The sequence below is a fragment of the Neopsephotus bourkii genome, unplaced genomic scaffold, assembly GCF_033783945.1.
Source record: "Neopsephotus bourkii isolate Nb327-2 ecotype Australia unplaced genomic scaffold, CSIRO-AGI_Nbou_v1 NB_518, whole genome shotgun sequence".
NCBI classification, from domain to species: domain Eukaryota; kingdom Metazoa; phylum Chordata; class Aves; order Psittaciformes; family Psittacidae; genus Neopsephotus; species Neopsephotus bourkii.
The window spans coordinates 1,204,015-1,479,665 of record NW_026901019.1 but is presented as its reverse complement, the minus strand read 5'-3'; the positions used below and the strand labels follow the sequence as shown (position 1 = coordinate 1,479,665).

The 275,651-nt window shown below is 41.1% G+C and overlaps 2 protein-coding genes across 9 annotated transcripts; one reads left to right on the top strand and one right to left on the bottom strand.

The window, feature by feature from the left end:
• The first annotated feature begins 42,800 nt into the window (after positions 1-42,800).
• CDC42BPA (CDC42 binding protein kinase alpha) lies at positions 42,801-218,161 on the top strand. 8 transcript variants are annotated; one of them, XM_061350508.1, is made up of 41 exons: positions 42,801-43,185; positions 43,999-44,224; positions 100,451-100,542; positions 107,143-107,226; positions 111,708-111,803; positions 117,106-117,254; positions 145,120-145,213; positions 146,032-146,232; positions 146,811-147,059; positions 148,473-148,552; positions 149,607-149,773; positions 150,237-150,359; positions 155,106-155,239; positions 156,844-157,086; positions 157,340-157,450; positions 161,372-161,619; positions 165,665-165,770; positions 167,535-167,659; positions 174,092-174,197; positions 174,778-174,926; positions 176,981-177,072; positions 179,753-179,829; positions 184,859-184,897; positions 187,980-188,099; positions 188,724-188,804; positions 190,834-190,939; positions 191,695-191,831; positions 192,596-192,735; positions 193,575-193,656; positions 194,756-194,972; positions 195,692-195,754; positions 196,683-197,276; positions 199,197-199,294; positions 200,904-200,988; positions 202,791-202,914; positions 204,200-204,317; positions 210,218-210,286; positions 210,428-210,613; positions 215,004-215,121; positions 216,044-216,201; positions 217,332-218,161. In XM_061350508.1, exons 2-41 carry the CDS (start codon positions 44,029-44,031, stop codon positions 217,461-217,463), a joined length of 5,589 nt encoding a protein of 1,862 aa, XP_061206492.1. In that variant the 5' UTR covers positions 42,801-43,185; positions 43,999-44,028; the 3' UTR covers positions 217,464-218,161. The 8 variants fall into 8 exon arrangements, with proteins under 8 accessions (XP_061206492.1, XP_061206493.1, XP_061206494.1 ...); XM_061350509.1 differs by lacking the exon at positions 184,859-184,897 and having other exon boundaries at positions 42,802-43,185; XM_061350510.1 differs by lacking the exon at positions 210,218-210,286 and having other exon boundaries at positions 42,802-43,185.
• Positions 218,162-224,667: 6,506 nt separating this feature from the next.
• On the bottom strand, positions 224,668-254,422 carry COQ8A (coenzyme Q8A). The gene is made up of 14 exons (XM_061350503.1): positions 254,196-254,422; positions 251,518-251,928; positions 250,312-250,378; positions 240,812-240,886; positions 235,589-235,711; positions 232,395-232,480; positions 231,159-231,299; positions 230,795-230,876; positions 230,081-230,174; positions 229,440-229,581; positions 228,189-228,296; positions 227,360-227,425; positions 226,522-226,608; positions 224,668-226,057 (listed from the first exon to the last, which is right to left on the bottom strand). The coding sequence occupies exons 1-14, from the start codon at positions 254,370-254,372 to the stop codon at positions 225,764-225,766; spliced, it is 1,953 nt and encodes a 650-aa protein (XP_061206487.1). The 5' UTR covers positions 254,373-254,422; the 3' UTR covers positions 224,668-225,763.
• Between the last annotated feature and the right edge of the window lie 21,229 nt (positions 254,423-275,651).

Below are 275,651 nucleotides of genomic sequence, written 5' to 3'. Positions count from 1 at the left end.
TGTTTTTCATGTCATCACCTCGTGTTGCTATGTTACCAAAAGCTAAAATAATCTAATGAACATTAATTAACATTTGCACAACACCCTGTAATGTTGTTACTTGCAGTTTTACAGGAAGAGCCAAGACACTAAGAGGAGCTCTTAGATCATACAGTGAATCAGCAGCAGCACGGGTACAGAGACAATAAGCTCAAACTCCCATTTCTACAACAGTCAGGGCAGGCCCTTTTCAAGTGACTAAACCATAGAACTAATTCTATTACTTTAAAATGTTGCTTCAGATTAACTGGTTGACATTAGTATTGCAGCTTTCCACCCAATGCCGATCGGTTTGATTTTCATTTATGATAGATTCTTATCAGAGAAATCGAAACTCCTTCTTAAATTATTAGAAAGCAGCAACTGCAATGCTGCAGAGAAAATTAAGGAAGTTCCTGTGATTTCACTTCCAGTTTCCACCTGCTTCTGTGGCACAGCGGGCAGGGAAGAAGAATTTTCAAGGTCCACATATAGCATTCACAGGTCTGCATATATAGAGATTTCCACTAGCGTCTCCCAGCTCATCTAGCAACAGATCACAGAATACTGATTATACCTAGAGCTCTTAACTCTCCTTTTGCCTGCAAATTCTTCCTCTTTCCCATTAATTACATTGTCCAGATATTACCCAAGATCATCTAATACTTCTGGTTACAACTCTACCTTCACACATACCAGTAAGTCCATTTACTCCAGCATTTATAGAGTATCAGCTGCCAACTTCAGAGGCCTCCTCAGAGGAGCTTCTGGCATGCACTAACCCAGTGAAAAGTTGGTCTCCACGTGTTTTTTGAGACACAATGAACCCCCTCCTGAAATAAACATGGCCATGCAGGGAGAAATGTCCTGCAGAGACAAATTCAGTCTCAGTTCAAACACCCCTATCATGTGTAAGGATCACTTCCATATGTGTTTATACTTCTTTTTAAGGTTTAATTCTGGACTATTAGAAGTCCATTCAATTAGAAACTGCAAGAGTGTGGTGTCCTTCACCAAGGGACATAAAACTAGGCAGTTATGCAGATTGCTCCAGAGACTACTAATTGCACAAGCTTTGTAGAACCTTATCTGTCATTTTATCTTGCCAATTTGTTTGCATAATAGTTGGAAAGTGGTGCTGATTAAATGTCTCCTGCAGTTTGATGGACCAGTGCTAACTTGCTTCTGGTTCAAAGCCAAAACATAAAGTGAAAACTAAAGCATTTGTAAAAATCAGGATCTTGTGGTTTTAATTAAGCTGCTAGTGTTTCCCTTAAGTTTAGGTAACTGTTTCCTAGTAGATATTTTACTAATTCCTCTAAAGGTAACCAGAGCTCTTACCAACAGTTACACTGACCCTATGAAGTTAAACCTTACCTTTTATTTCTCCAGTCTTCAGCAATTCTGCCTCCTGAAGTTTGCTCCTTCTAAATAGAGAACATATCCAGCCCAAAGTAATCTTCATTGATTTATGCCAATGAAGAATCTGAGAAGGTTTGCTGCTGCCTGAAAGAGAGGTGAAATTGTTCTTACTGTGCCTTCTACATTAAAATCCATGGTTACCAGTGATGGAGTTTTTCTGCCTACACAGTTCAGCAGATAATGCAAATAGCAAGAAACTAAGATTTTGATTAAATTTTAACATTATTGAAAGTTTCATGCTGCTGGGTTGGACAAATAATACAGCTTTGGTACTAGCAATTAGGCCCAAATTCGTTCCCCATATGGCTGTAACGAGTTAGACACCCTGGATCCTGGTAATGATACAGTCAGTAAGACACTCACGTTTATTCTAGAATTAGTACCATGAGATTTTGTGCCTGAAATGCAGCCTAAGATGACACTTGACTCCCTAGTTATAATGAATACAATTACAAGTAGCATCAAGCCAGCAATGATGATTTTACAGGTAACAGTGTTTATTCTATTTCCAGCACAGATAATGAAATACCCCACAAAGATGTGTTTGCAACCACTTGGCGAGGCCACAGCAAACAGAGGCACTTCAAACTAGTTCCGCTTTTTCCCCACTTCCATTAAGAATATCATGAGATCTCCATTTTCCTGGGACCTTTTGAGATTACAGATCCATCATTTACAACAAATAATTGATGCTAACAGTTTAATAAGTCACACAAAAGCACTCATTACTACCTGACTTGCTTCCGCTTGTGCTTAACCACAGCAGAAGAAATTTACTCCCATGGCCTCCAATTGCCTGACACACCTGAGAAAGCCTAACATCACTTTAGGAGGTCATTTCTAGAGATGTGTGTGTGCCTTCCCATCGCAATTGCCAAAGAGCAAACATTGACTGATTTAAATAACCTGTTGTTTTGAGACAAGTATGGGAAGAATTATCATGACCTTGATCCATCCTTGTGTAGCAAATGTCTAGATGACCTATCAGTTGCTGCTTGCAATACCTTTCCAGCCACTTCCCCACTTAGGGTGAATGGTGCAACCAAGAGCAGAGCTAATGCACTTTAGAACATTCAGCAAGTGTTTTACAGTTCCCACAGCACACAACTGGCTTAAGACTTACGCATGACAGGGACATCCATGTCATGAATCCTCTTGGCAAATAGCAGAAATAGAAGAGAGTGGACCTAAAGCTTTTTAAGGGTGTTCCCAAAGGTCAAGATTTTGTCCAAACACAGTGATGGCCTACAAATCATATTCTGATGAAACACAGTCCCCTTACCTACAGATACAGGAGAGTCACTGTTAGGAACAGTGCTATCATCTAGTCTTTCCCTAGTTTAGTATTTCTTACAACACTCAATTTAACAACATCTGGAGAAATATGCATATGGTCTCCTTTCTTTCAAAGCATTTTGAATGTTTCTCATGTCAGTGATGAAGGGAACAGAGGGGGAAAAGCCACATAATGCCTTTCAAAAGAGGACGAAACTGATATTCAGTATTTTTCTAGTTCAGGTTGTCTTTGGTTGTTCCATGAGGGAAGTGTATTCAACCATGCAGAGCTTTTCAACTCTTCTAGTCACACCTTCTTTCAAGTTCGTCACACCTAGAATATCCTGGACACAGTAATCTACTGTTGAGACAGGCACTCCCTGAAAAATGGTCTGTCATATCCTTCTAAAGACAGTATCTGTCATAGCAGTACATTGAGTATTTACCCTGGCTAACCACTGAATGAACTAACTCTTGAGCTGTTTAATCTCCTGCCTCCAGAGAGAATCACACTGCCTTTCAAAAGCTATTCATATACTTTTTTTTGTTTTACTCTTTGGATTTATTCCTTTTGCAACATCAAAACACGTGCAAGTGTACCCTCATCACCACCTTACAAATTGCCTTCTCTAAAGGACCTCTACCAGCAGCTTCCCTGGTAGTAGCACATCAGTGAGGCACTTCCCTGCAGTCTGTCACCCATCCATGTTGATTACACAGGCTGCACTCCCTGCAAAGGCAACTACTTGCAATACCCTGCCAATTCCCTTGTAAACCCAAGTTCTTCTAAATTCCAAGTTACTTTTCCCATGAACTAAGCATTCAGATAATCCCAAGGCAAGGACTTATCACTGATGTTTATCTGCTTTATGCAGTGAACTTCCCTGGCCTGCATCAGCTGCAGTGGCAGTGCTAATAACTGTTAGCCAGTGGAACTCAGCAGATCACATCCTGAAAGACTTTCCTGACAAAAACTGCTGTGTGCCACTAACACAGGAGGCCCGGTTTTGATCCCATGTGTTGCTCCACCAGCAGAGCCAAGGACGAGAGGTGCTAGGGTGCAATTTCAGACTACAGCACGAAAACAAGATCATATCTTGAATTACTCTACACTGCTCACACCTCTTTCAGATACTCTTGCTAGCTGTTTAAAGAATGTATATGTAGAATGTACTGACTACACTCCTCATTTGCCCTAAGAAGTTACCCTTCCAACTTATTAAGGTAGCAATTTTGCCCATAAATCTATGATCAAAGATCTCTGGAATGTCCTGAAACTCCAGGGTATTATTACTGTTGCAGACACCTCTTCACCCTTCAGTTTAAGAAGCTCAGGCAAGTCAGACAACAGAACTGCTAACAATGTTTTGGGTTTGGGGTTGTTTTTAAAGTAAGCCAGTCGAGACAGATTGTTCTTCCTACTTCCCATCATTAGTCCAGCCTACTCACTACTTTTCCAGGCAGGTAAGTGCAGCTGCATCTCTAAACATGGATCAGGAAATACGTAAAAATTACCTGCAGTGAAGGTGCAAACCATCCATGACAGGCCAGTACTTTTAGAAGACAACCAGTAGAAACAGTAGTTGGATACCTTGACCTAGAAGGATGTAAAACAAGACTTAATCAGAGCAGATAGCCAAACGATTTGCTCATTAACTTCCTCCAGGACCCATCTATCAGTAAGACTGAGTTGGAAGCAATTAAGCATAGGAAATTTTTATAGCTTCTCTTTCATTTTCTAATTGCTTTGCTCTGCACCCACATTGAACCTTGGGGATCAGTTTGTGCTGTGTTACTTACATCAGCCTAGCAAAGACATGTCCTTTAACTGCACTGCTATACATAGCTGGAGTATGCCATGAATAGTAAAGTCAGATTTCAACAAGCAGATCTGAGCTTTGCCGAGCATTCACTGAAGTTATGCCTTTGCAATAGATAAGGCAGGTCTCCTTCAGCTGAACTTAGCAATCAAAGGTGAAAAAAAGATTTTCATGTAGCATTACAGAGAAGCAGAGCTATCAGTGCTCCTCTTTACTCAATGAGCAATCTGCTTCTTTACAATACTGCTAATTCCCCCGACACTCTTCTGTTCCCACAGAAATCAAGAACTTGATCTTTAATAGCTTAATGATCTTTATAGCTCGTAGGCAAGGCTGGGCTTCTATCTTCCATGGAAACTTTGCAGTTCAGACAATACAATTACAGTTGCTCTTTTCCTCAAAGGGAAATTAATAGCCTATTCTACTCTCAGCTCCTAAAGAAGACACGTATCTTCTAACTGTCCTTTGACAGCAGTGGAAAGCATATGCTTCAGTAAGAATAGAAAAGTTACACTGCATGCAGATTAATTCAATGACATCAGAACTGCCTTTTGCAGACAGCATTAGCAAACCTCTCCTAAAATGCTAGCCTAGGTCAGTATCTATGTGGTCTGTTCTTTAAACTTCCTACACTCACCAGCAGTTGCCACAGAGCTGCTTGCCCGCTAGGCAGGAGGAGGCCAGCAGTGTTGACCAAAGCCAGGGCTGCCAGATTCCTGACAGTGCTGTAGCAAGTACAGCAGGCACTCAGGACAGGATGACCAGCCACAGATCAAAGAGCCTTGCTCCTGCTTATAGGGGGCTTAAGCCTGCAGCAGCCCAGAGGTGGGCTGAGGGACACCAGGGCACCAGCCAGCTTTGACTTTACAGAGCACATCAGTCTCCCTCCATCTGTCTCAAATGCCTTTGTGTAGGCTTAAGGTTTGAATGTGAACCTCCCTTATGGGAAGGTCACACCAAGCAGGACACAAAGCCCTCATGACCTGCTCCCTGAGTATAGGGAGGGCACATATCACTTCATGTCACTCTGTCCCACTCCTCTGAAAGGCCAGGACATGGGACACCCACCTCCTTGCAGGCAGCTGCTCCATCCAGGGGGAACACAGACTCACTGTCAAGTCACACTGCCCAAAGTGCTACCTCCACCCTAAATCATCAGCCCAGAAATGACTACTGATCTACTGGTGCACCCACAAAACATACTATGGTGGTTTGCTTGCTTTTAAATGAGCCACCATAGCAACACTCACTCACAAACCAACCCTCTTCCTCCCTTTCCTCTGCACTTACTAACTATATGCAGGTGCATTCTGTTACTAATACAACCCACCTGCAGCAGGACTTACGTGCTGCCCCAGAGTACTACTAAGACATTAAATTCTGATAGGAGCCATAGCCAAAGAAAAATCTTCTCCTATGGCAGAAATGTATGAGTCCTCTGTTTTCCCCTATGAAGAATCACATTGCTATGCCTTGCATTTAAACACACAGGCTTCCAGTAAGTTATTTACTCCCTTCCACCTGACAGCTCAGTTAATTTGGGAAGGACTCATCTGACCCTATAAGCTGGGTAGACACTGCGCTCCTGTCATAAACTGGGTGAGCAGCTTTAGGCAAAGGAGGGCAATTGAAAAGAGCCATCACTGCCACAGAGGTTATTAAGCCTTCCCTGCAGAAAGAAGGGAGCCTGTGTAGACTGTCATTAGGACAGTGCATCATTGCAATGCATTATTCATATCATGGTGGCATCAGTAAGTTCCAATAAAGTCATAAGCTCTCTGTTCTTTAAGTACACAGACCCGGCCCTAAGTGCCTGAAATTTAAGTAGGCAAGACAGAGAGTGTGGAAATGAGGGATAAGGAATTATATTTCCAAGGTTACTCAATAGGCCTGTGGCAAACTGAAGAACAAAACCTGAGCCTACCTCTATTTGTTAACTACAGAGGCCCCGTTCCCTCATCTCCCAGTCAGCACTTTTTGCTTCCTGCTTTCCTCCTCCTTAATGTTCCTTCATTTCTGAGGTTTAGCTCCTGGTGCATGTCACTTTTGGCAGATGCTGCCAACATGTCCCAGCCCTAGGAGCTGTTATTATAGATGTCCATTTTAATAATGGTGTGTCCCCCTGTGTTCCCTGTTTTACCTTTTCCTGTTCTCCACCTGGTGTTTCTGCATTGTTTTTAACAGGTTGCAATCCCATTCAAACCCAAGGCCCGACATACAAGAACCGGGAGCTGAATGAAGTAAGGACAATAGTGCTGCATCATGGATGTGCCCTCATCCGCCACGAAACAAAAAAAGTCTCCTAAAAAGCCTGTAAAGCCCAGAGTAATGTCAGAGTTCCCAGACCTACAACTTTTGAAACTCTAAGTTTCTTCACTGGACTGGAATCACCGAATGAGCTATGAAATGGGAAATGTCTGTGTCCTGTCAAGCCTTGGGGAAACCTTGAAAGACTCTTTAAGAATCAGAAATACAAACTGTGACAGTTTTTATTAGTTGCTTTCCTCTAGTGCTCAAATGCTACCAAGAAGCTCAGCAACGTACATGTGTGATTATCAGATCGATTTGATGGTGTCCAGCAAAACATCTTTTACTTTCTTCAGTGTGGCTGCTGCAAAGTTCATGCATCAGAAACCCTCCTATTTACAAAGTCATCATCTCTTTATTTATTTCCTAGTTATCAAACAACATCACTGGATGGGTCTTTCTGAGTAAGAAGGCAGTTTCTATGCATCAAACTCATGAAACTTCCAGAGGAATGCTGAGATTCAGGGATTCTCTCTGATCCCTGACAGACATGAGGACACCAGCTCACGGGCCAGCCCACACAGCCTCTTTGGGGACAGAAAGTGTTTGTTAACACTTAGGCCTCAGTAACCTAATTTATAACTTCACCCCACTCTGGAATAAGAAGATGTTTTGCCACTAGGCAGCCACCTCGAGATTGAACTCAGGTCAATGTAAACTGCAAATAAATGTATTTGTAATATACCAAAAAAGACAATACAGAGACAAATGCTTACAAAAGGTATACAGGAGAAGTGAAAGAAAAAGAAGTATAACATATTCGCATTTTCTCAACATACCTTTCCCTCATCACATCTGAACTATCATGAATCTTTGCCTTATAAACGTACAATTAACACGTGAGGGGGTCCTAATGGATTAAATTCCCTTCCTTCACTTACCTATCTTTCTCTTATATGTCTTCTATGTTTCATATTCATTTCAGAGAGAGCCTTGGTATTTTCTAGCTAACCAAGGAAGTGATAGAACATTTATTTTAATCAATAACATTTAAAATCAGGGCTCTTTGCTCTTCCTTACAGTGTGCATTTCTGTTCAAAGCCTCTCCGTCACTGAAATATGCCTTTGATATCAAATTGTCCATAAAATACCTAAGGCATGTAAGCATAATCAAGTCATTAAGCTTATAACTGGCTCTTGCTCAAGACTTGCCATAAAAATAACTGACCCTTTAGCATCTATACTCTAGAGATTAAATACCATCAACATACTCATCAGTCTTCATTATATTAGGCAAACATTTCAGGCTCAAACTTCCTCTGCTCATATTTCTGCAAAGCTACAACAGCTTAGTATGTCACATTGACAGTTTCTCCTAAAAGAAGCAAAAAAGATGAGTTACTGCTTACCATGAGGTGACAGGAAATCCTGAGTTCTGCATATATCCTGGCCCATGGAATCCATGACTTATCTTCATCTGTTAAAACACTGCGATTTTTCTTTTTCCTGGGATGCTGTTCAGTTCCTCAACACAGAGCAAATTACGTGATAAAAGTCTTAACAGAACTCAGAGAATTCTTGCAGCTTTGAGATTAGACTCCCTTTCATTTTAATTCTTTTCTATGCTGCATTCAGAGACATTCACAGCCTTTAGGGCTATTTTCAGTGTTACTTATGTGTCCCCCAGTATGCATGTGTGGAGGAGATGTAAGTCATTAGAGTGACAGATGCTGCCAAACTGATTCCAGAGCTCTGTCCAAAGCTACAAAGTGATGGCATTGTCAGGCAATATGCAACATAAGAAAAGTGAGGATGAAATTTACATCAGGCTCAGTGAAAGAGGCTGCCTATGCACTACCCATCCCCACAACTATTTCTAGTTGCTGTCAGCTTCCATGAGTGAAAACAAGTCCCCTGTTTATAGTGAGAGATACTCCAACATGTGAAACACATCTTGGGCTACTGCAGGAGAGTGACACTCATTCCTCAGTGTATTTTCCCTAAACTCCATATTACTACCACCATCGAACACGGACTACTTGTACATAACCAAATCTGTTTGGCAAACCTGGGTAACAGGAAAAGATTTCATCTAGGTCAGGTGAGGATTAGTTACAGAGTGATTTCATCAGAGCAATGAATGTGTGATCTGAGAGCTAGACATTTCTTTTAGTATATAAGGTCAATAATACTCCTTCTTTTTAAACCTGCCCAGTACTTCCCATTGCAGAACAACTATTTCAGTTGCTTATGCATTTGCCAGCCAAACCTGCTGGGTTGCTATTTTCCATACTGGGTAAAAAGCTATTAGCCTTAGCACCCTGTTATTTGGAAATGTTCAATCAAAACTATTCATCCATTTCTAAGAATAAGGCTAAGGGTTAGGTTTTATGTTAAAAAATGACAGTGTTGACAGTTGTTTTCTTCAGGGAGGGTATTGATTGGATTTTCTTACTAGATGAAGGCTAGAGAAGCATTTTCTACGCAGAAGATGGTTTAAAAGAGTTTAAATTTGACCTGGACCCTGTGTTCCCTGGAAAATCTGCCCATGTCTGCACAAAATACAAAGCCTTCAATTGATAGCAGTCTGTTTGTCTTCAGTACAGTTGTTTAGTGACTTCATCTGTTTAATGGCTGGAATTTCTTCCGTGTGCCAAGGTTGTGCCTGCATCACCCCTACAGAGCAACTGTTCATGCCTCAATCTCATAGATCCTTTGTGTTACTGTACTGTATGCTTATACACCATACTCATAAGGACACAGCACAGGCCTACATGTGGCAAAACAAAGTTTTTTGTGTTTTCCATGTGCTACTTGATTGCTGTTTGCAGCATCTCTGGGCCAGAGTGCACAAGGGCAAGGGAAAGCACAGCAGCAGTTTGTCTGTCCCTCCTGCTGATACTCAGTCAGTATGGGGAAGGAATGTATCTCATTCTGCAGCAGGACCTGAATGAAGAACATGGGAAATAAAATCTAGGAAGTAAATTGGGAAAAGTGTCTAAGGAACATAGTCTGGGATGAGGGTGGCAAAGACTCTTCAAAGGATCTTTGAGGTCCATGGAGAATAATGGGAATTGGACAGCAACCAACAGGCTAAGGATAGGGAAGAATGCGAGTTGAGGACACAGAAAGAGAGAGGAACTAACAGAGTAAGGATATGATGGGTGGGAACAACAGGGATAGAATCATAGAATCACAGAACAGTTAGGGTTGGAAAGGACCTTAAGATCATGTAGTTCCAACCCCCCTGCCATGGGCAGGGACACCTCGCACTAAACCATATCACCCAAGGCTCTGTCCAATCTGGCCTTGAACACCACCAGGGATGGAGCATTCACAGCTTCCCTGGGCAACCCATTCCAGTGCCTCACCACCCTTTACAGTAAAGAACTTTCTCCTTATATCCAACCTAAACTTCCCCTGTTTAAGTCTTAAGCCATTACCCCTTGTCCTATCACTACAGTCCCTAATGAAGAGTCCCTCCCCAGCATCCCTATAGGCCCCTTAAAGAAAGGAAGATAATAGATGGGAGAATGAATGGATAAATCTATGTAAACCAGAATATTCCCTTCCAATGCCAGGAACAGCAAGCAAGACCTTATGGCTTCCCCACCTTCAAAGAGCACCAGTGAAACCTGCCTGAAGAGTCTTGACCCCTTTTAGTATGGATCTGATAAAGCCATGACAGCCTCTGGTGAGAACTCTCTGATGTCCTCAGGAAACCTCTCTCTAATCAGCCTGACTGTGTTTTCAAACAGAGTAAATTTTAAACCAAGCTGAATATATAAAGGAGCATTCTTCATGTTGCAGAATCATTCACCCCAAAGTGATTCCCGAATCTGCAGAAGAGCTCAACCAAAGCAGCCCAAAGCAAACAAAGGCACACGCTGATCTCAGCTGGCTTTACCCAGCAAGACCAAAAGAAAAGCCAACAGACTCGCTGATGGTCTGCATGGGTGTGAAAACAAACCTGTCACATTGAAGATATTGTTGCCACTCGCTCAGGACTCACACCAAGCCACAGTCTCCCACTGTTCCAACACGGGGGCATTCACCAGGGTCAGCCACAGGTATTCAGACCTTGCCATGCTTTAACTGTTGCACAAGCAGCCAGCTCTGTAGGACAGCGCGGTTCATGTACCGGCAGTCGCTCTCGCTTTATTGACACAGGGCAAATCTGTTGCTGGTTGCAGTGGGAAGTTTGAAGAAAGGACAAACACAGGATTATCACAGAAATTATTGGCTTCTTTCCCTGTGCTCAGAGCCCTGTCGAGGCCACCCACACAGACATAGCTGGGGTTAGCTGGGGTTAGCCGTGACTGCACCCAGGAGTCCTTCCCCACGCTCCGTAACTCCACCTCTCTGGAAACTCTACTGGATACAGAGGCAATATTGGTGGAGCTTTGCCTTAGTTGGCACCATGGGCATCCCCCAAGATGAACGACACCAAGAGAAGCCCCCACATACTTTGATCCCTTCCTCTAATAATGGCTAGGTAACCTGTACCCTCCATGCTCCGTGTTGTTCCCTCTAGTCAGTGGAGGCCATCTCAGATCTGACATCTCAGATGTGAATAAACAAAGTGACTGTTCTCCTCAATCCCACCAGATGGCAGGAGATGCTCAGAAATTCACCCCTGGTCAACGGGAAGGGGTTTGCAGGCTTTTAAGGTCCTCTGACGAGCTCTGTGAGGAGCTAAATGTAAACCATGTTTTTTAATAAGGCAGGAGAAGCCTGGCAAAGGCCTATCAGTGAGTGTTCATGGATCTCTTAGGAGCACTGGGATGTTATGTCAGTGCCTCGGCAGCACTGACAGACCCATGTGGGGGAATGTTTCATGTGGGAACAATCTCCAGAATCTGCTTTCTTGTAAGGAATAAGAGAAAAAAGACAATGAGCAAACTAGAAGTGGACAGAAGGAAATGCAACTGGCTTGTATAAAGTGTTTGGTTTTAATATTAGAGCCTGCAGACACTCTGCCTGCAGCATTCCTGACATTACTCACAGCATGAAGACATGAGAAAGCCACAAAAATTCAGACTGTTTGTCAAGAAAGGTCAATTTTTATTCCCTTTAGTCTATAACTGACCTCTCCCCGTTAAGGACTTCTCTTTTTTTCAAGGACCTAAATAAATGTAAGTTCCTGAACCAGATCATATTTCGCCCTTAGGAAGATAATAATCCAAAATGATCCAAAATGACTGAATTCAGTACTAATTAAGGCCCTGGTACTTCATGAAACAAATATAAAGAAAAGGACACAGAAAGTTGAATGAAGTATCTATAGTGGCATGTCTGATGCAGGAAGCACTGAAGTCTTTGTGGGATCAGCTTCAGAAAGAAGAGAGAGAAACACTGAAATTAATTCGATCACCCTGAAATCAGTTATCTCAATAAGTGAGTTTTCTTATGGCTACACAGAGCACCTATTCAGAGGTCAAATCAGCCCATTTTGATTAATGGTGCTTGATCCCCAACCTGACATGTTTTGGGCTGGATGCAGCTCTTTGCCTGTGGAAACACCACCGGGCAGTGTAATGGGGACAGTGGTCCTGCCGTGCTGAGGCTGAGGTTCACTGTGTCTCATGATGCACAGCTGCAAGCTACAGTGCTAGAAGCTGTTAAAATGTTTATGCTCAGACAGTAGTACCTGAGTGCCATTAAGTCTGAACTATGGACCTGGATCTGTGAACATGAGACAAGAGGTCCTAAAATCACATTATTTATCCCTGATCTATCAAGTCTTCCCTTTCATGCCTTTTCCTCCAAGTAGTTTTATAGGGCTAAAGCCTCTGGCAAGCACTGTATGCCACTTCATGTGTTGCTTCAATTTCCTAACTTAAAGTACATTTTTAATTATAAACACTTAAACATTTATGGCATTTTCCCCTACAGTGCACTGAGAATATATCTGTACTTTATTTCTCTGATAATAATTCCCAGCAGATGTATTTTTATCTCTGGTTTGTACTGAGTGGGACTCATTTCTTAGACCTTCCAAAAATAGTTAATACTGTGGCACTGTCGTCGATGAATTTATTCCACCCAGGTCACAGTGTGGTCTTATTTGGCTGTTACTGTCTGTCCCCTTGTGGCCAGAAACCACACTGAACTCAGCCTACAGATTGAACAGATCGTTTGCCTTGAGAAAGAAGGAACAGGTTATTTGCTGAAGAAGAAAGCTCATGCACAGCATGATGGTCCCTAGAAAGCCTTAGATCTAACTGTTATGGAAGTAAGCTTCCCCTCCAAAAATCAGGTTCTCTTTTTGAATACTCTGAAATTTGGTTGCAATCACATCTGAACTCTAGGTTCTGCTATTAGTAATTTGCAAGCAATATCTGGATCCAGACCTGAACTTCAAATAACTTTGGTGCTAGAATCACTACAGATACATGAGCAAATTCAGAACTACTGGTGCTACTTAACAGATTCTCAGTGAAACATGCACAAAGTCTGGGGCTACATGTGTGTGAAGCTTTGCAGAGAACAGAAAACTACCTTAAATTCCAACCCGAAGTCTGTAAGCCCCAAGCTGTATACCTATCAGTTTTGCTCAGACTAGTGTAATTAAGTCTTTTCTTCAGGTATTTAACCCTGTAACTCCAATTAATATTTTATAAATCTTAAGTTGAGCAGCAGCTATAACAAGTGGTACACTAAGCATAAAGGTTTGGAAGGAACAAGGTCCCCCTCAGCGAGAAGCACAGAAAGATGCACAGATAGGAGGCACCATGGACTGTAGAACTGGAGCTGCAGGAGAAGACCCATACCACCCCAGCAGAAACAGCACTGCCCAGAGCAGTGCACAGTAGAGCACCAAGAACAAAAATGAAGGGTCCTGGATGTGAGACTACAGAGAGGGCACAGATCTGTGGAGCTTTGATTCATATTCTGGAGTCACTTGGGAAATGTTCTCCTTTGTTTTACTCCCTCTGTGCTTTTAATCCCCTCTGAGTAGAAAGGCAGTTTTCAGAAGCAATCCCATCTCATGAGGTAGATGTGCCATACATACAGAGCTTCCTCCCTTCCTGAAAGCTGCTCCTGGCAGTCCTGACACTAATCCATTTCAGTGATAGGGTTTCTTGGAGTATCAAACCTACTTTTGGCAGGCAAACTGTTTGTGCATCTGGATGTAATAAGGAGCTAGACTCTAGCTGATGTGGTGGCTCAGGACAGTGAGCCATCAGGCACAGGATGGTCAGTTTGTTCCTGCTGCCCGAGTTCAAATCTCAGCAGCACACTGGAAGTTGGTTGTGGTGTGAGCCTCTCAGTACAAACAGCCAGGCCACAGAGAGGGAAGGGAAAGGAAGGTCACTGGGAGTCATCTGAACATCTGGTTTCTGGTTAGAAGACTCTGCAGGGTGTGACAGTATCTTCCACCAGCCAGAGTAGCCAAGGCCGCCCCTCAGCAAGCATGGAGCAATACTGGAAACATCATACAGAATTACAGACTGGTTTGGGTTGGAAAGGACCTTAAGAACATCTAGTTCCAACCCCCCTGCCATGTGCAGGGACACTTCACCCTAGACCATGTCACGCAAGGCTCTGTCCAACCTGGCCTTGAACACCCTCACTTCTTTGGCCAATCTGTGCCAGCACCTCACCACCCTCACAGTAAAGAACTTCTTCCTTATATGTAAGCTGAACTTCCCCTGTTTCAGTTTGAACCCGTCACCCCTTGTCCTATTACTACACTCCCTGATGAAGAGTCCCTCTCCAGCACCCTGTAGGCCCCCTTCAGACACTGGAAGGCTGCTATGAGGTCTCCATGCAGCCTTCTCTTCTCCAGGCTGAACAGCCCCAACTTTCTCAGCCTATCTTCATAAGGGAGGTGCTCCAGCCCCTGTTCATCCTTGTGGCCTCCTCTGGACTTGCTCCAACAGCTCCATGTCCTAATCCCAGAGGCTGAGGAAGGAGGAAGGAAGAAGGTGAGGAAGAAATCGCCCCAAGGTTGGGGAGAAGAGATGTGGTCCCTGCTAGGATTGCTAACAAAGAGAAGGTTGGCACAGAGCCCCGATGGCACTCCAGTGCAGCACTGTGCACCACTACACTTCCTTGGAGGCTTTTCATTTAATCTTCATCGCTGCAGGAGGACCCCAGCTACAACCTTTGCCCTTCTCTCCAACCCTGCACCAGTGCAAGGCCTATCCTCCTGACTCCACATCTTCACTGCAAACACACAGAGAAACAAAGGAGAGCAATGATCTTGCAGTTAGAAGTCACGCTGAAGAAGAGTAAACTCTCTTTCCTACAGCTGAATTGGCTCTGCAGGGCTCACAGATGGAGGTTTTTTCTTAAACAAAAAAAAAAAAATCCCAGTAAAACCTTCATTTAAATGTTATTTAAGCAGATCTGACTCTTAAGATACATTCAAGAAACAGATGTGCAGAAGAGAGAAGTGCCATTTTTACAGAGTGGTTCTTCAGTGTTTGAACCACACTACATTACATCTGGAGTGTAAGCTCCTCAGCTGCCCCATGTAATATTTATAACAGTTCACAGCATACAGCCAAATCTCTCTGCCAAGGAAGCCATGTGCCTCTTTATCAACCTCAGCACAAGGTGGCAATACACCAAAATAAATGGGATATTAATACCTTGTTGCTCTACACTTTCCAGATATTCCACAGTTCACCCTATGTTAGATTTACTTCTCTCTGCTGTTGCTCAAGCCAGGGGTTACTTCTCCCTTACTTTTATGGCTGGGATGCGAGTTCAGGGAGCCTAAGTCAGTGTAAGTTGTTTATCAGGCAGAAGCAGAGCCTGTACAGTTGTCAAGTCCCCGAATCTCTCATGTTAGTGCTTTTCTCTGACACTCTGTCCCATATTTGGGCTTTTGGTAAGCTGACAGGAATGTAATTTCTATTTAAAGATACACTGTCTGTTACTTTTATACTAAGTAATAAACGCGGGATTTGAAGAACAAGCAGCAGGAAAAAACGGTTGGACAATTTAAACATTGAGTCACCTCCAATAAAACACCATTTACAGAAAAAAAGGGGAAAAAAAGCTCTTCTTCTGCACTTCCTCACAATCTTCCCCCAAAAATTCCCTTGGCCTAAAATTTCCCATGTTTGGTCTCTGCCCAAATGTGAATATTTAGAGTCCTGCCAATTGTTTTCAGTCAGTTTTCAATTACATGAGGATGAAAAATAGACATTCCTTCCTATTGCTAGGACCAGAGCTGTATTTTCCCATAGCTATGCTGAAGCAATCTGAACACTGAAACCTACGTTCGGTTGTAAAAAGTTGTGGGTAGGGTACAATGCCTTCTGTGAGGGAATCCTTTTTAAGCTTTATAAATGCATTTTTACCAAGGAAAAGACTGCTATACTTGCTCCTCCTTCTACATATGTGCTGCATGTGTATATCCAGTCATAGACAATTACTTATTGTTGAAAGCAAATGTATTCCTCCTTAGCCCCATTACCCTTCCTGAACATGCTCTTTGATAAAGAGAAAACTGGATTCTGGTATCTCAATTTCTGCAGATGGCTTTCAGAAGTACTTCAGAGTAAGTAATAGTTAGCCTCTGTGATTTTCAGCCATCACTCATTTATCTCTTTCATGTCCTCACCCACATTCAAAACTCACATTGAAGCTGATATCAGTGCTGAAGAATAAGCCAGAAAGGATCCAGTACACATTCACATTGCAGGCAGCACTGAGAATAGTCAGTGAACTAACTGCAGCACATACGATACAGAAAATGCTGCAACATTATGTTGGACACCCGACACATCACTTTTGCCATTTCTCTGCAAAGACAAAACCCCACCTGCGGTTTGAACCCCGCTTGTCTGAATTAAGGCTAGTGTTTGCTCTCTTTAAGCCTTGATTTAAAACACTGACAGTGACCTCCCTTCATACTAATACAATTACCTCTCCACTTCCCAGTTTCACAGCTGGTGAAGCACAACGCTGCTCCTCAGAATGTATTAAATACTTAGCTCACCCAGCAGAAGTATTTGTGCACTCAAGTGCTGCTCAGTGCAACTGAGCACGACAGATTTAGCATCCTGCCTGTACACAAGCTTTTCAAAACCTGAAGCCAAATGAATGAAGATGAAACCAATGAAAACACTTTGCTTCTAAGTCATAAGTTTTCCCTCACTCTTTATAATCCAGACACTGCAGTTCTGGGAGGTGGTGTGAAACAGATATCAATGGCTGACAAATAAAAGAGATTTACTGCTTCTTATCATTGCAAAAAGTAAATAAACCTAAGGGCAACATTCAAAATGTCGAAGTCCTTAGTCACGGCTTAGTGTTACTGCTTAGGGACTACATCTGATACTTTCTCTATCCTGAATAACACCTTTTTCTCCATTAGTCCCACTACTTTCAGTAATACCACTCCTGCAGGAAAAGCTTCAGTCCAGTTAAAAATGTGTGTCTTTTCAGATTGAGCTCTCCTAACCACGTGCAGAGCAACAGCAAAGTAAAGGCATCATGATACAACCTCAGAAATAAGGAAAGTGAGTTCTAGCAAGAGTAAATTCCCATAGAGGAAGGAAAAAAGGAGACCATGCAAAAGGAATGAACCAAAGAGATAAAGGCAGGAGAGGAGAATTTATCTTACACAAACAGAATTTGTGTTGGCCCGCCCATCCATGACACAAGCTTTAATGAGGCTGCCCATTCACCGAGGCCTCAGATAAACATACAGATGGCCATTTCAATTGCCACAATGGAGCGTGTGTATTATGTGAGCCAGTGGTTTCACTTGGAGAGGGTAGAGAGGGAAAGACACAGGGCTGGAGATGATGAAGATAACAGGCCGGGATTATTGGACTTTTCCTATGCCTCAGCCTTCATAAGTTCTTCTATGAAAATGCTCATAAAGAGCCGGACTATAAAAATTCCAGACTTTACTGTTGGCATAATTGATCTCAGATATGTCACCACAGAAGGAGACAGAGGAGTATTCATGTAAGACATACAAATCTTGGAGAGGAACCAAGCGTAATATATAATCTTCCCTTCCCAGAAAACCATTCATGGTGGTTTGGGAACAGAATTAGACTTTCAAAAACCTGTTCTCCGACCTGCAGCATGTTTCAAACAAAAAGCTCTCAGGATCACAATAAAGAACACTTGAATTTAATAATGCATTATTCATCTAGGTTGGAAATAATACCTCCTCGATGATACTTTCTTATTTCACAAAAAAGAGACTGAGGAACTTCTACTTAAAAGACCTTTTAAAGGGTCCTTTAAATCTGTATTTGTACAAAATGCAGATTTTTAATCTGAATTTTGTAGATCTGAAATTGTACAAAAACTAGACATTAAATTGGCACAAGTGGGCACTGCCCTGTTTGAGTATGATCTGGGGCTCACAGAAACATTTTTGCTCCAGTCGAAGGTGTCTACCAACACTGTATAATTATTACAGTACCACTGCAAGAATTTTTAGAAGCCTGTGTTTTATTTAGGCACCATGCTGTATGCTTTTTTAAAACCCCTATGTTGTTGTTATTGGCATTTTACCCAGGGGGTGGCTGGGAAAACCTGGTTTCCATTTCTAAGCATTTTTTCTTTGCAGCTTCCTCACATTCCTCTTCACTTTGCTTCACAAATGCTGATTTTTGGTCCTCTTGACCCTTCTTTTCCTCTTATCTTCCTTCTTTAGGGAATACAAGTTCATACCTTCTCCCCTCCAAAGCTGTAGCCACATCAGTAGCGACTACATGACACACCTAGAGGCCACAACTGACATTAGAAGCCACAGATAGTCAATCCCCTTTTATGCCTCTTTTGCTATTGTTTGACATTGTCAGCATCTACCTTGTAAGCCATCAGGGCATGCGGCCCAAACTGATTGCTGAGGGCTGGATCTGTGCTCTGGACTGAACATCAAAGGGAGACTCCCACTGGGTTCAGCAGGCTGTGAATCAGACCCTATGACACTGTCACAAATCTCCATCAGGGTGTTAGAAAACCAGCTGAAGAAAAGCAAAATAAATGTTCTGGTGGGAATCCACCCCAGTGCCCAAGCTGCTTACAAAGTTAGTCTTAAAGAGCATGTGGAGTGGGGAATTGCTTGTCTAAACATTGTGTGCCTGTCTGTCTGTCTGTCTGTGTGAGTGAGTGAATGAGCAAGAGACATCCTGTGGGCCTTTTAGAGCTGGTTACATTTAGCTCCTTTGTGGCTGGTGCCAAATGCTTAGTAGCTGTGACTCATTGACCGACTAGCTGTCTTAACATTTTGCTTCATTGTCCTTTTCTCTTTATAAAGGTTTCCCCTCACCCCCATCTGAGATGTCAAGAACAGTGATTCCAGATGTAAGGAAAATGTTTCCCATCCCAGTGCATTACGGGACCTGCAGGCACGCCTTCAATGAAGACAGCAAATGAAGTGGATGCTGTTAGACTGCTGAACACCTTAGAGCAATGCTGAGGGATGAAACAGAATGCTCAAGGCAGTCTTGTTATATGGCCTCCAACTGAATGAAAGATTAGTTGGTGAGATATTCTGAGATGAGCCTCTGCATAGATCAGGAAGCAAATCTAAGTTCCTTGTGGGACAGGCAGAGGCATGTGGGATTTGGGGGTTACAAGCAATTACAGAGGAAAAAAACTCAGGATTATTCTGAAGGTATCTTATCAAAACACACACCAGTCCCTACCCCGTTCTACAAAATCCAGTAGCTACTGCAGAGGTACAGTACATTCATGATTGTGTTCCTCATAAGAGTTTAGGAAGAGCAACAGCCATTCTCCTCTGAATCAGCATGAGCTACCAGGGAAAGACACGATCCTAGACACCAGCACACAGGAGGTAAGGCTCTAGCTCCACGGTGTTTACAAAGGGATAACACTCATCCACAGCTCTTGGGCTGTGATGTTCAGCACTTCCGCAGCACTAAGTTCCACATCTGAGGATGTCAGAAGGCTGGTTGGAGAACCCCTCTCTAGAAATGCTCAGTGGCAGTGACAAACAGACCCTGGGCAGAGATTAAACCAGCTGCATTTAGTGCAGTGAATATTCAAGGAGGAGAACAGCAGTATTTAGTGCTGTGGATATTTAAGGCTTTTGAGCTCATCCATCTCTGTTTGACTTTCCCTGGGCAGGAAATTGCTAATTACCTTTCCATGGCAGGAGCTGCTCAGCTCCTCCAGGGCAGAGGAGTGAGAATTGGCCATAATTACACGAGGAGCCAGAGAACACTCTGGTAATGGAGGGACTAGGCTGCAGTCAGCATTAGTATAACTATGGCTGATTAGTATAACTGCTTGCAGTCAGGATATACCACTTCTCAATTGCCTTTACCCTGGGAAAAATGAGATGCTGTCAGTGTAAAACTTATGAAAAAGAACAATAGAAATCAAATTAACTGTTTTCTTTTGATAGTAAATCAATCATAATTTAAACAATTACGTTAACAATAAGATATTTCTTCTAGCCCTCCAGTGCTCCTTTTGAATCTTCCCCACAACCCATGGTTTGGAAAATTTGGTTTCAGAATGAGTGAACTATACATGCATTCAATAATAGCTTGAATGGGGGTGAGAGACATTGTTCCTAAAAGGAGCTGTGTGAATATTTTAACTTATTGAGTAAGAGGGGTGGTAACAAGAACAATAGAAGAACTAAATTATTGTTATTTTGTCTCTTCTAGACCTCAGTGCTGTCATACATTTGCACTTTCCTCTGAAGTGGGGTTTGTCTCCCTGATGGGCTCTTCTGGGGAGCTGTCTGAGCTAACACAATTATTGTGTCAAACTCTTATCTCAGGGGCTGAATAATGGAGCCAGGCTTTGACTGACTGTCTCCTTCAGTTGTTAATGAACTGTTTATTGCAATTAGCATCCGGGTTCTTTTAGCTGGGTATGCTTAGAAAGCTCTCAGAGGGAAGAACAGACTGGTAAGAAGCAGATGGATGGAAAAAAATGAGAATAAAATGTAAAAAATAATATAAGGGGGATGGGGAAAGAGAGAGAAGGAATTTTGGGAAGGGAAAAAAATCAAGGAATAGAATTTGCAAGAACATTTCTATGGTGTACTGTTCGTGTGGATCCTAAAAGCCTTATAAACGTACAGGAAAAACGTGGACCCTTTCCTCTGGCTACGATTTAGCTCGAGGTGGTCACAAGCATGGTCTCATTGGTGGGGCCCGCTGCCATTGCTTAGAAGCAGATCATTCGGTTCAAGAGCGAACAGGAGAGGGCAGCATCGCTTTAAACATACCATAAGAGCGAGTATTGCAGAGTTTGGGAAACTGCACTTGGGCGAACAGCTCATTGTGGGTCACCAGGCAATGGACTGATAAAGGGAGGCTGCCGGCAGGTACCTCACTGGAAGGAATGTCTTCATGGGAAGAGGTTGGAAGAAGAAGAAGGGATTTTAAAGTGCAGAGTAGACAGCAACGTTGAGTGTGGTATTTCAGCAGTGCTTTTGGCCTGGCTCTGTTCAACTGTCGAGTAAAGAATCCAGAGCTCCTGCTGTCAGGCAGCAGATACCAAACGATGGAGACTTTGAGCAGCTCAATTAATTACATTATATCTCATCCAAAGATCATTATAATCTTACAAGATAAGAAAACTTATCTCAAAGATGCCAAATGATACACAAAGGGTTGTAAGCACCCTGCCCGGAGTGCCACATGGCATCAGGACAGCGCCCGGATGGCCGTGCTCCCCTGCTAACCATTGAACCAAATCAAGCATGTCCACTGCATTTTAATGACTCAATGGATTTTGTAGATGCAACCAGTAGACCAGAATTGCTGATTCAGCTTCAGCTGAAGGATCAATGCTCTGCTCTAGTGCATTGTTTTAAATTCAATTTATGTGGTTTATAAATACATGAGAACATCTTAAGCCCTGGCAAAGATCCAGTAGCCCTGGTTACGTCTTTGGAAAGTCCAATGTAGTGACATTTAACAGAGGGCAAAATCTGGTCCGTTAATCTTGATTTTTCTTCTCTGACAGCACGTACTAGAGGCAGTTGTGGATTAATGAGCTGCTCTGGGCAGGGGCTCTCTCTGACATATGACTTTTGAAAGTTACACAGTGCGCAAAATCACATGGCAGACAAATTCCAACAGGCATAAAAAATAGCCATAACCTATCAGTTGCAATCTTGGCTCTCCTTCCTTTTTGCCACTCCGTTATGCCTACTTCAGTGAAGAGAGAGTAATTATCTTTACAACTGATAGTCCTGCTAGTACATTACTAAATCTGCAGAGCCAAACAAGATTTGCTGCACTGAACCCTTTTCAAATCAGGCTCGCAATCCTGAGGAAGATGAGTGCCATTTCGGAAGAGGATAATGGAACATGGGCTCCAAGAGAGCTATTTTCTTCAATCATTTTGCAATATAGGTGATTCACAGAAATCTTTCTCACTTTATAAGCAACGTTCTAGTATCTTTGCTCTCTTCCTGAGGTGTAGAATCAGAAAACGGGGGGTTCATTTACTGAGGTTTGATGGTTAGTATTTCACCATCCATGTATATGAATTGTTTGATCTCTCTGTGGAAATTACCAATAAAACAGGGATACTGAAAGAAGTAATCCTGGAGGTGACTGTGTGGGAATTCTGTGAATGAGAACGCCAAATACACATAAACCTATGTAAACCATGAAATATCTCTTTGGGCATGGGCAGGCTTCTAGAAATAGAGAAATAAATGACCTATTTATCAAAACAGATATTTCAAGTAATATTTTCTAATCCTGAAAGTATTTTTGATCCACTATTTTGTTACATGTGCCATTGCATTGATCACACTTCGGATTTGCAGGGAAATGCTGATATGGAAGTGTTTTGTTTTGGCAGTTTTTTAAATCTGATCTTAAAAATAACTTTTTTTTTCTTTCCATCATTTAATTTCAATAGCTGTGCTAGAGCAACTGAACCATTATTACTGGCACATTATTGTATAACCGAAGGATTGAATATGATTGAGGATAACTGAAATATGTTATTTTAACACATTTTGAAAAGAATACTGCCAGATGCTCTTCAGCACTGAATGAAACATCTTGTGTTTTCTGGGCCAGTATGTAGGAGTGGCATTCAATGATGTAAAAGCAAGTTTCCATCAGTAGTCTCATCATTTAATGAGAACTAAAAATATTGTGAAAGAAACACTAAGCCTTTGAAAGTTTCAAATAAAAAGGGTCCTGAAACAACGCTACTTGGATTTTCTTCTTCACAGTGATATTTTTGCTTTAAATATTCTGAATCCGAAGGAAAAGTAGTATTTCAGTGTCGAATTTCCCAGAAAATAGAAAATCCATGCCTTGACCAACTATAATTACCAAATGAACGAGTAACCCATTTTCTCCCAGGCCCTCAGTTTTACCAGCACTAAATTTACACACAATCATTTTTGAAGGAGATATGGGAGGAAATGCATAAATGCCAAGAATGTTTGTTCAGGGAAATGACACGCCATCCTTTTCCCAACATCTGGTTACTCATGAAGGGCTGACAAATCTTCTTTTAGACTTATTAAGCATGAAGTTATCTATTCTGAGGAGATGTATGATAAGCCCAATATTTTTATTGTAGGGAAGCTTTGAGCTGAAGCCTAGTACAGAGAGAAAAGCGTGGAAGCAGGAGAGCTGCTTTTGTTGGTCCATGGCTCAGAAGCATTAGCCGTCTTCCTCTCCAGGCCTCTATTTTTAGATGACCTCCAGTGCGTTAGATCAAGTGTATAAATTGGATGAGGTCAAACCGTCTCTGTCTGTGAATATGCAGCTTCCAGAGGTGTGGTGATGCCTGTGGAATTCAGCTGGCTAGTATTAACTTGAACTGTGTCAAAGTGTGACTATGTCAGTCTTTCTATTAGGACCTAATAACCTTTCAACAGTTTGAAGTGAAATTCTCATTTAATTCATGCTGATGTGGATGTAGAGATGTCAGTGCAGGTGGGGGTTGTGTCTGCTTTTACACTGTCTTCACTACTGTATTAGCAGCTCACTGCAGCTCATAAAAGGTCTTTGCAGGAAAAAGATTATCATTCCCAAAACCAATAGAAACCTTATGATTTCTACTTTTGTAGCAGTTTGGTTTTATTGTAACAAGTGTCACCAGAGCAGATTTCATATAGTAGAGCATACTTCTGTAAGCAGAGGTGTGTAGTTACAAACATAAGCACACGCACAGAGCTGATAATACACTTAGTAATCCATTATAAGGGCAACAGAAGAAGCACACTTCAGCAGATCCCAGAAACCACCCACCCTAAGTTCCCTCTTGCAAAGCATGAGCCCTTTTTGCTTGGCAGAGCTCTGAGGGACTTGAACATCACGTGTCATTTGTACTGAGAAGGGAATTTCACCTCAAAACTGTTTAGTGTGAACTGGCATCCCCGAGCTCTGCAAGATTTATGTGAGGCTGCTGGTGGTGGTGTGTCACTTGGCAATGCAGGACTGTGTGCGGAGGGAATTCCATGCAATGTGGAGGCGAGCTAAGGAATTAAACGGGATGGGATTTGCATTAGAGCTTCACCAGAGTTAATCAGCTTTGTCCCTGAAATCTGGCTGCAACTTCCTGCTCTGGTCAACAGAAACTGTACAACTACAACATATAAAAATGCCTTGAAGAAATACAAGAGGAAAGGAAGCAATTATTTCAGTTCAGCTAGATAAGTGCCTAAGGGATCAACTCCCCATCTGAAAAGTGTATTGGCATTCTCAGCCTCATGACACGGGCTCTGCAACGAAGAAAACCCACATATAGAATGAGGTCAAAAAGTTAGCTGCGAGTGTATTGTCTGAGCTTTAAATTTAACCTTGCCTTATGTCTAAACCCAGATGACTGAGGCATTCTGCTAAGTCTTTGTTGCTTGCGATTACATATATTTTAAAATATGTGGAAAGCTCTGTGGCTCCTCCTCTTCCAATGGGGATTCAGTTCAGCAAGTATATGGGCTGATGGATACAAAGGTCACCAGTTACTCCTCATGTCAAATTAATTTTACTGAGTATACCTCATTATTTATCCTGTATGCATCGAAAAGAACACCCAGCTTAGACTGAAATGTGTCTGGATTCACGTTGATAGAGAGATGAGAACTGCCAGACTGGACTAGCCCAGTGTCAGTCCACACAGTCCAGCAATCTGTCTTTGATAGTAACTAGCACCAGATACTGTAAAGGAAAAAAGCCTCTACTGAGCAATAACCCCAGTCATTAAAGTGTTTTACCCCAATCAGAGAGAAGTTGGTGCCCAAAGCATGAGGTCTTTTCCAAACATTTGCTAATCCGGCTGGAACATTATCAATGTAAATGCCTGATTCTTTCCAGATCTTGTTCGCCTCTTCAGAGAAACCGTGTGGAATAAAAAAGCAGATAGATGAAGGGGAAGAAAGAAATTTCCAAAATGTGGGACATAAACAAAGAAGGTTTGGGGCAGGATGAAAAATAAACAGAGAGAGTGTCTGGAGGGGAGGAGGGAATGAAAGAAGAATTCTGTCCTTTAAAAATAACACAGGCTTCTTTTATAGCTCGCAAACCAGTGGAGCTTACCTTACAGGGAATAGCTCATGACTCACACCCTGGTTTGGAAGTCCAGCAGAGATCAGCAAGATGTCAAACCAAAATTCAGCTATCTCTGCAGAAAGAGCTGATCAAAGTTCTGCCCAAAACAGAGCAGCACTGTGGATTATGTCGACTCAGTGAAGTCAGAGGTGACCACAGAGGATCTGCAAGCCTAGATCCTCTGCCCCTTCTGCAGAGCATGACAGCACAAGGGCTTGACTGGGTAGAAAAGGAATGGGATTTTATCTGTTGTGTAGCAAAAGAGGGCGGAAGGAAAATCTCACTCGCTGATAGCATAAGGGTTGAAAGCTACAATTGCACCAACGGTAATAAGAATTCAGGACTAGCAAGATTTGTGCTTCCAAAGAACTAAAATGGAAAAATGTCTCACCCTCCTGCCCATGGAAGCTGATGGATAAAGCATTAGGATAATTGGCCCTAAATATGGTTTCCAAATCAGTCCAGTGTGAATATCTTGCTTTGGAGGACATGAATAACTACAGCGCACAAGGAGTGATGGGAAGCGACATGTACAAGTCAAAGAGTTACAGAATAACAGTTGCAGAATAACAGAGGATTCAACTCAAGCTCATAAACTCAAATACAACAGAGAAACTCACTTCCTAGGGTTCTAATACCGTGAGGTCTCACAAAAGTGGACTCCATACATGATAGATAACCCTGCTTCCAGATCTCCTTAAAAAGTTTAAGAGCACAGCTAACAACATCTTTGAAGACAGTTTCTGTGCTGATAGATGGTAGCACTGACATTTTGCATTTATTACTGAAGATTGTTTTGCACTTGCAGAAACAGCGAGTGCATTTCGAAACCCTGATGGTAATTTGACATTCACAAATTCCTTGTCACCTGGCAAAGTCTGTTAAAATGTTCCAAGCAATTATTCTAATCTTGTTGAAGATTAATCATACTTTAAAACATCAGTTCTAGAAATAAATTCTAAATGTTAATAGTGATAAATTACTGTCGCGAATGGATCATTACATAGAGGAAACATTTAGTTTAATTGGAGTTGTTCCTGAGCCACTCTACATACATTATATGCTGCAAGAAGCTGAAAGCAAGTTGTCCTTCTGAAGAAAAACCTACAGTCCCATCCTGGATTTAGCCTCTGTTGTAAAGGGAGTAAGGGAAATCAGATCAGATGAGGTGCCTTGCTTGGAAGTCAGTTTCTAACCCAGCAGATAATTCCAACCAAACTGGACAGGGCATTCACAGAGACTAAGTTTTGGGCAAAGCTGGCAAAAATACTTTACTAGGGCTCTCCCATCATGAAAAGAGACACCTCATGGGATGCCACAGAATCTGCAAGAGACACAGACTCCATCTGTAAGGGAGCAGGCCTCTTCATGCAGAAGGCAAGACCTTCAGGATTATCTTTATGCATCTGCTTCCTTGAAAGGCTTTAAATTACCTAAAAATGAAAGAGGAGAGATTTACATTAGATACTAGGACACACTGGCACAGGTTGCCCAGAGAAGCTGTGGCTGCCCCATCCCTGGCAGTGTTCAAGGACAGGCTGGACACACCTTGAAGCAACCTGGTCTAGTGGAAGGTGTCCTGCCTGTGGCAGGGGCTTGGAACTAGATGAGCTTTAAGGTCCCTTCCAACCCAAACCATCCTATGATTCTATGAAAGAGAAGCACATATCCAAGGCTACTAAAATGCACCTGTTAAGTCATTTTAACCTTTCCTTCCTCTGCACTTCCTTGGTCCTGCTCTATCCAAAGACAAATTAGCCACAATAGGGCAACAATGGTGGTGGCACTCCTCCTCCAACAAAACTCTTTGGAAAAGCCTCTTGCTATGTTGGCAACAAAGATGGATATGAAAAAGAAAAGCTACATAAAGCTGACACATAACTGGAACATCCTTAGGCTAGGAAGATCTATTACTGACAAATAGTTCTTGCTGGGAACACAGTACGAAGTGAACCTTACACTTTTAAAGCCCAGGCTGAGTCCTGTTCCACATTATTTTGCAGCCTGTTTTTGTGAGACCTCAAGCATCCCCGGCACTAGTGTTGCTTGGGCTGGAGGGCTCCCAGACCACTTGGATGAGCCCATAGCACAGTGCAGAATTGGGCTTGCCCTTCTGCCCTGCCCTGTTACTCCTCTGTGCCCAGGCACATGCCTGTATCAATACGTTTCTGGAGGAGCTCCCAGGAAGCCAGATGCAAAGACACACTAGAGAAGTCTTGTTTAAAGGGTACACTTCTGCTGCAAAATGAGCACTAGCCATACACAAGACAGCAGCCTACTGGGTAACAACTCTACCACAGTCTCTGGAAGCCAGATTCTTTAGAGAAGACAAGGGTCTTAAAGATTTCTTTTTGTATCTTCCACAGAAAAAGCATCCAGGGAGCTAGCTTCAAACACCAAGATCTCCAGGAAGTGCTGTTCATTTCCTTACTAACTCCAGGGCACTGCTATGCTCCCATTTGTTGCACACAGCACAGCTCCTGTGCCTCTGAAAGATGGAACTGTCTCCTTACAGTCCATTGACAACTCACCATTCCCTACCACTGGGATGGCCAACATGATGGGGCAGCACTACTTTACCTGACTGTTTCTTTGCTGGCTGACAGCATGGACTATTTCTACCCAGGCAACCACACTGCCCCAACAGTAAGAACTGAGCTGGATTAAGTTCAAGACCGTGTATGGAGTCCAGGGCTCTGCGTCCTACACTTGATGAAATGGACTAAGCACTTGAACTATTTCAGGCTACCACATAACCTTGACATGTTAACAACCTGGGCTGTTACTGAGCTGGGTTGGATTCAGATCCATGGACAAAGGTAAAAGGTTTTGTGTTCCATTACTGGTGCCAAACGTTCTGTTTTCTTACTTGGCTCCTTTCGTTATGGTGTTTTTCAAAGCTTTTAGAAAGCACCCGTTAGCACTTTGCTCCCTATAGCTAATCTAATAAAGGGACAAGTGAAATGGGAGGAGGGAGAAGGTGGGCAGGAATTATTATCCAAATTAGGTGTTAAGCTTCGGCTTCTTGGTGAGGGTTACAAGGATAGAGTGGAGGGAGGGAAAGGAACTTCTGTTTCTAGAGCATGACTATGAAAATAGACACACTGGTAACTATGAACAAAATGGAAAAAGTAAATAGAGTCCATGAAGTAACACCATCGGGAAAACAAATGTTCTCAAAGAAAAATGTCAGAAACTGCATAATTCTCTGCAGCATGAAGCACTGAGAGCCAAGGTCTGCTTTATTGGAAAAGTTCCTTTGCATCTGGATCCCCATCAGACTTGGAAGAAGGAGAAGTCTAGGAGGGCTGTGGTTTGGAGTGCGCCGGCACTCTCAGCGCATATTGTTCCATTTTCTCTGTAACAATAGCAGAAGCTTCATGCTTGACATAGCGAGTCTGCCCTGCTCTGCCTCACCTGAGATGTTTCTTGCCATAGTCCAGACACTGAGGAACTGTAACAAAGCAAAAGCAGAAGCTGGACATTGATCCTGATGTAAGACTCAAATCACACGTGGCACACATACATACTACTGTTGAACATTAGCTGCAGCATCAGACATTGCTTGCCTCAAGCCTTGCTTTTGCAATTCATGTGTGAGAAAGAGCTCAACACAGATAGCAGCAGAAACTGGAATACAAGATCAGTATATAATAGCTCAATTCAACCCCTGAGCAGAAATGGTATATTGTGATGACTTCATGTTCCAAACACTGACACAACAGCTGTTAGTTATGTCAGGACATTGCATCCACCAAAGAGTGGCAAAGCCAGTGCAGTGCATTTAGGTATTAAACATTCAAGAGCATCTCCTCTTTTCGGATCCATCTTAACCTGGGTGCTGGTAATGCTGCCTTACAGCTTGGAACAACTGCAGGTTTCTGTAGTTAAAAAGTCATTGAAAAGCTGCATCTTAAATCAATACAGAATTTCCTCTTCTGAGGAGGAGTTTGCACAAACTGAAGTCATAAGGCCTTTCTGGACACTGTCAAGAATACTCCCTGAATATGGTGGAAGGGTATTACAAAACAGAACAAAGTATATTTCAGCTACAAATTCCTGAGAACTCCATCGCCAACAGACTGCAGAACAATGTTTGGGTTTAGGGAGTGATACGTCATTTAAAAGTCATGATTTTGGGGACTCCAGGGTAAAAAATCTGCAGTTTATTGCTATCCAGATTCTTAATTTTTTTTCATAACCAAGAATCTGGTGGTAGGTTGACATGTCCCGTGCATTTGTTGACATGTGAAATCCTTGCTATTTGGGTCAGATGAGTGTCCTCAAAGCCAAGGCAAGCCCTTGTCTGCACGGGGGCTATGGCCTCTGCAGGGAGCTGGGTTGCCTGGCTCAGCCTCCTCATCCTCTTCCTGACTGCTCAAGGTCAGACCCAGGAATCCTCTGCCCTCCACACAGGGCATGCCAAGAGGCAGCAATCTTCACCAGCTCCCTATCGCTGCTTCTTGGCCCCAGCCCCAGAACTGGCTGATACTCATTTGGCAATACAGCCTGATTTCATGCCTCCCTGCTAGAAGTCACAGTAGAGAGACAGAAAAACAAATGGACTATAACAGCAAAACCTCTCTCTTCCCAAAACCGAAGTCTGCGCATAAGAAGAGCCTCTGGTGCATTTGTATGAGTTTACTGCATTGAATCAATTGAAAGAACAGCTCTCATTCACCATACACAAGAGATGCATCTCCTAGGTTCATCTCCTCCTTTTCCCTCCAGGTAGATATTACCATAAGCAGAAAGCAGGATTTAGACCCTTGGTCCCCTTCCATCAAACCCTACCCTCCTTCCCTGCTCCAGTTTCCCTAGTTGCTTCTTTGTGCCACTGGTAGCCTGAAATGAGAAGCTGTTGTCTCGTTTGGCTGGTAACTGTACCTCCTTTAAAGAGAGATCTCATTTTACAAAAGTTCAAGAACTGGAGTTTATCCTGGTTGGCAAGTTTGTTATCTTCAACACTCTGACTCGAGGCAGCTGAAAATGAATATGGCACATACATATGATGGAAACCTTTATGAGCTTGAAAGAGGCTTGAAAGCTGCATTTACAAAGTGTATCTTAGGCACCACAAACATACACACCCTTTCTTTACAATGTAGAGGGTGGGATCCAAAGAGCAGTTATCTACAAAGACAGAAGATGCCAGCTTTTGTTAAGATCTCAAACACTGAGACATAACTCTGAGAAACTGGTGTTTGAATCAACTGTTTTGTCTTTCCAACATAAATTTACGTTGCACATTGTCCACTCATTTAGGTAAAATCATTTCCTGGACTGACAAACCTGTAAATCCACTTAATAGCCATGAGATTCATATTGCCTTGACTTTTCCTTGCTTTACTACAGAATCATAGAATGGCTTGGACTGGAAAAGACCTTAAATCTCATCCAGTTCCAACCCCCTGCCACAGGGAGGATCACCTTCCACTAGACCAGGTCATTCAAAGCCCCATCCAACCTGGCCTTGAACACTGCCAGGAATGGGGCAGCCACAGGTTCTCTGGGCAACCTGTGCCAGTGCTTCACCACCCTCAAAGTGAACTGTTTTTTCCTAATATCTAATCTAAATCTACCCTCTTATTACATGTCACTATACCAACCCACATGGATGAGCCACTGGCTTATTTTAGGTGTGTATATTGTAAGATCCTAAATGCATTTCTGAAGCTGTACTTAAGCAACATCACCCTATTGAGATATGAGGTGCAACCTGGAGAACAGCAGCTGCCAAAACCATCAAAACCAAACAAGCTCAGCCCATTTTTCCTGGTGGCGAAGATGTGGATGTTGAAATACATTCATATTTACATCAAATATTTATCACACACTAGAATGCCTCAGTTTGCAGAATACATAAGTGGCACTCAGCACACATGATTTCTCTCACTGCCACTTCCGTATTGGCAGCCAGGAAAACCCTGACGTACAGGCACTGTTTCTTTTCCTCTCCAACACTTCGCAGCTGCTGCATTTATGCCATTTGCTACATGGGATTTCTCATCCTGACGGAAAGCGCCTCTGATCTCTCTCCAGTGCCAAGGCACAGCCATACGACCCCACAGATGTGTGCACTATGGGGGAACCAAAGGAGTTTGGGAATGGGCAGGTGAGGACGGTGGGAGACCAAGAGCAAGGAGCACCCTCACTCTTCTGCCTGCTATGACACCTGGAGCACTCCCACCAAATCCAGGCTATGCTGTGCTACACAACACACCAAGATAAGACATTGTTCTGTGCTGAGGTGCAAATGTGGACAACATGCCCAAGAGGAAGCACTTTGGGATGGGCTGATCAGTTCCTGCTGTATTCCTGAAAGGGATGTACTGAAGCTAGAGAAGCAGACGGGGTGAAATCTTGTCCTAATTACGTTAATAGGAGTATTGTCATTGTCTTCAGTGGTGCTAGGCTTTCTCTGCAGGGAACCTGCCAGAAAATCCCAATACCCATTTGTATTTTCCTATTTCAAGATGAAAATTAGGTACAGCACGTATTTCATCCACTGGTGTACGGCTGTCACCGTGGAAACCCAGTTCAATAGAGTGTGAACACTTTTACAGTACTGGCTGAGTTTGCAGTGTTGAGAACCATTTTTTCCCCATTAACTTTCTTAAGGGTACTATAATTCAAAAATTAGGCTACCCATGTGTGTACAAATAGCTGTAATTATACACATAGCTGCTATATATGTCTTCTGAAACAAACCCTGTACTGTACTTCTCAATTAAATTCTGTTCTTCAAATATAGCATGATGATATAACAAGAACTTCTATATTTTCCCAAGCATACACTAATTATTTCTTCCATTGCAACATCCCGTGAGTAGATACTGCCCCATTCTGCAGATGAGGAGAGCAAGGTACACAGGAGTCAGAGACCTTGTCAAAACCACGCAGCCAAGTCCAGGCAGATTCAGGAATGGAATCCATGAGTTCTGACTCTTTAGTTCCCCTGCTCTGATCAGCAGACAACACTCCCTTCCTCTGAAATAGGCTATTTTGATTGAAAACAGATGGTGTACATTTTTGGCACAGCGTTTTAACTATATTAAAATGCTCTGAATGAATATGTGCTTATATCATACCTATATATGTATACATGTATATACATGCACACTACATCTCTGCATATAGAAATAGGTATGAGTTAAGGATGTATTAATTTACATATACCATATGCAAATGTAATGGATATGCTGAAAGATCCTGAAGTGCAGTTGGACAGCTGGCATACCTAAACACATAAGCTGTATTCTTCAGTGGTATTGTAATTACACACTATGTATTCTCTAAGCAACGGACTTCACAGTGTTGATGGAGTATATACTTTGATGTAATGCACATAATAATGTTTATCATTTCCTGAGAAATTTTAGTGCAGCTTCAGTAAAGGATGAATCGTATCCTTTTTAATTAGCTCCAGGACCAATCTCCATCCTAGCTGAACAATGCACTTAGTGGACATGGCCTGCATTTGTAGTGGACTTTTTTCTGCAACTGAATTGTTATGTCTTAAACATCATGCTTATCTTTTGAATTTGCTCTTTCTGTCTAAAGATTTGTCCCTGCATTAAGTCTTCTCTAAACAGTTTGTTTTCAGCTAAGGGCTGGCAAATCTTGGACTCACTGCCTGTCAGGATTAAGATCTTCCCACCCATCATGCCCTGGAGGAGCTCACAAGGGTCAGTTTTTACGTTATCCAGTTCTTTGCCTGCTTGCATGAAGTCTTGGGTCAGGTAAAGGTGGTCTGTCATATCAGCTGATTAACAGCTCAGGAGGTCTCTTCCATGGTTGGAAATCACCAGAATGCACTTGTACAGCTTGCTGTCTCCTATGCACCCCTGGCAAAGATGGGAGGGTGGGCCCTACAACTCCTCACATAGGATACATCCTAGTTACATCCCCCTTTCCACAAGCACCTTTTCCACAACCTCTTCCCATTGATGGTATTTCCATTACTTTCATTGGTCGACTGGATTTTCCCCTTCACTTACCGCAAAAGAGGTAAGGAAATAAAGCCTTCAAATCCACAGTTATGCAGGGGGAGTTGAAAACAGCTCATTCCCCATGGGTGCTAATCCTTTGTACGTTGGCCCCAGCTACCTCATGCCTTACACGCACAGAAAGGGAGCCAGAACTGCAGGAGAGATTAGAATTTGGGAATTTTATCCTTGCAGAAAGGGGAGCCTGAGCAAAAAGTTACTTCAGTCCGTGTTAATTCCTGCTGGCCTGACCTGTGTGTGTGCAATATTGAAAGGAAGTATCACTGATACTCACTGCTCTTCAGTCAGTTTTGGTTCTAAATCTGCAGAACTCAGGAATCAGGAAATGCCTGCAGAAAGGTTTTGAGGAGGTCACAGAAACAGAAGTATGCTACAGTGCTGCTTTATCTATGGATAAACAAAATATGGCGCTTATTATAAAGAAATAAAGAGCTTATTCTCTTTCAGAACTGTAGCTCAAAATCCACAAGAAGTAACACTGGCATTTTCTGGTTTCACAAGCAATGCTGCAATGTGATATTGAGATCTTCACAACTGTGCTTACAACATCAGCCAGCAGCTGTGAATCAGGAGAATAACCTACCTCAGCTCTTATCTTGCATAGGTTGGCTTAGCATGTTTATATTTTCCTGTCTGTTTGTTATGCTACAAAACTCATATTCTGGCACAGTCTATTCTTACTGATGATTTTTATGCTAATTTCCTCTGTTTCAAAACATACAGTAAACAGGTGTGTACTCAGGATAGCTCTCCTGCAGTTCAGTACTTTCTCATAGCAATAAAAAGCTCTTGATGGTAACACCTTTGCCCCTTTTCTAGCCTCTTTCTGCCAGGTAAGAATTGGAGAAATGCAAAAGAGCCTTCAAACCTCCGTATCTGATCAGAGGAAATTCTCAGAGTGCAGGCTAGGCAGAGACTGCCAAAGGCTTTGTTACAGCTCCCTTTTAATAAGCCACTGCAGAGGGGGCTGAGTTAATTTTTCTGGCTGCTGTATGACATGAAGGCAACAGCCTGGACAAAATCTGCTGGATTCACCTCCTACAGCAGGCCCGCGCTGGCAGCACGATAAGGTTGCTTGAAGGCAATACAGTCTGAGCTGTTCTGGACTGCTGGTTTTGTGTGGTGCTACACCTTCTTCCACTGGTTTCCCTGGGATTCAGACTACACTCTTGCCATTTGAAGTGCAAGTGGACCCTCTGCTAGTAAGGTACCCAATGTTTTTCATAAATACTGAATAGAATCCAAAGACTAAAGAAAAATCATAATGAGAACATAACAGGGGGGTTGGAACTTGATGATCCTAAGGTCCTTTCCAACCCTAACTATTCTATGATTCTATGTAGCTAATGCAGAAGCCTGTTCTCTCTACAGCATTTTTTCCCTTCTGTGATGTTCTGGAGAGTTTTCCATGTTCTCTCATTATCTCTCTATCTTTACCAGTCAGAACAGATATGCTTTGATAAACATGTGCAGGAAACTAAGCCCCAGAACAGCTCCATGATTACCCTGAGACTACTTGGTGAACTGGCTGGAGATGGGAAGACTGCCCAGCTCTCTCAGTAATCCAACCTTGGCCACAGTTCAGCAGAGCACTTAGGTACTTGTTTAACTTAAACAAGATACAGTGCTTCACTGTGAATCATAGGCCTTTTTATTATTATCACTTTTACTGCAGGGAGAGAATTAAGTCTTAGGAAAGGCCTTTAAGCAAATGGGAGCAATAAATTCAACATCCTGCAGCTCTGTGCCCTGAGTCTTTCAGAGCCCCCAGCCAGGAGGAGGATGAAGTTCAGAAACCGTGGCCCAGCTCATTTCCTCCTCCTGTAGGAGACAGCAGTGAGATTACTAACTGTAGGATTGCTGCTGTGCAGAGCTGTGCTGGTCATATAGCCAGAGTGGTAAAAATATATATTTTTTCTTTATAGCATCTTCACACAATCTTTTTTCGTTACCTGCATGGAAACCCAGTTTTCACAAGCTCTAAAATGAAACACTTGTCTTCAAGAGATAGCCAATGGCTCACAGAAAATGCTGGACTCCAGGTGATGACTGCAGCTGGACCTTGTTTCCTCCTGATGCACCACACACAGAAGTCGTCAGTTGGCTGGGCAAACTGTGCTGCTCTCTATGTATGGGGAAGAAAAGGTATGAGATATAGCTGTATTATGATTAATGCTTCTTTGACAGATAAATACATTACTTGACTGAAGTTTTACACATTTACACATCACATTTCATGTGATGATTTTAATTTGCTTACTGCATGCTTTGGCATAGCTTGGGGATGTTAAGGGGAAGCAGCGCATCTCTGTGCTTAAGGCTGAAGCTACCTTCCATAACAGCACCCTATTTTCATCCCTTAATCATAACTTTGGCTTGGGAAGCTGCTCAAGTCTGAAGCCTGTCAGGTGTATTTCAGTCACTTTTGCAAAAACTGAGGAAAATCAGCCAAACAACTTTCAAGTTACAGGTTGTTAAAATTTACTCTGATTGGAAACATTTACTTTCAATTAGTATTTTAGTCCTTGTCTTCAGTTTGATTGATTGAGTAGAATTAGTGCAGACCATAGCAACACTCCTGCCTTAAGAAAATTTCACTGTAACTACTCAGCTTCTCTCCAGTCAAATGGCTCTGCCTGTAGAGCAATGGCCTGTTCCTGACCCACGTGTGCCCCATTAGGAAAGCGTATGGTCCCTGACCCTGTCTCTGGTGCTTGTCTTTGCCCATCTAATGGAGACTGTCATTCCTTTTGATGTCTTGGGAGCACTAAGTGAGCCCCTCATTTTGTTCAAGGTGAACTGGGTTACTTTAAGCCATTGCATCACGATTCACTGCTAACCTTGCCCTCTTGCACAGATGCAGGTAGGGAGCACTTATGCTAGATTTGTTTTCATTTCTGTAAGAAAGGTTACCTTCATCAGGGGAGCACTACTAACAAAATGAAGCCACTGGCCAGCAGCTCCTTCCACAAGTACAAGTATTTCCAGTGCACAGGTCCTCTTACCCACACACGAGGATCAGAGCCAGTGTTATGTTCACACTTTTGATTAAACTAGTGCAAATATTTGTCTTTCTCTACCTCAAAAAAACCACTTGGAAACACACTTCTAACCTTTCCATGTAATTAAATGCTCTTAATTTGCGCACTGACAGTTTACAAAGAAAAATGGTTGACATTGTGCAAAGATACAAACCACTCTCATCATTCACAAATCGGAGTCCAAACAGTTTTGTTTGTTTCAGAAGGAATTATGAGTTCACTTATGGTCTTGCTGAGATCAAGGAGGCTTTTCTGGCATTGGCCTGAATGAGATCATGAGTGAAGACTACACAACATTTTGAAATAGTCTCCCATTGTCCATTTCTCTTCAAGATTCTCTTCTCTCTGGGAGGTGACCTAAAACTACCTGCTGAGTGGCAAGAGGTCGCTATTTACAACAAATGCTTTCCACAAGTCTCTGAAGTTTTACAGAGCACTCCATTTTCCTATTAGTTTTCATCGCAGAAGGAATCAATCCCCAAAATGTAGCACTGGCAAATCATAAAGGCACCGCTTTCTAGTCACTGCTAGCTGCACCATTGCCATCACTTGCTTAAAATGTGATGACTGATTGCAATTTGCTCCATGAAGAGAGAAATGGGGCCTGCTGCCTCCCCATCTAAATAAAATTTAGCAACTAAACTCAAAATGGCAATTGTTGATTAGCCGAGGTATTGTGTCTTCAATTCACAGACCACGATGGAAGTGTCTCCTTACATTAAGTGCCCTATTTCTGATTAAAGCACTGACATCTGCTTGAGTTGCTAGTGTCATCGTTGTTTGTATCTGTTTTCCCAATGAAATACGTATTTTAGAGCCTTGCTGCTGTTTTGTAATTTTAAAGTGAAAAATAAGTCACTCGTAAAATAGAGGCACTGCTGTTTTCAACATATCAATGTTCTTTCAATTAAAATTCAAATAAACCAAAATACTACTTTAAAACAAAACCTGAACTGGTCAGGATTCTAATCAGGAAACTCCACAACCTTGGAGCAATCCAGATCAGTGTGTGATCTCTTTCACTTCCTTCTGTAATGATCTGGGCGCTCTGAGCCCTTCTCTGATGTTAAGCTAATCCAACTCAATCCAACCTGGGCTCACATTCTGAGTTATGCTTCTTGCTGGGCTTGTTTTTGTCTAAGTGCTATTTTTTACAAGTAAGGTTTTTTTTTCCCCCTCTCCCTCTTCACAAGCTTCCCTCCCACTCTCTTGCCAAACTCCCTGCCCTTGGTTTCCCCTTCCTAGATCATTCTTCCTTCCCGTTTGATTTCCAAATTAGTCATCGCTCTCTCCTTCCCGCCTCTCTATCCCACTTTTCCTCACTTCATCCTGTTTCCTTCCCCTGTCAAAGATCTCTTAGTCACAGGTTTCCTCATTCCTCTTCTCTTCCATCATTGTTACTTACATGACAGCAGCAGCTCATTACATCCTCCCTTAAACTACTTTCAGTTAGGTCCTCACACTCATCTCTACGCATACCCTCTTTAAAAAACATCCACAATACACTATTGGGTGTTCACCACTACTAGAGGTACTAGTTTTAGAGGAACAGATACCAAAAGCCTTGGTTATGATCAGTAGAAAGAGAGGGTTAGAAGCAGCTCTCATACTGAGCTATTGCAGTTTTAAGATAAACAATGCTAGGTTTGTATAGGCATCAGCCAAATATCATAATATTATAAATGTATTCACTTTTCTTTTGAATCAATGGATATTCTTGCCATGCTTCCTATGGCTGCGGCAGAAAGTTGCATCCACCCAGTTTCACAATAAATACGTGATCTTCCTGAGAACGCTTCAGTTTGAAAAGCCACTTGACCTGAGAAAGAGTTTTACCTCATTAAATAGCTTCATTTAAGGGACTGAACTATCTTGAGGAGAGTTCTATTTTTGAAGGTGGCATAAAACAGTGTTATATGTCAGGAGACAGTGGAAGAACACTTCAGCTTAGGAGAGAACTGGACTATGGCGGGACAAAGGGCTTGAAAAGTTGCAAACATTATAGACTACAAAAACAAGGGAGAAAAGAAAAGAATAGTCTTAGATTTATATTACTGAAGAAGGGAAAGTAAAAAGAATCTCAGATTGCTACACAGATGTTAATTGAGCTTTACAGCATCTCTAGGAGCTCTGGCAGATGTGGTTCCACTTTTCCAGGAAAAAACCCCAAAATATTGAGAAATAAAACAGCACTGTCAGAGTGTAAACAGGATCCTGTTTGGAGGCCAGCATGGGATGTGATTTTGGTCAGTTCCTGGTTTGCATCATTAAAGCAAGAATCAAAATAATAGCAATTTCACACAGCTATAAATTTACTTTCATTGCTTCCTCTGCTCTTCTTTAATCACAGAGGCTATGCTGTTTCTGTTCAAGGATGGCACCCTTGGACACTTCTGCAGAGCCGAAAGCCCTTCATTCTTCACAGAAAATGGTATCCTGATGGTGGCCATGTTCTCATTAATTTAAAATGAAGACTAAAACCAGGGGAGGCTGATACAGAACCAGTGTAGTGAGATCAGCGTGATGCAATTTGTCTTTGAGGTACAATTAGTCAGTTCAGCCATTCCCAGAAAACCGTTAAGACTATAAATAAGACTCTAAAGACCAATAAAAGAAGCACGAGGGAAGGGAAAGATGTTGCCATATTTACAATTTCTAGACATGCATACACATTTATGATCATTGTTTTGGGATTAGGTAAATAATAAGCATCGATTTTGCCAAGTACCATTCAGTGCTTGTACTTGGACTTGTTTGTAGACCTCACAGGAGAAACAGGTCTTAGCAAGACACTTAAGAGAGGAAAAGAATAATAAATTTTCAAGTCTTTAAAAACACTAAAGCATGCTACTAAATGCATTATTATAGGTACTGAGTACTGATTAATTGAGTTCTGCAATAGTCATCAGGTTCAGTGAAGAGACCTCTCTGTCTGCTTGCTAGGATTAAGTTTGCCCAGCAGTAAGATCTATGTGAGACTACAATGCTACCAGAACAAGTTTTGCTCACATCACACGTGCAAGTCTTCAGTGTCATCCTAGCATGCCACTGATGTGTGCTCCATCTGTAACTACCTGCAATCTCTTGGAGTAACCTAAATTCCTACTGTAGTTCAAATGACAGCTGTAGGGCCCCCTTCCAAACAGTACCAGCACGTATTCAAACACACGCTCCCTAAATTGGGTGCCAGTGTTTTTTTTATATAGAGTGCTGTCCAAATTTTCCTCGGGAGATGAACTACAAGGTCAGCACAAACAACCTGTGTGTACAAGTGCAGTTCTGCACAACAGAAAAGCCTGGATGCAACATTCTGTCAACACATAAGCATCACTCTTGAGTCACAAGCATTTATTCACCTGCTGGGACACATATGGGATCCTGCTCGACTTCAGAAATGGTTTGTGTGCCAAAACCAGGTAAGTACAAGATTTCACCCAAACCAACAAATCTCATGTCCCTGGAGAGAAAAGGCTGTTTATTCTGTTATGCCAACATTCAGTATTGCAACACTCAATACACACATTACTAATACATAAACTGTATTGTTTCACCCTTATCCTCCTCATTCCCCACTACTCCCTGTGTTGCTATCAGCTTGCTTAATTCACTGTAAGCTATAAATTCCTTATTATCTTTAGTTACTTTTTAGGTACCATAAACATTTGTAAAGCTAAGCAGCAAGAAGCATGGTGATATTATTACAATGAGAACGGGTTGAAACAAACACATGATAACAATGAAAGATACAGCGGTATGTTTGCACAACGTGGGTGCATTTTCAGGACACGGTCTGTCTGAGTGACACAACATACAAGACGGAAGGAGTTTCCAAGTGTTACACTAAGTTCTTTTGTTGGTTTTCCAAATGTTCAGGACTAAATTCTCTCTTGCAGTCTTTTCTGTAAAACAGAGGGAAATATGTTTCCACCTCATGGGGGTGTTGTGAGAATTACTCAGCTGGTATGTAGATAATTCCCAGCAAATAAAAACACATTGTTGGTATTACCTGTTCCTTACAGCTTCTGTGACAGGGCGGCTGACTACAGCCCAGGGGGTGTATCACCACTTGTCACAGGGACCGCCTAGATATTTTTGGACTCTGATCAAATGATCAGAGAACAAATAATTCCTGTTTTTTTTGTGTGTTCAACTGCAGCTTACATGGCACGGTTTTAACAGAAAAATGTGTCGTGTGCCTCTTGTAGCCTCACTGGAGCTGAAAGCAGGCTGAAAAGAACTGGCTTGATGTGCAACTTCTGTCAACTGGTGCTGACAGAAACAAGGGTTTGGCTTTAAAACCAGCAATATAGGGAAAGTGAGTGCCTTTGCTAGGTATCCTTCCTTGTTTGCAAATACTTGGTCCGCAATTAAAACAAGGAAAGACTTTATTGTTGGCTGAGGAAAACACAGTAACATAAGTAAATAAGTGAAATATCCACACCCATCATATCTCTGGCAGCGGTTCTTTAGCTCACTTCCCTACCAAGTGGTGCCAAAGTCCAAGGAGCTAACATCTCTTTAACTCTTTGTCTCCTTTTCCCCCCTGGAATGCTATTAATGGTTAATGTATGTTCAGGATGAACTTGGCTCACGTATCTCCAACCCCTATAGGAAGTGCTATCTGATCTGGTCCACCTACCCCGGCAATAGCAATTTATTTTTATTGCCGGCATCAGGCATCCCCCACCCCCAGCTTCAATCCCGACTTCCACACGTTCAGCAGAGAACCAGCAGGAAATACCTCCATCTCACTGTAAAACTGCCTGTGTGCCACAGCTTCAGTAGACCAGCTGCACCTCAGATCCCCGGGTAGTGCTCTTATCACACCAAGGGTGTACCCCAGCGTGGGGATGGAACCCTTTCCCTGTCCTTGTGTTTTCAGTTTAATCCTATCTTCTACCCAGCACAAGCTCACTTATACTTTTAGTAGTTCCTAGTAACACTTCTTGGAGGGTTTCTGCATAAAACCCTTTTAGAATTATTCTCTGCACATTTCTTTATTCACCAAGAATTGGCAGGAGAGTTTCTTCCTTCAAAGCCTGTTACCCAAGCTGGTGGGTCCCCTTCCCAGGCTCAGCAATAGAAATCAGGCTCTTCCCAGCCCCACATCTCATCTGCTCTGCCTCTTCGCTCTCACTGCGCAGGAGCCACTGTCCTCTCTAGCTTCACATCAGTCAGTTTAGATATAGCTGATCCGCTCTGAGCAAAGCATTGGGACTTTTCCTTAATTGCATAGTTCATTTTTATGGCTATGTAAGTTCATTTTTATGGCTATGTAACACTGTTGAGCTTTTATATAAAAAATTAAAACCTGATGAAAAGGCCATTTGAAGAAAATGTATTATATAGGCACTTGCTGTGGCAAAACCCAGCTGAGGGTGTTCTGTTGGTTACTGAACTGAGGAAGCAGATGCCAGAGCTGTTTCCCTGCCCGGGGTTCCAGCAGCATCACTCAGTGGAGTTTCGGAGAACATTCCACTTCACCCATGGCCCTGGGAGCTGCACTGCCTTCCTCCCCATTCACAGGACTTTCTGAAGGAGAACCAACTGGAGTTACAGGTTAACTTACACATGGTATTTAATCCCCCGTGACAGCTAAATGCAACACCGCACCCCTTACACCTTTCCAGAGGAAAACTGCCACCACAAGCTGTTGGGTAGCTGCCATTTCCCACCCTGCCTCAACACCCAACAACCTCATTCCCTCGGTGTGGCATGGAGAGCTCCGGGGTGAGGAGACCGCTTCACAGCTGCGATGTAAGCGCTATGGACCCCGCTGTTTTCCGTCACGTTTTCAGTCCTCGAAGCATGAAGCGTCTGTGTTCACACCTGGAGTTCTGCGTTCACCCTGCGTGTAAAACACCCCCCTTAACGAGGCCATGTTTTCTAATGGGAGACATAACTGCCGGGGAAAGGAGCCGGCGGGCCGGCTGAAGGGAAGCTGGGCCGGGGGCTGCCCACGGTGCGGGCCGGCTGAGGGGAACCGGCGGCGGCTGAAGGCCGAGGCTGGGAGGCAGCTCCCCTCAGCGCGGTAGAAGGTCCCAGCGGGACCCCCGGCCTGGCGGGTGAGTCGGTCCGGGACAGCGCAGCATAACCCAGCCCAACCCAGCCCAACCCAACCCGCGGGCCGCCGCGTTTTGCTGCGTTGCCTTGCGCGGCGACCTCCCTCCCTCTCTTTCTCTCCCGCCCTCCCCTCCGCCTCGTCCCGCCCGTATCCCTGCATTCCCTGCTGCAGCACCCCCTCCTCCCCTCAATCCCATCAGTAGCGGCGGCCCCGGGCTCGGCTCCCCGCGCTGCGGCGGCGTTCGGCGGCGGCTCCCCCCCGCCGCGGCCGCCATGTTGGGCTGCTGCGAGCTCGGCGGCGGCGGCGGCTGCCGCGTGTGACCGCGGGAGGGAAGGAGGGAGCGGCGGGGGAGAGGAGGGCGAGGAAGCGGAGAGAGGGAGGGAGCAGGGAGGGAGGGCACCGGCGTTACCCCTCCCCGCCGCCTCGCGCACGCACACACACACACCGCGGGAGGATGCCCTTTGCCCGGCGGGGCGAAGCCGGGAGAGCATCTCGCCGCTGGGAGTGAAGCCGGGGCCTGCCGGGCCGGAGCGGGGACGCCGGCGCTTTCCGTCCTCCCCAAAACGCGCACCCGGAGGTTGGAGAAGGAGAGTGCCGTCTCCGCCGCCGCAGCAGCAGCAGCCATGGGAAGGATTTGACAGGGCTCGGAGCGCTTCCCAGCGGCCCCGCGGCCGTGCCGGTGTGTCGGGACGCGCGTCCCGCCTGCCGCCCCTTGGCGCAGCGGAGAAGGGCGCGACGATGAAGACTTTAGTTTTTTTGAATCACTGAAAAGCCTTAAAAGGAGACTCGGTAAGGAGCAGGAGGAGGAGGAAGGGAAACGCTGGCCGGGGCAGGACGTGGCTGCGCCCTGAGGAGGGGCGGCCGGGGGGCCTGCGCCCCACCCCTACGGCGGGCGCGGTGGCCGCGGAGGGGCTGCCCGGGGCCGCGGCCGGGGCCGGGGGAGGCGGCGGTGGGGCTGCGCGGCCCCCTCCTCCTTCCCTTCCTCCCTTTCCCCCTGCCTCTCTCCCCGCCGGTGTGCGCCCTGTTTTCTCCTTCCTTTCGCATAGATAAACACCTAAATACGTAGGTTTTTTTCTCTCCCCATCCCTTGTGGGAGGTGAGGCGCCGGTGCGGGCCGAAGGGGGCTGTTGCACTTGAACGCTGCGGTGGGGCTCCCCTCAGGATCGCTCTGCATGAGCTGCATTTTGAATGAAGGAGAAGACCTTTCTATTTTTTAGATATAGAAGTGTGTCTGCCTGTGCGCGCACGGTGAAATCGGTGTCAGCCAGTCCTGGTTGAATTTGAGTGCTGTTATTATTAAAGCACCAGGAGCGGCCATATACGTTTTTTGCTCCTCGTTAGCCATATAGATATATATGTATATATTAGGATAACTGTTCTCTTAGAAATTACGCATACAGAGATACACACCCTATATGTGTGTGTTTGAAACTCGTAAGAATTTAGTTTCAGGCTGGGAACACAGAGGTGGGCTGGAAATCAAGCACCACCACAGTTTGACACTTGTTAAGAATACTGTTGTCTTTTTAAGCAGCAAAACCCTCAAAATATTTTTTTATATATTTTTTTTTGTTGTGGTTGTGTTTTTTTTTTTTGACAAAGTAATAATAATCATTAAAACAAGAAACCCCAATGCAAACTGAAACAACCATGTCTGGAGAAGTGCGTTTGAAGCAGTTGGAGCAGTTTATTTTGGATGGACCAACTCAGACTAATGGGCAATGCTTCAGTGTGGAAACCTTGCTGGATATACTCATCTGCCTTTATGATGAATGTAATAACTCCCCTCTGAGAAGAGAGAAGAACATCCTTGAGTATCTAGAGTGGGGTAAGTTTGAATGTGTTTATTCTGTGTACATCCGTCCATCTTCCTGTCTGCTTTGTATAATGTCTCTGTTATGTGTAAGAGGGGATTGTTTATAACTCAGTGTTTTACTGGGAACTGTTATCAGTTTTGCTGTATTTAAATGTGGTTGTGGTGCTAAAAAGAAATCCATATTGGTTATTTGTCTTTGAAATATGCATGTAAAACACGTTATTTTCCTTTCTTTTATGACATGGATCAGACTGTGGTATATGAGGCATACTTGTTTGCCTTCAGGCCCAGCTGTTGAGTTGTGTATCCTAAAGTTGTTTCGAATATAGAAGGATGAGGGATAAATTCTCTGATGCATGGAAAAAGATCAGGACACAATCCTCTGATTTGCATCTGCAGTCAAATCTATACTGCTTAAAAAAAAAAAGGTGTTGATCAACAGGAAACCCCTCTAGCTCTTTTAAAGGATGTAGGTTTGTAATGTCTGTGGAAGTGGAGAAAATTGTGTTCTCTTCTTTAACATAAAATCATTGCTGACTTAATTAGCTTGATTCTTTTCCTGATGAGGAAAACACAGTTGAAAAGCAGAATGAAATGGTGTGCCCCCCAGGACTCTTCCCGTTTTCTTCCTTCATTTTGGGGAGGTAGGGTATTTGCAGATTTTTTAAATGGGAATAGGTGAACGGTAGTGTTCCAGTTCTTCTTAAGGTGTCACAAAGCTGGTTGTCTCTGTATTTTTCTTTTGAATTTGTTTTATTCCTCCTCCTTAAGAGTAGATGCGAAACAGAAGATGCAGTCTGACATAAGAATCTCCATGAGAACCGTTACTGTATCTGACCTTCAAACTTCAAAGTCATGCTGCACTTCTGCATTTGCATGCAGAACCACTTACCATGTTTGCTTCGTAATAAATGCATCAGCAAGCCTCCTTTATTAAAAAAAGGCATGTTTTTGAAGCACGTAACAGGCATTTGATTAATTAGCTGGTCCAGCTCTTCGTAATGAAGTCAGTGAGGAAAGATGTTGTTTTGATAACTGATCTAGCAACTTGAGGCTGGTGTATTTTCCTGCTCCTTTCTGTAGTCATACTGACATCTAAAGGACATCTAACTCAGTAATTAAGTTTCTCTTACTGTTCATATTGCACTGGTCTTTGTTTTCTTATTATCTGGAGGAACAGGCTATAATTAATGCCTTCTAGCTAAGGAGGAAATAGTAATTAAAAGTACTTCTGAAGAATCTTCCCTCTAAAACTGTCACTGGCACACAGAAGCTGTGAAATACTAGGAAAATGTGGTGGCTCCAAGGGTATTTTGTATGCAGGAACCTAGTGTGGTCTGCAGCAGATCTAGCCAGCTGATAACCTGTAGATAATAATTAAAACAAAAGTTAACCATATCAGTAAGATCATAGTATTGGTGTGTTCAGGACCCATTGTATTGGGTGCTGGTGTGTTCAGTGGTGGTTGGTTGATGGATAAATGCATCGTTACAAAGGCTCTGTCAGTACCCAAAGGTTTCTGTCACATACTTGACAGGCTGCTGGTGGAAATAATACACTGTTTTGGAAAAGCTGGAATAAGGTTTCTTGCTGGCCTATTTTTCCTGCTACTTTTCTGCTCTCATGCTCCAAGTGTACCTTAGCAGGACTCTTGAGCTTCAGACGAGACCAGTTCCTCCCATTTTCAGGACCAAGTTGCCTGAGTCTTCTGCTTCCTGCTCTGCTATCTGGAGTTCTCCCCCTGAGAGCTTTTTGAAGAGGGTTTGTGAGGTGAAATGTAAGAGCAACAGTTTCTAGTACATGCCACTAAAGTATCTGTGTGAATGATGTCTTTATCCTGCAAACACATGAGTTGTCTCTTCTGAAAGTCAGCCCTCCTGGTGAAACTGGGGTCTCTGGCACGTCTGTTGAGGTCAGGCGGTTGGCAAAATCAGGTTCTTACAGAGGTGGCATACCCTCCAGCGTAGTGAAGTTACTAAGTGTACCTTGTTCTTTGATATGATCATGACCTTGCATATCTCTCTCCCCAAAACGGGAAACAGTGCAAGTGGTTGATTAGAAAGAGGTTATGTGTGGTTTTAAAGTTGGAGACATGCTGGGTAGTGGCAGAAGTGGAAGGCTGGCAGCCAGAAATCGTAGGCTCTGCCCTTGCCTCTCTCAGTGACTCAGTGTTGAAGTGGTTTCAACTCTGTTTTTTTTTTCAGCTTCCCTATTTGAACAGTAGGGAAAATGCCACTAGTGTTACACCAGTGAGTTTTAAAAGCTGCTGTATGTGCAGCACTCTTAATCTTGAACGTACCATTTAAAGTAGTGTGTATTTAATTTATTTTTCCCATCAGGGAACTAAAACTTGGTGCCTGGTATATCTGCTGGTGGGTGTCAGTTGGCTGCAGTCTTGGAAAGACATTTTGTGGGTTTATACCAACCATCCACAAGTTTGCTGTATTACTGTGAAGAGTGCAATCTGAAATTGTTGGAACTGGTCTTGGAATGGCGTGAACTTGTATGTTTGTGCATTCCCAAAGTGCCAAGTACAAATTTTCCCTTGAGAAATGTTCATCATCTTAAGCTTAAACTGCTTCTTAAAATTATTCTTTCTAGAAGCAAGTAAGATTTATTTATATCTTAAGCCATAAGAAAAGGCTAATAAATAGCTGTTTGGCAATCACAGCCTCTTGTTGAGCACAACAGCAAGCAATTTTTTCCTGCTTCTCAGTGGTTCAGTTTTGAGGTGGCACTGTTAGTTTTGTGGGGATTTGGAGGCGTGTTTTTTGGCAGGGTGTACGTGCTTGTGTATTCTTTAAGCTGTTCTAGATCTGAGTTGCTACATGCTGTGTATATATCATGTAAGACTGAATATTCATAGCTCAATCTACGTTTTGGGGGGTAAAGGTTTAGGAGGCTCTAGCATGGAAAGGCTAATGTGGTCTTAGTGACAGCCATGTGACTGCTGCTATATTTAGGGGAACTAAGAAGCTTCACGTCCTAGTCCTGGGATCATTTAGGACTATTTTATGAAGTTGTTATCTAGATCTATAATTTATTAAAAAATGAAGCTAGGTAAAGCAGTTGAGCATTTGAACTGGTGGTTCATCTCGTGTTTTGGTTTGATATTGCAAGTCGAATTCAGGAAGTGGAGATGGGAAGGTCTCTGCAATGTGAAGTTGAGTTTTGCATTTTTATAAGTTTTCAATCTTTTTGAGGTGCTTGAAATTACGTTAGATTGGTTTGAAGTGTCAGGTTAATTACTTTGTGATTTAGAATCTGCATTACTTCTGCAATACTGTTTTGGCTTACAGTGAAAATATACTTGCTTTCCCTCTTTTTATGCATTAATAGTTTACTGACATGCAAATAAGATGATTTGATTTTGTTGTTTAGTTTACATAGGTATTTCATATGCAAAGACAGCCATGGAAACAACCAATATTTGGGATTGGTGGGTTAAATCAGGGCGCGTTTTGAAATGATGAGAAGGAAATGGAACATTTAGAGTTGGCTTGTTCTCTGTATTTGATGCTAGTTTTCATTTTATCTCTACTGGTATTAGTATTGGTGATTTAGAAAGGGGACTGTCTAAATACAGCAGCCAGAGGTTACCAAAACTATCGAGAGTTCCAAGCAGTTTTCTTTTTCTTTCCTCTGTGTGTATGAGTTGCTGCAGTGACACAAGACTGTGAGGGAGGTACCGAAGGCTGATAAGCTGAACTTAAAATAAAAATATAATGATAGAAACTTTTGAAGATGTTCATGTTCTGGGAAAACCTCCTTTGCAGTGCCTTCAATCTGAATTGATTTTTTTTAAAAGAAACTAGAACACTGTTATTTAGGGTGCATTGAAAGAAAACTAGCATAAACTTCAAAACGCATGGAGCTATAGGGAAGGGGAAGATGGAGGGCACTACTAGTAGTGCAGTGAGGTCAGTGATTTTACTGACTCTGTTCTCTTGTAGGAAAAGTATAAACTGTCCTTTAGTGGTTTTTGTGTTGTTGTTTTTTTAATCTACTAAAAGAGGCTTTGGAAGATGGATTGAATTGTTCTCGTTGCACCTCTAGCAGAACTGAAACATTGTGGTGTTTATGAAGTGCTGATATGGTCACAGACTGGACACTCCAAACTGCTCTATCACCATGAAACCATTTTTTTCAAGACAGAGTTATGGAGAGGTTTTCTGTGTTTTTAGCAGTCTTACATTTTTTCTTAAGAAAAATGGTATGCCCGTTTTTGAGCTGGGTTTGTTTTAAATACCAGTAACAAAAGAAACCAAAATCTTGCTTCTAGATTCCTGCACCTCTTCTGTGTTTTTCTTCTGTAGGTCATGAAGGAAATCACAGGCATTTTCAGCTATGAGCTGCTTATGTTTTGTTTTTAAAACAGACTGTTAAAAAAATAATCCTTCATTTAGGTCCTGTTGTTAGCAGAGATAGCAGTGAAAGACTTAGCACTCAACATCTTTCAGTGTTCCTTTTTTTTTAAAGTAGACTTTGGTGCTTACTACTAACTTTAGTACTGTCTAAACCATTAGAAATACATTTTTCAAGACAAAAAAAAATAGGAATTATCTTTTTTTTTCTTCCTTATTATAGTCATAAAACTGGGAATATTTCTTGGTCTGACATAACCAAAACCAGTTACTAAATTCTTCTTGGGAAAGAATGAGCATGCTGCTTGTCAAGGCCACTGAATGTGTTTAAGCATATGCCTAATTGTGAGTTGTTGTTTTGGCTGCAGTTTATGGAGGTATGGGGGGATCCATCTATGTAGAAGTCATTGTGGCATTCTTGATGCACAAATTTCTGTCATTGTTTGACGTGAATTGTTTCTTTTACATAGCTGCAGCTGACACTGAAATACTTCTTATGATTAAGGTGAAAGGTTTTTTAATGCTGTCAAATAGAAACGACCTTCACATCTCCATGTTTCAGGATATCGTGTCAAGAGTTTTTATAAAGATGCAGTTTTATACCAAATTAATTGAAAAAGAATGGGAAAAATGTAGGAGAATGATTGCCTGTTGAGGACCTTAGTTTTTAGGTAGCTCTCTGTTTATCCTCTATACCTTCTGAATTGTGACCTCTCCTGCATTTATTTCAGTTTCTATTCTTGTCTTAAACTTATGGTAGTTGGCTTCCTCTGTTTATCAACAGTTCCAATGTGATCAAATGAGCTGTGAGACCATCCAGTTAATTCTACTTGTTTTGCATTAGGGTTAAAGCCAGTTTCCAGTAGAGTGAGGGATTAACCCATTCTAGCACATATGCTTCTTAACATGTTTACAGTACACCAAATTTTTTAAGCTTAATTTTATTTCAAATTAAGGTGTTTTAAAGGATGCTTTGTTTTTTTTTTTGGTTGTTCTTGTTCTTTTGTGTTTGGGATATTTGTAGGTATTCAGGCTTTGTGTCTTGTGTATTTAGGTTGACTGACTTCTGTCAGTCCTTTCTATTGCAAAGGAGTATGTCTTGCTTAGGAAGCTAACTAATACTTCATTTTCCGGAATCTTAGGAATGCCTTTATTCTGTACAGAAATTCCTAGCATGCTTTGGTCTAATGGAGGCAAATGGAGAAATACAATTATATGAGTTAGTCTGCTCAGTGGGCATTATAAACCTCATGACAACACAGTAAATTCCTGGTTACCAAGACATTTCATGTTACAGGGTTAGTCCAGTAGTTTACCTGTGGGACAATCATAAATGTAACATGTACTGGAGAAGGTGTGTTTGAACTTCTCATCTCTATAGCATATGACCCTATGCACGTGTGTACCTGATTAAACTCCTTCCTTATCTTTTGCCCCTTCTCTCCTGAACTTTACTGACGTATTGTTTTATAACCTGTAGCATATTATTAGTTCACAGTTGAACAAAGGATATTGTGCTACAAAAGCAGTGAGCTTATTTAGCCCGGTGTAGTTTAATATTTTGACACACATATATTTGTTGGCAAAGATCAAGAGAACCATAAAATCACAGGATGTTTTGGGTTGGAAGGGACCTTAAAGATGATCTGGTTCCAACCCCCTGCCACAGGCAGGGACACCTTTCACTAGACCAGGTTGCAATAAGTCACATCCAACCTGGCTTTCACTGCCAGGTGAATCCCATCACTGCTGGGGATGGGGCAGCCACAGCTCCTCTGGGCAATTTTATTGTGAATAAATTGTGAATATGGATTTTGCAAATGCAAAGTGGATGCAGACTACTGTCCTGGTAATTATCTTTCCCATATTATTTTCTAAAAGTGAACACTGGAAACTTATCCTGGATGTGGCTTTGCAAAATATTAATCCATTCACATCATCCTTAATTACTTTTTATCCTGTAAATAAATTTACCATCTCCATCTGCACAGAAAGCTTCCAGAAGCAATTAGATCCAGTTGCCAAGCTGCAAAACCTGAGAAAAAAGGTACAGTGGATAGCGGAGACAAAATCAACGGCCAACTTCAGTTTTATCTTTTGGCAAAGCAGGCATTCCTTCCATAAGCATTTGTGCTTATTTAATTTGATTCTCTTATTCTGGCTGAACAGCTAGAATATTTTGTTCTGCTCTGATGTAACTTACCTCAACACGTTATTTTTCCTAAAATCCTCATTAAGCTTGGGAATGCTACTAATGTGGACTAAAATCTTTAAGAAATGCAAGTGATTTAGGTCAGTCATGTGCAATCTTTTGTTAACCACAAGATTTTTATTTCCTATAGTTGAAACATGACATTAGGCTTAATAATAGCGGCAAAAATCTTCTATTCAGACAGGTCGGTTTGCTTCATTTCTAGTAATACAGCCTAATTAGGTTTACTAGCGGTCACCATGGATAAAATCCACATGGGGTGTAGCCAGACTCCTAAGACTTTGTGTTTCATAATTCTTCCTTAGCCGTATCCAGACTTCCAGTTTGATTTAAATTAGTTCTGTTAGATAATGTTGTAGTTTGAGGTTTTGTTTTTTTTTTTTACTCTAGGGGATCAGTTTCTTAATGCACATTCTCTCTGCATCTTTGTAAAGGTTTTGATCTGGATCTTATATCTGTTAAAAGCTGCAGTATTTTGTAGGCCATTTGGAGGGAAAACCTTGAACTATTAGAATGTATTTTGTTCAGCAGTTTAGTTGAAATGCATGGTTATTCTTTTTGTAGAAGGATTAGGTGAGTTTAGAGTGGCATTTGAAATGGGGGGGGGGGGGAAGCATCTGTACATGTTAATAACTCGTTACTTTTCCTTTAGTCATTGTGGAATTAGGCCAGCAACACTTGGTTGCTCTCTTGTTTCTTTTCAGTCTCAGAAATCTGGGTTTGGAGGACTCTGTCTTAGCTTGGGAGTGTGGAAGTACTTTGTCCTCAGAGTGGAGGGACACGAGCCACAGGTTTATTTATTTATTTCCAGTGTTGCATCTCACTATTGCCCCTGCTTTATCCTTTTCATCTTGAACTCCCAACTTATGTTAGGCTTGTGGGGCTCTCCTGCTTGTGAGGAGTCCTCAGCTGTGGTGAAGAGCCCACAAGTCTTCATTTCTGAGCTCTTCCTCCTTTGCTTTCTCTGTGCTTTTCACAGTTAGCGTTGTTCCAAAGTAAAGCTTTAATGCACTAAGCCTCCTCTTCTTCCCCACTTCAATTCTGTTACTTTTCGTTCAAGCAAGATCTTAGTAAGCCTTTCAAATAGCATGTGGATATCCATGTGTCAGTCTGATCTTCCCATGGCCCAAATCTTGGCTTTTGGATTCAGACTGGTGTTTTTTCCTTTGTTCTCCCCAGTAACCCTTAAGCTTTCATTATTTTATTGGTCAAGTTCATAACATAGAGATTGCGTGTGGAGAATGGTTACAAAAAGTCATCATCTGTTTGAGAAGTACACACAGGCTTTACCTACAGGTTCATCCACACAGTGTTTTCTGTAAACGCCCCATATATTTCCTGTTAGATCCAGTACATATCAATTTGCTAACATGAATCATCGCTACTTTGAGTTCTTGTGGAGCTGGGACCATGGGCTGTTTGTTCTGGCTGTAAGAAGTTGTGATCTGATTTACTCCTGTAGTCTAAGTAAGAAGAGACTTAAGGGAGAGTGTAGCTTTGTCATTTTAATACTTAAAATGAAAATGAAGTTGTGATAGGAAGGGTGGCAATGATTTTAGTTATGTGACTGCGGAGTGATTTGAGAAAGTGTCCCTTGTGCTGTGGGGACACAAGGTATTTCCTGCTCTTGCTTGTTAAAGCTCTTTCACCTTTACCACACTGCCTTTTGTAAATAAGGCACTATGGTGTTTGAATGTACTGCAGGATACACAGTAATAACAGGAGGAGGAAATAGAAGCTGGTATTTTAATGGTAACTTGCTGGTTTTATCTTGAGTGGGAGCTCACTTGATGGTGTCTTAAGATTGGCTAAATCCACTGATCTCTGGTTTGCTGGTGCTTACATGAGCATGGGGGGCGTAATTCAGGCAAAAACTAACGCTGCAAAAACATGTTGAAATCTGTTGATCCTGTTGTGTGAAGGGATTGTACTAATGTTAGTACAAAAGGAAGGGGCTAGGACTGTGACAGCCGAGGCCTTGGTAGCTCCTGTGCTCCAAGTTCGAGGCTGCCGCTTGGATTCCCTCTAACGTAGAAGGCAGCTACAATTTTGAACCCAATTTTGACATTACTAGCTTTTTCTGATAAATACTTGATGGAGAAATTCAGTGAGCCTTTTTTGTTTCTGTAACTGTTACCACAACTTTTCTTCTTCCAGTGAGAACCTTTCTGATTGTGAATAGGGGTCTTCAAAATAGCTGTCTAATTTTGGTGATGGCAATTCCTTGGAAAAAGAAAGTGTTGGTGTATTTGTGTGTTTTGTGGTATTTGGCATAGTATCAGTCAGTGCCTTTAAACAGTTTTCCTTGTGTGTTTTGTAACTGCAAGACAAGGATTCTTACATTAACAGGCTTGGAATAGTTTTGTTCTATGTCCCCCAACTTCTAGAAAACACTTGACGTCGTTCTATTTTGTGATAATTTAAAAGGATCCTTTTATGATTTTGGTAGGACTGACACAAAAGAGGCTTGTTTTTGCTGTGATCTGATATGTTAGAGGGAAATTGCAGAAGCCGCTTCCTACACAAATAGAAGTTTGTGGAGAAAATCTTTATCACTTAGCTGTGCTGCTTCTGTCCTAAGATGCTTTATTTTGTTGGATCACTCCACCCCCAGTATTGGTTATTTTTACCTTCACAGCTAGCAACCACTTTGAGCTAATGAAAGGTGTACTTCTAAACCTGTGCATTTTTTAAAAAGTCATAATTTAACTCTTAAAACGAATTTAGGCAAATTATTTATTTTTTGTAATCTCAGTATTTTTGGTAGGTTGGCTTTTTTGTATTCTTTATACCCTAGTATTTTTCTGAAAGTAAGAAATGGCTTGATGTCTCCACGGTGATAATTCAGACTCCGGAAAAGCAAGAGTGAAGGTTACTATGAGAAAATGGTGTTTGGTGCAAATTGCTGTAGCTGGGGTGTATTATTTTGTTAACTTTGTATTTTTTGGTTAGTTAACTTGGTCCTTTGACTTGAGAGATGGTGTTCTGGGAACCAGTCGCTTCTAGTGACATAGCTACTGCAGTGACTATCTATAAATGTATAAATGTGCCATTGAGTGCATACTGCCTGAGCTCATGTTAACACCCGTAATGTCTCTTTCTGGGGAAGAGACTACATGGTATGTTGCTGTGCATTGATGGTCCCTAAATCCTCAATACATTCAGTTCTAAAACATGCTGAATCAGTGGCACTAGAACCTTTCAGTGACAGTAAACTGCCGTATCAGTACTCAAAACTTGACTAATTTTGTTCCATGTGATCTTGTGGTTTGTTTTGCTTTTCCCCTCTCACCTTAAGGAAGAAGTTTAATGTTAACTGACAATTCTTAGTGAGGACTGCCTGTGCTCAGGAAAACTTGATTCCACATTTTAAAACCTAGGAGTTAAGCAAATGTTATTCTCTCTCTCTAGAAAGCAGTGCTTTTTGCCATGTGCCTTTCATTTCAGAGAAGGGTTCCATCTTTTGGGAATTTCATTTTAATTTTAGTTTCTTTAAAAATTTGGTTCTTTTCCAGTTTAAGGAAACCATTTTCTCTAATAAGGCACTGTCAGATCGCGTTAGATCAAATTAATGCACTTGTTTGGGGCAAGTATTTTCATTAGTAAAATAAAGTGGTTTTGATGTTATCCCACTGATTCTAAAGCACTGAAGAAAATTTTGTGATAGGATAGGTTTTCATGGCATTTCTGTTAGTGTTAGACTACCACTTGCTTTTCCATTTACTTTAGATTTTCAGTTTCTCTTAGGCACGCCTTCTCCAGTTTTCTCTGTATTTTCCCCTCTACCCTGGCATGCGAGATCATACGCTCTTACAGTGACAGGGTGCAAAGGTTGTTCTCAGCCCTCTTCAAGTGTCAGGGCTAGAAAACCATTTGCTATGGGAAGTGGCATAGGAAACTTGCAGGACATGGAAGATGGTAAATGGAGTCATTTTGTCAAAGCTACAAGGATTTCTTATTGGTATGCTGATTGTTACTTTCAGTAACATGCTTGCCACCATCTCACCAAAAGCTACTGGCAGAATTTTCATTAGCTTAAAGAGAAGCCAGGTCAAGCACATCAAGCTGCATGTCTTAGTTGACCGTAAACACCTATCACAGGGGCTTGGAGTCCTTCTTGTGTGTGTTTATAAAAGCAGTGTAGTTCTTTGCATTGTGTAAAACCTGATGTCCTGTCTCACTTAGAGTGTTCAAAGAGAATGGGAATATTTGAAGTTTGTAAGTGTGCTACTTCGTGATGTTTTGAGCCTCGCAGCCTAGGACTTGATGAATAAACCCAGATTCTCTTATCTCTCTCTGCATTAGTGCCTGTCTCATATTCTCTGCCTGGCACTTGAGGACTTGGGTGCTATTTTCCCCTGCTGCTTCTTTTCCTTTGAGAGAAAAATAGGCTTTCCAGTGAAAGGCACGTTTACCAGCCATAAGTGGTGCATCAAGATTTCAGAAAGCTTAGATATGTGCATGGGTATGGATTAATCAATGGATCTTTAGGAAGGAGAGTGATCCGTTTTTCAAGATGAGTGTGTGGAAAATTATTAGGTAGAAATTCAGATGTGCATTTAAAAGGCTGTGTTTATCCATAGATGTAGATTATATGTATAGGAAAACACTTACTTTGTTAAACCTCACAGACTTTAGGTGGTAGGCGTTGTTTTAACAGCTATGAGACAAAGCTGTGATGTCTGTCTGACAGGAGGAAGGCATTTGTAAGCCAAATTCTTCACTCATTTAATGGGGATAAGCATGACGTTAATTCACTGATACTTGTGTGGTATTAAAGCAGTTCATAATTGCTGCTGAGCTTCCAAAGAAAGCCAAGCCACTTACCTGAGCTCATTAATTGGTTAACTATTTAAAACTAGCATTCAAGCACTGTAGCTTTTTCTGGATGCCCAGAGAGAATATTTTCTTTGTTTTGCCTCAATTTTTTAAGGTCTACTTTAAAAATGTGCTTTTGTTTTCAAGTTAGGAGGGTTGTAAATATTCCAATAGTATGATTCCTGGTGAGAAGTTTATCTACAATGATACCAGGCACCTGTGTATATTGCCTTGTTGCAAAAAAAGGGGGGGTTATTAGCATCTTAAATACCTCTGCAAAGAAATGGAGGCAGAGCTGTGATGTGTTGAAGACCATTCACAAATTCAGTGGGAAAGTAGTTTCTAAGAGCCACATCTGTATGTATGTTCCTTCCAAATTTTGTTTTCAAAGTTTCTGAAACATTTGCTGTGGAAATTCCTAAAGGTGTGCATGGCTTCTGTGTGTTTAAGTGCTTTGTTTATTTTCCTGTATTTTCAGCATTCCCTTTGGGTACTGTTTTTCTTGGTGATGCTCCTCAAGAAAGCTTGGAATCTTACTTCTTGTTCTTGTTGCTGTGATGTCCTGTTTCCTATTTCTTCTGTAAGTTCAGCTTTGTACAATTCAGAGTAGCAGCAGTTGTTTTATTCCTCATAAGGGAAGTGCTCTTTCCTGAGGTGGTCAGGTGGATGCTTGCCAGAATTGTGTTTTGAGTAACTGTTTATGGATGTTGAACTTGGACCTTCATAAAAATTAAGCTTCTTAACTCATATAACTGTTTGTACCTCACCTGTGCAAAATCTTCCCTGCAGCCTCATGAAGCAGATGTATGCCACTGGTATTTCAGAGTTGTTTTCCCAGAGTGTCTAAATATTTAAATGTAATGAGTGCATTTAAAGCTTGTCTCATACTTTCAGTTAGTGAGAGAGATCTGCCCTGACTGCTGCTGAGTGTAGGGTTTGCTTAGCTTGAGTGGACTTTGTGAAGACTGGTGGTGGTGGTTGGAGCAAGCAAGTGCTAGGCTGCAAAACTTGGTACAGGGGTGAGAAGGGGAATTTGTGTATGATGTTGCTACGTTAGAAGCTTTTCCCATAAAACTTTGTGTGCTTTCAGGAAGTCAAAGATGATGATGAGAGATAACCAGAAATTCTTGATTATAATCTCTAGTTAATGCTGGAAATTATCCCTTGGAAAGCTGTATGTGCTGAGGTATTGGCTCAGAAAAGTTTTAACTGAGGGTTGAGACACATCCTTTTATAACTTTGTATTTAGTCATCAGTTGAGGTAAACGTGACAGTAGAGGTTGGCAATTTCACAGTTCAGTTACTTCTGTGGATCAGGAAATTCCTCCTTCCTACCCTTCCTTTTTTTTCTGCCTGATCCTCTGGAGTATCTGCTTCCTGCCTGTACCCACTGCACCATGAACTAACTTGCACGGAATGGATTTTCAAAGCAACTGCACTAAGAAAAACCCTGCTTCCCACTAACAGAATGGATGTGCTACTTTTGGTTAGTTTTGTTTTGGTGCTTTATGCTTAAGGACTTTTGAACAGCTCTGTCAGGTGCCTTGAGGTTGTTTTGTCACCAACTTTGTCATGATGTACCAGGAGAGAAATACTCAATTTTTTTTATAATAGTACTGCAAAAGAAAAATTCAAGAACCATTAATGAGATATTAATTTGCATGTAGTAACTATCTTGAAAGCACAGTGTACTTTATGGAATACATAATACTTTGCATTGGAAGCTGTTATTTAGGCGGGAGTTTGTTATTAAACAGTATAGATAAAGGATAATATGTATATAAAGGATAATATGTATATAAAGGATATATCCGATTGATTTCACTGTCTCACAGTTTGTATTTACTGTGTGTTGTGTTTGTGCAGAAACATTTTCTACAAGTAGCTGCAATTTGTCTTTTTGCTCTGCCAGATTCAAAGAGCAGAAGTTCTTGAAGTGTCCCAAGGTAATTTTTATGGTGTACCTGGAGTAGAGAAATTGGAGCAGGCATTGAATTACTGAGGTCTTCAGTGCGAGTGTTTAACTGTTTATCCATAGATACAGATTATATGTATAGGAAGGTTACATATACATGTGTATGTATATATATATGTAAGTAAGGTAAGGGTTGGATTTTTGCTTTCCATGGTCTGTTGCTGTAGTGAGCCTTTGTGCATACTTCCCAAATGCGGGGAAGGAATAGCTATTTCTCAGCGCCACTGTTGAAAATTTAGTATTTGTAAAATGGCAGTGATTTAGGGTTCTCATTCCCGATTCAGTACAGTGGGACTTTAGAAACTTGCCTCCTGTTCTGTCTTTTACAGGTCACCAGTGAACTGGTGCTCTGAGGTGATAGGCTTACTAAAATGAAATGAATTCATGGTGAGTGGAATTTGGGGGGTTTAGGCCAGTCTTGGCTTCATTAGCAGATGGATAGAGAAGAGTAACTTCTAATGAATTCTTTGGTTGTTTAAAGTAAGCTTTCTCGCAGAAAAGCATTAACAAAGCACTACACTTCAGCCTGACCACATGCCATCTGAAGTAGTGGATAATCGTTCACACCTGTGTAAAATCAAAGGCAGGCAGGACAGTAGTGGGTTTTAAAATATAATTTGCTGTGTGTATGTGTGTAACAGTAACATCTGAGTGAAGTGCAAGCTATTGCAAAAACAGATCCTACACCAGTATTTGTTCTGGAGAGCTTCAATAGCTCATTTGTGGTTTTCCTGCTTGTAAATAATGCAGTTATATCCAATCTCCTGCTGAATGTTTTGATTCTTTGTATTTTCTGCTGATGAATGCGTCTGTTTCTCTGGGCTGTATTAAGGAAGGGTATAGAGCCAGTTACTCTCTGATTTCTTGACCTAAGTCCCTACTTGCACAGCAGAACTTAAAGTTCTCCTGCAGGTTCTTGGGTCCTTTCACCTTCTCTTAATGCCATGTAACAGAAGCAGCTTTCTTTTATGTAGTATTAGTACAGTAAGCCCTTTCCATTTTGTGAAATCGGTACCATGGTAGGTAAGCTGTGGGTTAAATGGGGAGTCATTCCATCCCTTTGAATGCTTTTTCGCTCTTACATGTTGTGCCTTTAACTGATAGCTGAGACTGAATTGTCCTGCTCAAGAATCTCCCAAGCCTCGTTAACACAGTCAAAAAATAATCTTTGTTTTAAGGTATTTTTTCTGCACCAAGCATGATTAATACTTTTTCCATGGGTTAATTCCTCCGAAATGTTATTGCAGATGGCTTGAAAACAGGAGGCATGTTTCTCTCTTGTGATTTCATTAATTGAATACTGTACCATGCTGTACATCGTTTGGGAGCTTATTAGCTGAGAAGAGCAGTTAGCATTCAAAACTTAAATACTTGAAGTAATCCATTGATATTTATCTTATGTTGTTTACAGTGTTAAGAGAAAGACAAACACAAGAAAAGTCAATGTGATAATTCAGGGAGGAAACCTTAGCGTGAGAAGAGATTTTGATCCATCACCGTTTCAGTGGTATGGCAGAGCACTGGTCTTCTGTTCGCTGACCTCTGCTTAGCTTCTGCACAAGTGCAGAACAAATGAATGGTGGATCAGAACAGTGTTTGCTAAGAGTTATGACTGCGTCTTAAACCTTCACATTCGGTATGAGATAAATGTGAATCCCAAAGCCTCTGTTCCCCCAGTATATGCACCTTGCTTTTGAGTGGTTTCAGATCAGTGATAAGACAGGTAAGACCGAGTCTTGCTTTACCTCGTTCTCAGATTCCAAGTGTGTTGAGTATGACTTGAGCAGTGTACAGGGATTATCTTTGAGCTGTTAGGCCTGGGACACAGTTTCTCCTGAATTTGAGGAGTTTCTGTTACATGTGAAAGAATGCCAGCTGCCTAGGAAATGCCTGGATTTCAGGCAGTGTCTAACAAGAGACTGCACCCAGTCAGTCCTACCTGTCATTTAGAATGGCAAGGCTTAATTCATGACTACATGACTGGGTTTTCTTTTTATATCAGCTGATGTTTTGAAAGCACTTGTGGAAGTAGAACCCTTCCATACTGGATGCTGAGGATTTATTTTGCCTAGCCTCTTGGTTGCTGTTTCAGTGATAAAGATTTACAGCTTAGCTCCATAGTTTGACATCTGCACACCTGAGGGCAGCTGAAGATGTATTGTGTAACTGTACCTTATTGAGGGGTCAGGAGAATTTTATTTATCTCCTTCCCAGAAATACAACACCAGATGCTAATGGTGTAAGAACAGAGTGCAGAGCAGCATTGTCGGTATTAAAAATAAATATACATGATGTTCTTTGTGCATCTGTAGACTAATTTGGCTGTGGAAAAGACTGAAATAATTCTGGTTTTGCACTAAAGATCAGGGAGTTCCTCCTAGTCAGAAAGAAAGGAAGTGTGGGCGTCATTTATAGCTTTAGCCAAAGTAGCACATATTGTACTTCATCCTCAAACGGCAAGGTAAGATGCTTTCTGACAGCAGCACCCTGGAAGTGCATTCAGGTTTTGTTGGGAAGTAAGCTGTCAGAGTTAGCAGTTACAAAGGGAATGAAGTTGTGGTTTGCATAAAAGGAAAATGTTTGTTTTTTTTTATGGGGGAATTGAATGATGCTATGAAGAAATTGATTCTCTCGCAGACTCCTACAGAGTTTGTTTGGTTTTGTTTTTTAATGTGATGGAGGATATTAACCACACTTTGTATGCAGCCAGTAATTCTGCGTTCATCACCATATGGATCAGTTAGTAGACTTCTGTGGTTGGATGTGAAGAGATACTGAGAACTTTCAGCTGTCACCAAAATCAGTTGGAGTTCTGCTTTCAGCTGTAAAGCTCTGTATAGTGCTATGTGCTCTGAAAAGTTCATGCACGGAATTTTAAAATTACTGGTTAATATAGAATGACTACTGTTCCCCTTATTATGTCCCAGTTCCCTTTGTCTTAAAAGTGATAATATTACTAGGTCTTTGAAGGGTATTTTGAAAGATAATGTATTTAGGATCCTGCCATAAAGAGTGCATTTAACAGATCTTGTGAGAATTCACAAGTCTTGCTGCAGAATAAATAAGATGTGCTGCTTTCAGGAACCAGCAGAATATATCCCATCTGAGTACTGGAAGGGTTGTAGGTTGCCATGGTTTGTATGTCCATGCCCTCTAGTTTGTCACCATCCCAAACTTTAATCTTCCTCAGCAATGACATCTTAGCCCATTCTTGTGTTGGTTGGTTGGTTTTGTGTTGGTTTGTTTTCTCCAACCCATCTTTGTCCAGTCACAGTTTTATTCCAACAAATTGTCTTTTGGTTTTCTTTTTAACAGAGTACTCAGTTGGTAAATCGCACATTATAAGGCAAGTATGGGAATCATGTATCTCTACCTACTCTATTGCTGCAGCTGTAGTTGGTCAGGACAGCCAGTTTTTCTGAATGTAGCTCATAGCATTTTTCAAAGCATGTGATTTGGAAGAGCTGAGTAGAATTTTTCTGCATTAACATGAGGTGTGATGGAGCTACTGATAGATGAGGAAAGGGAAAAATCTATATAAAAGATGTGGTGACAAGTTTTGTTTGGCTTAGTCTCAGTGTCACTATGTTTTGTGGATAGCTAAGGAGGGGGGTGTACTGTGCTTAAAATAAGATTGTCTGTCTGTTAGAGAAGTAAGTGCATTTTGGAGCGTGTGTTTAAAATTCCTGTAGATTCAGTGAGAGTGTGTAAATGTATTTAAAGGCTTCCAGAGAGGGATCCTGTAGGCTGAATTAGAGGCTTTCTGTCATATTCTTCTCCCAGCCTTTAGAACAGTGTAGTTCATATTGTGCATAATGCACGCATCAGTTTGCTGTATCAACACTTAGCAGTTGATGCTGTTATATCCTTGAACACCCAAAGATAACTCTAAAGCCATAGTCCAAAATACATTCTCCCCCCCCCCCCCGTTCATTTGAGGGAGAGCTGATCCTAGGGTAGCTGCAGCTGCAAGATGTTTCACTGTTTAATGTGCCTCAGCCAGCAGGGAAGGAAGCCAGTGCTTCAATTCCAGCTCTAGCCACAAGTGACTGGAAGACAAGCATCCAGGCCCAAAGATAAAGACATTCTGTATCTCTTCTGCCTCACCATTTTTGGGAAAAATCACTATGTTTTCCTTCTCCAGTGGTAGGCTTTATAGTAGGAACATACTTTTCCAGACCTTAAATTAAGAAGCATAACATGGATTGTCTTTCCAGAATTGAAACTATTGCTTTTTGTACTTACTCATTTAAAACAGGGTACAGAACAAAAACAAAAGTGAGCAAGCTGCTTCTCAGTTAATCACAAGAGTATTTAAAGCTGCATTCCTTTCATTGTGCTGTGTGTCTGATACAGGAAAAACAATCCTTTTGGTGGCATCTTGAAGCCCCTCTTCTCTGCCGTGGTAGGTATGCTTCTAGCCCTGGTACTCTTGCTAGGATTCATAGAGTGCAGAACAAAGAAAGAAACCTTTCAACAGAGAGAATACCTTCAATAATGGCCAAACTTAATCCTTACTTCCTTGCAGCTACTTCCATGCTGTTTGGAGATGGGAAACAAACAGTATATAGGCTATACCTTAAACTGTGCTCGCGTGTGACTGTTCTATCAGCTGCCTCTCTTAAGGTTTTCCTTGCCACTGGTGGTTCATTACTGTTGTCCTAACCTTGGAAGCATGCACACAATGCACCTTGCACTAGATTGAGATCTTTATGAGTAAAATCTTTCTTGTAAGCACACTTAAAAATCTTGTGCGTTAATGCCAGTATTGGATACTCAGTCTGTAGAGTTCCTGGCAGCCTGCCTGTACTTGGTGTAGGGATATTGCTGTACGTGGAGAGATAGATACAGGTGGTAATGGCCCAATTATATAGGTGGCAAAAAGTTGATGAACCTTGCTAATTTGTGAAGAATGGTGCAAATAACTTAGATGTAGCTAGAAAAATAGAGACTATAGCTTTTTCTGGCTAATTCCATAGAAGTAGTCTGGAACCTGGAAAAGGAAAACTTCAGCCTGACAGTAGATTTGCAGGGAATGGGCAAATGTCTACAGGACCTTCTTAATGCTCTCTGTTGAAAGAGTGAATTTTCGTGGTATAGGTTTGCCATAGCAAGTTTCCTAACGGAGAACAGAATTGTCACAGCCTTGTATTTTTTCTGCTGTTTTATAGTAGTATCAGCCCTCGTGCTTGATTCTGTTTAAATTCTTGATACTTGCTTTCTGTTCTTTAGTTGCAAAATGTGGGCAACTACTGATACATGCTTCTCAGGAGTCTTGAGGCTTACTTTGCTGTGGTATATGGTGGGCTTTGTAGAATTCATGCAAAATACAAAGTGTTATATTGAAAGCCACAAACTAATAATTTAATCTGGATCTCTGTCATACCCGTCTTTGCTGATAGTCTCAGGGGAACAAAGGGTCTTAAGAAGTAATTGAAGTCAATCTGTAGGGTTTTCCAGTGAGTGATGCTCAAAGCGAATGGTGGGAGAGGCCAGGTCGTAGCTTGTGTACCCTGTATTTAGAGAGGAACTAAACTTGGATGTCTGCAGAAGGGCTAAGCTATTGTATTGCACTTCAGAGCTGTCCAGAGCTGTTTCATTTATTTTTACCTGTACAGTACTCACCTTTCAATCAGAAGTTTTTATGAAATGTTGTGCAGTGTTGCTGCCTGCTTAGTTCTGTGGGAAGGATTTAATCTACAAATACACCTATGCTAATCACCTTGGTTGTGGGGTTTAGGATTTTTTCTGGCTATGAGCCCATTTCAGGTGAAAATTGGGAAGTGGCAGTTACAGAATCCAACCAAAATCTGAAATGGATCAAATGTCTTGGCATTTCTTTTAGAAGATGGTCTGTGAGACACTGGCACAGATTGCCAAGAGAAACTGTGGCTGCCCCATCCCTGACAGTGCTCAAGGCCAAGTTGGATGAAGCTTGGAGCAACCTGGTCTAGTGGAAGGTGTCCCTTCCTATGGCAGGGGGTGGAACTGGATGAACTTTAAGGTCCCTTCCAACCCAAACCATTCAGGGACTCTATGTTTCTGTATGTTGTATGTTGATGTATTCAGATCTAGTCAATGTTTTTTGACTATTGTCAACTTCTTAACTGATCTTTCTTTGTGGGGAAACAGTAAAGTTTGTACTGAAAATAATCCTTTAAGTGGAACATTGGTGTTCTGAAGAACAAAAGCAAAATCCTCAATTAATGTATTTTGCTGGTACCTAAAGTATTCATCCAATATTTTGACTGCTCTTGAAGCAAGCTCCAAAGAAGAAACCCTGCAGCTTGTCCTATCTTCACTGTTTCTTCACTTCTCATGCAGTTACGACAGTGTGATACAGTAATTAATCATGTCAGTGTTAGCATTTTATAAGCAAAATATTTTAAGGAGCACCTATGAAATTGGTTTATTTTGAGCTCTAAAGAAATTAAGTTTTAATACAATAATGGTAAGATCTCAATTGGCACGTAATACAGAAGAGAAGGTGTGGGGGTTTTTGATGCCATTTGTTCCAGCTCCCATGTCTGTGTGGTTTCGAAAGGCAGTTATTTGTACGAAACTGCTGATTTTAGGCAGAGACTGCATCACTGCCAGATGCATAATATTTACAGAAAGTCACTGCTCAGATACAACTGCAGTATCATGCAAAGCTTGGTAAATAAAGTTATTTCTGAGCTATATTTCTGTTTTCTAGCTGCTCTAACAAAAGACGAATGGCTTTTCTGTTCTGTGTGGCCACCTTTTAATTGAACAGCTGTATGTATTGATTTTCTAATACTACTTATTCAGAAATCTTTGGGGCATTTACAGATAGATGGATAGTTGTCTGAGAACAAAGAATGATTCAGTATAAACATAAGAAGTGTTTAAATGTGAAAAATAAGAGTTTATTAAATAACTGCTGACGGTCCTGCTGTCCATTCGAGTAAAATAAGATTTACAGACTTTCAAAATGCAGATAGATGTTAAAAAAAGAAATTCAAGTAAAACAAATATATACAGAATATCAGCAGTATATAAAGATAGTTGTGTGAGTGTGTACGTTTTTTGATATATGGGGTTTTGTTAAGACCCTGTTAGTTGTGTGTTCTTGGGTGTCATGATTTCTGAAGGCTTACAATCAAAAATATTGTAATTTTTTGTGAATTAGAATCTGGATCACTTGTGAATATATTCTAGTTTTGGAGATTGAATTGTGGATAAAATGTTGAAGGAGGATGTTGCAATGATTGGAAAGATACATTATTTTTAATTCGGAAAAGCCATTCCACAGTGGGGAAATGGAACTACAATTGTTCCATGTTTCTGAGCAGTTTCCTTTTCAGGAAGGCACGACCATGCTTGATTTTGTTTCTGAAGTTATTTGTGCATTGCAAATGGGATGCTGGAGGCACAGCTTTTCATAAACAGATTGCAGCCAAGTGGCATTTGATTGTGGGGTCCGGATAGGAAGTAATTAAATGTTTGAAGTTTCATTTACTTGGGTTCATTTTAAGTACGTTAATGGATGTCTTTGGCTTTGGAAGCCTGGCCTGTAGCATTGGTAGGTAGTATCAAATGAGTGGCTGCTACCAGAGAGTGAAAATGATGTTTGGTGGCCATGTTTATATTTGAAGAGCTTAATGTAAAGGAAACTGAAGTGCTTTCCTGTTGACCTTATTTGCTAAATCAAAGCTAAGGCTAGCGTATGGCCAGTAAAGCTGTCAGATGGCTGGGCTTTCTTTTAGCCTTTAGAAATAGTGTTTGTGTGTTGTGATAGGTGCCTATTCTACATTGTGGTAAGGGAAAGCCCTTTTTTTTTTTTGGCTTTTGTATGTTTTCTTGAATATATTAGAAAGGGCACACCATGGTCTTCTCTCTGGGGGCTGCAGAGTGATCCCTGCTCCTCCTTCTCTGACCTCAGTGCTCGCAGGCCCATTTCTCTCACTTTTTTTCCTCACACTTCTTCATCTGTGTGGTGTTTCGCCCTTCTTTAAGCACATTTTCCCCGGGGTGCCACCATCTTGGCTGAGGGGCTGGGCCGGGCACTGTGGTGCAACCCGGTGGAACCGGGGGCAGCCTGCCCCTCTCCTCACAGAGACCGCCTGCAGCCGCCATGTTCTGGTGTCTCTCCACAGGCATCCAGTGCTCTTTAGGAGGTGAAAATGGTAAGAAATAAGCAAAAATAAGGGTTAAAGTTGCTTTTGTTACGTTGTATTAGTGATCCCTTCATAAATTTGTAATTAGGTGTGTAGATGAGGATAGGTCAAGACAGCTAGCACTGAAATGAGATGGTGTTAAATTATCCGCATTGCTGCACAGCCGTGTTTTCTGTCCCATGGGGCAACAAAAGTGTAGAATTGTAACTGGATGTAGAATTGCAACAAAAATTTACCTTGTGAATTCAAACAAATGATTTTAATTTTTATTAGGTTTTTTATTTTTGTTTTGTTTTGTTTTCCCCCCTTTCCTTATGATGCCTTACAATTCTAGCTGAAAATTGCTTGCTTATTGTGCAATCAACTTAGAACCTTCAAGTCATTATATATTAAGATTAAAAGTCATTGTTGCTTCCAGCTTTGCAAAGTGGGAATTTGAAAGTTAGCTTTTAGGACCACGAGGAGGCTTTGCTTTCCTACTCTGAACTGAAAGCCATGTGGTACAGTTTTTACTTCAGATCCTGGCAGTTGTGTGGTTGCATCCATTTTGTTGTCCTTTCCTCAGAGGAGGTAAACGGCTATCCTTTGGGTGCCATTTAACCAGTGCTGGTGATTGCGAGCCACTGTCCATCATCCACCTGTGTGTTCAAACACAGAGCAGTCGGGCTGCTATTGCTGTCATCTCCATTTCCACGGCCACAGAGCGGTCCCGTAATCGAGGCTTCCCCAGCTACCAACACATGAGTCAGCTTGTTATATCCAGTTACACTCTCAAATGCACCAGTCTGGCAGAGCTGGTGTTTGTAGGGTTAGTTGGCTACGTACTGGTCTTGTGTCAAGCAACATAACTGGTAGTCTTGAGTCTGTGTCAAGCCTGGTTATTGTGGATCTGAGCAGCCATTTTCTTTCTCTGGTAGTTCCCTTCATGTGATACCCCGCTGGTAAGCAGCCACAGCACATGAAACGTCAAGCAGTTGTACTGGTTTTAAGCCCATTTCCGTGTTTCTCAGACTTTTCCTAGTTCTTGCTAGATAAGGAAAACTATTTACACCTCGGTATTAATGGTACAGAAGTAACTTGTAAAAGTTTAGCACTGTATGTGTGGATTTTTCATTAACTTTCTGTTTTTCAGACCTGTAAAGGGACCTTTTCATTTGACCAGTTTGAGACCAAAGAATATCTCTGATAGGTGTTAAGTAACTACTAGACCATTTCCTGTTCTTCTGTGAAGAATGTGTGTTGCATTTAAATCCCCTTAGGGACAATTCTTGGCCTGTGAGCTCTGTTACTGGTTTGCCCACAAATGAGGCAAAATTAGCTCACAGTGGCTGTGGTAGAAGTCAGTCTTTTTTGATTGGGAGCAAAGTACATGGAATATAAAACAACCACCACCACAAAACCCTCCTTCTGCTCAATAATCGACTTTTAAAATTTACTTAAGTGAGGAAATGCTGAAAGCAGATGTTAAAAGCTTATAGTCTTGTATGTGAGGTTAGTGATCAGTCTTCACTTTGCCACAGATGAAACATTTATATGCTTAGGAGACTGGAATTACCTTTCTGCCATTGATCTTAATAGGTGAATAAGCATTCTGAAATAATGAATGATAAGAAAAAGAATTTGCTGTATTTACTGGAGTCATTGTTTTGAAATAGGAATTAATGCTTGCTCTAACAACTACTGTGTTCATGAAAACCCTGCTGAGGGATAGCCTGCAGAACAGTTTCTTCTAGTATGGTTGTTTTTAAGTAGTCCCTGTCAACACTAGGCATCAAAAATGTGCTAGCTATGTCTGAAACAGCTGTCAAGTGTAGTTGCTGGCACAGGGATTGGTTAGATTTGTGGTCAGCAAGACGAGAAGGCCCCACATTCCTGAGTGTAAGGGTGTACTTAACTGCCTGCTTCATGAATGTGGGTCCAAACTTGTACTGCTGTTTGACTTTGGCCAAAGATAAGCTGTGTAATTGTAATTATAACTAAGTTATTAGATATTATCCAGAAAGTCTATTAACAAGGAGTAATTTCCAGATGCTTTCTCTTTTATGTGATTTAAAAGGACAAGGCACACAGCAATAAATTTGAACTTTGTGGTACATAGGTAAAACAGAGAATTTGGGAAGAAGATATTTTGGAGAGGGACAGAAAAGGAAGTTGTTCCAAGGCACTGGCATGTCTTTCTCTACATAAAGATTTCTCTTTGTCTAGGACTGTATGTGTTCCAGCTGGCAGAATTCAGTTTATAAAACTGATTTTTCTATGTAGCTAGATGACATTTCACAGAATTCTGAGTTGATAGGAGAACTTAATAATTTGGGTAAGTACATGGGTTCCTCTCAGGGGCTTGAGTTTGCCAGGGTGGTAACAATATACTCCAGTAGAGGACATGAAGTCTTGTATGTATTCTTTACTTAACCTGTATAAAAGAATCTTCACCAGTAGCTAGTTTACATTTAATTGTTGCTTCTTGGTCATTATGATGATTTTGCTTATCTCTGATAAAGCCTTTTCATTTCCCTTGAATTAATAGAAATTAGAAATGGCAAAACCCTGCTAGGATTAGATCATGCAGCACATTCTCTTGCCAATGGGGGATTTCCAACAGTTTCTGCCTTTTACTTTATGAAGTTCCTTATTGTATCCATCAAGCTTTTTGCCGAAAGAAAACTGGATAAGGGCTTCTTGTGGAGCCTGTTAATTTTAGTGGATCAGAGCACTGTAACAGCATGCCGGGTTGATGTCATCTAGTCTTGGTTTAGACAAAATATTTTGCATTAGAAGTTCCATATTCTTTTGAAAGAACAATGCTACAAATCATTAGATAGTTAATGTAAATAAATCCCTGCCCAGAAATCACGGTTACATGTTATCTTCACTTAGAGGTTCTTCTGTAGTCAGTATGTGTCATTTGACAACCACGTGTATCTGTACCAACATTTTCTCCATGTGATAACTAATATGGCAAGAAGTAAATGAATCTAAAGATGGTCTCTGTGCTAAGAAAAAAGACAGTACATAGACACCACATATGTCATGTTGCAATTGGGTGGGGATTTTTAAACACAGTTTGTAGTGTTGTACAAAGTGCATCTGTTACCAGTTTTAACTGTCTATTTCAGGTAATGAGCTGTGAAATGGAATGGGACTGTATAGGCTGATTATACTCCCTGGTTTGCAGAGGCATAATTCTTCATTTACTTTAAGCAAAATAGCTTGACACTTGTATGGCTTGTTTGCTGTTTATTTCAAGGTGCTTGCTCCTGGAACACAGTAAATACTGTAAGTCCAGTAGTAGGAATATTGTTACAACGGTTGTGGTGCTGATGTTTGAGTGACTACTAGTGTGTGTTTTGTGGAGAACATGGAAGGAGCCAATGCAAGGACATTTCTAGTAGATGCCTCTTTATTAATTTTTGTTAAAATTAGGTTTAAATAATGCAATAATTGTTGTATCTCAATATGTAAATGCCTCTGTGCTGCTTTTAAGATATCTGTAGCTCCTTGGAGTGTCTTCAACTTTTGGTCTTTTCAGAAACCTATTTGCAGTCTTGTGCAGGTTGAACACTAATATATATGCTAACTGGTAAACATTTCCATACCCTTTGTTTCCTGCTTTTTTCCTCCTACTTCATGTATTTGCATTATACCTTATGTTGTACCTGAGAACAGGGCAAAAAAAAATATCGTGGGTTTCATAATTGAGTCAGCCCATAAAGTGTGAATTTTTATGGCTAATTTATGTATGCTGCCAGCTAGTATTATTTTACTATTTATTATGTGTCTATTTTATTGTAAGGTGTACATTTATTATAATTTATATATTGCTACTAGCTAGTATTATTTTACTATTTGTATAGATCAAATCAGATCTTCAGGTTACAAATCTGCAGGTTATATAATTTCAATATATTTTAAGGCTATTGATCAAGTTACCTAAACTGGAAGATGCCTGATGTCATACCTCACGGCCTGCAAAAGTTACTTATGGTAGAAATAAAGCACAGCTGCTGTGTTAGTGCATAGTCATTGCTTATCTGCAGTTGTTCTAAGCTCTTTGGTTTTCTGCTTTCAGTAAATCTAAGCATTCTTTGTAGAAACCTGTGGCTTGCTTGTGGTCTATGATATCACTTGCTGTACTTTTTTCATGTAATACTGGTTGACAGATGAGTAAGTTCCTCTTGGTTTCCTCCCGCTTTGTCATAGGAAGTCACATTTAATTGATTATGTGACTGAAGAGTAATGATACAACCACAGGAAATCCTGTGGCTGAAACCAGGTTTGTTCTCTCCTTATTTTTGGTAATAAGTCTGTATTTGTAGAATACTGTCTGAGATCTAGGACTGTGTTGTACTTTGACTTTAAAAAAGTTGTACTTTTTGCAGTGTACAAACAGAATGGCTAACAGATCTTGAGATGGGAGGAGTCTTTTTTTACAAAGGATCTAAAAGTAGACTGTAGTATTGTTGATGGGCGTGTGGATGAAAACTCAGCAATGTGGGTCACACAAAACCAAAGCTTGTAGTGTCAGATACAAACACAACCCAGGAAAAAGTAAAGTGTGTGTATGCTACATTTGGAGGCGTTGAAAGGTAAGAGGTGTGTGGAGCATGGAGGACTCTTGATCGTTGTTCCTTGAGGTAGAGCCGTGTGCTGATACATCTGCACAAGCCCTCATGCCTGTAGAAAGAAAGGGTATGTTACAAGTGGGAGACTGTCCTTTCTGAGAACAAAGCACATTAAATTGATTCAAGCAAGTCACCCCCCTCATTCTTGATTGAGAACAGTTTATATCTTGTCTTGAAGCCTGTCCTTTTAGGACATAGTAATGTGCACATGCTGTTGCTGTTGGGCCTTATTTCATCTATAAATTTGGGAAATAAATGTATCCCTGAAATAAAAGGGTGAAGGAAAGGATCAAGTGTTTTAAGAATACATCTCCTGACCTTGAGGAGAGTGTATGTGATGCTACCCTGTCTAGACAGCCCTTGTGAAAAGGGGGTTACTGTGGTAACCAGAACACTAAGGAAGGTAAGATGCTTGTGTTTCCAAACTCAGACAAGAAGGGTAGATAGCTTGAAAACAAGCTAGGCTGGGGAAGAAGGAACAGGAAATGCTGAGGTGCATGCCCCCCAGGTACTGATATTCCTGAAGTGTTGAATCCTAAACTCCTCCACTCTGGGCAGCAACCCTCTGATACTGCTTGTGGCAGTGTGCTCACTGGATGTGTAAGGCCCTGGAGCTGCCTGGTGCTGGGACTGCTGAATCTGGGAGCCCATGCTTCTGTGTGGCTATCATATGTCATGAGCTAGTGCAGGAGTAGGTATTGATCCCTGGCTGCTGAGCAAGGTGTGGATAGCTGTAGCAGTGTTCCTCAGTTTGGGTTGTTAGAATATACCGCGAAAGCCTCCTAAGGGTATTTGCCTTCTGGGAAGTTTTATGGAGATTTGAAAAAACAGGGAAAGGAGGCAGTAACAGTAGAAACAAATTGGGGTAGTAATACAGTCACAGTAGTTTGGAGAATGTTGATTTAACAGGAATTTGTTTCTTTTAAAAGTCTGTTTCTGTAATTCTTCCTTTCTCTGATAGAGATCAGTACATTGAGTGTTCAGTAGATCCAACAGAAATGTTATTGGTAGGACTGTTGCCCACAGAAACTTACGTGCTGGAAGTGCTGTACCAGCACAAACAACAAATTGTCTGTTCATTCAAACTGGTATGACACTACTGTGTGATCCTCTGTTGAGCTTAGTGTAAGTGCAAATACATTTATCATTGGATCTTTAAAATAAAAGTTAAAGCTCAGAAAAAATGGCAATTAACTAAAAGAGTTGCTAATATCTGAGGATTGTCAGGAATAACTTGTGGAAATTAGTCTTTTGGAATGAGTAGCAGTAGAATTTAAATAAAGTAGTTGGAGGATGATTGAAAATGACTGCAGAATCTGGACTGAATTCACTTAATTTCCTTCCCTGCTTGAAGCATCAAGAGCATTCTGTGATGTAATAATTTTTGTTGTCATCAATAATAAGTTTGGGAAGGAAGCATGCTGTTTGCGAACAGATTTATGACGACTGATTATCTGGTTCAGAAGTCTGGGCCAGAGGTGGGAATGTGGGTGGCACTTGCTCGCCTGCTTGGGTCATCAGAGAGGGTTCATGAAACTTACCTAGGCTAGTAGCCTGGATTTGGGGGAAAATTTCTACTTTGAACTTGCTTCAGAGTAAAGACTGGGAATGTTTTTGTAACATCTTGCTTGAGCTAGGTTTTAATGCTATCTTCTGTGCAAAATCTAAAGACTTTGGGGGGAATGCAGAAATCTATGTTTGATTGTATGCAGATCTATGTGGCAAACAGCTACATCAAACCCTGTCATCCAAAAGAGTTTAAAGCCTTGCAGAATTAACGCCTCTTTGTGTAGGTACTTCGGGGAAGTTCTAAGCCTGTCCTAATTTAATCATAAAATACACTGTGTGGTTATATGAGGACTTGCACATAACCCAGCAAAAAAACCCACTATGGCCATAGTGACTTTTAGAGGAGATCACTGAGCATGGGCTGTGTGAGACTTGGAAACGGGTGGAACTTAGCTGGCTTATGTCAGCTGGAGATCCAGCCCAGTATTTAAACCGAAGCAATTTTATTGTTCTGTTTCTTCCGCTAAGGAGTTCCTAAAGCACAGTACATACCCACGGAAGCAGTAATACTGTACAAGTATTTTGTGTGTGTATGGAGTACCCAAATTTCAGAACAGCATCTCTCTCTTCCTTTCTCATCTCCTTTAAGGTTATTTAAGGAGTTAGTAGTTAGTGAAGAAAAAGTTATATTGAAGTTGTATGAGAACACTGACGTCTAATCCATGCCATCCTCTTGGAATGGCCTTTTGGGGCAGCTATAATTGTTATTTACGCTGTGTTTACCACATCTTTTAATTACTGTGATCCACCTCAAAATTTTACACCATTAAAAAAACCATAGCAGGATGAGGAAAATGTGATGTTTTGTGCTTCTTTTCTTCACATTTATATCAGAAATAAAGATACTGCTAAAATTGGATTATGTGAAAACGCTATGTAAGCAAAGAGGAAACACCTTTTTCCTCATAGCAATTGCAGGTCAAGTGAAAGGGGATAAAAGGAGTGAAAATGGTGAAAACTGGTGGAGGGAAGAGAAATTATTCCTTGGAAAGAGATTATCTTTCCTATTTTGCAGAGGGTGTTCATAAACCATAGATGTAGGCATGGAGAGCAGGCAGAGCAAGCAGCAGAGTTCTTAACTATATATGGGAGGAGACTTGTGATAAATTCCTGAAACAGATTTACTCATCTGTTCCAATATACTGAGTGTTCTGAAGGTTATATCCAAACAAATCTGAAAATAAATGTTAATTCACATACGTACTCAAGTAACATTTGAGTTGAGAGGAGAAAAGCATGAACAGGAGGTACCTAAAAATCAAGAGAAGCTTTATGTAGCACTTCTTAGGATAAAATATAGCAATTTATAAAAGTTAAGATTTTCAATGAAGGTTTATACTTAGCTATTATAAATACTATATGTAGCCTAACATTCTTTTCAGAGAAGCTTATTTTTGTCTTGTGATTAGTTGGAAAAAGTAGGTTACCAAATATGTTAAGTAATTTTTTGGAGATGGTTTGCTTTAAAGCATTTAACACTCTGTTTTTTTAAGCAAGCAGATGATTTTCCTTCTAGGTTTAGCATTGAGGGTAGGTCCGTTGGTTGGTGTAGAATGCAGCAGCACAATTAGTAAATCACTACAAATTAGTGTATTTAGTAAAGTTTATATAGTAAGTGAGGAAATTAGTATATTTTTCCTTCTTTGTGAGAAAGCCGCTTAATTTTCTTCAGGTAAATGGACTCTACTCTGTTGAAAGTACATCTTCAGCTGATTTACCAGCAGCAGCTAAGGCTTCAGGGTCATAATTTCCAGAAAGGAACTATTTTCTGTATGTATTATATTAAGGAGTAGAGTGAGATTCCTTTAAATCAAGCATGTTCCCAGTATTGGACGCTATTTATTGGCGGTAATGTTTTTAATAATCTCTTCTTTTGCCCCCATTAAGTGCTGGGAAACCAAATATTAAAAATCAGATTCACCAGTTAAGTGAAGGACACGTTCATATTGCAAACATTCTTTCTCACTGGTGAAATTCAGGAGGTAGGGCTAGAACTTGTGAAATAAAGTTGCAGCTGATTATGCACCACGCAGTTCTTAATTGTGTTTAATTTTAATTAATTATTCATATAATTCTATGTAAATATAAGTAGACTGTATTCATAATATATGTGTGTGTAGGTGTGTATACAGACACAAACATACACATAGATATGAAATATATATGTATGTATATTAATAAAAAGTCATCTGCCTGCTTTGGTAGTTCAGTCTGATATAAAGGCTACTGAAGAATATATAAAGACCCTGACTTCCAAAACCTTGCCAAGTTAGGCTGTTACTAAACTCACAGTAATATTTTATGGAAAAAATGACGTTATCAGAAGAAGCTATGATGGATGTTCCAGGTGCTTAGGGGTTCTTTATCTTCCTCTTTTCTGCATGTGTATCAAAATAGTGGATCAAACATTTAAACTGTTAAGTCAGTTCTTTTTTTGGTATTGATCATTAACATTGTAATATGGAGAAACTTTAATGCCTGAATTCTAAAATGAAGAAGTTGCAGTAGTATTTAGTAGAAAAATAGGCATGCCTTAAAGAAGTTAATACACAGATGTACATGCTTGACAGAAATTATATCAAATTGTTTTAATACTGGTATAAAATTGTATTTGCAATTTAATGTTTCGGACTTTGTACACATAAAGTAAGATGAAAAAGCTATCAGAAAGAAGGGGGTATCAGAGGTGAAATCTAAGTGTAATGTGAACACGTGGTTTAGTTACTGAGAACGACTGAGAAATTTTTCATTTTAGAAAGTATTGCTGTCTGAAATAATATATTGATAAAAATACTGTTCAGAATGGACTAAATTACAATAGGTGCTAGCTACTTTGAAGGTAAGAAGAGCAGTATTTGTGAACTGTAGACAAATCTACATAATATTTGCTTGGTTTGTATTTATCTCTGTTTGACAGAACAATGTTTTAAAACTTTCAACTGTTACATACATTTGAACATTTTTCCTACTATAAAAATAATTCATTTCCAAGTCCTTGTGTGGGGCAATATTCAGGAAGTTTTCCTTTTTATTCTTCACTTCTTTGGAATGATTCAGTTTCCGCTGTACTAGCCCTGTGTTGACAAACATGACCAGGACTCTTTTCTCCAGGAATAGCTTTTTATTTCAATTAGCTTATATCAGTCTAGCCTGCAAATAAGTGTTATCACACAGACTTTTTACTTGATTTTACTCTAGTAAAATTTGTCTGCTCCCCTTATAAATGTTCCACCCTCAGATAAGTTGTATTTGATACTTGCAGAGGGAGGGGAGGATTGTCTGTAGTCAATTGCAAGTTGAATCAGAGTTTAAAACACAAGTTGAAGGTGGTTGGAAGTTGTGTATTGTTTTGTCACCTAGAAGAAGCTCTAAGTTGTTACATTTGATAGTAATATGGTGGTTATCCAGAACTACTGAAAATGTAATGTTGGGCTGTTTCAGTCCTTGATTGTGCTGATGCAACTATCTTTAGATATATGTTCCTATTAAAGTAACTATGATAACTGTAAAAACGGCAAAGGGAGCATAAGCCATACTTCCAGTTCTTCTGGGAGCTAGTTTGTCCCATTGGCATTGCTGAGGTATGAATTTTGGTGGTCAGGAGGATAGGCTTGGGAAGAGGGGCAAGGGATAGGCAAAAGATCTTGTTCTTGCATAGTACTGTTGCTTAGGCACTTCCTGAGCCATGGAATGGTTTCTTTGTTTAAAAGCCTTGTGCCAGTTTTGATTAGGGCTTGGTTGTTCGTTTTTTGGTAGTTCCCACCTCCCTTTATTTGCATGCTTTATGGGAAAGGTACTACATTTTGGGAAGGAAATGAGTTAAACTGAGTTCTTCATTCTTGTGCCTTGACTATTTGACATTAAAACTGTTTGTGCTGTATTAGTGTTACTTAATTTGTGCTTGATCTAATTTATGGGAAATTCAGCTGTCTGAAGATATTGGGATATTCAGTTACATAAAACACAGTAAATGCAAGGGGACAGACTTTTCAGTTAAAACATGACTTTCTGAGATTATATCAAATTTTATTTGAAGTTGAGGCGTTTCCTTATATATGACTATAACCATAAAAAATTTTAAACGAGTGAAATCTCAAGACTTCCATGGCTGTAAAATCTTCAGGGCCAAGCTCTAGGTGAGCTTGCATAGCCCATTGAGTGAGAACTGGATTTCGTGATCAGATACATGGTTGGAACATGGATATATACCTTTGACTTAAAAATGGATGTGCTGATCATGGAATACGACCTAGTTGCTAAGCATCATCTCTTTGTTACCTAGAATACACAGTTCTGATGTTAATCAAATTTATAATGTGAACTATTTTCATGAGCTTTTGGTACCCTTGTTGAAGAACTGAGGATACAGTTGGGAGCGTGTTCATAGAATCACAGAATGGTTTGGTTTGGAAGGGACCTTAAAGCTCATCCAGTTCCAGCCCCCTGCCGTGGGCAGGGACATCTTCCACTAGACCAGGTTGCTCCAAGCCCTGTCCAAGCTGGCCTTGAATGCTGCCAGGGATGGGGCAGCCACAGCTTTTCTGGGCACCCTCTGCCAGCGCCTCAGCACCCTCACAGGGAAGCATTTCTTCCTAATGTCTAATCTCAGTCCTCCCCTCCTGTCAATTTAAAGTCATTTTCCCTTGTCCTGTCCCTGTAGGCCCTTGTAAAAGGCCCCTCTCCAGATTTCTTGTAGGCCCCCTTAAGGTATTGGAAGACTGTTAGTTCTCCCCTGAGCCTGAGAAAGCCCAATGTTCAATGCATTGACATCAAAGAAACTAATATATGCACTACAGGTTAAGGTCCTCATTGATGTTAGGAGAAAGTCATGCTGTTCACACAGATATTTGTTGAAAGCTTGTTAAAGCATTTTAAAGATATAACAACATGCTGGAGTGGTTTAGCACATTTTACAGGAAATGACGTTAAATATTTAACTGAGCAGTAGCATTTCTGCAGTTAAATTAAACAAGTTGTTGTCGTAGAAGCATAGAATCAGCTAGGTTGGAAAAGACCTATAAGATCAAGTCCAACCTTTACTCTCTATCTAAGTTAACAAAGAAAAATGAAAGCTAGGAGATGGTTAAAAAGGGCTGTTCAACAGTAAACAAGAAGAATGTGTTGAGTCTTACAAGAGCTGCCACAGAAATGAAAGCTTTTTGCTTTCTGAAATCTATTTCACTGTTGATCTGATGGCTCGCGTGTGGAGCCTTTGAAGACATGGTCTGCAGGAGCAGCATTTATCTCCAATTCTAAGATCAGCTGACTGATTCTTAAAAGATGAATCTGTTGTTTTCTCAGAGCAGTGTAACTAATTTGATTTTCTTTGTTTGCTGCAGAGCTAATGAATCACTTTCGCTCCTTACTGGGTGCTATCCATACATAAATTATTATTTCAAATGTTAGAATATCCTGAGGTCTTGTAAAGGGGTATGTAGCTGAAGTGCTAAGTATAATGTAAACAAGGTTCCAAATGTAATGTGATTAATTCCGATTTCCTTTATTAGTAATAATTTTTATCAGTTGAAGAACATCGTATTTGTAAAGCAAGCAAATCTGGCAACTGCACACAACTCATACCAATTGAAGGTCATTTAGGCATCGTAACAGGAGCACTGGAGAGTTGTATCACCGAGCAGATTGCAGTAGGAGAGGCTTCAGCATGGGAATCAGTGGAGATTGTGAGTTACAGGATTGTGTATGGGTGATCTTCCGGGAAAGCATGAACCAAGTCTTTGGCAGAGGTAACAACTCTTTACTAGTTCTGGCAATGTAGCACTGGCAGAGCAATGCAAAGCTGAATTGTCTGAGCTCAATTCTGTGTTATGCAGCTTTTATTTGTTCCCATATCTTCATTAGCATAAAAGCTAACAAAGCTAATCAGTATTCAAAGAGAATATTATAAAGGATAATGGGTACTGCACACAAAACATGGGATGCTTTGGCTAATGCAGATGATGTTTAAGTTTGTAATTGAGCATTTGGGTCTGCACATCTGGAAGAGGCATATTTCTGAACATATAACAAATGTTCTTGGTTTATTTTAATTTTCAGGACAAAATGTTGTATGTAGAAGTGTGTTACAGCATAATTACAGGATTTGTTTGATATCAGTTATTATGAATAGGTTGTAGACAGTTTAAACAAATTGTTACTGAAGGCTTGTTCTGTTATTGTCTGGATTTCCTGACCTGTTTGGTTTTTGTTTTTTTTTCTTTTGTTATGATTCTGAGCACTTGAGAAAGGTGGCTGGTGCGTGTCTGTTATCAGCTTCCATAGGAGAATCAGTCCTGATCCCAGAAGACTTTCTACTAAATATTTACTATGCTGTTCTTGGGAGTGGCATTGGTTTTGTGCTGTGCTACAGTTGTTACCAGTATATATTAAAGCTTTGTGAAGTTGAAGTATTTAAGGAGCGTGGGAGAAAGCTGTATTTTAATAAGGGCTTTATGTTTAAGAAATATTAGAGAAATGACACTAATTTGGATGTGTGATTAGAGCTTTTGAAGAAGTTTCTGTTCATAGGGGTAACAGAAACACTATTTGGAATCCCTTAACACTAGTTTTCTAACTTTGATTTAAAAAAAAAAAAAAGTTATAGTGGAAATGTGGATTTCTGTACAGAGCACATAGGTTTAGGGTATCCATGTGTTTCTTTTGGTTACTCATAAACTTTAGCAGGGCCTGAAGTACTCACAATCCAGAGGTTGAAGACTAGTGAGTTAAAAGACTTAGCTGACCTGCTGAGGGAAGAGAAATTGTGTATCCATCTGTTTTCTCCTTAAGGAACTTTTGTTCATGACTATAATAGAACTAAATTGAGGAATATTTGAGAGCAATCATCAGCTCTGTAGGTACTCAGAGCAGTCTGCAGATAGGAGCAAAGTGGTAAGGGTTGAATTTTCATCCTTCTGCTTGGCTCAAATAACTGGAGTTATTCTGTAGTTGGAAATATTTTTTCACATATTGCTGTTGCTTAGCTTGTGGTTTTGGATAGTCTTCTCTTGTATATTTGCAGACAGAGATGACATTGTGATGACTTCACTCTGCAGCATGTGTGGCTCTGGGTACTTTTTATTTGTAGCTATCTTAAAATCCTGTGACAAAAGGCTAGCAAATGTAAAAGTGACAACATTTTCAAAGTTGAAAGGACTATTCCACACTGAACCCCCCAGATTTAACACAACTGCTTTGTATGTTCTCTAACAGTTCATCTTGTGTGCACAATCACAAGCTTGGCATAGAATGGAATATCTCTAACTGATACCTAGATTGTGGAATCCGTCTAGCTGGTCTTTGAGTGGCAGAAAGATCCCTTCTCATTGTCCTGACCACCAGTGGGGACATCTTTGATTTCTTTGCTGTTAATTGTTTTTTTTATGTCAATTCATTTGCTAGTGCTTAACTAAAGTGGTAACTACTTAAGCACTTTCTTCACAATGTAGGGGGTGTAACAAGCCTAATACTCTGGTGGCTCAATGTACCTGATCAGTCTGTCTGTTTTGTTCACATGAGTAAGTATCCCAGAGGAAGTTTTTGCCAGGAAATATTTTGCCTTCCAGCTGTAATTGAATGGGCTTGAACAACAAGCTGGGGCAGCTGGGTCCTGTTTTGGTCTTGATTTGTAGGGACCCAAGGGATTGGGAGAGCGGGAAAGGGATCCTTTGCCAGTTGAGTGAGTTCAAATGAGGAAAAGAGAGCTTTGCTCCCTCGGCTGCTCTGCATTTCAACTATTAATACAGCCATAAAGCCTATTCAGGGAGTTCTGTGTTCTTTGTGTTTTTTGAAAGAAGGATTGTGTGCTTAGCTATTGTGTCTTTTTTTGAAATTTAATGTCTTATCACATGAGGCAGAATTTTCCAGGTCAACCACCCAACTTTAATCATGAGATCTCATAGAGTGCAGGAAGGAAGCTGAGAAGTCCTTACAATAACCAAGGAATCACATCCTATTGGGGCTGTTCTTTCATGGGGTCATTCACATTATAATTAAGACACCCCAAGAAAGAAGTAGTTAAAGCATTTGGACTTCAGTCTTTTGAGCAACTTGAGCAACCTTTTGAGTAGTTTAACTCCTTGATGTATCTGATTTTAAATTACTTTTTTATGGTCTTGAGGTGTAACAGGATCTTTTCCCCACTCCTTTTAAAGATAGCTCAGCTCTGAACATAGACCTCAGATCACTGTAGGAAGGTCAAATTGCTGCTTCCAGAGGGAACCCTAAATTGAATTTTTGTACGTTTACATGGCAGACACCAACTGCTTGGTTACATTTTCTCTTTGCATCAGGCTGACCTGTGGTTGACAAAAATAAACAGCTATTTCTTCTAACTGAATTGTGCTGTTTCAACAAATGGGCGTTTAAATTGTTTTGTCCAAATCCAGTTAATCTGATTGCCAAATGAAAACAATATGAAGGTAGAACTTGGGCAAAATGAAGCTATGTTTGCACAGCGATCAGTCACTTATATTAAGAGTGAGAAGTATGCAGAGACTTGTGGAGGAACTGCCTATTAAAAGAAGGAGGGTAGGGGAAGCTACAAAGAAGAAATCTTTTCAGAAGAAAGTAATGTATCTATGCTACAGTGTAAAACAGGATCCTGTGCTACCACATTCATCCTCACAGTACATCCTTACTAATGTTAGGGGAGAAGAGCTCTGTGCTGTGGTGGCTAGATAGTTGCTGGTATCTGTTTTCCTTGGGTATTACTGCATCGTTGCCTGCAGTGTAGACAGGCTCTTGGTTTGGACACATAGGTACAGAAAGCTAAATTCTCCTTTATTTATGTGCTGACTTTTGAATACCTGGTGTGTACAGGCAGCTGAATGCAGACCATCAAGTTGAATTTCTAGTAACTCCTGGCTTTTCTTGCATGGCCAGGGCTTGTCTGCTGTAGTTCAGTGGGGGGAAATCCAAACGGGGCTCCAGTTTGTATGTGGCTATGTGATTTTGTGGCAGGTATCCTCTAACTGTGGGGCAGAAGTATGTATGTGCATTTCCTTTGGTTGATCAGTATAACAGAATCTAATAGCCAGCTGATGCTTGTTATTAAATAGTGATCTTGTTTATTTAATAAACCTAATGGTGTCTCCATGTGTATCAGTGATTTGTACTCATTTGGTTATTTGGATGTGCAGAGTCCCACGTATCCTTCCTATAACCAGTTGTGTGCTTGCAGCTATGAGCTGTTAGTTGGTGTACACTGATAAGAACTTCTTAGCCAAAGAGTGTGTTTTAATTTTTATCTCATGTGATATTTCATGTGTTCACAAATGAGAATTTTGAATGAGTATTGTGACTGTTACGAAGTGTGAGTTTGTTGTCATCAACTTCCTTTGGGGCAAAAAAGTTATGCTAGGGAAGTGTACAGTATGCAGCATTTCTTCCAAATGAAGTTTCACTTGATGACAACTAATCTTATAAAAGGAAGTAAAAAAGATGCAGCACAAGCTTCTGCTGAAGCTGAATGGAAGTTCTGCCATTTTCAGTTAAGACTGACACTGGGCAGAAAATCCTGTGGTCTTTCTGCTGCCTCCAGATGAAGGAAAATGTTTCATTAGTATTATATTTCCCCCCCTTCCTTGGGACAGAATAGCAGCATTTAAATAGACCAGACAAAGCCATTTTCCATAGTTTTCCATTCTCATGGAAGAACAGTTAACTCCTTAGTGGAGGGTTTGTCTTCCTTTTTTCTGATCTCAAGGTACCTCACAGTGTTGCTTTACAAGCATGACTGAGGAAAGCTGGTTTGCATTATAGCTAAATATTCTTTTGGGGGCAATCTCTGTGTTGTCAAGATTGGTTTGAAAATTTGAGAAAGGAGAAAAAAATGTTCATATAGCTGGTGCTGTGAAGGCTGGGTTTTGTGAGATACTTTACACTGGGGGTAACACTTGCTTTATTTCAGTCATGTACCAGAGGGGCTTCTTGGTGTCAAGGTTGTAGCCAGGGGGAATTTTTTCTGTGAGAATTTTTTTTCTGAATTACAAGACCTGTTGAGATGAATTTGGATATTTTAGGTATAATTTTCTTTGAGATTAGAGGAGATAAACTAGTTCTTAAAAAGTAATGGAAAATAGTGTTTTGTCTTTACCTTTTCGTAAGATTTCTTTTACAGCCAACACTGAAAACATTTATATGTTTCTCTAGTGTACTAACCAGACTGCTAGCACTTGATTTATACTTGCACATAACTTCATGTTATCTCTTAGAGTGACACCATGCCATAAAAATAAATGGATATCTAATACTCTTTTATATCTTTGAATTGTTGTGATTATTTCTCTTCAGTCTATCTTGTGGGATCCCTGCAATAAGTGGGAAATTAAAACATCATACAAAAACCAGTGAGATATAAATAAATAACTTCTTAAATAACTTCTGATGGGTTGTCTACCCTCAATGTTTGGCAGCATGCTTAAAGAGCCACAAGAAAACATTTAAGGTCCTTTCCAACGCTGTTCTATGAGTCTATGATTAGTATATGTTTTGTTTGAGACTGAGTTTAGACTAATGACTTTTTAAATGCGTATCATGAGAACAAATGTTGATATGACAAGTAGCAGTTGCTTTTGTTTGGTTATTATTGGTATTAAGAAGAAGATACTGTCATTTGAGAAGTTGAGGTAGAAGCAAGGAAAGTAGCTGTCACCATGTTTGGCATAACAGAATGTGAAGGCTGTGTTTGCTCTTTGTGTGTGCACACAAATCATACAAATAACAACGGCAGTCCCTGCAAGTGACTGGAGGGCAGGAGAACAGCATGGTCACAGATGGAGCCACCTTGGTTGCTATCTAGCTGAGTTATGTTTGCTGCCAGGTAGTTTTTCACTTCTAAATGGGTTAGAAAAGGCTGACTTCAAAAAGTAGAGAGTGGCAAAAGCCACTGACTACAAAGAAAGAAGAAAGAAATGGAATGAAGAAATTGAATCTTAGATGGAAATGAAGCTTAGATGGCTTTCTTACTTTCTCTGGGAGGAAATAAGGCCAATCACGTCAATAACAATCCTCTAATATTATTGATCACACAACAGCTCTCGTTTCTATGGTGTCTTGAACTGTTTAGTTTCAGAAATAGAGATGAATGTTCTTGTCTCATGAAAGAACGGAAATGGTTATGTTGGCATATATATCTGGAGATTTCAAGAAGAAATCCTGTTTTTTACATAATCAGCTCAGATCTTACGCTTTTTGTTAGAGATGGCTCATCTGTTGCAATGGCAAAGTGTTTTTTTTTCCTTCCCATTTACTTTGTATTTTTGCCTTTTGATTTTGTTTCAGAGAACAATTCAGTTGTTTTTTATTTCAGGAAAATAATATCATTTTATAATGTTGCTTGACAATATTTGTATATTTTAAAATCTCTCCCCCAGACAAGGCAGAAATAGGTAGGATTTCTCTTGCAACTTAGGTTTGCTGTTTGGTGTGGTAAGGTCTTTTTAAAGTGTGAAACATGCAGATTTTTGCATTAAAATTACTCTGTTACCAGTTTGCTTAAATGTTTTCACAAATTTTTGCATTCCAGCATGTTATTTTCATAGGTAAAAATGTGATCTTGAAATGACATTTAGAGATTTGTGCAGGTTGTGCTTAACTACATGCATGGGGTTCCGCTGAGAGTTACCAGGTGAGAACTGAACATTGGCTGCCACCTTGCTCTCACCTTTTGAGTAATTCACACCTGTAATCTTGGCAACATTTGTGTACATTGTACATATGGTTATTGAAGTAGTTCCCACATAGAACTGGTCAGGAAATAATTGTCTTCCCTGTGTGCAAAATGATAAAGGAATCTTGGTTGTTTTGAGTAAGTACAAAATGTTTGTTTCTTGGACCACTCTATGATTCTTCGATTCTTTGCTCATGGGGCAAAAAATGCCTTTACTCTGTCATGTGTACTTCAGGACTGTGAGATGGGGAACAAAGCAAGATTTCCTTTTCCTGAGGCACAGAAGCAGGATTTGGAGTAGATTTTTATCTACTACCTATATTTGATAAGGAAACAATTGGGGAAAGAGCTACACAGGTTTATGGGGTGATTTGCTTAACCCCATGGTAATTTTTCCTCCTCTCTACCTGATTTAAGGTAGAAGGTTAAATATCAAATCCTGCAGATCACCTGCTGTAATGCTGCTGGGCGCATTCCAGTGACAGCAGTCATGAATGTTTCCTGAAATCTGTTTCATGCTTTATTAGAGCTCCAAACCACCATAGTGTTTCAAATACAGAAGGCAGAGTTTAGTTGTTTAAAACAACACAAACCAAACCCTTTTTATGGTCTCTGAGGAGAAATTGTTCATATGGTTATTTTCACAGTGTTCCTTCCATGGTGTACTTTTTCTTTGAGTTCAGGTAGTGAGTAGAGCATGAGACTTCCTGCATGAAGAAGGTGGTCATTGTTCCTTTAATGGCTTTATATACACAGCTTCATAGATTCTAGTCACTGCATAGAGGAATATGATTTTGTGTTTGTACAGTGAGTTGGTTTAGGTTAACTTACTAGTTAGGATTCTCTTATTAGTCAGTTTTTGGAAAGAATGAAAAGTTACTGCTAGTAATTAGGAAGTTGCATGTGATATCAGGGCAATTATATTTACCTTTTTCTTCAAATCTGTTCAATCTTTGGTATTAAATCATATTTTCAAAAATTGTTCAAAATCTTTCTGGAAAACAGCTGACATTGTTTTAAATCTGGAAGAGGTGATAGAGTAGGTACTGAAAATCATTCTTTTAGAGTAAGATTGTTTGCAGTTATTCAGTCGTTCAGAATTTGGAATGTCTGTTGCTCTTTTCCAGCCAAAAGGATGGGGTCTTGAGTTATTTGTCTGTTTTCTTCTAAAAGGTGTATGTAGCACAGGGGCCTCAGCTGTTCTTTTGCTCCCCACCTCCCTCTCACTGTGGACATTGTTGCACTTACATATTGTAGAGTTTTGTTTTGACTTTTAGGCACAGTGGCATTATAGTACTCTGTTGTGTCTACTTTCAGCATGTCATCTATGTTCCTCACTAATACTGTACCTCCTGGCCACTACAATCACTTGCAGCATTTCAGGTGTACTAGGTCCTCCATTAGCAGATGGAAGTCAATAGCGTTGACATTGAAGTGTGATGTCCAGAAGAAATGTGGCATGTTTCATTACAAGGAAAAAGCTTTTTTTGAACATCCATTCTCTGCTCCCTTCAGAATGAATTTGAAAACTTGAGAGCTCTGTAATCTTGTGATCCTGTTTTAGCATCCTGTTTTGTTAATTTTGTTACCTTTTACCCACTATTTCAAACTTACACTTAAAACTTACACTAAAAAAAAAAAAAAGCCAAACCAAACAACAACAAACCCAACATAAAATCTGAGATTTTTATCTGGGTTCATCTTTCCTGTAGCTCTGCAGCAGGTGAGGTGTACTTCCCACTGTGGATGGAAACACAGTGATGTGACCTGCTGAAGACGAGCAGTTGTAAAACTGCACAGAAGGACTTTCTGCTTGTATTGCTAATATATTCCCTAGTACCAGTATATGCCCCTATATAGTCCCTATATGCCAGGGCTATTCCCTCTTTTCTCATGGCAGTGTTGGAAAATGATAGATGAGGAGTAGCCTTGGTTGTTACAACTCCTTCACTATCTGTAGTGTAACTTCATTATCACTGTTACTTACTTTTGAGTGCAGCAGCCTGTTTGCTTACTGGAATTCAGCCACCTGTAAGCTCATTTCAGCTCACCGTCTTTTCTTCACAGTATATGATTGGAAATATATAGGTTGTTAGCTAGAGTGTGTATTTTTTCATCACTTAGTGATTCAAACTGCTAATTTCAGTAACATGTTGATTGCCTGCAGTGGCACTCATGCAAAGTTTGCATTTTGCCATTGTGCTTATAAGCTGTAGTATGGATGTTTTCAGGAGCTGAGTTCATGCTCTTATGTGCTCTTGAACAGAATCTCTAATGAGTTAGAAATGACTTTGTCTACTTCCTCAAGTCCTTGGGAGTAAATTTCATTGCTGATTGAAGTGTGTCTAATGTATTGTCTTGTTTATTTAATCTTTGTGTCACTATCAGAAAAGATATTTGTGATTCAGTTGAGTCAGAAAGGTTGAAATGCCTTTATCTGTAGAAATGTTACTCAGATAAGGCACCTTGGTTAGGACATTGTGGGGAAACCTGCCCTGCCCTTATTCCAGACAGCTGCTACATGTCAGTCCAGTAACTCTCAAATGCTAAATGCACAGTTGTTCTAAAATGTACTAAACTAAATGTAAATGGGGGCAATAACTGCAGCGTGAGTGGGTTTTTGCTTAACAGATGGAACCCAGGCAAGCTATGCTGCCAACTGGGAAGAGCAAAGAAAAGCTAAAGTGAGTATTGTCTGTTTTGATGACTAGCAGCCTAGGTTACTGACAGTCACTGTTTCTTAAGTTGAGGTTGAATTATTCTTGAGACTCAGAAGGATTTTAAGATAAAGGCATCCATTTATTACTTAACATAATATGGGTGAAAAGTTGATGCAGTTTGTGTACTTGACTGCCATTAACATTGGTGCTGCCATCTTTGAGCATGAATTACATGAAGTACTAATGCTGGGTTAAAATGAATGTACTTCCCATTCTTACAGGCAGTAGTACTTGATTTTAAATTAACAGTTGCACTAAGCTAGAAACACTTGGAATAGTACTGAGTAGTTCATGATTTAAAATTTATGTATCGAGGGGTTTCCCAACATTAAAGTTTTGTTCATACCTCTGTATGTTCATACCTCTGTAAAGAGGTAAAAATTGCAATGAAATACAAACAAAATGAGGGTCAGGAAATTGAGGATGTTATATACTTATTACTCTCTTTTTATGGACTTGGACATGTCTCTAATTCATGAGTGAACACAAAATTCTCATTCTCTGAAGTGTCATTTCTTTAAATTCCTTTTATAATGAACCCTTGTATATGCAAATGAATTTCACAACCCAAATTCTGTCTTGTCTGAAGCTGGCAGTTCGCATCAGGGATGACAGTTACATAGTCACAGGTATTCTGTTGATTCCAATAGAAGTGCATTCTCCTGAGCATTTGTGCCTAAGACATCTTGAAAGCCCATTGCAGTCATTTCCTAAATTAATGTGTGTTAAATTATTTTCCTAGGAGAAGTATCCTGTGGATGTCTGGTTCCTAGAGAAAAGTTTCTCAGCTTCATAAAGTGAAATCTCACTTTCCTATTAGTCATCTTTTCATATTTGTGTATCAAAAGAAGTAGTAAAGCAGAGAAGTTGTTACCCTTGGAGTTTGCTCAAACTTTATGCAAACTTTCTGGCTGTTCATTCTTCTTCTAATAAAATACCTGTTTGCTAAAAGAGCTGGAGGGAGTAATCGGTTCTCAAGCAGTTGTATACTGGTTATGCTGGAAGTCTGGATGCAGACTCCTGATTTAAAAAAGAAAACCTAAACCCACAAAACAGAGCAACCCCACAGAAGTAATTTGATGAGCAGAAATGACTAATAAAGCTGGGCTTCTGTTAGTGGTAACTTGTAGTTGATTGGATTCCTTGAGTTAAAGGGTTTTTTGCAATTACAGCACCTGTATGGGAAGATGTCTGCTCCTGCCACTCCGTCTGGTTCCCAGGGAGTTTACTCAAAGAAATGGGGGGATGCTGTTGTAGGTTGCGTGAGCTCAAGTTTCTCTCCTGCCACTCACCTGCTTTTGTGGAGCATGCAAAAAGTGAATTGTCTGTGAAGCATCATCTGCTCACATCTGTCTGGTTCCAGGCAGGTGATGGGTAGTTGTTGAAGAGGACACCTGGATGCAGACACGCGCTGTGACTGCAGGAGTGCTGCTGCTTTCATTTCTGTGTCACTCTCCTGAGAGGAATTCAAGTGTTTGTATCTGTAAAGGGTTTTGGTGGTGGTGATGATGCTTCATCGAAATCACTGATTTAAAAATAAATCCAGGTCTGACTGAGAAGATTAAAATCAAATGTTTCTGAATATCACCTCTGTTATAAATCATTGAAGGCTATATTCTGCTCCTCTGGTGTTTTGCGTTTTATGGACTAGCTGTAGAAAATGTACACAATAGCTATTGTAAACAGCAGCCTTCCGCTGGCTGCTGTATGTAAAATTGTTAATTTACGGGCCATCATTATTCAACAAAATAACAAGAAAGTAGTCCCAGAATACCTTATTGTATGCAAGAGACTTTTCCATTGAGGCAGTTAGATAAGCAGCCTATTTCCTCTGACTATTGCTAATGTTGCTCACAGTAGTTACTATATTGGGACTGAATTCAGGTTTTCCAGGTGTGTGGTTCTTATTGTGCTGAAGTTTTATGAATGTACTTTGAGATAAACCGAGATTGTTTAAATAATCAGATGACTATTATATTTTTATGGTAAATAGAGAAAGATTTAGGTGGAAAGAAGTATCAATCTAGAGTAGAAAGTTGGCAAGGAAGAGATAGGTATTAAAAGGTATGAGCTGTGGATGAGCTGGCAGTGTGTGCTCGCAGCCCAGAAAGCTGACTGTATCCTGGGTTGCATCAAAAGTAGCATGACCAGCAGGTCAAAGGAGGTGATCCTGCCCCTCTACTCTGCTCCTGTGAGACCTCACATGGAGTACCGTGTGCAGTTCTGGTGTCCTCAACATAAAAAGGACATGGAACTGTTGGAACAAGTCCAGAGGAGGGCCATGAGGATGATCAGGGGACTGGAGCACTTCCTGTATGAAGATAGGCTGAGAAAGTTGGGGCTGTTCAGCCTGGAGAAGAGAAGGCTGCGTGGAGACCTCATAGCAGCCTTCCAACATCTGAAGGGAAACCTGTAGGGATGCTGGGGAGGGACTCTTCATTAGGGACTGTAGTGATAGGATAAGGGGTAATGGGTTAAAACTTAAACTGGGGAAATTTAGATTGGATATAAGGAAGAAATTCTTTCCTGTGAGTGTGGTGAGGCACTGGAATGGGTTGCCCAGGGAGGTTGTGAATGCTCCATCCCTGGCAGTGTTCAAGGCCAGGTTGGGCAGAGCCTTGGGTGACATGGTTTAGTGAGAGGTGTCCCTGCCCATAGCAGGGGGGTTGGAAGTTTATGATCTTAAGGTCCTTTCCAACCCTAACTATTCTATGATTCTGTGAATCTGAGTTGTTGGGGGAAATGCATTTTGAGTTCTTGCATATGTGGCATACAAATGCTGAATTTTCCCTTATGCTTGCATAATATAGGCCTAAGAATATTACATATAGTTTTAGTAATCACTTTTATTTGCTACTGTATAACTGGAGAAAAGCAGCAAATTCAGTTGTTGTTAAGCAATGCTGTGAAGCCAAGCTAAAACTAATAGGACTATTTCTGTGGCAAATTTTGAGTAAATGCAGAGTAAGGATCTAAAAATAGGTGTTAATGAGGGCAGGAGTTGCCACACTTTCCTAAGGATTTGAGATCAGAGCAAAACAATGTTCACAGTATGGGAGGAGAAATGTTACAGTTCACCTGTTTTCCATAATAATTAGGGAGTGCAGTGTGTTGTTATGGGACTAATCAAGGTTTGGCCAAGGATTTGACCCATTTGTCAAGAATGTTTTAAAAGTAACAAGCTTTGTTTGGCGATTGCATGGAGGGGTGCACTCATGACCCACACGTTCAGATAGAACTCATTCCAACATTTGATGTTTCATTATGACTAATGACTAATCATTTTTAGTAGTAGTATTTTGGTACTATTTCCTTATGGGTAAGTGTTAAGAATTTCTAGGATGTGGTTTGCAGAAAGTTTTGACCATCTTTCACACTGTTGTTGCTCCAGTTTAATATGTTGCTCAAGGACATGGTCTAGCATCTGGAGGAAGAAGAGGTTTTATGACCAGGTGTTTGAACTGGGCATTTTTGCTGATCAGGGGAAGATGATGAACTAACAACAAAAATGGGTTTAGTCATATAATGTGGAACATGCATTGTCCATACTGAAAAGAAACATTTGTGTTTTACTCTGAGCTACTTAATTTGTTCTTTTGTGGTCTGTGGAACAAGGTGACATTTGGTAAAGTGAGCTATGAATTTGCCTCTGTAAACGTACTTTTTCATAGAAAAAAACTTTTAGAAACTCATTCCAGAGTGAAAAGTAATGAATTCCTAGCATTCATTTGCTTAGGACTTAACACTTATATTTTCAATATGCTGTATTACCTTTAACTGGAATCTGTTGTTCTATTAGAGTGCAATTTCCATTCAAACATTTGTAAATATCTAGACTGATAATATTTAAAGATTAGAAACAGCAACTTAGCGTATGTTACTCAATTCTGAAGTGCTTCATTGAGGTAACTGAGTTCTGTCTCCTGCAAACAGCTGTGTTTGTATGAATTTGTGTTCTGAAGTCTTCTGGAAATGTGTCCAACTTCCTTATTATCCCATTATTTATCTCAGACTTCATTGTGCTGTGTCTTGCCATGAATTTTCCTTTCAAGTTTCTAGTAAACAAAGCTTGGAGATAAAACTTGGGTAAAAGCATTCAAAGAATTTTGAGAACTTGGTGACCATTTCATGTGTTTAGTATCACAACTTGGGAAACATTTTTTCTCCGATGCATTGGGTGCATGTGAGACCACTCTCCTGTTGGGGAAAAAGTACAGAACTTTGAGAAAAATGTCTGGAATTTGAAGATGAAGAACACTTTAATAGTAATTCTTTTCTTTGATTAGTTTTTAGTTTGGAACTGAAACACTTAATCCTTCATTTACAGGAAGAATGTTAATTTCACTTCCCTCCTCTTATCTTAAGCTGATAAAACCAAATAATGGTATCTTGTTGTAAAATGATTGTATTGCCTTAGAAAAATTGCTGTTTAGCAATGTAGCAATAAGCAAATGCTTTAAGCTATGTAGCCTATCACAACTGTCATTCAGTAATAGAACTGTTACCAGTGGGAGTAAGCTTCAGAGACAACTCTTACTTCAAGCTCAGCCCTGCAAATCCATGCATGTAAGAGTTCATGGTTTTGAGGCCACTCATTTCTGATTCAGCATCAATGGGGATACTGAAATAAGTGTGCTCAGTAGCACTATGGTCAGTTCAGATATACTTCTTAGTGAATCCCTTCGCTTGATACATTAGGAACTCTGAAAGCTTAATTTGAAACAATTATAGAATCATAGAATGGTTTGGGTTGGAAAGGACCTTAAGGTCATCTAATTCCAACCCCCTCATGCTAGACCATGTCACCCAAGACTCTGTCCAATCTCGCTTTGAACACTGCCAGGGATGGGGCTTTTACTACTTCTTTGGGCAACCTGTGCCAGTACCTCACCATCCTCACAGTAAAGAACTTCTTCCTTATGTCCAGCCTGGACTTCCCTGTTTAAGTTTGAACCCATTATCCATTGTCCTATCACTATAATTGAGAACCTTTTTATGTGTAGCTAATATAAGCGTAAGGGGGCCTAAAAACTGAGCAGAGAAACTGAACAAAAAAAAAAAAAAAAAAGAAGTTTTTCATTGGTTCCATAAGGAATTTGATCCATCATGGATCTGGGTTCTGGAATTACTCTTTACCGTATCCTTAATAATACGGAGGAGATGTGGATCAAAGCAGAAAGGGCTGTGGTGCCAGTTTGAAGGCATTGGAAAATATATTTGTCATCTTCAAAATCAAGATTCTGCTGCAAGTTTGATTTATATTAATGGGAATCGTTGATCTCTTTTGAAGTAGCGATAGATTTTAATGATGCGACTGCACTGAAGATTGAATGATTAAAATTGCCGGGAGGTGAAATGTGGTCAAAATAAAAATATCTTAATCAGCATTATCTTACAGTGATCACTTAATCAGGAAGAAAATGAAGATGATGGTAGTTGAGAAATAGAGTGCCGGATCTGGTGCACAGCTAGGTACTTGAGCACTATAATGTGGCCTTTATTCTCAAGTGGGTCAAATCAAGTTTATTACAGGCAATTTACATTCTAATGGCACTGAACTGTCAAATGATTAATTATTTTTAAATTTTAATTATGTTCATTTTAAGGTAACTCTTTCAGAGTGCTGAAGTTTGAGGATCTTTGAAGAACTTTGAGTCCTGCTAGTTTAATAAAAGGACTAATGTTGAAGTCGTAATTTCCTAAAATGCACCAAAACTAAGAGGAGTTCTTCAAACATGACCTAACAACTCATTTTTTTGTAATTGCTGTTTTGTTATTGTGTCAGTGCATAGAACCAGACAGCACTGAACATGTTGATTGCATCACCCAGCTTGAATACAAGGAGCATGCAAATTGAGTAGTTTGCAGTTCTTAGAGCAGAAGTAATAAAGGGTGATGGCATTAAAATGGAGTCAAATAGGTGTGGAGTGGAAAAATTTCTGTGGATATAGGAAGGCTTTTTTTTTTTTTCCTTCTTTATGGTTGGGAACTTGAAATTGGAGTAAAAAGAAGCCGTAAAGGCTGCAGTAGAGTGATAGAATGGTTTGGGTTGGAAAGGACCTTAAGATCACCTAGTTGCAACCCCCTGCCATGGTCAGGGACGCCTCACTCTAAACCTTGTTGCCCAAAGTTCTGTCTAACCTGGCCTTGTATCTTTGCTCTGTTGCACTTAGAGTGCTGTAACACTTGGAAGCAACATTTTCCTGGGTTATATTAATGAAGTACAATGCCATCTATGTTCTTTACTAATTTCAGAGTAATCCATAGGATATATTAGACAGTGTAAAGCTAATGCAGGCAGTGTTCAGAAGTTACTTCTTAGTTATTTACATCACAAATGCTTTTCTAAAAATACATCTAAAGACAATGAGTGGTTACTTCTAAAGAAAAACATGGCTGGAAAACATGTATATTTTTAACCTAGGCCAGATTCCTCCTCATGATAGTAAGTTCTTAGTAGCTTTTGTTTGACATATGTTTTGTCAAAGTAATTAATGTTTCTGAGCTTTTCACTTGATTTTAATGATTGTGCTTCAGTTTAATGTCAGGATTAGATCATGAGTGTAGGACTTAATATAACATCTTTTGTTTCAGATGCTGTCCTTAAAGGCAAATTTTGCAGTGTAATTGTGTGCATCTGCGCAATATTCACTACCCAGCGTTCTCCAGACCCCACTGGGGCTTTTGAGATGTTTTGCAATGCAAATACGAACAAGTGGCTGTGAAACCCACTGTATATGAGTGCTTATGACTAAGTTTATGCCTTGCTTTTAAAGAGGAAACAAGGTATATTGTTACATGATGTGTTAGTTTATATCATGGGCACTTGCCTGCGACATCCTGAAGAACTTGCCTGCTGTTAGAGCTTGGCTTCATCACCAGCCTTCTACTCTGAGGCCCTTGCTGGGAAGTGTCTGCAGTGATATGCAGTGAATTTAGGGGCAAATGCAACATGATGGAGGAGTGAGAACAGAATTCAAGTGATTCATGTGCTGTGTGAGACATGACAGGTGTGCATTTTGACAAGTTCTAAGAGGAAGAGTGTTCATAGAGTCTGATCACACCCCTTCTCACAAGATTTAGAGCTTTAAAAGTGCTTCAGTTCTACAGAGCTTTTACAGCTTTTTTTTTTTTTTTCCCCTCAGAACTGAAAACGAATAATGTTCGTTGCTCACTAAGATCTAATGAAACTCTCCCTATCAGCAAAAAAATCAAATGTCTGACCTTGGTATTTTTGCTTTATATAGATGACTGTAAGAAGTCTTTCCTTTTAATTAAGATCCTGAAGTAGAAGGAAGGCAGGCTGGTGTTGTGTAGCTCAAGTCCTGGTTTGTTAGTCATAAGTTAATGAGAAGAAAAGGCGATCCAGAGTAGTGGTGGTAAAGGGAGAAAAGGAATGCATCGGGGAATTTGAGAAAAGATGGTGGCAGGTCATCATCACCAAAACTGGGACTTGAGAAGAGTGACTCCAGCAGAGCAGATTACAGTTTGAAAGGAAAAGAAAGAAATGGAGACCTAGCAGAATTTCTCTCAGGTGGTGGCTTTTGTGACTGGTAGGGAAATGGGATGGGGGCCATGAGCAGGTGGATACAAGAATCAGGTGAGGTGGAGATGTGGAGAGCACTGAGGAGGCTTTGAGCAGAAAGGATGGGGTGTAGTGGCAAAACTGGGGGGACAGGACAGAGTGATACTGGGTGACAGGTCTTGTGGGAGAGATCAGGACTGAATAGTTGACAGGGAAAGCATTGGGATGAGGAGTCACGGCAGCAAAGAGGTGAAACTGGATCATGTATTTGTGAGAGGCAACAGAAGGGAGTGTAAGTCAGGCTTCAGTATTACCCAAATGCTTGAGTATCCCTTAAAATTCTTCTTTATCTAGCTTCAGAAACAGAACATGAGACTCCTAAAGCACTGGGACATACCTGGAAAACTGGGCAGGGGGCTTCGTTAGTGCTGATCCCTGTAGGGAGTGACAAACTGCAGCACTGACCCTTTGGTCAGTGGGGATCATGTACTGGATGCCTGTGTTCCATGAACCAGAGAAGTGCTTTCTTCTAGTAAAGCACATCTCTGTTACTACAATGTGCAGCAAAATTTCTAGAATGGATTCATTTTTATTTTTTAAGGAGGATTATTTGAATTATAAATAAAATATATACTAAGAGAGTTCCTTAAGGATGCCAAACCATAAATGCAGAAAAAAGGAAATGACAGAAATTACGATGCCTCCACCACTACCTTGAGAGAACACATAGGTTGCCATTGTGGTTACAAAATACCTATTCTTTAGCATGGAGGGCTGTTACTTGATATGCAGTCATTCATTTTCTCTTTCTTTAGCTTCTCACTTCTTGAAGTCTGCTGTGTGGTTGCACATTTTTTTGTTTATTGCATAATACTCAATTTTTCTGATATTTGTCAACATGTAATCTTTCGCAAAGAGTAAGAAAGTATTTTTCAACAGCCTCGTCAGATTAGGTGATATCTCTGCTTTGCCTAACAATAAGTAATGCATTAAGGGACTAAATTTTACTTAAAGTATTAATTTTTGATTTGTGGTCTATTTTGATTTTTCAGAACATTTAGTAATTCTAAACACAGGTCTGACTGATTTTATTTACAGCTTAAATGCCCAGCATTTTTTGGCAGTCAGATACCAGCATATTGAGTTACATGTCAAATAGTGAGGAATTTGAAGTTTAAACCTGACTGTCAGAAGTGTAATTTTAATTTACTTGTCTCCAGCTCTTTGACAGCATGAGGGATGGAGTCTGAGGAGCATTCTGCTTTATAAGCAAAGACCACCTTTCCCCTTTTCCTTTGTTAGCCTTTAATGTATTGAAATACCACAAAACTGTGTGCTCCCGATTTCCTCCCAGAGCATTTCCACCCTCTTTACTAGGTGAAACAGGAATCCTCTATCGTAAAGATTTTACTGACCGTGCTACAAAAACTGCATCAGAACTCCAATGCACAGCAGGCTGAATGAAAGTTTAATATTTCACTTTGCTGCTGCTATAATAATATTTAAGTGGAGGGTGGTTTACTGAAATTCTTGTGACAAGAAAGAATGGTAATATAAAAACTAATGGCCATGTCTTGTAATATGGAAGTGTTGCCCAGATCTGCAGTGGGTGTTTCATGAATGCAGGGCTTATTTTTCATCTGAGTCCAGGGAAGGAAAACGAGAACTACTCCTGTATGTTTGGGGAAAGATCTTTTATTTCTCTCTGATTTTAAAGTGTCTGTTGAAGGATCTTTTGTGGGAGCTATAGCTAAAGATGTCTGGATGGTCTCCACTTGACCTAGATGAGGATAGATTACATTTTCTTTTATCCAAGATGAGTAAGATCCAAAATACTGTGTCCATACCATAGTACAGGAATTTGTGGACATGCTTCTCATTCTTGGAAAATGCCAGATTCTTAAGTTGTATTTACAGATGTTGGCAGTTAACTATTCATCAGGAAGAACACGTTAGAACTGTTCTGAGGGAGCAAAAACTGAATCTTAACTGTTGAAACTGAGAATGGTATTTGTGGCTTATATTTTTTACATTGCCTGAACTAGTGTTCTGTGGTTCAGCTGCTATCCCAGTTGACTACAGTGTTTTGCCCCTGGTTTCCTCCAGAGAGTTGGCAGAATCTGCAACAAAGCTGGGCTGTTAAGCCAACCTTAGGTGGGTGGAGGGAAGAGATTCCTTTTCTATCTCAATTAAATGAGGCATTAAGCTGCTCTGCCTTGCTGTTTGTCATTGATTTCTCCTTTGTTTTGAGAAACACTGTTTATTTTGGGAGGAGTGTTCTTTCACACATCCTTTCTGAAAGCTCCCATTATGGTTTATCTTTACTTACATGCTATTTACACATTTTAGGATCGACACTGATAGAAGCCCGTGGAAAAGAAATACTTTGGGGTTGGACTGAGCCTGTAAAATAACCACACTTGTTAAATTCCTTCCAGGAACTTAGCAGAAATTTCAAAACTGGAGAGTGCCTTTCAAGAACAAAGCTATAGATGGATTATTTTGCTTTGTTTTCTTTTAAAAAAATACTGTTTTCAAGGAGAGCATTAGGAAGCCTTCTGATGTTCCATGAAGTGGCAGTCTCTTAGGTTAAGTGCATGGGAAAGCGCTGTATGTATTTATATAATTACTTTTAACTAGTGAAGGAAAGGGGTTTTAGTCTCGAAATGGCAGCAGTTGGCTTCCTGGGCTGGTTGTTTTCTTTTCCAATCTGTTTCCTTCATTATGAACTTTCACAATTGCTGTTGCCAGTTCTGGTGGATACAGCTTTTAATTTCTTTATCTTTGGCTTGATATGGGATTCTATGCTGAACAATGCAGCGGGCACAAGGCTGGGTTTGCTCTACAATACCTGGATCAGGTTTTAGAATTTCTTTGGGAAGTGACCTGCCAGTTGGTGATCTGGTCTTCCATCTGAGCCTGTTTATCCATAAAGCAACTATAGCATCAGTGAGGGACTGAGACTTCCTAAATACTGTCCTGGTATGTTTTGTTTTCCGTATAAGTCAGTTGTTAGGACCCATTTTCAGTAGCTGCTGCAGGTCTGCATCACTTTCTTTAAACTGTAAACATGAGCTTCATCTCACTTGGATTGAATTTCAGGCCATTCTTACAGCAGCTCTGGTTTGCTGCAATGCTCTGCTGTAGAGCCAAAGTGCACTATAGGAGGTGAGGGAGAAGAAAGTAAGAAGCTCACCACTAGCTCCCCTGCCCTCAGCCAGAAGGTTAGCCCTGAGAAATCTGAATGTCAGGGCTAGCCCTGCCCGGGCTCTGCAGACAGAAACTGGGAGCTGGAGGGGGAGAGCCAGAGCAGGAGCATGAGACTAACTTTACAAATAAAGCAGCCAATGCTGCTGTTTTATTGTTTTGATTTGGTTTGGTATCACGTGTATAATCTCAGCACTAAACTGCATTGGGTTATCAACCATGTTGTTGTCCTCTCTGAGTCAGCTCTTCAGGTGACGGACTTTTATCTCCAAGAGTTTTAAAATTAAACCCCTTGGTATTAAATGTGCTGTAAGTAATGCTGGTAACTGCTTCCTCTCCCAAAGTATGATAAACAAACTGTTGAAGCTCAGTGTCACGACTGCAGAACCTGTTGTTTTGCCTCTCTTCTGCTGGGCAGTTGTAATAAAGTCCTCCTTTGCGAGGCTGGGAATGGAATGTGTGCTCCTCTCTGTGCCTAGTTTAGCAGCTGCAGTCCCGCTTCCTTTCTGTGTTTGACATGTTACTTCAGTTGAAGTTCTAGTCAGATTTTAAATGGAAACAAATGTAAATTTCAGACACTTGTATAATTCTCCTTTTACTGTTTTGTTTTTTAATTGTTTAAATGTATTATAAGCATAAATGGAATTACTAGCTAGAACATAAAACATGGGGAATGATTGATAGAGACTTGAAGGAATAGTCATGACAGGTTCAGCTTGTTTGGAAAAACAGCTTAGTTTACTACTTTTGCACATGGATTACCCCTGAGGGTGAATTGGGAGATAGGGATTTCTTGCCCTGTGTAATTGAATAAGTGCAGTGAATCTTGCCAAGAGGGTGGTGGCTGTGTTTTACCATGTAGGTTGAGATTAGAGGTATTGGACAGGTGGGTGGCTGGTGTTTTTGTAGAACAGCTTTTATAAGTGAAGTCTTATTACAGAATCATAGAGTAGCGTGATTGGAAGGGACCTCAAGGATCATCTGGTCCAACTTTTTTAGGCAAAGCGTGACCCGAGACTAGATGTCCCGGGACCTGTCCAATTGAATCTTAAATGTGCCCACTGTTGTGGAATCCATTGCTTCCCTGGTGAGATTATTCCAATATATCTGTCCCCTCCACGGTGATTGGTAGCTACATAGAATATTTTTCAGAGTAACCTTCTCTGTAGACTCTATGTATGACTTGTGAGACTGTGGCCTTAGAACACACTGGTAAATTTGAAAACTTTATATGGTGAACTTTGGTTCCTGTTGAGTTAAAAGTCCAGGAGGACCTGCAGGATATGCTGCCCACACTCGCCCTCTGCTTAGGAGGAGGAAGAATTAGATTTGGCACAGCCAACTGTTGGTCTCTGATCTCCATCACGCATTACTAGTAACCTTGTAGAGAGGTGTCTGTGTGGAAAAAAATCAGTATCCTTCTGTGTGCTTGTGTAGTTGAAGTACCAAAGGAAGTGCCTGACAAGCTGCAGTGTGTCACTCTGGTATCAACAGTCAAGGAAACTACAGCTTCTTCTTGAAACAGAGGGTGGTGTTTTCTGTTAACTTCATATGATGCTGTTCAAGGGGGATGTGGATGTGAGCAGGGAAAGGCTGTGTACTGGTGTGTTTTAGTAGAGCTGCATTACAGGGACCCCTTTTGAGCACATCGCATTTTGAAAACTGTTCCTTGACCTTACGGTTTGTTGTCTTAATAACAGCTCATATGACATTGCCAAAGTAGTTGCAAAAAGTCTGCCTGTTAACCTCATAGTCTGGAAAGCTGGCTGTATGAAGTGGCTGTCTGAAGATCTGCCTTCCAAGACCCTTGGCCAGGCCAAGTTTTCTGTACTTAAGATTACTGTTGCCACAAGAACGGCAGATGTTTGCACAGCAGACAAACAACGCTGATGATAAAGCAGATTGACCTTTTATGGAGCAAGCTATTTGGAGCACATTCCTAGGGCAATTTCTTTTTACTTTCTTATTTTTCTTTCTTGTCTTTCTTCATCAAACTGCTTGGCTATATGTTGACATCTCTGTTGCTAGAGGTGATAACAAAAATTAAAGATGAGTTTACGACACCACAAACCTCATCCAAACCTATTTTTGTCAGCTGTATTTTACTGAAGTACTTCTAATGGTGTTTATTTTTCCAGTGTCCCTATGGGAACCCTGGAAAATTTCAAAATGTAATAATTAAAGAATGACAGGCCTTTCCTTACAATATAAAGTGAGGGAGAGTTTTGTGGTTTAAACAGCTATGCTGGTGCTTGTTAACAAGGTATTTTGCCTTGTAATCTAGCCAGGCCTATAACGGTCAAAAAATGTTGAAGTTGAGAACTACAAGTTTGTTTTCAATCAGTTGTTTTTCCAAGTTAAAAGGCTTTAATGGCTTGCTCTAATTTGTCCAGTAGCATTAATATTTGTATTAAGTCACTTGGTACAGTACAGCTAAGGCTGTCCCTGTAAGGCTGTACATTGTGTTGTTGCTTACTTTTTCTGATTTCAAGACATTTTTTTTTTTAAGGTATAAAACATAAATTGGGAGTTTGAGGAATTTCTGAACTTGAGTAATACACTTCTGTTGAAATTACATTTTGAAAGTAACATTATTGTATAATTAAATCTTTTGAATAAAACTAGTACAAATTTAAAGTAAAAATATTACTGCAGGGAAAATCTCAGTATTGTATGGCTGCATCTTTACTCTTTGTTGCTAAACCCTGTTTTTTTTAACCATGAGCTGATGTTCCTGTAATTATAGCAAATGTAACTTCTGGTAGAGAATTGATTCCTGGCATCTGGGGGATGTTAGAAAAATTGAATAAGCTCAAACTTTGGAACCTCTGAGATACTTTCTAAAGGTTTTCATCCAGTGCACCGCTAACATTACTGGAGCTGTGCTGAGTGTCCCTTAGCCTGAAGAAGTCATCTCCAAAAATACTTCATGCTATATCGTCTAGGCCAGTATTGCCCTTCCAGTTATCACTTGTCAGCATTTTAATTTTTCATGGAATACAATATTGTTTTGCTTTCTGGCAGATAAAAGAATACTGTCCAGACTGAGCTCTTCATTATGGCATGCTTTGCTTTTGCAACCATAGTTAACAGCCTAAAAGACTAAAGAAATCTACAGCTTGACTCTTTGTCCCCCTGCCCCCCAGCCTTTTAATTTAAAAGAAGCAAAAGAAGGCTTATTACATAAGCTTTTTCTCACAGTACTTTTGGCTTAGTTCTTACTTCTCATTATTTCTAGCTTTAAAATTCATTATATTACATTATGGAATATAGGTGAATAAGCAAAATGGTCTGTTTTCAGGGCTTTTATTACATCTATTTTAAGTTGCTGTTACCTTGGTGGTGTTTCATTTCTGGTGTGCTGGGGTTGTTTTTGTTTTGTTCTTTTTGAATGATTTATATTTTCCTTTGTTTCAGCCAAACCTTTTACATCTAAAGTGAAACAGATGCGACTCCATAAAGAAGATTTTGAAATCCTAAAGGTGATCGGTCGAGGAGCCTTTGGGGAGGTATGTATGTTGAGGGAGGTGGAAGGAAGGATTGGAACAATCTTCTTGCACATCTGCAGCACTGAGGAGAGACAGTTAATAGCAGTAGATTGATGCACAGGTTTTTACATTATTTAGCCATAATGGATATTGTAGGCCCACTTCATGTTTGATGCAAGTACATTTTCATTTATACATTCTTTGACAGCTCTTTTTAAGTCTTACATTTTGAGAGAAGGCAAGTTCCTATGGATTCAACTGTCTGATGATAAATCATTTGCTTGTCTGCAATTCTTTCCAGTCAGCAGGCCAGGGAGTTAGTGACGGTATAAAGATTTAGCCATTTTTAATCATCCTAATAACAAAATAGTCTAAAAGTAGTTTTCAGCAACTTGAACAGCCGAATATTGATACCGATGTTCTAAGAACACTGAGAAACCTCTTCACTCCTATCACTTCGTTTTCTGTTTTTAGTGAATCTTTGAATGTCTTTCCTGTAGTTTTCCTGTTAGTTTCTTTGTCAGTTTTCATCTACTGCTATCTAACTATACATTTTATTTGCTGCTTCTGATTAAGCAGTCTCTTATTTGAAGTCATCAAAGAAGGCTTTTCATCACCAGGCTTTATACCAGGCATGCCACATTAGAGAGGCTGAGGAAACTGGAATAAATAAACATTAGCTTTCTGCCCCTTCTTAATTTTGTTAGGTGCATGTGCTTTGTTTTTCATGCAGGACAGTGTGTGTGTAGAAAGAGCAGCCTAATGTGTAACAGTGCCTTAATTTTTGCTAGTCAAATATACTACAGATGGGGATAGTGCATAAAGCTTCTGCAGAAGGTTCTCTGTACTGCCTGAAAAATATGTGTGGACTGAAATCCAAAGGACAAAAAATATTTTCTGAGTGATATCTTAATTGCTTTTGCAACTGAAAATAGTTTGTTGTTTTTTTGGGGTTTTGTATTTATTTTTTTCCAGTTCTCTTTTGTATGACAGCATTTCTGGAGGCTCTGTGGAATGTGACAGTTGGTTTTATGTTCACTTAAATATTTCCATCATGTGTGAAAATTAGTCTTTATTAGTCTGTGGTTATGGAAGAGCAGACTTCCGTAGGTAGTATGTTAAGGAACAGGAATTTTTACTGTAGTGTATGTCATATGCAGATATTATCCTTGGGCAATTAACATTAAAAAAGCAGTATTTATTTAGCCACCTTAGCACTTTTGTTTGGTTTTGCTCCATCTGGAGTAATGCTTCTTTATAAAGGAAACTGAAGGCTGAAGTTACCCATGTCTTTAGTCTAAACCCCTGCCACAAAGAATGTCACATTCTCCATTTTGATGTAAACATTTCTGCTTAACATTTTCTCTGTGCTGCCATCACTGTTGCAGCCGAGTCCACGTACAGATTGTGTAAGGTGTAGGAAAAGTTGCTGATGTGGGTGCTTTTTTTGTGAGAAGAATCATGGGTGAAACCTGCCGTATATTGTGTTTTAAAGAGAAGTCATTTTTGTCTGCTAAATCAGCATCAAACTCCACAGGAGCTAAACCACAAAAACCCTGTAGTTCTTTCTCAGGAAGCTTCTCTGTGGTGAATCATCCCATGAACAGTGAGAGGATAACTTTCACCATTCTCTTCTGGGGGCAGTCTGTGCAATTGATTAGTTATCCTCTTTTAGGAAGAGTGTCTCTGATTCCTTATCTGAGAAAGATAGCGTGACTCAGCTGTCAAAATCTTCAGTAAGGGGAAAATTGAAGTTTGTAGTTGAAGATGTTTGGGTTTGTATGTTCTTAAAGTAGGACTTACAAATATTTGCAAGGATATACGTTAAATTTTCTTACTAGCTTAAAGAATCATAGAATCATAGAATGGTTTGGGTTGGAAAGGACCTGAAGATCATCCAGTTCCAATCCCCCTGCTGTGGGCAGGGACACCTCACACTAGACCATGTCATCCAAGGCTCTGTCCGGCCTGACCTTGACCACTGCCAGGGATGGAGCATTTGCCACTTCTTTGGGCAGCCTGTTCCAGTGCCTCACCACCCTCACAGTGAAGAACTTCTTTATATCCAGTCTGAACTTCCCCTGTTCTAGTTGGAATCCATTGCCCCTTGTCCTAATGCTGCAGTCCCTGATGAAGAGTCCCTCTCCAGCATCCCTGGCAACTTTCAGGTCATAGAATCATAGAATAGTTAGGGTTGGAAAGGACCTTAATATCAAGTTCCAAACCCCCCGCCATGGGCAGGGACACCTCACACTAAACCGTACCACCCAAGGCTTCATCCAACCTGGTCTTGAATGCTTCCAGGGATGGAGCATTCACAACCTCCCTGGGCAACCCATTCCAGTGCCTCACCACCCTTACAGGAAAGAATTTCTTCCTTATATCCAATCTAAATTTCCCCTGTTTAAGTTTTAACCCGTTACCCCTTGTCCTATCACTACAGTCCCTAATGAAGAGTCCCTCCCCAGCATCCCTGTAGGCCCTCTTCAGATACTGGAAGGCTGCTATGAGGTCTCCATGCAGCCTTCTCTTCTCCAGGCTAAACAGCCCCAACTTTCTCAGCCTGTGTTCATATGGGAGGTGCTCCAGTCTCCTGATCATCCTAATGGCCCTCCTCTGGACTTGTTCCAATAGTTCCATGTCCTTTTTATGCTGAGGACACCAGAACTGCACACAATACTCCATGTGAGGTCTCACGAGAGCAGAGTAGAGGGGCATGTTCACCTCCTTCGACCTGCTGGTCACACTCCTTTTGATGCAACCCAGGATACGGTTGACTTTCTGGGCTGCAAGCGCACACTGCCGGCTCATGTTCATTTTCTCATCGACGTTTGTCTAAGAAAACAAATTGTCTATTCAATTACTAATTTTCCCTTAAAATAACCAGTAAATATCCAAGCAATGTTATAAAGAAGGCCACCAAATTTTCCTGGTACTTAAGCCACCAAAAGCTATATTAATATAAAATTGCAAAATATGTGTATGATTCAGTAAACTGCAGTTGGTTTACTGAGAGAGATTAAGAAATCTGGAAGAATGTATTTTCTTTCCAGCCAACTATAAATGAGACTGAGGTTGCGTTAGGTTACTGGGAGGAGTCATTTTTGCCTCCTGAATCAACATAATTCTGAAGTTGTGTAGACTACAAAGTTGCTGCAAGTTTTCTTTGGCACAGCCTCAGACTTGTTCTTATTTTGATTTTATAATACTCAGTTTCTTCCAATTTGCATAGTCAAGAAATCTTTCCCTTTTTGTTTTTACAAGTTTGATGTAGACACAGAGTAGTTGAAACTAGTTATTGCTTAAACTGTAAGAGATCATTGTGCCTAGTTTTCCTTTTCCCCTTAACCCTACTTGCTGCTGGTCTGAGAATGATTCCTTTTTGTCAGATTAATGAGATGCCTCTTCCCACTGCATGCATACATTTAACTTATTTCAGATTTTATATAAGAGTCTTCAGAAAACACATCTGTTTTGCTTGGAGGATTATCCTGGTAAAATTAATAACACGAGCATCAAGTGTTTCATTGTGCTGGCTTCAGGCAGCATGGTTTGAAAAACATAACTAAACAAGGTGATTTGAAACTTGGGAGTTGAAGAAGGCTGTGAGGAAAGGTGAAGCCACTGGGCAACAGCAACACTCAGCAGTATGAGTGCAGCCTGTTAAAGGTTCTAGCTAATACCAAAGTTTACAGTTCATTCTGTTACTGCTTAAAAAACCCAAAAGTTCAGTCTTTGCTTACATAAGCAAATATGTCATTATGTTGTTGATATTTTGAAGATGATGAAGATGTATGTCTGAGAACTACTCCTAAGTTTTGGCATCCAGTTATGAAGAGTAACATTCCCTCCTCCTGTACCTGGAGGATTGCCTGCTTTTGATGAACGAGAAAACCAGTGCTGATGTGGGGTGGTTGTGGGTTTTTGGTTTTTTTTTTTTGTTTTAATTTGAGTAGCTTCTGATTTAGCTTTTTTCCTGATGAAGGCTGTTGTTGCTTTTTAAGCAAAACAAATGTGCAGACATGTACCGTAGAGACAAGTAGCTGAGTCTGGGGGAGAAGGAGTCTGACAGCATGCCAGGCTGTACTGTTTGTGGGAAACACAGAAAACTCTTGGAAGGATGGGAAAAAACCCTCTATCTGCCTAGACCAAGATGTTTACATCAGCACATACCAATCATTTTTTGTTGGGCTGCTCACAGGAAAATATAAATTTATAAAACCCCAACCTTTAAAAGTCAGATTTTAAGAGATTCCAGTGGCAAGACATTTCAGGAGAACTAGACAGGAATGATGACCCTTTCTTCTGTCTTGACAACTTCACTGGGGAAGGGAGACGATCAAAACAGTGCTCTGTGTGTATTTGGGCCTTTGTGTGCATAGTATATCCTTCAGTGTGTGTATGTAAACACTGCCTGGTGTTGCAATGATGTTTTACGTTATTCGTTACAACTAGAAACTTTATCAGGCTGCTCCTTGCTGAAATGTCAGGTTTTTCCTTCCCAGGCCTGAAATAAGCATTTTAGAATTCACTTCATTTAAATCACTGAGACACCCTCCCAAAAAGATGCTCGGGGCTGGAAAATGATGATGTTCATGATCTTTTTCTTTGTGTGTGTGTGTATGTGTGTATGTGTTGGTTATTGATACGGAATAACATTAATGGCTTTCATAGACTAAAAGAGTGCTTCTGACTGATAGTAAACACAGCTGGTAAACATGAATCTGTTTGTTCTTTAGTCACTCTTCAGTAGTATTACACATTCACAGAGCTATCAAGCCCTTGATCTTGTCATTGAAGAACACTCCAGCTGTTAACCAGAGGCAGTGCTGTAGCTCTTTTGGTTGTGTCCAAGTGAATGTTGTGTAATTAACGGGTGCCTTTCAGTAACCAAGCCTTTTGCACAATAACATAGCCTTTCACTGAGCGTGCTACAGGCAAGAAATGAAATCCTGAAGCTGGACTTGGAATACATGTATTATCTTATGCCTCTGGCTGCCCATAGAACAGCAGTTAATGGTGGGGAAAAACTCATTTTTCATTCTGGGCAGCAGCAGCAGTAGAGTCAACTCTGTGACCAACCAGTTAATCTTTCCTTACAACAGTGCCAAAACCTTTAAAGGTATAAGGGCAGCATCACATTGTAGCTTCATGCCAGAGGCTGCCTCATGTAGAGGAGGTTGCTGTCATCTAAGATATGATACAGTTTGAACACTGACTAGTTTGATGTTAAGGATTTTTCCTCCTGCCATTTCTCATTAAAAATTGATACAGATAAGGCTTGCCAGAGTTTCAGGCTAGTTTTAGCTAGTAAAGTAATGGGAGACTCAAGATTCAAATCAGCCTTGTGGGTTATATATCACCATAGAAGATTCATCTTTCCCTCCTGAAGAAGACTGTGTTGCTCAGTCTTGGGGTACCGTGCAAAGGAGAATGTCTAATTCTGTATGAATTAAAATGAGATTATAGTCTAAGGTAACAATCTGTTTTTATGATTCAAATCTGCAAGTACCTTAAGGGGACCCAAGTCTGGACTCGAGCCTCAGTTTTTATGTGTGAAGCAATGTTTGAATATTTCAGTTCATAAGCAAGTCTAAACAAGTAAATGTGGTACCTTTCTGCTTTTGCTCCTTTTTTTATCTCCTGCCACTCCCACCCCCCTGCAAACCCAGACAGCAGCAGTGTCAAGAGCAGGGCCGATAATGCACTGCTGCACGTCTTGGAAGTGACAGCTGCTTCGTCTCTGAATCTAGCTAAGCAGGAGCCATGCTTTTAGCTATGCTTTAGTTCAGACATCTGATTGTTGCAGTCCTTCAGCCTGCGCTTTTGCTGTGTTCGTGAAGCTGTTACAGCTGATGACACATTTGAAGATGGTTGAAAGAGGTTTGCATGACACTTCCTTCGAACTGTCTGATCCTGTATGTTCTTTTCTCTTATCACTGTCTTCACACGTAGCTGGTTTACTGATGATGAAAGGCATATAGGATTCAGCCTTAGTATTGCTTTGTCAGTGGCCTGCAGAATGAAGATGATAATTTTGTGATGTGTTGGTTTGTAACCAGATGCACACAGAAACAAACTTCTATCTGCTTAATACTGAAGATGTCTTTGGAAAGGAAGAGGCAGAATGAGATAGTTGGAGAATGGTTGTTAAAATGTATTGATTGTTAAACTTTTCAGTATTACTCTAGTGGTCCCATTTAGTCTGGATCAGCAGCTCTGAGTTTGTGGCATATTTGGGGCCATTTTGGGAAAGACACTGAGCTTTCTGTACCCAGAGAAGCCTGAACTGTGGAAACGTTCAGTGTAAATTTCCCTCCCTTTTTCCTAAAACTGTTCCATTTTAGCTTTTATTATAGCTAAACAAAAGTGCAGTATTCTCAGAAGAGGACTATGTCAACTTTCTTAATATTCCATAGGCCTGTGGCATCTAATATTACAGAAGCAATGAGAGGGAGGGGGGCTTGTGTTTCTGTTTACTTCTCTAGAAAATGTGGATTTCAGTTTCCCTGCCACTGACATAGGCATGATGAAAGAGCTCATTGAACTTCAGGTTTCATAAAAATGGAAACAATGTGTTGTCATGTTTTAACTTACTTATCTTTCATTTCTCTTTTCCAGGTTGCAGTAGTAAAACTGAAGAATGCAGATAAGGTTTTTGCCATGAAGATACTTAATAAGTGGGAGATGCTGAAGAGAGCTGAAGTAAGATGACAGTAATGTTTTCTATAATCATGCCTCCTCTTACTCTGCCGAATTATTACTTCTCTTTCCACCAGACTCTGAATATAGAGGAATTGAGGAGGTGCTTCACTGCTTTCTGACAATATGAAGATTAAAATAAGCTTAAAGCAGTTCATCAGAATCTTGACTGAGGTGGGGCTGGATGTTATAGATATCAGACCTTTTCTTTAATTGCCCCAGAATTACTGACTGTATGAGCAATCTTTTAATGCATTTATTCCAGTTAGGAATGTCTTTAGCAAGTATTTTCCATGGTGAAAAAGTAATCACTGAGCTATAACTCAACAAACCTATTAATTTATCATTAGTTACAACTCTGTCAAGGTCCAGTTTGTAGACTGAAAAATCTAAAAGTTTGAAATTAATTTGAGTGTATGTTTCCTAAAAATGTCCATTTGCAGAAATTAGTGATGAAAAGTTCCTCATTCAAGCTTGAACTCATTCTGTGTATTGAAAAAGGTGGAAAGCTCTTCCACTAGCCCTGCTTTGCCTTGGGATCCTACTTCAATTAAACGACTCTTTATAAAATCTTGGATACCTTTCTCTGGATTCCTTTGGAATGGTACTTTAGAAATGCAGTGTACACCTGAAGGCTTGCGTATGAATTTTAAACAGAACATGTATCTACTTCTTTAAATTGCTTTGAAATTCTTCATCTAGGCATACTAAAAATAAACTACCTAAAAAGCAGGCTCATAAAAATATAGCTCAGTGCCTTACACATACAAAGTTGCTTTGGCCATTGGGTTTTCTGTAGTTTGGACAGTTCAAACACTATCTTAGTGTCTCTTCCAACTCGTCTGTTTGAGTTATCTCTAACCTCAGCTTTTAGTTAAGACTCTTTCATTGCTACTCTGACTGCCTTGCTCTTCAGTTGCTTCCAATTTTATTCTGATTTCCGCATTTATGTTTTAATTAAAACTTGTTAGGAAATGAGATCAATGGGAAACCATCACATATCAAAAAAAGAAAATGTGGATCCAGACAAATTAAAGCCAATTTCTGATGTGTGCACATCCTGCCTCTTTTAATGAAAATGTTATCACAGTAAGAATTATAAATGGCATGCAGACTGTGGTTAGACCTACACAATGTGCTTCCTCTTTATCCAGAAGTTACTCAGATAGTGAGCAATCTGGCATTAGGCTTGATACAAAGAGGTGGTTCTCTCCAAGACAGATGCCATTCCTGCCAGTTTGATTATATCAGTGAAAAAGACTAGAAATCAAGTTCCACTTTATTTTTAAATGTACCCTTTTAAGGTCAGTTAAAAAAACTGTTTCTTTCCATTAAAATACAGTTATAAATAGGTTTGAAAGGTTTTTCTCTATGCAAGGTATTATAAATACCCTTCCCATGGGTCCTGCTGAGTTTCTGAAAGCCTGAACTGTTAGCCTAAAAAGAATTACAGCTATGTTTTTGCATGGATTTGTAACCCATGGGTGTACAGTGGAAAGAGAAGCACCTGGAGGGAAAATGCATTGTGAAGCATGATCTTCAATGATCGTAACCTGTGGTTTCTAAGCGTTGCTGGGCACATCTCACTTGTTACTGCTGCTGAGGAAAATGACACATTTTTTTCTCTCTTAGCAATGTACTTCACCAACACCAAAATACACAGGAATATCATACAGACCAGAAATGCAAGGCAAGCATATAGGTAGACCTGTACATAAGTAGCAGAAATAGTTGTTCATACATCCCTCTATCAACTCTGGGAAGCAGGAGTCCTTTGTAAAAGCAGAAAGGGAGTTTGTACTCAAAGAGCGTTGCGGGTGTTAGATTAAGGTTGATGACTGCAAGCTCTGTGAGTAACTAGATGCAAAAACTTTGTTAAACTAAAATGATAAAGGATGCGAGGTCAGTGTTCTCTTTATATTATAAAGAGCATAAGTTTTCCACATACTTGCCACTGTTGAAAACTCAGAGATGTAGGAACATTACTGATATAAGGAGTACCTGAAAGCGTGTGACAGCTTCTGTTACACTCCCAAACTTGTTACCCTGAGTGTTGACAATCACTTGGAACTACATATGTGCCATGGTGGTGCCAGATGAGGCTCAGGAGAGACCAAGACAAGTAATTATGCAGCATGGAAGCAGTCAGCACTCGCAGAAGGTGCTAACTCTGAGCTGTAGTGACATGAGGACCAAACAGCTAAGCGGCCCAAATTCTTTGGTGGTTGAGGGCCATGATAACAGTATAGATATCACCATAGCACTGAGTGGATCAGATGTCCTCTGCCAACAGTCAAGAGGAGTGTGCCTAGGGAAGATGAAGTGTAATGTTGAAATAATGAAAGGCACAGAAAAAAGGCTTCATTTAAATAAAACAAACCTGAATTGAGCTGTTACAGTAATGATAGGAACCACTGCTATTGTGTTTGTTGGTTTTTTTAATTTCTTTTCCCCATGAATTACTGTAAAGCTTCCTAATCACTTAGACTTTTTGGCTTTTACTGCCTCAGCTGTGATCTGCTGTGGTAATAGCTGTTGATGTCAGTTCTAGGCATACTGCCTGGAGGTGGATATCTTGAGTGCTTAAGGAATGCATTGTCTTTTGTTAAATCATGGCAAACCCAAGTGAAATTCTATAAACTCTCTAGTAACTAATCCTGTGAATAGTGTCATAACAAATAGAGAAACTACGTGTCATTCATCCTTATGAAAACAAGAATTCATAGTGTCTGTCTCTGAAATATGTCAAGAGTTTACAAACAGGGAAGGAAAAAAAATTGGGCTGAAGCATAGAGGAGCTTTTCTTCCTCCTGAAGATGATTGTTTCTCCTTCTCCCACCCACAAGTCCATTTGTGATTTAATAATCTTTGAGGTTATTTGTTAAAAGTATGTTTTGTTATTCTCTCAAATTCCACTCATTGAATTCATGATTCATCTCATGTGTTAATGCTATGATTATAATGCATCATCTTTCTTTTTCCTGGTCTGCATTATTCTTGCTCACTGTATTCACCAAAACAAGGCTCCGTATGGTTTATTTGCTTGGAGGAAGGAGTTTTCTGCTCTGGTTTTACTGCATGTATTGCTGCTGAGCTCAGTCTAAACTGGTATTTTGTGTCTCATTCTTCACTCTCCAAATCTCAGAGCCAGCACAAACCATGTCAGTGTTCTGGTATTTGCCTATTGTTTTTGGAAATGAAATTGAAAATGTGAAAAATAAAAAGCTTGGATTTAATTTAAATTTAGCTGTCTCCTAAGATGGAAGAGACAGAGCGTGATGCAAATAGATGAAACATCTTTGTGAAGTAACAGAGTGTGCTGGAAGAGGTTATGTTCTGTGTTTTTCTCTTGACTCTCCATCTGCCTTCTGATAGAGCCCGGACAATTATTATTCTTTTACACTATCTTCTGGACCTTTTTCTGAACAAAATTTCATGTTGGCTTTTGCTATTTGGTGCCTGTTATTTAATTTTGTTTTATTTCAGTATTTGCTTCAGAACATTTATCATATTGTTTTGCTTTAATTTCTTTTTGGCTTCTCATTGTTTGGTCAGTTTCTTCTCTCATTCTGCAAAGCTGCTTTTGCTGAGGTTTTTTAGTCACTTCTTGGGGCAGGTTGCTAGATGTCTATTGACTTAACTGCCTTGCTGCTTTCTAGTTGGTTATTTTCTTTGCATCTTCTTCTGTTTTTATACAAACCTGTGTTCTCTTCCTGCACTTAGGCATTCCTTAGCATTTCTTGGCAATCTTGCGCCTCCTCTATTCCACTTGCTATGAAGGCACTTTTTGCCTCTTGTGCTTCTTTGCAGCGTATTGAGAGGAGGTCCTCCTAAGTGTCTTATCAACAGCTTCTGTCTGGGAAGAGCAGTATTCAATTCTGTCCTGCTTTTCCAGAGCAAGAATTGTGGAGAAAACCCCGACTCCTAAATGATCATCCAATAAAACTCCTTAATGATCCCATAAAAAACGTGTTCTACATGGGAGTTATTGATCGTTTCTTTCAAAAGTGAAATGCTTCTTTCTCATGTGAAAATTCAAGTGTAAAACTATGCTAACAGCATGGTGAGATAATGATATATGACTCCAGATTTCTTTAGCTCCTGTTGCACGTACAATTGTATAATGCGATTTTTGATTGTTTTCTTCAATCTTATATTGTTATTCTGTCATTATTGATACTTGATACCAATATTTACGTGTACAAATAAGATAAGATATTGACTTGGTATTTTTAGGCCACAGGAATCAGCATATTTCTCCCTTCACATGACTTAATATAGAGAAGTACACTCTTTACATTTGAAGAAGGTGGACTTTCCTGATAACTAGTTTTTCATAGATCTTGGCATGTTTGGAGAGTGTAGTAAATGACTTTTTAACTGAGAGTCAGATTTGATCCCCCACCCCAATATAATAAAACATAGTAAACTTGCAAAATATGTTTATTTTACTTTAAGCCTGTCTTTATTTTTCTCCCCTTCAGACAGCCTGCTTTCGAGAAGAGAGAGATGTGTTAGTGAATGGGGATAACCAGTGGATCACAACATTACATTATGCATTCCAGGATGAAAACTATTTAGTGAGTGTTGCTTTTATTTCTGTATGGATGGAAGTATAGATTCTTACTTGTTGTTTGAGACAGAAATATAGTTTATTTGTTAATTATTTGTTTTGCACCCTACAGACCAGGTGAGGATCTGTGATTTTGTGCGCAAGATTCTGAAGGGTGGAGAATGGTCATAAACCTTTAAAGTCTTGCTATAAATATCTCAGAAATGCAAGTTTTGCATTTGTGGATAAACCTTGGCCTGTCTGCATCTTACTTGTTAAAATTCCTCACTTCAGTTTAATTTGGATTCATAAAAATGAAAGTGCATTTAACTAAGAAGTCTTTTATTTGACTTTAACTTTTGTGTTTAACGTTGCATGTCACTATTTTACAGTAGAAATAGGGAGTATACCTGTCTTAAAACAACATTTTGATTGGTCTTTGCTTTCTTTTTGAGGACATAAACCTCGTTAAGGTGTCATAAAGCAACAAAAGCAACTTGCAGCATGGAATAATTCTACTAAATGTTCATAAATAAGAGCTGCAAGATGTAAATGCAGGTTAAAGAGTCTCTTAAATATGTTACTTAGTTTTCAAGTATTTTAAGAGACTTACAAAAATAAGCTAATATGAGGAAAAAGTGCCAGTTTTCTGTGAAACCTTTCCAACTTCATACATGTTTTGATTGTGATACAGTTTTGGTAGTGGAAAAATAAACAACCACACATAGTTTCTGCTTATTTGGGTTTTATTCCCCAATGCTTTCAATTTCTATATCATTAGTAAGTTCTAAGGTTTTCTTAAAAGTCTGCTATGAAGTCATAATCTTTTTTCCACAGTATGTCCAATAAAATAAGTGCTCTACATGGAATTCTTGCAGCATGGCAGTGCTTTTTTGCCATTATATTACTTCTGTCAGCTCAGACACTTGGAGATCCATGGGTTTTGGTGGAGTTTATATAGAAATAGGGCTCTGCATCTATGACTCTAACTGTTGGCTTAAATACCTCTCAGCCAGCTTCATGCTTTGTTAATGTGGACAGTAGAAATAACCTTATGTCTTGTGTAATTCTGATCTTACTATTAACACTATTTCAAAGAAAATATTATATGTTCTGCAGCAGTCTGCTAGAATTTGTTATAATCTTGCCAGTTTCCTTATTTTCACTAAGCACAGAGCAGCTTCTGTTCTTTATCTTTGATGGTCTGTGCACAAGAGCTAATTTTACAGCCTGCTGGGAAATATATCAGTAATGGTGTTTTTCCATCATCTTAGTGTGACTGTATCACTAGTTCTGTGTGTGCTTTCTGTTAAAATCAGGTATTACAGAAGTGGCCTTTGAAAGAAAATCTGAGTACTTTGAACAGTTGGGGTGGTTAAGCAGTGAATGTTGTTTACCTTGACTTCATTATTGCCTCTGACACCTTTGCCGTAACACCCTCATAGACAAGCTGATACAGTATGTATTAGGTAAGGATCTGTGAGGTGGACTGAAAATTGGCTGAACTGCTGGACCCAGGGGGTTGTGATCAATGACACAACATCCAGCTGGAGAAAGTCAGTGGTGGTGTACCCCCAATACTGGGGCTGACATCTTCATTAATCACCTGGGCAGTGGGTTGGAGCACACCCTCAGCAGCTTTGCACGTGATAAACAACAGGGAGAAGTGGCTGATAGGCCAGATGGCTATGCCATCGTCCAAATGGACCTTGACAGACTGGAGAACTGGGCAGAGAGAAATGGCAATGTTCTGCATCTGGGGTGGAATAAAATAAACCCAGTACACTGTGGGGACCAACCTGGCTGGAAAGCACCTTTGTTTGAGGTCCTGGTAGATAACAGGATGATCATAAGCCAGCAATGCACCCTTGGAGCAAGAAATGGCCAAGATCAGTCTGGGCTGAAAGGAAGAGTGTTGCCATCAGGTGCTTCCTCTCTGCTCAGCCCTGGTGCAGCTCCGTCTGAACTAACGTTCAGTTCTGCAGTGCAAAAGAGAGATGGAGCTAGTAGAGCAAGTCCAGTGCAAGCCCAGAAAGATGATTAAAGTACTGGAGCATCTTTTGGGTAAGGAAAGGCTCAGAGAGCTGTGATTCTTCAGCCCAGAGAAGTGAAGGGTTCTGGGGAGGTTGTCAGCAATGTGTATAAATGCCTAATGGAAGGGAGTGAAGACCAAGGGAGCCGGATTCCTCTCAGTAGTGCCCAGGGACAGGACAGGACAGGAGACAACAGACGCAAACTTTGAAAAGCATGGAGTTTTGTCTGAACACAAGGAAACATTTTTTACCATGAGGGTGGTCAAACACCAGAACGTTACCTGGAGGACTTGTAGAGTCCTCTTCCTTAGATATACTCAAGTATCAACTGGACGCAGTCTTCTTAGAATCATAGGGTCATAGAATAGTTAAGGTTCTGGCGTGTGGGAAGGGATGCCGAATGCTAGACCATGTCACCTAAGGCTCTGTCCAGCCCAGCCTTGACCCCCGCCAGGGATGGAGCATTCACGAGTTTCTTGGCCAACCTATTCCAGTGCCTCACCACCCTCACAGTAAAGAACTTTCTCCTTATATCCAGTCTAAACTTCCCCTGTTTAAGTTTTACCCCATTACTCCTTGTCCTGTCACTACAGTCCCTAAGGAAGAGTCCCTCCCAAACCCCCTTCAGGTACTGGAAGGCTGCTATGAGGTCTCCACGCAGCCTTCTCTTCTCCAGGCTGAACAGCCCCAACTTTCTCAGCCTGTGTTCATATGGGAAGTGCTCCAGTCCCCTGATCATCCTCGTGGCCCTCCTCTGGACTTGTTCCAACAGTTCCATGTCCTTTTTATGTTGCGGACACCAGAACTGCACACAATACTCCTAGTGAGGTCTCGCGAGAGCAAAGGGGCAGGATCACCTCTTTCGACCTGCTGGTCACACTCCTTTTGATGCAGACCAGTTTGGCTTTCTGGGCTGCATGCGCATGCCGCCAGCTCATCAGCCTGTTCTAGCTCACCCTACTTGAGCAGATGAAGTTGCAGTAGATGATCTCAAGAGGCATTTTCCAACTTAAGCAAGCCTGTGATTTACAATTAAATGCCCATGTTAAACTACTAACTAGTAGTTACTAGAATGTAGAGGCCTTAGATCTTTTTCTTTCTCTTGGAAGCATGGTGCTGTTGTGCAGTAATATTTTGAGAAGTATTTAAGGCTTGAATAGGTCTGGATAATTGTTTTAATTTAGAAAGTATTTCTAAAGCTTTAAAATAAACCCAACCACCAAACCCAGCCTGTTTTTCTCTAAATGGCATGGACGTTTAGATGGGTTGCTATGCATTGACTGAATTGTGTAATAACGATATGGTTGTTAAACTTTGCTTTGACTCATATGCATGTACTTAACTTCAAGTGCATGGCTCAATATTGTGAGTTACAGTTTAAGTGTTAGTATACTTGAGGAGTTGAAGGTTTCCTTGTCATTAGGCTACCGTGTTGCTCTTGTAAAATGGAAGGAGCAGAGTCTTGTGGTGTTAGAGCAAAAATCCATTAATTTGATATATCCAGTATCAGAGTTGTACTGGTTTTAAAAATGCTGAAGAATGAGTGCAGAGATCCCACATCAATAATGAGGGTCTTGAGGTTTTTCCAATATACTTACAAAGCAATAAGCTAAGGTCCTGCAGATTTATATGGTGTATCAGTTAATAATCGTTATATGGAGTGCCAGAGGCTTTATGTATTTTCTAAAGTTCTAAAACATGAGAAGTTAATAGTGTAGCTCCTGTTCCAGAGGGAGCATAGAAACACCGCTGAGCAGAAGATACTTGTCTTGTGTTAAGATTCGTGAGTATAATTTCAGAAGTTTACTACTCATGTCACAAAGCAACAGATGAATATTTGATTATTGGCGCATTTAAATGTTGTGAAACTACATTTTGTGCTTTCTTCATGCACTTGGAATTAGTGAGGATGCCCAGGTTTTTTCTCTAGCAAATTGTTGAATTCTTTGTTCATCACCTCTATCATTATGGAAAGTATAAGGGAGATTTCTGCCTGACCCACATCTTCCTTAAGGCTGGTAGAATCTTGCAGAATTTTTTCCATCTAATTTTAATTTCTTTTTGCTGAAGATGGGAAAGACTTAAGTAAATGAGGAGAAGTAACTACAAAAAGTCCCTTTAACTTACTTTACCAAAACTGTAAAGAATCAAATTGGGATATGCATTTATTACATCTTTGATATTTTGTTATTTGTCGTTCATTGTACACTACTGCTAAGAGTCACTGCTTCAGATGTGGATATATTGCTGCGTTCCTGGAAGCAGAGCTTTGAGCTCTACGCAGAAGTTTTCAGGTCCTATATATTGTAGTAGGAAGTTATTCTAATTAGTCTGTCCATAGTGATGTTTGAAAGTAATGTCAGAGCAGTGGGTGTTAAATGAGATTGCTTATAATTAGTTTGTTAGTTATAATGAGTTCAGTTATTTTTTCTTTACCCCATTTGCCCTTCCAGTTGCTGTTCCACAATTAAAACAACTGAAACTAAGCACAAAAGAGTTTCACACTTTTCTTTCCCTGGTCATTTTTACCATGTTTCTAGAGGAAGTGGCATTTCTTTCTGTCATAATATGGGAAAACGGAGAAGAGTTCTGATCTCTTTAAAGCCTTTGCACCTGATCCAGTGGCAAGCAGGGTTTATGTTTCATTAATGAATCAGAAATAAAACATATTTTTCTCCATCTTTTCAATTAGAGAAGGTGACACCTTCCATTGTATGTTGGCAATGTCAACAGTATCTGGAATTGGACTGTGAGCCCCTGGAAGGTTCTCAATCTTTGCCTCCATCTAGTAGTATAAAAAATTTACACTTCAAAATCATCAGTTTAAGGGGAAAAGAAGATGGTAGGAAAAAGGGGAATGGGAAGCCTGGAACATTAGGGCCCTTAAATGAGATCCCATGTTAACACAACTGGTTTCATTTTTATAGGTCTGTGCTTTAATCTTTTACACCTTTTGCAATTCTGTCAGAGTGTATTGCTTTTCTAAGGTAATTCAGAGTATCTAAATATTCTTTGATGATGGGACAGTGGGTGAAGCTGATACAATTTTGTCACAAAGCTTACTGTATTTGGAGTGGTATAAATATGAAGCATATTCAAGAAGGTTAAATACTGAATTGAGCCTGAGCCAGCTACTATTTTCAGAACAGCTGAGCATCTCTGTTAGCTTTCTTTAATGACCATAATAATTTTTACAATAAATTAATTTTTATGCTTGAATTAGAGTGAAAAAGTAAAAACTGTTTTGTGTCCCCTCTTTCCCTTCCTCTTTGTTTTCTTATAATTGTCACTTCCTAGTACCTGGTTATGGATTACTATGTTGGAGGAGACCTGCTTACGTTGCTCAGCAAGTTTGAGGACAGACTACCTGAAGACATGGCTCGTTTTTATTTGGCTGAAATGGTGATAGCTATTGATTCCGTTCATCAGTTGCATTACGTTCATAGGTAAGTAATTTGAGCCCCAAATTCCTTTTGGAGTTATGGGATATTACTTGATGGAGTGAATGTTAAAGAGTTTAAGCTAGTAAGAAGTATTTGCTGTAATAATAAGCACAATAGAACTAACCTGCCTACATCTTGTGGTTATTGAGAACTGTTGCTAACCTTGTACCAGGTGGTCAAAGACATGAATGAGTATCCAAATACATCTGATGAATCTTGCACATGGGTGTGCTTCAAAGTTAATGATCCATAATTTATAGAAGTTAAACTGGAAACCTATCTGTGAAACATGATCAACATTGAACAGGTTTATTGAAAGGTCAGATTCTGTGTCTTAATTTGTTCAGTCTATATGGAAGTTGAAAACAGACTTATGTGTGGTCTACATTGGATTTTTTCCACCATTTTCTTTCGGATTTGATGAAGTTATCTTTAAAATGATGTGAGGGTGTTTTGCTAAGTAAGTAGAAGTACTTAAATTGTGGTACTTTATACCTTAGTATCTAAGAAAATATATATATATATATTCTTTTCAAAGGAAAATATTAAGTCAATTGTGTCTGGCTTTTTTGGAGGCCATGTTTGTTTTGTTTTTTTGCTTTTTTTTTTTTCTTCCACAAACCTAGTGTCCCCTTTTCTTCATTGTATCATTCTCTACTGTATTCCCTGGTAGTCTTGTGTGCAGAGGAAAAGGTCACCTTACAAGAGGCAGAATTTTCAAGTGCACGCAATAGGTGCACTTTGCTCTGACAGAAATCAGGAGGAAAGCTCCCAGCTGTTTAAGCTGAATCACAGTGTTGGTATCATGAACTTGTTTGATATGTCCATTTATTGCCCTTCATTATTAGCGTCTCTACTGGCCATTCCTTCTTTTACTGTGCCCGCTTGGCTGCTTCTTTCCCGAAAAGGGTGTTGGATTTTTTTGGTCCAAAAGGTGTGCTGTGATTTGTTTTGGTTTGTTGCTGGGTTGTGTTTTGTTTCCTTTGAGATTGTGGTTTTTCATGAAAGAGCTGTTGCTCTGAGTGCTTTAAGTGGGGTGATGCTAAGCTGCAAATCGGTCTTCCAGAATATTTCAAAGTGTTTTTGAGGAACTGTGTCTTACCTGCTCCCAAAGAGCTCTTTATAATAACACCTTGTGGAAAAACCCAAGCACAGTGTTGCTTGAATTGCGAAGATTTCAACTGTGTAATTTCTGAGAAACTGCTTGTTTGTTTGCATAGGACCTTATGTAAAAGGCTTTTGTATTCAGTTCAGTTGGGATCTAACTTTCAAAATGGACTTGTGTTGAGGTGATATCTCCTTTTACCAGGTGGAGAGCACTTCAGGTACTACATAAACTGCTGTATTTTAGCCAATGAGTCTGCATATAGGGTAGTAACTCTTCCTAGAAGAACTGATGCCCACCTGTTCCTCCAAACAGATCAAAACCTGTGTAATCCAGCACTGCTAGCATGTGATACACAACAGATGTCATGTCTGCATCCTTAAATAGTTAGTGTCCCCAAGAGGAAATAGGTGTTGGTGGAAAATTGGGTGAAAATGAAGTAATATTGCAGTTCAAAATATTGAGCTAATTATTATGCTTCCATGTTCCTATGAATGTTAAAAAGCCCTTATGCATTCCCAGGTCCTTTGTTGATAGATTTTTGGCTTTACCAGTGAGGTTCCCATGTTGATAAAGCTCTAAATGCCACTTTGGCATTTTACCATCAGCAGTGCTCTAATACAGTGCCTGTTTATAAGGGGGTGTTTTGCAAAGATTAAAACTGAAAAGAGTGTATGTTAAAGGGTCAGCCTTTGACAGAAGACCTGTTCCGCTGTTAGTTTTATTAGGATGCTTGCAACTGGTACAGCAGAAGAATGGAAAAGAAAAACATCGTCTAAATGCCACTAATGTGCTTTTCCTGTATGTTTAACTATGGTGGCCACACCCTTTCTGGGAGTGTGTTGTACACAGTGGAGAACACAGGAGGAGGAAAATATTACTAAGAGGTGGATAATGTAACAGCTGTAGTAGTGATATTTCAGATGAGTATCCAGGACGTGTCAGTATTTGGGCAGAGTTCTAGATAGTGAACTAAAAACATGCTTTAGGCATATTGTGCTCAAGGGGGTTTTTCATACAAGGAGATAGCAGATTTTTTTATTTGGCTTCTTTTTAGTGCCCCAGTTCTTTCAGGATAAACTTTCACATTAACAATACAAAGTGTTGTACTCAGTCAATAATTTGCTTTTTCTCAGGATGGTTTAGTACCTTCAAAAATTGGTATTTCTATTCTGAGTGTGTCATTCCTCTTGCTGTCTTCTATCGCTGACCACTTTTTTTGTTGTCAGTTAGTTTTGATTCAGACTGATGCCGATTGCAGTTGTAGTTCATGTTCAGACCACTGCCATGTCAAATGCAAGTCACTTTAGGAACTGGCCAAGGCTGTGAAACATCAAATACAAGCAACTTCAGCGTGTGTTAAACAAAATTGCTATGGCTGTGTTTCAGGTTTAGGAGTTACAAATTTGAATGCCATTTCTGCACTAGCATTGTGGGATGAATTTAGAATGGGAAGTAGAATTGTGCAGCTAAGTTCATGATGTTTCCAAAGCTGTATGCTGAACCTCCTGAATTGAAGCAGGAGAAAAGTTGCTAGCTGAAAATAACATCAGGACTACTGGGTCTAGGATTAATTTTTCTCCTGGTTTTAATCCACTTCTACAGTTGAAATAAATGCAGTGTAATATTTTGAGATAAGAACAATCAGAACATTAAACTTTAGCTGTTCAGTTCTTATCAAACAATTTCTGTGATGATGATGTGGTGTTTTATCTGACAAATGATGGTTCATAATGTTTATAAAACGTCTTTAGCTTTTGCTGTTGTTATAAATGCACCAGCACTGGCATTACCAAATGATATTGGCACCTCCAGGACTGGCTTTAGAAAGACAACTTCATCTGTGTTAAGCAGATGTGCAGCAGTTCACAATGAGGAAGAAAATACAGCTGTACATCTCACAAATGCATTACTTCCTTGGGAGTCCTGTAAAGCTTTCACTTACTCTTCCAGCTTTAATCTGTATTAATGAAGTGCTCCTTTCTTGTAGGCCAAGGTTAAACATTGTCTTGTGCCATTTTTTTGCAAACTGTAGTATCATAAAGGGTAAGGCTTTATTTATATTTATTAGGAATTAACATCAATCTGGGTTTTGATTTTATAGATTTGTAGCAGCTTGATTTTGGTTTGTTTTTTTTTTTTTTCCTGACAAAAGCCTATACATGCATTAACACTAACTTCAGTTTCAAGGTTGTATTGTTAGTTAATTCCTTATGACATATGTTGACAGCTTATATTTGCATGCATTATCAAATATCCTGGTGTAGACTGGAGGAAAGCTCTTATAGGCTTAAGCTGGGTATCTGTACTTTATTCTGCATGTTGCTCTGCCTCAAACAGGTAAAATTTGGTTTGCCTACATGGGGATTAACTCCTTAATTATTTTACTGATGAGCCAGGTTCTTTCTCCATTTTATGTGAGGTGGAAATTGAGGTTTGAAATTCTTGGTTTTGTCTAAATCCTTGCAAGTAAAAAAAGACCTCAGCAGGTCTGGTTGCCATTGGAAGAAATGTCCCCTGAGACTGCAGAAGAAACACCCGCCCCCTGCTTGTACTGGACATAGGCACAGTGAGTGTGCCAGGGGTGGCTTTTGCACATTGCGTCTATGCTGCTGCCTTTTGTGTTAGCTTCTGAGGCAGCCTGTACATTAGAAAGGCTGCAGCTAAGTCTGTCTCTGCCCTACATTTAATTTGGGACATTCCATTTTTTTGAATAGTGCAGAATTGCAAGTGTTAATGTGCTTAAGTCATTTTCATCTTGACTTTCTTTCCTCTATCTGTTTCTTCTGAGCAGGGCTGCACAGTGCTTCAGTGCAGAGTGAATTTGCAGTGTTCAACATTTAGGCTCATGATCCTCCAGACCACTGCAAAAATATTCATTTAAAATAGGCTTCATATATTGGCACACACCCACGTTAAACATAAAATGTAAAATTCTATTGAATGGTAAAACAATCCTCGCTTACCTTCTTACTAAGAAAATATTTTGGAAGGATTATGAAACACCTATGTTAATTATTGTTTTTGTTGGTTAAGTTTATGGGAGGATACTTAAGGCTACAGGGCAAGCTCTCAAGTTACCTACATTTCAGATGTTGTCTTTTGCATGTGAAAAGATAGGCGTGCAAAGCAGAAACACACCTACCAACATAAAGTATGCAAGATGACTGTTGGCTTGAACACTGTGCTTCTGGGTTTCTGGTTGCCCAGTCTTTTAGTCTGAAGGGTGTTAGCATTCTGCACCACCAGATATATTTTTTCTTTCACTTTTCTCTTTTCACTTCCTTCATCAGCTTCTGAAATTGAAGTTGGAATTCACTGGAACATTTGAGCTCTTAAAATGTAGAGCAGCAGAATTCTCTGTGGAAGTGACATCCTTTTCTGAGAAATACTGAACATAAGGGAATAAATCTGTTAGAGGGATAAAAGACCTGTCTATTTCCTATCAAGCCAACCTCTTTGCTTGTAACAAGAAGGTACCATTTGTCCTCAGTAAAAATCATCTTAGGGACAGCCCTGAAATATTTACTGCAGTTAGCAGGCAGCTGAAATCCAGGATTCTTTGTCGGATCCGTTTCACTTTCAACTATAAGTTTCAGTGCCAGCATATCCATTTTTGACTTGCTGAATAAGTGGTTTTCTGTCTTCTGGGTGTATCCCATCTTTCCTGATCATTAATTTGCTTAAGTGGAAAATTTGGGGGTGGAAGGCCCATCTAGGGAGTTAGCTCCGTTGCATGGTATGTCTGAGTTGAGTTGGCACAAGGATGAGCCAAGTGCTCTGGCCTTGGGTAAAGTGAACTGTAATTGTGGGTTTGAAAGAAAGCAACAATGTACTTTAAATGTTTACCAAACTTTGCAACAGACATAATGTCAAACACACACACGAGGATGTCCTCACAAAGTGCTGAGAGTGAAGGAAACAGGGCTAGGAAAATAAGGAAAAATAACATCAAATTATTTTGATAGTCTACTGAAAATGTATTGCTTTGACATGTTGCATGGTTTAGTTTTACATGGAAAACTGTGGGACAGAAAGTTATTTTAGTGAGTATTTGGTATGTGAGTGCTTCCTTACAAGGTATTCCTTTACAGAGGTAGAAGAGCTCTGTGAGCCCAGGCTCTATGTTTCCTCTCTGTTTTTCCAGTGAGGAGGGGCTGGAACAAAGGTCAGCTTTCCAGACCCTGGGCTTTCATTTTGCCCTGTGAAGCCTGTATGTTACAAATGCTGGCAGCTGCTACCATAGTACCCCCTCAGGGCTGCATCTGACCTGCAGTGAGGATTCTACGAGATTAATGCTTTTTGATTACAATTTGTTGTAGGATTTCCAAAGGAGCCTGCAATGACCTAAAAGTATTGTGAAATGAAAACCCCGTATATGCTTGGAATAGCAAGAGCTAGTGGATCACAGTGGCTGGGCTATCATGTAGAAGGCAGATGGTTTCTTTTTCTACGCAGTATTGTGTATAGTGGGGCTGTTAATTTAAGTGGTAGCTGTGCAATGGGTGATTGAGCTACCACAGACCTTACTCTGTGTTATTCAAGCAGAAGGAATTCAGAAACCCTAACTCCAGTGCCTTAAACCATAGTAGCCTTGAGTAGTCCTTTCAGCAGAGGTGCTTTTATAAATGTATCCTTTGGCCTTTTTTCTCCCATTGTTTCTTGCTCCCAAAGCCACAAGCTCCAAACATCCCTTCTGCCCTGCTGAAGCAAAGGCTGATGGGTCTGTGCAGTGAACTGAATGAGGACAACAGTCCAAGTTAGAAGTAACTTTACATTTTAACTAACCCGGGTCAATTTTCCCAGTCTGATTGAGAAGAACAGGGTTACAGAATGGTTTGGGCTGGAAGGAACCTCGAAGATGGTCCAGTTCAACCCTCCTACCACTGGCAGGGAGTGCCTTCAACTAGACCAGGTTGCTCATAGCCCCCTCCAATCTGGCCCTTGAACACTGCCAGGGATGGGGCAGTCACAGGTTTCCCAGGCTACCTGTGCCAGGGTCTCACCACCCTCAAAGTAAAGAGTTTCTTCCTAATGTCTTACCTAAATCTACCCTCTTTTAGCTTAAAACCATTCCCCCTTGTCCTGTCTCTATTTTCCCTTTTAAAAAGTCCCTCTTCAGATTCCTTGTAGGCCCTCTTTTGGACAAAATAGATTTAACGTGGTCTTTCTGCTGCGTTCATCACATTCTCCCTGGTTTTTCCCTACATCCATTGAGTGATGTCTGAGATATTTGCTTATTTATTCAACTCTCTTATTTTAAAGAGAAAGGGATACCAGAGGCAGATGAGGTTATAGATGGGTAACTTAAATGTAGTTAGCCACAATACCCTCAGGAATAAACTCTTCCCCTTTCTTGTCTGATACCTACCTCCTAAGCAAGGAAATTCTTGATTCTTGTCAGTTGAGGAAGGCCAGCAAGACAAGGAGTGCAACTTCCGTTCTTTCTGGTGAGTCCCCAGCAGTCCATCAGCTGGGACAATTACAGGATTATGAGAAGACTCCTAGGAAAAGGAAGAACGTGTAGATGCAGAGCTTTTTTCTATGCATATGATTGGTTTTTGTGTTATGATGGGTTTATCTCTGTGCGCAGTTGTTTGAAAAGCAGATGGATGTGAGCACTCTGTCAGATGGTATATAATCCTGTTTAAATAGGAACTGCATATGGTTGTCATGAAACAGAAGTATGTAAACCCTCCTAAAAGTGAAAATGAGAGAGGCAGGCAAGAAGTGAAGTTTGATTGGAAAGGGTCCTTTATAGCCTTGTGCCTTAATGGGAAAATTCTTAATGCCAAAAGCCTTATATAAAAAGCCCTTGCTCTTGCCTTCCAAGTAATAATGTTTATAGCAAGGCTCAGTGGATGCTAAATGTGATGGAACTTTCCAAGAGACACTCTAGCATAAAGATTCATTTGAATTCAGTGATGTTAGCAGGAAAAAAGAAGTCTATGTTAGAACTGTCATGGCTCTGATGTGAGATCTCTATGTCATATGAAGTTGGAGAAGCTTCCAGAATCTAGAAACTTATTCTGAAGAGAAACCATTCCCATTTGCAAGCTGTTTTTATGTGAGTCGGGCTATAATTTTACACTCATTCTTTTCTGATTATTTCAGACCTGGAAATATTTTCTCCAACCACTCTCTTTGAATACCCAAAATCAACATGAGGAAAGTAGGACAAAAACATTTTCCTGTTTCTGAGATTTTAGTCCTGAAAACTGTTGTTCTGAGAGTGTAACTACCTCATTGTTTGGTGGATGAGCTGGTAATTAACACTTGCAGTGGGTTTGTACTCCTTGGGAAAGTTCAGGATTGATGCAGGCAGAGATGAGGATGCAGTTGTGTGAAGGAGTTGTCATTATTCTCAATTTTTTTGTTACATTAGATGGAGGATAAACTGCCTCATGTTTAGTCGTCTGCAGGCTTTCCATTTCATTATCTCTTTGGGAACACAGTATTTATTTTATAACTACCTCCTTTCATAGTGTCTTAGATTTTCAGTTATTAATAGCCTGTGTGTTCCTCAGGTTCCTCCTCAGAATGCCTTTATTAATTATCATGGACCCTTTGCTGCTTTCTTTGTATTAGAAATACAGTTGGTTTTATATTGTTAGATGAGATCAGCAGTACAGGACAAATACATTACGGTTTTCTGCATTTGAGTCTCATGTAGATCTGTCATTGTATAGACAAGCAGTAATAACCTGGCTTTATCATTTGATATTCCTGTGGTGTTAATATAAAACTGTAACATTGCAATGCTTGAATACATTATAATAAGTGTTTTAAACCATTGCCTTTTACCTAGTTCCTTGCTAGAGCATTTTTCCTGATGAGTGATGGATTAGGAGTGAGAATGTCTTTGTTATGTGAACTTCCAAATCTGACAAATAGAAATTTGGTATTTTAATCTCTGAATTAAATTGCTGTTTCCCCAACCACTAAAAAGAATACTTCTTTTTTTCTGCATGGTAAATGAAGACATACTTTCAAGATACCTTAGTTATAATAAGATATCAGTGCAAGAATCTGCTTCTGGAAAGGGCAGTTAAGGCAATATCACTGCAAATAACCTTGTCTCCATTGAAGCTGTTCTGGGGTAAGCATTTCCCCGTTACACTTCCAGAAGAGCTGTTTGTACTGTTAGAAGAGCCTACCTCATGTTCCTTTTTAATATCAGCAAAATATTACTAGGTTTTAACTTCTTACATGAGAAAAAAAGTAGGTCAGTTAACATCCTGCAAATTAGAATACTGCTTACAAAGCAGATGCTTACGTAAGGTCATGCTTGGTTCAGTTATGGAAGGCTTTGTGGTTGGGGTCAGGGAAGCAAGACCTTGTGAAGCTTTATCTGAAAAGTTGTATTAAAATCTTATTGACTCAGGTGCTGTGATGTTTATGCTGTTCGGTTTTTCTGTATTAGCTATGGGGGGGGCAGCCTTTAGCAACTCTTTGTGCAGCAGGAAGCAGTGATATTGCTGCCACTGTAACTCAACTCATTTTTAATCAGATACAGGGTCTAAAGTCCAGGAAAAGGGCATTAGAAAGGTACAAAAGAGAAAATTCTGTCCAGAAGAGAATAAAAATGGGAGGAAGGGCTAAAATCTGATCTGGTATAACAGTAGCAAAGTTCTGTCTTCCTTGCATAGGAAATTGAACTTTTAGCACAGAAAGGAATTTACTTTTTATGCAAGTTCAGCTCTTTCAGGGTTCTGCTTAAGTTTTGAGAGCTGAAAATTCAAGCCTTAAGTTCCTATCTGAGATTTAAAATATGTATTTAATATATTTTTAAGCAAACGTGCGTTGTAGAATCATAGAATTGTTTGGGCTAGAAGGGACCTTAAAGATGATCTATTTCAAACCCTCTGCCACAGGCAGGGACGCCATGTGCTTTATGTTAACAGAAAAAAGTGTGTTACATATGCAGCTTGAGTACAAAGACTTCTGTCTGTCCCTTATTCTTAGCAAGTGTAGTGTGTTCGAGCAGATGCACTCTTCATTTTTTTCTCACTCTTTAAAGTTCTGAGATGTTTTTCTGTCAAGCTACTGCAGGTACTGCTGCTACTGGGGGGCATAGACCAAATGAATTTATTCCTTTATAACCTCTGGCTATAGTTCCTCAGTCTGCTGCTGCCAGGAGATTCAGGCAGATGTTACAATGCTTATTTTATCTGGATCGTGCTTGACAATATGCTTTGTTTGTTTTGTAACAACAATGAAAGTAAAAACCACCTATCAAACTTCTGATGTCTCATGTCTGTTATTGCATGGTATAGTATTGCAGCTGTAGACATACAACCCAAACTTGGTCCAGCTTATTGCCATGTGTTTCCTTGGTTTTTGGTTGGAATCAAGATTTGATCACAGGTTGAACCTACCCGAACACGTGAATGGTTTATGTAATGGGATGATACATTTTTATTCTTCACTTCTGTTTTGTAAGAATTAGTGCATTGTTTTTGTATTTTCCTTCAAATTCTTATTTTGTTTGTGTGATTTAAACATAAAGGCCAATCTGTTAAATAGAGCTATCGCTTTATATGAAGAGCTGCTTAAAAAAACCTATAGAATACTGCTGTGTAAAAGCATGAAAGTGCAGTTTTGACCTCTAGTGCAGTGATCTTCTAGAAAGAACATACTCTTACAATCTTCCTCAGATGCCAAAGATAGCACAGACTAATGCTAATTTTACATACAAATATTTTGGTATGCTGTATTTATACAAGCACACTTCATTTTTAATATACTTGTATATGCTGCAGTGTTTTTGATTAGCAAAAGATAACTTGTTACCAGAAGTACTTCCATACTGACTATAGTCTGGTACACCAAAATCTTTCTGAAGTCTGCAGCTGCATTCTAAGTGGGTGAAGGGCTGTCATAGTGGTTGAAAAGAGGTAACTTTATGACAGGGTGCCACACAGCCTATGCAGGGATAAGCAGAATCTGCAGGAGCTTTACAAAAACCAGAGAAGCAAGAGCTCAAAATTGTCTGGTAGTGATTCTTGACAAGTTTGTGAATATGGTGAGCTGGGCATCCCCTTGAGGTGGATGGGAGTTTCACACCCTTTGTCTGGGATCAGAAGATAGCTGGTCATAGCCTCATTATTGTATGAAGAAAGTGGCATACGGGTGTACTGAAAAATAAACACTGTGTAATTTCATATGGTGGATATGTTTTCATTTTTATAGTAGAGTAATAGAGCTATGGAGTTTCAGTCCTGGTTAATTTTGTCTCTGACTTTATAGGTGTAGTAACAGCCAAGCTATAGCTGAGAGTCAGTGGAACTTTTAGATTATGAGTAGTTCTGGAAAGGCTGATAGGTTTTGGGACTGCAATAAATAAGGCAAGATAAGAAATTCACATATGTTCTATTTCAGAGATTGGTTTTGATCATGGGAAAGTGCTGCAAACTAGAAGAATTGGAAAGATAATATTTCTTTATTTACATGTGAGTCTAGCTCTGAAGGGTTTAGTAGTGGTGAAAAAGAACTAAATTTCTGTACCATAATGACTATTTGGTTTTGGTTTATTTTGTACTATTGGAACTACAGTTATGTTTCGGCAGATGTTAGCTGATTGAAGCTTCTTATGTATAAATTAAAATTGTAGGGATTTATTTTACAGATCACAGTTTTTGATGGATATTCTGAAAGCTGTCCTTCACTCTTATGGTTGTCAGACAACTTTAAGATTTCAGAAACTTTCATGACAAGGACTGTAAATAATAGTCCTGACTACATTTTAGGCAGAACTTGTGTTCTAGCTGCAGTTTCTCTCTGCTAGAATATTTCTACCAATAAAGCCAAAAGCCATGCTTCCATCACACTGAAAGGGTACAGGTATAATAAAAGTATTTGGTGTACCCAGTTCCTTCTCTTGTCATGTAAAGTTGATAAGCTCTTAGTGTGTAGGTGAAATGTCTGCTGTTACACTCAGTAGGCAAATATTACAGTTAAATTTAATCCAGTTTCTGTTGTTATAGTCTTCAGTTTAGCTGTTTCTGTAGGTCTGATATTCCAGTGTTCCCTGCTGTTCCTGCTGCTTTCCAGCTTTCTGGTGTCTACAGATTTTATTAATGTGCATTTATTTTTGTGCTAAGGTTAATAACTAAAATGTTAAATCAGTTTCAAAACTGACCCTGGAGGATTATCACTAATGATTTCCTGTGATTTTTATTTCCTTTTTCAGCACTACCCATTGTCATCTCTCTTTTAGTCAGGTCCTTACCAACACCTTTACTAGCGCTGACACTTGTTCTTTCAGTGGCACTCTTCATGTGGAAGTAAGACCCCCAAAACATTTTCATGTGGGAATTTGTCTCAGTTCCTAATACTGTGGCAAAAGTTAGCTGATCCTCATGAATCGTATGTTCACAGGAATTCAGACTTTGCTCCCAGAGTGATTGGTTTTGAGGGCAAGATGCTTAGGAAGGTTGTGAATGATACATTCAGATGCCACCTGGATGTGTTCCTGTGTAACCTGCTCAAGGTGGCCCTGCCTTGGCAGGGGGTTGGACTGGATGATTTCCAGAGGTCCCTTGCAACCCTAATGATTCTGTGAAAAGATACAGCATTTTTGTGCTGTGGTATCTGACTTGGAACTAGATCTTTGTACCCCTTCTCACAGATAATTCCAATTAAGGAAAACTGATAAATGATGATGTCTCACCTTAACTTGCCAAAGGTAAATTGCAGAATATGTCATCAACAATTTGCCAGCTTCATTAGAAACACAAATATGCAAGGAAGCTGCCCAGTTTCCCTGGGGAGATAGGAGTGCTATTAGCCCATCGTGCTTATTCTGTCATTTTCCTGCTTTTCCTGTGAATATGCCAACACCCCAAATTTCTGTCCCATAATTTCAGAATGAATTAGTAACTTATCTGCTCTGCCCATATCTACATGAATGCAAACTAGCATGCTGATTTCCCTACTTACCTTATGAATGTGTTGCCATAGTTCTTCTATGTTGCTGCTTGCCAAAACTGTGTCTGCCTTAATGTATTTCTTCCTCCCAGTTTCCATGAACTGAATGTACATATCATTCATTGTCTTGATGAAACTAACATGCTGAAACATTTTGGAGGATATCATGTTAAAACCCTAGATTTTCCACTTTCAGTGTATGTCTTCCTGTTGCAGGTAATGATTTCTGTGGTTTAGAAAATGGTGTATAACATTTTGGCTGGGCTTGTGCAATTCAGATCAATAAGCATTTCACAAACATATTTTATCTCTGTTACCACTACCCAATTGCCTAGTCCAGATCAGTGCAATTTAACATGTGCATAGAATATTATTAGGAGCATAAAAAAAAAAATAATCTTCTAATACCTCTGTTTTATACAGAGAGAGAGGGATGAAATAATAGAGATGTTCTGAAAAATCAGGAAATTCCTGTTGCCACACGCAAACAGTGTTTTGAACTGGGATGAAGAAGTTTCTGGTATCCTGTTAGAAATCTTGACACAGTCCTGATGGAGTTCTTGGGTTCTGTTATGACTAAAATTCTCTCTAACTTGGTCTGCTTGAACAAAGTACAGCAATTACTTGAAGACCAAATGTACATGTAAGGTAAAAATGCAGCTCGTGTGTGAAGTATGTGCATGCTTGTGTGGGGTTCGTACTGCAGGCTTCTACATAATTTGTATTTTATGGTCATGAGAATTCTTGACTGAAGGCGTCTGATGGTGTGATACTAGTTTGTACAACATTGAGATAGTGTCAGCAATAGTCTTACTGAGATTTGTAATTACATTTGCATAATATATTAAGCAGAACAATTCTGAATATCTTATCTGTTGTGTGCTACTTCACTGGAGTTCAGAGCTGGTCCCTTCAGTCAGCTTTATTAGGGAGCTTAAAAGGTGACCATAGGCACATAACATGAAACTAGAAAAGTGGGTCTAGTTAAGAAAAAGACAAGTTATAAAAACCATGCCTTTAAGCAGATTGCTCAATTACTTGCCCAGTCTGGTCTTGCAGGCCAACTGATTCACTTGGTGCCAGAGCAGAGGATTTCATGTTAACACAACATTAGAGTTGAATTTAACCTCAGCAGATGCAAGTTTCAGGAGAGTGGCAGAGGCTTTTTTATGGCCTTCTAGTCTAATTGATCTTTTTGAACCATGATTTCATATCAGTATACATTTCTGACATTCAAATCTTAAAACTGATGTTTTGTTTGACTTGTTGCATTACAGAAATGTCAGGCAGTACCGTCCCACTGTTACGTAGTTCGTACATTCCTCAGCTCCAGAGCCATTAGAAGAAAGAAAATAATTTCTGTTGACATCTAAACAGATGTCTTTATTTATTAAAGGAGCTGGATTTGGAGTTGACTGTTTATCAGCTGGACAGGGTGCTGGGCCATCATCTCTAAACTGTGCTTTTGCCAAGAAAGGTTGGACCAGATGAGCCTCAGCTACACAATAATGATTGATACAGGTATTAATCAAGTCACATAAGTTAGAATATCAACTCTGTAAAAACCAATGTGAAAACTAGCTAAAACTGCTCCTTATGAGAGTTCCAAAATGCACCTTCTGTAACATTACATATAGCCAAGGACTTATGTCAGCCTTCCTGTTAGCCATTAGGTACAGAGTAGACAACTAATTCGACTTAAACAGGCAAGCAACAATGAGATTAACTGTATGTTAAGTGACTGAAAATAGCAACTTTGATCCTCTAAGTGACCAGCTATTTAAATGGAGGAGGATTCTAGATAGAAAACAAGCACTGGAGCAAGGGACACAAGAAGGGGAGGAAGACATGAGTGACTTCTGAGGGCTGGAGGTTTTCTGATACTTCTGAATATTCCTAAAGAACTTTGTTTAAGGATAGTATTCTCTGACTTCCTTTTAAAATGTGAATTCAACTCCAGCTTTCAGTCCGTAGCTGCAGTTCTTTGAATGTCTTTAATACAACACTTGTAATTTTAGCATGTGAAATCCATCATACCTTAATCTCCAATTAAAAAAATGGTCAGTGCTATGAATCGCATAGTTTCCTACTATACGTTTTCTCATTGTAACTTCTCACAGTGAATTCTGTTGTATTCTGTCATAGGATCTGAAAATGACAGTGCTTGAATCACCTTCCATAGTTTTCACTGAGATGCAGGCTTCAGGTTCACTGGGGTTCTTCAGGTGACTTGACTCCTACCTGAAACACAGCCTGACTCTTGCTACCTTCCACTTCAGCTGTATGAACAGGGCGCTGCTTCTCAGCATTTTAAAAGATTCAGAGTTCTCTCTGACCACCTCCTTCCTTCTGCAGTGAATGACTTTCATGTGAACATTGAATGTGAGAAAGCACAATAGAAAAAATATTGTTAAAATGGGCTGTTACTGAAATAATCAACAGCCAGGCTAGGAGTTTGAAGCACATCCTCACACAGTCACATCCTTCTGTTCAGTGTTTTCTGCCCTTTCCCTTCTGCTTCTGTATGTGTTTGTGCTGCACAGCAAAGAAGGGTCAAGGACCTGGTCTTTTTGAGGAAGAAAAAAATCTCCAGACTGTATCCCGTCTTGCTTGGAATTCCATTGTCAGGTGAAAGATTGTAGCCTTAGTCTCTTACAAAAGTCTCGCCCAGATCCCCTGTAGTCCACCTTCCACCTCTGCAGGGTGGAAGAACCCGTGAGTGTAAGGAGTTAAAATCCAAAGCCATATTATATAGACCAAAAATCTGCTACTTTGAATGTAATTCTCATGTCCAAAAGGAAAGCACCCACTGTCTCAGAATAGCAAAATAAGGCAAGGGGAACTACTGGGGAGGTCTTCTAACCTACCTGCAATCCCCTGACATAGTCAGAAAGAGCCCTGTACATTTTCACACTGAAGTAGCTTAACACAACTGAAAATGTATTGCGAAAGTGATGTAAAATGTGTCTTGCTTTACCTGTCAGGTTAGGACTTGTGACTCAGAAGACTCATTACCAGTTTCTCTCACACTCAGGTTGGGTGAAGGCTGGTTGTGCCAGGCTGCTGCAGTGCGGTAGCTCTTTCAGCAGGCAAGTGCTGCCTTCCAAGGCAGGATTCTGAACCTGAGCAACTAGGCAGTGTTCACTTTCACCCTTGAAAGGTCTTGGAGTCCTGAGTGGTATAGTAAAATGTTCCTTCACTTGCGTTTTCCTCATGGATTTAGAGCTGTTGATGTCCCTCTTCAGCTCCTTCCACTGATAGGTTCTCCCACCCTATGTTCTGCTCTCCCTGTGTGGGGGACTTGGTTGAGAGTTGCATGAGAGTTGTGATATGATTTTTCATGTGGCTATGGAATAGCACATGGGGAAGGTGACAGTCCTCTGCTGCTGCTTTCTTTTCAGTGTAAACCTTCAAATGTATACTCCCCATAAGGCACACATTCATTTTCTTGCTGCCTCCAGCAAGGCTTTGATTCTGCATATATCACCATTGGTCTGCTTGGTGGTTGACATGGAATGAATAATAACCTGAAATAATCTAAATTTCAAGTGAAATGCAATTTAGATGTGCTTTCACACATGCTCTTACTCTTTTCCTCTGTACCTAAAAGTCAGTCGCTTTGCATTTTTTACACTTAATGGCGTTATCTTCTGCTGTGTTTTAACAGCATGTAAATAAAGGTCCTTCAACACAGTGATTCATGAGTGCATTTTATCTTTTGCATAAATAATCGAAAGACAATAAATATGATGACATATTTGCAGTACAGGAAAGAACATGATCGAGATGGGGAGAAGCAAAAGAGGTGGTCTAAATTTAGTTTTATTATTTCAGGAGTCGTAGGTTCTTTGCACTCTGTTGTTCAAGTTTTTACTTACTAAGAAGGAATCTTCTTTTGTAGCAGCATTTAACCTATATACTGTGAATTTAGGGCACAGTTAAGTAGAAGACATGTGGAAAAGCCATGCTTTTGTCTGTTGTTCTTCAGTAGCCTCCCCCCACCTTCTTCTGGAGGGGGGTCAATATTCTTAACACGGCCTCCCATTAAAAAAAGAGGAATCAAAAGTATCTGTGTAACTGCCAACTAACCTTTTTTGGATGAAGGGGGAAAAGCATCTCTGCAGCACATTAAAATGGCTCTGTAGTAATGTTGTTTTCTGAAACATTCTTCTTCCTGCTGGTAGTCTTTCAAAAACTATGTGAAGGCTAAAGCCATACTAGCCTGGGGGCAGAACAGTAAAATATATAGGATATAATAGTGCTTCTTAACGTGTTGTAAGAGCTATGGCAAGTATTTGATGTATGTATTTGTTCTCTTGGGATGGCGTTGTTTTTCTTCTCATTGTAAACCATGCATAAAACCCTCCAGGGTTTACTTGCAGCTTTGCTCTTATCTTTGTTCTGTTTTCCACCTAATGCAGGAACAAGGGACAATTTAGATTTTTGTAATGTGCTGTTTCCTTATATTTTATGTGTCTTTAAAGTATGTTCTACATTCTTCTGTGTGTGGTGTTCCCTACCCCCCTTAGTGTATTTTTATTGCTTCACGGTGATTTTTGTTGCTGCTCAAGTACATGGATGGAAGAGGGATACGATCATCATATTAAGACTGTATATCCTTCCTTTGGCAAAATGGAAAGAATCTAATGATCTCAGAACTCATATCTGCATAGACCTCCCTTTCCCTCACCTGCCATAATTCTTGGTGTATTTGTATCTGTGTATTTATTCCTGGAGGAAGACAGAAAATGACTAGGGAAGAGTTGCTGTGGGATGCTGTGGGACCCAGCAGGTTAGTTTGGTTTTTCATCAGTGCCAGAAATTTCGCAATGATTTGGGACTAACAGCTTGCTTCAGCTCAGGACACTTACAAATATCCCTGATTATTAAAAAAAACCCACATATGTTTGTCTTACAGAGATATACATACAAACACATATTGAAGGATATGTATTAAAACTTATTAAATCGTCCAGACAGCTTCTGAGTGAACCTGCTTCTATGAATTGCCTACTTAGTGTCATCAGTGCATTAAAAACCCCTTGAACATGAAAAGTGTTTTCTTGACTGTCATTGTCAAAACCAGTGAAGTCCTCAGTTTATGTCGTCTAATTCACTCTCAAATTACTCAGTGCAATTGCTGTTTCAGAGACTATATATAGTTGTACTGAAAGGCAGAGAGCAGAGACTCCGTATCTAAAATGAGAATCAAAAGGAAAGAAAACATTTATCTGCCTGGAATTATGTGTTAAGGTTTTCTAGCATAGGTAGTAATTTGCAGTACAGCAGCTGGGCATATTCCAGATTCCTCGTTAGCCTCTTCTTTCAGGATTTCTTTGACAGATGGCACTCACAGATGGACATAACATTCTTAAGGAGCTTACTCTTTCTACTCCTTTACCCGCCAGTAACTCATGATACTATTAGAAATCTAAAAGCTTTGACATGAATTAGCCTTACTTAGCAGACTTTAATTTTTTAATCTTTCCAATGGGCTGCAGGTACTGGTTGTGGATTTCTTAATCTGTTTACTTGAGTTCTGAGAAGCCAAAATGGAATTCCAGTAAAGTTAACATGGCAAATAGAGAGTCTGGTTTTGATTTTGTTTTGCTTTTTTTTTTTTTCTTAATTGTGATGATAATATTTTTATTCCTATCTTTTGGAAGAAAAGTGTAGAATGATACAGAAGACAGTTTAGCAACCCAGAAACAGCTTTGTCAACTGAAGTTCAGGGAGTTCAAACAAGCTGCCTGGCATTCCATTGCAATTACACTGACATCTTAAGTGAATAAACCTAATACTTAAAAATTGGGTGGTCAGTGAAACTTGTGTCTACCACCATCAGCTTAAGCTAGTTTGGTTTTAATAAGTATTTTATAGTATCTTCTAATAGACTGCTACAAAAAAGAGCAAACTGTGTTCAAGATGTTTGAATGCGCTTCTGTGGTAGTTACTTCTCCGTCACGTACTTAGAGTTGTTTCCCAATATTCATGCAGCTTTGGACCTGAACTTGAAGGCCATTATTCTCTTAAGTGTTGACTCAAATGGCTGTTTCCTCTGATGAATGTTGTTGGTGTGGAGTTTCTGTTGAGGAATGTGAAACTATAAGCAGAATGATCAGATCCAAAAAAAGCATTGTGACAGCTGGGCAGGTTAGAGAGGCGAAAATAGTGAGTGCCCTCAGCCAGGTCCTCCACTGCATGGCTTTGTAGCTTGTTAGAAAACCAGGAGAGCATCAGCTGGACATGGCAAAATGAACTCAGGTTTTCTATTTTGTTTTCTAAATGTTGTGTAAATTGAAGGTTCTTGGTGTTCCTTCACAAATAGTACATAGCCTGCTGTGGCAAAACTTCTGGTTCACAGCCGGTTTTCTACTGTTGTTGTTCAGGGTCCCCCTGGTGTAGGCTGCTTGTTTATGTGAGCAGTCCACTCCCTGACATCTCTTTAACCAGAGGCTCCTTCATTGCAAGTTACTGTATTTTCAGTGCAGGCACACTTAATTAGTGACATAAAGGTAGAACTTAAACCACCTATTTTGTACTCCTTTGCCTGCAAGTACTTGGGTTCAGAAAAGCCATCTATAAGAAACAGTCCTGACAAAACCTCTTTGTTTCTTTATATATTGGTACACCCCATTCTAGTGCCTGAGCATTCCTGAGAATATAGTTTTGTAATAACAAAAAAACATGCACGTACCTACCGCAAATTAACTAACAATTTAGGTAGGGAAAACACATGGAGAAAAGTAATCCATGCACTGGAATATGGAGTTCAGATAAGTAGTCCAGACCGTGATAGTGACTAGTTTGCATCTTCAGCAAATTCTGTGTATATTTTACCACTCTTGAGTCTTTCTATAAACCTTGCCACTGTTGCCATTCTTGTCTTCCTTTGCTTGTTAAGTTCAAAATTGTTGCACAGTCTTGGTATGGTTAAGTAGAGAGTCAAGATTAGGGTAGAGTCCTCAGGTGAGGAAAGCAAGAGACACAGAGGAAGCTATGACTGTAGCTGAGGCCCCTGATAAGAGAGGCAAACCATATGATGAAGTTAGGTTTCTATATAATAAACCAGCTAGCTGATCCTTTAATATTATCTGACAGCAAGTGTAAACTCATGTTGGAACTGGTATGTGAAAGATAGACTCTGCTTTGGGGCAACAGAGCTGTGATACTGATGGGTACCATAATTCTAAGTACACTATGCCCTGCCTCAGACTCATGTGCTGAAGCCATTCCTATGAGGAGACGAGTCTCCTTTTATAGCCAGCACTCCTTACACAGGGAAAACCTGGGTGAAGGAGCAGTGGGGCATGGCTGCTCGCATAGGGTTATCTAATGACTTGTGGCCCATATTATCTTTACAGTGTCAGCAATGTTGAAGACTAGCCTTGATTGCTGAATACTTGGGATAAATAGGGGCTTTCTGTCTGTCAGACTTTAGAGCAGGATACAATAGAACCAGAATGTTGTTACTGAAACAAAATTGAAAAGGGAGCTTTAATCATTATTTCAGAATCACAGCATGGTTGAGGCTGAAAGGGGTCTCTTGAAATCAGGTAGTCCAACCCTTCTGCCCAGAGCAGGGTTACGAGAGCCAAGTGCCACATTCAGCTGGACTCTCAGTAGTCCTTTCAAATTAGTCATAGTTCTGGATTGACTTTGATCCATGAACAGCATAGTACCTCCAGAGCCATTAGGGTATCGTTCTGTAGTTATGTTATTCCTTACTTTGTTTCATGTCAGGATATTTATCACATTTCCTGAGCGTTGTCTCCTTAAGTTTTACAAATTGCGTTCAATTAGCAGCAGTTTTTAGTTATTGCCTATGCTGATGTTTGGACTTCTTAAACCAAATAAGTGTTCTTCAAATTGGCCTTTGTTACTAAAAAAATAACAATGTTTCTGTTTTGTTTCTCCCATCATATTGTTTGCACATCTTTCAAAGCTTTCATACTTGTGCGTTGAATTTGCATCCTGAAAGACCATCATAAAAAGCTATTTCAATCGTACTAAAATTACCTAAAAAAGAAATACAGTACAAGGCTCTCATGTTTCTATGCATGAATTTTTACTTGGCAATGCTATTCTGATCAATGCATTATTAAATATTCCAATTTTCAGTTCTCAGTGTGCCTAATTTTATATTAAAGTTCGTACAAGGGTTTTTTTGTCTGATATAAATAACTCAGGAATGAGTTTTACTTAACTTTTATCAGGTTCAGGATGCACTGGATATCAGACCTTCTGTTATGTCCACAATTGTTCGTCATTAGGAATTGGCTTTCTTCTGATCATGTCTACAAGTCTTCTAGTTTTATTTTGTAGGTGTTTAAAATTACATCTGTAAATCAGCATTGTAAGGTACTAAATTTAAAATGGTATAGATTTAAAATGGAACAGAGTGTGTTCCTGGTTTTAGTCCGTAAAACTGACAAGACAATATAAATAACCCTTAGACATCACAAATGACTTTGCCCTGACATCTCTTCAAGATACTGTGTGAGGAGCCTAGCCTGGATGTGAGGGTTTTCTCCAAAGGTTCTGTCAGTTAATGAGCATTTTAGATGGAAGACAATAACTCCAGGGGGTAGGTAGCTGCCAAGCACTTATCAAAAAGGATTTTTTAAGTCACCCCTATTTTTTTAAAAGAAGGGCAAAAATTCTCATATAAGCAGCTTTGAAAAATAATTATCCTTGTTTTAGGATATAGACGAGAGATCCATTATTTGAAAGCAAATACATACACACAGAGGCCATGGGGAGACATTTTTCTAAGGTAAATTAATACAAGGACATTACAATATGATGTGGTGGAGCATATGTTTATAAGCCAGTAATTGCATTCAGTTCAAGTGTTCAGGAATGAATATTGGTGCCTGAACAAACTCTAGATGTATATGTGTTGGCTGATGCATTCATTCCCTGATGTTTGTTATTATTTCCTTTATTAGCATTTGAAATTCATAAAGAACATTGGATACCGTAAGGTAAATACTGCGCTGTGTCCAGAATACTTGCGTGAGTGGCAGAAATTAAAGGTTGTAGAGAGAGGGGCTGGGAGAGGATTTGGAGAGGTCAATTCATACGTTTCTACTGCTGCAAGGCAAGATCGAACTACAGCTAAACCGCCTTGGTAGATGTTTGTCTAACCAGTTCTGTAAAATCACAGTGATGGAGATGGTGAAATTCCCCTGAGCAGTTTGTTGCAGCGTCCTAATGTTGTTATGAAAGTGTTTTCTGTCTCACCTAAGGATCTTTCATTGGGATTTACATTCCTTACTTCTTGTGTTCCCACACTCAGTGTGGATAACAATTCGCCTTCATCCATTTTGCCTTTTATACTTCAAGGCTCTGTGGTTCAGGTTCTTTGTAGTAAGACAGAAATGTAAGTACCTAATTTTCAGGAGACACAGGATTTACTTCTCTCAATCTGGATTAGGGATTAAAAAAGTGCTCTTTGGCAGAATGTGTAGTCTGAAATTGAGTAAGTTTGGATTCAGTACCTGATTCTGTATGTGATGTAGCACATGTGCTGCATCTTGTACCTGAAACCTTGATTTCTGTATTGTGTTTCATTTAGTTTTGTAATATTTCTAAGAATAAAACTCTCTAAGGATCTCTAACAGTGTAAATACAAAATTGCACACACTGTTCAATAAATATTGACTGTATCACAGATCTAGACCCTTTATTGTCTTGGTTAGGTTGATATTTTCCAGTAATTGGTGGGACTCTGTCCACTGACTTTTAAGAGATTTAGCTACATTTGCTGCTGCTGAGAGCAGCAAGATTCTTTTAGTAATGGTGAATTACTGTGTGTTTCTGGAACAACACACACACAATGATTTATGATCAAGAGGTAATGAGAAAACAAGGGAGTTTTACAGTATCAAGGTGCTGTTTAAGAAAAAAACAAGTTGAACCTCCTCATTGTAATTTTAAAATAAGGTCGTTTATCAGGTTCTTTTCATGTAGTTGCTTTCCTTGTTAAGGCTTAAACTAAAAAGTGTTTAGTTTTTGACTACTCCTGTTGACTGCAAGACTACTGTGTCTTTCGGTTGCACGCTTTAGTTGTCAGCTTTACATGAAACAGGTTTTGTTTAATATACAAACATGATGCAACTGTTTGGGTGCTATGTAAATAGTAAGGTTGTGATCAAAGTGATTTAAATGATTTTGAAGTCAATTGAAATACTCACTTTTTGGATTCCACCCAGAAGTGGAGGAGTGTCTGTTTAGAAGAAGGCACAGTAGAGTCTTGATAAGAGGTACGGTTAATGAAGTACAACATATCCCAGTTTTCTCATGCTGCTATCTTGTGCAGCCTATCTTATTGGGATTACTAAAGGATAACTGCCGACTGCCCAAATCTAATTTGGCTCAGTGCACATCACTCTTTCTGCCAGATGGAGCCTATTTCTAGTTTTGCTCACTAGAACTCAGATAAACTATAGTTGGCAGAATATGGCAACTTTGACTTTGATATAACCCAGTACACTGTACTGGACAACAGAAATAAGCTGGTGGACATCAATGTCCACAGGTTTGACTGTGGAAAAAAAATGCACCCTTTGAGGAGTGTTCCTGTTGGAAGCTCACCAGCTGTTTCACTCTGTGGATCTGGCCTGAGCTGTCAGTATGGCATTGCTGAAAACCTTAATAAGAACTTCACAGGCACCAATTTTTTTCCTTTTATTGGAGTGTTGCCAAAACCAAATATCTTCATTTTTTATCATGGATGTAGCATTTCTGTGTGAGGAGGATTGCAGAAGAAAACCTGAAACAACAGAAGGGAGTGAAGTAAACAGTTTGCCAAACTTCTGTCTTGACTAAGGATAATCCTGTATTCTGAAAGAATTTTGGATAAAAAGTCCAGGCATTCTGGCAGTAAGATCTTGGTTATATATACATATATTTTTTATAGTAGGTAACTTGGCAAAGGATCCCATTTCTTGTTGTAAGAGTGGATAATTAGAATCATTGATGTCTGCTTGTAACCTTTTGATTTATACTTTTGGGGAATGCTCCTGCATGTATAACGAGGAAATAACATGCTGTGAAATCCTCAGTTAGTAATGAGTTCTCTGGATCAGTTTCTCTGTGCCAGCAGTTGCACCTTTCTGATTTGCTGATACCTTAATTTGCATTGGTAGCATTAAAAAACTACTGTTCATGTGAAGATTTCACAGAAAAATAATGTAAGCTATTCACTTTGTTCTGTGCTGTCCAAGCACAGCATGCCTTGGGGTGTGTGACCTGTTCAGGAAAATCAATTAATTTCCATGTTTTTCTAATGTTAACATTACAAATAAAAATTTGTTCTCCAGATTATCCATTTCTTACCCAATGGGCTAAAACAAGCTGGTAGCTCAGCTGTCAAATTTCTGCTTTAAGACAGGTCTGTTTCTTTTCTCAGCCTTGGCTCACATTGCAGTTGAATTTAGAACCACCTAAGCCCCGTTATTATCATTTCAGTGCTTTTTAAAGAGCTCAGCTGTGTATGTGAGGACAGTTCATTAGCATCCAAAATGTTCATTTCATTGAGGACATAATTGAGAGATGCCCCCTTGCACCATCTGGCCACCTTTTGCTGATAGCAGTTGCAGAGAAGGATTCACCTTTTCCTCCATTTCTGCTTGATCCTTTTTGGATAAACGCACTACAAATGAATAACTGAAGTGATTACATTCTGCATGCTAACTGTGCAGTTACCAAGAAGAGATATTACCACTGCTCACAAACTTGTAAATACCAGTTTGCGTACTGCTCACAAACTCTTAACTGCTACTTAAACACATGTGGTAAGTTTATCACATAGACTTTAAGCTGTGAGCCTTGAGTGGGTCCATTGGCGTAATCTTTGGTAGTGTCTGACACAATTGATTCTTTATCATTCTGTTACAGTTCTTGCATTAAATGTCACTTTTCTTTTTTTAATGTATCTTCCTTTCTGTTTGTGTGATCCCCTGCCTTCATGAGGCTGCCCAAGACCAGGAATCTGCTTGTAGACCTGAGGAACTCCATGTGGTCTTGTAAATGACTCCAGAACATTGATTCAGTGATTCAAAGGATGACATACATGAATGTCAGGAACTGGTTTGCTTTAAGATAATCAGATAATTCAGGTTAGAAGGAACTTAAGTAGGTTGTCTAGTCCAAATTTCAGTATGCAAGACCTCTGATTCCTGAAGTTTTGTTTAGGCTCAGAAATGAATCCAGGGGAAAAAAAATCCATTCACATGTAGTGAAAATTCTTTTTGGTTTGTTCTATGGCTGGAATGTGCTATGGATTTAGCATGTCTCAGAGGGAATACATTTTCTTGTGTCTTTCTGAACAAATGAAATTCTAAACGGGGTCGTTAACAGAAAAGTCAAACTGAATGGCAATAATCCAGGTATCTGCTGTAGTCCTGTTTCAGAGTGTTGTTTATATTAACACAGTTAGTATGTAAAATGTTTGGGTTTCAATTATGGCTTAAGAAAGTAAACTGTTTTAAAGAGAGGTGAATGAAGTCACTGGGGCAAACACACCAATCTGAGGAACGAGAAGCCTTATGAAAAGTGATTAATTGAAGATTTTTCAGATATTTTCCATAAGCCTTCACATTCATTTTCTGTGCAGGTATCACACAGACCATTTATTCCTATTGCATTCTCCAGATGAACAGAAGCAAATAATGAAGGACTGCAAAACAGATACAAAGATCATCACTATATCCAAGCTGCTGTGCAGAGCTGATTTTCTCTTACAGTCAAGGCCAATGCAGCTCATAAAAATAAAAGTCGCTCCTGTACCATGTGTTGAAGACATGGTTTAAATGGAGATACTTGTATTTAAAGAAGTTTATTTGATCCAGAATTAATAGCTCCTTTGATGCTGGTGTATCACTCATTCAGAAAGATGCAGAACAGCTGTTTTTGCTTGGTTCACAACCTCAGGTGGCAATGCTACAAAAACTGATGGAAGAAGGGCTTGTGTTTCTCTGGGTATGCTGTGTACCTGTGTCCCTGTAATTCACTGTGGAGTACATCTGACAAAATGGTACTAGCTTGGTTTGTACAAGGTGTAACTATGCTAACCTGCACCCATTGCGCATTGTGTAGAGTGCAAGCCAGTGGGAAAGGAAAGGGAATCTCAGAAATGACTGTAGGGAAATGCTGAATGCTGAGAATTGAGATAGGAGGAAAACAAGGTTATTTAGATGTTTATATGTAGAGGGACTAGAATTTGGGAGTGAGGAAACTGTGAGTGAAAGAATGACATAAAAGGGGAGGAGGCTTGGGTTTGATAGGCCATGGGGAACTGGACATCTTTGAGGTGAGTCTAGGTGGTGGGCAATGATAGGAATAAAATCGCAGCTGAGATGGAAGCGTTGGAAGAGGGACCTAGTTCATACAGTGAAGAAACTAAGATAAGCCAGAGAGGGTGGAGGACACGAGATAATTCAGTTCTGATCCCTAAAGGAGAGTCACCATCAAATGTCATTCTAAACAAAGACCTGGAACAAACCTCATAATTAGGATGGAATCTAACAACTGCAGCCTCGCTGGAGGTGCAGGGTTTATGATTATTTTTCCCCATAATCACCACCTTTGAACTCTTAAGCTACATGGGCAATAATCACTCCCCTTCCTTGCTCCTCTCTGGGGCTCATTAGGCTTCTTAGCTTTCCCTGTGCTTGTGGTCTTGGCTCTGCAGGTGCCACCAGTTCTTGTCTTTCAAACTGCCTTTTACTGATGTAGTTCAGCTGAATTCAGAACATTTTATTAGCCTTCAGTTACCAGAGCTGAGAATAACTTGCATGTATTAAGTCTGCCTCTTTTTTTCCTTAACTATGATATTTGTTCTTATGCAGCCTTACAAACTTCATTTGTGACAAATACTTGTTCCTCTAAGTGCTTTCAGTATTGTTTGCAGGTTTGGTTTTGCACAGTGTTGACAACAGTGAGATTTTTCATGTTTTCTGCTGTTTTGTTAGATCAAATGGGGGAGGTTAGTATGATGATGATTATTATTACTATTTCTCTTGGGAATATATTAAAAGATAGGCCATGGATAAATGGAGCCTCAAGGGTGACTCATGTTTTTGTTTAGCTTGAACTAGGTCCAGCTTCTATGAGGAACTTGATTTTAGGTGCATGTTTTTGCAAAGTGTTTTAAACTGAAGTGGTAATTCCAGAGGTCTCAATAACATGTGTTTGTTTTTATTTAGAAACATGCTTAAGGAATGTTTTTAGTGGGTGAGTGTAAAATAAATAAAAACTATCTCAGTCTGGAGGTTGCAGTTTTCTTGGCATATTTGGTGTCAGCAAAAATTAAGTGGAAGAACATTATTTAGCGAATGGACTCAGTTACTTGTTGGGACTGCTTTGTAAAGAACTGTCTTTATGCTCAGTTGGGAGATGCAAAAGTATGATTTCTGAAGTAATGTTTTTGTGTTGTAAATGGTTCTGTATATTTGGAACATGACTAAAAGTTGTTTCCAGCTTGGGCCTCTGTCTGCTTGTCTTGGGGAACACAAGCTCAGTGCTTTTCTTCAGACACCATACTGTTACCATACTGTCGCTGAGCCTGTAACAGTGTGCCACCTTTGTGTCATTGCTTCTGTAATGTTGTTCAAGGTGCTGTTTTATTTTCCATTATAGCTTCCCTGTAAACATTGCTTATATCTCAGTTTTTATCTAAAAAAGGCAAATCAAACAAAAGAAAAACCCTGAAAAACAAAATGGAAATTCCTCTCATGTACAATGTATCTTCACTTGTGAATGTTTTGGAATTTGTCTGCAAAGCCATTGATGACGTTCAATTGCAAGTTGTTAGGGGAATAGAACAAGGTCAGGGTTTCCCTTTTGTGTCTGGTTTAGAACATTTGTTCCTATGTCTGATAAATGGCTCTTCACTGAGAAAGTGTTTATAGTACTTCATACAGTCGTAATGTACCTTGTGAATAGAATAAATAAGAATGGAGTAAGACTTGATGTAGTAATGTCATATATTTATAAAAATGTAGCTGAATGGGTCTTTCTAATGAAAAGGAATTTCAACATTTGAACCTGGTTTGCAAGTTGAACAATAAATGTTTCTCTGGTAACTTATGGAGTGTGGGTGCTTTCATCCAGGTCAACTGCACACTGGGAGAATGCAATTTGTCTGTACTTCAGTATACTCAGGTGTCTGTACAACATAAAAGAAAAAAAAAAACCAGAAGAGTCAAATCTGCAAAATAAGGAGTATTTATTATGTTGCCTACATAGAAAGATTTTTTCCATGTGTATCATGAGACAGCTGTACAATTTGGCCCAGCAGAGCTGCAGTGGTTTGTGCAATGGCTTTGCTGGTCCTTTCAGTAGCAGTACAGGCAGACAGACATAGCAAGCTGTGGTGTACGTGAGAGAAAAATGTTGATGAAAGACACTGCCTTTAAGTATGTGTGGGTTATTGTAGGGTTTCATTGACTTCTATTCTCTAGTAGAACTTACGCATTGTTCTCCAGCTCCAGTATAAGCATGCATCTGCCACTTCACTGAAACTCTTCAGATGACTTAAAAGGCTTACATACAAAATTTCAGAGCTAGTATGGTTCTCCTGTCTACCTATGAGAGATGAGAGGAATTTGACTGCACAATTCACACTAAAATTGCCACACATACATGATTTGATCTGTAGCCTCTGCCATGAAATGTCCCAGTGCAAATTTCACCAAAAGAGTGATTGTGTTCTGTCTACTGATCTGTTGCTGGTTTTGAATGATAAGACTGCAGCAGAGCTAATGCTTGCACTATATGTTATGCAAAACATCTTTGTACTAATTCTGAAATGTGTTTTAATTGCAGGGATATTAAACCAGACAACATCTTGATGGATATGAACGGACATATTCGATTAGCAGATTTTGGTTCTTGTCTGAAACTCATGGAAGATGGGACGGTAAATGAGAGAGAATGAGTTATTCCTAAGTATGGGGGTTTTTCAGTTCTTTGCTAGACACTAAAATGTGCGTCAGGAAGGAGAAAAGGTGCCTTTATGTCAAAGGAAATGGAATTGTAATGGTATTGGTATGTAACTAGCCTTGGTTCAAAATATGACTGCACACTGCTTGGATTTACTGTATATAAAGCTTTTTAGATCATATAGTCTACTCATGAATAAATAAAGAGAAGCTGTACTGTCATTACTGACGAGGTATTTGCTGATGAATCTCTCTTTTGAGCTTTAAGCTCTAATCCTTATTGAAAATGTAAGCTTTAGTATGAGCAGGATGAGATACAGAAATAAGATGACATGCTATTTAAATAGAAATGATATTTAAATAGAAATATGATATTTAAATATGTTATTAGCATGTCATCTTATTTCTGTCTCATCACAGTGTATAGTAGGTGTGACTAGAATGTAATTCCAGCTTTTTAATCATGTCCCAGAGTGTTACAAACTATTTGAGTTAATATATGTGGTTACCTAATCTATAATTACTTAACAGTTCTAAGCCTAAGAATTGACAGTTTTGTTCTTTCTGTTATTAAATATTTGGAGGAGTTTAGCGAAAGTATATTATTGGGATGCCTATTAAAGTAGTGACTTGGATGCTTAAGTATTTTGTATTCAAGAAGCCTTTATTTGTGTTTAGGTGTTATTGTTATAACTAGAACACTTGGCTTAATCTGTATACGCATGCACAGTGCCCCAAACAGCAGTGTCTGTAACGATGGAAGTTGATTTTAGTCCCATAAATGTAACTTCTACAGGTCCAATCCTCAGTGGCAGTCGGAACACCAGACTACATCTCTCCAGAAATCTTGCAGGCCATGGAAGATGGAAAAGGGAAGTATGGGCCCGAGTGTGACTGGTGGTCCCTGGGCGTTTGCATGTATGAAATGCTTTATGGAGAAACGCCCTTTTATGCTGAGTCCTTGGTGGAGACCTATGGGAAAATAATGAACCACAAAGTTAGTGCACTTTCTTTTTCTGTCTCTAAGCTAATTTTTAATGAGTAATAGGGTAATTTGGCAGCTTATTTTAAAATGGGGGGGTCTGTACTAATGATGTTAATGTTCGTAAATGTAGAATAAAAAATATGTTTCCATGTAGTAAGTTTATGGTTATGGATTGCAGATGGCTTTGCTTTTGAATAAAGCAGTTCAAAACTGAAAATCTGGATTTGGAAAGATGGCTGTTAGTTCACTCTATGGAGTAAATCTTGGCTACATTACATCACTCATTTTGTGTTACTTCCTTCTGGCACATCCACTGGTTGGCAGAAGATTCTTAAATACTCTTCCACATGGAGGTAGCAGTAGAATTCAACAGTATAAGGGAAATTTAAATATAGAATAAAAACTAGGAAACAAAAACATTTCAATAGCTTCTGTACTTTGGGGAAGTCTTTTTCGAAGAAACCTTATTGGATATGTTTAAGAACTACAGTTTTTGCACATTTCTTTTTCTGCATAATAACTTTCATTAAGAAGGGTGAATTTCTCAACGTTTTCTTGGTAATAAATTGTTTTTTATTTTAATCTTTAAGGAGAGGTTTCAGTTTCCTGCTCAAGTGACAGATGTCTCTGAAAGTGCAAAGGACCTCATCCGAAGGCTCATTTGTAGCAGAGAGCATCGACTTGGACAAAATGGGATAGAAGACTTTAAGAACCACCCATTCTTTGCTGGGATTGATTGGGACAACATTAGAAACTGTGAGGCACCTTACATCCCAGAAGTCAGCAGCCCCACTGATACATCAAACTTTGATGTGGATGATGACTGCTTAAAAAATTCTGTAAGTATAGAATTAATATTCTGAAAACTTTGCTTTTGTAATACACTTTATAACAAAATACATGGAAGGGGAAGTTTATTGCGTTGTGCTTTTTCACTGTGTTCTGCTTTGAAGAACTGTGGGGAGCAATGCATTCACAGTTTGAAGGCTGATCCCCCAAACACACATGTAAGGATAACTTCAGTTTGGTAAATTCATTGTAACTTTACACATACTTAACTAACACATACAGCTCTTATTTGGAGTAACAAGTTCCTAGTGTTCCTAGTGCATGAGTCTTCCTTTTGAGAGCTTCATCTCCCAGCTGAGGCTTTCAAAAGGTGCCTGTACAGTGTGAATACCTTACCATTGTGAAAAAGAAGGGAGCTGCAGGTGAAGAAAGAGTGCTCCTGTGATGAGTTATTACACTGTCAGCTGTGAAAACTGAGTCCAGTTCTTGATTTGCTTTAGACATATGGGGGTGAAAATCAATGCCTTTGACCTGCTAGAGTTGTTTCTAGGGGTTCTTTTTCAGCTTCCTAATTTGAAACATCTGAAGGTTGCTTTTTGTTCTGTTTTAATATAAGGAGGTTAATGTTTTTACCATTTCTTTTCACACCTACCACCTCAGAACCTCTGAAAAACCTAGCCTAAGACATTGCATGACTGAGGGTATTCTACATTTTTGCTTCAATTGCTGGACATTGGATTTAATATTACTTTGCCTCAAATTCCTTCTGTGTAACATGGAGGTGTTTTCCCCTCCATCATTCATACATATCTTAGGAGGAAGTTTCACATTCTTGCATTGCTGTTCCATAGTCAGCACTATAGATAAGGTAGATATTAACAGGTTCATTTTAGCCTCAGGAGAAGCTCTAAGCTTTGTCTTGGTTTGTAGCTCTTTGTCTGGCAGTAAAAAGGAGCAATGAAGTAAGAAATGGTCAGAGCAGTAATAGGATTAGAAAATCCTGTTGTATTACTTCTTTCTAGTGGAAGTCTGACTGTTGTTCTCTTCAGAAAGTCAGAAGTGGGGCTGGTAACTCTACAGGCAGGAAGCCTTGCTGATGAAATAGCAGAGAAGAGTATAGGAGGGAATAAAAAGTGATGCTTTTTTGTGCCAAGAGCTTCTTGGAAACAAAAAAAGAATAAATTGGCTTTTAATATGTACAATATTTTGCTTTCTTTCAATGATAGCCTATTTAAATAGAAAAGCATTTTTTATGCCAACGTACTCTATTTTTGTATATTGCATGCAAACCATAAATAGGTTTAGGTGATGCTGTTTCATATTTAGGCAGTAGGTAAGGATGATTGTGGATAGAGTTAATCTGATATTATCACTAACACTTCACATATGGTTAAATTCAGAAATCTTTTTCTTTTAGGTCCAGTAGGATATTACTTAACTCAACTGTCCTATTATTTTTCTAGGAAACAATGCCTCCACCATCACACACAGCATTTTCTGGCCATCATTTACCATTTGTGGGTTTCACCTATACAAGTAGCTGGTAAGTTGAGAGTTCCAAAATTGTCTGAAGTCTAGTTACAAAATATCATAAGGTTCTGTCTTTGAAACCAACAAATACCAAACAGATACCACTGAATGTGGTTTACTGGGGAAATGACTGGGCCTTAATATAAAATGCTATTTGTCCAAAACAATGAGCTCTCTGCAGGTAAAACTGACATGAATTTGAAGGGCAGCGCTTGTGTTCAAAGGAGTTTTGTTGAGAAAGGTGGTTTTCAGGTAATAACTGAAGTTAACTGCATATGGCAAAGTTACAACCAGATATGTGGACTCAGAACTTTAAATATTGTTTTATTTCTAGTCCTTTGACACTCTTGTAAGTCTGGATGGGTATTTCGAAAAAAAACAGAAGACTTTTATTTGGTACTCAGCATTAAAGTGATATTTGTTATGTGCATCTCTACTGCTAAATTGAACAGTACCAAGGAAATCCATGTATGTTTCTTGATCATTTGTGACAGTAAATAAATAGATATTTACAACCATTGAAAAACCAGGCCTATGTTCCTGCAAACACGTGCTTAATGCTGGTTATGTGCCATGTCCTGGGGACTTCAAAAGCATTATTTACGTACATACTAGTGTATGTACATAAGTATCGACAGAGTCAGGGCCACAGCATTTCTGGTATGTTTGTGCCCTGGTTGTCATGTGATAACTTCACACCATTTGTTGTGATTGTTGTCGTTAAAGTATTTGGGGAAACTTGATTATTTTAAAACAAGCTGTTATTATAATCTTACTAACTGTCTACATTGTTGCTGTTTGCTGCCTGGCTGGTGTAGACTGTCCATAGTGGTCATTTTTACTTGGAGTTTCTGCACTTTTCTGTAACAAAAAATGCATTGAGGAGATAATCATGCTAGGTAAAAAGGGATTTAAATGTTAATGTGCACATACTAACAAAGTGATATTTGACTGTATAATAAATTACATGTTCATCAACAATTTAAACTATTTATTGGTTCATTTTAAAGAATTATTTTAAACACAACCTGTTATAAAATCCAGTCCTGTTTCATTTTTCCCCCTAGTGTGCTTTCAGATCGCAGCTGTCTAAGACTGACAGCTGGACCACCCTCCATGGATCTTGATGCCAGCATTCAAAGAACTTTGGAGGATAGTTTAGCAACAGAAGCTTATGAGAGGAGAATAAGACGTCTAGAACAGGAAAAGCTTGAACTTAGTAGAAAACTGCAAGGTACAGTCATTAAAAAATCCATTCAATCACTTTTCTGACTTGCAGCTTTGTAAGGTACTTTGTATAAACTTCGTAAGTTTATGTTGTGGGAAAAAAATAAATATACCTCCTGGAAAGCTTTCTAACACAAAAGAATTCTGTTTATTATTTCCATTGACAAATTAAACTTTTCTTACTGTTTATTCCCAAAATATCCCATGTATGCAGCTTCTGATAACATGCTAACTTTGTTCACACCATGCCTTGATTAGTCTGGCATGAAGATTTCGTTCTTAAAACCTCTAAGAACTTAGTTTGTCAAACTGACAAGTACTGAAAAATTGGCACTTAGCAGTTGGAAGTTACGAATTGTAGAATCCTCAGTGGAGAATCATTTGGCTTGTCTTGATTTATTAATAATATCTTTTTGAACCCCTCAGATTATCAAGCGTGTAATTTGTACCCCACTTCCATCTTTTTCTAGAGTCAACCCAAACAGTCCAGGCTCTGCAATACTCAACAGTGGATGGCCCAATAACAGCAAGCAAAGATCTAGAAATTAAAAGCTTGAAAGAAGAAATTGAAAAGTTGAAGAAACAGGTAACAGGTATGTTGTAAATATTAATGTAAAAATGTAACAGGAAATGGTATTATGGCATGAGTTTTTTTTCTCCTAATGTAATGCTTGCTCTTCTTTGCTTTCTAAGAGAGCCTCATAGTCTATTTTTACTTATTTTATCCTTCACTCTTCATTGGTAGCTCAACATTTTCTACAAATTCGACTTCATATTCAGTACTTGAGTAATTCCAGTTGCAAGGGAGAAGGAAGATTTCAGTGATTTGTGCTACTGTTACTAGTGGTAAAATTCCACAGGTTTTAAGTTGCGGTGTTGCTAATTTACATGGATGTGAATCAGGCTGTACCTTAGAATCTGTGAAACCATGACCAATTTCCATAGTAGTAGTTAGGTTTGGGGTTTTTTTCCCCCTCATTCATCCTGCATTGTGTACTGCAGGAGTGTGCAGATCCGTGTGTACTAAACTGGAAGGAAGGTTTTGTTTCTTGCTTATGTGAGTAAACATGAGGAGTGAAGACTTCAGCCTACTAGTTTTAATAGTATTAAAACTGTTTGATAGAAGGATGTTTTATTATGATTTAAGCATCAGTTGATTTTTTTCAGTATCTTATTTTCTGCTGAATTTTCCTTGAATGGGCCAAATTTCTGAGATGAGATCGCAATTTTGATGATATTTTCTTTGAAACCACAGAGGTTTGTAGTGTGCTGTTGCTGACTGCATTGTAGCTGGATGTGGAGTAAAAGCTTGTTCAAGCATTATCTTGGAACGGTACTTTTAGAAAAGCTTGGGTTATCTGGGAGGTGGGCTGTGTGCATGAACTATAGTGATACTAGGTTTTTCAAGTGGCAGGGAGTAATGAAGGATGTTTTCCGTGAGAGAGGACACCAAGTCTGCAGTTCCATAATCAGCAGAACTGACCAAACAAAACTCTGCCACTGGAACAGATCCTGCCTACATCTGTGTGAACTCTCCTCTCTCTGTGCATGCACCAGACTCTCTTGACTTTAATTCACTCGATTAAACAAGAAAAGAATATCTAGATAAAAAGAATTTAATCAATTTCTGATCTGATAAATCAGCACAATGTGGACAGGAGGAGCATATAAGGAAAGGGAGATGAGTGGGAGAAGAACCACCTCTCAGCTCTGCTGTCAGTGAGCTCTCATTTCTCACAAACCCGAACATTTATTTCCTTTCAGTTTAATTCCCTTGCTTCTGAGAGCTCACAAAGATTTTATGATAACTAAAAATTTGGCTATCAACTATCTCAGTACTTTAAGTTTGAAAAGTGTTTTTGAAATCTGTGCAGACAAAGAGCTCAGTTGCTTTAATTAATGTCATACTGCCTTTCTTTAGAACTCTCAAACTAGTCAAAAAGCAAAGATCTAGTTAGCCCAGTGTTCTGTGTTTTTAAAGAGGTTACTGGAGACACTTAAGGAAAGATTCAAAGATACCTGACATATTCAGTTCCATCTTTTTCCAGCCTTACTGTCCCAGTCTTGGCAATTCATGTTTTAAGAACTTCCAGAGTTGCATTTAGCTAATAGTGAATCAATTTGCTGTCTGTTTAGCTAGTATCTTTATCTCCTACTTTAAAGGTTTGCTATAATATTCAGTATTCTTGATGTGATGCTCTGAATGAAGTTAAAGGGAATTGTCTCTCATATTGATTCACAGCATAGTACTTCTGCTCTCCTGCTCCCTAATGGTTTCTTCAAAATAGGATCTCGAGAGCAGAGGTAGCTTCAAAGAGAGGAAGGTTGGAGGAAACTACAAAAAGGATTTGTTCTTGTTTATGTTTGTGAAAAGACTTCATTCAGTTCCTGGAAGTGTCAGGAACGCCAGCAGCAACACCCACAGAAAGAATAACTTGAACTTAACTTCCAGACATTTTGGTTTGTGTGTTTAGGTTCTGCCGCTCCGTTATGGGAGAGAAACATGCTATGTGTAGTTCATACAGACTGCAGCACATAGATTATATGTTGTTAAAATTGTGTAGTCTGAAAGTCTGTTATAAATGTACAGTTGGACAACTGCTCTGGCATGATGCAGCAGTTTTGCGTTGTACAATAAGCATTAGTTTTGGATGTGAACAGGGCTTAACTAGCTCAGGGAGGATCCCTCTGGTTTGAATGATGCCGTGTTGGCACTATGTCAGCACAAAGGTTTCTGTGAAGTTTCTCTCCAGCCACATGTCCTTCCACTTGCTGCTGTAAGGAGGAAAAAGACAACAGGATCAGAAACCCCTGTTCTGAAGCAGTCCTTGGCTCTGGTTTTGGCTCCTTGAGACCACTGCACAGCAACATCTACAAGACCAGCTTTTAATTGGGACCAGCCATTCACAGAAAAGCATCAGGATCAGCTTTAAATTACTTTTTATTCTTGAATGTGGAGCTGCAGGTTAGAGTTTAACTCATTGCTGAATGTATTGCTCCCTTCCTTTGGTAATGGAAGGGGTGAGGGGGAAGTGTGGTAACATTCCCCAGTACACCCAATACCTCTTTTCAAATTTAAAGTTGTCAGTGTCTGGTGAAGGTGGTTAATATTGAGAAGGTTTTTTGTTAAGTGTCCATTAAGAATTTTCTGCTTCACACCACATATGCATTTGTATATTTATTGCTAGATACAATATGTGCTTTTACTTCGGGGTTGGAAACAAATAATGTGGTCAAATGAGGAAGATGGAGAGTTGTCTTATCTATCTCCGGTCACCACAGAACTTAAAGCTTTCCCGGTATATACTGACTGCCTTGTGTGGTCCAGACAATACAGCCACTAGTTAGAAGACTCTCAATTTGTGCCTTGAGTTGTAGGCAAATTTTATCAAATTGGCAAGGAGAATGTTCTGGTTTGGTTGCTTTTATAGGTTTGGGTTTTTTTTGTGAGATAGATTTTAGAACTCAATTCATGACAGAATACAGGCACAAACCAAATGAGGGTCATGTCTGAATGCTTCCAAATTTAAGGGAGCTAGCTCCAAGTTTTCTGTCTGGCTTTTAAAATAACCTGAATTTCCAAATCCAGATGTGATGAACTTTAAGAAGGTTCAGTTCAGGTGCAGAGCTGAATTTTATGCTTTGGGCTCATCTCTTGGACAATTAAATGTAATGCAATAACATCCTACAGTGAGTGTTTGCATATATTAGCTAAAATGTTAGCAGTAACTAGGGTGATGAGATGGAAAATTACTGTTTACTACACATATGTTCCAATTAGCTTGTGGTTATATTCTTTAACCTGTTTTACTGCCTCTTCTGAAGCTGTAAGAGTAAACACCTGCTTAAAAAGGTAATAAAAAATGAACACGAAATGCTGTCAAGTTCAGGAGTGTCACCAGGGGGGACCTTAGAAAAATACATTTTTCTTGTCTATCTGGTTTTCCAGGAAATGACAAGCTCCCATCTGCTTTCAATTTCTGGGGTCAAAGTTGTCATTTTTGTTCGCTAAGTTACATAGGAGAAAACTTTGAGGAATCTTCAATATTGCCAAATATGTAAAGGGCAATGATGGAAGAAGAAAACGGAGCAGTGGAACAAAGTAGTTCATGCACGGAAGAGAGATTTATCTTGGCTCAGCAGAGCCATATATAAACTTTCTTTTTGCTAGTGACTTCAGAGTAGGCTACATAAGAGAGGGTGTTAATAATTTCTGGCTTTGAGCTATGTCTCTTATTTAAATGCATTCTTTTAAGTTTTTAAACAAGAGTCAATGGATTAAAACAATAGTGAATATTTGTCTGGGTATAAGCTAATGGTATTCGTTTTCTTATGAAATTCTTGTGTTTCAGAAATTACAGCTCTTCAAAATGTCTGTGGTTTTATATTTGATTTCTCCAGGAGCCAGTCTCTTTGGGTTGTGTTTATGAAAATGTAGTAAAAGAATATAGAAGAGTATAGGTGGGTTCCTGTTCTAGGGCTAAAAACACATGGTCTGAAGACCTGCCACAACTAAAATCAAGGCAAAATGTCCAGTGTTTTCATAGACCTTGGAATTAACCTACCTGCATTTATATCTTGCTTTAAATTCCTGTTTTTCAGTGAAGGACTAGGAGAGGAAAAAACATACCCGCTAGCTAGAAACTTCCAGTTGCCATATTTTTGCCATTTCAACTTTTCATGTTGTAGCATTTCAGTGCATTTATATGATATTATGTTGCTGTGGTGTAGAAATCTACTGTCGTGTAACTGGCACTTGGTGATAGTTGTAATAGTTTGCCTGTATTTATAGATGTAATAAAGCAGATCACATAAACACAACTGTTTGTCACACTAGAAATAAGTAAAATCATCTGAAGTTCATTTTAAGTGTATGGACAGGAGAACACTTGCCAGCTCTTGAGTGACCCATTATTTTTACTGTTTCTGGGGGAATGTGAGGGGAGGAGGGAGACTGTTTATAATTACAGTGTAATAAAAGATGCATTATCTAGTACATCACACTGCATAAAAGTCAAATGTATAGGTCATGTTAAAGCATACATTATGAAATTATGTGTAGTGCATGATTATTCTAAAGTGAAAAGACAAATTGTTATCATTTTCTGTGTTATTTGCAGCAAGTTGTGGCCTTTTATTCTGTTACATAAAAAACAGATAATGGCGGTTGAAACAACCTACTCCCTATTCTAAACCAGATAAGAATTGTGTTACTTTGTGATTGAATGGAGGCCAGAACAAATAGTGAAGGGTACTTCAAGGAGCTAGACTGTGGTATTCTAGAATAATGATTTATTTTTTTTTCCTTAAGATATTTAGATGTCTGCTGCTTTTTCTAGATTCTGGTCAGCTAGAGCAGCAGCTAGAAGAGGCCAGCACTGCAAGGCGGGAGTTGGATGATGCTTCCAGACAAATAAAGGCTTTTGAGAAACAGGTCAGAACGCTGAAGCAAGAGAGAGAAGATCTTAATAAGGTAAAAGCAATTTGTCAGCAACTCTTGTGAACCCTGAAGACTATTTTATTTTTGTTCATTTTGCTTGAAATAATGTTCAGCAGTAAAATTAATGAGCAGATAACAAATGTGTAGCATGACCTACTTTGCTTTCTGCCTCTATTTTGAAGACAAGGACATTATTTAACATGTTGTGTATATGACTGCTGGGTGGTCCTAGGTGGCTGCTTCCAGATAGTGAACAACTCCATGATCTAAACTGCTTGGCGGTTGCAAAGGTTTTACAGCTTCAGCCTAAGGTGATAACTATAGTAGTTAGAAAGCAAAGGAGAGAAGAACTTACTGCAGATGACTGATGCAATCTGAAGTATGGGCAAGACTGTACCAGGGAAAAAAATGTCAAGAATATGGTATTAAGGCTGTGTCACAGAAGTGTTTCTGGTAGAGAGATGTGAAAAATTGCCCAAACCTTAAGATTGAAAAGTAATTTGAAATAGCTACAGTTAAAGAATACTGGGTTTTGTTTCTTCTTTTATGTGTCCTTGTTTTCTTACTTACAACATTGGCTTTCATGGCTTGTTTTTGTATTCATAGTTAAATCAACCTGTAATCAGGTGTGAAATACACTAGCCTTTTTCTCATCATGATTATATTGGCCCAGTGTTTTGGAGTTCACGCTCAATATTGATCTGGCAGCTGTATTTAACACTTTCTTTTAACCCTTAAGGCTCTTAAAACCTTGAAAGCCGCCAGTTTCTTGAAGACCATCTCTCTTCTAAAACATGTAGGGATTAGGACCTCTTTTAACAATCTGAGAAAATGCTTTTAAATTTGTATAGATGATAACAGAGCCAAATATTAACTCTTCCTGCTGCTCTTTTTATCCTCAGACTGTCTTTTCCTTGCTTCTCTGTTCTGGTCCAGTTTGGCTGAACATCATTAAGCCATTTAAGCTGTTGTAGTCACTCATTTGTAGTGTAGTAGCACAGATCTAGGTCACAGGAAGCTTTGTGAATGTACTGTGCTGTAGAGTTATCACAGCACTAGCACTGTTAATTCAAGTGAGTTCTTTTAAAAGGATGACTATCATATATTGCTCTTAATCACTAGTGGTTTGTTGCCTGAAGCTTTCTATAGCACTGGATACTAAGGTACAGTGTGTGAAAATCGTACTCACCATTGCAGGTCAGTTTTCAAAAGCTTCTGAAGTAGAAATTTTCATAGAGCAGACTTTGCCATTCAGTTAATGCAAAATCTTTGTTTAATCATTTAGCAGCTGGGATAAGTACTATTTGTATTTAAGTTGCTCTTGAAAAACTATGCCAATGATATTTTTTTAATTAAGAAAGCAAGGTATTTTTATATTTTAATGCAGATGCTTGAAAGCCTTTGTGTTTAACCTATAAAAATGGAATACATTACTACTTGTTTTACTAACTTTGAGTAAATCCTGGCGTTTTTCTTTACGTATAGAGGCATATGATCTGTGTCATTGATGCATTCATGAAAAGAAATGAATATGTAGTTTCTGTTCACTCTGGACAAAGTGTTAGATGCGCATCCAAACACAGAGTTGGCCTTGCAGCTTTCTAGGTTTGTTACTTCATTCTTTTCTTAAACTGTAGGAACTGGCAGAGTCTAGTGACAGATTAAAATCCCAAGCCAAAGAGCTGAAAGATGCACACAGCCAGCGGAAATTGGCAATGCAGGAGTTCTCAGAGATGAACGAGCGGCTGACAGACTTACACTCCCAAAAACAAAAGCTTGCCCGCCAGCTTCGAGATAAGGAGGAAGAAATGGAAGTGGTGATGCAAAAAGTAGAAAGTTTAAGGCAAGAGTTACGCAGAACAGAGAGACTTAAAAAAGAAGTAAGTGGTGAGAAGTCGGTTTAGAATCTATGAAATGGTAGTTATATGTAAGATTTTCTGGCAAAATAATTTCTATGTTAACTGTAAGTCTTTAATTCTTTGTTTCAAACAGTACAGATTTTGTTTGCTAAGAATTTGAAGTCTTCAGTTTAGTGCTGAAGATTTACCTCTTATATTGAATACCATCAATAGGTTATTTTGGGGGGGGAGGGGGGAAGAATCCTACCTATTAAAAACTTACGTACTTTTGTAGCTGGAAGTCCAAGCTGAAGCTGCAGCTGCTGAGGCATCCAAAGACAGGAAATTGCGAGAGAGGAGTGAACAGTACTCTAAACAGTTGGAAAGCGAAGTAGAAGGGCTAAAGGTTAGTCTGTTTTGATATTAACACCTGCAAAGTTACTAGTCAAGTAGGACTTGGATCTGTCTGATTGCTTTCAGATGTAGGACAAAAGGGTGTTGTTAGTCTGTGTCTCCAGTTGATGCTGAATATTAGTGCAAGCATGCATGGCATTATTGTCCAGAAAAATGAACATTTGCCTAATGTACTTTTCAGGCCAGAGTGTTCACTGCTCACTGAACTATTTCTTAATATGCGATGATTTCTTACCCGTTTGCTCCCATTATTACTTTGTTTACCTGGCAAAACCATTTGTTTGGGGGGGTTTGTTTAGGTTTTTTTTCATGTAGGATGGTTGAGTATTTGAAGATAAACCTGCGACTTAGGCAGGTTTCTGTATAGGTTTTTTGGTGTACTGTGTTGTTCCTCAGTGTGTCAGTCAAAAGAAAGATGGTGTTTCCTCCACAATAGATGTCAAATGATGTAACTGTAAAGGAGAAGTTTTAGTGTATTCTGCCTCTCAGCCAGGAGTTGAGATGTTCTTGCACAAGAACAGGATTGAGCATGAAGGTGTTATACTGATGAGATTGCATACATGTGTAATGTGTTTTTTAGGAGCAGAAATTTAAGTAAGCCAAGAATGTAAACTGTTATTTATTCTATGATTTAGCATTTTGTATGGTGCTTTGAAGAAACAGACTTTCTCAGAAATTGAGTAAGAAAGTTTTTAATTTTCACATGAGGATTATTGTTCAATTACAGCAAGATCTGTTCCCAGTGTTCATTCGTCAGGAGAATTCTACACTTCCTTTGCAAAATGTCAGATTAGGCCTATTCTGGCATTAATTTACATGAATAAACATGATTTTTTAATTGGAATTCTGTGGGCCAGTTGTCAACATTGAGTCAGTGCACAGAGAATTTGGGGGTTATTTTGCGTTCTTTTATTTTGCCTTCCTTTGTTAAATGAAAATAAGGAAATCCATTCACTATGAAGTCTGGATTATAAAGTTTTTACTGCTGTGAATTCAGATAGTTATCTGAAAATTAAGATGTATTTCACCTCCTTTCATGAATTTTCTCCATCAATGAAGAGTTTGTATGACAGTTGAAGGCAAGAAGAATGTATTGGAGATCTGTTGATAATAAATGATATGCTGATTTATAACACCAGGCCAAGTTTATCAGAAGAGGAAAGGGGACTTGTAGCCCTCTTAGTAATAATTTGTAATCCAGTAAACACAGTTTGGATCATGTGAGGTTGTTGTCCATAGTTAAGTTCAGGAGCTTCTCATAGAGAACGGTCAATATTTAATGTAAAAATGGAAGTTTCTCTAAATGAGAATAGAAAAGCCCATAAATGATGGCAGGTCAAGTGTAAACAGGATGTTGATGGCTAAATAAAGAGAGTTTAGCCAATACTTACCAAAGGATGCTCAGAGTGATTGTGGGAAGTTCTTTAAAACCAAAAAGCCACCTTAGGAGACTCATGGGGCTGCTTGTTGGTAGGGATGAAAAGGAAATCTCTGAGTTGATAGAGGTGTGGCACAAACACTCAGTGAGTTTTTTGGTGTGACCAACTTCCCTGCTGAAGCAGGGGAGATTGCCACAGTGTGTGCTCTGCATCAGGTTGGTCAGATGAGCTGGGTTGCTCTGAGCCAGATGTGCAGGAAGCTGTAGAGCTGGCAGGCGGGTCAGATGTGAAGTTACCCCCAGACCAGTGGCCTCATCAAGGGGGTTCTGGAGGAACTCAGGTGAGAAGTAATGAGAACTATTGACCAGGACATGCCCCCTCTTATATCGGCCCACTGTGAGACTGTAACCCTTATCCAGAAGGTCCTGGAAACTGTGGAAGAGTGGGTGCGACTTCCTTAGGAACGGGGTAGAGGCTGTAGTCAGCAACAAGGTCAGTGAGCTCATGGATGAAGCAGAGACTACTGGGAAGAAGGCAGCGCGCCTTCCGTCTAGCCAAGTCCTGCAAACAACGCTGACCTGCTGGGGTTCTGTGAAGTTGCCAGTAAGTGTGTGGACAAAGGAGAGCTACTGCGTGTCATGTGTTTGGATAGTCAACACAAATCAGGCTCAGTAGGAGTCAGCACTGTGCCCTGGCAGCCAAGAGGGCAAACTGCATCCTGGGGTGCATTCAACAGCATCTAAATTACCTGTGTACCGGGCGATACATCGTGTCTCACTTGCACCATTTGTCCACTTGAAACAGGCATGTATGAAAATGCCTATTTGGAATTTAGGCTTACATCAATTCAAAATGTGTTCTCTGTTTATTCTGTTACTCTAATTCTGTATAAGGCATTATACAACACCATCCAGCTTTCACTTCTGCACCATCTGTCTTACTGTCTTAGTATTACCTTTTCATTGTGCAAAAAAAATTGGAAACACCACCAAAACATTTTACTTACCTGATACATGATGTTGTGCAGCCTAAACTTATGTGCTGTGTTGCCATATATGAGTAGGCAATTCAGTATGTTGGGCAGTAACAAACAAGTTCAGTAGTTAACTGCCTGTGCATGAAAGAAAGTTTCTGCATTATCTTTTTTCTTTTATTTTCTTTCATGTATGTAAATTTTATTTTTTAATTCTTTCTTTCTCCAAACCATCTGTTGGAGTGGCATCTTCTTTCTCCAGTTCAACGTCGTGCATCCCAAGGGCAGGACTTCACTCTTAGATCAAAACAGATGGTTGTTTTGATGAGTTACAGAAAACAATGTGGTAGCAGCACAATCTGGCTCATACATTTAGGGGGTTCTCACGTGTTCTGCTGATACTAAGAGGAAGGCCCAGCTTTCTCCTAGGAGCTCAGCTCATCTGAATGTTCCACAATGACATTTAGCTCTGGAAGTCTATTCATGCATCAGCAAAAGGAAATTGGTACCCAAAGCCATGTTTAATTAAGGGTGACTGAAAGGGTTTTAATATCTCATGGTAAGAATGGAGGTATAATTAACAAAGTATCTTCAATCCTCCCAAAGTTCTGAGACAGTCACTGTAAGGAAGGAGGTTTTCCAGTTACCTGCGCTATCTCAAGACAGTGTTTGTATTAAGTAATTTCCTTTCCTTAGACTACCTTTAATTACAGATTTAAATAATAGAAAAATTCCAAACCAAGTTATACATGTGTTTACATACAAAAGTATTTCCATACTTGGATTTCAGTGCATGTCATGCCACTACCTCATTTTGAACCTGATCTTGCTCCTCCTCTATGTTATGGCAGGACATTGAGTTTAGTGAGTGCAGCATTTGGTGCAAATGTGTATGTATCCTGAAGCAGTGTGTAAAGACTATTGACATGCCAGAAGACCTCACTAAGAGAGCTATGCAGCTGCAAGAAGTGAAGTAATTACTCTTATTGTTTAAAGCTTGTTTTTTCCTATTAATCCACTCTGATGTAAATGGTCAGTTCAAGTAAAATAGGTCAGGTTTCCCTCCTGACTGATTCAATCCTTATAGTGTTTCTGTAGCTAGATTTTAGCCTTCAGTTAAGCCTCTGCTTGTCTTAGTATAGCTTTTTCACTACTTATCTGTGCTTTAAAATATGCTGTCTGTCTATCATAGTCCTTATTCTGCATTCCTCAAAGTCACGTGAACTTGTTGCTGTCAGTGGTGTGAGTGGGAACATGAAAGTCCTCAAATTCTGTGGTCACTTTCTGACTGCATGTAAAGGGGGGTCAGAATGGGGCCAGGGATATTTAGAGATGATCAAATTTTCAGTGGATTGAAAACTATTACTGCATTTAAATTGCAAACTGATAAAGAGTACAGTTCAGATTTAGGCTGTAACAGATTTTCAAGAACATTGGGATAGGTGTGTTTAACTCAAATCTGTAATGGGATATTTCTAAACATATACTTAGGAATATTGAGTTGTTATTAAGCATCATTTTCAGCGTCCTTGAGTACTAACTTGGGGCTGTTTTATTTTAGCAAAAACAGGTTGGTCGCTCACCTGGAGTAAGCAGTATAGAACACCAGCAAGAGATCACTAAATTAAAGGCAGACCTGGAGAAGAAAAGTGTTTTCTATGAAGAGGAACTATCTAAACGGGAAATCATGCATGCTAATGAAATAAAAAGTCTGAAGAAAGAACTGCGGGATGCAGAGAGCCAGCAGCTTGCCCTCAAGAAGGAAATAATGATTTTGAAAGACAAGTTAGAGAAAACCAGAAGAGAAAAGTGAGTATTGCATGGAATTTACCTTTAAGCTGAAAATATCTTTTGAAGACTCCTGGTATGTTTCCAAGCACACTGTCACTTCCTTCACTGTCATACAGGCAGGTGCATTTTGGCTGAGCCAGGGTTGAAAACAGTCACCTTTTAAAAACAAAGCAGTACCAAAAAATGTACATCCCTGGCCTGAAACAGTTAATTTTGCAGAATTTGTGCCCTGGCTGACCATTCCAAGGTATGTAAGTTGAGTTGCAGACTTGCTGCTTGGGATAGGTTGACCCCTGGAGCTTATGTTGCTGTTCAAAATAGTTTTTTGGTATTTTTCTTCTGTTTGGTAGTTTCATCTTTTGATGCAAAATGGTGTTAGAGATCAGCTGTTGCTTACATTTCTGCCAGCACAGGGACAGCCACTTAATGCGGACTAAGACTAATCCATGCTGGGTTCCATCCAGTGTTAACATCAGTCATCAGACTACTGCAGGCATTAAGCTGCTTTATCTCTTCTGACATGGTAATTTTGTTAGAGACCTGCTTTTTTCTCTCCCACATGGTTGGAGCTTATAACTGGCCTTGAGAATGTTCTTTGAGGCATTCATCAATAAAAACAAGTTTTTCTGTTGGATAGTGTAGTGATGGGAATAGTCATAAATCAAATGTGTTCATTTTCATTCATAAAAAAATTCAGAATGCTTATAGACACTAACAGAGGTTCTGCTTTTTTGCTGCTGTAGCAAGATGGCCTAAGAAGTTCTGCTGAAAGCTGAAAGCTTAGCCAAACTGTAGTGAGTTCTTAAACATAAGTAGTAAATAAAGCTTTTATGCCCATAGCAGTGGAAACACTGCTTCTCTGATAGTCCTTTTGCACCAGGGGAAGCGGATCATACACCTTAGAATGCAGTGCATGAGCTGTTTCTTCCTAGAATACAGGTATTCATAGGCTGGATATGCCTACAAGAAAACTGGAGAGGGACTTTACACAAGCAAATATTGTGGTAGGATGAGGGGAAATGGCTTTAAGCTGAAAGAGGGGAGATTTAAATTAGACATTAGGAAGAAGCTGCTCTTCTTTTAGCTTTTGTGGTCAGGCATGCAGAGCCTTTTGTGAGCCTTCCAGTTCAGAGGTGTTCAATGTGAGAGTTGAAGAGGAAGCACCTGGAGGCTTTATGTTGAAATAAGTGGAATTATTTCAACAATGGGCTTGGGGTGGGTGTGAGGGTTAAAGTGTGTGTATGCAGTTTGGCAAAAGCATTTTGGAGGTCTAAAAATAATCTTTAGTGCTTATGAAAAGGCTTTGGTAAATGGGTGTGGTCGCATTACTTCATGAGGATTTGTAGCATAGAGTGAATTACGTGTGTTACTCTAAACAAGGGTCAGTAAGAGCTTGGTCAGAATCTGTGCATAGTATTTTTGTGTAACTTGCTTTTGGGTAGTTTCTGTTTCTGTTTTTTAAAATAGGTGTTGTTTTCTTTGTTTCCTTCAAATTTATGTTTCCTTCTGCTATTTCAACAGCGTAAGTTTTCAATGGGGAGAAACTCCCTTTCTGTACTTGCCCTTTGCTAAAGTCTCCTAACCTCCGTGCGATTAAAATTGGGAATGTAGGAATGTGGTATCAGGCCAGTGATCCGTGTAGCACAATATTCCGTTTCTTAGAATCATGTTTGTAGAAGTTTCTTTTAAACCTGTCATTTAATGGCAGATTTATGAAGCAGAGAGCTTTATCAACCAGCGTTTAGGGGTTTTAAATTGTGTGATATAAGGAAGCCTGAGGGCTGGTGTTTGTTCCAGTCTGCTTTCCTTGGTTTCAAAGCAATGAGTATCTCTCCACTTTGTACAGCTGCAGTAAAGAGCTGGAGGGACAGAGTGATACCATGAAGCTGTATTTCACATTGCTTGCATGTGGTTTGATAGAGTTATTTTACTGATAAAAAGAAAGCTGGATCATGTATGCTTTCTTAAACTTGAAGGGCAGATACAGAGCTAAATTTCTGATGAGAGAAAAAGTTTGATGGTAGAAGAGGGCACCAGGTTTCAAAGCAAATGCCTTATTTTGATCTTCCTGGCTGTCCAAGGTATGCCTATGGAGTCTGTTCTGTGCTTTTCTGAGTTGGTATTTCGGTGTGATATGTTACAGCCACATTCTCCTCGTCTAAAATGTATCTTTGTTTCTGTATTACACTATAGCAGTCTGACTTACTGACTTAGTGACAATCACGAGTTAAATTAAGACTATAAAATACAGAAAACTACAAGTATGTTGGCTATTTTACTGCTCCAAAGCTTCCTTAACCCACCACTATTTATGGCTGCTTTGAGCCCTACAGCCTTAAAAGAACAAATTTTAGACAAATAGAAAATAAAAAACCCTGAAGAAAACCATAAAAGCTAAATAAAAGAAATAAATACAGATTTAGTTCGGTCTACTGTCTGAGGAATTAGCTTTGAATCTGTGCCTTGCGAACAGAAGCAGGACCTGTTATTAATTCCCCTGACAGCCAATGCTTTAATCTCTTCCTGCCTTTTCCCTAGACTGCTCATCATATGCATGGAATCTGTTGATACAGAAAAGGAGTGGTGGTAAATTTCAAACTTGGCATTTGTGCAGTAAGGGTAGTCTGTTACTTTACTAGAATGGAGTGTTACGTTTCAAAGGATGCCTAGCAACATACAATTTCACCATGACTCTAACATGCTGTACTAGATTTCAAAGAGTGGTTGAAGCACTAAATGAATTTTAAATTGGGAATAGGAAATTCAAACCAGCATTACTCTTAACTGGGTACACTGTAACCACTGACATCTTTTAAGGTCTCATCTTTTAAGGGTGTTCTGTCCGTTTGGCAGAGCTTTAGTAGTTCAGCAGCTCAGAAAAAGAGGCGAGGATGTAATATCTCTGTTGTACAATGTAAAATCCAAATCAGTATCCAGAAGAAAAATCACAGTGCTCAAGAGAAGGTTTCCCCTGGATTGTATTTCTACAGTGCTACCCTTTTACACCAAGTACTTTTCCAAAACTTTTTAAGGCTGCACAGTGGTGTTTGCTGAATGTTTACTGCATCTCTGACACTTATAGTATAGCTCCATCAACCTACTGATGAACTTTGTGCCAGTTACCTGAATGACTGAATACAAGATGCAAAAGTAGCAAGTCTGAAAAGAGTGGATGTGAGGTGGAAATCGCATGTCCAAAACACTGCTGTACACCACTTTCAGGAAATTACAGTGTTCTTTGGTGAACAGAGCACCTGCAACTTCCTTTATTTTCAGGGTCTCATGTTCATTGTGCAAGATCAAAGCTGATGTTAAGTGGAATTAATCAGGGGTTCTCCTCCGCTGAGTGACATTCACAGGGAAAGGGAAGGTTTGAGGGGAACAGCTACTTTGAAACTTGTTCTCAGAAAGAATGGTCCAAGCCTGCTGTAGAATCTGGTGGGACTCAGTGTGTAGGTTATCCACCCAGTTTTGACTGATAGTAGGCATATAGTACTTGAATTAACCATTCCAGTGTGTCCTGTCTGTTCTAAATTGTCCAAAACCTAGCCCGTATAAGCTTTTCTCATTATAGACCCAGCCGTGAGTGTGCTAATTTAGCTTCTGTAGGTTCTGGTTTCATAACGTGATCATTTTTGCTTTTCACTCTAAGTGAAACTTGGATTTCTAGCAATACAAAGTTAGAATAATGTTTCTGTGAGCTGAGAATTTACCCTGAGCCTCTCAGTATATTGACGCAGGCTTTGATCTGCAGAATTACAGCTGCCTAGTGTTGGAGTGTTTCATCTGAACAATGTAGTAAGTGTAAGTGGATTGATAAACATTAGCTCAGTGGACCTCTATCAGTTCCATACTGAAGGAAAGATCATTGTCTTAATGATAATATTAAACACACGGTCTTACAGACCTGTAATACATTACTTAGTTTAAATAGGCTGTAGTATTACCAGCATAGTACTTCCTTTTCAGCTAGTGTGTGCATTGATCTTTTTGTCTTTAAGTGAACAGTGTAATGAGTTCTGGAATAAGAAACTTTCTAATTCTGCTTCATTTTATTTTTTAGCCAAAGTGAGAGAGAGGAATTTGAAACAGAGTTCAAACAGAAGTACGAGCGAGAAAAGATTCTGCTGACAGAGGAAAACAAGAAACTTTCAAATGAACTCGATAAGGTAAGTGCTGATTAGTTGTGATTTGAGTTTACAGTTAGGCTATGTATAAATCGGACAATATGGAGCTGTATTGGTTATTATTAACTCTTAATTCATAGCAGAAATTGATATTATGCCAAAAGTGGTGATCAGTATTTGATTTGAATAGAGTATCTACATAGAATCACAGAATGGTTTGGGTTGGAAAGGACCTTAAGTTCATCAAGTTCCAACCCCCTGCAGGGGGACAGGGACAGCACACACTAGACCATGTCGCCCAAGGCTCTGTCCAGCCTGGCCTTGAGCACTGCCAGGGTTGGAGGATTTAGAATTTGAGAATGTATGCATATATATATATATATATATATATATGCATGTATGTTTATTTGTGTGAAGGAATTGAGTTAGATGGTCTTACAGTTTAGTAAGATTCATCTTAGTCAATACCTTAAGCCAAGAAAAAAAGGTGATTTATTTCACTGTATGACCCCAACATAAAAATACATAGTTAATGATGTGGTTACTTAGGGTATATCTGCATGTCAGTTACTATGAAAAAGCAGGGCCCTCCCACCCACTGAGATGAAGTATTACCTTGAGATATTAAAAAAATACAAATGATAAGGCATATTAATTGAAGTCTGTTGAGCAAGGAATAATTGTTTCATGCATTTAGATTATCTCTTTATTGTTCGTTTTGACAGGTTATTCAAGTTCATTGTGGATTAGCCAAGTTTTGCTAAACTAGTCTATTCTTTTTGTAATATATTAGATCTTCTAAAAATATGATGAAAGTAGAATGTTCTTCAAAGTAAGCATGTGTGCATGCCAGCATTCAAATTGAATTCTGTTTTCATACCACTATACAACACATGCTTTGCCTATATGTAGGCTTAGTCCAAGAGCAGTAAGAGATTTGTCACTTTGATAGTTTTTCAGCTTAGTGTGAGGCATATTTAAATCGTAAGTCCATTTAAATGGTAAGTATGGAGTAGAGTACTTTGGAGTAAAAAGCAGAAGAGATTTAAAACTGATTTTTTTTTTCACCGCTTCAATTTATTAATGTATTTCAGTACTAAAAGAGGCTTTTTACTTGAGAGCCATTCTCCTAAGCAGGGCTTCCTATAAAGTCTTTCTGATCTCTGATTCCAGTTTGACTTTCTGAATAGCCATTTAATGCAATGAAGGTTTAGTTCCCCATACCAAGCCAGGTTAGCTGTGGCTTTGTCTTGCAGAATGTGCATGTATGAATGACAGCTCTGTGAATGTGAGAGGTTAATTGTTGGGTATAACATACTGTACTTACAGATGTGCATTTAATTTCAATTTCCCTGACTGCAAGTAAGTAAAATGAAAAAACAGGGGAATGTCTCTCACCTGGAGAATCTCAGGACTGACTCATGCCTGTATCTGTTAAGCCTCTCATTCTCCATGGTTACTAAACAAGGGAGAGGTTTGGCAGTTTTATCTGAACTGTAACAAATTTTGTGCCCTTGCTTTGCCCTTACAGTGTAGGTTTTTTCATATAGAACATTCCACACCTATATGTTGCAAAGCAGAAACCTCTGAAGAGTTCTGGAGGTATTTAGAGACTAATTCTCAGAAAACTAATTAATTGGAGTAAAAATGCAGTTCTAGTCCTTAAGAAGAGATTCTGACTTTTATTGTTGCATGGTGTTTATCGTGATGGGTAGTATCAATTTCTAAAGCAATGTGAGTGAGAGGAACACATGGGTTTGAGTCTGCAAAGGTGGAATCACAGCAGCTTATACCATTCTCATTCAGCTTACTGCCATGTTTGAGAGGCTGAGTATGAATAACCGGCAACTGGAAGAGGAGATGAGAGATCTGGCTGATAAAAAGGAGTCCGTTGCCCACTGGGAGGCCCAAATTACTGAGATCATCCAGTGGTGAGTCCTCTGCTCTCATGTCACTGCAGAATCCCCTCATGATGTGGTAGGGCTGTTAACTTAGTTTTTGCCTTTGCACGTGGCACTTGGAAGTGCTTAGGTAAAATCTTACAACTGGCCTGGAGTGTGCTGTATTTTTCCATGAATTTTAATAATACCTAAATCCTCCTTAGGAGTGAAAGTGTCTAACCAAACACAGCTCTTTAAGTGCAGAATCATGGCCATTGGGTGTGGCTTGTGGCTTTGGAAGAATGCTGGAAGGATCATGTGCCGAGCTCACGCCTCGGAGAGGGAACAGTCCTGGGAAAAGCAGTGGCTGAGTGGCTGTGTCTCGGCATTAATTTCCTTCATCTGCTTGTCATGTGGCAGAATGAAACCAATACAGTGCAACTTTTATGTGATGGGTTTTTTTACAAGGAGGGCATTTGAGACTACCACAAATAAATAATGACGTTATGTTTCTAACGTCTTCTGGCCAGTTCTAATAAGTCCAGGACCAAAAAACCCAAGTTGAAACTATTCAGAGAAAAAGATTGTTTTATCTAGGTGGTCTTTATTTTTCCTCTCCATGCCTGCTTCTCTCCCCTCCCTTTTATGGTCTGTTGCAGTGTTTAGCATCTACAAAACCAGTTTGCATTCACATACTTTTTTTACAGATTACCCACTTCTGGGAAGATTTCATCATGATATACTCATCTTTTTTTGGATTACTGCTTGGTTATTCCCCCCCATTATTCTTATCTCATGTTAGTAAAATTCTGATTTGTTGTGTCAAAGCAAAAATGGGAAACGTTTCCTATGATGAAATGGTTTGGTATTTTTGTAATGTCAGTATCATTTTGTTATCCAAATACACAGAAATTTGGCTTTTGCATATTGCCATATGAATATGTAACAGGAAAGAAGGGCTATCCTCTGGGCTTCTTAAAGTGTTGTAAGCAGTGATTGTAACATGAAGTATGTAATGCCAGTCTGTGCTACGAAGTCCATAGTGTCTCAGGCCAGTATATTTCTAGCAGAGGTTAACAAATACACAGGGTCTACTTTGTGCATATTCCTTTTCAATCTTGTCTCTCATAACTGAGTATAGTAGATGGCATCACTGAAATAAAAAATATGTAAGAGTTGTTTAAATGAACAGTTAATTCCTAGATAATCAGAAATGTTTATTTGGGAAAAAAAAAGGTAACAAGACAGACAAGTCTATTATTTCACATTCCATATTTTAATAAGGTAATGCTTATCGTTCTTAATGCACCAAGGTAACCAAACCCCATTTTTTAGATTTACATGTGAAAGCACTCCTGAAACTTGGCAGTTCTAGCAAAAGCCAAGTCTGAATTACTTAACACTATGTAAAAACATACCAACAGCCATTAGGAATGTCCCTGCTCCAATTTATGAGAGTGTTTAATATTTTAAGATGTGCTACTGATGTGGTTTAGGCTTGCGATAAAGGATCTCACATGTATTAGAGATGTTGCTGTGGGGGTAAAAGAGGTTTGGGTGTTTTGTATCTCTAAAGATACCTAATGAAACCGATCAGGTACATGCAAGACTAGCTTTCTAAATAAAAGATACCATTTTTTTAAAAGTATGGAACTAAAAATTAAACAATTCTGTGAAAAGAAAGAAAAAAGATAGAAGTACTGTGAGCAGACTTGAAAGATTAAAAAGATGTGGCTTGGTTCCAGTTCCTAATCGCGATACACATCCCAGTACTTTCTCTTCATACTTCTCTCTGCTGATGTTAACTTTTTTTCAGCAATGTGAGGCCTTAGCTTGGCTCACGTATTTTTTCTCATTATGTTTAGATTTTCCATGTGTTACCCAGGTAATCTGGTCATGTCCCTCTGCTGGCCTTAGAATTCAGCACTGCATACTGAAAGCAGGTCCTTCTCTGGGGATTTTTTTTTACTGTAAACATGGGATGCTATATGAAGTATTTCAACATCTATAATAATGATAAACATTTTAAAAAGGAGAAGAAAAAAAAAAAGAAGAAAACTAGTCTTCTTTAACCTTTCACAAGCCCTGTTTTCCTCAGAAGAATACACAGTTTTAATCCGTACCTGTCCACCTCTTCAGCATGACAACAGAATGCTTTGGTGCTAACAAAGTGGGGGAAAGCTTGTAGGCTCCCTCTTCAAAACTAACAGATTATTCACATGATATTACCTTAAGATAGGGACTTGGGGTGCATACTTTCCACCTCTTAAACTTGGGGTTTGGCCACCATCATCGTTCTGTACCAAGATTCATGAAGGATGGGAGGCAGTAGATGGACTTAATTACTGGGTTTGTAAACAGTTTGTTCAGCTGCCTATGGTAGTTTGAAGGATTTGTTGTAGTCCTGTAGTAAGTAACACAAGCCTGAGGAGTCCCTTATGTCCTTCAATTGCTTTGCCATCTAATAGATATCTCTCTCAGGAAATCTGTCCCCTGTTCGAATCCACATTTTGGGTGGATTTCTTCATGACTCCTTGCACCCTTTTAAATCATTATTTCCTTTAGATTTTATAACTTGTGAGTTATTTGGATGGCCTGTTACGTTCCCTTTAGCTTTTTCCTGCTTTCTTACTGTGCTCTCTTGAATCTTTTTAGGGCAAATATACAAAAGCCTTTTCATTTTTTGCTGTTATTATAGTAAGATTCTAGAAATACAGCCAGATTTTGATACAAACACTTGAATCAAACTGTCATTGCAAATTCCAATATGGTAGCAACAGACCCTCACAGATCACTCAGCCTTAATGGAGCTATTACATTGACGATTTATATTAGCCAAATCACTCATCATTCCTTGACAAGAGTAAGAAGTATTGAGGCTTTTATTGTCAGCTATAAATTTTCCTTTGGAAAATGGGAAAGAGATTGATTGCATTGGAGTTTCATGCAGTCTCTTCAAAAAGGAATCTTTTAAATAGCCATGCTGCCATATTTCTGTTCTGCTGCAGAAAGGAGGTCGATTTAAATTTTGGTAGTGATTGCTGTTTGTACTTGGAAAGAATCTTACTAGTCTCTCTAGGAGGGATTCATGTAACCTTGTTCTAGAAGTCCTAAGGCAGATAAATCCCATTAGTAGTACTCAGAAGTCACTTTTTCTCCCCATTGATTGAAAATGAAGCCTAGGCAACTAGTTCAAATGAATAATTCTCTATTGTTGAGTATGTTTATATGGATGAGCTAAATCCTACCTAATTTACCTAGTGGATGTTAGGCTTAGATTCAGCTGGGTGGCTCTCAGGAGAAAGCACAAATTATGGAAGAGGATTAGCAAAAACATTTTGGGAAAATTCAACTGTAAGAAACTCAAAACATGAAAAATCCTGAGATGCATCATGCTTGTGGTGTGAATAATCAGAAGTTTAGTATCTATGAAATAGAAATTCAGGAATGCAGTGAGAAATATCAGTGTTTGGGAGCAGAGTGAAGTGTTGAAACGTCTGAGAGAAGCAGCTTTAAATCCGCATTTTGTTGAGGAGAGTTGTGGGGAAGAAAAAAAGATGCAGGGTTTTTAGCATAGTGATACAAAGACAGAAATCTAAAAGCATTGAGAAACCAGGAGAATTGGGAGTGATGGCTCTTGAACTTCTTTAGTGATTTTAAATCAGGTGAGATGCAGCTTGGCCTAAGACCCCAGGGCTTTAAGCCCACTAATGTTCAGCAAAACCGTTTAGGCATCTGGGTCCGTATTGTATTGTAAAGTAGGAGACAGAGGCCTGGAGAGTCTGAGTTTCCAAGCAGCCTGACAAATAGCGTACTCCGTATTAGTGCTTATTCGAAGGTTGTCACGGTGTTAGCTCCAACCAAACAGTTGAATTTAATGTGACAGGAATTTGTACTATGTTGCTGTTGTAGGTTCTTTATAGTTAATGAGCTGAGCTTGCAAGGGCACCTCTGTTATATATGAAAACAGAACAGTTAACCTCAGCTAAATTTTCAGTAAACAAAGTTGATTGTGTGGAACCCGAAGAACTTTTCTGCCTTAGGTCTTTTGTTGTGCTCGGTAGGGCTCTCCCCAGGAAGTGGGGCAAGGAGAGAAACATTAGTAAGAGTAACTTTACCATTCTTGCTCTGGTTTTTTGTTTGTTTTTAAAGCCAAGCAAACAAAAGCAACCCAGCAAAACAGTAAGAAATCAGAAATCTACAAGACTGCTTGGTTCACGCAACCCATTTGACATCAGTGTTTGCAAACATGCCTTTAATCACTGTTCATTATCGAGGGAATTTTGCCATCTAGTGGACAACAAAACTGTGTCCCCCAATTTGTACTGCTGTTTAGTGTCTTCCGAAGTCTGAGGAGGTTCCTTGAAGCAAAACGTTGACTTTATCTTTTCATTTTCTATTTTTTTGCATGTTCTGTGAAACATCTTTTTGAGATTTTTCCATGTGCAGCTTTTCAGCATTCAGAGCCTGAAGCTTCTGTGCATCACAGACCCAATAACTGAAGTGTTTCCTTGCCTTCCATAAGGAAGGGTCTATGTGGCATGATAAAACTTGACAAAGAAATTGGACATTGAAAGTTTGTCAGCTTTAGGTAGAAAAGTTAAAAGAATAAGACTCCAAATCAATGTAATTTTAACTCTGACATTTTCCCTTTTTTCCTCAAAGTTTTTACACGTTAAAAAGGAAGATAAATGCTGATTTCTACATCACTTTTCCTTCCTTCTACATCACTTACTTTCTTGCCTTGAGAGCTTCACATTCCTTTTACTCCTGCTTACATTACACTCTTTTCTTTTTACTATGTATTATGCACCTTCCACCCCCCCCAAAAGCATCTCAGTGCTATTTCTCATATCTTTTGCCCACTCTTATATGCTAAGTAATTTGTATAGGCCAAGTTTATCTGTATCTGGTCATTGCAATATATCCAGGATGTTATGGGAAAAGAAGTTGGAGTGCTGCTTCCACTGAGTTCTAGTATACCTTGGGAAAAATAGTGACTCATTAATATCAAAACTCTCACTGACTTTATTAAAGTTGTGTTCTTTTCTGGGCTCTTCCCTACCTCTTGAGCTAAATTACAGGCAAGAGACAAAGCAGATAAAGCCCAAAGCATGAATAAGTGCTTAGTTTTTCATGTTGAGTGTGAGTTTTGTGGTCACTATTTTTGCATTAGCCTCCTCTGTATTAAAGCAATTTTTCTTATGTAAACTTTAAACTGCTCAGCCAGAAGTCAGTACAACCTGTAGCTGTTTAGTCCATGGCTTTTGCATTGTGATCTTGCCATAAAGTCACTGTGGGAAAGTTCTTCTGTTCTTCCCCATGGCAGTTCAGAGTGTGTGCTCTACGTCTTTCTTGCCTCCTAGTCTCTAAATCTTTGTTGAAATACTGAGTTTATTAATTAATGGTAAACTTGCAAGTACAACCAGTTCCATATTCATTGTGTGCATGAAGTCCGTAGCATCAACTAGACAAACTGATATTGCTTTATTGGTATGGAGGGGGAATCACTCCAACAGAATTACAGCTATGAAGGAAAGCAAGGAAAAGTTAATTTCTCTTAAACAGAAGTATTATTTTCCCACATTCCTCTATGTTATTTAAAACTATCAGATGCTCATTACTTAGAGCACATCCTAAACATTTCTGTGGTTTGTGCTGACAGATCTGTGATCAAGCTGTGGTATTAGACTGCTGGTCTTCAGGACCGGCTCAGAGACTTGGGTGTACTCTGGTGTTGCAGAGCTGTGTTTGTTCTTTTGTGGATTAGATGAGTGTGTCCAGAGCCACGCATGTGAGGTGAAAGGAACTAGGGGTGTGCGTGTGTGTGTCTGTTTGGGTAAAGTTTTTCATAAGCTACTTAGTTTTCAATGGCATAATTTTTTGGCAACTTCCTTTTCTGTGTTAAAACCTGAGGCAAGGTAAAGAAAGATCCTTCTGCTGTCATTAATCACAAAGTCTTTTTTTCCTCTTTGTAACTGATGGTGAAAGAATCTCAAAACCAGACACGTCTTCGCCTTGATGTCTTCACACCCACAAAGTGTGCCCTGATAGAAAGCAAGCTCAGAGAGCCTCTTCTGGCTTATGTTGTTTAATAACATTGGGATTATATTCTCCTCTTTAATTAGCATTTCTTGAAACAACATCACTGATTCTAACTACTAGTTCTCATAGTCAGTTGATACAGTAAACCGCTAGTTCCAATACTGTATTATACTGAGACATACATTACTTTCTTAGATACATAGTTCTTTAATCTTTATTCCTTCTCTTAAAGATGGATATTTTTATTGTATGTTTGCAAAGCAGTAAAGGCTTAGTTCTGTGTGGTTTTCTTATATTTTTTTGTTTCCTTATGCTTTATGATTTTTGGTTTGTATTCTGCTAGTTTGTGTTTCTGGTTGCTGTTTTGTTGAAGGGATTTGTGGATTTTTTTCCTTTCAATTCTTTGTTAAAACACCCTTTTCTGCTGTAATTGTTTAGGGTAAGTGATGAAAAAGACGCTCGAGGTTATCTTCAAGCCTTGGCCTCTAAAATGACAGAAGAACTAGAGGCACTGAGGAACTCCAGTTTGGGTGCAAGAGCTACAGTAAGACTGTTTCCATATGTCAGAGGGGATTTTGTTTGTAAAAACACTAATTTGATAGTTTCAGCTGCAGTTTCTACCTGTCTGTAGTGTCTGTGTTAGTCAAAAGTTAGACTTTTCTAGAGCTTCCCTTCTGAATAACTGAATAGAAAATTTATTGTTTATCAATGAATTAAACACCAACATCTTTGTAATGTGCTTTTATCTATGTTGTTGTTCAAGTAGCTGGTTTATAATCATATATGAATTTGTTGAAGTGAATCTATACTTTGGGTCATGAAAAATTTAGTCTTGTGAAATGTGAATGTCCTCCATATGACTTGAGGCACATCCACACTAGAATTCACAATGGTTTTGAGATCATAACAGCGTAAGATGTTCATTTTGCCCATCTAATACTTGAGTTTAAAATTAATACTGCTAGTAACAATTCTTATTTTTTTTAGATTAATTTTGAAATTAATGAACTCTGACATTAAGAACATAATAGACAGAAATGTAATTGTTTGAAGTTAGTTCCATTCTTCAGTTTCGGCTTTACTTCCTCTTAGCCTTTCTTTTCCCTTTTATTATTCTTTGTTAGGACATGCCCTGGAAGATGCGCCGCTTTGCAAAACTGGATATGTCTGCAAGGTTGGAACTACAGTCTGCTCTCGATGCAGAAATCCGAGCCAAACAGGCTATTCAAGATGAGTTGAACAAAGTCAAAGCTTCCTGTATATCTACAGAGTGGTAAGACTGAATTGTTCTGACGGAAATTTACTGTGATACCTCCTAGGGAGTGTCATCAAATCTTGATTTTTATCTTGTCTGTCAAAATTTGATAATGAATGATGTGCCAGTTCCTTACATCCGAATGTGAAAAAAAAGACCATATGTCTCTTTGTGGTGTAAGCAGCTGAATACCAGACTGGGAGGGATCATCTGGTCCAGTCTTTCTAGGCATGGCATGACCTAGACTAGATATTCCAGTGTCCTGTCCAGCCACGTCTTAAAAAAGTCCAGTGTTGGGGAATCCACCACTTCCCTGGAGAGATTATTCCAATGGCTGGTTGTTCTCATCGTGAAAATTTTTTCTCTTGTATCTGATCAGAATCTCCTCAGGAGTAACTTGTGCCCGTCACCCCTTGTCTTCTCCATGTAAAGAGATTCCCTGTAAAAAGGGAATCTCCCATCTTCCTTGTAGCCACCCTTTAAGTACTGGCACGTGGTGATGAAGTCTGTCCTGAGCATTCTTTTCTCCAGGCTGAACAAACCCAGTTCTTAGGCTTTCCTCACAGGGCAAGTTCCCAGTTCTTGGATCATCTTTGTAGCCCTTCTCTGAACCCTCTTCAGCCTGTCCACATCTTTTTTTGAATAGTGGGGACCAACACTGACCTCAGTATTCTAGTTGTGGCTTGGAAAGTGCAGAGTAGAGTGGGATAATGACTTATTCATCTCTGGTGGTGATGCCCGTGTTGATGTAACCTAGCATCCTTGGGTTGCTGCAGCTGCACACTGTTCACCCATATTGAAGACTTTCAGAGGGGACAGTTTAATAATACAATCTCTCCTAGTTGTGTTAACAAGTTCTGATGCAAGCAGAGTTTGCTTTTGTGTCTTTAACATACTCTCTTCCATTCTGTTGATAGCTGCATTGGGTTAGCTGACAAAAATCAATCCTTGCGTACAGATTTGCACAGTAATAAGATGTGGTTGTGGAACATTATGAATTCTTGTATGCCTTCCTCTAACACATCCTCCCCTCCCTTTTTAGACTTCATTTAGGTGAATGCCTAAAGCAGGGATTAGTGGGAAGACATTCCATTTCTAGGTTTCCAAGTTCAGTCTAGCTTAGAGCGATTGACTTGTTTTACTACTTCAGAAAAGTTGTATACTTTCAGTTGCTTTCAGCTGGACAGAGCCAAGATTCAAATATGCTGTCTGTAAAGTGGGAATACCATGTCCACCTGACCTGGATGTTTTTCAGACCACATAACATGACGGGCAGCACTGTCGATCCTCTAACAGGATGTTTGCTTTGGTAGACAAGATGAGAAGTGTGATAGTAATGCGTTACCTATTGGCTGTGAATCAGCAAGCACTGGGACAACTAGCTATGAAGTAACTGAGGATTAAAATAGTTCAATATCATCTATGAGAATCACAGGCACTGTGAATTAACAAATTAAAAAACCCAACCAAAAAAAACCCAACAGTTTTAAGCATAAAACAACATGTGGTCTTTTTTTCTCATTCACAGGATACAGGCTCACAAAATTACTCTCTAATTAGAAACATGAGCCTATTTAATGAGCAAACAGGGGCAATTAATTGTTTTTTATGTTGGCTTGGGTTTTTTAAATACCATACTAAAGAGGTCCCAATAGATTTCTGAATTCATTCTGCATTTGATGACATCCAGAAGCTTGCTGGGCATTAATTTTTAAATAGCATGCAAAGATGGACTGTAGTGATAGGACAAGGGGGAATGGGTTTAAACTAAAACAGGAGAAGCTCAGGTTAGATACAAGGAAGAAGTGCTTTACTGTGAGGGTGGTGAGGCACTGGCGCAGGCTGCCCAGAGAAGTGGTAAATGCCCCATCTCCTGGCAGTGATCAAGGCCGGGCTGGACAGAGCCTTCAGTGGCATGGTCTAGTGTGAGGGGTCCCTACCCATGGGAGGGGGTTGGATCTTAAGCTCCTTTCCAATCCAAGCCATTCTGTGATTCTATAGACAAAAAAAGTGACTTGTATCTTGGGTTCTCAATATTTACATGTTTTTTTTTTGTTTGTATTCTTTTGAAGTAAATTGCAAGAAGCTGAGAAGAAGAACATGGAGCTGTTGACAGATATTGAAAGGCTGAAAAAGGAGACAGAAGAGCTTAGATCAGAAAAGGGTATGGGAACTGATATCCAAGTAAATAACATGTTTCACTTTGGTGGGTACATCTTACCAGTTGTCACCTTGCAAGTAGAATATGGTACTGACAGACTTTGGCATACAAAATGTGAGCACAACAATTGCATGTTAAGATGTACCCACAGCAGTTGCATTTGCATTTTTAACACGTACTTGTATTGCATTTCGGGCTTGTTGGTATGCTTGAACCAGGAAGCTATTATTTGAGTTGGAATTGCATTGTTTTTGTTTGGCATACCTGTGGTGACTTACTGCCAGAAAACTGTTACAAGTACAGATACAATTTTTTTTTCCCCTTTACCATGGGTGAAGGTAGCCAGACTCCAACACTGATCACAGTGGTGTTTTATGGATGTTTGGGGCCTCTCTGCACAGAGAGTAAACAACTGCCGAAGCATTCATAGCTTTCATTTGTTTTGTGGGTCGACTTTTGTTGATTGGCATTGTAACCACGCAGTGAGCAGTGTGGTCATGTTTGCTTTGCTGTGGTTTTAAGAGTATGTTCTGGGTTTTCTGGTGCATCTGTCTTAACAGTATTTCGCATTGTTGCTGGGAGAAAGGACTTTTTGGTAATTCTGAAATTAAAAAAGAATTCATTACGAGATGATAAATGATTTGGCTGATTCTTTCCAGTAGCTGTGTTCTTTGAATCTTATGAGTCACATGGGAAGAAGTGATTTTTCAGGCCAAATGGAATTACCTAATTTTCAGCAGGGAACTGTTTTGAACTCCAAAGTTTCAAAACCCTGCAACAATTGCTGCATAGGGATGCCAAATACTCTTCAGCCTCTGCAACCTAATGGCATGTCAGTCAATAATGTATTGTACATTCATCTCCTATATTCAGCCTCCAAGTGCTGGTTGACTGGTAAAAATAATACAGACCTATACAGAACATTAAAAAATGACTGATGCCAATAAGCAAATAAGATTTAGGGAACCGATACTTGTTCATCTTGATGCTTAGCACTGATACCAGGATTGTGCTTTTTCCAAGTCCTTGGCGAGGAGCTCTTGATAGCATCTCCCTGAAGACAACAGCTTTCACTTACAGATTCTTGAATTATGTTAAACATCCTGCATGGCTCCTCAACTTCTGAAGTCTTCCTTTGTGTTAAGCAATGTGTTAAGAATTTATAATTAATATTTTATGCTGTATTTTTCCTAGTGTTTGAGACCTTACCTTTTTTTTTGTGAAAATGGAGATAAACTTCTACTCTTTTCCTAAAGAAAAGAAAGGAAATGCGCTGTTTAAGGAACAGTTACTTATTACACTTCTTGCCAGTAATAAATTAATAAGATTCTACTGCAACTATTCAAATATTATTTTTAGAAATTCACCTTAATCCAAAATCCTTATCCTCTTTGGGCTTGGTTTTCTCTTATAAGAATAAATATTGATGTTTGAATCATGAACTGTATAGGGGATTCAAATTTAGTCAATGTACAGTGTTAGAGTAACTTCCTGTGTGTGGAAGTTGATTTCTAGGAAGGGATTACTTAGATTAGCACTTGAATCCGTTGCTCTTTATAAACGATTTCCAGAAACTTAGAAGGATGGGGGGAAAAAAAAGATTACTAGAAAAGATTCTGTAAAGCAGCAGGTAATTTGAGAATTGTTTTTAGTATTTTAGTGGGATTTCAGTGTATTTATGTTTTGAAGGGGAAAGGGTTCTTTATAACTCTTTGTTCACTGTGGGTTTTGTTTAGAGCAAACAAGGTGATATATCTAGTAAGAGCAAAACACCGATATTTTCTACGATAAGTAAGTGTCCTGTGATAGCATCAGTCTTTCAAGATGCGCACAGTCCTGGAGGCTCTGGTCATAATAAGTATAAATAGATGTGTCTGTGTGTATATGCATATAATATATATATATTCTCATGTCAGGAAGCTAGAATTTGTGCGCATCCGTGATTTATGAGCACCCACATAGCAACTTTATATTATGCGCCAAAGAAAAGAAGAAATAAAAAAGAAATATATCAGTTGGAGAAAGTTAAAATAACAATCAAGGTGTGCCAGCCTCTGCAGCTCTGGAGGGTGCAGCATTCCTGCTCTGCTTACTGGCTGAAAACCATGGAAATAGTGTATCTTGACAGAGACATTTGAAGCTTGCCCAGGATTGTATTACTCCTGGACATTTGAAAGTGAAAGGTAGCAGGCATGCATGGAGCATGGATCAAGGAACCTGTATTATTTGGGAATGCAGTATCTTCCCCAACCATGTTCTGTGCATTGCTGTGTAACCTCACTGTTGGCTACAGCCATCCCATTACCATAGGCTGTCCAGTGTGTAACTAGAGCTGGGTGACACCCACCGTGTTTGCCTCTGTGCCAGTGTGTCATGCACTGCTCGTTGCACATTAGGAATCTGTGACTTCTGAGTAACAGACAGGTGCTTATAGTATGTTTTCATGTTGAATTCACACCACACATATCCTACCTTGGAAAATGTTAATTAAACACAGGCTGCTTGCTTAGGGCATGTGTATCTGTTAAAAAACTCTTACTCTGGAAACCAAACCTGATGTGACAACTCCCTTCAAAAAATGTAGGTGGTTCAGGTGGATACTCAGAGCCTGATTCAGCAAGGCAAAGGTCCTCCATGAAAAGGTCATTTTTCTGTAGCTTAAAAACCTGCTGCTGTTTTCTAGGTGTAAAGCACCAAGACTCACAGAATTCTTTCTTGGCATTTTTGAATGCGCCTACCTCTGCTCTGGATCAATTTGAAGTAAGTGTACAGCTATTCTAACTCTCTGTTAGTCAGTGGAGCTACTGCTGTTACGTGCAGATTATATGCATATTCACTGAGAGTTTGCTACTGGTTTTGCCATATTGCTCCATTTATATTTGTGTATAATAATATGTGAGAATTGTTTGTCGTTTACAGTGCTGGCTGTCTTCTCTTGAACACTGGTGATCATAGTGATTTCTCTCTGAAACCTTGATTACAGAAATTCTCCTGGTTTTGTAGTAAACATGAAAAGTGTAGTTGTTGAAATGGCTTTTCTCTGTATTTAGAAAAATGCTAAGTACTGCAGATACTGGCCTCGTAAAAATGAGAGAAAACACATAAATAATCCTTGGGTGTATTCTGTGAAGTCCTTGGTACCATGTGTTTATCAGATGGTTTTCATTTTCTGTTCATTTTACACAGATCTGTAAAATCCAGATAATTAACATGCATCTCCTCTCCACAGATCCTAAATACTTAAAAATAAATCTGTGCAATTCCTGTGCCAGTTCTAGACAAAAGGCCACTTTAGGTAGAAAACCTGGAAGAAAAAACTTGAAATGACACTGTACATTTCCAATCTTCTGTTTTTAATCAACAGTAAGCAATGCAATGTCTGTATCTGAAAAGAACAGCTGGGGTGAAATATTGGTCAAACTGACTTCAGAGGGGACAAGGCACCTGTACAGTTACACACTGGTCTAAAATTCCCCCCTGTGTTTTTCATGATGGGTTTACAAGGTCATCACATGAACGAGCATAATCCCTGATGTTACTAATGTCCCCAGATATATTTTCTTTTCATTACACATTCATTAATTCATTGTTCTCTCTTGAAGTCCTCACATCAATACCATTTTTTTATTTGCTTTTGAATTACTTCTCTTATAAGTTACTTCTAATATAAAACTCCTGTTGGAGTGCAGGAATATTATTTTATTGAGAGAATGCTGGAAAAACATTGGGGTTTATACAGATAGTTTATTAATTGTCTGTGAAAGGCAATTAATGGCAACTTACTGAGGTATCTGTTACTGGCACTAGTTACTTACAGTTCTTTAGTCTTGCACTTTTATTTATACTGAACAGTTTTCTTCATCCATCTCTTTCTTTCTCTCTCTCTTTTTTTTCTTTTCACTGCTGTTTTCATTAAAATAGGATTCCTTTTCCTCCTCTTCATCCTCATTGATTGATTTTATGGATGACGTAAGTCTGACTTTTAAACCAGTAAATCCTCCAATAAGAGAGCAGTTGTTTGGTTTGGAATAGTCAAACATTAACACAGTCAAATCTGCAACTGCAGTAGAGAACAGACTTCTTATAATAGCATACTTACACCTATTTATATAGACAGATGTTAGATTTTAAAGTAAATGTTTTTTGTAGGTTAAGGTGAAGAATTATTATTTACAATCAGTTTTTCTAATGGGGAGCAGCTGCTTTTGGGCCTTATCTACTGATATGGCCTGTGGGAAATGGTTCCAAAACCACTGGCATGTTGATTCAGTTTAGTTCTATTGCTTCATATTATTACTTTATCATCAGTTGTTTCCAGTAGTTTTCTGATCACTTCAGTGAAAACTTTTTCCTTGCATACAGTTAATTTCTGTTTGCTCAAATAAAGAAAATATCTTTTTTAGTTTTTATTGTAAGAATATAGGCTAAAATATAACTTCATTATAACTGAAGTGAACTTACTGCTTTTTATTGCTATTTGAGATGCTAGTTTTCTGGCACTGTTCAATATTTAGCCTAGTTAGTTGCATAATAAGGGAATTGAATTTAAAGCTGAAAACTGACTGCATTATATTTCTTCCAGACTGAAGTAGTAGGCACATAGAAGTAAATAATAAGTTTATTAAAATCAGAGTATATACAATGCATATGTAGTAGGGAACTGTCCATTACAACTCTGTAGGTATATTGTGTGTGTATGTCTGTGTGTGCTTGTATATATGTGTATACACATTTATGTTTAAAATAGGATAGTCCTGTTTGCATTAAAATATAATGAAATTTATTCTAGAAATGGCTGCTGTGAGGGGTGTAACAGAGAAGGTATATAGTACATGGGCCTGTTGTATTGGTGGCATTACCTTGCACAAACACTGAAAGAATGCTTTTCTTCTAGATGCCTTTTTTTTCCCCCTAGATCAGGTATATACCTTAGCCAAAATGTGAAGGTACATCTTGGGTACTGCAGCAGGGAGTATTTGCCTGTATTTTTGTAAAGCATACAGAAAACTCTGTCTTGCACCAAAAAAAAACCCCAAACCACAAGTACTTTCCTGTCATGTTAAATCTACAATAAATGGATAATATTTATAACTTTATGGGGGTTAAAGAAGTGTTCTCTATGTTGCCTGGGTATTAGGAACACTTAGTGTGTAGCAGCAGGTTATTTCATATAAAGTTACTTTTAAAAATACCTAATACACCCTCCTAAAAGCCTGATAAAAGAGAAATAAAGTATATACATGGCAGAGGAACTGATAATGTTCTATTTTACGAGAGGAAAATTAGGAAAAGAAAGCTTTCCTGACTGCTATGTAGTTAATTTTGAAGGACATCGGTACTTTATTGTGTATTTATTGAGACATTCTTCTTCATGGGTCCACCCAGGTCAAATCTTTTCCAATACCCATCTTTTAGGTAAAACTCCAGGTATTAATGGCTATACTGTTGCATGTGAATGACTTCAAACACACAATCAAAGTTTCGCTGTTACATCTTCAGTCTGAGTCCCACAGGAGCAGGTTTTCCTTAGTTGCCTTGGGCACAGGTACATTTATGGACTGGGGTGGCCAGGGGCTAACGTCTCTTAACACCAGGGTGGAATTGTATCTCATCTACTAAAACTGCAGGAGAAGAGAGTGGACTGTTCAAAGATGGGTAAGGGTATTATGCAGGCAAATACAAGACTTGTTGAGCTACCTGTCTTTATTAGATAAATAAAGCTGATGTAGGTGTTAGTAGGCAAAAGGTGCTTTAATGCGGTTGTGCTTGAAGTCAGTTCTCCATCTTTCAAGTATTGGACAGTTACTTGAGTCATTCATAGAGAAATTTGTAACTGAATCATCAAAATTACTGGTTAATTTATGTTTAGCTCATTGAGTTGGTTCAATACCAAAATAATAGGCACACTTAAATGAAAATAAGGGTTTTAAAAATCCCTTCCCACTGAATTTGACCTCCATTCCCTTTCCGGTGTCTCTTTTTAGCAGTAGTTACATTGAAGGGCAATGTTTCTTACAGCATCTCAAGAAGCTCAGTTAAACCCGAGAATCATAGAATCATAAAACAGTTTGGGTTGGAAGGGATCTTAAACCTCATCCAGTTCCAACCCCCTACCACGGGCAGGGATACCTTCCAACAGGCCAGGTTGCTCCAAGCCCTGTCCAACCTGGCCTTGAACACTGCCAGGGATGGAGCAGCCACAGCTTCTCTGGGCATCATGTGCCAGTGCCTTACATTAAGGCTAAGGAAGAATTAGAAGTCCTCAGGTAGGACTTAAACAGTGCTGCACTATTGCATGGGTTTCAGGAAAGCCTCTCCTGTAATCAGGGGGCCAAGTAAATTTTACTGATGGCCTTTATTGTTCCTTCAGCCTCTGTGCTTCATGAGGAAGTGACAGAGACAGTGTAAAGTAACTTGCAGCTGCAGTTATCTAGCACTCTTTGCAAGATCTCAGATCTGTTTACCCTGTGGATGTGTAAGCAGCTCTAATTTTGGCCACTGGTGACATTTGGGTATTACTGGGGTAGTTATGTCTGCCATCCAAACAGTGTAACTGTATGTAGCGCTTTGTGAATGGCTGGAGTGAATTCCATTTTTTTATGAGGAAAACAGTAGTTTTGCAATTTCTACTGGAGAAAAGTAAAAATAGATGCGTCTGTAGCCTGCAGATGCCGAGCAGGAGAAGTGGTATCTCACTATCCAGAGGAGTAACAGTCACTGTTGGTTACAGCCATCCCTCCTGGAGAAGATACTTAGTGAGGTTGGCAGAACTGGTGCCTAAACCGTCATAGCTGTGGAAGTCCATGTGTTCATTATATCTTCTGTGCACGTGGTAGGGTGCAAAGGGAAGTAGGGATGGGTTTTGCTGTCCCTGTTTTCTGATTTTGGTAGGGAGGGAAAGTCCCTCATGGGCTCTAATATACTAATTTCTAAATCTTTGCTGCTGTTTCTCCCATGTATTGCAGGCTGTCTCTCAGTAATGTTGTCTAGGTGTTCAGTCTCCTGTGTTCACTACAAGTGTCTGATAATGGAAGTGCTGGATTTGATCTGGGTTTCTTGCCAGGTGGATCCTTGTGTATCTTGCTAGCTACCAGAAGCAAACAGCTTGTTTTATTTAAAGATGAATTTGGACTTACTTAATAACAATAAAATGGGATCCCATTTTTCCTTGGCAAAATTCTTTTTCCCACTTGCTAGAAAATGTTATTTTTCCCTTGTTATCAACACATTACAAATTAAAAACACATGTCTTAAATCCTCCTGCAAGTTCTCCTCGCATGCAGTCCCCATGGGCTTGGGCTAGATGAAACAAATCTGAACTTTGTAAATAAGCACAGAATAAATCATGTTCTGAATTCTCATTATTAAACAGAATAAGCCGTGGTGTTCTGTGGTGAGAGCCCTGCCTCTACTTGCACATTTGTAATTAAGTTTAGAATAATTCTGGTTCTTGATGATACTTTAAATTGGATATACTGTGCCTCCAAGAGATTGCTTTATTCACCCTGTTCACAGTACAGAGACACTATTATTTGATGTTATTAGTCTAATGTATCTGCAGTTCCACTGCTATTGTCCAGTGCAAAACTACACTTTAAAACAAATGTTCCTTCTTTTTTCGGATGTGTTTTCCCACTTGTTGCCCCAGAACATCTTGTTTTCAGAACCCTTGTAAAAATGAACATGTTTGTGTGTGTCTGAACACTACTTCTGGAGATGTAGAGTGACCAGTTCTGAGCTGATGTATGTGTCACTGGTTTTGTAACATATTCTCCTCTCTTTGTTAAAGCGCTCTCCTTCCTGTACTCCAGCTAACAAAGGCAGACGTGTAAGAGGCTGTCCTACTCTATGTGGCCCTTTATTTTTTTGCCTGTTGTGTACATGCCTTTGTTTAATGTGTGGATTGTGTACTTCCCTCATTGCATGTCTTGTGCTGCTGCTGCTGTTTGCTGCTGCTGCTGTGCTTTTTGTTGTTTTACAGCTGTGGGCTAAAAGCTTTTGGAGTATTTAATTTGGGAATCCTATAAGCAGAATATCACAGGGACTGGAGAAAATGCATTTAGTACATTCTTATTTCAATATCAAAGTTCTTTATGAAAGCTGGTCAGGTAGATGCAGGTTGGACAGGTGAGCTAGTGTTAAATGAGGACCTGTTTGTTCCCTTGCCCTTAGCAGAGGGCATGTGCTGAGTTATAGGTATTGCCTGTAGAAGGTAGAAATCTGGCATTTGGCATGTCATAGCAAAGGATAGAAAATACCACAGTACAGAGGTAAATATAAATGGGAAGTGGGGAACTGAGCAAATTGGAGAACGAAGGATGGCAGGAAGAATTCATACAAGGAAAACAGCTGTGAAGCTGGAAAGCTCTTTGATGTTTCAAAAATCAAGGTGGATTTTTAAACATGGTGTTATCAAAGCTTTATCAGACTGAACTCGTACCAGGTATGCTCTGTTTTAAACTCATACTGCTACTTCTGTATGTTTTAGACATGTATGATGATAGGAATAGGGAAGCATAAAAGTGTTTCCATTGAATGTTCAACAAATAAGCAATAATGCCCAACAGCTCTAATAATGACCAGTTCAACACATACCACTCAGTGTCTCAGGCAAGCTTACAGTAACTGCTTCATTTTGTCAACTGTGGCTCCCATTCCGAAGCTTGTCTCTCCTCAAGATGTGTTTATACACCATCCGGCTTTGTCTCAGACCTATACAGGTGATGCTGTGGAATCTGACAGGGCTATTACAGTTTGGTAGGAAATATTGAAATACACTTTTGATAATCCAGTGAATTAGTTTAAAACTAATTTTAATGGTGTTAAGATAGTCCATGTAAGCTTTTAGCCATACTTGAGTCAGGTTTTATATGAAGTTCTTTTCATTAAAGCAAGGAACCTGGAAATTACTTCAGCAGTACAGCTTAAGGCCCTGTTTCTGCAGTAAAGGTGGTGATTAAATTCGCTTCAAATTCTGTAATGGTAGATCAGGTTTGGTATGTTTCACAGGCTTTTTATGTTCAGAACTAAAGTAAAAAGACATTTGTTACTGGTTCAGCAGTTGTCTTCAACCACAAAGGCTTTGTAGCACATTCCAGAAGAGTTCTGTCATTCCTATCATGCTTGTATTAAATTTTTTAAGAGACACCATGAAAATTCTTTGGTATGCTGATGCTACTTTGAAAGGGAAAGCCTTTGGAGTATGTGGAAACATTTATGCGATGATAGATTGCATCTCTGAGTTTAACTTGGAGAAGAAAAGGAATGTCTGTTTCTTTGCTATGAAAAATTTGCCTTTGCCTGTAGTTACTCATTGGGCTTATTTTTTAATAACACTCTTAAAGTAGAATTATTGGAGGTTGAACAGTCCTTGGACTCCAAGTTATCAGATGTTTAGACTTGATTAAAAAAAGCTTAAAGTATTTGAAACAATGTTATGTGTCTGGGGATTTACTGCTTAAAGACATCAGTGTTTCTAACACTGGATAAAGCTAGCAATTATTACTTGCTTCTGATAAACCTGAGCACAGAATCTTTGCTTTACTGCTAGTTCTCACCTCAGTGCTTGAAACACATCATCTATGTGTAGAAAACAGGTGTATCCCAGGGTGAGAATTTTCTGGTTTCATTACAGAAATATTTGCAGGCATCTTAATATGTCTGAATTGATTTAGCTGGTGAGCATCCTCCACTGGATCGTTCTTTTGAAGGCTGTGATAAAAATAGAAGCCATCTAAATCAACTCACTCCTATTTTAATAATACTAATAATAATGATAATGGAAAAAGAAAAACCAGCAACTGCACCTGTTAACTACCATGACTGAGTTTCTGGAGAACAGGGCTGTATATGCATGTGCAAGATTGGCTTGGCAATGTATTTTATTCCCCCAAAGCAGTAAAGTTTGTGGAATCCTTAGTATGATGGCAATGCCAAATGAGATAAAAAACCCAACAAAAACCCAAAATACTGGAATGTTCAAATGCTTCCTGTAAATGTTGCTGCATATTTTAGCTGGTGTGCAAGCCTGCCAAGTCCTTAGCCATGGGGAGCTGATGGTAGCATTGCTTCAGAAAAGCCGTGCATACAGTGGAGCCTTCAGTAGGCCTCATGCTTTTACTTTTATTGTTAGTGGCGAAAAGCATCCTCATCTCATTACACTTTATTTTAAAATATATCGATCTACAAAACTTTGATGGGGAGATGTCTTATTTTCAAGGAAGAATTCTGCATTCTCTGGCTTTTCAGTTGGACTGACAAAAGCTGACTTGTTATTCAAGATACCTGGTTGTACCTATCTGCGTTGTTGTTCAGTGTAGTTCTGTGTTGGGCTTAGTTTCATTGTATATCAAGGACTAGGAAAATATTCCCCTGAAGAAGCTGTATTCCTGGTAAGGACGTCTTTGTAGTTCAAATGGGGAACAAAAACCCCCTTGATTCTCCACAAATATAACTAACACTAACCTCAGGAAATGGGTTGTTTGCTCTGCCTTTTCTCCTTATTTTTTTCTGAATATGTTTGCAGTGATTTACATGGGCTGTATGGGCATTCACTTCTAAAAAAATATCTGCCACCAGTGGACAAACCCCAGCAGTGGTTAGAAAATACCTATTTAAAATGCTGAATTGCAAGTCTTTTTGGGTATTTCTTGGGCCCCTGCACTAGCAGCTGTTATGCATGTGCTCACCTCTCAGCAGAAGCCTTGGTGTTCTCATATTCAATAATTTCCATTGCATTTTTGTCCTTTAATTAAGAAGTTGCTTAAAACTGACTTTTTATTCTCTCAGTTCTCTCTTAGGAATTCCACTGCTCCCATATCTTGTTTTGGTAAGAGTTGAGAATTCTTTTTTTAATGATGTCTTTGATTTATTTTTTTGGTTGTTGTTTTTCTCTCAACTTGTTCTCCTAGATTGACTCAGTTGAGAATTTTACATTGTCTAATACTCCGTCACGGGATGAAGATAGCAAGTCTCACCTTCATTCAAGATCAAGGTCTCCTTCTACAGCTAGTGAGATTGAACCAATTGAGGTACTTCACTCTTGATGAAGTTTTGTCTTGCTTTTTGTTTTTTAGGAATACTAGTTTCACTCATATAAAAATTGCCACTGCAGATCCTTTTGTTTAGAGTGAAGCTCACTCATTTTCAGCAAGACTATCTTCTGCACTAGTAGTGAACTGTATTTTGGGGAATGTGGCATTTCACATTCACATAGCTGATTGGTTAGGGATGGGAACTGTGGTGTATCAGTTACCAGATACAGTCTCCATAATATATTCTCAGTCATGAGTAATAAAGAAATGTTGGCACAAAGATAATGTTACGCTGTAGTTTGTAAGAACAGACTTCGGTGTCCTGCTGAAAGTCTTGTCAATACAAAATGTTAGTCAGCTCTGCAACTATCATAATGTATCCCCTCTCACTATTAAGAAATTTAACTCTGTGATTATTTTACATTATAAAACATTCAGTCAAATGTTTAAGGTAAAATTATTTTTGACATTTAGGAGATGAATCTTACACGTCATTTTTCCGAGCCCTTTCCTATGTTTGGGGAGGGGCTGGGTGGAATATTGTAGTGTTTTTACTTTATTCAAGCTACCCTTAATAGTGTGTACTTGATATCTTATTGATCCTTTGGGGACTGTGTTCAGGTTACAGATCATCCTCCCCGTTCAATTCACACACCAACCATGAGGACAGCATATATTGGATCGGGACTCTCTGCACCAAAGGTATTAAGTCAAGCATTCACACTTATTATATTGTAAGGGGGAAAGCATCACTCCTGAGCAACAGCTTCAGAGCTGTGTATCACAGTAATCTTAGCAGAGCTGCCTGGAAGGGTTGTTTATGTACAAGCTGGTTGCTTTCTAGTATTTAAAACCCTCATTCTTACATTAAGTGGTGTGACAAGTTGTACTAGGCATTCCCCTGTAGCAGCACACGGGGGCTTGATTATAGGAAAAACAGTAGTTTGGACATTAGAAAGACATAAATGAACCAGAACATGAAGAAACTAAAAAGAGAATTCATAGAAAATGAGGGTTTTCTGCATGTGTCTGACCAACCTGCCTCTATATTCTGCATACGATAAAATTGATATCACTGGGGACCAGTCTCTGCTTAGGAGGTCTGTGCTAATTAAATGCTTATTTTTGAGCAAAGGCAAAGAATAAGCCTAAAATTAACCCCTAGATTTGCATTTTATAAGCAGTGTAGAGGGAGTGCTTCAGTGCTGGACTGGGAGAAGGAATTCCAGTTTTTCTGTCGTCTGGCTTTTTACTGGCATAAATACTGATAATTTTTTTACATCAGTTGTTGAAATTAATTTTGCTGTTGGCCAAATAAGCCAGTCAGTGTGTGCTAATTCACAGTGAATTGTGTATATTCAAGCAAATGAGGAATAAGGCACAAGCTATTAAAGGAAAAAGTCTCTCATAAAAGTTTCAGAAGTGCCTCAGTGGCTTAGGGATCTTATATAAATATGTATATATTTAAAATATATACATAAAAAATACAGATCCGTTTCTCTGCTTTAATAAATGGCAAAATAGCAAAAGACTTAATTTGTGTAAAGGAAAGGAGACCGTTTTGTTGGCAGCATCTTAATAGATCAACTTAACTGATTTTGGTAATTTTACTGTGCACATTATTTAATTATTGCAGATATTTTCCTCAGTAAATCATGATTCTTTCTAATTTATTACATTCCATAAAGAGCCTTCTTATTTTATGATTGCATCAGTTTTTAAAGCAAAGTATTGTTTCCTGCAAGTTTCAAACCAAGACACCCATCTGCAGACAGAAAGCTTCCATTGTAACAGTAAAACTGTTATTAAATATGGATGAAGTCTGAGCCCTTAACTGCAACATCTGATGCTGTGAAAAGCAGGAAACTGAGTAAAATTTTAATATACCTACTCGTTAAAATAGTCTGCAAAGTTGTCTTATTTCAAATCACATTATTCAGGTTGTTTGAACAGCCTTTGTGTTCACCCTGGACTGTATCCTTTCTCCACCTAACAGTAGTTACTTTCCTGGGTGTTATTTCTAGAACAGCCAAGCACCTTCCTGGATTATATATAAGGTCTTTTTGTGAATCATACTACCATATTACATAGTCATTTAGCCTTGATATCATAGCATCAGCACTGCTATCCTTGAGGGGAGAGAGAGAATTAAAACACTTACTCATGTAGTCTGTGTTCCCAAGACCTAACAAGAAACCCTTCCAAACTCAGCTTCACCTACACTCTTGCTTTTAAACTGGGTGTTCTGAAATTGCCTGTGCCTGACACCATAAAACTGAACTCTGTCATAGATTTCTGGCGTGCAAATTAAAGTATGGTATTATTCTTTGAACCAAGGCAACAGTCCTTATAGAGGAGCATTGAATTTGCAGTTTAGGGAGGGGTTTGACCTTGACTGGCTGCTGGGTGCCCACTGAGAACATTACAAACACACCTTCAATTTCTAGAGTGTAATGGAATAATTTTGGCAACTTTCCTATCTGCAGTGGAAATGAACTCATGTTCTGAGGCAAGGTCCAGTTTCCATGGTTTCATTTACAGAGGATGGTTTAGATTATCAATAATGAGCACTGATAAGGAACCTTTTTCAGTGTTAGGAGCACGGATCTCATTTCAGTAAACACAAATCAGCTCCCTTGTTAAATGGAGCTGTGCACCTGTGTCTGTGAAAAAAATTACAGTTCTTCAGAAGCGTTACAGGCATTAACATCCTTGTCTGCTTGTTTTTCAGCCTAAAGCCCACCAGTTTGTAGTGAAATCATTTAATACACCAACAAAATGCAATCAGTGTACATCTCTGATGGTCGGTTTAATACGACAGGGCTGTACCTGTGAAGGTAAGCACTTGTGAATGCAGGAAGTGTGAACTGGAATTCTTAACAGAAGCAAATTGGACAGCAAATGTTGTAGTTTGATAATGCAGGAGTCTTCTGTTTATATTTTGAATAACGGAGTATGTTATCATGCTTCAGTCTTTTGACAGTAGAAGCCAAATGCTTTGAACATCTTATGTAACAGATGACCCAGTTATCTAAGAGCATACTTATTCCAGCTGTGATAGAAGAGCTTAGTTCAGTTTACAGAAAATAACAATAAAGGGCCACAGTCAAGTATGCTGACAGCAGCTTTACTTTCTGACTTGATGGGGAACATGTAAGACAGCTTTCCCTTTCAGTACCAGTTTTGCTTCTTGCCAGGACTAATTTATTCTGGGATTGTATGTAAACAGAATGATATCTATCATTTTGAGGAGCTTCCACCTTTTTGCTTGCTAGCAAAGCTGGGTCTTGAGGAAATCATAGAGATTATCTCAGTATGAGCTTCTGAACAGGCTCTTTCTTACCTGGGTGAAACCAGACTCTGTTCATATACCTCTGAAAATCAGAAAATCAGAATTTAGAGCAGATGAAAGCATGAACTGCTGCTGTGCACAAACTCCCATTTCTGTCTCAGTGTAGCAAAGTTCAGTGAAACCGTTCAGTTGTTGGTCAAAAAAAGAGACCATTCCTTTATAAATATCATCATTATCATAGATTTTGAATTGCACAAGAAAGAACGATTAAATCTCTTTGTTTCTCCTCCTCTTTACAAGTATGTGGATTCTCCTGCCACGTGACCTGTGCAGACAAGGCTCCTGCAGTATGTCCAATCCCTCCTGACCAGACTAAAGGACCTTTGGGAATAGATCCACAGAAGGGCATAGGAACAGCTTATGAAGGACATGTCCGAGTAAGTATCAGGTAGCTACATTTGGGGCACTTACATTAAATTTGTTGTTTTCCAGACCTGGAATTAAACTCTTTATCGGAGCATTAGGGTGGAAATGGGTTCAGTTTTAACTTAACAGTTTGGAAACTAAGACCTAAATTTCAACAAAGCAAGACTTAGCATCCTCTGTTGGCCATTGTGCTTTGAGTTGGTCTTGTTCGGTCCATCTCTAGAGACCAGACCATCTATGAGGGCCTGTGAGTTTTGGGGTCTTTCTGTTGCTGCTGGTACTATCTAGGGTCATTGGTGTGAATACTTGTGTGTAAACACTATCAAATTATTAAACATATTTTGGGCCATATTCCTGTTGACCAACTAGAGATCGGTTTCTTTGGACAGAGCCTTGGGTGGCAAGGTTTAGTGTGAGGTGTCCCTGCCCATGGCAGGGGGGTTGGAACTAGATGATATTAAAGTCCTTTCCAACCTTAACTCTTCTATGATTCTACGATTCTGTGATTCTTTCTCTATATTGGTTAATTCAGCTTTGAATCAGCTTGTGAATAAGAGCAAAGAATCTGTAGTGCTATGGATTTTTAAAGCCATATTTTGTGGTGTCTGTGTGGCTGTGTTTGATGCTGACTGCACCTCTGCTACAGGTTCTGTTGCGTAACATTATCACTGAATAAAAGCTTGTCAGCCTAGAAAAGAGAATTGATTTTTGTATTGTGTGATCTGTGATTGCATGCAAGCTTACAGAGAGTTGATGGGAATTTGTTTTGTTAAAGGTACCAAAACCAGCTGGAGTAAAGAAAGGCTGGCAAAGAGCGCTGGCAGTGATCTGTGATTTTAAACTCTTCCTCTACGATGTAGCAGAAGGAAAAGCATCCCAGCCCAGCGTGGTAGTGAGTCAGGTCATAGACATGAGGTAAGCGCTTTGGTGCTCAGTGTGAGCTTTTCAGAGGCACTGGGAGGGTTTTTTCCTGTTTTTTCTTTCTGTGAAATCAGTAAGCAAGCTCCCAGGCTTTTAAGAAACACTGTGATCCATGTTGAGAGCCTCTGATTTTCCAGAAAAAGGCATTATTAGCAGCTAGCCTGAACTTGTGTGTCCATATGTGGCAATTCAAACTTCTATTACTACATCATGTGCCAAAATGCATCTGTTCAGCTGTGTAGAAGATCTGCAATGAACAAAGAAGGAAAATACATTTGTTTGGGGTTGAATAGAGTTTTGGAAGATGCAGGAATTTTGTTACAGGGTAAAACTAATGCAAGTTTTGGTTCAGAAGGGCCTAAATAGTTTGTTCCCTCTTCAGTATTACTGAAATACTTAACACTTAACATAACGACTAAGCAAAGCTCACCTTTGTACTAGGTGGGTTTATCCAGTAAGTCTCAGACAGCTGTAGCTTATAGCTTCGAGTGAGTTTGTGTTTTTATGAAGGTTGGAGAGGTGTTCTTGGCCCAGGTTTATTTAAGTTTCACTATTTATTGCTTTTTAAAGAGTTTTAATTTAAAGAGAGAAACCCCAGATTCTCTGAATAGATTCATCTCCATCAAAATTTACCAGGAATTAATTATGCAACATTGCATTTGGGAGTTTGATTTGCAGATAGAGAAGAATGATTTTTTTAAAACTAGATCTCAGGACTGTGTTGATGTGTCCTTCACAAAACAAAGCTACTGGCACTATGGAAATATAAGTGAAAACCAAACATAGATTTTACTCTTTAACTCTTTTCCAATTGTGTTTGTGGTCTCCATAAGGGATGAAGAATTCTCAGTGAGTTCTGTCTTGGCCTCAGATGTCATCCATGCAAACAGAAAAGATATCCCCTGTATCTTTAGGGTAAGTATAATGTCTTGAACCTAGTAACCCAGTAGTACAGGGCTTCACAGTGTGGTGTGCGTTCACTGACAGCTTATTAGTATTTTATTTCCTTCACAAGTTCTGGCTGGGTGGTATCCATGGCAGCAGCAGCAGCAATGCATAAGGATCTGTACATAATATCATTTTTGTGCTAAAAATAGCACTGGCACATTTAAACAAGGTCTCATCTCCCCTTTACCTGGGTTTATTTTTTTTGACCTTCACAGTAATACATCCTTTTCTCACCCTCCTGTTAGTCATTTGGAATTCTTCTTGTTCTTCATGACCTTCTACATGTTCATTTCCTAAAGTTGCCTTCTGCTTTACAGTTTAATTCGTTGTTATTTCTGAAGCCTTTGTTTTATGTATTTTCTTTGTATACATGCATTGGATCTCTGAAAACTCTCATTCATCAGGTAGTCAGTACAGAAATCTAGTGTAAAATGCTCATCAAAATTTATGTTTAGTATCAGGTTTTTGCCATCATTGGCTTTTTCTAATATTACATTTACTAGATATTCTACTGAAGCTTTGACCTCAATGAAATACTTTCGGTGTCCTTATCAATTCATCTATCATTTCTTTACTACACCATTGTATTTCATTCTTGTTTTTCCAGCTTTCAAGCTGTTCATTATTCTGCCTGCTGAGTGAAGATAAACCTGCAAAAGAGGCTTTCATTTTTATCTATAGTAGCAGTACCAAATACAAGAAAATGATCGTAGATCATTCTTCCATAAAGACCATTCCTACCGCATTAAATTATTAATGAAAACTGTTGGTCTTAAAGAATACTTTGTAAGAAATGCTTTTCATTATAAATTGCTTTGAGAAACAACTGACTACCTTATTTAGGGCAGACATTTCAGGACCTTTTCTGAGTTACATCTGCAGATTTTTCTGCTGTGTGTTCTTGACTGAGTATATTCTATTAACTAAGGCTACATTTTCCCATTCTTGGTTCAGACAGCTACTTACAAGAGTGCTTACAGGCATTTGATATCCTTGTAAAAATGATCATGAATTTGTTTACCTTTTTTTGCTTATGACTTAAAATGTGTATTTTAACATTTTCCAGGTTACAGCTTCCCAGCTCTCTGCATCCAGTAATAAGTGTTCAATCCTGATTCTAGCAGACGGTGAGAATGAGAAAAGCAAGTGGGTAGGAGTGCTGAATGAATTGCATAGGATCTTGAAGAAGAACAAACTCAAAGACCGTTCAGTCTATGTTCCCAAAGAAGCTTATGACAGCACCTTACCCCTCATCAAAACAACACAGTCAGCAGCAATCATAGGTATGAAATGAATAAGAAGAAAAATGGGTATGCTAAAAGCATGGGGGTTTTTATGCAAGAAACCCTCATGTTAAATAGCATTATATACCAAATAGAGTAATGCATGGTGGTTTTATCCCATATGGAAATGCATATGGGTTTAGGAGAAGTATAGTTCGCTGTCCAGTACTTTTGTCAGATCTTTAAGAATATTTCCCCCTATTCACACTTTTTCATAATTATGAATAATTTTGAGAATTGGGCATTATTTTTCTGTTATTCTATATACATAATTGCAAAACTGGGCAAAACTAGTATTATAGAATGGATATAAATCACTGACTTTACAAAATGCGCTTGTGGGACCAGAGAGAATACATAAAAACACAAAATCAGTGAATGAATTTAGTAATTTTAAGTGCTGCAGCATAAAATATCTTAAACTAGTTATTTAAGTAATTAAAATATACTGTAGTTATTTCAAAGCCAGTATTACACTTAAATGCTCTGAATGGTTTGTTAAAAATGGTATTTCTTGCAGTTACCTCTTTTAACAGGAAATTGAAAGACTGGGAGGTTACCAGTGTTTGGTATATAAATGTGTTGGGTTTAGCTTCATATTTGTTTATTTCAAGATATTAAAAACGTGTCTCTGTTAATAGGAATTTTGACTATTGCTGCACAAGTTTTGAAAAATAATTTCTTTTATTTATTTTTTTTTAATCCCCTGAATATCACAGACCATGAACGAATAGCTCTGGGGAATGAAGAAGGGTTGTTTGTTGTGCATGTCACCAAAGACGGTAAGAGATGAGGAACTGGTAGTAATTTCCCTAATATTAAATAATTGCAAAGTGACTTTGTAATCCCTTTTTTTTCTATTGGTGTCCTTCATTTTTCTTAGTTTACTATATTATCAGCTGGACAAGCCCATGGAGAGCTGATAATCATGAAGGGTGGTGTGTGTGTGCGCTCTCTGGTTTGGGTATCCTTTCAAATGAGAAAGATGAGCATCTGGAATGCAGTTGAAGGTTTTCTTCCCTTGTTTGACGGAGGCTCAATACTGAATTCAGACCAGGTTGCTCAGGATTTTGTCCAGTTGGGTCTTGAAAGTCCCCAAGGACAGAGGTTCCATAATCTCTCTGGGCTGCCTGTTGCAAATAATTCTCACAATGAAACATTTCCTTCATATTAGCTAGTAGGAACCTCCCTCATTTCAGTTTGTGACTCTTTGTCTCCCCTTATTCTGCTGTGCACCTCGGTAAGGAGCCTGACTTGATCCTTCCTGTAACCTCCACTGTGGTGTGGGAAATGAAAACTTTATGTTCAGTATTGTAGAGAGATGTAATGACAGATGCCCAAGCTAATTGAATAAGCAAGATGTTTAACTATACATTTGGCTCTTTGAGGGTTTTCCTTTATTCAGTAATTTGTGGCTATAAACTGGTTTTGAGATAAATACTGAAATGATACAGCAGTTGTTACTGCATTGAATCTTCTCCTCTCTTCTTCTGATGGGGCAAAGCCAAAGGTCTGTCTAGCATTGCCACATCTGGTATTATTAAGCTACATGTTTTGATTGTGTACATTTTAATATTGCAGGGAAGCAATAAACGGGGTTTCTTGGCTTTCCTTGGTAATTTATCTTAACAAATATGTATTTTATGAACAAATCACACTTCAATATTATTTACTTGGATTTGGGGGGGTTGTTTGGGGTTTCTTTTTTAGAGATCATCCGTGTTGGTGACAATAAGAAGGTTCATCAGATTGAGCTTATCCCAAGTGAACAGCTCATTGCAGTGATCTCAGGACGGAACCGTCACGTGCGCCTTTTCCCTATGGCTGCCCTGGATGGAAGGGAGACTGAGTTCTATAAGCTGGCAGAGACAAAAGGCTGTCAGTCAATAGTTTCTGGACATGTGCGCCACGGAGCTCTTACCTGCCTGTGTGTAGCTATGAAAAGGCAGGTCCTCTGTTATGAACTAAATCAGAGCAAGACGCGCCACAAAAAGATCAAGGAGATCCAAGTCCAGGGCAATGTCCAGTGGATGTCAGTCTTCAGTGATCGTCTTTGTGTGGGCTACCAGTCCGGTTTCCTAAAATACCCCCTTCACGGAGAAGGCAGTCCATACAGTCTGCTCCATCCAGATGACCACACACTCTCATTTATCTCGCAGCAGCCAACTGATGCCATCTGTGCAGTCGAAATCTCAAGTAAAGAGTACCTGCTGTGTTTTAGCAGCGTAGGGGTTTACGTTGACTGCCAGGGCCGAAGATCCAGACAACAAGAGTTGATGTGGCCCGCAACTCCATCTTCTTGCTGTAAGTTGCTCTGTGTATCACTGTATTTGCTGTTATTCATTGAAGTGATCGCTGCTTTTATTAATTTCCAGAGGAAGTGAGATGCAAGGATAATTACCTGGCAGGTAAATGAACGCCCTCAGCATCTGTCAGCGTGTTTAGTCTAGTCAGAGGGTTTTATCCTCATCTCACTTATGCTAGGCTTGACAAAGCTGTCACTGACTTGTACTGCTGGAACATGAAGAGGAATCAGTTCTAAATCTGATGTCCACTTTCTAAACACATGGCCTGCTCTCTAAAACAGTTGAAGGCCTCAGGTCCTACAGAGGCTAATGGGAGCTACGCATTCACTACTGCTGATACAGATAGGACTGTTGTTATTTAAAGTCTTAAAATTCAGCTGTACTTTGGCTCAGCATTGTGATTCAACCTTTTGTGATGCCCAGTCATCAGGATCTGGTATTTGACTTGCCTTTCTTAAATGGTGCTTGTTCCTATTTAATGGGCTGGGGTTTTTTTTACATTTTCTTTCCTTATTCCATCATTATCTCTTCCTTGGCAGTTTCGTGGACACTCTTCTCATTCATCTCCTCTCTTTGCTCTTTAACAAAAATCATTTTTAAGTTCCCCGTCTGTTTCCCTCTTCCCTTCTAAAATCCAATGTATGGCAGGCAGCATAGATAATATATTTCGTAACCTGAAGGGAAATACTGTAATTTTTCAAGATTTATGTTCCCAGCAAGAACTGTAAAACATTTATTGCACACTTTTTGAAAGCTGGGGTTTTGTCAGTTGGAGGGAGGAAGAACTCTGCAATGCCTGTCATCTTCTTTTTAATGTCTTTCTGAATGCAGATAAAGATTAGCCGTGTTTGCCCTCGGAGTATTTGTGCACGAGCCCAGTCTTAGGTTGATTTTTAGCATGGTCTACCTTCTTACCTGTGAGAGCAGTACAGTCACTCTGAAGTTGAGAAGAATGTTTCACCTTGCTTGAGTGAAGCCCCTTCTGAATGTGGAATGAACAACTTTCACAGGCTCTATCACTTCTGGGTTTCAAGCAAGAGTGTGATAATTATACAGGACTCAAGAGAATGGATGAATCGAAAGATTTTTGTGATCAGTTGAAAATCAGGCATTTTCACATGTAGTTCTTCTATACTGGTCATTGATATTTGTGAAAGATTTTTGATTGCCTCAAACGAGGTGATTTGATGTTAGTGCAGTTCAGAATGGAGGTATAATTTGTAGCAAAACCTGTTACATTGAAGCACAAATTGGATGATCTTGCTAGTCTTGGCAGACCATGGCAGTCTTGTTGCTGACATGGAAATACTGAATTCTGCTTTAGAAGTGGTCCCAGTGGAATAAATTTCATCCTGGGGAAATGTGCCAGATGAGTAGCACGAGAATTCTCTTTACAGTCCAGAAAATAAGAGAATTAAAGCTAAAAGGAAGCATAAAGATTTTTATGACTGTGTCACAGTGCTTAGTGCCGACTGATGTTCATTTAGTACCTGGTCCAGAAACTAAGAGCTCAGTTCATTCAAATGACAGTTATTAACTAATGAGAGTGTATTTTCCTACCAGATCATGTACAAAATATGAGCTCTTAAAAATAGGGGTTTTTTGAAGAACAAAAAAAAACCTTTGAAACCACATCAGTGTTTGGCAGCGGAAACTGTAATCCTTTATAGTCCAAAAAGTAGTTGGTTCTGCAAAGTTAAAAGAAAAGCCGGGGAGGTTTTAAGGTTTTTGGTAGTGCTGGTTTGCCTCCAGGATAAATTTCTTGGCCATTTTTGAGTTCAAACATATTTTGCAGATACTGTTGTTGGGCTATGGGGTGTGGGGTTGTTTTTCATAAATATGGTTAAACCATAAGCAATTGTATATTTTGAGCCATGTCTAAAAGCACATCACACTATACCTAATCATCCTCTCTCAGGTTACAATGCACCATACCTCTCTGTGTACAGTGAAAATGCAATTGATATCTTCGATGTGAACTCCATGGAGTGGATTCAGACTATTCCTCTCAAAAAGGTAACTTGCTGTTTCAGTATCAGTTAAAGAACATATCTAGACTCAATCTTGCTTTGGCTGCAGTCATACCAGGATTTTTAAGCACATTGAAGCTATCATTATAACTGCTTATCTAAACACAATTGAACTAGAAAAGCTATTGCAAGAAAACTAGTACTTTTTGGTCAAAATGTAAGATGCCAAATGTGTGTTGCATGTGGTTTTGCTTTTTTAGGTGAATGATCAATCTGGAGCATGTGAGCATGTAAGCATGTAAAGACTTACTGTAGAGAGCAGGTTTTGGGTATTAATTGCGTATGACTCCATTGGACCTGGTTCCATATATGTTATTGCCAGAAGATGGTGGATGTTAGCATAATTAAACCTTCCTTCAAAAAGCTGCCTTCTGGTTCTTGAGAACATTGTGGACAGGGTTAGAACATTTTGGTTCAACCAGAGCAAATATTAAAACCCAGGATGATGTCAGGTTTGGATCACTTATCAAAAGACAGAAGTTTTTGAAAGCTGACACTTCTTGGTATTTGGGAGGTGTTTGCTCAGCTGTGTTTGGAAAGCCAAAAGAAAAATGTTGTTTTTCCCATAGTTTAGAGTGACTTGAACTTTGTATTTTTGTCAACTTAATTCCTTTACTGGCATTCCAGTGACACAAAACTACAAGAAATTGCCCTTGTGGTCTTGTGTAAGTCATTCAGTCTCTCTGCATATCAATTTCCCACATGTCAGATGCAGACCAGGATATTACAGCAGTGCTGTAAGGATAAATAACGCAAAGATCGAGGTGCTCAGCTATTTACTGTCTTCAGGAGAGAAGAATATGGCCTTTTACAGATTTCCTCTACTCCTTCTGATGTCCAGATGTTGAGTTAAGCAGTTGGAGTGGGTTTTTTTCCCCCCACAGATCATAGTATGATTTAGTATATTGATTAATATTTGTCTCAAGGCTGCCCATTTAATAAATGAAGCTACTTTCTACAAACAGGAATTGCTACATCTAGGAGACTGAAAACTGGCCATTTATTATGAAGAGTTTGTTTCTAACACAATTTGCAAACTCAGTGGAGTGCTTCTTTCATTTTTAAATTGGAAATCACAAATACCAATAGGCTTTAGCAATCCATATATACTCCTCTCAAGTTGCAAAGCATAACTGATATGCTACTAACACAAAATAAAAGTACAGCTTATTGCTTTGTGCATCTAGTAGACAAAATTGAATTGCTATAAGAAGTAGACAGTTATTTAGAGAGGAATGGTGTTAAGCCTATGTCTCTAAGTAGGATATTAGGCAGCTCCTTCTGTACTTGATCTCCAAACAGAAGTTTAAAATCTAAAACTGTTTTTAACTCTGCTGCATGGTTTTAATGACTCAAAATTGCTAATCTAGAGAGCAGGCATGTGTCACTGGAGATAGGAGACACTGTTCCCTTCAGCCTGCAGTTCTGTGGAGCAGGCTTTGCTCTGGCCAGTTACACTGTCCTGCCCTCTGGCTGGCTTTGTAACAGTGCTCCTTTTACAGGGTTTATAATGGTATGTTGGAGCTTTCAGAATAAGATGTACTATAATTATGTGAGTTATTGCTGTTACAAGGGCTGGTTTTTCCTTGTTTCAGGTACGACCCTTGAATACAGAAGGATCACTAAACCTTTTAGGCCTGGAGACAGTTAGATTAATATATTTCAAAAACAAAATGGCAGGTAAGTAAAGACAAGCCAATTTTTATCACGTGAATTTCTGCTTAGAAAGAGCATTTTCCTTTGGCCTGGGTCTTTGTATTGTAGAAAGTGATCTCTCAAACATATGTTACGTTTGGAGAGAGCCAGAGCTTATGCAGTGGTGTCTGCTAGGCAGCTACTCCGAACTCTTGTTTCCCATTTGAACATTCAGTGAGAGACTGGAAATAGAAAACAGAATGACTAAATGCTCCCTTCGGATCTGTGATCACCTACCAGAATACTATCTAAAAATGCCTGCACAATTGAAGACTTTAATAGCAATCTTGGCAGTACTAGATTAAAATTGGTATTATACTAAACAAACCTTGCCCAAGGATCAGAAAGTGATATTATATATTCATAACTTGATACTAGGGCCGCATATGATTATGTGCCAGAGTTTTATCTTCAGAACTCTATTTTTGTTATGAGTCCTCTTGACCTTTTTTCTTTTTACAGCTCATTTTATAACCATACTGAGTAATTTCCTTAATCTTTTGTTTATTAGATAGAGAGGGGATGTGCTTTGTTTTAACACTCAAAAGCTATAATTCTTTTTAGCAACTATTCTGAAAACAGTGGAAATAAAGCTCCAGAAACACATAGTGCTGTTGGCAGTGTTTCAGTGTTTATTTAAATTGATAGTAGATTAGTACAAAAGGAATGACTGTGGGAGAGAGGAACAATATGGGCAACGTCTGTATAAAGAATTTTCAAGTCTAATAAAGACTGGGCTTTAAAAGCAGAGCAGAAAAATGGAAAGCATAGGATCAGAAGTAAGGCTGGTGCTTTGCTCCTGTACACTTCTCACCATCTTTCAGAAGAGGCTTCCAAACAGTAAAAGTATCCTCCACGTGTATCTCTGTAAGTCTGAAGTTTTGTTCCTGAAGCTACTTACCCAGTAGAGCCCACACTTCATGAAATCTCCACTTGATCTTAATGAAAGAAAAGCTTTCAGCTCCATGCAAAAACTGTCTTGGCAGTAAGCAGTACATGTTAGTATGTTCAAGCTTATTAAGTGTACCTTTAGTCCTCATATATATATATACATATATATATAAAACCAAACAAGACAGAGCAGTTGCAGCATTCATTCAGTGCAGTGCCCCTGTTGTATGATGATCCCTGCTATATACTTCATGTCTTACTATAATAAAGACTTTGGCCAGACACACACATGTGGAAGAAATCTTCCTTTTTCCCATAGTTACACCAAAACACATCATTGTTCAAACATTTCAGAAGGTTTAGTCTCTTTGGAGGAGAAAATGAATAAAAAAGAATCTTCAGTTCCAGATGATTGGCAGAACAAGAGGCTGTTCTAGTGATTTTCAGTGAGAACTGCCAAAGAGAGTTCGAGATAGAGGACTGAGATCCTTTCCTGCCCACCTAATTGTTGTGTTTGAAAGAATTAATCAGTGGTAGTTTGAGAACACAGTTGTGGCAGCTTGTGTGGGAGGAAGGGTTAAGTCTGTTGGTGTAAAACAGAGTAGGTAATGACCAACAAAACCCATAAACCAAGGAGCATTTGTTCAGGTTTCATGGGCAATGGGTGATGTCCAACACTAGTAAAAGCAGAGGGAGAAAATGGCTTTGAATTCAAATTCCATGAATTTGAATTGTCCCACTGAATTGTGTTTGCATCACGCCAGGTTGGACAGGGCTTTGAACAACCCGCTGTAATGGAAGGTGTTGCTGCCCATGGCAGTGTGTTGGAACTAGATGGTATTTAAAGTCCTTCCAACCCAAACCGTTCTATGATCATCATATATATATTATTTCAGAGGGCGATGAACTGGTAGTTCCTGAGACATCAGACAACAGCCGGAAGCAAATGGTCCGAAACATCAACAACAAGCGCCGCTATTCATTCAGAGTACCAGAGGAGGAGAGGATGCAGCAGAGGAGGTCGGTATTCAACATGTACCTGTGTTCTGTACATGCCTGTAGGCCCTGAAGAACAGTGACTGATGCCAGTGTGGTACATCATTTGTTGCTTCAAATGTTTCTGTCTCTTCACTACCGTGTTAATCCTCGATGTTTAATTTGTGTTAATACCAATTTGGATGTCGATATGCACTGGATACATAAATATTCATTAGCTCAAATTAATTATGTGAAACAGCTGTGATTTGGAATGCATGTCTCCACATACTGTGTATAGGTACGTAGGTGTGCACATAATACTGTGTATATAAAGATCTGTAATAAACACTGTGCAAAAGGAGATGACATTGCTAACTATGCATATGAATTAATTACTTTCAGACTCTGGTTCTGCTTTTCTTTCTGAAGGCATTTCTACTCAGCAGTATTCCAAGGCATCTGCTTTTTTGATTTATAGATTTAACTACATAAACATTCTATAAATCTCAGAAAACTCACCTCTTCAGAGGATATAGGACTTCAGGCTGTGTTTCTAATAGAAGTCTTAAGAGGGTCACAAATACTTTCCTATCTGGCAATAAAAATAGGTCTGCACTGCTCACAGTGTTCATGGAAGATGTTACTGACCATTTACTGTCACTCATTAAAGATGACCACCTACTGTGCTAAGCTACACTCCAAGAACTGAGTATTTCAGTTTTCTAACTTTCAACGTCTTCCACCGATGGTTGGTTCCCAGCTTTCCTTTCTGTTTGGCTCTAAGAAAAGTAACAGCTGTGTACAGTGGAGATGAAATTCCAGTTCTTGTCTTTGCCTTTTCTGAGCTGATCGTGGTTTGGTCTTTTAAAATGTTACGTATTCTGAGTTCTGAAATGCATCCTTGCCATTTTGAAGAGCTTTTAATTCTGACCACAGACTGAGAAAGGTACTGCAGTATTATTTTAATTCTATTTTCATATTTTGTACTTCATTTTCATCTCCACTTTGTAATACATCACAAACGAGTTCTGCTTTTACTCATCTTACGGAGCTTTGTATCAGCTCATAGCGGTTGTATATTCTTTGAATGTCAGTAACTACTGGGCATGGGCTGTTAGCCTGCAAACAGCATTCTTCTGGCCCTGTGCCCTCTCTTCAAGTTGGAAGCTTGTCCATGCCAGTGCTGATAGCAAGGGTTTATCGCTGTTAACATGGCTAAAGAGTTAATTTCCATTTAAAAGTAGCTGATAATCAAAGCTGTACATGTTTTGTAAGTGTCCATCCACACCTCGAACCAAATATCTAAACGAAGTATTTTCTCTTCCAGGGAGATGCTACGCGATCCAGAAATGAGAAATAAATTAATTTCTAACCCAACTAATTTTAACCACATAGCACATATGGGTCCAGGAGATGGTATCCAGATCCTCAAAGACCTTCCAATGGTAAGTACAAAAGTACGTGTGAGAGTGACTGCAACAGAGGCTGCAAATTAGTGACAGAAAGACAAGTACCACTTAAAATACATATTCAGAGTGTTGATGTGTTTCACATCAGGAGGAGTCACTAGGGAAATGAAGCTAAACATGCTCTGCTGTGTGTGAGGGTGACACTTAAGCTTTGAGGAGTGCCTGATGACTCCTGGGTTTTAAGGCAGATTGGCCTCGCAGTGTTGATACTTTTTATGATCCATATGAAGGGACAAAATTAAGAGGGTTTGGGCCTGTGTTCTCTGTGGGAATGGAAAGAGAAAATTCCATTCTCTAGGAACTGTAGTTCAGTTCTTTTCCTCTCTTCCCATCTTTAGCTCTAATTTGGCTTCTCTCTTTACAGCATCTTTTCCTCAGACAGTGGAACTGTAGCAAATGCCCAAATTTCTTTCTATGCCCAAGATGCTTTTTCTTTTTTTTTCTCCAAATTAACTAGCCTCAATGAAACAAGTTGAGAAATGGAAAAGAAAGCATGATAGCACACAGATGTGTTCGTTTCCACAAAACCTTATTTAGGAAATACTCATCTTGAAGTTGCTGAATTTTTTGTTGAAATAAAGACCAATTAATATTTACTTCATAGGAGAGTATCATACTACTTGCTTCAAGATACCTTGAGCATCTTGTTTGTGATTTTTGTATTGTCCATGATGACACAGATTGGATTCAGAAGATGCTAATTGTGAGAAAGGTCATATGATACAATACCAAACAGATGATATGATCGCCACAGTAAGATGTACAGCATTAGTACAGAAGTGCTGTCTAAAATGATAATCATTGTTAACCTGGAGTCTGTGCAGAAAGCAGTAAATAGACGCTGAAAGTGGGATTTTCAGATACTTGAAATCCCAAAGGGAACTGCAGTAAGACTGGAAAATAAAGCATGCTGTACAGTTGCACTAATTTAGGGCCTCGAGGAGCATAACACATTTGGTGTTCAGATACTCATTTTACCTTGCTTTTGCAGCAGATAGTATTTTTATATTATACTTTACCATAAAGTCTGCATGTTATGCATGAGCCCTTCTGGCACCGTGTTTTCCTTAGATGAGAATATGCAAAGAAAAGATAGGATTTACTTTAAATCTTACAGTAGGGGCGCTCTGAGAAAACTCTAAATAACAAATACGCTAGTGCAATTGAGCAGAAAGCAGCAGAGTGTGTGTGTGTGTGTTTGTGTGTGTTTATAAATTAATAAATAAGGAAGGGGCTGCTTCTAGAAAACACAGGCCAAATCCAAGGGAAGTGTTTAGTCTTACCTGAATGTGAGAATACATATGTCTACAGTTGAACAAAGAATGATGACATGCTTCAGGGCAGGATGCAGGTCAGAACCTTTGTTATTATTATTATTGTTGTTGTTGATGTTATTATTATTATTATTATTTTCCATGTCTCGTGGGTTCTTTAAAACATTTCTGGCTTTTCTAAAGCAGAGAAAATAATCTGCTGCTGCTAAAGGTAGGGCAAAAACCATCCCATTTGGCACCATCAGTAGTTTTAAGTTCATGGGAATCAAAAGCTGCAAGAACTCTCAATCGAGCCCCAGATCTGACAAGTGTAGAATGAGGAAAGATTTTACCTGTTGGAGGGGATTTTCTGGACTTATGAGGATCAATATTTCATCAGCTATGTAACCTCTAAAAGGCTTTTACCTTTGAATTTTAATTATGGAAGCCTTGTATTAGTTCAAAGGTCATATTTGAAGTTAGGACTGGTACTTTGCTTCTTACCAATCAATATGATATTTTGACAGGAATTCATGAGTCACTTTCCACACTTAAAAGTGATGAGAAGGTATTAGAAAAGGTGTACAGTGTAGAATTGATTTCTGCATTTGTTCCACTGCTGCAGCTTCTTTTTAAAGTTACTATCAAAAACTCTTTTTGCAAGTACGTATCTGTCTTACTGCTGGGAGATACTGCTGTCTTTTGCAGATAAAGCAAAATTGACATGTATTTTTCCAGCAGCTCCTTGCCATATCATATTGTATTCGTATTCCTAACTTAATGGGTACAGAATTGCGTCAATCACAGGTCTTGAAACTGTGACTTTGAAAGCGTAACTTGGGATTAGGAAATAAGTTTTCTGTCAAGAGTTACTTTGGTCCAGGCAGCTTTTTCTTTTCTTGCAAGCTTCCTGTAAGGTGTTTGGCTAACTTTTCATTTAGTCTGTTCCAAACTACCTATTTTGTTTCTCAGGCACAAAAACAGGACATAAGGAGTTGTGTGCGTATGGTGTTATGCATTGAGTCTAATGTTTTATTTGAAAGATAAATTTAGAATGAAAAGACAGGGTGTTTCCTGGAGAATCAGGTAAAGAACAGCTCTGTGTACAGTTCATCTGGATGGCAGTCTCGTTACAAGGACGTAGAATTATTTCACTTGATTCATACCTTGCTCCAAAATGACGAATAGGGTTTTTTTTGTGTGTGTGTGCTTCTTGGCATGTGTGATGATTTTGCACCTGGAATATGTTCTTTGTATTTGTAAATAAATGAGTGTGTTTCAGAAGAAAAAAGGTTTCTTAAGAACCATGAGAGAGACTGCAGCATTTTGCTTTGTCAGTGCCAGTTTCTGTTTATGGAAAATACATTTTTGCATCTAAAGAGGGCTGCCACTAGAGGGAACAAGCAGGGCAAAGCTAATAGTTTCCTTAAACTCTCTTCGTCCTGTTGTTTTAGATGAGGCAGCTTCTTTTATGAGATACTGGAATGTAGAAAGTATATGAAAGAATGGAGTGAGCCTTTTCATGTGCGGTTTCTTCTGACTTGAGCAATTTCAAATTTGGATCTGCTGATATAAATCTGCTTATCCAACGTGAGCTTTCACTGAAGTCAGTATAGTGCTATGTAGGCAGAAGGATCCTTAGTAATAAATAGGTTTTAGTAGAACATAGGTATCTTAATCTCTGAGTTGGATGAGATTGTCACAAACTATAAACAGCCAGCTCAGTATTGCATTTATCTAGCATCCAGGGATGAACTTCATAAAGCAAAGGATAACATTTATATATATATATGTATTTATTTATGAATATATACATACTCACTTTATATATATACAATGTGAATCCAGTCAGAACTCATCTCTGCAGTCAAGCTAACCTGCCTCTGCTGCCTTTTTCAGAGGAAATGCCAAAAATTGAACAAAGCACAGAACTGGAACTGGTAGTGATGGCTCTTGCATGGCTGGGCTGCAGTATGACAGCGGGCAGGAGGGGATGTGCACTTGTGCTGCCTGATGCGTGCAGAGCCAATGGGAGCTTTCTTGCTCCCTGCCCACTACTATTTTTAATGATGGCTTTTGAAAGATAAATTTTGAGGGATTAAATTGTATTGTAAATGTACACAATGAAAATCAGATGAAAGGAATGCTTTAAACTCCTTCGGGCTATTTGATATGTTGTATCAATTGCCTACATATGTGCAACATACCTGTCTGCATGTGATTGCCCTTGCTGATGCAGCCACACTAGAGCGGAAGATGACTTTTTATGTGTTGTTTCCAAGGTTTCATGGAACAGGAACAATGAGATAATGTTTATGGCAAATTGCAGTTTATTACCCAGTCCCACGTTATTCTCCCCATGAACTGACACCTTTGACCAGCATAGCCCTATGTTTGGACAGAAAGGAGCATGCCAAAGGCTCAGCGTGAGATCAGATTTAAGAAAGAAAAGATTAGAGGCTATCAGGCAATTGTAAGTTTGCATCCTTCTTTTCTTCATGGTGAGCAGTTACTCAGGGGTTTGGCTTTGAACAAGCAAGTTCACAGGCTACAACACAGCAGACACCAGAAGTTCTTGCTATTACCAGAGCCTTAATCAGTATGTATTTGTATTTTATTGATGTGGATACTAGATCTGGGTCATTGTCTTGTTTTGTACAATTTGGAATCGTTCCTGTTAGTGTATCCCCAAACTTATTTATTTACATGTTTTTCTTCCCTAGCAGCCTGTCACCAATTAACTGGCCGTACAGTCTGGCCTCCCTTCTGCCCTCTTGTCCCTTGAAGCCACTTTATCGTGGACGCTCCTTTGTAGTGAAGATCTGAAATCTGGAACTGCACTTAACTGCAGCACAGACCACCTCTCTGTGTACATCAGATGTACAGGATTGATTTTGCTTTCCTATTCTGCATGCCTAAGTATTTTATATACAAAAGCTAGTCTTAACTGCCATTCTATTTGAACATGCTTCAGTTTGACCTCATTATACATGAGCCATTTTACTTCCATTCTAGACAATGTGTGAAGCTTTGCTTGTTTCAAATGAGAAACTTTTAGAGTAAATGAATATTTACCTATATTTGGTATTCTTTAAAGAAAGTGGGAACCCCATGCATGCATCTAATGGTGGAGTCCATGGAGAAAGTGCCATGGAGGATCATTTGTAAAATGTTCCCATGTCATGGCTTTCTCACATTCATGAATGCTGGCTAAGTATTTCCATGGTCTGCAGCTGGCCGACCCTCTGCTTTTAGCTTGTGATTTTAGACACTCCCATTTCTCCCTTATTGGCTTTTAGGAACTTGGCTGACTTTGCTGCCAGTTCTCTGTTGTGAGCAGATAACTCAGCAAAGGCTGATTCCATGGACCATTCCTGGAATGGTGGCTTCTTATACTGGTATTTAGATGCTGCTAAACTTACTAATAACTATTTAATGTATATTATATCTTATATGCCATAATGTGGTAATTGGTGTTTCAGTTAACATGCAAAGCCTCATAATAACTGTGTGTTTAAAAAAACAAAAGTTGGATTTTACCAGCTGAAATTATGAAACCAGTAATAATAATGTTTGATAATATGTATTGGGATGTGACTTAATGTTCTTCCAGACTTTAATACGTTCCACATACAAAAAGTAGTGCCTTAGGTTTAGCAGAGGAGTAAGTAATATTTTTACCATATATTATTTTTTTAAGTCCTAACATTTCTAATGTTACTCAGAGTTGTTTGTTTAAAGGTGATGAAATCAATTGGACAAGGGGAAATTAGAAGTTATAAATGAGAAAAGGTGTTCTGATTTGCTGGTGGCCATTGAGCAAAGCACCCCCTTGCAGGCTGACCTGCTGAACACGTACAGGTAGCACAGGGAGGGAGACAGAGCCTTGAAATGCTCTTCCATTGAATCTGGATTTAGATGACTTTAAATTACAAGAGCACTTATGTCAGCCTGTCCTGCAGAGACGAAGTAGAAGTTGATTCTGTTTAATTTGCAGGATTATTTCTCCCCTCTCTTTATGTCACACCTTGGGAGCACATTGCTCAGTTGACCTATCAAAACCATGTGAATTTCCCAATGCTTCTGCACCTTACCTGCTAAGGGCCTAGTCTTTTGCAGCACAGAGGCAGGAGTGTAAAGCCCCTTTGTCACTAAAGCACTGTGAGGATTAAGTGAGCCTGCAGAAGGACATAGGCCTTGTGTTGTGTATCTGCAGCCAAGTGAATTGTTCCAGTTGTCTGACACTAACCACTGCACATTCCCGCACAACCTGTGTCCCTGTCCTGAAAGACTGTTCCCTCCCCTTAGAAACACTCTGTGTTTGTTGTACGGGTGATACTTACTTTTAATGCATGAATAACAGAAGGAAATCTCTTACACTCTTTTAACTGTTGTGTATCCTCATCTTTTCTTCTCCCCACACCATCTCACCTGTGTTCACCTTCCTTTGTTTGTGTTATGTCTATTTTAGATTGTAAGCTCCTCAAGGCAGGGAACTAATGCTTCTCAACTGTCTGTAAAGCACCTTTTACAACTGTGGTGCTCTTTGAAATATCAAATAATAATAAATATTAGAATCGATTCCCAATGAGTTAAAAGTTTTATTTGTTTTTAATGTTTTAGCCACAGCAAGGGCAGCAGGCCCCTGTGACACCATGTAAGGAAGGTGCTCAGAGGACTGGGGGTGACAATGTAAGAACCTGTGTGCTGACGGGCAAGCAGGGCTGCTGTCTGGCTGTCCTTCAGTGTTTGACTGCTCTTGTGGACTGCTGTTGCCAATGTTAACCTGTACAACCATCCTTCATTGCTTTCTCTCTCTGTTGTCTTTGATAGCAGCGTTCCCCTTATCAATTCCCTCATCATCACTCCCGTCTGATCTCCTCTCCGAGCAACTTTGAGCACATCTACCACATGACTGTTAATTCAGCTGAAAAATTCCTCTCTTACGATTCCATAAACCCTGCATTTTCCCCGCCTCCACGCTCTGTCCTCGGTACTCCAGACTTTATGACTCGGAGGGTACGAACAGCTGAGTCAGGTGTTCACTTTACTAACACTGTGTGGTTTTCCTTTGCCTGGCTATTAACATGGGAGAAAAACCCTTATAAGCGGTTGGTTACCCTCACCCCTTAACATTCTTCTGACCCAGATGATTCATTTTCTGCTATCAGCTCTGGTCTTTCCACAGCTCTGACATGCCAGGAAACAGAGATACTTCATGGCTTTAGAGAAAGGAAGTGTATAATAACTGGGCTGAACCTTTTGCTATGAGAACAGCATTTTCAATCACCAGAAAGGACTTGGGAATTTGGAATGATAAGTCCCGTGTTCCACAGTGTGCATCCTCCAGCAGTCAGTAGCAGGATGCTGTGGATCAGATTGTATTAGGAAAAGGCTTTGGATCTGTCTGTGTTGGACCTGACTTTCAAACTGCTTGTTTATGAGGAAATCGTGTGGAATGCAAGAACTTTTACACAGCGCTGCACATTGGGACTGGGAGAGGCAGGCAGAGATTATGCCTCAGACAGTTCCTAGGTTAAAGTAAGTGAAACTAGAACATGTACAAGAAAGATCAGAAGTGAAATATGATGGCAGCTTGGTGTTGTAGATCCTTTAAATTGTGGTAGCTTTAAGCAGAGGCTTGAGGTAGGATGCTGTTCTGTGACTGTCCTTCCAGTTGGAATGTAAACTGGGGGGAACGGAAGTGGTCCTGTGTTTTTCTCTTGTATTGTGCATCATGGTCTGACTCCATGGGGGTTGCTAGGTCCTGCAGAGGTACAAGCCATGCTAAAACAGGCATAAGTACATGCTATGCATTGTGTACCGTGCCATAGCCTGCACTGCTGCTTGAGGCAGATAAATCAGGACTAATCTGTGAGGTAGATGGACATGATGGTGGCTGGTTGCTCAGGGTTTGTATGGGTCTGAGCCATGTCTGTTGCTGTAATGGAAACACAGCTGTTGGTTTCTGTGGCCTTTGGACACCCTTCAGACATGCATGGCAAATCTTCACTGCCAGGCTGCTTCGACTGCCTTTTAGTCGCTGTTCTAGATCCCTATCACCAGCAAGGGTTTTGGATACATACCTGCTTACAACAGTGCAGGGAATATAAAAATGTAGGAGGAAAATCAACCTCTTCCATGTGGCTACAAATCTGCACAGCTTTCACTGGTTGCATGCATGGCCATGTCTCACTGTTGTGAAGTCCCAGTCATCACAACCATTAATATTCAAAAGGGAAGTGGCAGCGTTTTGTGATGAGAGATCTGCACCCATCCTGGCTGTTCTGGTAGGAGAAGAGGTGCAAAGGCACAAGAGGAATGAGAAATTGGTGAAATGCAACAGTCATTAATTTTAAGCTGAAAGTTGTTTCTCTCTTAGTGAGTCATTATAAGGCTCCCTCAAGCTGTAGTTCAGTTTTGGTTTTAACAGGGCTTTCCTTAATCCAGCTGCACACTACACTTTTCTGTGCTTGATAGGCAGTGATCTGCCAGTGGACTGTGACCCATCCTCTGCCTTCCCTTGCTCATGTGAATAGTCTCCCTGGGATCAGTCAGGAGTGACCCCTGGTGTATCAGACAGTAGATCTTAATTTTTGCCTCAGGAGCATCCTTCATCCTAATGTTGCAGCCTGCTAGCATCAAATAGAGGAAAAAGTGAAGTGGGCAACCTGGAGTGTAGACATCTTGTACCTGTTAGTCCTTTAGAGCAATAGAGGTTTAGTTTTCTATGAAGAAGAGCTTTTGTCTCCTTTGTGGCTCTAGGGTAGGAATGCTGTAAGCTGTATGGAAAGCAAGGCTTGAGAGTTTTGGTTTTCTGGCTGTCTGTCCTCCCTGTGTTTGGAGATGGTGTAAGAAGCATAGTGCTCCCTCTGAGGGGACCATGGTCCCATGTTCAGGTGCGATATTGGAATCACAACAGTATTGAATTCATAGGTGAGTTGGAAAAGTGGGCTTTTAGATCGGTGTGTTATATCATGGAAGAATTAAAAGCTCAGGTTTATCAGGTCATGAACAGAACACTACTTCAGAACAAAAAACAACCCGAACAAGAAGCAGCAGTGTGATGGACAGAGACACAGGCCAGCGATTTCCTGTAGGTGGTGTAACTGTTCAATTAGACCCTGTACGTGTGTTCTGGCCGCACTGCCTGAGGAGGCAGCATGGGAGCAGCGAGTGTGGGTGCTGGAGCTGGGGCTCAGCGCCACTGCAGAGCTGTGAGCAGCGATTGCACGTAGACAACCCACAGCAGCTCCATTCTCGGACTGGGAATGGGATGCACTGAACTTGAGCTGGGTCTTCCACCCTATTTCACAGTGACTAACTTTGGTCAGCAAGCAGATTCTCTGCAGCTGGTTGTCTTTTTTCCCCTCTTCATTTACCTTTCTCCATTTGGTTCAGCAATGGGGTTGAATTTCCCTGCTAGGATTTGAATTGTTGCTCTACATGAGGGGTTTTTGTCTCTTTCTTTAAGTAAAGCAAGCTCAGGTCTCTTTTTTTTTCTCCTTCTTTTTAACTTGCTGCGTTTTGCTGCTTTATAACTACTGCTAATAACTGCTCTTTATTTTGATTTGAGTCCCCTTCCTGCATCATGTATGTATCACTTACAGGGGGTTTGGTCCAAAATGCCAGGCTCGCTGGCACGTGCTTATTTCATTTCTAGACCAAAGAACAATGAAAGATTTGCTTTGTGGAGAAACTTCCTATGAGGAATTACATGGACTTTGCAAACTGAGGACATGAAAAATGGTCATCATTAGAATACACTGTCAAGGGGGAGAAAGTAAGCAAGAGACAGGAATATAATGCCACAAATGATTTAAGAGACTTTAAACCTTTATAAATCCTCATTGAGAATAGGGCAGCGATGGATGAGGGGAGAATCAAACAGCGCTGTTCACTGGTAGGTCTCTGATTCTCTTTTGTTGGTGTTTGAGAGAGATCTGGGAGCAGGAGAGATTTTGATACTTTCTTGTTTGTTGCATGCTAAAAATCAGCCCTTCTAGCCCAACGGGAGAATGAGAAGCCAAGGGTTGACTGTGAGAGCAAAGAGGTCTGTTATAGCAGTGACTCTAAGGATCAGTGTAGGACTGGATTTGACAGCAGGTTGGTAACAGTTATCTGATGAAGTCTGAACTGTACAAAACCTGTTCATTCTCTAATTATCCATTTTAAAATACAGATAGAGAAATGGGTAGTAGCTGTGGGATTCTGAGAATACCCTTGTGAAGGGGTGGGGTCTTTGTTGTGATCTAACATCCCAGCTTAAAAAGCCATTGTAATTCCAATGGTTGTTTTATGTGTGGTTACTTTATCTCAGAGTGAGCGTGGGGAACTAATTACGTAGAAGTAGGAAGAAATTAACAGTTGGGAAGGAGTATAAAGTGGAAATAAAGTAATGCTCAGAGCTGCCTGCAGTTGTTTTCACACTGCATCTGTAAAGGTTCCCTGAACCTAATTCTAGTTACTGCTGATCACTTAATAGCACAAATCACGTTAGGGGCAGGATGAAGTCTCGTATTTAGCCAGACATTAAATGATAAGCATGGGCATTAGAAAGTCCCTCTGGGCTAAGGAGCCAGTTCATATACAGAGAGGTGGGCTGAATAAGCTGAGCAGCCTTTTCTCCTAAGGTCAGCTGTAACTTAACAGAAGCAGAAAGAAAATCACCCAGAACTTCTTTAGAGACAACTTTTGTTTAAGGAACTATTGTATCCAAGTAGAGTAGAAGTAAAAGACCACTTCAGCAACATACCAGTTCAGAAAATCACACTGGAGAACTTGGGATGTAAAACAGGAACAATAGTAGAAAATATGCAGAAAACCAGCAGCATGTGCTCTGGTTGCCCTGCATGGGCAGGCTGGAAACAGGAGGCTGATTGTCCCTTTGGCTCAACTGGCATAGGTATGGGGTAATACTGTTAATACCTTTTGAATTACATAAGTAATTGAAATACAGATTGTGTTTATAACTCATAGCCATTAGGGATTAACATGGTTATTGAGTAAAGTTGCATGGCACAAATGATGGCATCAAAGATAGACAGTTTAATAAGATCCTTGGAAGCTTGTCTTCAGAAAGAATGCATTATGTGAGATAACTTTAATGCATCTCCAGCAGATTAATGAGGCTGGCAACACCATCCTTTCAAGGGAATTATTACACATACTCTTCCAGTTGTCTGCATATGTCCATGTAATTCAGCACTTCACTGTCGCGTTGTGTGTGCTTCAGTCTCTGCACTAAACTGCAGAATGTTCTTTTGCCACTTTTGCTGACTTGCTGCCCAGATAATTCGGCTCTGGTAAGGTTGGGGCTGTCATGGATTTTGGGGCCTTACTTCATAACATCCAAGGTTGCAGCAGCAGTCAGTAAGTAAATACGTCTCTGTGTGTGTCTGCATTGCAGAATCTTCGGCCTCAGGAAAGCCGGACTGTGTTCAGTGGCTCTGTCAGCATCCCATCGATCACCAAATCCCGCACGGAACCAGGACGATCGATGAGTGCGAGCAGCGGGTTAGCAGCACGTAAGCAAATGGGACTGTGTCACTTTGGGTTCTATGCACAAGGTTTTTAGAGAATGGGCTCCTGCCTTTGCTTCTATCTGTACTGTCACCAGCCAGGATTTTCAGAAATGATGGCTGGCTGTGTTCCTGTAGAGGGCAAGCACAGTATTTCGGTCTTGCTTTCAAAGGAGCACATGAATAAGCAGCCAGTGCTTATATGAGAGTCCCATGTTTCTTATTTGTCACATTTTTAAAACATTAGAATTAAAATTACATTCTTATCCATAGGTAATGCTGCTGCTTGAGCCCTTTAAGTCAGGGCAAGTTGTTCACAAGCTCTGTGGTTAATTTGGGTGCTGAACCATATGGAGCTCTCGAGGCCTGTCTTGCTGCTAGTGCAAAGAGAAAGCAATAGGAAACTGGCAGCTGCTATGGAAGAGTTGCACTGCATTGGAAACACCTTTCCTAGCACTGCCATGCTGTTTTTGTGAGCCAGAGTCAGCACAGTGACCTGTGCAGAGACCAGGCAAGTGACAATGTAATGGACACGTGAAAATAGAGGCAAGACTAGTGTCTGACTTTTTTAGGGGATTTCCCCTCCCTGTGCCACAAGCAGTGTTTGCTACACGTTGCCAACTGCTTGCAGAGGACGTGTGTGTCTGTTGTAGTCTGTACCTGCTGGTACAACCCACTAACTCCTAGGAAAAGAGGCCACTGGAACTAGGCTGCCACCATAGCAATGTCTACAACTGCTGTCTTTGTCAGGAACGTAGTGTCTGTGCTAATGCTGACATGCCAAGGGAAGGACCAGAGAGTCCCTAGGAAAAACTGCAGCAATCTTGGGCCATGCTGGAGGGAAGCAGACCTAACCAGAGAAACAGCTAACAAGTATCTGGTACCTCTGGGAGTCCGTAACCCATTTTAATTCCTCTGCATGTTCTAGGATCGTCTGCACAAAACGGCAGTGCTCTGCGGAGGGAATTCTCGGGAGGTAGCTATGGAGCAAAGCGTCAGCCTATGGCATCACCCTCAGATGGCTCTTTATCCTCTGGCGGTCTGGACCAAGGCAGCGATGCACCAACAAGGGACTATGAGCGAGAGGTGAGTGACAAGAAAGAGGAGAAAATTGAGAAAGATGAGGAAGTTAAATTCTGTCATGGCTTTGGCTGTAAGGTTGGGACTAGCTGACAGTGAAGACAGGGATTTCTTGTATTTCAAGCTATCCTGACAAAAGACTTTGGCCAGACTGTGTCAGCTCTGGTCCTGGTACATAACATGCAGAAAATGTTCCTTGCAGGCCTCATCTCGAGATACGTGGGTAGTGAGGCTCCCAAAAATCCTGGCCCCGTAGAGTAACAACTTGAAGTGATGGTATTCCTTCTGTCCTTTATTTGCAAAGACTCTTATGCATCTCAGCAGCCATATCACAGGAGATGCTCTGTACTCAAGACTGCCTGAAGTTAACAAAGTAACTTAAGAATTAATTATAATAGTTTATTTTTGAACAGAAACTGGATTTAATAGCTTACATTCTGTGCAGAACAAGACTATCATTATGATAGGACTGCAGTCCTGCCTAGTGCTAAGCTCAGTCCTTCAACCAAGGATATTTTAGGAGGGTTCAGTCTCAAGTTGGACAGCAAAACTTCCCCAGCCCATTTTCTTACCAAGGAGCGAGAAAATTGCAGGTCCCACAGGCTTTTCATGCTACCAAGCATATCCTTCCAGTTGAAGCTAGAAGGCAACTGTCAATTGAAACTCAAGCTCAGACGTAGTTGCATTCTAGTGTACACTGGAAGATTTAACTGTAGTAACTTGATAGGATGCTTTGAATTAATATCCTGGGAGTGACACTGAAGAGGTAGCTGTGATTGAGCCACAAAGATTTTTCAGTACAATAGCATCTCAGATCATAATCTGTGAAAAAGCAGGAGCTGCCGGAGCTTCCCGAGCAACGTGAAGCTTGCACGTTGTTTTACCAGGAGGCCCTCAGCAACACGCAGATGCAGGTCCCATGTCCCTTTGTTGTGCCTGCTGAAAGCAGAGTGATCTGACCACTTGCTCTTAAGTCTCCCCAGACCAGGAAATCCTGAGCAAAAAAAATCCCTCAGTGTTTCTGGACACAAGCAAAGTACATGTTGAATCCAGTCACCTGTTGCTCAGACACCCTGAGTCATGCTCAAACTTGCTATCCTCATACTTACTGGTGTTCTTCTGTCTTTGGGCCACAGGACTCTGACTCTCCGAGACACTCTACTGCATCAAACAGCTCCAACCTCAGCAGCCCTCCCAGCCCCGTTTCTCCTCACAAGACCAAGAGCCTCTCCCTGGAGAGCTCTGACCACGTGAGTTGGGACTCATGAACTGCTTTAGCATTCAGATTTGACATCACAGCAGCTTGCTGTCCCCATGGCTGTCCCCTTCACTTGTTCCAGTTCTCGCCTTCATCATCCTAACCCTCCCCATTCCCTGTATGAAAGTGATCTGGGAGTGGGGTACAGAGGAAGGTAGAAGCTGGTTGTCTTCAGCACCATTTGGCACTGCCTCACCCTCCCTTCCCCAGATTTGACAGCAGCAGACAAGCAAAGCTAGGGTGTTGGTAAATATCAGATGCTGTAGATTTGTACTCGTATTGGTTTCCTTTTTGTGGTTACAGCTGCTTCATTTTTAAAGATATATTTATCCCACCCCCCTTTCCATCTCCCAAAAAGTAGCTTAAGTAGACCAGACCAGTATCAACAAGAGAAACTTCAGAGGGATTTTGTTTTCATACAATAGCTCATTGTACTGTACAAAAGTAGCACAGAGACCCCTTCCCCTGCATGGGGAATGATCAGTATGTCAGAGGCACATAAAAGCTTTCAGCCACCACGTTTGAATGTCAATCTGATTGTCGCCAGCAAATCCTTATTGATTAAAATGATGCATATTTTACTACAGTACAGAGTTTAAATAAATAGGCAGATGTTAGATTAAAATACGTATGTATATATTCAAAGAAAAAAAAGCATTGTGTATGCAGCAGAAGATGGATGCTTATTTAAGAGAGCCTTTAATTTAAGATTTGTGTTGTCCCTGTTTTCATGCTTGGTAATATACAGACTTGGAGGCCTGGCCTAAAACCTTTTGCAGGACAGACACCCCTTTTGCGTAGCACTCACTGCACTGCAGGAGAGGTCCCTGTGGTGCTTTCAGCATATTTCTTTCCTTCTGGCAGTAGCATAACTGAAGCTGTAATTCCTACTTTCATGTTAATCCCCCTTCTTTGCAAAAATGACAGTTGGGAAGCAACCCCCTGTCCCAACCACCAGGGTCAGCCAGTGGCTGCCCTAAGTTTCAAGTGTGCTAGCTGTGCAGCTTGAGGAACCTTACAGCATGCTACAGTAGAGGTCCTTAAGGCAGCAAGGGAGTTCAGTGCAGCAGGATTCAACAGGAAAACTGTTTCCCTGGGTCAGGCTTTGGCTAGGTTTAACTTAGAATGGAGCAGTCTTCCACATCTCCTTGACCATCCCTAACCAGAAAACTGTTACTGGCATTACCAAATACTAGTTGCTAACACACATCAGCCAAATGAGTGCCCTTAGCCCAAAGCTAGCCCTGGCTAGCTAAGCTGTCACTGTAGCAACCAAGAACCTTGAAGACTGACCTCAGACTGTTCACACTGTGGTAGTCAAAGATGCCTAGTCACCCACAACTGCCATGCTGGCAAGGTTGGTTTTCTTCTCCCTCCCTCCCCGTGCTGTGGGTTTGTGCAATTGGCAGTCGTTTCTATGTGCTGACCTGCTGTTTGGTTCCAATAGCAGGTCAGGTTGGAGGGCAGAAAGTATTGAGGTGGAAGACAGAGCCCACTGAAGTTGGTCATGCAGTCAACAGCATAAAGTGAGAGACTGATGTACAAATGGATGCTAAGAGGAAGACGTCTCTTTACTTAGCAAGGCAGATGCGTTTTTCATTTGGGAGCGTGCTCAGATAAGCCTCTCCATAGTACTGTTGCTGGCTTTATACTATGACCATACTCAAAACATGTAAGGGCTTTTTGTAATTAGAATACTGTTTTTGTGGGTTTTGGAAACTTGTTACGGCTCTTGTTAAACCATTCCATTTTCTTGCAGTCAGCAGTATGTAGTGTTTCTCCCACACAGAGATTGTTTGGAGTTCTCCAGTTTCTGTCTTCTCTTACAGAAGTTCTAGGTAATTTCAGACCATGTACAGACATTTCCAGGTATGATCTAAATGTGAAACAGGGAATGAGACACAGAATCCTCTAATCCATTTAATCATGCTGGGTCTTCTAGGTAAGATTTCTCTTTCACTCTGAATCAAGAGCCTTGTCCAGGTTTTAAGCTCATTAAACGTTATTTGGGGACAGGAATTCAAGAAATTTGTTTAAAACCCATTATGTCAAAAGCCTGTCTCTCTCCTGTTTGGGTTTTTCAGAGTAGAGAAGCTGGTTGTGTTGCTTGTTTCCACTTCAAGGCTTCTAGTTTTGCAAGCCTGACATTTAACATTAAAAGCTTTACCAAAGAGCTAAAGCTCTTGAAATTAATTCCACCCAGAGAAGTGTTCAGTCTTTCTTAGGGACAGAGATGCAGGGTGGTACTGTCATTATTAAAATTGCACATCAGCTTCTCTTCAAAGGCTGCATATTGCTTCAAGTATAGCCACTGCTTTTTCCCCACAGTTCCCTCCTCTTGGTGAAGCATGTCCACACACTTTTCAAAGCCTCTGCAGACTAGTTTTGTATTTGCTGTATGTTGTATTTAAACATTAATCTTATTTTGATGTTGAGAGAAGGCATTGAAACAGCAGTCACTGAAGATAGAGCAGCCTGCTTGCCTGTCCCGAGAGAGGGGCACAGGATCTTTTCTATTAACAGTTGAGCTAATGCTCTACCTGAAAATGGAACCTGAAAAGCCACAACACAGCAAATAATTGAGTAAACCCCTGTGTTTACTCTTGTTATGGTGCCTGCAATTTACTGATATCAAAACCTAGCATTTTCAGGCAGAGCATAGGTCAGCTGTGTTACAAAACTAAGCTCCAGAGCCCTACCCTTTGTACACCACAGTTTCTAAGCCTTGGCAGTCTCCTTTAGGATTACTGTATTTAATCATCAGTTTGGTACCGTGCAGTTTTATACACATTTCTTCAAAAGAGAAACAGCAACTGTTCTCTCAGTTGAAAAGCAAATGACCACATCACTTATTTGAAAAGAGAAGAATTGTCCTGGGACTTAAATAGTTTGATATATTTGGGGACCATTTGATGATACACTCATCTCTTTTTGTTGCTATGAACACTGAAACCATGTGCATACTGTAGCTGAGCTTTCTAAACACTCATTTGGCTAGGAAAAGTAACTTGGTCATTTGAACTGCAAGACTCTTGACTGGTATCTCGAAGACAGTTGTCTCTTAGGGTTTGATGTTTGCTACGTTGCACTGTAGCGTCGCTTCAGCTTCACAGTTAGAGGCCTGCATTTTGTTCAGGGAGCTTTCAAACCTCCCACTGAGTTTTTGACTGTAGCGTATGTTCTCTGTACACAGTATCTATCTATCTAGCTGATTTTTTCCTTTTGGCTGAGACTGAAGGCATTTGGCATTTTTGACACAGTTTAAACATTTGGGTTGTTGGGTTTCTGCATTATTTTCTTTCTCTTGTGATGGCAACAAAGGATCTGAACAGATTCAGGCAGCTACTAAGGATTCCAGGTTATAGAATGAAAAAGGGTTGGTAAAAGATTTCCCCTACACGTGCACGCACACAGGTATGTGGCTTCCTTCCACATTTCATAAACCCAGAAGCAGGGTTAGAGCACTCTCTTCTCTCTTGCCTTTGACCTGTAGAAGACAGCTGGTGGTTTCAAACAAGCATTCCTGAGGCTGTGGTGAAATAGTTGCTTCTTTTTCCTCTCAGTTGCTGTGGCTTGGTATGAATGTGCATTCTGCCCATTTGAACGGGTTTCCAAACTTGAGTCAGGAATGTTACCTCTTCAGTTTGATTCTGATGAAATTACAAGCCAGGTGTGCTATTCTCAGGTATACAGCAGAGGGAAGTTAACGGTCTTGTCATACCAAAAGAGTCTAAAAACATAGTTTATTTGTAGAATCGTAGTTTTAACTGCACATAACTGCTTCACAGCCTTTCAGAACACAACAGCTGGAGTAGTAACACAGCAAGAGATTCTGGCACCATATTGTCTTGCATGGCCAGACCCTGGATGACAGGACAAACAAGCTCTTGGGTGGAAGGTTTGCTTTTCGTTTTATGCACGCTGTTTAAATGAATACATTAAGGATAAAATTTATTGCAGTGCAAGTTCCCCCACCTCCTGAGCCTTAGGCTGAGAATCAAAGTGGCACGTAGTAACTTCTGCTTGGGGGTGTTGTGTTAATAGGAGTCATTTCCAGGGAGGAAATGGGACAACTTTCTGCACTAACCCACTGTATTTGATAAACGCTCCCAGAAACAGCCCTGCTGCAGGCTCCCCGGTCTAAATTCCAGCTCTCTTTGTCTTTCGTTCCAGCCGCAGCTCAGTTACAACCTATTTTCATTCTCCATTTAAGAAAGTCTCATCCACAGGGAAGAAATCCACAACCAAATCAGTGTTGGTATTTCCGAGCAATTATACCTGCCTTTTTATGTATGACAGTTTCATATCATTTATTTTTAAAATATGGGTTTTTTTAGGTTTTTCATTGTAATATTATTGTACAGTTTTGCATGGCATAGATGTAATCACTTTTTTTGTTTTAGAGTATAAAAGCTGACAAGTGTGCGTGTGGGGGAAAGATTCTGCTTTTTGCCTCTTCTCACTCTTTTGTTTAATGCCCTCAATGTTGTAGGGGACATTGTAAGAGATTCTCTGCTACAGAACAATGATGTAGATTCTTTTGCACAGAAATATTTAAGGTGGGAAAGTCAACAATGTAAAAATGACTTACCGCCAATATTTTATGTTGGTAACACACTTAATATTAACCTACTTTGATGTACTGCAATAAAACAGGGAACTGTTAGAAATGCACGTGCTGTCTTTTTTTCCTACCTCTCCATGCTTGGAGGAGGAAATGGAAAGGGGAACAACAGTGTTCTTGAAGATAAAACCAGCGTGTTGGAACACATCTGTACCAAGTACACAGAGGGAAGAAAAGGAATATCTGAGAACAAATTGAAGTCATTATGTTCTGCTAATATATTGAACTTCATCAATTACACTTTTCCTGACCTTTTTCTTAGGTCATTTGTTCTGTGTCAGTACTTGTAGTCATTGTGATGTTCCTCCTTCATTTACTTACACATCAAATGTTTAACTGTCCTAGTGTTAGATGCTGGATTTCTGAGTCACCAAAGTCACTTTCATTCATCTTTTAAGTGCATTTCAAACTACCTGTGGAGTTCTGCATGTGCCCTGACCCTTTCACATCATCCACCCATTCCTTCCAATGCTCTCAGCCTGGGATTTTGTCCATAGCAGAGACTGACTATTGGGACCTCTTCATTCGTTGTTCCTCTTCATTCATTACCCTGTTGCCAAAAGTCCTAGCTTTGATTACATGCTTCACCTCAGACACACGCACCCCTCCTGCAGGAACACAGGACTCTGCTGTGACTAATGTCCCTCTCCTTCAGCCAAAATTACTACTTTTTCAGCATCTCCTTTAAGCCCATGGGCTCATCCAATTTAGGCCACTGCAGGTTTCTCCTAACTGCTGATGCTCTGTGAAATACCATCTGTTTCCTGTGCTCTGACTTTTACAATCAGTGCTGTATTTCTGATTCCCCAGGGTTCCAGTTGCACCATCCCAGCTGTGAAGGTCTTGGGAAATGGGCCTTCTACTGTCAAGGGATTTGGACATTAGAAAAGCAGAAAGTAAGCTGCATGTTAGGCTTCCTGTTCAGCTCCTCAGCATTCATTTTCTGGCTAAAGGTAGGAAAATCACTGCTGCCACACATGGAAGCTTGCTGCAGTAGAGCAGTGTTCATATCCTCAACCTACGTGTGTAGTTCAAGCAAATACAGCAGCTAGAAAGAGCAAGCAGCAGTGATCAAGTGTAAAGACCTGCTCACTGTCAAGTGTCATGGCTGCTTTGACTTGAAGCCAGAGCACAGTGCTTCTGGCTCACCTTTTCTCTGTGGCTGTTACACTGACGTGCAGCTCCTCATGTCACAACTCCACAACTCTCCATGGACGGAATGTAGAAATTATGAATGCTCTTAGAACATACACAGAAGGACAGGACCAACAGCTCCAATTTGCTCTCCTGCTAAACATCTTACCTTCTGCTAGTTGCTACCCTTCAGCAAATGCAAAACAACTCCATTTTTCAGCTTGATGCTATTCTTAAACACGCTTTCCCTCAGTTGGATTAGATTCTCTTACAGGTCTTTTCCAACCTAAACAATTCCGTGACTCTCAAAGGAAGGACAATGTTTGCTGAGAGTTAAACACGCATGCACCAGCATGGTATGCAAGAGATCTGTGGCCACATGAACAAGCACATTCTCATTTCACCTAGTTGTGCTTGCTGGAAAAGTGAACTGTAATGCTCTGAGTTACTTTGCTGCCTTTGCAAGTTCTCTGAAGATTCCAGCTCTGAATCTTCAGTTTCAGAAGTTCTGCTCTGAAGCTCCCCTAATCCAATGCCCTTGGCAGCTTTTTACACTTTGCTTTTTAACCTTTAATAAAGGAATTTAACATCTTAATTTCACTGCTTTCACAGCTGCAGGATCTAGACCCAAAGGAGAAAAACTGAACTGTGTCTGTCAGAACCCAAAACAATAGGAAAGGTGCCCTATCAGTGTGCATAGTTAAACAGTTTAATGCAAAACAATTACTTCACTCAACAAGATTCACTCTTCCCGAAGGGTTAGGAATAACCTGACCACTACTTATAGTTGAAGTAAACAGCACTGGATCTTTCTCAACCAAGTCTTAAATGAAACAGTTTCTATATTTATAATCTTGGAATAAAGGTAATGCAATACCCCATTTCCTTCTTTCTAAAGAGGTCCAGCCTAAGGTTGACCATTTATTCACTTACTTACCTGTTCCTTACCTCTATAAGTGTCAGCAGTCAGGATTTCTTACATCCTGAAGTCTAAGATCATATAACCTGTGTTCAGTGAGTAGGACCAGCTGAGCCTGCTACTAGATGTCTGGCAAGTGCCAGGTAAGGACATCTGCCTTACCAGCACCAGGTAAGCACCAACTGCAACAGCCACGCTTTTTGTACAAGTGGAAGAAAGGCAAAGAAAAGAGACCTGTGTCTGGGAGACTGCTAATAAAATGATTAAAACAAAGGGGAAAAAAGAAAACAGGTCATTACTGGGGGTTCCCATGGCCAGACCAATGTTCAGGACAATGTCCTTCTGGTTCATGGTAAACTTGTCACCATCACTACTAGCCTTAAGATAGGCAGCTTTAGAACATTCTTGGAACCAACAGCAACTGCAATAAGAGGAGACGTGGAAGCTTGTCCTTCTGGCTCAGCTCCTGTTTATCCCACAGAAGAGGACACAGTTCATTACCTCACCAGAAGATGACAAAACAACTGCAGGCAGAAGGCCCACCGCACAAGCTCTTGTTTATTGAAACCAGGAAGTCGTACAGGTACAGGCTTTGTACAAAAACCTACGAAGGTAAATGTCCTAGCTTGGCTCCAGCAGTTTAAAACTGTGCGTCTGGGTTTAAACCTGTGACATTTCAGCAAAAGCTTGAAATGCTCAAGAGAGACATAACATGTTTGTCTGCCTTGACCTAAGTTCTGCATTACAGGAAACAGAGAAACAGACCAGCTTCTTGGTTAGGAGTCCAGCAAGCAATTGGTGTCAGAGCTGTAGTTTATCTAACCCTCAGGAAAGCCAGGACCTACCAGCCAGTGAAGAATCCCACCCTTCGTGCTCAAATCCAGCTCTGTTGAGAGCGTATCTGACTCCCAGCCCCAAGATGGGTTGTGTGAGTGTATGTGTGTGTTTAAAAGACATTAGCAGTCAATTCTCAGATTTAAAATACTTCCTAGGTTTTTACCTTGCAAGCAAGGAGGCAGAGAGCATAAAACTTTATCCTATATACACACCCCCACCTCTGCATCATACCGATGTCAGTAAATCCAGGAGGGTTCTTAGGCTGCCACCACCTCACTTACAGAAACGTGGGGGGGAAGGTGCTGAATGTGTCTGTGGTAGCGTACGCCTTAATAATTCATTCTCTAATTCACGGTATGAAAACTACTTGAGCTCCACCTTAGCACAAAAGAGGGAAAGATATTAAAAAACAACTTCTTTGAGAATTACAAACAGGTTTCAATAGTCAATTCTGCTCCTGTCCTCCTGCCCCTGCTCAGTAGAAAACCCAACCAATACACAGCCACCATCACAATGTTAAAAATGCATCCCAGGCAGTTGGCTGGTGCCTTGACACGGTACAGAAGCACTCAAGAAGATAGTTTCCTTTGGACTGTACTGGCAGTCAGTGTGTAGGGCAGACACAACATGAAAGAACAGCTTTGTCCTTGTGAAACTCACACTTGGCTTCCAGGGCACAGGCTGCTGCATCTCAAGAGGATGGAGAGCTGGGGTGCAATGCATGGGAGGCTAGAATGCTCTCTGCAAGGCTCAGCTGAACTGCGCCCTCACAACAAGAGTCATTAGTTCATTCTTACTATGCCCCAGGCTTCTTGCCCCTGCTGCTCCAGTATTTGCTATATGCCTCTTCAAACATGTTTTTGCAGGGAATTTTGGCCTTCAGTTTGGTGCAGATAAGGAAAGAACCCCCCATCTTCCGATGAAGAGAGTATGTCTCCTCTGGCGGAGGGACAAGCCGATGCTTCAGCATGACTGGGATTAAACCATGGATCTTTTCAGTAGTGCTTTGGTTGCCGAAATCAAAAGGTTCCTCAGATGCAAAAGCCTCTCCCAGGATGAGGACAGCATTTAAGTGGGCATCTTCCATTTCCTACCCAAAGGAAAGAGGCATAAACAACATCACTAGCCATGTTAACCACCAGGAAGGGAAAGGAGGTATTCTAGCGCTAACAGCAGCAGCTCAGGAGAAATACCTATATATCCACAACCCAGGTAGCCTCCAGCCCCTAGCACAACCGATGCATGTTTAATACAATTCTGAGCAACTAAACCTTCCAGAAGGCCACCTGCCCAGTCATGAAATGTCAGCAGTCATGCAGAGGGAGAGAAGGAAGGACTGAGGTTTGGGCTCAGCTGTGTCATCACTACTGCTCCTGCCCCCGAAAGGAAGTCACAGAACAAAAGCCAAAGCCTGTTTGTCCTCCTCCCTCATCCTAAGAGCAGGGCTTTGAGACTGACATTGACTTCTACCACACCAAGGAATCTGGGGAGTCCACAGCCACACAACATACCAGTCAGCAGCCACCACTAAAAGCAGACCCTTTGGCTCCATACCTTGACTTCATAACCAGTGAGGAATTTCATTTCAATAGATTTCTTCAGTACTCTCTCTCTGTCCATGTCAGCAGCTGCCTTGATTACCTGAAGAAGAAGAACACTTTCAGAAGAGCTGAGGATGACTTGAGTCATGTTTTGAGCACAACAACTACATAGGCTACAGGTGCACATGCTGCCCCCTCACTTCCTTGCCTTTACCCTCCAGGGCACATTGGGCAGTTTAAGAGCTGCTGGCCAAACTATACAGCTGCTGGCTCTCCAAAGCTCTTCCCAGTGGGGCCCAGAGAGCATAAGGGACATCAAAAAAGCATCACAAGTCCATCTGTTCCTCCCCCAACCAAGTAATAGAACTGTGAGAAGCATTAGATAATGTGTCCTGGCCCCTGCAGCTCAGCTTATCAAGTGCAGAACATGGTGATCACCAAGGGAGCACATATGACTTCACATAAATTTATCAGGCTGTAAGCAAGCTAGAAAGCACAGGAAGAGAATGATCAGAACAAGCAAGTTCTGCACACCCTCATCTAGAAATCACTGAACTCTGAGTGCTCTGCTGCCCAAGTCTCCCAGTAAGCAACACGTCAGTCCTCCATGTTTGCCATGCAATTTAGACATCCAAACTCAGATAGCCAGAGGCCTGCAGCAGACATGCAGAAGACCATGGCAAGGGATGAAACAGGAACAGAGATCTCTCTCTTGCTTCCAGCCGCACTTCCTTCCATACTCAAATGGATCCAAGTGCAAAGTGATACAGCCAAGAGATAAACATAAGTTTGCAAATATGCCCAAGAGCCCCAGTGCAGCACTCCAGGACACAGAGCAAGCCCTCACCCACCTCGATGTAGACATCTGTGAACTTCTCACCAAACCCTCGTGTTGCTCCGAAGTCCAGCAGGGCCACCTGGAAATGGACAAACCCAGCTACAGTACAGTGCCAGCCACTCGACCAGAGCCTGACCTTAAGACTGCTGATGTCCTCAGGAAGCTCAGCTGGATGGAGAGCCTTTCCACTGCAGCTGAGCTTCCCCCAACTCCTTTATCCCCTGACAGCAGCACAAGCATTTGGACATTGTACATGGCAAAGGGTATGGCCTGTGCTCACACTGTCACTCCTGCTCAGCTGGTCACTCCACTCAGGCTTTCCATATGGGAGCAGAGCAGTACAGAACCTTTTTCCAGCACATTCCAACACAGACCTCAGGGATGAACAAGCAGTTCCATCTGACCTGCAGGGCACAAGCAAGCAGCCAAACCCCCAAGCAGGACCATCTGCTATTGCCACCCTTATTTTCAGCACAGCTGAAGACAAGAGCATCCAGTTAAAAGAGTCCTTTGCTCACATGTGCACTAGTAGAGCACTGCCAGCTGCAACTTCCCACTGACCAGCTTCAAAACAAGATCCTGAGGCTACAGAAGTAGCTGTGATTGGATCTCAGGCCAAAGACAGGCAGCCAGACAGGGCTACAGGAGCCCTGATCTCCTACCCAAACTGAGTGAGGACAAGTGGCAAAGGGACAGGTTTCACTGTCCTACCCGTCCAAGGCTCAAGGACAGGGATCTGAGAATCTCAGTCAAGGCTTGTTAAACTTTGGGAGCAGGGAATAATCAAAACCTAATGAAAAATCAGCTCCTGTGCAGACAGAACAGCAGCTCCTCGGGCTTACCTTGTGCAACTGCGGGTCATAGAAGAAGTTTGACCAGTTTGGATCAGTCTGCATATACCTGAACTCAAAGAGCTCCCGCAGACACAGGACCAGGATGTTGTGACAGATCTTGAAAAGCAAGAAGAGAAAGAAACAAGTCAGTTAGGAGTGACAGGCACAAAGGAAGCAAGAGCAGCAGGCCCTGAAGAGCTCTCTGCTGAATGACATACTACAGCAAAGCTCTTCTGTGAGGAGAGTGAAACTGGAGCCTGTCCAGCAGAATAACTGACAGCCTCTTCTGCCCCTCTGCAGCTTCTGCACCACTGTATCCAAGGGGGAGGAGGAGAGCACCAAATGTAAGCCAGGCCCTGCCGCAGGACACCACCATTTGGGTGAGGAGGCTGTGGGTCAGCCAGGCCAGACCCGTACAGGAAAGAAGGGCTCCTCCTGCAGCAACACACCACCTCACCGCCTTTTAAAGGCGGCCCTGATGATACAGCAAGCCCTAAGAACAGACAGCTCAGGGGGCTCAGGCAGCCAGCTCTGGCAGAGCTTCAAGTTCAATGCGACGCTGAGATCCGTTTCTCTCTGGAGATGTATATCTAGAGAACACCCTCGGCCTCCCTCCCCAGTGACCCGCTAACAGCTGAGAGCTCACACCAAGGCAGAAACAAAATATAAAAACCCCAAATACCAGGACAGTTATTTCTGCTATGGAGCAGCTGCTTGTTCCACCACAGGCCTCCAATCCCTTGCTATATTCAGCACCAACGCCTACCCAGCCCCACATTCCCCCTCCTGTTTACAGAGGTACTTTTCCAGCAGCCCTGCACAGCACAGGTCAGTCCCACAGGAGTGGATGACACCCAACTGCTAGCACCAAGATGATGCTGCATTCCTGCCCAGAGAGCAGCTGTAAAACAAGACCCCACTCCCCTAGCGGACAACCCCTCCCAAACTTAGGGTTATCAGAAGCAGGGTATCTATGAGTTACACAGCTCAGCTACCTCCTCTTCAGCAGCCCTTGCAAGGCACCCCCCTCCAGCCCCTCCCTGCTGAATGCCTAGGCCAGGCTGGAGAGATGTCACAACACCGCCAGACTCACTGCACAGCGTCCTTCCAAGAGGCTCTAGACAGTTCCAACTCAGTTCCCAACTCTGTGCTACTCGGGGTTTGCCCTTCCACAAAGCATCTCCTGGTCTAGCAGTCAGCAGGCAGGCCAAGCACACTGCTCTGAGCAAGGGGAGAAGCGTTATTACCACCCCACAGTACCTCATTTCGGATCTCTTGGCTCAGCCCTACACCTTGATCCAAGGGGAAGCCAGACACCAGCTCTGTGGTCAGGACATGCTTGCTGCACAGCTCATCCACGACTTTGGGGATGTAAAAGAAGGGGTCATCTTTCAGCAGCTCCCTAGGGGAGAGAGAAAGGGGAGGGAAAGGTTAGGAGCCCTGAGAACAGCCAGGCAGCCTCTGGCAGCTCTTCCCCATCCAGCCTTCACAGAAACAATCTGGACCCCATTGCACAGGCAGTACTGGTGGTGTGAACTGCTGTAAGAGCTGAACTGAAAAACCTCCTAAGCTAAAGGATGGGAGAAGCTCATGACAGGCTGACATAAGAGCACACAGAATGCAACCTGGCTTCAGGAGTTACTGCAGTGCATGTGGCAAAAGAGCCAGGCTCACAGTGAAGGAGACAGGACATGCTATCACGTTTCAGCTGACTGAACACATGCCTGCCTGAGACAAGGTGGAAATTCCAGAGGAGAGCTCAAGGCACGCACACACCCCCTTCCCCTGTGCAACATCCCAGGGCACAACATTCACCTTCCTGCTGTCTCTCAAGGTAAGTACCCCCCTGCATTTCACACACACAGAGATGGGAGGGGCTGAAGGTAGTGGTGTGAACATACTGGAATTTCCTTGCACAGGCAGCTTCTCTCAGGTAGTCACACTCTAGGGCCAGCTCTCTGCTCACAACTTCTATCAAGTGCTCAGGGAACAAACCTGAAAGTCAAACAGCAGAGAAGACAGTAAGCTTAGAAAGAAGGACCCCCTCAGGCTAAGCTCTCCAGAGCTGCAGCTGAATACAAGAGGCCCCAGAGAGCTAAAGCACGTTTCCAACTAGATGCAGGTTCTCTGGGTAATCCCAGGCCAAGGCTATGCAGCTGATCCTAAATCAAGGTACATCCACACTGCTCTTGTGCAGGGCCCTGTCCTCCCCCAGCTCCCACCCCACAGCCCAAGCTGCCTGTTCCCTGTATTGGTGTGGCTGTGCACAGACACACACCAAGAGTGGAAGGACCCAAACACCACCCTGGACAAGAGCAGAAAAAGCTCCAGACCCTATCTGCCTACCCCTAGGAACAGGCATATGCCCAGCAGAGGCAGCAGCAGCTCTGCAACAGGAGGGGAGCAGAGCATGGCTCCCCAAACTGGCCCTGCACCCACTTCCTCCTTCCTGCAGGAGATCTGCTCCTGGGTAGGCTTAGCAATTCTGAAGTCCTTTTCACTGTTTCCTCCCTTCAGTCTATGGAGAGACATAAGCAGTGTGCTGCTTGAAGGGGGCTGGCAGAACTCAATACATGCCAGCAGGGACACAGGGCCTGCCGAGGGGCTCTCCTTACCTTCAGGGAGAATATTGCTCATGCTCAGGACAGTCATCAGGTTGTTAACATCACTGGTGATGCTCTGGGCAACTCCAGGGTACTGCAGGACAGAACAGGAGAGGACAGTGGTGAGACTAGATGACCTGGTTGTATAGAATAAGATAAAAATCTAAAAGTAAAAGGAGTCCCTCACCACCATTACCCCTATGCTGCAGTGACCTTTTCTGCCCTTCCCCTCTGCTTGCACTAGGTAAGATATTGCTGGACCCAAATATTCACTTGCATTAAAATGATCCTTATCCATCTAGTAACCATACTTATGCAGCATCCCTGCCCCTCTCTGGGCACAGGCAAGAGAAAAGGCTGGTCTCCTAAAGCCCACCTGGATTTTCATGGCAACTTCTTTTCCATTTTTCAAGCGTGCCAGGTGAACCTGACCAATTGAGGCGGCAGCAAAGGGGCGTTCTTCAAAGGACTCCAGTTTATCCCTCCAGTTGGGACCAAGATCGTTGTTCAGGGTTTTCTACAAGCAAAAAGAAAGCATCAGGGTATGGGAAACAAAGAGCGAGGATTTTGCTGTTGGAAATGCCATCACTCTAAAGGTGACTCACGCAGCTTACAGCAGTTCTGAGTACCTATCCCCCTGCTTTCCAGATTGCCCTCCATTCCTCACCAGTGCACACTATCACAAGGAGCAGTCCAGCCAGCAGTGCGCCCCCAGCACTAAGCAGATGCTGATCGTATCTGTGTGAGGCCCTGTTGCTGTGGCTGAAAGGACAGATCTCTAGCACAAAATATCACTGCCTTTGCAGTACATAAGTCCCCTTTCTGGTACCATATCTTCCAGATAATGAGCAAGCAGTTAGGTATTTCTCCTCTTCCATCATGCCGCTAAGCTGGACAGAAGCGACCCAGGCATGCAAGAGTGACCCTCTACGGCAACACTGACAATTAAACATCACAGCCTGCTTTAACACCTTTTTTGCTACATTGCCAGACTGCTGTATTTAAGTCCTGGCTCTGCTCAGTGTCTTTGACAAGACAGTGCTCACAGTTCCTTTTGCATCACCCTTCCCATCTTAATTTACAGAGGGGAATTAGAGTGAAAGCAAAAACATGTACACTGGGAAAAGCAAACTTGGTTTGCTTCATTCTGGCTCTTTTGATGGTGTGTTAGGTTTAACCAAAAAGGCAAGGACCAAGTTACTGTTAATTTTCTATCAGACTAATGCGTATTTGTTCATAAAATGGGATGTAGGCACTGCTAGACACTGACTTAACACCCATGAGAAAAACAAAAGAGGAGACGGAAGAAAAGGCTACATTCAACAAGACCCTATAATCATATTTGTAGGCAACACCCTGTTCCATCAGCACAGTCTTGGGACATACCCCACCGCCCCATTTTCCCCTCTCTAGAGTTGAGCTTTAGTGTTTTGAAGAGAAACAACAACATGTAACTGAGGAAAGGAATCAAATGTTACCCACAACTGAAAACATGCAACACTAGAGAAAGGATACTCCTAGGGATGCCCATCCACCTCCCTTCCTAGGGTATGTCACAGGTGACATTTATTCTCTCATTGCCCCTCCTTGCCCAGTAAGGACCATTCCTCACCATCATCTGCTTTATTGGCATGAAGTCAGCACTCTGACGTACACGTTCAAAAATCCTCTGGAGGTGGGGGTTGATGAAGGCATCATCTGCCAAGGAAACAGCACACAGCAGTCAGTGCAGGCACCGCATTGTTCAGCACACAAAGAAACATGCACCCAGACAAGCCAGACTGTCCTGCCCCCGAGCACACCCTAAATAGTCCTAGCTCAGAAGCTCTCCATACCCAGAAGCAGCACCTGAGGCATGGCACCTCTAGAAATGAGCCAAACACAAGTCCTGTGCACAAATAGCAAAATAGGAATCTCCTCCCTCCTTCTCACTCTTGCAAAACACCTGCATCTCACCCAAATGTCTCCCAAGGCACCCTCCTGCTGCAGCAGGAGGACATTCCGTGCACCCATCCCCATTACCGTATTCAGGGTATGAACAGGCTACAAAACATGCTGAGAAACTTGGTATGCTTTGGAATCAAGCATCACTTGTCACAGTGCTCCCTGGCTTTGTCCAGCAGTGCTGCTGAGAGCAGTGGGCAGCTCTGCACAGCACACAGGCTTCTATGTGATGGTAGCTGCACATATCCAAGAGGAGAGTGCACCAGCCCCTGTCATCCACCAGCCCATCTTCTTGCTGACAGCAGTATAAGCGTTCAGGTCTAGGAGAGGCCAATGTGCCATGGAACACAAGTCCCAGAAGGAACACCCCCCCAGAAAGGTATCCCAGCACTCCCAGTTTTGTGGTGTGGTTTAATCCAGTTCATTTTAAGGGGGCAGGAACTTCTCTAGAAAGCTGTGCAATGGCAAAGCATCGCTTATGGAAGTGCTGAAGTCTTAGAGAAATCAGGATTCAGCATCTGCTACTGTAAACACCTACCCAAATGCAAAGCAACTGCAAGTGGGAAGGAGAAAACACAGCTGAGCCAAAAGTAAGTTATGTTAAGAGTCAGAAGGCCTTAGCAAGCAAATATTTACACTTGAAAGAAAAAGGAGGGATAGGGGCATCTTACAAGATTAATCCTCTTCTTTAAGCAAAGGCTTCTACAGAAAGGCCAGCAGTTCTGGCAAACTTCTCAAAGGATTATGGAGGAACTGGATTTATCTGCTGCTCCCCAACACTGGCTAAATCCAGGCTATCAGCCCTCAGAACTCAGTATGCACGTGTGCTTGTGACATCCAACCAAAACTCTACCATTCCTCTGCATTTACAGATGCATGTACAACCGTAATTCTCTCGCAGGACAAGAAACAGGCAGCTACCTTAAGAGCGCTGTCCTGGGAAGAGGGGGGCAAAGATATGGCAAGAAAAAGATACAGAAAGCAGAGATGAGACATTATCACTCAACACTAGAAATCCCCACCGAAGCTACAAGCAGCATTTAAGAGTACTAACACATCCCCACTGTGGAATCAACAGTTTTCAAGAGGAGCTTCCATTCTGCCACTGCAAGTCAAAGCTTAACAGCTTTGCAGGACCAGCGAGCGGAACTCCTGTTGTGATGTTACAACCCTACAAAGAAGGCTAAACATTGCATTTCTGTGCATGCTCCCAACACTGAAAGAAACTTCTGCTCTGTCACTGATGGTGTATCAATACTAAGCCTCTGAGCATCGTAAGAACTGCAGGGAGTGTCTAACTTGTTTCCCCACAGCTGCCCCTCAGCCAGGTTACCAGAGGCCTATGCTCACACCAAGCATTGCAGCACTCCACAAGTGCTTGTCACAAGAGTGAAACAAGGCCTGGGCAGCACACTGATGTTGCTAGAGGTTCTGACACCAAAGTGAAGTCAATCAGCAAGTGTTTGACACTCCTGCCAGAGCGCAGTAACATGAGGAGACAGCAGGCAAGTGACAAAATCCAGAGCCGGCCTTTCACAGCTATTCCCTCCTCACTCATGTCCAAGCCTAGGGCAGCTATGACCACGTACACGGGTACACATCAGGTGCAACTCTACAGTGTCCTAAGAATTTAAAATCAATCCCCCTGTGTGCTAGCCAACTGAACTTCAGAGCTGATTGCCAGACATGGCTCGCTCACCCCCACATAGCAGAGGCACTGGCCACAGAAAGCAAGGAGCACAAGAGCTCCTCTTGCATCTGCACTGGGAACCACCAGCCTTTGGCACCTAGCAGTTTCTGGAGGGTGAGAAAACAGGATATGGATGGCAGCCTTTGACAGAGCAGCTGCTGCCTCCCACTGAGCTGTGTTAACATTGCCAGGCACGCACCTAAACCAAGTGATGAGCAAATGAAGGATGATGGAGTATCACAACCAGGGCTCTCTGGAACAGGGAGCTGTCTTGCTTTATTAGCCTGCCCAAGCTATTTAATACAATACTAGATCAGTCTCAGCAGTCAACACCTACAAAAACTCAAGTAGAAGCACAAGCCAAGCAAGCAGAGTACTTCAAACACCCAGACACTGACTCAGTTTCACTGACATCTTGAACGCTGTATCCAGACAAGTGTAACAGCTATTTTTGGCTGATTCTTTCCTTCACTATCAAGTTAGGCAGGAAGGCACAGTGAATAGTTCCAGATAAGGTTTGTATTCAACACCTGCTGCCTCCTAGGAGTAGCCCAACAGTTCATGCAGCCACTAATGTCACTCATGCCTTCACCTGTGATCACCAACTTCAGAGCCCAATGGAGTAAGTACCCATTTGAAGTCTTCAGGATGAAAACAAGTGGTCTATACCCAATACAATTATCAGCTGGACTGGCCCTTCCAGCACAGCTGCAGTGCCAACAGAGCATGTAAGCCACAAACAGGGTGGATAATGGGAGAGGGCTATGGATACAACCTTTGGTGAACAAAGAACAGGATGATGCTCTTGTCATCCTCCTCCTCCTTTCCAGGACACCTGCCTGTAGGGTCTGATACAGCTCTGCTTCTCAACAGCTGCTTTCAACACAGCATTAAAATTAAGTGTTACCTTATTTTTAACCAGTTTCAGTTATATGCCTGACACAATACAGACACTGGGGAAGTGGTGGTCCAGAGTGCACACGTCTGATTATTTCACACTGGGATTAGACTGAACTGAATCAACCATCTCCCCATCACTGCTCTCAAGAAAAAGGCACTTGTTTCCACATCCACTTGGCACTGAGTGATTGCAGACAGCTGACCATGCATCCATCACACGAACTCAGCTGCCCCAGCTGGCAGCATCACCGAGGTGCCGTGCTGCCACTTACCTTGGATGCTTAACATCTGTCCCAGCTTCAGCGCCGCTCCCCGGACCTTGCACAAGGTTCTCACGATCCTTTCTGCATTGGCCTCCGACAGGAACGGGCTCGAATCCATCACCGCCTTCTTCCCTGAGGGCAAGGAGAGAAGGCACATGGCTGAGGAACACCCTTACCAGCAAGCTCACTTGCTCAGATGTAGCGTTAGACCACATTCAATAGGAGGCTTGCCCATCCCCAGAGAAGTCAAACCAGGATGACACTCAGCGCCTTCACTGCAGCCAAGGGGCACCATCTGAAGCTGTACATGTATCTTGTGACAGCTTTGCCACTGCTGGCTTGGCAGCCAACAGCAGCAGGTCACAGCCTCCCTGAATGTCTGTGCTGCTATGGAAACTGTCCTGGATCTTGGGCATACATTGGTACACGATCCAATTGCACCACCGAGCTCAGCCTAAAACACTACAGAAAGGTCTCCCAAGTCCCACATCGTAGGCTGCAGCACAGCAGAGCCTCAGAAGAGCAGCAGGGCTGAGCCACAGCAAGGGGGAGTTGTCAAAAGCCTTGAGAGCACACTGGCATAGACCCAGAATGTGCTGGCACTTCTTAGGGTGGAAACAGGGATTCATGCCCATGCCAAACAGCTTATCTTGTCCAAACAATTCTTGCCCAAAACATGTATGCTGATACACAAGCACATACTGCTGTGCAACTGCATGTCCAGGGCATGCACTGGAAATCTGCTGAGAGCAGACTCAGCTTTCACATCTCCAAATCAGGACACTTGGAGCTGTGCAGAGTAGAGTGCTTAGAGCTGTCTAACAGAGCTCTGGCTCTAAACAATCCCATCTCAACTGTATCCTTCACAATGACAAGGCAAATAATCCCTTGTACAAGTGCCACCACAGGAGCTAAAGAAAGTACCAAGTCAAAGCCTTACTCTTCTTCACACCACCTGCACACAAAAACATCCTCCTTCGAGTCTGCAGCACAATAGAGGAGGGAGTTAATGATTAAAATTGCCTCCAGAAGCCAGTGAACCCTGACAGGTTTAAAAGAGTCTCATCAGAGAAAGAGGCGAACACAGGCACTCCCCATCCTCTTCTTCCTGTCATGCTTCTCACTGAAGTCAAGCCCACAGGGGCACTACTGGATCACCAGGCAGCCTGACAACACATGACAGCTCCTGCTTGTTCGGGTATGTTGCTAACACAGGGCATGAACAAGAAGGTGACCTGAAAGCAGGAGTCAGAAGCAAGGTTCTGTAAATGGCAAGGGAAAACAGACAGAGGCTTCTAAGGCTAAGTGGAAAGGAAGTGGGGATAAAACCCAGAACAAGTTCATGAAGAAATGTGCCCATTTTGAGTAAGACAACGTTTTTTCCAAAGCTGAACCTTTCGATGCTACAAATTATTTCCTCTCCACCTTAAAATGGCAAAGTTGGGTTGGTTTGGGTTTTGTTGTTGCTGTATTGTGGTTTTGGGTTGGTTTTTCTTTTACCTACTTCATCAGGGAAAGAAAAAAAGGCAAATAGAGGTCACATCTAAACAAGCTGTGGCAACAAGGCCTCAGAAATGAAGGCTCCTGCAGCCACAGTGCCTGGGGCCTGGCAGCATGTTCACAGCAGAGGCAGCAGGCAGATGCCCTCAGGGGTGCTTGACCCACATTTCCTTTCCAAATCCAGAATCGGCAGGACCCCTCCACATCTGTGTGCATCTTGGCTGCATCACTGCTCTTCCACCTCCTTTGCTACTCTCAAAAGGAGTACCAGCCACTGGGATTCCTATATATTTAATTTGAGGACCATCTGCCACACACACCTTGGGGCAAGGTAAGAGTCCAGAACACAGCCTAAGGACTTAGGACTGACAACTCAAGGAAAACACATTATTCCTTGTCATAAGAAAAGGACTCTACTTTCAAGCCTAGGCCAGCTGCCAGCCCTTTGGGGCTCTGCCTGGCCTGGTATTTTGCACAGTGCCTAGTACAGCTCATTCATAAGTTAAAGCTGAACTTGAACCCCAAGTCTCTTTACTAGCAACAGCAAGTACTTATCTGGGCACTCTTACTTGTATGCCTGGACATTTATTCTACCCTCCCACTCCCACCTCATGTCAGCCTGGCACTTTAGATTCACACTCTAAAGACCGAGACTGCCAGTAAGGTCACCAGTGACTGAGGTTGTTTTTGATTACCGGCATCAATCTACCTGGACAGTAGACATTTATGGTCCCTCCATGTGATAACAGTAATGGAAAGAAGTATAAGCCATGCTACTAGGATCACCTGTAGCTCTGGGGTTTCTGGCTTGCAGTTTTGTGACTGAAAGGTCAGTGCTTATAGCTCCATTTTAAAGATGTGAAGCCACCTTCATTTGTACTCACTGGACAAGAGAAAGCTCTTTCTCATTACTCCTGGGTGCCAGTGAGAGTGTGAAATTGTTAGGCATGCCTTTGGGCATATACACATCCCACTTGTTTAAGCCTGAAGTGCCAAGAAGTTACTCAGAACACTGCAGCAGTGGAGAGAGAAAACAGCCATCCTCGACCAGCTTGCAGAGAACAGGACCGTGAGTCATTTCCAACAGAGACAGGTCTTAGCCTGAGCTTATGGTGCTGGCAGCCAGAAAACTGACACAAATGCCTCAAGCTGAAGTCATGGAAGGGGTGAAGAGGTATTGTTAAAGAACTGCAGAGGTACCAGTGTTAACAGATTCCCCCCAACAGCTAAGGCTGCTACTGTCATAAGAACAGTAAGATACTGCGATCTTGGACACAAAGCTATGTACTTACCCTCTGCCATGCATTTCTGCAGAAGCAGAGCCCATGGAGTGAGTTCTCATCCACGCAGACTCACCCACCACTGTAAAATGCTGTGGAAAACACACCCAGGGGCACAGCTAGAGCCCTTCCTTGGCCTGAGAAGCTCCAACAGACTGAGGGCTGAAACCGTCTTTTACTCCTGCCTCACCTCAATAACTTGCTGCTCTTACTCATTCCCAGTCCCACCACCCTTCTTTATAGTGTAACCTCTGCTCCAAGCTCTCATCTAGGCTCTTATCTACACAGACTTGACAGAAGAGGGTAAGCAAGAACAAAAGCAAGACAGCCAAAAGTAGAAGCCAGGTCCTTTTCTAACTCCCTTGCCTAGCACTGAAGTCAGCAGTTCATTGCCTTATCGTTTAATCAAGGTTTGTTCAAGAAAATTACTCTTCCCAAAGCATGACTCAAACTGCAGAGCAGGATTCTGGCACCAAGTTATAGCCACACAGGAAAATAAAGGTTTCCCTAGCAAGAAGAAAGGAAATCTATAGGTGCAATTGCATTATTGCAAGGAAAAAGTGCCTGCTGCCCTCTAAATAAAGAGACAATCCTTTCTCCTGCTGTAAGGAAGAGAAACAAAGCTCATGTTATTCCCTTACATTCCCCAGCTCTGCAAGCTCCTGTTTTCACTTTGGGGTGTGCCCAATTAAAAAATCATCTGGCAAGCAAAGAAATGCCAACAGTTGTGCAACTCCTCCTCTGTTAAAAGCAAAACAAGTCATCAGCTTCCAACAGGTATGAAGGGCCTGTCAAACACAAGTGCTGAAGGCAAAAGCCTTCAAGGATTTGCTACAGGATGGGCCTTGTTTGTCTGAATGGATGCTTTTAAATCAAAGCAAAGAAACCCACCCAGCCTCAAACACCTCGGGTCATGGAGAGAAACAACCGCTCTTTGCCAAGGATCCTTTTATTCCTCTGCTGGGCCGTTCCACATTGCTGCGTTGCCCAGGGAGCACAAAAATGCAGTTATTAACAAGTAGTGGCCTGGGTGGCACACAGCTCATGCCTTACCCCTGTGCCCACACCACAGTGAACGTGTTTCATGTGCTAGGTTTTGGTTTGAGGGTTTTTGGTTGGCTTTTTTAGGGTTCTCACACCTCCAAATTTCTTCAGTTGTCAGCCACTCCAGTACTCGCTGCAATGGAGGCTCACACTAGCTCAGTCTTCATTTCCCCCCTGCCCCCAGAGATGAACAGGGGGAAGGCACAAACTGGCTCTGTAGTAGAACACTACTAGCCACAGAATAATATTAACAAGGACCATTAAAAATGACCTAAAATTACCTAAAATTACAGGCTGTCATTCTCTCAAAGCAATGTTCTGAACCAGCAACGATCTGACATCACTTCCAGTTGCAAAAGCTTAACCCTTTCATCAGTTCCCTCCAGTCACGGGAACTAACACACTAACATCCCCGCCAAACCAGAGGCTTGGATGTTTGTGTGTTAGCTCAAAGCTGAAGACCAAACAGCAAGAGGGGGAGCAAGAATGGGGAAACAGCTTGCAGTAACTGTAACAACAGACTTTGCATTTTGCAGTATCCCACCAAAGGTTTTCCTGGATAAGGAAGAAGTGAATGGAGCCGTAACCTTTAGAGTAATCTTCTCTTTTCTAGGAAAGAACACCACATACTTTCTACACCCTAAACACACACACAACCATTTGGTACTACTGTATTTTACCAACACACAGGCTTAGAAGAACACCCCCATGACATGGCCAGGTACACCATGTTACCTCCAAGTTTAAAGAAGCTGAGGAAAAAAACCCAGGATCAGGTCAATTTGCACAACAGAGTCTCCTGACCTGTTATGAGAATCCTTTAGAAGGTGGCAAAATACAGACAGTGGAAGTAGGTAACTGCCAGTTAACATGTTCATAAAGGGTTTTGTCTCTCCCAAAAGACAACAGATATCCTCCAAGTTCCTCCTAAGCAGAACATCCTTACATTTCCAGACTGCTACCACTAACAGTTTTCAGATGTACAGACTCACCTACAACAGTCTCTGTACTGACAGAGCTATATGGTTTCACTGAACAATTTAAAACACAATTGTTAGGCCAACACAATCCAAGAATGAGCACAGGGCCGGTATCCTAACTCAGGGGATGTGTGCTCTAAAGAAAGCTGTACAAACTGCGCTGGCATAAGCTCATTCTCTTACATATACCTCTGACCTCTGTGTAGTGAGGCTATGGTGTACTTGGGTGGGAGAAGAGCCTGGAGATAGAGAAGGAGTATGTTAGAAACACAAGAACTACCCACATCCCGCTGTTATTCCAGATCCCTCATCATCCTGGCTTTCAGAGGAATAAAATCTTGCAAATGCAGTAAACTGTGTCAGGGACCAAAAAGGAAAGAAAGAAATTGGGGGGGGGGGGGGAGAATGTAGCTGTAGGAAGGGCTTACCATTGCGTTCCTCAGGTCTAAGGCTCTTCTTTGCAACTTCTGCCAATGCCCCAATGCCCAGACCAACAGCTAATCCTTTAAAAGAAGAAGAAAAAGACCCACATCAGAATGAAAAAGCTTTCTGAGCCACATACAGAGGCATCTTTTGTAATTAAGGCACACAGTCTAATGCGCAGCAACAGAACAGCTCCATCAGAACAGCCTGGAGTAATCTTCAATTTTGCCACTGAACTGTTTCCAGCCCAGCAGGCCAGCCATCATAGGTATCATAGGCTAAGCCAGTCTGGGATATCCACCTTTCAGTAGGCATGACGAGTACTACTCAGAGCTTGCACACTGGCTGAGGTGCTGTTGTAGACTCAAACTGCGTGGTTGAGGACATGGGAAGAAAACTACAATCCTCTTACCAACATGGTTCTCAAAGCATTAACTCCCATGAAACAGAATCCCCTTCGCACAGGGAAAGCAAAACTGTGCTTAGATGAAGCCACTGCCAATGGAGCTTAAGGCTCTGTGACCCTACTAAGCATCCAGATTTATTTGTGCTCATTAACTGTCTTTACTTCCATGTGCTTGCTGACTATGATGAACAGAAACATGCCTTTCCTGAGGCCCACCTTATGCAACCAGCACTGTAACCTGCAATTCCAACGGGCTGTGCTGGAGAGTAACCCTGCAGAGCAACAGTGAGACCGTGAGACCCAACACCAGCATCCCACGTGCACTATCACCTTGCAGGGTGTTGGTTTCACAGCCACAGATAAAGCTACAAAAGATAAGACTACAAAAGCAGCATTATCTGCCTCCCTTAACTTGACCACAGATTGAAGGAGGCACAGATAGAACCACAAGGTAATCTGTACTACCAAAGGTCTCACTGCCTTCCCAGTTTCAAAATATTTATTTTTCTGGATAATAAATGACATGGGCAACCAGAACAGTTGGTGCTCCTGCACATCTGCACATGGTGCACTAGAGGAGGGCCACGAGGATGATCAGGGGACTGGAGCACCTCCCATATGAAGATCAGCTGAGAAAGTTGGGGCTGTTCAGCCTGGAGACCTCATAACAGCCTTCCAGTATCTGAAGGGGGCCTACAGGGATGCTGGAGAGGGACTCTTCATTAGGGACTGTAGTGATAGGACAAGGGGTAATGGGTTAAAACTTAAACAGGGGAGGTTTAGATTGGGTATAAGGAGGAAATTCTTTCCTGTTAGGGTGGTGAGGCACTGGAATGGGTTGCCCAAGAAGTTGTGAATGCTCCATCCCTGGCAGTGTTCAAGGCCAGGTTGCACAGAGCCTTGGGTGATATGGTTTAGTGTGAGGTGTCCCTGCTCATGGCAAGGGGTTCGAACTTGATGATCTTAAAGTCCTTTCCAACCCTAAGTATTCTGTGATTCTATCTCCTCGGCAATGGTGCATCCTGCCATGCTTTACTTCCACCCTGCCAGCAGTACTGGGGGTGCACGTTTTCCAAGCCCTTCTTGAGGCAGTACTGGACAGCTTCTCAGATGGAACAACCAGGGGACACAGTACCATGAAGGAAGCAGAGCTCACCAAAACCTGGTATTCTACACATGTGTGCAGGAGGGAACACGTGCACATAGCTGTAGCCTCAAGTGAGAAGCCTGGGCACAGGCCAGCTGAACCTTACCTTGCACTCAGTTTTATCTCCCTCTCACCAGGTAATAACAAGCCCACCTCTACCAAAGAGGTCAAACTTGCACAGTGTATCTGCTTCAGAAACAGCCCCATCTGCAGCCTTGCAGGCTACAGGCACTAGACCAAAGAATCCAGCATGAGGTAAAGCACAGGTAGCATTACAAAGCCTTCCCAAGGACTGCTTCCAGGGCCAGTCCCATTCCCTTTACAGAGATGTTTCAGATCAAAAAACAAAGGCTGCCCTTGTCAACCAACCTTCCAGTCTCCATTACACATGAATGTTGAAGAACATAGAACATAACATAACATGCATGACTACTAAGCAAGTCTTTTGCACCAGAATTCCAGAGATTTTATTAGCTGAACAGAGGCGAAAAAATATCCCTAGACTCCATAGGAAAGAAGCAAAGAGACTTTTCCAACACAGCATAAAGTCTATCAAAATGCTGTTACATGGTCATCCCCAACCAGATCCCACATGCAATACACTAACTTGAAGCAAAAAGCACCGAGTCAGACAGAAAGCCAATGGAGATAGGCATCTCATCAACAAAATGTGGCTTTCTGGACTGACTACCATTCGTGGAGCACTTCTGTTGGCCTTGATCCCACTTGCACCACCTCCAAAGCAATGCTCCCCATCAAAAATCACCTTGGTCATTATCAGTTAAACTGAACTGGGCTGGCAGTAATTGGTTCAAATTAAATACATCTGCTTCCAAAGCCTTTATGATGGCTACTGAGATTTACTGCCTGCACCCAAGATCCAAGTGACCGAGGTTTCTAATCTCTCTTCATTATTCACACACAAACCACTTCAAAGCAAACAAAGGACCAATGAGCCAGATTCTACTGTGTCTTCCAGAATAAACCAGGAGAAGTTCTAGCATGCTGTAAAGCAGCTTGCGGTTTACACCAGTGTAGGCAAGATCAGACTCCAAACAAACGTGTGTCACACCTCCCCTCTCATGGACATACACCGTTGAGCATCTGAACTAAGCTATACTGTAGACTACACTAGAACAAGTGTTTCTCTTCAAAGAGGTCCTAGGAAATGAACTCCCATCATTAGCCAACAACTGTTTCAACTAAAGTGAAGCATAAACAAGTCTACAGCTAAACAGCTGCTAAGGTCTAAACATCTGCAAAGACTTTAAGCATCTTCAAACTACCATCACCATGTGCAGCAGGATATTTAGCCCAGGGCTTTACATGAAAATGCAATGCAACATTCTTATTACTTGGAAACACTTCAGGGTGTACCCAGTCCTGCTCTAAATACGGTCCAGGAGGGCAGATAATAGTCTTGAGACTGTGCACAGTCAAGTGCATCTTGGGTGTTTGCTGCTTCTTACCTCCTATCCCTGAGAAACAGGTAACAATTCAACACAGTATTTCTCATTTAAGTCTCAGTTACTCACTTTATTCCTTTGTTCTGAATTATTATCAGAAGAGCTATGAAATGATAGGGAATTAAGTAACAGCCTAAATTCCTCATGGCTATAACTGTACCCACTAACATCAGTACTAGGGATCAGCCAAACTCTGCACTTCAGGAACAAATTACCTTCTCCTTTACCAACCTGAATTTCATTCACTGTGGCACTGGGAGCACAAACAGCTCCCACACCAAAAACCAATGTGGAAAACTTCACCTTTCCTCCTCTTACAAACCAGATGAAGGCTCTAGGGTTCCGAAAGCGACTTCAAGACAGGAGGTTTCAGAGCCACAACAGCCGTTTCCTGAAACAGCACCAGATTTGTTTTCCAGCCCTTTTTTACACAGCCACCCATCAGAACGGCTGTGGTTTAAGCACACGTTATCTGAAGACAAACACTGGGTCTGGCTGAGATAGGAGTTGATTTTCTTCACAGCAGCCTGCACCGTGCTGTGTTGGATTTGTAACTAGGAGTGTTGGTAACGCACCCATGTCATAGCCGTTGCTGAACAGCAGAACAGCAACAGGGCACCAGGGCTTTTTCTCCACTCTGCCTCTGCAATGAGTAGGCTGGAAGGGAACACGGCCAGGACAGCTACCCAAACTAATCAAAGGGACATGCATGCCCTTCAAACTTAAACAAGGGATATTTAGGTTAGATGTAAGGAAGAAAATCTTCCTATGAAGGTCATGAGACACTGGCACAGGGTGCCCAGAGAAGCTGTGGCTGCCCCATCCCTCGCAGGGTTCAAGGCCAGGTTGGACGGGGCTTGGAGCAACCTGCTCTAGTGGAAGGTGCCCCTGCCCATGGCAGGGGGTTGGAACTGGATGAGCTCCAAGGTCTCTTCCAACCCAAACCATTCTATAGTTCTATGATTCTAACATCATGCTCAGCAGTAAAAGCCTGAAGAAAGGAGGATGAAGGGAAAAACACACTTGGGGTTAAGATGTTTGTCTTCCCAAGTAGCTGCTACAAATGCTGAGGCTCTGCTTCCCAGGAAGCAGCTGAGCATCTGGCTGCTGACAGGGTGTAGTGAATGAATTTCTCTTGCTGCTTTGCATGCACATGGAACTCTGCTTCCCCTATTAAGCTATCTTCATCTCAACTCCCAAGTTTTCTTGCTTTTGCTCTTCCTGCTGTGGGACAAAACAAGTTAGAGGCTGCATGGTGCCTAGTTGCCAACCGAGATCAACCCACCACACACCATTCATCTGTCACCAGGAGCCATCTCTCCAAAACACCTGCAGGGCTGTAGAAAAGCACTCTTCCCCTCTGGGCCACTAGTGTATTGACCTTGCACAAGTCATTTCTGACATGTTTCATTTTCCTTGTCTGCAATATAAGTATTTCCTCCAAGATGTATCATTTTGGGACAATTTTCAGCATCACTGAACAGCCACAGTTCAGCACCTTGGAAGACAGCATCCCGGAGCACCTCTAGAAAGTCACACTCCTGTATTCCACACTCTATGCAGGCAGATTGTTTCAGGCCTGGAAAATGCCACTTGGTTTTGTACCAGCAGAGTGCCTCTTCAGACATTCTCCAGGCATCTCCAGCAGCCCTTACACTTCAAACCAAGTCCATCTAGAGATGGTCTGGAATCAGCTTTGCTCAGGAAGAATCTTCTTGCTCAGCAACTGCCACAACAAAACAAATGGGAGACTGAATGGGCTGTTATCACTGCGCTCAGCCTGCCAAGCACAGTGGTGGGCGAGACCCTCCCCTGGAGCAGCCTGTGCCCTTGTTTCAGTCACGTCAAGCACTGCAAGCAACACACACAACATTGTGCAAGCTGCAGACGGCTGGCTGTCAGTGTCCAGTAGCTTCCTGGGCACGAAATGCTCACCAGAAGAAAGCCACATTCAGGTGACAGCTGAATCCTGTAGTTGTCCTGTATGTACTTTGAAACCACACCTCAAGGCTAGCTTTATTATGCACAATTGCTACACTCCCATTAGAGCTCGCCTCTACTACAGGCTTCCTGAATGTGCTTCATTGCAAAAGGATCTTATTATATCATTAAAATAATAAACTTCCAAACCAGGAATATGATTAAGGGAGACAGGAACTGCTTAGAAAAGCCAAATGATGCAAGGAAGGGAGAATGGAAATAAAGAGAGGATCACAAACTGTTTGGGTGGAACCGATGACCCACCAGGCTACAAAACAAGCATGAAACAAAAAACCAATGCTGCAGAAAAATCTGTTTTACCAATTCCAACCCGAGAAGAACAAAATCAAATAAACCAAATAAAAATCAAGGATATTTAGTACTATGAATACAACCCCCAGCAGGCACGCCTGCTGCTGTGAGCGGCATGCAAAAACACATACAAGGGACAAAGGAGCTCAGGAAAGGATTTTGTGCTGATTGCAGAGAAACATTAGCTCAGAATTACATGCAAGCATCGGAGAAAATGATCTCCAGTCTTCCCAGCAAATGTGCTTTGCTCCCAGAAGAGGTGGGAAGCCAGGAAAACTGCAGTCCAAGTATTCCTGCCTCCTGTTACTCATCTGTCCACCACCTACCACAGTGTCCTGACACCACAGCTGAGAGATCAACATTGCCTCTAACATTAAAGGAGGACTGCAAAAGAACAAGCAAAGACAGGAAAGATTCAAGCATGAACAGGATCATGCCAATAGCATGGGAATTCAGCTACCTGAACCCCAGGAATGAACATGAACTCTGCTTTTGACCTGCTCAACACCTCATCTTCTCCCAGTCTAAAGTACTGTTGCTCTCGCATGGAGGTAAAGAAAAAAGTGGGATCTATCCCACCATGAAAAGTCAGAATCACATGCAGGTTTAAATGGTGTGGAGGTGGTAGGGGATAAATCCACATCAACCATTGTATTTCCTACAGTGATTTCCTGGGGCCTTCAAATGAAGATGGTACTCCAAAGCACACAAGAAACAAAACCAGAAGTGCACAGAAACCTTACTCCCTCTAAGCTACACTCCCTCATAGAATGGGAGCATCCTCCACCTTGTTTCTGACCTATGCTGAAGAGGCAAGAAAAGAGGAAATGCACAAGAGAATACACACACTGTACAGGGAGCTTCCAATTCAGCTACGCCTGAGCTTTGAAACACTTACAATTTAAGCTTATTTTGCCTTTTCCAAGCAAAGTTATATATACAGTAAGTCGGGTTGGATCTTGGAAAAGCAAAAATTCTCATCTCCATTGGAAACCACCTCTTGAACCCTTATGAGACTCCCTTTACCAGCCTCACTCTTCAGCCCGCAGATGCTTCTAGAAACTGTGCATGTTGTCTCTTGCATCACTCCTAAGAACACCCATAAGGGACTGACAGTGAGGAGAGTCAGTAGCTAGGAGACACGCACAAGTACAGCCTTCCCCTGCTCACAATCTAAGAGGAAAACAGTCAACCATAAGCCAAAGCTCACCAACAACTTCCAAGGAATCAAAACCAGGCAGAAGCAAATGGTACACCACAGCTCTTGCCATCAGCTAATGTTTCTTGGTTTAAAGATGCTATTTGTAGAGAACACTGCTCATCAGATGAGAGCCAGTCAGGAACACCACACTAGAATTAGCCGACAGGGTTTCACACCTGCACTGGCTCTCTCAAAGCTATGTGCAGGTTGGAAAAAACATTGTGAACTTGGAGCAAAGAGCAAGCAGGAGCTGCAGCTCACTGTAAACAGAGACCCTCCTTCCATGCAGTTCTAGAGGCTGTTTAAAAGCTCGTACCAATGTGGATTAAGACCTGACTGCTAAGAAGTGTTCCTTACAGGGAGTCCTTCCCATGTGGAGTTGTAAATGCTGCTCAGGCTCATCGCACGCTCAGAAACCTTCCACATTGCCCAGCCTACCACAGTATTACCAAGGGATTTCTTAAACTGGAAAAAACCCTACCTGCAAGCCATAATTCTTTGTTTGGTAGCCAGTATGTACTGACAACACTATTTCTCCTTGCCATTGCAAGGAAGAATTCAGAGGGAAAGATAAGCAATAAGTGCTAACAGGATTGCAGGCATTTTTGCAACACAACAGCCCCCCAAAAGCAGTCTGAAAGCAAGAGCTGTCTTACCAGCAATTTCAATCATATAAAACAGAGAAGAGGAAGAGAAGGGCAGGACCAAAAACAAGGTGACAAACAGACATTATTGGGGATGCTGCTTAAAAACAGCCCCTTTCTTACTTTCCCTTTGTGGTTTCGGTTTGGTGGGGACTTGTTTTGCTTTGTAACCCGAGGTTAGCAGAAGACAGGTAGGCAGTTATATTTCCCCTTGACGCATGAGTCAGCCTTTCCTCATGTAACAGCCCTGCATGCCAAGAGCTGGAGCATACAGCAACAGCACTGGAGCTCAGGGTTTACAGAAGGTTTGGTCATCTGCCACTTCACATCCACCAGCTGTCAGCAACAGCCACAGACAAATCTGGAAGATGACAGTGAGAAGTGTTGTGATGCTTGCCATGAAAATCAAGGCTCCATTAGAACAGAGACCTGTGTGCTACTGGAACTTAAAAACAAAGAAGTCAAGTGAGTTTTAAAGTGATGCCTTGTTACTCCAAAAAGCAGATCTGGAATCCTGCTTCCTTTTAAGGAATACTAAACAAGGAGAGAAGCCAGACCACCTGCAGTGTACTTAGAGAGACCAACAGTAGAATGTTTAGTGATCACAAAACTCACTTGGTTTATTCCTGCACTACACAGAATCAGTCCCTGCCCTCAACTCCTCCTAGTGTGTGTATTACTCTGACAAGAACCACACAGAGGAAGAATAGTAGGGGTTGGGGTTTGGGTTTTTAATGTAATAGTTAATCTGAATTACATTTGACTGCTTTTCTTTCTTCTGGGATCCATAACACAAGGATGCCTACTTTGCACATGTGCTTCTTTATCAAACTTCGTGGAAGAGAATCCCAAGAGCCACAAGGGCCTAACATGCTACTTCAGAGAGTATACAACCTAGATAGGCTACTATTATCCCACAATACTATGGTCACAAAAAAAAAACCCCACTCAACCAAAAAAACACCTACAACAAGAGACTACTCATCTAATGATGCGCTAAGGAAGACTAACTGTGATCATCTTTTCCACCTGCAATACTTCCCTTTTTCTCAGGAACATGCTAAGTCCTGTGATGGCTTTGGATATATCAGATAAGCACCATCTGTTATTATTACTAAAGATACTTCTGGTTTTTAACATCCTAAGTGCCAGCCTGCAAATAAATTCTTCACATAGGTTTCAGCTTGACCTTTCAAGCTCAGACCTCACACCCTGGGAGAAAACAGGTTATAAGCAATGGCTCAGTAAATCAAATCTCCCCACCCTCAAAAATCACTACCACAAGGATATGGTTTATATTTAACCACTGTTCAGAGAAGTAGCAAGGATAAGGTTGGGAAACAATTATTTTTAATAACAGTTGCTCCAGCTGCCTCTGCTTGACAGTAGCAGCCCACTATAAGGACCAGAAGGATGGTTTCCTCAGTAAAGCGAAGTCACACATGCAGGACCATGCAGGGTATTTGTACAGAATTAGTAAGGGGGAGAGAGTGAGGTGCAGTTAACACAGCATGGCACAGTATACATTACCATGAAGATGTGCAGTTCTACTGTGTGCACTCTCAATCTGCAGCCCTCTACTAAAGAGTGACTTTTTCCCCTCCCTCCAGAACAGGTATATAGAAACTAAGTTTCAGGAAAGTATCAGCCTGCTGTGCTCAGCCCAATGAAACCCCATGCCAACTCTGTAGTTCTTATTTACAGGTAGCTTCCTGAATGAAGCTGAAAGGTCTATTCAGGTAGGGAGCTCTTTTGTCATACTATCACAGTAACAGGTACGACCTCATAGCAGCCTTCCAGTATCTGAAGGAGAGCTATAGGGATGCTGGGAAGGAACTCTTCCTTAGGGACTGTAGTGACAGGACAAGGGGTAATGGGTTCAAACTTAAACAGGGGAAGTTTAGATTGGATATAAGGAGGAAATTCTTTCCTGTTAGGGTGGTGAGGCACTGGAATGGGTTGCCCAAGCAGTTGTGAATGCTCCATCCCTCGCAGTGTTCAAGGCCAGGTTGGACGAAGCCTTGGGTGACATGGTTTAGTGTCCCTGTCCATGGCAGGGGGGTTGGAACTTGATGATCTTGGGGTCCTTTCCAACCCTAACTATTCTATGATTCTATGCTACAAGACAACAGAAAGCAGGATGCAAAGTATAACTTCATTCTGACCAAAGGCCATGAATTGCAATGAAAAAAGTTCTGAGCTAACCAGCTGTTTGTGGGAAAGCACTTTCCCGTTAGCAACTTGACTGGAAAATAGAGGCAACGACTGCTTCAGCAGAGCACTAATCACAGCTGTCATCAACCCGTACACGCAAGCACAGTGACTGCAAGTGTGGGTGTGCAAACTGACCTCCGAAGTTGGCGAGCCGTCCGATCCTGGTGACAGGAACCTTCCTCTCCCGGGCCCGCTCGCTGAGCTGCAGCGGAAGGAGGCAAAGGGGAGCAAAACAAAGAGAAATACACAAATGAGCTGGGCACATGGTCAGAGACCTGCAAATTCAGAGTGCAACGTAGCACTTGGACTGCTCCGTGCTACAGAAAGGGAACACTGACCCTTATGCTGAGAGATCTGCAAGTGAGCACACTGCAGAACAGGCACTATGAACCAAAACGTACACTAAGCAGAGGAGTAGACAAGAGAATGTGAAAGACATAACAAGCACATCTAGAAACCTCATTTGCACAGTGCCAACCCAAACTCCCTTCCACATGCGCAATTAAAGCTCATGGAAGGCTACCAGGTGTACAACAGCTGGAGCAGAAGCAGCATACACATTCATCAAAGCAATACCCTGAGTGAGTGAACCTGAAGTACCATCTTATACTGGGGTTGGGGAAGGAGGCAGAAGATCAGAGCAGATGGCAAGTACCTCCACTGCAAATTCTGCTGTGGGCTCTCTGCACTGCCTCACACAAGGGCAGGAAGCACCAAAATAACAATTGTGAGTTATGATACTCTCCAGTCTACTAATGCTCAGGGCAACATTCCCCCACCTCTACAAGGACTGTAAGACACAGGGCAGGAAATCACAGCTTCACTGAGAGGAGCTTAGGCCCAATTCACAGCCACAGCAAAACAACTAGCTAAAGGGAACAGGGCCTTTCAAGGAGAAGACAGACTATAGGTCTGTCTTCAAACCTTTGCAGGCTACAGCTGAACCCACCTGCTCAACACTCACTCCAAAAACTGGGATGAAACACAAACCCTTCATTAGGTTAACATATATCAATAAATACATGGAGTCTTCATCGTCCAGTGAATGAAAGGAGAACTCTCCTTAATATAAAGTCTAACCCTATGCATGCTTTTAAAACATCCTTTCATATCAGAATATCTGATATAGAGGTGGCAGGTCTGAAAGGAGAGCAAGAAAAGCTAATGACAGAATAAAAATCACAGAGATCAGAGTTAATGAGCACTGACACTTCCCTCTTTTACATCCACAAAGAGGAACAGTGGAAGAGGAAGAAATGAGAGAAAACCAGGAGGAGGTGAGCAAGTACAATCCAGTACATAAACTGCAGTATTGAGAGTCCTTAATTTAAGAAGACATACCATCTGTTTGTAGGGTTTCTGCTCTGAACCTGCTTTGGCCTGTCTGGCTTTATCAATATCTTCAGCTGTTAATCCACCAACAGAGGAATGGTCTTGGTGAAAAGCCCTATTTTGTCCAAAAGCAGCAGCAAAAGGATTTCCAGGGTCCCTAAAGCCTCCAAATAACCTTGCATCCATTTTGGGAGGGAAAGGCTTCTGACCCGTGCCAGAGTCTCCAGTCTCACCAACACTTCTAAGAGGTCCATTTGTAGTGTAAGAGTAAGCAGGGCCTTCACCGCTGTGCTCACGAGGCTTGCTGGAGGCAGTGGAGAAGTCCATTGCAGCATCTGCTGAGTCTCGGGCTGAGAAGTCATAGTCTTTCCCAAAATTCTCATCGAGATCAGTTAAGTTCTCCTGCTGTATGCCCAATTCCTGCAAACAATTACAGAAGTACTTTAAGAACTTCAAACCTGCTCCTTACCCATCCGTGGTCCCCAGAGGTGGGCATACAGTTAGGCTGTCATGTCTCCACAATAGGTAATTTGTAAAGGCTCTGGCAGTGCAGGCATTCACAGTAAGACAGGAAAAAGGAAGACACTGAGGACACCTGGGATCACTGGTAGTCTTTCAACCCCACTGATGGGACAAACTCATTAATAGCTTCTCAAGTACCCATAACTGAGGACGCCTTGCTCTACATACACTGACAGGAAGGGTCACTAATTGTGGAGGTCACTAGAGCAAGACACTGCTCAGAAATAACAGGCAATGGGAGCCACAATATGTTTAACATATATTTAAGAGGGACAACAAAAAGCTATACCTCACAATATTAACTTCTTACTTCTACTATGCTCCTCCTGCCATCCTGTCCCTAATCATGCAAGGTCAGCACTTACCAGCCCAAACCTACCAAAAGCAACACCAGATGCCTACTTATTGGCAAAGTAAGCTCAGCTTTCCATAGCCAAAACATTGCCAACTGCAAAACACATTTCATCATTCAACCACTAAACTGTGGTTTGGTTTCTTGTCATCCCCAAATAAACAAACAGAGTTCTGTGCTTGAAGCAAGGATAGCAGCATCAGACACATCAACCACCAAGGCTAGCTTCTCCAGACAGTCTTTTCTGTTCTGACCTGGCCTGCAGGAGCTGCCCCAGTACGTGCAGGTATTTCCCACCGCTTTTCAGTGCGGAAATAAACAGAACCAAACACATAACAGCAGAGCAATGCCTCCTATTTACTTGTTTCTTGACATATTCTAGTTACCTATCTCAGTACGGCAGATGCTGATGGAAGAACTGATGACTATTACAGCCAATCAACAGGATCTTAAATCCTGTTGTGGTGAGGCAAGGAGGCAGCGTATTTTAAGCTCTTTCCTAAACACTAGTTACATCTCTTTTCCTTACAGAAAAAAACAGAACATGGTCTTTCCTGTTATTCAGCAGGTCTCATGCTATTCCAAACCTCAACATCACAGCACAGGGGGGGAGGAAATCTATTTACAGATGGGGACTGTGGCCACAATACTAATTATTACAAGCAAGTAGTTCTCTCTACTGCCATACTTAAGTTTTAAGCATGTGAAACAGCCAAAACCCTGCCACAGATCAGAAGGAGTGGCATAAAAGCTTCCCTCTCTTCAAAACAGAAAGTGTTATAGGTGCAGACTGCATGTTTCTTCTCAAGCCCTACTTTGGCAGCAGCTTCTCATGCAACTCAATGACAGAACACAGGGCAAGTGTTCTGCAGGTTTGGTTGTAGGGCCCCTCCTGTGCACAGAAACAGAAGGACACCCTCTCCCTCCTCCTAGGTGACGAAGGAGGACAAAGGCAAGATGAAGCATTAGCCCCATAGACAAACAGACTTAGGGAATTTCTATTAAATACAAGGAAGGAAACACAGGCCCAGATTCCAGGTCTGAAGCTACCGGCTGCCATGATAGTCTAAACTAATAGCATAGAAAACATCAAAACCTCACTTGGTTTCTGTTTCAAAAATGATTATGAGCTACACTGTCTAAAGGATGACAAAGGATGATCACTTTTGATTAAGAAACAGTCTCATCCTCAGACAAGGCCCACTTTTTCAAGAGAGGGCTATACAGCAAACATCAAGCTCTTATAAATCCATCCCCGTGTCTGATGACAGAACCTGTTGCTTACAAACATCTGACTTTTAAGTTCCTTATTTGAAAATTCAGCTCTGAAAAATCCAGTCTGGCTGTAAGTGATGAACACCTAAACCATTCTGCACCAATTCTGCCAGGAAAGGAAGCAGCACTGAGATAAATCCAACTGACTCTAGAAGAGCTCATTCACTCAGTCAAAGGAGAGATAATCCATGACTGAATTTTAAAGGAGACTTTAAATAACAAAGCTGCTGGCCCACCTTAGCAAGACTTTGATCTTTGACAAGGTGAGGGGAACAGAGCACCTTTCATTTTCAGCATGTCTTAAACACCCTGTAATGGAAGCAAACACTGCAGCAAACACTACCCTCCCATTCCTGTCCCAGCACCTACTGCACACCACTGAAATCCTGGAGAATTCCCGGAGTGTTGCAACACCTGTATTATCAATCCAGCGCTTCAGAACTGGGTCCTTGTTCACTATGCACGGTCCTAGCCACCCTCACAACAAAACCAAAAAGCAAAACATCAGACTAGACTGTGCACAAAGAGCTTTGCTTACCTGCATCTTCCCCAAGGCAGAACTGAACTGTTCTTCAGCAGCGGCCTGGACGGTCTTTGCAATGGTAGCTGCATCACCCCCAAGGAACACCTGCCGAAGCTGTCCTGCTTGGGTTTCTATGATGGCTTTACTAAGCTTTGTCAAGCCCCTCATGATCAAGATGGCATCACCCGCCATGACCGATGTCTTTCTGTGCTGAAAGATGAAAATGGGAGAGAGCAGGGGAGAAAAAGAGAAAAGCAAGAGGTCAAGGAACAAGTCTGTAACCAGTTTCAAGTCACACGAAAGCCAGTGGCATAACTCAGACGATCTCTTTCCACTCTGGCAACCAGCCACCATGGCAACTTGTTCGCAGCCCAGCTTGAACGACAGCTAGTTAGCTGACCTTACCAGGCAAAGGGAGAACTCGCCTCATGACTGGTTCACTAGTTCGGATAACATCCCAGGACTCCACACAAAACATTCAAGTTACCATTGAACAGGGGAAGCAAAGACAGGCAAATATCAGGAACTCTGCAAAGATGCTCTTGATTCCTTCTAGATGTTTATCTAGGTGTTCCTGCTCCGGCAGGGGGATTGGACTAGATGATCTTTTGAGGTCCCTTCCAATCTCTAACATACTGTGATACTGTAATACTGTGATGTTTAAGAAGGATTTAAAGCATTAGCATTTGACCTTTCATTATTATCAGGCTCTGGAACACATTCTCAGAGCCTGATAGCAGGGACGAAGTGCACTGACAGCTGTCACAGTCCATTCCTGCCCTGGAGCTATGCCTGCTCAGTTTACACAGCCAAATTTCTTCCCCCACACACCAATGAGTAAGCTTTGTTTGTCCCTCAGGGGTAGTCCACTCAGTCCCCAAGTTGTAGCTCACTCTACTACTTCCAACTGGAAATCTAAGTATGCTCAAAACACCTACCACAGCATTTGCAGAGTACTGCACTACAGTGCCAAGTGTCTGAATCAGTCCCCGTTCCTGTTCAGAAGGCTCCAGCCTGGATTCCTAAGAGTGTGTGCAATTTTACTGCCTTGAAATGCAAACTAGGCACTGCAGGATGCAGGACAGAGTGTGTCTGAAGAGCAAGTTCCATCGATTCCTCTGAACCAAGCTCAGGTTCAGGACACCAGCTTTCCTACATCACTGTGGTTCACATAGAAGAAAATCAGGAGTGGCTGGGGTGCCAAAACCACCTTGCAATGGAGATTTTCACAGGCTTATTTCATTCATCTCCCACATATTTTAAGGAGAGTCAGGGTCACAGCTCCAGGGCTCAGTTGCACGTCCTCCCACCTTTGCTAACACAGAAGATAGAAGCATGTGGTTGGCACCAGATGCTGAGATTCAACCTTACCCAAACAGCATTCTCTGTAATAATTTGGATTAAAAAAAATAAGCTTATGTTCTGGCTGCAACAGGTAATGAGCACTACGAGCCACATATTTAAGTTATTTCCTAGGAAGGTACACAGGCACCATTTCATCTTTAGAAGACAGCCCATTAACACACACATATACACTGAAACTATAAACAGTAATACACCGAGGCTGAGTAATAACAGCACACATGGCACTGCATCCAGGTGCAGATCACAAGCAATCAGATCCAGTTACCTTTTCAGGAAGCACGAAGCCTGGCTCACGGACATGTCATGCAGGAGAAGTGTGGACTGCTATAGCTAAATACCTGGCTAAGTACACAACCTTGCTGCAATCACACAGGACAGGCAAGTGTCTGCAATGGATCTGGGCTTAGCGAATCAGACAGAAAACCAAAACACAAGCCTACCCAGGTCATTATCTCACAGTTATCTTTACTAGACCCATCCATATGCTCCAGACCAGGAAGAAGTGTTACTCCTGAATCTCTCCAGTGTTTAACCACTACGGTTGGTTTTCACATTGCATAATGCATTTCTGAACTGGAAAGCTCCCCATCACCTAAGGATGTGTACTCTGCCAGCAGGAGGTGGTTCCCCACTACCACCTCCCCAACATCTATACACTGGAAATTTCCACATGGATCTTACTCAAAGCATTTACAGGCAGTCCCTGCAATTCAGAGCCAGGCAAAGAACCCAGCCAACAGCACAGTACCGTCCTAGCTGAAGTGAGATCATTCTAAGGTTGCCACTACTAAGAAATAAGTGCTTTTGTAGTTGCAAGTATTAGAAGCACAGGAAGGCTTGAATGCAAAAAGTCCACTCCCTCCCAAGAAGGGCAACGCAGGGTAATGCAATATAGATCACTGTACACTCAAACACATACAGGAACATTCACATTTAACACAGATTCTTGCTAACCAATGATACTAAAACTATACTCTCCTTTCACCCAAAACCAGCTGAAGGATTTATGTGAACTGACAGTTCTGGTATGCTAAATGTACTTTAAAAGAAAAAAGGAAAAAATAAGGGGAGCTAATGCAACACATACATTGCACAACACACACTCAACCCTCCACTGCTAAATATATCAATGAGCAAAGAGGACCAACTGCCCCTCATAGGTTCAGCTATAAAAGACAGCAGACCTCATAGGTACATTGCTAGCAAAATTCTTACAACTCTCATGCCATCATCCCCATTTCCTCTGCACAGCAGTTATAACCATCTAGGTATCACGCATGTTGTTTCTTGGCTCAGAAGCATCATCCACATGCTCCCCAGAGCACAGGCTACTACAACAGGCCATGTACCCCAGCACCCTGCTGAAACACTCCCCTGTGTAGGAAACACAAGCCTACAGGCAACCAAGTTGGTCTTCTCAATGACAAGTACCAATCATGAGATATGTTCCAAGAACAGACAGGGTCAGTTTTGGCTTAGTAAACTTCTCACAGTTGAATGCATCTGCGGAATGCATCCCCACACCTTCTAGCAGGAGGAAGCTAGAGCCAAGTCCTCCTCAGACACCATATAAAGGCTCACAAGAGGCAACAGATAAATGTTGGTGTTTGTACGCATCCCTCCATTCATCCTCCTCCTTTTCCACATGCTAACATGTACTCTGACAGACATGCTGAGCAGCTTCTGACTCCATGGGCTTTCTTCCAGATGCCTGTACAGTCAAATCTTACTCATGTCTACACTAACACATATATAGGGGAGATCAAGTTTAAACACAAGGAGACTTCTAATCTTACAGAAATATACTAGAAGTATTTCCAAGCATTTTCTGTGCATGGCAGCACAGCCTCTTCCAATGTAAGGGAGTCACTTCCACCATCAACAGCTTGCTACCACCCAAGAAAGCAGCTCTTCTACCACTAGGTAATTCAACAAATACCACCACAAACACAACAGTTTTACACTTTCATATATATGAGACAAAAAGGAAACTCTAGGCTGGACAGACAAACATCGTACTTCCAAAAGAAACAGTCTCTATGCCTTCCTCTCCTTCCTACTACCCTTGATCACAGTCACTGTTATCTTGGCTATATCTACACAAGGACTATAATCCTGGAATCAGTGTTACAGCCACCTACACCATCAGAGTGAGTGTGGCAACAGCATGAAATAAAACCAAACATCACAAACAGGATACTTCAGATGACTACACACTCAATACATTCATTCTGTGGCCATAAACCAGCAGTGAGCTTCAAAATAAGTATTAATCAATTAATCTGTTCTGTAATTCTTTTTATGTGTGTTGCCATACCAACCCTTTCAAGTGGTCCTTTCACTTGTGGCCTTTTCCACTTCCATCACACACCTCCCCACCAGTTCCTTTGATAATCAGATTTCCAAGCCCCTGTCTAAACATTTTCATCAGCTGGATTCTTTGGATTGCAGCTGTCCCGTGTTTTAACTGTGCAAGAGGAGGTTGCCATCACCATTTCCCCTTGTACATTCAGGCTTTCCCTACGCCACATGTCCAAAATACATGGTTTTTGAGATGTGATCTACAACAGAACTAACTACTCAATTATAGGAGTCCTGCCCCATTGCTTTAACTCAAGCCTCCTCAAACCAAGTTCATCAGGTCTCTAAAAGCTGCTTTAAAACCACCCCTGCATAAATCAGTTTGCCAATACCATCTGAAACAAACACCTTTGAAGGGCAGGTGGAACTTCTTCACTCTCTGATCACTGCAACAGCAGTATAGGCACTGATAAACTGCTGCTTGGCAGACAAATGCATCTTGCCACTAAGATTTAGAAGGCTTAGCAGCTGTTTTTGGCAAATAACAGCTAGTTTAAAACCCAGCACAAAACAATTTTCCCCATAAATGGCTTGACACTCAACGCAGGAGTGAAAAGAACGCTTGGACACTTTAAAAGTAAGCAGTCTGCTTTATTTTAGGCATAGATACATCAGTGCAAAGTGAATGCTGTGGACTGACAGCTCCGTTTACTTCTTTCTGGACAATGTCTGGGGCCATGCAAGAGCAGAGTCGCAGCCCACACGCCTGGAATGAGAGTCTCTTTCTACCCTGGCCACGGATCTAGCAATTACTCACTGACAATTAAGATCCTAGTGAGAGAGCACATCCCCTCATTACAAGCTGCCTCCTCTGCTGATACAGCCCAACACAATACACTAATGAATTCTGTCCTGGGTACGTGTTGCTTCCCATTACACTGAGGTAGATCCGAGTTAGGCTGCCACTCACTCGCTTCTTTGCAAGAATGAGCTCGGTGCCTGCTCCTGGGAATTAAATATTTGCAGTTGGAGAACCAAAAAAAAAAAAATTCAATTTTGGAACCCTTATTTGTGGGGAAAAAAAGATTTGGGCCATTGAGCCAATATTTCAATCTGGAGTGGTATTTATACCTAACATCCTGTCATTGTATTATCTGTGCTACCAAGAAAGAGATGAGGACAAGGACAAAATGAGGGGTTTGTCTATTTATGCACTGGACAGCACTCGGAACAAGCCATTGCACTGCAGCCTTTACATGGCTCAAAAGCTGTGGGCACAAGTGTAACTGGCATTAAATAAATACTTATGATAAGTGAAGTCCTAGGGGCACAGTTGGACTTAATGGTCTCAAAGGTCTTTTCCAGCCTAATTCTATGAGTTCTGTGACTAAAGTTACTTCCCATGCATGTGGATCTTTCATCCAACAACAAGGACAGTAATATATTAAAATCCAACTGCAGCATGACCACAAGGCACATAGATTAATGAGATTCATGCACGTATTTGAAGCATATACTTAACAAACAGCTACTACAGGCTGAAGTTATACCTTTACTTATGGTAAGTTTACATGAAGACACAGGTGACTAGTTCCAAGTGACCCCTCCACCTGTGTTAACCATACAGCATTGCTTTTAAAGACAAATCCCTCACACCTGTATGGAACGGCTCTAAGCAGCAGTACATACTGCTGGCTGATTAACCAGAGCTAAAGCTCTGCACTGATTGAATCCAAACACGGCACTTCAAACAGAAACTAAGCATTACAAACATCTCCCCCCAAGTTTGCAGAGCAGCTCTATGCTCTCAGAGTCACTCCAGCAGCTACAGCGCAAGACAACTCACTGTCCAGCTCCCTCTGATGCACAGGGAGCCAGTCCCTGTCTGATGCACAGCTCCACAGCATAAAGCTCTGTGCAAGGGAACCAACAGAGCTCCCCACTAGACTCACACTTCAAAGTAGAATACAAAGTATAAATGAGGGAGGTTATCAGCTTGCTTATTCTTTTTGCATACACTGCTATGCTGTAATTGTTTCTATGGGAAGTTTTCACTTTCTGAAAGTACACTGAGTCTAATTCAGGAGTCTGAAACCTATAAAAAAAAGCTACACCTCCCAAACAAGTGCAGATTCCTTTAGACACAAATACGCCATTAATTAAGACAAAATTCTTGAGACAAATAGCAGCTCTTCCATTTGCATTTAAACACACATCACTCACATCTTGAAAAGCTAAAGAAAAGGGACTGATATCAAATTCCCATACTTCAGAGGGAAGAGAACAAGTAACCTACCCAAAGTCACACTACGGTGTCAGTGATAGGGTTGGGAACAAATCACAGCTCTCTCTAGAGTACACTGATCCTTACAGCAGACAGCCTATACCCAAGTGTCCTTTAAATACCCACCCCTGCAGAGCCAAGAACACATAGCCAGTTCACTGACCATCTTAACGGTATATTGTTAACAGTTGTATCTAATTGCAATCATCTCTAGTCAGAGCCTTCCTAATTATAAGATCCTGGAAATGCAGACACACCCTGTAACTGTACTGTAGCTCTGTATTCCTCAGGTGTAAGAGGATATTTGGCTTATTATCCTTGTACAATAGGACAGAACCATGCTCACCGTGTCTTGAGTCATTACCTTACACAGTAAGAGGTACCCCACGCACATCTTGCCTCTGCTCACACAGTGACCATAACCCTTTCTGTTACCATCACAAGCAGCAGATTAACACCACAGCTTCCCACTGCTGATCCTGCAGGCATGTGTGTCTGGACAGATCCCATGATTTCCAACCTTGCCCTCGAAGCCAGGGGTAAGTTCAAATTTAGTAACTTACAACATATCCTTGTCTATTCATAGCCCCCTTACATAGCTCTGATAGCTAGGACACTGCTTTCTTATTTCTAGCTGTACCAAAACGTCCCTCTAAGCAAAGGAAAAGTAAAGTGCAAGAAGAGGATCACAGGCAAAAAAAGACTACTTCAAGAAGACATAAACTGATCTCAGTGCTGAAGGAGAACATGGTCTATCAGAAGCTACAGCTCTGCCACAATCCTCAGACAGGTTTGGGTCAGTTCCTACACACCACACACCAAGTAATGAGCTCTATTATTCCTCATAACTTACTATTAAACCTAATCTGCAAGCTCTCATCCTTGATAAAGAATCTGTAATCTACAGCTGTTTATGTTGTATATTTTATGAAATCTAGATGTTTATGAAATCATATTCTATATAACATAAACATACCACTTCTCCAAACTAGGAGAGCCAAAGTTTTCAGCAACTTACACAGGTACCCTTGTAAATCCCAAACCACATCAACTTCTGCTCCACAAAGTTTTCCAATGCAATGTAAAATTCTAGACTTCGCCAATATTTGAAGAGCTCTCTGAAAAGAAGCCCCACTGGATCCACTTGCAGCTTACTGGCCAGTCATTACCCTTCCATCTCTTTCCTAGTCCTGATTATTCCCCTGATGAGCATTTTGACCACATCAAACTAAGACAAGATTTACTTCTCCCAAATGTCACAATTCAGACAGCAAAAGAGCTGTACATTTCGGAGTATTACATCAAGGCCTTTTATAGTGCATTCATTCAGCACTTCCAGAAGAGCCATGGGGTGCAACTGGTTAAAAGGAGACGTGACTAGCAATGAAAGGGGCTGCATAAAGATCTAATCTACACAGAAAACCAGGACAAACTGCAGAGGCAAAACAAACACACTAAGACAACTATCTAAGTGGAAGCTATTGCCTGCACAACACAAAACAGGTCTGAGACCACCTAGACCACAAGCAGATCATCTTTCATGGTGTCTGTATGTACAGGATCTTTAAGGAAAAGACAGCCTTATGCAGTTTGCAGGAAAAGGCACCCTGTTTTAACTCTGTGTATACGTACAGACTTGTTTAAGCAGACATAGGATTTTGTAGCTCCTAGATGCCCACTCCACAGGCTGACAGCTATGTTCTGCAGAGAAACTAGTGTACTTCCTATGCTGTGAGAAGCCAATAGTACACCAGAAACTGACTGATTGGGAATTTAACACACTTCATTTAGTACTACACTTCTGTTTACTGACAAAACACAAATGCGATTAAAATGATGTGCAGACACACAACTGTGCAATGAAAGGCCAGAATTTCTGTATCCCATTATTTCTGTGTCACCAGCTTAGGCAGGTTTCATTTTTCTGTCTGCTGAGGGATGGAGAGGAAGAGGGATGGACACAAACTGAGAGCTTCTTTGAATGTAAAGATATGCTTGTGTCAATGAAATGAGCTTTCTCTGCTGGATGAGAAAGCGGTGACTGATTGACCCTCCTCCCTCAAACTACTGTGCTTCCCTGACAGCTTGCATTTTGGTTCCATATGCACACAACTTTCTTCTCCGGGTACTGAAGGAAAGCACGCACTCAGAGCGCAGGCAGTGCTTTAAGCACTTCTAAAGAACAAGTTGAGACAAGCTGTTCGTCTAGAGATGCTCTGCCCCAGAACACACAGCTCAATAAGCCAAAAGCCCCCTCTTCCAGACTCCTTCCTTAAACAGTTTTAGAGAGAAAACTACATGCACACTGCAGATAGGACACCTAAAAACACTGCTTCAGACTCACTACCTCCTTCCTAAGCTGGACCATTCATCCATCAGTACTGAGGCACTGAAGGAGTAAGAGAACTGCTTATTCATGCATCAAGCCAAGTCCTGAGGTGCATTTAGCAAGCCAGCTGGACCGAGCAAGTTATACCATGCACAGTGACATGCAAGATAAAAAACACAAGATGAATGCCATCCCTAGCATCTTTGTTAAGACAATAAGGAAAACCACACACAGGAAGAACAAATTAAACTTCACCTATAAGAAAAAAGCCCAAACTCTGTAACCAATGAAGCAGTTTAACAGTAAGGAAATCAAAAGGCAGGAATTCAGCTGCTGCCCCCCCTCCACCTTGGTTTCTAGAAAAATAAGACAGCCCAACAGTGCAAAACAACAGACCATCACTTGCCTGTCAGAGGACTACCAGAAGCCAAAATAAGTTCCAGTCTTGCTGCGTGGATGCAATATGAACTATTATTAACCTGCACTATCATAAATGAAGTAGCCAGAGCTGCATTTCACAGCACTGAAATCTCCTTGACAGCAAGGAAACAATGTGATCAGCACTCAGACAATAAACACATAAGGGAATTCTCCACATCTTCTGACCTATTCTGCTACTTATCCCACTACTTTTAAAAGGGAGACACTGTCAACATGCAGCAGGACACCTGCTTTTTACCCCCCTGGACATCATACAACTGTTTATTCTAAGCATATCTTACTCAAGGCTCCCAAGGTCATTGCTAACTAAAAGCAAAGAAAAAGCATTTACAAGATACAGAAACAAGTCTCCTGGACTAAGAGCAAGCAGACTGGTAAGCACATGAACTGCAGCTACGCTTCTGATGATGATATATGAAAAAGGAGACAAGTTCATATTACACGGCAGAGAAATGCAAGACCAGCAACATTCTCTTTAAATACCGATCTGCTTTGAGCCTTTAACTCAGATTCATTTCTGAGCCCCTTCACAAGTGTTTTATTGAGCTTCTATTGACTCGGCTCATCTCCTGCACCCAGTACTAAGAATTACTATGCATATGCTCAAAGAATACACCCCAGTTCAGTAAGGCAACCTAAGACAAGCAACTTGAGAAATAAAGTGCAGAAGGTTCATCCTTTTATTACTGAAAGAATGCACTTCCTCTTACATTTTTCTTTGCCTAAACATGAAGTAAAAAGAAAACTCTACTTCACTTTCATTAAAAGCCACGTTCCAACTCATTTTTCATAATGCTGGCTGCAAGACTGCATTTCCATTGCACAAAGGGAATACAAAGAAGTCCCCCACTCACACTCCTGCTGGGTGGGACTTCTGTTGGGCTATCAGAAATAGTGCTAGTAAAGAAGCCCTGCAGAAATTAGGATGGTCAGTGACTATACAGCAGCATTATACAAGCTAAACTTTTCTATGTGTGGATACTTACAGGCAGTTTGTTTAAAACTCAGTGTCTCCCCATTTACTCCTGTTCAATTTGTTCCAAAGACTCTACAAGCCCGTTCACTTCTGAAAAGTAAGATTATTTCCTCTGGGGGCCATACCAAAGCCAGGGTCTCACAGGGCTTCCTTCCCCCATTTCAGCCACAAGCAAGCTCAGAACAGCTAACAGATTTATTTCGCGTCCACCTTCAACCAGATGCACGGAACCATCCCAGGAGCAGACAGAAAGCTCCTCACGGGAAAGCCAGCTCGGGGCAGGGCTCTGCACCCTCCTCCGTGATGCCAGCCCCAAAAAGCCCTCGCTGCAGCGCCGAGCACCGCATTCCATCCTTCCTCCTAGGCAGCTTCGGGCCGGACACGCAGAACACGCCGCGCACCTGCGAGCCGAGCAGGACCCACCACCGCTCCACGGCGGCGGGACCCGGCCGCTGCACAAGGCCCGGAAGCGGCCCGCACTGAGCAACCGGGCCCAGCCACCTGCCCTGCACCGCGGGCACAGCTCAAGGCGCCGCTGATCGGCCCCAAGCCCCGTTAAGGCCGACTTCAGCGGCGCGGCCCCGCTGCTCACCGCCCGCGGCGACACCTCCGTGCGGCGCGACGTCCTGCAGCCGCTGCCCCGGCAAGGACACGGGCAAGGCCGCAACCGGCCGGCGCCTGGCTGGGTACGGCCCCGCGGGGCTGGGGCAGCCGCTGGCACGCCGCCGCCGCCATTGCCCCACAGACCCTTCACACGTCCCTCCCTCCCTCCCACGGGCAAAGGCGCCCCAGGGGAGCGACCCCCAGGACGAGAGGCCAAGCGGTGGGCGCTACCCTGCTCCGCGAAGGGCACGGGCGTCCTTCCCGCGGCAACACCGATACCGCCTCCCTTCAGGCACCGCTCCATTGCATTGCACTGCACTGCACTGCACCGCACCGCACCGCACCGCACTACCGGGTACCCCGACCCCCGCAGCCCCTTCCCCTCTGTAGCCCCTTCCCGCCGTGGTCACTCCCCGTACCGCGGCCTGCACGCCCGAACCGGCACAGCCCGGCAGCCGCCACGGTCTCACCTGTCCCCACACAGCTCCGCTCCGCTCCGCTCCGCTCCCCTCCGCTGCACGCCCGCCACCTGGGCCCGCGCTTGTTTACCGCCCCGGCCGCCCCCTGCCGAAGCCCGGCCTCACGCCCCGCCCCCTCGCCGCTCCCATTGGTGGCTCGGCCAGGCCCCGCCCCATACCGCGGCGGAACCGCCGCAGGGGAAGCATGCCGAGCCCGTGAGCCCCGCTCCTCCACCAATGGCCGGCGAGCTCGGGCGGGGCGCCGGCCAATGGCGGGCGGGGAGGGGGCCGGGACGACGCGCGCGGCGGCTGCAGGGGGACGTGAGGCCCGTGAGGTCCGTGCGGCGGCTGCTGCTGGGCGGGGGGCGGCGGGGTGAGGTGAGGCGTGAGGTGCGTGTGCTGCGGGCGGGACCGCGGGGGGGAGCGGGAGGCGGCCCCGTCACCAATGGGGACCGACCCGGGAGGCGGTGTCAGCCCGAGGTGCGGGGTCTCGGCATGGGCGGGGAAGGGTAGGGGCAGCCAGGCCTCGGGGCCGGTGGTGTGTGTGGGAAGAGGTGATGGCAGGAGCCCCAAGCCTGGCAGGCGGAGGGACCAGCTCCATTTTGTGGCGCTCCATTGCCGAGAAACCTTCGTACGTGGAAGCCATGGGATTTTTCGAAGCGCTGGCTGGCAATCACGGTGATGCTGCTCATGCACCGAGCATGAGGTGATTGTTCACTGAGAGAGAGGGGTCAGGCTTTGGAACAGGCTGCCCAGAGTCACCGTCCTTGGTAGTGTTCACACACCGTGCAGACGAGGCCCTCAGTGACATGGGTTAGTGGTGGCATTGGCAGTGCTGGGGAACGGTTGGACTTGGTGATCTTAAAGGTCTCCTACAACTTAGTTGACCCTGTGATTCCCTGCATGTGTTGGGAATGGCGTGCTATATACGTGTGGGAAATAAGAACAGCGTGTTGCTTCCTCCAGGTTGATTCCAGCGCTGTGGTGTCTCACAGATGCTGCAAGGGGCTGACGGGAACAGCTTGCTCTAGGCTGTCCGGGATGTTCTGGTAAGCGCCTGTCTCTGTCAGCAGCTTTCCTGTCTGAGAATTAACAATACATTCTTTATGGTGCATTTGCCACATTGCTGTGTTGGGGCAGAACTGCATTCGGATGAGGTTTGGAGATTAAATTGTTCGTTTCTTCTTAAAACAAACAGGATTTATAATTCACCTCTAGCTGAAGCGTAACTTACAGGAGTGACCAGCAAACAGCCCCGAGCTTTAATTTCAGCACTGTCAATTGCTTGCTTTAGCCAGCGTTTTCAGCTAACTAGTAGCTTGAATTGAGCACTTAAATCCACACCAAAGGATCTCTATCAGAGTTAGTAGGAGTTGTGGGTGCTGTGGGTTTGTGAAGAAGGAAACTGGGTAAATGGTCTGCTATAAGAGCATATGGGGGTTTAACTCCACAGAGCCCACTGGTGCTACTGCCAACCTGCTAGTGCCAAACTTACCCCTTGTAGAGGGCGATAATGATATCCCACATCTACAGCAGCTCATACAAAAGGTTGTTTGTCTGGTATTTATGAACACAGAGAACATTGTTCAAGTATTAGATATATTCCTTCATGTTTTAATAAATGAAATTATATGTTTCTTACCCAAACCCCACTCAGCTTCCCAGGTAAGCCATGAGGTCTCTGCAAGGCACTGAACAGACAGCTACAAATGCATTTAGCACACCTCATCACCCAGGCATCCGACTGGAAGCAAGGCTCAGTCGGTACTAGAAAGGCTGGGTTTGAACTCGAAAGGTTAGAAAAACAGTTCCTTGGGGAAGACACATTACTGATGTAATTGCTCCACACACAGGCTGTGCGTAGACACAGTATAGCTGAAATGGAAAGGCCAAACATGAGACTTGAATGTTTGAGAAGGGAATGGAGGTTGGGTGTGTTAGATGATGCAGAAACATGGCTGCAATAGATACCAGCTTTGAATTGTCAAAAAAATGCCAAGCTTTCTTCATTTCAATACTGACACATACAGAAATGCATGCGATTCACTGTTCTGTTTGTGGCTAATTCCACACTAGTTTCTCCAAAGGGAGACTCATCTTCACTCCCATCTAAGTTTCATATGTTCTTTCTAAGGACGCTCTTTATCTACTCCTGTCCTGCATTTTGGATGTCAGCTCTAAGTTTCTGTGTAACATCACTTTGCTTGCGTCAGCTCAGCATTAATTGTGAAATAGGACTTACTCACTGTGCTGAGCAGGGAGAACTGCATGGGTTCCTGCATGAGCACGCTGTCATCGTCCGAGACGTAGGCAGAGCAAGCACAGGATAAAGCTCTCCCCATCTTTCAAAGACAGGCCTGGCTGGTTCCCTTTATTCCCACATGGTTAACCAGTGGGTATTTCTGCCTCTGCTCTTCCATTTGCCTCACACCTTCTGTTGCCAGGCTTTCTGCAGCCTTAAAAGACCCCTTGAACTGGAGCACAAGGCTAGCTCTTTCTATATTTGGACTAAAGAAGTGTCTGTTTTCCCACCCAATTCGGAAAGCTGGACTGAAGCTGCTGGGAGCAGATGTCCTTTTTTGTTACTTTTAACTCCTGAGGGGAATAGGGGCAGGACACCCAAGATTCACAATCCAGAGGCCAACTGTTGTGGGGACAGCTGCCTACCTGTGTCCACTATCCTAAGTAAAACTCAAACATGCTGTGTGTAAAGCACTGGGAGAATTGTTCCATGGCAAAAACCATGTGAGATCTCCCTGTAAACTGGAGAAAAATGTTAAAAGAGAAGAAAATGATGTCAATATTTTGGTTCAGTGCTACCAGTTAGGAGGTTTACATCCCTGAACCCTGGGAAAGAAGGACGGGGCACAGTGCTGTACTTCAGAAATAGACCAGGGAGTCCTCCTGCTCTTCAGAAGGGGTATCAGTGGTTCATGTAACAGGGGTAACAGTTCCCATGGGCTTTGGGAGGTCAGAATTCAAATTCCCTTCCTGCTTGTGAAGACTTACAGCATTCCACCCTCACATCAGGACCCTAATCATTGCCTCCTCCTCTCTCTAGCCTTATCCATATTATTATTATTATGTTTTATTATTATGCTTTACACAATGGGGAAAGCCCAGCAAGAGGAAATGAGAATGAAGCACTCCTCCATCCTTTCCAAATCCCAGACAGATTTACAGCGTGGCCTTGTGCAAACTGTGCCTTGTTCAGAGGGAGGAGATGTGAATCCTGTGGGGATCAGCCCAGGCTGCCCCATTCTGGTTTTGTACCCTTCCCCACAGGATTGTAGGTAAAATGGCAGTGACACCTACTTCATTTATGCTTTGCATCAGCTGTCAGAGTTTGTGTAGGAGCTGATCTGCTGCATATGCTATGCAAACACTTCCTAGATTAAAGCCCTTCCAAGCAGGGTAGAGAGAGAAGAAACCTAGGAAACTTCTACACAAAAACCTAAGCACTGGCATCCTTTGATGCCTTAGTGTGATGTGACAGCAGAACGAGGTTATTGCAGGTTTAAAGTTTTAACTTGCATCTAAATCTCATTTACATTTTGTGCTCTGGGCCTGCATCCTTTTACAGATGTGTGCAATGGAGATCTGAATGTACAGAGCAAGCCAGAGCAGTCCTGGGAAGAAGCAAGTGCCCAGATTTTGTGAAGCCTCTTAATGACCCATAAGAGTGAACGTTATTAAGAAATTGGTCACAACACATCTTTGGCACTACAACTGTCATTTACTTCTCACCTCTTGGCCACTGTTAGATTCAGTCAGATTGCAACATCCTTGCTGCTGCATCCAGAAACAAGAACATTTCTAGCAAGAATCTTACACCTATGAGGATTATATAAATCAAGCTTTTATTAAATTATAATGGAAGTATGATAAATTTGACTATAATATAAATTACAATACATATATAAATATCCTCATGATAAATCTATCCTCATTATATATATAAATATAATGTAAATTATTATACATTTAAATTGTGACTAATGAGTCACACCTCCCCAGAGCCTTCTCTCTACTGATATTAAAATGCTTTGTTGATGATTTAATTCTCCAAACATCCTGATTTTGCAAGTCAGAAAGGGGTCCTTACCCAGGATCAGCATGGGATAACTTAATGTAGCAGTTGGAAGTCCTTACTCCGTAGCAGATGCTTTAGTTGTGCCATCATCTCTTTGCCTCATATTGCCTGTTTATAGCTATATAAGGAAGGGCTTAAATATGCAGTTCCATGAGGTGCACAAACAGCTCTGGTGTGGGACTGGGGGAGAAGCAGCAAGAAGGATGCAGGGAAGAGTGAGTTCAGGGCTGTCAGCATGGTCCTGTCAGCCTCTTGGAGGGGCTGCATTCCTCCTCCTGTTTGCTCACTTCCTACCAGCTCACTGCTTAGTGAATGCCAGGGAATACCCAAGAAAAGCTCTGCCAGTTCTGATGCCGACTGCTTTGAAGAACCCAGTGAAAGGTTCTTTAAAGCCTTGTACAAAGTGGGTCAAGTTCCCAGAGAGGAACATGGAAAAGAACAGTGGCTAAACTTCTATGGACAGAAGGAACTGAAGCTTGGAAGGATCTTTGGGCCCTGCAGTAAGAAGGGCTCCGTTGCAACAGGAAATTAGTAGACAGCCAAGTAACCTGCAGAAAAAAGGAGTTAATGGAGCCTCAATTAAGCAGCTATTGGTCATGTCATTACGTGGACAAGCATCCAGGCTATTGAGAGAACACTCAGAAATCCTCTTGCATAGGACAGGCCCAAGCTGTTTCTCCAACCACAAAAAAATATACGTCACCATCCCTCCTCCATGCTCACAGCTAACCACAACGCAAAGGCTGCTCTGGACATGCTTCCCTCAGTCCTTTAACAAGGAACTGCTGAGGGTCAGATAAACAACCTGTTAAGGAGTTTTGCCTTGTGTTCACTCATTGTCTTTAGATGGTACTTCTTCAAGGGAGGAGGAATGTTTTATCTGACTACATAGATTCATGGTGTTCCAACAACATAACAACACAGGGATGGTGAACTGGAACAGCTCAAGTAGAAGTCGCTGGACAGGTGGCTTGGTTTTAGTAGTTAAGTTGTAGGCATTTCAAAACTTCAGCAGGTTTCAGTGACGCTGTTGGTACCATATGTTATTTATATGGGTTTATGGCAAAGAATGAGAGCAACAGCCTTGTAAAGAAATAAGATCTCCCTGACTCAGGCAGTGTAGATGCACATTCCCTATCATCATAGGATCCAAATGATGAGCTAGTTCTGTAATGCTTCAGACTGCTCTGATTCCTGAACTGCGTATTTTCATCCTGAAGCACTCAGGCATTCTTTGCACTTGTCCTTCTTTCCCTCTCCCCTCACTGCAAAGGGATGGAGACAAGCTTGTCAGTGAGTATTTTTAAGACAGTTTAGTGCTGTCTAAAGGAGACAGTGTGGCAGTTTTCCAGACAAATGTTTTCTGTCCAAGAAGAAGATACATTGCAGAGAGCAGGACAAGGGTTTCTGGGGCTGTCAGTGAGCAGGCTTGCTCCACACAGCTGGAAAGAGCAGGGAATGCCCATAGGGCTGCTGCAGGGCCCCTAGCTGGAAGAAGATGGGTAGAGATGGATTTCAGGTCCTATGGAGAGAACTGCTGAAGGGCTGTCTTGTTCCATCATTATAAAAATGAGGGGAAAGAAGACACAAAACCCTTCCCTTTACCTCTAGGTTTTGTCTTGCTGAGAAACCTGCCTTCACAGGCACCTCTCTGTGCCCTTGTTCATACCACTCGCCTGTTTTGGGTCACCCAGAGAGGGGCTGCCTTGGGGAAGCAATAATGAAGAGTGTTGAACCACAGAGGTGATCTCTTGTCTCCATGGGTCCGCAGGGAAAAGACCAACAGGGGCCTGGGAGGCCAGCACTGGTAACAAAGGTTAAGGCTCAAGCATTTCTTGGTTCCTGCTAGTATCTACTCAGAACAGACTGTGGTGGCTCTGGACAGGGTATTTGTGGCTCATGCCATATAGCTCTAGAACACTGAGGACTGAACTCTAACAGGAGGTGGGTGCAAGCCACCAATGCTGGGGTTATCTCTAACCATTATTTGGAGAACAGTCTACCCTTGAGGCATTTTAGATGGTACTCACCTAGTTTTCTCTTCTCAGGGATGTGAGGGAGATCAGTCCCTGCCCTCCACACACACATGCTCAGGGCACTGGATAACACGAGTTTCTCTCCAACTGGGTGAAAAGCAGCATTGCCAGTATGATCTCACAAACTAGAAATTTACATGTAGATACCTGGATTTTTTTTTCCCCTCTTTATGAAAGAAAAGCAGACTTGGTGTTACTCTCTAGATGAGGTGGTAACAAGCCCCAGCAAGCCCAAGCTACACGAGGGTTGTACAGTATGCTATACATATGCCACCAGGCTACGCTTGGCTGTGGCTCGTGTCACCCATCACTACCTCCACACTTTGCCACATGCATGCTAAGTGGGTACCAGCGCTTTGGGAAACTGAAGACAAGCCCATGGGGATGGAGTACATTGAGAGAAGGACAGTGCCAGCTGGAGAGGCTGCAGGCAGCAGCACTACATAGAAGAAAGTGATATCAGCCCTTGTCTTTGGATAGCATGCAGGCTGGTGTAGGGCAAGCACAGACACCTTGCCCCTGCCACTGCAGCAGTTAATGTAGTAAAACATTCACAGTATCATGCTTGCCTCTTCAAATTCGGTTGCACAACAGTGCTTTTTATGGCTGTGGAGCAAAGCCATGTTGGATGAGATGAAGAGTGCAGCAATCTGATTAGCAGCTCAAGAATATGGTATTTGTGTTTCTCCCCAGATCTGTGAGACTCTGTTAAACATTACTCAGTCTGTAATTCTTCTTTATCTCTGAGCTAGACACATCAGTTGTTTCTGCTCACTGTAAACTGCATTTGCTTGCACAGTTTGATGAGTGCTTTGCCCTCTCCTCTTGCCACTTGATTGATTACATGGACCTCAATCGATCCTGCACAGGCATAGTGGAAAGGCTCAGTTCTTTGTAGCTTTCAGCCAGGATTCACTTTACAGATGATAACTAACGAAGCCATTCACCCCCTATGTAAACATGGCAAATTAGTTTTGAAGCCAGGTAAACAGAAGCAAGTCCTTTGCCTGCATTTAGCTTTTTATGAAGGACAGGAGGGTTATCTGGAACAGTTTATGCAGAGTTGTTCTAAGTGGGAAGGCAGACTGGAGCCAGGGAATACGGGAGAAACAGGGCTATTTCTGAACACTTTACTGGAACAAGCAAGTTCATCATAGGTTGCTCTGGTGGCTAATGGTGAAGTGTGCTGCCAAACTCAGCCATTACCCCAGCTCTTGGCACGGCATTGCCATGTCTCACACAGCTGGAGAACAGTGAGCTACCTTGCCACAGCCTGGAAACTATGGTCCCCAAGAAACTATGTTTTCTTTCACTGCCCTGAGAGCCAGTCCTTGTTCTGGCTTCGTGGATCTTGCCTTGCTGTTCCGAAACACAGCAACATGTGGGAGGGAGACAGTGGAAGCTGCGGGGGTTTTCTGAGTGCCTGTCTGGCAAATGGACAAACTCCATCCACTTGCCTGAAGGTGATTCATGTAGATAGTCCCAACAATTATCATTGTCATAGGAGACTCCCTTCTGAAGGGAACGAAAGGTCTAATATGCAGACCGGACCCACTTCTTAGGGAAGTCTGCTGCCTCCCTGGGGCTGGGGTTAAGAGAACACTTCCTACCCTGATGCAGCCCTCAGATTATTATCCATTATTGCTTTTTCAGGTAGGCAGTGATGAAGTTGCAGCAAGAAGTCAATAGAGACTTCAGGGCCTTGGGATGACTGGTTAAGGGGTCAGGAGCACAAGTAGTGTTCTTTTCTACCCTTTCAGTTGCAGGGAATGATGAGGGAAGGCATGAGAAGAGACAGCAGATCAATACTTGGCTCTCAGCCTGGTGTCACCAGCAGAAGTTTGGGGTTTTGATCATGGGTTGATTTACACACCACCAGGACACCACCAGTCTCCAAGGGGAAAAGGATCTTTGCACAGGAGTTAGCAGGGCTCTTTGAAAGAGCTTTAAAGTAGACTTGAAAGGGGAAAGGGATAAATCAGTGTTTGAGGGATAGTGTGCTAGCAAGGCCCTTTGTGTCAGTAGAGATAGGGGATGGAGATCATGCAGCAGCAAGGACTCGAGGGTTAATGATGCATTAGAAGCCACAAAAGTGCCTGAAAACGGTCACGTAGGAATTGGGGCTTCTTCCCCCAAACCGACTGAAAGGCATCTACAGCGCACACAGCTCGGGCAACAGACAGGAAGAGCTGGAAGCCATTGTGCAGCAGGAAAACTAACTGGTTGCCATCATGGAAACATGGTGGGATGGCACACAAGTGGAGTGCTGCAGTGAATGGCTGTAAACTCTTCAGAAGGGATGGGCAGGAAGGAGAGGTGATGGGTTAGTCCTGTTTTGATTGTCTGGAGCTTAATGATGGTGATGATAATCCCTCTCTACAACTACCTGAAAAGAGGCTGTAGTGAAGCATCAGTTTCTTCTCCCAAGTAAGAAGTGATAGGACAAGAGGAAATGGCCTCAAATTGTGCTGGGGGGGGGGGGTTAGATTGGATGTTAGGAAGAATTTATTCACTGAAAGGGCTGTAAGGCATTGGAACAGGCTGCTCAGGAAGTCACCTTCCCTGGAGGAGTTTAAAAGATGCTTAGGGACATGGTGGTGGTCTTGGCAGTGCTGGGTTAACAGTTGGAATCAATGATCTTAAAGATCTTTTCCAACCTAAACAATTCTGTGATTTACTTCTAGCAGTCAGTCTAGGGGGAAAGGATCACTGCTACATTTGGAAGCTGACTGACCCTTTTTCTGCTTTACTGTGGCTATTGATCCAATTCCTGAGGTCAGCCAAGGACTGCATTATCTGGCCTCTAGTATCTACATCTGTGTCTGTATACCTGGAGAGAGAGACATTGATTGGTGACAGACCACCCTGACTGACATGTATCTGAGAGCAGCTGAGAAGGAGATGCAGCCTCTGGAAGAAATGACTGATCAAGAGATGGTGCAGACATCCAGGTTAAGCCCTTCATGTGACCCTGAGCAAATTATCCAACTCCCGTCTGTAAAAGAGAGCCGATGGCATTCTTCTGCTCTGTCATGCACTTAAACTGATGCCTAAGTAAGTGCTTGGAAAGCCTCAGTGGAAGCACAGCAGAGTCATTTCGACATGCTCCATAGCTGTGCAAGGGAAAAGAGCTTGCCTTCAGGCACAGCAGTGCAAGAACCAGCAGTGCAGGTTCACTGCCCATCAACTCCCAGAGCTTCCAACAAGATTTTTAGCCTGGAGGAGTCCAAGGTGGGAGCACAAAGATGCCCTTTTCCTTCAGCAGTCCCACTAGGAACAGCGCCTAACAATGACGCCTGGACAGTGAGTGCACCCTGTGCCATCCACTCATGGGCTTCAACAACTGTCACTTCAGCAGCCTGCTTTCAAAGCAGAGCGCTCGCTGTTCTCTGCAGCAGTACTCTTGTTTCACGACAGCACTAAGTGTGTACACACACTGGTACCAAAGCTGACCTAATTCTTTACATGCTAAGTGCCTTTGGTATTGCTTTGTCCCCCATTTGCCCTCATTTTCCCATCCTGTTTCAGTCTTTAAAGCTGCACTGCCACAAGAAGCCTGGTCAGGGAAGCCAGCACCCCACTCTTTCTGTAAGCCTACCCACGTCGTGAGGGGTGTTTTGGTTTTCCTAGCCTTGTGCCCTTCCCTAGGCTGGAGAGCCACAGCTCAGAGCCTCTATATCCATACACATCTGCTAGATTTCTATTCCCTGTTAGCTCTGCACAATCTGGAGTTTGAATAGGCAGCAGGAGTTGTCTGGGATCATTCCATGTATTTGCCATTTCAGCTCTTAGCTTCCCCACCCAAATCACACAGGGACAGCAATCAGATTGTTTCTTTTTCCTTATTAAAGAAGAAAGACAAACAGTTTTCATGCCTATTGCATACAGCACTCAGGAAGAGACTATTAGCACAATATTTGGGTAACAAAAATAACTCAAATTTGATCTTCCTGGAATATCACAAAAAGGCCGTATTTGGTAGGGGCTTACAGACAGGGCATGTCTGTTTTGGCAAGATGAAGGGGTAAAACATTGCTGTTGGAATAATTCTGTTCATGCTGCTGGCATTTTATTGCTACTAACTCTCCGTTGGTACATCAAAGCTGTGAATAGGTGGCTTTATAAATCATCCTGAATACCTACCTTGGACTCCAAGGATCTTGCTTGCCTTATGCCAGGTCTGAAGGCAGGCTTGGGTTCTTTATAGATAGATGCAGCTTTACCAATAGATGCAGCTCAGTTCAGGGAGAACTGTAATTGCTTCAGTTTAACTTTGCAAAGATTGAAGGTGGCATGGCGTAAGTTAAAAGGTTGGATCAGTTTTCCACACTTGCTTTCACACTTTTTACATTGCTCCTAGTCTGCTTAAATCCAAGTTAGCTGTGGAGTTACTCGCATTTTATACCAGGGTGAGCAAGGTCTCCCTGAAATCACAGATACAATTATATAGGGGAAAATGGGCCTACCTGATGCTTTTCCTACTCTATTCCCTTCTCATTCTTCAGGCCTTGCAAGGCAGTTTGGGAGTGCCAGGCCTCACACCATTTATTCCTGCACAGACCTAATCCTGAGTTGCCCTTGGGAG

Bases quoted from the DNA above. Each gene is read 5' to 3' on its own strand.
- CDC42BPA (XM_061350508.1), top strand. From the start codon at position 44,029: ATGCAAACTGAAACAACCATGTCTGGAGAAGTGCGTTTGAAGCAGTTG. The intron at 147,060-148,472 runs GTAAGTATAGAA...TTATTTTTCTAG, and splicing joins ATGACTGCTTAAAAAATTCT to GAAACAATGCCTCCACCATC. The intron at 167,660-174,091 runs GTGAGTCCTCTG...GTAATTGTTTAG, and splicing joins ATTACTGAGATCATCCAGTG to GGTAAGTGATGAAAAAGACG.
- COQ8A (XM_061350503.1), bottom strand. From the start codon at position 254,372: ATGGCGGGTGATGCCATCTTGATCATGAGGGGCTTGACAAAGCTTAGT. The intron at 250,379-251,517 runs GTATGTCTTCTT...CTTCCGCTGCAG, and splicing joins AGAAACCCTACAAACAGATG to CTCAGCGAGCGGGCCCGGGA. The intron at 226,609-227,359 runs GTGGGTGAGGGC...CTTCTTCTTCAG, and splicing joins TCACAGATGTCTACATCGAG to GTAATCAAGGCAGCTGCTGA.